Here is a 288358-nt window from a genome sequence, read left to right on the forward strand (position 1 = left end):
AGATGTATTATTTAGGGTTCTCTAGAGAAACGGAATTAACAGGGAACACTCGCAAATATAAAATTTATGAAAGTGTCTCAGGTGACCGCGGGAACACAGAGTCCAAAATCTGCAGGGCAAGCTGTGAAGCCGACGATTCTGATGGAGGGTCTGGACGAACTCCACAGGAGAGGTTCGCCTGCTGAAGCAGGAAGACAGCCTGTCTCTTCTGAATCCTCCTTAAAAAGCTTCCAGTGATTAGATTAAGTACCACTCACTGCAGAAGACACTCCCCTTGGCTGGTTAAAAATGTAATCAGCTGTGGATGCAGCTGATGTGATCATGATTTAATTCTGTGAAATGTCCTCATTGCAGCAGACAGGCCAGCACTTGCCCAACCAGACAAACAGGTACCATTACTTGGCCAAGTTGACACATGAACCTAACCATGACAGATGAGATAGGGGGATCTCTTTCATTGTTTTGGATATAGAAATCCAGTTCTGGCACCATTTATTGAAGAAACTTCTTTTCCAATTGAATGGACTTGGGAGCGTTGTCAAAAATCACTTGATTTTAGAGCGATGTTGGCATTATAGAGTGAGTTAGATAGTGTTCTCTCTTCAATCTTTTGGAAGAGTTTGAGCAGGAATGGAATGAGTTATTGGAATTATTAGAATTAGTCTGTGAAACCATCTGGTCCTGAGCTTTTCTTTATTGGGAGGTTTTGTGACTGATTCGTTCTCTTTACTTGTGATTGATTTGTTGAGGTCTTCTATTTCTTCTTGAGTGAGTGTAGGTTGTTCATGTGTTTCTAGGAAATTGTCCATTTCATTTAAGTTGTCTAGTTTGCTGGCTTACAATTGTTTATAGTATCCTCTTATGATTTTTTTTATTCCTTTGAGGTCTGTGGGAATGATTCCCCCTCTCATATCTGATTTTATTCATTTGCATCTCCTCTCTCTTTCTCTTTGGTAGTCTAGATAATGATTTGTCAGTTCTCAAAGAATCAACTTTTGGTTTTATTGATTCTATTATTTTTTTGTTCTCCATTTCATTTATTTCTGTTCTAATCATTGTCATTTCTTTCTTTCTGCTTGGTTTAGGATTTGATTGCTGTTTTTTTCTCTTGTTGCTCCAGCTGCTCAGTTAGGTCTTTGATTTTTAGCTCTTTCCTCCTTTTTATTTTAGGTGTTTAGGCCTATAGTTTTGCTTTTTAGCACTGCCTTTGCTGCATCCCATTAGTTTTGATACATTGTGTTCTCATTTTCATTTGTCTCAAGATATTTACTGTTTTCTCCCATATTGTGAGATAAAGTTTACCCCTACCTTGCTCATGAAAAATTTGTTCACATTCCTTCACAAAACTGCAGACCACCTCCTTCTTCTTGGAAAAGAGGCATCATTCATTAGCGAATGCTCTCCCTGCTGCAATTGTCTGAATAAAACACACACAGTTGTTATGGCTCAGAAGTGAATCCTTTCTCAATCTGCACTGGGGTTTTGAGAAGAGATAGTTTATTGCTACGCACAAAGCCAGGAGATCAGAAGGTTTAGGCCATAAATCTGGCTCTTTGAACTGGAAAAACTTTCAGTGCTTTATAGCATTCCATTAAAGGCCAACAGGCTCAGGGTAATAAGCAAGGTGGTCAGTTCTGGGCTGATCTGTGTTACTTCATTAATAATCATTGACAAGGCTACATATAGGAGCAGCAGACTTCAGGGGGCTATGTGCAAGACACCCGATTTCAGGGCTGCAAAACAAGGGGATACAAGCAGGACCAGTCATGGGTTTCTTGCAACTGTCCAGTTTTAGGGTAAAGATTATACTGCTTCAAAACAACATCACTGTTAAAGAAACAGGGCATCTGGGTTACAGTTCAGTGAGTTACAACAGTTACAGATATTTGCTTCTCGCTACATCACAATATATCAGAAAGTTTGAAAACATTTAGGTAATGATTCCTATTTGTTAGCACTAGGTTACACAATGTTAACAGTTTACTTATGCAATAGAACATTTTCAAGTAATGTTATGGTGCCAGTTAGATTGCAGTGTCATTTTAACACCGATCAGAGTTTAAAGAAAAAGGAATGGGGCAATTTAAATAATCTAACTTAATAATTTAAATGTCAAAGTATGTCACAGCTTGTAAACCCAGGTATGAAAAATATTCTAGAGCATCTTGCTGGGTAGATTATCAGGTGGCATAGGCTTCAGAAGTGCAAACAGTAGCAGAGATACCATTAAAGCCTTATACATTTACCATTGCCAGATGAAGAGACAGTGGTGAACCGAATTCTGGAATGGTGGAACGAGGAGCACCTTGGACTCTCTCCCCATTAAAACAACCTTTAATTGGAGAAATATATTTTTAAAAGAAACAGCAATTATTTAAAGTCTCTGGAAATTGTTCTGAGGTTATATAGCAAGTAGAGAAGCACTCGTTCAAAGAAATCTAAATCTCAGATCAGAGAGTCAGTTAAGCCATAACCTACTTCCTCCATCACCAGCTCTGGCTTACAGAAACCTGGCCCCAGGTGCCTACTCTGGTGTGCACAGGCAGAAAGAGAGGTTTCCCTCTTTCCCCAGCTGTTGTGCACACCTTGAGGGGACGCCCCAGGCTTTCCCAGCTTCCCTCAGCCCTGCATTACAAAAACTCTGTTTCTGGCAGGTGCTACCTCTGAGGGTGGAAGCTCTACTCCAGGCAGCAGGCCAGGAATACTGGGCTACTATCTGCCTCTCCTGGCTTGCTTGTGTCCTGGAGGGTCTATGCCAGGAGGGAAAAGCCAAGAAGTTCACAAGCTCCCAGCACCTGGTGCCCACTTGTAAAGGAATGTGTCACTCTGGGATAAATGGATCTGTCCCTACTCTAAGTGGGTCTGTCTCTTCTTCTGCAGTGGTGAAGAGATCCTGCCCACAGCAGGAGGCCTCAAAGAAGAACTCCAAACTAAACCTGCTCTTTGAGAACAAAGGAAGGAAGTTTTATTATGTCCAGAACTTAAGTTTTCTGTAGCACATAATCCCACTCAACCTGTCTGGATATATCATTTAAACAGCCCAAACACAGGGAGCCCAGAATAAGAATGAGAGATTTTAATACTGTATAGCTTAGTGTAATGCATGGATACATCCCAGAGTATGTTAAGCAGATAATCAAAAGTATTGGCAAAGTTCCTTGAGGGATGGGAGAAGAATCATAAAACTATTAAGCTTTACCACCAGGGAAACCCCGAATACTGTGCCAAACATTAGGGACACCCAAATCGATAGGACAAGCCCTTGATCTTGAGGCTTGCTCTTGTGAAGTTTATGTAAGTAGCAGAGAAGCTTACCCTACCTATATGGGTGTCCAGAGGACCTCTTTTGTTGCTCAGACATGGCCTTTCTCTCTCTAAGCCCAACTCTGCAAGTGAAACCATTACCCTCCCCCATACGTGGGATGTGATATCCAGGGATGAAGGTCTCCCTGGCAGTGTGGGAGATGACCCCCAGGGATGAGCCTGGCCCTGGCACCATGGAATCAACAATGCATCCTGACCAAAAGGGGGAAAAGAAGTGTAACAAATAAGATATCAGTGGCTGAGAGAGATCAAATTGAGTCGAGAAGCTACACTGGAAGTCACTCTCATGCCTGCTTCAGTTAGACATTGCTGCCTATCATAACTTGCCAACCCCCCAGCCAAAACCATTCCTGCCAATTCTAAAAAATACCCAGGGCATTATATAAGATTCTAGAAAGGCTCCATGCAGTAGGGTAACTTTCTAAACCTACAACCTCCAGATGGGTCCCTGGACAAGATAAATCCTGAAATACAGAGGGGCCAACACTTCACAATATCAACTAATTCCACCACCACCCCCATCCCATATTATCAATAGCTCCTTCCAACATGAAAAAGTTAGAATGAATATAGCCCAATACCCCTGAACAGTGGGATAGAAAGATCTAAAAGTGAGGGTGGAGTTAAACAGAGAAGGTTGGATTTAGCAAATGACTATGAGTGCTGAATCATTATACTGATACTTCTTTTAGCCTCCAGTACCTTAGAGCAGCTAGAAATAAAATCTAAAATTCTGGAATTGAAACCCATACCAAACTCTGAAATCTGTTCTACAACTAATTGTTGTGATGTACTTTGAACTTTATTGCTTTTATGTACATATGTTATTTAAAGAGAAGGTGGAATACAACAGAGAAGTTAGGATTTAATGAATGAGTATGACTGCTGTATGATATTGATATTTCTGTTGGTCTCCAGTGTCTTGGAGCAGCTAGAAGAAAAAAAATAGAAAGAAAGAAAAATCATGCAGCTGTAACCCATATCAAACTCTGAAATCTTTTCTATAACTACTTGTTAAAATAAACTTGGAAATTTATTGCTTTTTTTGTATGTATGTTATATTTCACAATTAAAAAAAAGAACTCCAAGCTCTGCCCGAGTTTATTTGGCACAAAGGGTAGAGAATTCCATACCCTAGGGTGTTCAAAAACAATACATGGTACCTAATGAATGAAGGTGGCTGAAGGATGCACTGACTGGGAAGTGGATTGGCAAATGATGGTGAATACATATGATCAGATACTGTGCTTCTACAAAAATGCATGCAACATTGTGAATGAACCTGTGGTGAGACAAAATAAGCTAGAAACAAAGGAGAATTATTGTCTGGCCTCATTTAGAAAATACTTACAAGAAAACAGGGGCCTAGAATGTAAGCTCTTATAGCAGATGCATTTAGTCCAAAGTAGTAATTATTATTTCTGGATTTTGAGAGGCTGTACTATAAATGTATAACCTGGTATTTTCCTGGAAATGTTGTAGAAATAATCATGGTGATGAATACACAGCTATGTGATGATATTGTGAGCCATTGATTGTATACCATGTATGGACTGTATATGTGTGAAAGTTTCACAATAAAAATATTTTTTTAAAAAACAAGAAAAAATTATGAAATTCAGTTTATTAACTTCTGCTTTTGTGTATATGGATTTCAGTGTAAAGTCTAAGAACTCTGCCTAGACCTATTTCCCAAAGATGTCCTTCTATGATTTCTTCTAGAAGCACTATAATTTTTTTTACATTTAAACCCATGATCCATTTTGAATAATTTTTTTGTAATAAGAAAAAAGTGCTCACTGTCACCAGTGTTATTCAACATTGCACTGGAAGTTCTAGCTAGAACAATTAGGCAAGAGAAAGAAATAAAAGTCTTCCAAATTGGGAAGAAAGAAATGAAACTCCCTATTTGCAGATAACATGATCATACATACAGAAAATGCTAAACAATCCACAACAAAGCTACTAGAACTAAAAAAAATTCAGTAAAGTGGTGGGGTACAAGATCAATAACCCCAAATCAGTGGTGTTTCTAGACATGGATAACAAATAGTCTGAAGATGAACACAAGAAAAAATTCCACTTACATTTGCAATTAAAAGGGTGAAATGTCTTGGAATGGATCTAACTAAGGAAATAAAGAACTTGCACATATAAAATATTGTTAAAGGAAATTGAAGAAGACCTAAACAAATATAAGGGCACTCTGTACTGATGGATAGGAAGACTAAATATTTTTACAATGGCAATTCTCCCCAAAGCAATTTACAGATTTCATGAAATCCCAATCAAAATTCCAACAGCCTTCTTTGCAGAAATGGAAAAGCCAATCATCAAATCTATGTGGAAGGGTAAAGAGCCCCAAATAGCTAAAGCCATCTTGAAAAGAAAGAACAACATTGGAGAACTCACACTTCCTAATCTTATAACAATTCCACAATAATCAAAACAGCATGGTAATGGCACAAAGACACACATATAGACTAGTGGAATGGAATTGAGAGTTCAGAAGTCAACTATCACATTTATAGCCAAGGACAAGTGTGCAAGGTCCACTCAATTGGGAAGTCTCTTCAATAAACGGTGCTGGGAAAACTGAATGTCGATATGCAAAAGAATGAGGTTGGACCCCTACCTTATACCATATACAAAAATCAACTCAAAGTAGGTCGAAGCCCTAAATATAAAGATCAGAACTATAAAAATCCTAGAAGAAAATATAGGGAAGCTTCTTCAGGACCTTGTGTTAGGCAATGGTTCCTTAGACTTTACTCCCAAAGCACAAGCAACAAAAGAAAAAATAGATAAATGGCACCTCAACAAAATGAAAAAAAAAATTGTGCATTAAAAGACTTTCTCATGGAAGTGAAAGGACAACCTACTTAATAGGAGAAAATGTTTGGAAACCATATATCTAATAAAGGTTTACTATCCAGAGTATATAAAGAAATCCTACAACTCAATAATAAAAAGACAAACAACCTAATTTAAAAATGGGCAAAAACACGAGTAGACATTTTTCCAAAGAGGAAATACAAATGGTTAAGAAGCATACGAAAAAATCCTCAACATCATTAGGCACTAGGGAAATGCAAATCAAAACCACAATGAGATACCATTTCACACCTACTAGAATGGCTGCTATTTTAAAAATGGAAAATTACAAACTTTGGAGAGGATGCAGAGAATAGGAACACTCATTCATTGTTGGTGGGAATGTGAAATGGTGCAACCACTGTGGAAGAAAGTATGGCAGTTCCTCAGAAAGTTAAGTATAGAGGTACCACATGACCTGGTGTACCGGTTCAAAAGGATTATGCACCTAAGAAAGCCACGTTTTAATCCTGATCCAATCTTGTGGGAGCAAGATTTCTTTTAATCCCTATCCAGCACTATAGGTTGGAACTTGATTAGATTATCTCCATGGAGATGTGACTCGCCCAATTGTGGGTATTAACTTTGGATCAGAGGGAGGTGCGAATACACCCCTTCCAGATTGGTCTTGATTAGTTTGCTGGAATCCTTTAAGAGAGGAAGCATTTTGGAAAAGGCTTGAGATACCAAGAGAGCCATGCGAACTGCAGAGCCCACACAGCCAGAGTCCTCTGGAGATGAAGAAGGAAAATGCCCCTGGGGGACCTTCATGAAACAAAAAGCCTGGAGAGAAAGCTAGCAGTTGTTACTGTGTTTGCCATGTGCCTTTCCAGTTGAGAGAAAAATCCTGAATTTCATCAGCCTTTCTTGAGTGAAAGTAACCTCTTGTTGGTGCCTTAATTTGGACATTTTTATAGGCTTGCTTTAATTGGGACATTTACACAGGCTTAGAACTGTAAATTAGCAACTTATACAAGCAACCTATTAAATTCCCCTTATCAGAAACAATTCCATTTCCTGTATATTGCATTTCAACAGCTAGCAAAGAAACACCTGGCAATCCCTCTACTAGGTATATATCCAAAAGAATTGAAAGCAGGGGACTAGAACAGATATTCATAGTGGCATTCACAATAGCCAGAGGTGGAAGCTCACAAGGGTCCATCAATCAATGAATGGATAAATAAAATGTGGTACCTCATGTAATGGAATATCATTCAACCATAAAAAAGGATGAAGTTCTGGTTCATGAGACAACATGGATGAACCAAGAAGACATCATGTTGGGTGAAATAAGCCCAACTCATTAGGACAAATATTGTATGATCTTATTGATATGAAATAATTAGAATAAGCAAACTCTGACTATAGTCAGAATTTAGAATATGGGTTATCAGGGGCTAGGTTGGGAGTAAGGAATAGTGAGTTAAAGCTTAAAATGTAAAGTTTCTATTCGAGTTGATGGAAAGTTTTAAAAATGGATGGTGGTGATAGTAGCATAATGTGACTATAATTAACAACACTGAAATATATATTTAAATATGTTCAAAGAGGAAATTTTAGGTTATTTATATTATCTGAATAAAAAAATTTAAAGTATAACCATAAAACTTTTTGTCATTAACAGTGAACCCTAGAGTAAATCATGGATTATAGTTAACAATACAATTATAAAAATGTTATTTCTCCACTGCAGCAAATGTACCACACTAATGCAAGGTGTTAATAGGGGAGTATATAGGAACTCTGTATTTGTGCATTATTTTTCTGTAAATGTATAGCTTCTCTAATAAAAAATAAAGATAAAAGCTAAGCAAAAAAATATCAGTTGGGCTGGGAGGTGATGTCAGCCAAAATGGTTGAGTAGGGAACTCTGATGGTCCATTCTACCCCAGAAACACAGGCCCAAAACTGTCAAAGTCAACTTTGCCAGAACTCTGGGAGACAGGAAAATGTTTATAGCAACCAAAGGAATGTGTTATCAGGAGGAAGTCCACTGAAAAATGGTAAGAGATGTGTGATAGGGTCTTGGTGAAGGCAGCCTATGACCCTGGTGTAGATACTGGCTCCAGAGGGAGCAGAGCAGAGAAGATCTTATTCCCAAGGAACTGTGTTTGTGTGTTTAGGCACAATGGTGGTTCAACATATGAAAATCAATCAATATACTATTCCACATTAATTACTTGCAGGAAAAACACCACGTGATATCTCAAGTGATGCACAAAAACTTTTGGCAAAATTTGACACCCTTTCAAACTTCCAGGAAGATGGCTGAACAGAGTAGCTCGAGATTAGCCCTGCTCTTTGGAAAAGTTAGCGAAGGGACAGGAGGGCAACAGAGGTGGCAGTTTGGGAGTGCAGCTGACCTGGGAGAGCATTCTACACCACATGGGGCAACCTTGGCTGCAGAAGCCGAGGAACTGAGAGGTAAAGTTGGAGCCTGGCATGGAGACATGGAGCCCATGGGAGTGCATGGATGGGAGCCTGGGACTAGGAAGTAAGCCAGGCCATGTTCTTTGGGTGTGCTACTCTCACCGGTTCAGCCCTGTGACCAGCGACTCACCCCACACCCCACACACCCAAAACCTGTCACCTGCTCCCATTCTCCACACTCCAGGTGCCCCCAACCCACCAGCCTCCAGTGCATATACCTGCCCCCTACCCCCACCCCAAGTACAGCCCAACCCACCTCTCCTGCATCCCTCCTGAGCATTACCTCCCCCTCCCTGTTCCCTGCAGGCTGTTGCCAGCACATAAAGGCTGTGGGCACTAGCCTGCATACCTAGGCTACCCTGCCCCCCACCCATAGTGTCACACAGCCTCACTCTGCCCCACCTGAACTCTGTGTATCCATTTATAGCACTCCTAGGCCCATACATGCACACGGGCCCCCAAACACATTATTCAGCACTGGGAACTGCACTTTACAGGTGTTCTAGAACTGTGCATGCACATAGACCTCAGCCACACTTCCCAGCTCTGAGAAAGTGCTGACCTGCACAGCCAGGTCACATCTGCCCCCCAATCCATGATAGCATAATGCTGACCTGCTGCCACAGCTCTACATATGTGTACAAAGGGCCCCATGCCTTAGACCAGTGCACACCAGAGTTATGCCTCCAAGACCAGTGCACCTGCACAGCTACATCCTCCCTGGCTGCTGGTTGCCCACATACACAAGCATCAGTGTAACATCCCCAACCTGCACCTATATCTGCTCTGAAACAAAGCACTACACTGAGTGCCCCACCCTGTGCCCTGCTCCCTGCTGAACAGCCACCCTGACAACACAAGGCCTTAGACGACTGAAAGAAATCAACTCCCTAAGTAAATCAATCAAGATACTCACCTGCCATGAAGACAGCAGAAGATCAGTAAGCATATCGCAGTGCAGACAGATATGACCCTGCCTAATGACCAAATTAGAACACCAGAGGAGACATAGATGTTGGAACAATGAATCAAAGGTGTTCATACAACTTTACTTAATAAAATAAGTGGGATAGCAAATGACATAAAGGAGCTCAAGAAGGCAGTAGAAGAGCATAAAGAGGAATTTGAAAGAATAAACAGAAAAATAGCCGATATCACAGAGATTAAAGACTCTGCTGACCAAATAAAAAACATTATAGATGCACACAACACCAGATTTGAAGAGACAGAAGAAAGAATAAATCATAAAGAGGACAGGATAATTGACTTCGAAGACTCAAAACAGCAAATGCCAAGAAAGATGGAAAAAGTTGAATGGGAACTCAGGGAAATGACTGACAAAACAAAGCACACAAATATAAGAATCATTGGTGCCCCACAGGAGAAGAGAGGAGTAAAGAGCTTGGAAGAGTAGTTAAGGATATAATGGGGGAAAAATTCCCAAATGTCATAAAAGACATAAATATACAAGTCAAAGAAGCCCAACAAACTCCAAACAACAAATCCAAATAGATCTTCCCCAAGGTACGTACTGACCAGTCTCTCAAATGTTGAAGAGAAACAGAAAATCCTGAAAGTGGCAAGAGAAAAACAATCTACTACATACAAGGGAAATCAAATAAGACTGACTTCAGACTACTCAACTAGCACCCTGGAGGTGAAAAGGCAGTGGTATGATATATTCAAGATCCTGAAAGAGAAAGATTTCAAGCCAAGAATCCTGCACCCAGCCAAATTGTCTTTCAAAATTGAGGGAGAGATTAAAGTTTTCACAGACAAAGAAATCCTGAAAGAAGTTGTTAATAAGAGACTGGTCCTACAAGAAATACTAAAAGGGGTTCTGCTGGCTGAAAAAAAAAAAGTCAGGAGAGGGAGGTCTGGAGAAAGGCATAGAATTGAAGAATACCACAAAGGGTAATTTAAAGAATACAAACAGGAAGAGGGAAAATAATACATAGATCTGACAAATAAAATAAAAAAGATAATATGGTAGAATCAAGGAAAGCATTTTCAGTAATAACTTTGAATGTTAATGGACTAAACTTGCCAATTAAAAGATACGGATTGGAAGAATGAATTAAGAAACATAATCCAGCTATGTGCTGCTTACAAGAGACTCATCTTAGACAGAAGGATACAAATAGATCGAAAGTAAAAGGATGGAAAAAAGATTTTCTGTGCAACTTGTAACCAAAAGAAAGCAGGAGTAGCTATACTAATATTGGGCAAAATAGACTTTAAATGTAAAGACATCATAGGAGACAAAGAAGGACACTATATACTAATTAAAGGGTCAATTCACCAAGAAGATATAACAATCATAAATGTTTATGCTCCCAATCAAGGAGTGCCAAAGTACATGAGACAGACATTGGCAAAACTGAAGGGAGCGATAGATGTTTCAACAATAATAGCAGAAAACTTCAGTACGCCACTCTCCTCTATAAATAGAACAACCAGACAGGAATTCAACAAGGAAATAGAGAAGTTAAATAACTGATAAATGAATTAGACCTAAGAGACATATATAGGTCACTGCACTCCAAAGCACAAGATTATTCTTTTTTCTCTAGTGCTCATGAGACGTTCTCCAAGATAGATCATATGCTGGGGCACAAAACAGGTCTTCATAAATTTAAAAATTTGAAATTATTCAGAGCACTTTCTCTGATCACAATGAGATGAAGTTGAATCTCAATAAAAGAGTGAGAACATTCACAGATATATGGAGATTAAATAACACACTCTTAAGCAACCACTGGGTCAAAGAAGAAATTGCTAGAGAAATCAGTAGCTGTCTGGAGATGAATGAAAATGAGAATACAACTTATCAGAACTTATGAGATGCATCAAAGGCTGTGCTGAGAGGGAAATTTATTGCCTTAAATGCCTATATTAAAAAACAAGAAAGAGCAAAAATCACGGACTTAACAGCACACCTGGAGGAACTTGAGAAAGAAAAGCAAACTAACCCCAAAGTAAATAGGATAAGAGAAATAACAAAGATTAAAGCTGAGACAAATGAATGGGAGAACAAAAAAGAAAGCAGCAATAAAACCAAAAGTTGGTTCTTTGAGAAAATCAATAAAATTTGATGAGCCACTAGCAAACTGACAAAGAAAAAAAAACAGAGAGGATACAAATAAACAAAATCAGAAATGAGAAGGGATGTTTTACTACAGACTCTGAAGAAATAAAAGAAATCATAAGAGGATACTATGAACAACTATACACCCACAAACTAGACAACTTTGATGAAATGGACAAATTCCTGGAGATACACAAAGAAGCTACACTGACTCAGGAAGAAATAGAAGATCTCAACAAACTGATCACAAGTAAAAAGATTCAATCAGTCATCAAAAATCTTCCTACAAAGAAAAGCCCAGGGCCAGATGGCTTCACAAGGGAATTTTGTCAAACAGTCCATAAAGAACTAACACCAATCCTACTCAAACTTTTCAAAAGAGTTGAGGAAAAAGGAACTCTACCTAACTCATCTTATTAAGCTAATATCATTTTAATACCAAAACTGGGTAAAGATGCTGTAAGAAAGGAAAACTATAGGCCAATTTCCCTAATGAACATAGATACAAAAATTCCCAATAAAATATTAGCAAATATTAGCACATTAAAAGAATTATACACCATGACCAAGTGGGGTTTATACCAGGAATGCAAGGTGGTTCAATGCAAGAAAGTCAATTAATGTAATACAGCACTTTAACAAATTGAAAGGGAAAAATCAAATAATCATCTCAATTGATGCTGAAAAAGCACTTGACAAAATTCATTATCCTTTCCTCATAAAAACATTCCAAAAGATAGGAATCAAAGGTAACTATCTCAGGAGACTTCCGGGTCAAGATGGCAGCTTAACAACATGCGCGTTTTAGTTCGTCCTCCAGAACAACTACTAAACAACCAGAAGCAGTACAGAACAGCTCCTGGGGCCACGTCAGTGACCAGACACACAGCGTACCCCAGTCTGGACCAGTTGGACCAGCTGCAAGCACCTGCCCCCTGAACTGTGAGTTCCCAAAGCTGCGACGGCCAGCGCCCCTGCCCCACAGGCCGCTTCCCAGAGGGGAAAGGAAAGGACTTCACCAGCAGCAGGGATTGGGCACAATGAAATGCCAATTGTGGAACTAATTAACAAATTCTGACTACTAAAAATAGGCCCCCAGCTTAGGTGAACCTGATCAAAGCAGAGGTTGCTCATTTTTGCCCCTGTGCCAAGGGGGCAGGACTGACAGAAAAAGGGGGGGGAAAAAAAAAGAAGGAAACAGAGGTTTTTGTGGCTGTGTATCTACAAAGGCTTGACTGCCTCTGGATACAGTGGCAGGACTTTTCAGGCTGCAACTGCCCCAGGCATAGGCAGAAGTGAGCTCTTTTGGGGGCTTGTCTGGAGCCTGTATCTTCCCCAGGGGAGGGGTGAAGCCCAACTCAGGTGGAATCCCTCCATCAAGAAATTCAGACACCAGGGCTTGGTAATTTGAAGCCATTAAAACCAGCCTACAACCTCTCCTCTGTCTCCACCACACCCCCAGCAGGGAGAGTCGGCCAAAGTTAAAGGTACCACATCATCTTATGCTAGTGGGACCTGCAGGCAGACAAGCGCCACACACAGGACAGGATAAGAAAAACAGAGTCCAGAGACTTCACAGGAAAGTCTTTCAACCTGCTGGGTCTCAACCTCAGGGAAAACCGACACAGGTGACTCTTTCCTCCTGATAGGAGGCCAGTTTGGTCTGGGAAAATCTGGCTGGGGTCTATAATATCTAAGTAGACCCTCCTAAGTGTGTGTGGGGGGGAGGCACCACACAAGCAGGGCAAGAAACAAGAACTGAAAAATTCTCCTCTGTTAAACAAAACTTAAGCTAAAGGTCCAGATAAGCTGAATGGAATGTCAAAGAACAGATAGACAACAAATTCATCCAGCAAGAAAACCTTAGATAAAAGAAGTGAAAGCAATCTCCAGAATAAACTAATTAAGGTAATTAAATGCCTAGACGCCAGCAAAAAATAGCAAATCACACTAGGAAAATTGAAGATATGGCCCAGTCAAAGGAACAAACCAACAATTCAAATGACATACAAGAGCTGAAACAACTAATTCAGAATGTACAAACAGACATGGAAAACCTCATCAAAAACCAAATCAATGAATTGAGGGAGGATATAAAGAAGGCAAGGAAAGAACAAAAAGAAGAAACTGAAAGTCTGAAAAAACAAATCACAGAACTTATGGGAATGAAAGACACAGTAAAAGAGATGAAAAAAAAATGGAAACCTACAATGGTAGATTTCGAGAGACAGAACATAGGATTTCAAAACTGGAGGATGGAACATCTGAAATCTGACAAGAAACAGAAACTATAGGGAAAAAATGGAAAAATATGAGCAGGGACTTAGGGAATTGAAAGACAATATGAAGTGCATGAATATACATGTTGTGGGTGTCCCAGAAGGAGAAGATAAGGGAAAAGGAGGAGAAAAACTAATGGAGGAAATTATCCCTGACAATTTCCCAACTCTTATGAAAGACTTAAAATTACAGATCCAAGAAGTGCAGTGTACCCCAAAGAGAATAGATCCAAATAGACATACTCCAAGACATTTAATAATCAGAATGTCAGAGGTCAAAGAGAAAGAGAGGATCTTGAAAGCAGCAAGAGAAAAGCAATCCATCACATACAAGGGAAGCCCAATAAGACTATGCGCAGAATTCTCAGCAGAAACCATGGAGACGAGAAGACAGTGGGATAATATGTTTAAATTATTAAAAGAGAAAAACTGCCAACCAAGAATTCTATATCCAGCAAAACTGTCCTTCAAAAAATGAGGGAGAAATTAAAACATTTTCAGACAAAAAATCACTGAGAGAATTTGTGACCAAGAGACCAGCTCTGCAAGAAATACTAAAGGGAACACTAGAGACAGATATGAAGACAGAAGAGAGAGGTGTGGAGAAGAATGTAGAAAGGAAGACTATGAGTAAAGGTAAAAAGAAGGAAAATTAGATATGACATTATAATCCAGAAGGCAAAATAGTAGAAGAAAGTACTACCCATGCAGTAATAACACTGAATGTTAATGGATTAAACTCTCCAATCAAAAGACATAGTCTGGCAGAATGGATTAGAAAACAGGACCCATCTATATGCTGTCTCTACTCAAAGGACACTAGGCCAAGGACACAAATGGACATTGACACACCAATGTTTATAGCAGCATTATTAACAATTACCAAGAGATGGAAACAGCCAAAATATCCATCAACAGACAGTTGACTAAATGAACTGTGACATTTACATAAGATGGAATATTATGCAGCTGTAAGACAGAATAAAGTTATGAAGTATGTAACAACATGGATGGACCTTAAGGACATTATGCTGAGTGTGATTAGCCAGAAACAAAAGGACAAATACTGTATGGTCTCACTGATATGAACTGACATTAGTGAATAAATTGGAATATTTCCTTGGTAACAGAGACCACCAGGAAATAGAAATAGGGTGAGATACTGGGTAATTGGAGCTCAAGGGATACAGATCATGCAACAGGACTGAATGTAAAAACTCAGAAATGGACAGCACAATACTACCTAACTGTAATGTAATCACGTTAAAACACTGAATGAAGCTGCTTGTGAGAATGATAGAGGGAGGAGGGCTGGGGACATAAATGAAATCAGAAAGAAAGATAGATGGTAAAGATCGAGATGGTATAATCTAGGAATGCCTAGAGTGTATAATAATAGTGAAATGTACAATGTACAAATTTTAAAAATGTTTTTGCATGAGGAAGAACAAAGTAATATCATTATTGCAGGGTGCTGAAAATAGATGATAATTAATACTTTAAAATGTCAACTTACGTGTGAGACTAAAGCAAAAAATGTTTATTTGTTACAAAATTTATATTTTGACTAGGGCATTTCCTAATATAACTCATGTAGATAGTTTGATTGACTGTCATAAGTACTTGGAATCTCAGGTAGGACATGAGATTTTGTTGGTTTGTCCAGAGTGATGCCCCGATGAATCCCAGAATGATCTGATCAGTGACTGGAAAAGTATTTGCAAACCCCTTCAGGGAATGGTGAGAGCAGGGAGAAATTCAACTTCCCCAAGTTGAATTCTTGATATTCTCACAAGCAGTGTGGACAACCAAAGCTATAGGCTGAGCCCCCAGTCTTGGGGTTTGTTCATATGAAACTTAACCCCACAAAGGATAGGTCAAGTCTACTTAAAATTTAGCCCTAACAGTCACCCCCAAGAGAGCCTCTTTTGTTGCTCAGATGTGGCCTCTCTCTCCAGCCAACATGACGAGCAATCTCACCACCCTCCCCCTCTCTGCGTGGGATATGACTCCCAGGGATGTGGACCTTCCTGGCAACATGGGACAAAGATCCTGGAATGAGCTGAGACTCAGCATCAAGGGACTGAGAAAAACCCTAGAATGAGCTGAGAATTAACATCAAGAAATTGAGAGAACCTTCTCGACCAAAGGGGGAAGAGTGAAATGAGGCAAAGTGGCAATGGCTGAGAGATTCCAAACAGAGTTGAGATGTTATCCTGGAGGTTATTCTTATGCATTAAGTAGATATCACCTTGTTGTTCAAGATGTAGCGGAGAGGCTGGAGGGAACTGCTTGAAAATGTGGAGCTGTGTTCCAGTAGCCATGTTTCTTGATGATGATTGAACAATGATATAGCTTTCATAATGAGAGTCTGTGAATGTGAAAACCTTGTGTCTGATGCTCCTTTTAGCTACTATATCAACAGAAGAGTAGAAGATATGGAATAAAAATAAATAATATGGGGAACAAATGTTAAAATAAATTTAGTTTGAAATGCTAGTGGTAAATGAAAGTGAGGGGTAAGGGGTATGGTATGTATAATCTTTTTTTTTCTCTGTAATTGTTTTATTTCTTTTTCTGTTGTCTTTTTATTTCTTTTTCTAAATTGATGCAAATCTTCTAAGAAATGATGAATATGCAACTATGTGATGATATCAAGAATTACTGATTGTATATGTAGAATGGAATGATATCTTAATGTTTTGTTTGTTAATTTTTTTAATTAATAACATAAGTTAAAAAAAAGGTAACTACCTCAAAATGATAAAGGGAATATATTGAAAACCAATAGCCAGCATTGTACTCAATGGAGGGAGACTGAAAGCCTTCCCCCTAATATCAGGAACAAGACAAGGATGCCCACTGTCACCACTATTATTCAACATTGTGCTAGAAGTTCTAGCTAGAGCAATCAGGCAGGACAAAGAAATAAAAGGCATCCAAATTGGAAAGGAAGAAGTAAAACTCTCATTATTTGCAGATGATATAATAATATACTTGGAAGATCCTGAGAAATATACAGCGAAGTTATTTGAGGTAATAAACAAATTCAGCAAGGTGGCGGGATATAAACTTAACGTACAAAAATCAGTAACATTTCTATATACAAGCAATGAACTAGCAGAGGAGTCAGTTATGGAAAAAAATTCCATTCAAAATAGCAACTAAAAGAATCAAGCAATTAGGAATGAACTTAACTAGGGAGGTAAAGGACTTGTACACAGAAAACTACATAACATTGTAAAAGAAATCAAAGGATCTAAATAGGTGGAAAGACATTCCCTGCTCATGGATAGGAAGGCTAAATATAATTAAGATGTCAATTCTCCCCAAATTTATCTACAGATTCAACACAGTACCAATCAAAATTCCAACAATCTACTTTGAAGATTTGGAAAAGCTAACTAACAAATTCATCTGGCAGGGAAAGAGACCCCAAATAGCTAAAAGCATCCTAAAAAACAAGAACGAAGTGGGAGGATTAACACTTCCTGACTTTAAAACCTATTATAAGGCCACAGTGGTCGAAACAGCATGGTATTACACAAAGATAGAAACAGTGACCAATGGAATCGAATCAAGAGTGCAGCAATAGACCACCAAATCTATGGTCAACTGATTTTTGACAAGGTCCCCAAATCCTCTGAACTGGGAAAAAACAATCTTTTCAATAATTGGGCATGGAAGAACTGGCTATCAATAGCCAAGGAAATGAAAGAGAACCCTTATCTTACACCCTACACAAAAATGAACTAAAAGTGGATCAAACACTTAAATATAAGAACTAGCAACATAAAGCTTCTAGAAGAAAAAATATGGAAACATCTTCAAGACCTAGTAATAGGAGGTAGCTTCTTAAACTTTAAACCCAAAGCACAAGCAACAAAAGAAAAAATAGATAAATGGGAACTCCTCAAAATCAAATGCTTCTGCACCTCAAAAGACTTTATCAAAAAAGGTGAAGAGACAGCCAACTCAGTGGGAGAAAATATTTGGAAATCACTTACTGGACAAAAACTTGATTTCCTGTATATACCAAGAAATCATACAACTCAACAACAAAAGAACAAAAAACCCAATTATAAAATAGGCTAAGGATATGAATAGGCATTTTTATGAAGAGCAAATACAGATTATTGTAAAGCCTAGAACATCCTAAAATATATTAAGCAGATAATCAAATGAAAAGATGCTCATTTTAATTTGCTAAAAGGGAAATGCAGATCAAGACTACAATGAGAAAACACCTTACACCTATAGGAATGGCTGCTGATAAACAAACAGGAAATTATAAATGTTGGAAAGGATGTGGAGAAACTGGGAGACTTATGCATTGCTGGTGGGAATGTATAATGATGCAGCCACTATGGAAGATTGTTTGGCGGTTCCTTAGGAAACTAAATATCGAGTTGCTCTATGACCCAGCTCGGTATATATTCAGAAAAGCTGAAAGCAACGACACAAACAGACGTTTGCACACCAATGTTCATAGCAGCAATATTCACAATCGCCAAAAGATGTAAACAAATAAAATGCCCATCAACAGACAAGTGTATCAACAAAATATGATATATATATATGATAGAATATTATGCAGCAATAAGACAAAATGATGGCTGAAGCAAATGACAAGATGGGTGAGCCTTGAGGACATAATGCTAAGTGAAATTAGCCAGACACGAAAGAATACTCTATGATTCCACTTTTATGACATAAAAGCATAAAAGTATAATCAGAGGCTTATAATACAGAATACAGGGGACTTGGAGATATGTAGAAGCTAGAGATGGGTGAACCATTAGCTAATGAGGTTGAACTCCAATGTAAGGGAATAGATAGGACTGAAGGTGATTCTCTAGTGGGTATATAAGTGATATTACCATATTGAAGATGAACAAGATTGAAAGGGGTTGTATAGACCTATGTGTCCTAGAAATACGAATTAGTTCTTACAGGAATAACTTCAAAGATATGATTCTTGTATAGTGTTTAAGTTCAGGGTACAAGGGGAAAACTGGTATTGCGTGCTATGAGCTATGTTCAAAAGGAAACCATCAGCACTACTACAGCAACAGTAGAGGTAAATAATGGGGGGGAGGGACAAGAGTTAAGAAGAGGTTTAGATTTCCTCTTTGGCAGTGGTGTGTTTATTGGTTTTCTTTTTCTTGGGAACAATGAAATTATCTAAAATTGAGAATGTTGATGGACTGTGGACTTTGGTTCTTCTACATGATGCCCAATGAAAGCAGGTGGCTGAAGGATGCACTGATGGAGAAGTAGGTTGGCGAACAATGGTGTATACTTATGAGCTAAGGTTGTGCTGCTACAAAAAGGAACAAAATTGTGAGGCATACAACGGTGTGAATGAACATGTGGGACATTTCATGAGACAAAATAAGCCAGAAACAAAAGGACAACAAAGGTATGGTCACCTTTAGAAGATGCTTATAAGAAAACAGGGACCTAGATTGTAAGCTTTTAGAGCAGACACATTAAGTCCGGAGTGGTGATTATTATTTCCGATTGTTATTTTGAGACGCTGTTTTATAGATGTAACCGATATTTAGAGATAAGAATGAAGATGAACAGGTTGGGGTTAAAGTAATTCAGAACACAGGGGTAAGGAAGACAGTGTCTATATTTTAGAACCACACAGACTCTTTGAGACCAATGGAAGAAAAGTTTATTTGATCTGAAGTTGAAATTTTCTGTAGTGCATAATCGAATAAACCTATCTGTATAGCTCATTTAAACAATAGAAATACAGGGAGCTCAGAGTAAGAAAGAGGTCCTTTAATTCTGTACAGATTATTGTAAAGCCTGGAAACATCCTAGAGTATATTAAGCAGAAAATCAAAAAGTTTTGGCAAAATCTCCTGAGAGAGGGGAGAAAGAACATGGAGCTTTTAAACCTCACCATCAGGAATCCTCTGACACTGTGTCAGACTTTAGGGACACTCAAATCAATAGGCCATGCCCTTGATCATGAGGTTTACTCTTGTGAAGCTTATGTAGGTAGTGGAGAAGCTTAGACTACCTATAGGTATGCCTAGAAGTTACTTCTGAAGGGCATTTTTGTTGCTCAGATGTGTCTTCAGTCTCTCTAGGCCCAACTCTGCAAGTGAAATCATTGCCCTCCCCACAACGTGGGACATGACATCCAGGGGTGAAAGCCTCCTTGGCGACATGGGAGATGACACCCAGGGTTGAATCCAGATCTGGCACCATGGGAACAATAATTACATCCTGAACAAAAGGGGGAAAAGAAGTGTAATTAATAAAGTATCAGTGGCAGAGAGAATTCAAATAGAGTTGAGAGGCTACTCTGGGTGTTGTCATGCAAGCTTCAGGTAGACCTTGCTACCTATCGCAACCTGCCAACCCCCAACCAGGACCATTCCAGCCAATCCTAAAGAATATGAAATATTTAAGACTCCACAAGGGTTCCAGGCACTACAGTAGCTTTCCAGAAGCCTACAAACTCCAGATGGGTCCCTGGTTCAGATAAGGCCTGAAACCTAAACCAGCTTCTCCAGATCATCAGATAGTTCCATCTTACTACCCCATATTAGTGACAGACCCTTCCAATATCAAAAATTTAGAATTGCCATAGCTCTAACACTATGGCAATTTGTTTGGTATGGAAAGATCAAAGGTGATGGTAGAGTTATACATAGAAAATAGGATTTAACAAATGAATATGAATGCTGAATCATTAAATTGATATCTTTTTTTTTAAGTCTCTAGTATTTTAGAGCAGCCAGAAGCAAAAACCTAAAATTGTGAAATTGTAACCCATGTCAAACTCTGAAATATGTTCTCCAACCAATTGTGGTGCTGTGCTTTGAAATTTATAGGTTTTTGTCTATGTGTTATTTTTCACAAAAGAAGAAGGAAAAAAAGTCAATTGTGATGAGAAAAAAAAATATTTAAGCCCTCTAGCCACCTATATGAGAGGATCGTATGGTAGCCCATGACAAACTCTGGGATCTGTCCTGTAACTGCTTGTTGAAGAGTGCTTGAAAACTATTGCTTTTTCATTTCTTTGCTTTGTATATGTTTTACTACACAATAAAAAAAAGCTAAGAAAAAAATTGACACTCTTTCATGATAAAAAGTCATGAGGCACCAAGAATAGAAGGGAAGTTCATCAACATGTAAGGGCATATATGAAAATCTCACAATTAATAACATGCCCACAGGCAAAAGACTAAAAATTCTGCCCTTCCCTTAGATTAGGAAAATATAGGGATACCTGCTCTCATCACTTCTATTCATTGTACTCAAATTTGTAGCCAGAGAAATTTGACAAGAAAAAGAAAGAAAACATCCAAATAGTAAAAAATGACACTATCTTGATTTACACATGAGGCAATCTTATATTTAGAAAATTCTAAAGAATCCACAATAATGTGTTAGAGCTAATATGTAAATCAACAGTTGCTGGATACAAGTTCAACAGTCAAAAATAAGTTTTGTTTCTATACCCTAGAAATGAACAATCAGAAAAAGACACTAAGAAAACAGTTCCATTTACAATATCATTAAAACGTATGAGATATTTAGGAATAAATTTAGCCAAACAGGTACAAGCTTAATACACTGAACACTATAAAACACTGCTGAAAGAAAGTAAAGAAGACCTAAATAAGTGGGAAGTCATTCATGTTCATGGAGTGGAAGACACTGATAAGATTGCAATATTCTCTTAATTGATCTACAGATTCAACACAATCTTTATAAAAAATCTCAGAGGCCTTTTTTTTTCCTTGCAGAAATTAAAAAACTTCATAAAATTCATATAGAATTGGAAAGGACTCCAAATAGCCAAAACAATCTTGAAAAAGAACAAAATTGGAACATTCACAATTTCCAAAATTACTACAGAACTACAGTAATCAAAGCAGTGTGGTACTGGCATGGGATAGATACACAAATCAATGTAATAGGATTGGGAGTCCATAAATAAGCCCTGACAACGGTGGTCAGTTAATTAATTAATTAGTTTTGTGGCCAATTTATTTTTGACAAGGGTGCCAAGAACAATCAATAGGAAAAGAGCAGTCTCTTTTAGAAACGGTGCTAGAAAGACTGGATATACATAAGCCAAAAAAAGGAGTTGGACCATTACTTCATACCATATACAAAATAAATCAAAGACCTAACTACAAGAGCCAAAACTATAAAATTCTCCCAAGAAAACATAGGGATAAATAATCAAGACCTTGGGCGGGCCACGGTGGCTCAGCAGGTAAGAGTGCTTGCTTGCCACGCCCAAGGACCCGGGTTCGATTCCTGGTGCCTGCCCATGTTAAAAAAATAAATAAATAAATAAAATAATCAAGACCTTTGATTTGACAATGGTTTCTTGGATATGATGCTAAAAGCACAAGAAACAAAAGAAAAGTAGAGCACTGGACTTCATGAAAATTTTCAAAAGAAGTGTGCATCACTGTTTTAGTTTGCCAAACCTGCTATCACAAATACCACATAAAGGATCAGCTTAAGCAACAGAATTTATTCTAGTTTGGAGGCTAGAAGACTTGCTTCCTCCAGGATCAGTAGAGTCCTGGTGTCAGTTTGCTGCCACCCGTGGGGCTCCTTGGCCTCCATGCCTGCCTCCCATCACATGGCAATGCCCTCTCCTTTCTGCTCTTCCAGTGGCTGCTGTCTTCCTTTTTCTGGCTCCTCCCTGTAGCCTTCTCTTTATAAGGACTCCAGTAATTCAGTCAAGGCCCACCCTGGTTCAGCTTGGTCACAACTTAACTAAAAATACATCTTTAAAATATCCTGTTTACAATGGACACCCACAGGAACATGGATTAAGATTAAGAACGTGTGTTTCTTCTCCTGGAGTACATATTTCAATTTACCACAGACATCATCAAGCAAGTGAAAAGAACACTTTTAACTCAACGACAAAAAGACAAAGGCCCAATTTAAAATGGGACATGGATAGATATTTCTCCAAAGAACATATACTAATAGCCAACAAGCACTTGAGAAGATACTCAATGACATTAGTCATTATGAAACTGCAAATCAAAACCATCTTTACGCTTATGAGGTGGACCAGGAAATAAAAATAAAACAAAGCAAAAAGATGGAAAATAAATGCTGTTGGAAAGGTTATTAAAGAAATTATAATGCATATACAGTGCTATTGGGAATATAAAGTGGGGCAGCAAATGTGTAAAACTTTTGCAGTTCCTCAAAAAGTTAAGCATAGAATTACCATACAACCCAGCAATTCCATAATTGAGCCTACCATACCATGTATTTAGTTTGAAAGCTGCTGGAATGTGGTATACCAGAAACAGAATGGATTTTTCTTTTGAAGCTAACATCACTCCAATATCAAAGCCATGTAAAGAAACTACAAGAAAGGAAAACCACAGACAAATCTCCCCAATAAACGAAGGTGACAAAATTCTCAACAAAATACTAGCAAATTGAATTCAACAGCACATTCAAAGAACTATACACTAAAACAAACAAACAAACAAACAAACAAACAAAACACCAAAGGAAAAAAAATGAACTATACACCACAGTCAAGTGAGGCCTACACCAGTATTGCAAGGATGGTTCAACATCAAGAAAACGAAAGGGAAAAATCATCTTGACATGATCATCTTGACTGATGCTGAAAAAAGCATTCAATGAAAACCAACATCCTCCCCTGACAAAAAACACCCCAAAATGTAGAAATCAAAGGTGTTCTAGTATTCAAGCTACCAGAATCCAATATACCATAAACAGAATGGCTTTTAAAAATGGGAACTTATTAAATTGCGAGTTGACAGTTCTAAGCCTGTGAAAATACCCAAATTAAAGCAAGGCTATAGAAATGTCCAATCTAAGGCATCCAGGGAGTGATACCTTGGTTCAAGAAGGTTGATGATGTTCAGGGTTTCTCTCTAAGCTGGAAAGGTACATGGTGAACATGGCAATGTCTGCTAGCTTTCTCTCCAGGCTTCTTATTTCATGATGCTCCCCTGGGAGCGTTTGCCTCCATCTCCAAAGGTCTCTGGCTACATGGGCTCTGCCACCTCTCATGGTTCTCTTGGCTCTCAGGGCTCTAAAGCTTTTTCCAAAAGGTTTCCTCTTTTAAAGGACTCTGGTAAACTAAACAAAGCTCACCTAGAATGGGTGGAGTCACATCTCCCTCTAATCTAAGGTTAATACCCACATTTGGGTGAGTCACAACTCCGTGGAGATAATCTAATCAAGTTTCCAACCTACAGTTCTGAATAGGGATTAAAAGAAATGTCTGCCTCCACAAGAAGGGTCCGGATTAAAACATGGCTTTTCTAGGGTACATAATCCTTTCAAACCAGCACACCATGTGTATTAGTTAGGGTTCTCTAGAGAAACAGAATCAACAGGGAACACTTGCAAATGTAAAATTTATAAAAATGTCTCATGCGACTGCAGGAACACAGAGTCCAAAGCCCACAGGGAAGGCTGTGAAGCCGATGACTCTGATGGAGGGTCTGAATGAACTCCACAGGAGAGGCTCACCAGCTGAAGCAGGAATAGAACCTGTCTCCTCTGAATCCTCCTTAAATAAGGCTTCCCGTGATTAGATTAAGCATCACTCATTGTAGAAGGCACTCCCCTCTGGCTGATTACAAATGGAATCAGCTGTGGATGCAGCTGACGTGGTCATGATCTAATTCTATGAAATGTCCTCATTGCAACAGACAGGCCAGCACTTGCCCAATCAGATAAACAGATACCACAACTTGGCCAAGTTGACACATGTCCCTAACCATAACACCAGGCAATGGAATACTATCTAACTATAAAAAGGAATGGCGCACAGATGCATACTATAATGTGAATGATCTAAAAAACAAGCTAAGTGAAAATATGAATGTACATACAAAGTTACGTGTTTATGATTCCATTTATATGCAATACCCAGAATAGACAAATCCATAGAGAATGAAGGCAGTGTGGTAGTTGTCAGTGGCAGTGGAGGGGTACAATGAGGAGTGACTGTTTAATGGGTACATGGTTTCCTTTTGGCATGCTAGAAAGGTCTTGGAACTAGAGAAGACAGCTGGCCAACATTCTGAATGTGCTAAATGGTTAATGGCTGATTTTATGTTATATGAATTTTACTTTAATGAAAAAAATCAGTCAGGTAATTCTAGTCCCTTTGTATGTCCTATATCTTGCATGTCTATATTCACAAAAAAAAATCTTGCTGGGATTTTAACTAAAGTTGCATAATCTGTAAGTTTATATTGATCAATTTGGGGAGAACTGATTTTATGTTATGTTAGTATACTATACATTATATTAATTGACTTTACTGTATCAAGTCTTCCGATCCTTGAACATAATCTGTATGTGTCTTGTCAGATTTATATTTAGGTATTTCTTTTGGGGGCAGCCATTGTAAATGGTCCTGTTTCTCATTTCTGTTGTCACAACACTGCTGGTATATAGTAATCACTGATTTTTGTGTGTAGATTTTGTATCCTGTAACTATTCTAAACTCCCTTAATTTCTATATAATTTTTTGTTGATTTCTTGAGAATTTCTATGTAGCCATCTGTATTAGTTTGTTAAACCGCTGGAATGCTATATACCTGAAACAGAAACAGCTTATAAAAAGAGAATTTAGTAAGTTATAAGTTTACAGTTCTAAAACCAGAAGACATCCAAATTCAGGCACCAACAAGAGGTTATCTATCCTCAAGAAAGTCTGATGCCGTCTGGAGCACCTCTGTCAGATGGGAAGGCATGTGGTTGGCATCTGTTTTTCCCTTGTTCCCGGGCTCTCTTGCTTTCAGCCTCTGTGTCCTTTGAGTGTTCCTCAGTTGGTGTCTGTAGGCCTTCACTTAGCTCCTCCAGGACACAACTCTGAGTTTCATCTCTCAGTTTAGCATCTGCCAGGGCCAGAGATTTCTTCTCTTCAGGTTCTGGCTATCTCTTTGAGTCCTTGCCTAGCACTTGGGCTATTTCTGTCCCCATCTCCAAACATCTACATCTGCTCTGGGCTTTCTCAAAAATGTTTCCTCTTTGAAGGACTCCAGCAAACTAATCAAGACCCACCTGGAATGGGTGAAGTCACATCTCAGCCTAATCAAAAGGTCATACCCACACTTGGGCGTGTCACATCTCTGTGGAGATAATCTAATAAAAAGTTTCCTCTCTACAGAATTGAATCAGGATCAAAAGAAACAACTGATCCCACAAGATTGGATCAGGATTAAAACATGGCTTTTCTGGGGTGTATAGTGGATTCAAACTGGCACAGCATCCATATAATCTACAGAGACAATTTTATTTCTTTCTTACCAATCTCTATGCCTTTTATTTCCTTATTGCGCTAAGACTTCCAATACTATGTTAAATCTGAATGGTGAAAGCAGACTTCCTTGCGTTGTTCCAAATCATAAGTGAGAAAATATTCCATCTTTCACCATTAATTATGATTTTTTTAATAAATGCTCCTTAACAAATGGAAGAAGTTTTCTTCTATTCCTAATTTTCTCAGTCTATTTATCATGAATCAGTGTTAAATTTTTTCCAATGCTTTTTTTGCATGGGCTAATATGATTATATGATTTTTCTTCTTTAGCTTAGTAATATGATGGATTACATTTATTGATTATTTTCCTTATTAGAGAAGCTTTGGGTTTACAGAGCAATTATACATAAAATACAGGATTCGCATTACCATCCTATTATTAACATCTTGCACTGGTGTGGAACATTTGTCACAATTGATGATAGCACATTTTTTATAATTGTACTATTGACTATAGTCCATGGTTTAACTTAGAGTTCACTGCTTGTGTAATGTAGGTCCATGAACTTTTTAAAACTTTTTAAATTGCATGATATAACATATATACAAAGCAAAGAGAGAAAAAAGCAATAGTTTTTAAAATTTATTTATTCATTAAAAAATTGAGAACAAACATTAATATATCATTCTGTTCTACATATATAATCAGCAATTCTCAATATCATCACATAGTTGCATATTCATCATTTCTTAGAACATTTTCATCAATTCAGAAAAAGAAATAAAAAGACAACAGAAAAAGAAGTAAAACAATAATAGAAAAAAAAAGATTATACATACCATACCCCTTACCCCTCGCTTTTATTTATCACTAGCATTTCAAACTAAATTTATTTTAACATTTGTTCCCCCTATTATTTATTTTTATTCCATATGTTCTACTCATCTGTTGACATGGTAGATAAAAGGAGCATCAGACACAGGTTTTCACAATCACACAGTCACATTGTGAGGCTATATCATTATTCAGTCATCATCAAGAAACATGGCTACTGGAACACAGCTCTACATTTTCAGGCAGTTCCCTCCAGCCTCTCCCTTACATCTTGGTTAACAAGGTGATATCTACTTAATGCATAAGAATAACCTCCAGGATAACCTCTCTGTTTGGAATCTCTCAGCCATTGACACTTTGTCTCATTCCACTCTTCCCCCTTTTGGTCGAGAAGGTTTTCTCAATCCCTTGATGCTGAGTCTCAGCTCATTCTAGGGTTTCTCTCAATCCCTTGATGCTGAGTCTCAGCTCATTCTAGGGTTTTTCTCAATCCCTTGATGCTGAGTCTCAGCTCATTCCAGGATTTTTGTCCCACGTAGTCAGGAAGGTCCACACCCCTGGGAATCATGTCCCACATAGACAGGGAGGGTGGTGAGTCTGCTTATTGTGTTGGCTGGAGAGAGAAGCCACATCTGAGCAACAAAAGAGGTTCTCTTGGGGGTGACTCTTAGGCCTAAATTTTAAGTAGACTTGATCTACCCTTTGTGGGGTTAAGTTTCATATGAACAAACCCCAAGACTGGGGGCTCAGCCTATAGCTTTGGTTGTCCACATTGCTTGTGAGAATATCAAGAATTCAACTTGGGGAAGTTGATTTTCTCCCCGTTCTGACCATTCTACGAAGGGGGCTTTGCAGATACTTTTCCACTCACTGATTGAATCACTCTGGGATTCATCAGGGCATCACTCTGGACGAACCAACAAAATCTCATGTCCTACCTGAGATTCCAAGTACTTATGGTGTTCAATCAAACTATCTACATAAGTTATATTAGGAAATGCTCTAGTCAAAATATAAATTTTGTAACAAATAAACATTTTTTGCTTTAGTCTCACACATAGGGTGACATTTTAAAATATTTATTACCATCTATTTTCAGCACCCTGCAATAATGACATTCCTTTGTTCTTCCTCATGCAAAAACATTTTTAAAATTTGTACATTTAGTCACTATTGTTATACACTCTAGGCATTCCTAGATCATATCGTCTCAATCTTTAACATCTATCTTTCTTTCTGATTTCATTTATGCCCCCAACCCTCCTCCCTCTATCATTCGCACATGCAGCTTCATTCAGGGTTTTAACATAATTGTATTACACTTAGGTAGTATTGTGCCGTCCATTTCTGAGTTTTTGTGTTCAGTCCTGTTGCACAGTCTGTATCCCTTCAGCTCCAATTACCCAATATCTTACCCTATTTCTATCTCCTGATGGTCTCTGTTACCAACAAAATATTCCAAGTTTATTCACTAATGTCAGTTCATATCAGTGAGACCATACAATATTTGTCCTTTTGTTTTTGGCTAGTCTCACTCAGCATAATGTTCTCAAGGTCCATCCATGTTGTTACATACATCATAACTTTATTCTGTCTTACAGCTGCATAATATTCCATCATATGTATATACCACAGTTTGTTTAGCCATTTGTCTGCTGATGGACATTTTGACTGTTTCCATCTCCTTGCAATTGTACATAATGCTGCTATAAACATTGGTGTGCAAATGTCCGTTTGTGTCTTTGCCCTTAAGTCCTTTGAGTAGATACCTAGCAATGGTATTGCTGGGTCATATGGCAATTCTATATTCAGCTTTTTGAGGAACTGCCAAACCGCCTTCCACAGTGGTTGCAACATTTGACATTCCCACCAACAGTGAATAAGTGTGCCTCTTTCTCCACATCCTCTCCAGCACTCGTCATTTTCTGTTTTGTTGATATGGCCATTCTGGTGGGTGTGAGATGATATCTCATTGTGGTTTTGATTTGCATTTCTCTAGTGGCCAGGGACATTGAGCATCTCTTCATGTGCCTTTTGGCCATTTGTATTTCCTCTTCTGAGAGGTGTCTGTTCAAGTCTTTTTCCCATTTTGTAATTGGATTGGCTGTCTTTTTGTTGTTGAGTTGAACAATCTCTTTATAAATTCTGGATACTAGACCTTTATCTGATGTCGTTTCCAAATATTGTCTCCCATTGTGTAGGCTGTCTTTCTACTTTCTTGATGAAGTTCTTTGATGCACAAAAGTGTTTAATTTTGAGGAGTTCCCATTTCTTTCTTTCTTTCTTCAGTGCTCTTGCTTTAGGTGTAAGATCTATAAAACCACCTCCAATTATAAGATTTATAAGATATTTCCCTACATTTTCCTCTAACTGTTTTATGGTCTTAGACCTAATGTTTAGATCTTTGATCCATTTTGAGTTAACTTTTGTATAGGGTGTGAGATATGGGTCCTCTTTCATTCTTTTGCATATGAATATCCAGTTCTCTAGGCACCATTTATTGAAGAGACTGCTCTGTCCCAGGTGAGTTGGCTTGAATGCCTTATCAAAGATCAAATGTCCATAGATGTAAGGGTCTATATCTGAGCACTCTATTCGATTCCATTGGTTGATATATCTATCTTTATGCCAGTACCATGCTGTTTTGACCACTGTGGCTTCATAATATGGCTTAAAGTCAGGCAGCGTGAGACCTCCAGCTTCGTTTTTTTTCCTCAAGATACTTTTAGCAATTTGGGGCACCCTGTCCGTCCAGATAAATTTGCTTATTGGTTTTTCTATTTCTGAAAAGTAAGTTGTTGGGATTTTGATTGGTATTGCATTGAATCTGTAGATCAATTTAGGTAGGATTGACATCTTAACTATATTTAGTCTTCCAATCCATGAACATGGTATGCCCTTCCATCTATTTAGGTCTTCTGTGATTTTTTTTAACAGTTTCTTGTAGTTTTCTTTATATAGGTCTTTTGTCTCTTTGGTTAAATTTATTCCTAAGTATTTTATTCTTTTAGTTGCAATTGTAAATAGAATTCGTTTCTTGATTTCCCCCTCAGATTGTTCACTACTAGTGTATAGAAACACTACAGATTTTTGAATGTTGATCTTGTAACCTCCCACTTAGCTGTACTTGTTCATTAGCTCTAGTAGTTTTGCTGTGGATTTTTCAGGGATTTTGACATATAGTATCATATCATCTGCAAACAGTGATCGTTTTACTTCTTCCTCTCCAATTTGGATGCATTGTATTTCTTTTTCTTGTCTAATTGCTCTGGCTAGAACTTCCAACACAATGTTGAATAACAGTGGTGATAGTGGACATCCTTGTCTTGTTCCTGATCTTAGGGGGAAAGTTTTCAATTTTTCCCCATCGAGGATGATATTAGCTGTGGGTTTTTCATATATTCCTTTTATCATTTTAAGGAAGTACCCTTGTATTCCTATCCTTTGAAGTGTTTTCAACAGGAAAGGATGTTGAATTTTGTCAAATGCCTTCTCTGCATCAATCGAGATGATCATGTGATTTTTCTGCTTTGATTTGTTGATATGGTGTATTACATTAATTGATTTTCTTATGTTGAACCATCCTTGCATACCTGGGATGAATCCTACTTGGTCATGATGTACAATTCTTTTAATGTGTTGCTGGATTCGATTTGCTAGAATTTTGTTGAGGATTTTTGTATCTATATTTATTAGAGAGATTGGTCTGTAGTTTTGTTTTTTTTGTAATATCTTTGTCTGGCTTTGGTATGAGGGTGATATTGGCTTCATAGGATGAATTAGGTAGCTTTCCCTCTTCTTCAATTTTTTTGAAGAGTTTGAGCATTATTGGTACTAATTCTTTCTGTAATGTTTGGTAGAATTCACATGTGAAACCATCTGGTCCTGGACTTTTCTTTTTGGGAAGATTGTAATGACTGATTCGATTTCTTTACTTGTGATTGCTTTGTTGAGGTCGTCTATTTCTTCTTGAGTCAAAGTTGGTTGTTCTTCCCTTTCTAGGAAGTTATCAATTTCATCTACATTGTTGTATTTATTAGCATAACATTGTTCATAGTATCCTGTTATTATCTCCTTTATTTCTGTGGGATCAGTGGTTATGTCTTCTCTTCCATTTCTGATCTTATTTATTTGCATCCTCTCTTTTCTTCTTTTTGTCAATCTTGCTAAGGGCCCATCAATCTTATTGGTTTTCTCATAGAACCAGCTTTTGGTTTTATCGATTTTCTCAATTGTTTTCATGTTCTCAATTTCATTTATTTCTGCTCTAATCTTTGTTATTTCTTTCCTTTTGCTTGCTTTGGGATTAGTTTGCTGTTCTTTCTCCAGTTTTTCCAAGTGGACTGTTAATTCCTGAATTTTTGCCCTTTCTTCTTTTTTAATATAGTTATTTATGGAATAAATTTCCCTTTTAGCACTTCCTTTGCTGCATCCCATAAGTTTTGATATGTTTTGTTTTCATTTTCATTTGCCTCGAGATATTTACTGATTTCTCTTGTAATTGCTTCCTTGACCCACTGGTTCTTTAAGAGTATGTTGTTGAACCTCCACATATTTTTGAATTTTCTGGCACTCTGCCTATTATTGATTTCCAACTTCATTCCTTTTTGATCTGAGAAAGTGTTTTGTATAAGTTCAATCTCTTTAAATTTATTGAGACTTGCTTTGTGACCCAGCATATGGTCTATCTTTGAGAATGATCCATGAGCACTTGAGAAAAAGATGTATCCTGCTGTTGTGGGGTGTAATGTCCTATAAATCTCTGTTAAGTCTAACTCATTTATTGTAATATTCAAATTCTCCGTTCCTTTATTCATCCTCTGTCTTGATGTTCTGTCCATTGATGAGAGTGGGGAATTGAAGTCTCCAACTATTATGGTGGATGCTCTTTTCTGGCTGTATTTGCATGAAATATATTTTCCCAACCTTTCACTTTCAACCTATGTTTATCTTTGGGTCTAAGATGTGTTTTACTGTAGACAGCATATAGAAGGATCCTGTTTTTTAATCCTTTCTGCCAGTCTATGTCTTTTGATTGGGGAGTTCAATACATTAAGATTTAGTGCTATTACTGTACAGGTAGTACTTTCTTCTACCATTTTGCCTTTTGGAATTTATATGGCATATCTAATTTTCCTTCTTTCTACACTCTTTTTCACACCTCTCTCTTTTGTGTTTTTGTATCTGTCTCCAGTGCTCCCTTTAATATTTCTTGCAGAGCTGGTCTCTTGGTCACAAATTCTTTCAGTGATTTTTTGTCTGAAAATGTTTTAATTTCTCCCTCATTTTTGAAGGACAATTTTGCTGGGTATAGAATTCTTGGTTGGCAGTTTTTCTTTTTTAGTAATTTAAATATATCATCCCACTGTCTTCTTGCCTCCATGGTTTCTGCTGAGAAATCTACGCATAGTCTTATTGGGTTTCCCTTGTGTGTGATGGATTGCTTTTCTCTTGCTGCTTTCAAGGTTCTCTCTTTCTCTTTGACCTCTGACATTCTGATTAGTAAGTGTCTTGGAGTACATCTATTCTCTTTGGGGTATGCTGCATTTCTTGGATCTGTAATTTTGAGTCTTTCATAAGAGTTGGGAAATTTTCAGTGATTATTTCCTCCATTAGTTTTTCTCCTCCTTTTTGCTTCTCTTCTCCTTCTGGGACACCCACAACACATATATTCATGTGCTTCATATTATCACTCAATTCCCTGAGTCCCTGCTCATATTTTTCCATTTTTTCCCTATAGTTTCTGTTTCTTGTCGGATTTCAGATGTTCTGTCCTCCAGTTCACTAATCCTGTCCTCTGTCTCTTGAAATCTACCATTGTAGGTTTCCATTGTTTTCTTCATCTCTTCTACTGTGCCTTTCATTCCCATAAGTTCTATGATTTGTTTTTTTAGACTTTCCATTTCTTCTTTTTGTTCATTCCTTTCCTTCTTCATATCTTCCCTCAATTCCTTGATTTGGTTTTTGATGAGGTTTTCCATGTCTGTTCGTATATTCTGAATTAATTGTTTCAGCTCTTGTATCTCATTTGAACTGTTGGTTTGTTCCTTTGACTAGGCCATATCTTCAATTTTCCTGGTGTGATTTGTTATTTTTTGCTGGTGTCTAGACATTTAATTACCTTAATTAGTTTATTCTGAAGACTGCTTTCCCTTCTCTTGCCTAGGGTTTTCTTGCTGGATGAATTTGTTGTCTATCTGTTCTTTGACATTCAGTTTAGCTTTTTTCTGGACCTCTAGCTTAGGTTTTGTTTAACAGAGGAGAATTTTTCAGTTCTTGTTTTCTTGTTTCTTGTCGTGCTTGTATGGTGCCTTTCCCCCCCCACCCTTAGGAGGATCTACATAGGTATTATAGACCCCAGCTGGGTTTTGCTGGGCGAAACTTACCTCCTATCAGGAGGAAGGAGTCACCTGCATCAGTTTTCCCTGAGGGTGAGACCCAGCAGGTTAAAAGACTTTCTTGTGAAGTCTCTGGGCTCTGTTTTACTTATCCTGCCCAGTATGTGGTGCTTGTCTGCCTGTGAGTCCCACCAGCATAAGATGATGCAGCACCTTTAACTTTGGAAAACTCTCCCTGCTTTGGGCATGGTGGAGACAGAGGAGAGGTTGTAGGCTGGTTTTATTGGCTTCAAATTACTAAGCCCTGGGGTCTGAATTCCTTGAGGGAGGGATTCCACCTGAGTTCGGCTTCACCCCTCCCCTGGGGAAGGCACAGTCTTGAGACAAGCCCTGACTGACAGCAGCTTGCTTCTGCCTATGCCTGGAGTAGTTGCAGCCTGAAAAGTCCTGCCTCTGACTCCAGAGGCAGTCAAGCCTTTGTAGAAATGCAGCCACAAAAACCTCTGTTTCTTTCCTTTTTCTTCTTTTTCCATTAGCCCAATGAGCAACCTCTGCTTTGACCAGGTTCACCTGAGCTGGGGGCCTATTTTTAGTAGTCAGAATTTGTTAATTAATGTCACAATTGGTGTTTGGTTGGACTCAGCCCCTGCTGCTGTTAAAGTCTCTTTACTTTCCCTCTGGGAAGCAGCCTGTGGGGGAGGGGTGCCGGCCACCGTGGTTTGGGGAACTCATGGTTCTTGGGAGGCTTGCAGCCTGTCCAGCTGGTCCAGACTGGGGTATGTTGTGTGTCTGGTCACTGACAGGGGTCCAGGAGCTGTTCTGTACTGTTTATGGTTATTTAGTAGTTGTTCTGGAGGATGAACTAAAACGCGCACATTGCTAAGCCACCATCTTCTCCAGCAATAGTTTTTAAAGCATTCTTTTTTATTTTTATTTTTAAACTTTTTTTATTGTATAGTATAACATATATACAAAGCAAATAAATAGAAAAGCAATAGCTTTCAAAGCACTCCTCAAAAAGTGGTTTCAGGATAGATCCTAGAGTTTGTCATGGGCTGTCATATGATCCTCTCATATTTTTCCTTCTAGCTGCTCCAGGATATAGGAGGCTAGAGGGATCAAATACTTTTTTATCATCACAATCAGCTTTTTTCCCTTCTTTTTTGTGAACAACATAGATTAAAAAACCCCCATAAATTTCAAAGCACAGCACCACAATTGTAGAACATATTTCAGACTTAGACATAGGTTACAGTTTCACAATTTTAGGTTTTTACTTCCGGCTGGTCTAAATATTGGAGACTAAAAGAGATATCAGTTTAATGATTCAGTATTCATATCCATTTGTTAAGTCTTATCTGCTATGTATAATTCCACCATCACCTTTGATCTTTCCATATCTCTCTTTGGGGTTGTTTGGGCTATGGCAATTCTAAATTTTGATATTGGAAGGGTCTGTCACTAATATGGGGTAAGGAGATGGAACTATCTGATGTTCTGGGGAGGCTGGACTAGGTTTCAGGACTTATCTGGACCAGGGACCTATCTGGAGGTTGTAGGCTTCTGGCAAGTTACCGTAGTGCCTGGAACCCTTGTGGAATCTTATAAATTGCCCTAGGTGTTCTTTAGGATTGGCTGGAATGGTCCTGGTTGGGGGTTGGCAGGTTATGATAGGTAGCAAGGCCTAACTGAAGCTTGCATAAAAGCAACCTCCTGAGTAGCCTCTAGACTCTATTTGAACTCTTTCTGTCACTGATACTTTATTAATTTCACTTCTTTCCCCCATTTGGTCAGGTTGGAACTGTTGATCTCATGGCACTAGGTCTGGATTCATCCCTGGGAGTCCTCTCCCACATCGCCAGGGAGACTTTTACCCCTGGATAGTTATGTCCCACATAGGGGAGAGGGCAATGATTTCAATTGCAGAGTTGGGCTTAAAGAGACTGAGGCCAGCTTTGAGCGACAAAAAAGGTCCTCGAGAAGTGACTCTTAGGCATGCCTATAGGTAGTCTAAGTTTCTTTAAAGCACTCTTTAACAAATAGTTTCAGGGAAGATCCCATCACCTCAGATTTTTCCTTCTAGCTGCTCCAGAACATTGCAAGCTAGAAAGAATATATATATTCTCTCTCTCTCTCTCTCTCTCTCTCTATATATATATATATATATAGAGAGAGAGAGAGAGTCATCCCTTTTGTTTTCTTTTTTGTGAATAACAAAAAAGAAATTTTTTTTTGTTATTCACAAAACTAATTATTGACAACAATAATTAGTTGTCGAACAGACTTCAAAGTTTGGTATGGGAATTGTGGTACAATTCTACAATTTTAGTTTTCTTAAAAAAAACTTCTAAATAGTATAATATAATACATATACAAAGCAAAGAAAGAAAACAGCAATAGTTTTCAAAGCACTCTTCAACAAGTAGTTACAGGATGGATCCCAGAGTTTGTCATGGGCTACCATATGATGCTCTCAGATTTTTCCTTCTGCTGCTCCAGAATATAGGATGAAAGAAGGAACAAATTTTTTTTTTATCATCAGAATCGACTTTTTTTCCTTTTTTGTGAAAAATAACATATATGCAAAACAATAAATTTCAGGGCACAGCACCACAACTAGTTGTAGAACAGATTTCAAAGTTTGGTCAGCGTTAACAAAGCAAATTCCAAGGTCCCATCCCACATAGCTACAACATGGGATTATGAAAGCTCAGTGAGGGCAACCCTGGGGCCCTCCTTCTTCTAGATCATTCTCCAGAAAACAAGGCCTTGGAGTTTTCATTTTACAAGCTCCCAATGTGATCATGTTCACTGAGGTTTGAGATGACTTTTAAGGGCTTTCCAATTCTGAGATTTTTTTGATTATGTAAAGTGATGAAACCATTTGAAAAGGTTCTATGATCTGAAAAGTGCTGCACAAGTGAGAGGAACTCAGATGGAAGTGTACCCTCCAGCCACTTTCCCCTTCATTCATGAAACAGGGAGTGGAGCAGCATAACTTGGCCAACTAATAGCCTAACAAACTTCTGGGAAAATGGCAGAATAGGGAACTGCAACCTCACTCCTCTCCCAAAAGCAGTGATTGGACAGGCAGAAACTGTCCAAATAAACTCTTCTGGGACTTCAGAGATCAAGGAAGTTCTGCAAGGCATTGAGAGAAGTGCAAGACAAAAAAGACTGAGGAACTATGGTGAGAAACTGTGAGTAATTCTGGCCCTAGCTCCTGATACCCATCCTGCACCCTCAAGGAAGGCAGCTTTGGTTGGTCTTATCCCTTCCTGGTGGGCTGCTGAAGACTGAGGTGGCCATGGGAGTCCTCCACCCCAAGTACATTGGGGGACACAGGCCAGTAGTGACCTAGCTCTTGGCCAGTGATCCCGCTGTTCTAGCTTATCTTAGCTAGACCACTCAGTGCCATTGTTTCTGCTGCATCAGAGGTAGAATGGGCAATGAGTTAAAACAGCCTGCCTTCATAGGGCTGAGGGGAATAGGTTGCCAAAGGGCACCATCTGCTGGTCAGAACAGGAAAGTGCATCTTTGGGAAGCTAAAAAAAAGAAAGAAAGAAAGAAAGGAAAGAAAAAAAAAGAAAAGAAAAGTCTTTTTGGAGTCTTTCCTGACTCTCCCAAGGGCCCTTTGGATCTTGTCTGTGGCCCCTTTGCAAGTACTTGGCCCTATTTGGGCTGGGAAATACTAAAGAACCACTTGTCAAAGAAGAGTCTTAACACAAACCCAATCAACAACAAAATCCTAGGCGAAGAAATTGAAGAAATTGACCTTCAGAATAAACCCATAGAGATAATCAGGTGCCCAGATATCAGCAAAATAATTACAAGCATACTAAGAAACAGGAATATATGGTTCAGTCAAAGGAACAAATTAAAAAGTCAGAGGAGATGAAAAAGTCAGAAGAATTTGAAAGCATGCAAAGGAAAATAAAATAACTTACCATAATGAAAGGAACAACAGATGAGATTAAAAATATACCAGTTGGGGTACATGGTAGTTCAGTGGTAGAATTCTTGTCTGTCATGTTGGAGACTCCTGTTCAATTCATGCACCCTCCAGAAAAAATCACACCAGAGACACACAACAGCAGATTTGAAGAGGCAGAAGATAGGATTAGTGAACTAGAAGGTAGGAAATCTGACATGAACAGAGAAAAAAATGGAAAAATGGAACAGGGTCTCAGGGGATTGAATAACAGCACAAAGCACACAAACTTATGCTGCATGGGTATCCCAGAAGGAGAAGAGAAGTGAAAAGGGCCAGAAGCAATATTTGAAGAAATAATGGCCAAAAATTTCCCAACACTAAAAAAATACATAAATGTGCAAATCCAAGAATCACAGTGTACTCCAAATAGAATAAATCCTGATAGACCTACCCCAAGACACACACTAATCACTAATGCTAAAGCACTGTCTAATGCTAAAGATAAAAAGTTTTGTAAATAGCAAGAGAAAAGTGATTCGCCACCTACAAGGACACCAATAAGACTAAGTATTGATTTCCCATCAGAAACAATGGAAGTGAGAAGGCAGTGGTATGATATATTTAAGATACTGAAGGAGAAAAATTCCCAGTCAAAAATTCTTTATCCAGCAAAACTGTCCTTCAAAAATGAGAGAGAGTTTCAAATATTCACAGATAAACAGAAGCTGAGAGAATTCATTAGCAAGAGACCTGCCCTATAAGAAATACTAAAGGGAGTTCTTCAGGCTGAAAAGAAAAGACAGGAGGGAGAGGCTTGGGGGAGAGTGTAGAAATGAAGATTATCAGTAAGGGTAACTAAAAGGATAAAAGCCAAAGGGTTTATGTAAGTCCTGCCTTTAAAGTAACAACATTGAATGCTAATGGATTAAACTCTCCAATCAAAAGACACAGATTGGCAGAATGGATAAAAAAATATCCATCTATATGCTGTTTATAGACTATAGAGAGACTCATTTTAGACCCACAGATACAAATAGGTTGAAAGTGAAAGGCTGGAAAAGATATTCCACATAGTAACCAAAAAAGAGCTGAGAAAGCCATACTAATATCAGACAAAATGAACTTGAAGTGCAAAAATGTTAAAAGATACAAAGAAGGATATTAAATATTAATAAAAGGGCAACTCACCAAGAAAAAGTAACAACCATGAATATCTATGCAACTAACCAAAGTGCCCCAAAGTACATGAGACAAATGCTGGTAAAACTGAAGGGAGTAATAGATATCTCTATAATAATGGTTGAAGACTTCACTACATCATTCTCATCGATAGAACATCTAAACAGAGGATCAGTAAGGAAACAGAGAACCTAAATAAGTGATAAAAGAATAGACCTAACAGACATATTTAGAACATTGCTCCCCCTAACAGCAGGATGTACGTTCTTCTCAAGTGCTCATAGATCATTCACCAGGACAGACTATATGTTGGATCACAAAATAAATCTCAATAAATTTCAAAATATTTAAATTATACAAAGCACCTTTTCTAATTATAATGGAATGAAGCTGGAAATTAATAACTGGAAAATCCACAAATATATGGAGGTTAAGCAACACAATCAGTAAGCCAAAGAAGAAATTGCAAGAGAAATCAGTAAATATCTCATGATGAATGAAAATGAGAACACAACATATAAACATTTATGGGCTGCAGAGAAGGCAGTGCTGAGAAGGAAAATTATAACTCTTACCTACATTAAAAAGGAAGAAGGAGCTAAAATCAAACACCTCAGTGAACACCTGGAGAAACTAGAGAAAGAACATAAAACTAATGCCAAAACAAGCAGAAGAAAAGAAATAACAAAGATTAGAACAGAAAGAAATGAATTGGGGGGGGGGGGGGATCAATAGAGAGAATCAGTAAAAACAAAAGTTGGTAAAATCGACAACCCCCTAGCTAGATGGGAAAGACAAAAAGAGAGAAGACACAGATAAATATAAAATCAGAAATGAGAAGGGTGTCTTTACCACTGACCCCATAGAGATATAAAAGATCATAAGAAAATACTATGACCATCTATTTGCCAACGAATAAGACAGCTTAAATGAAATGGACAATTTCTTAGAAACACGCGAACAACCTCCACTGACTCTAGAAGAAATGGAGGACTTCCCCAGACCAATCACAAACAGACTGAATCAGTCATCCACAGCCTCCCTGTAAGGAAAAACTCAGGACCAGATGTTTCACAGGTGAATCCTACTGATCTTTCCAAGAAGAATTAATACCAATCCTGCTCAAACTCTTCCAAACTATCGAAGAAGAGAGAACCCTAACTATCTCATTCTATGAAGCCAATATTACACTAATACCAAAGTCAGATAAAGATACTATAAGAAAGGCATTACAGACCAATTTCTCTAATGAATATAGATGCAAAAATCCTCATCAAAACACTTGTAAGTCGAATCCAACTGCACATTACAATAATTAAACAGTATGATCAAGTGGGTATTATCCCAGATATGGAAGGTATGAAGGTATGCAGCACAAGAAAATCAATTAATATACCACATTAACAAATCAAGAGGGAAAAACCACATGATCAATGACACAGTAAAGGAATTTGACAAAATCCAGCATCCTTTCTTGATAAAAAACTTCAAAAGATAGGAATAGAAGGAAACTTCCAATTTGGTTATTGATTCTTGAAATTCTTTAAAATGGGGGATTCTAATTCTAATAGCGTTCCTGAATGTAGCCCTTGGACTGTATTTTTGAATTTTTTGTTGATAAATATTATATATTCACATACCATATAATCATCCAAAGTGTATAATCAATGGCTCACAATAGCATCATATAGATGTGCATTTATCATCACAATCGACTTTTTTCTTTTTTTTATGAAAAATAACTTACATACAAAAAAGCAAAACATTTCAAAGCATGTCACAACAATTAGTTGTAGAACAGATTTCAGAGTTTTGTATGGGCTACAGTTTCACAATCAGAGGTTTTTACTTCTTGCTGTTTTAAATACTGGAGACTAAAAGAAATATCAATATAATGATTCAACAATTGCATTTGTTTGTGAAACCCTACCTTCTCTGTATATCTCCACCATCACCTTTGATCTTTCTCCTACTCTTTAGGGGTGTTTGGGCTGTGCCCATCTGACTTTTTCATGTTGGAAGGGGCTGTTGATAACATGGGGTAGGAGGATGGGACTAGCTGATGTCCTTGGAGGGGCAGGTTCCTCTGTATTTCAGGACTTATCTGGTCTTGGACTGTATTTTGAAAAATTGGAAAGATTTTAGTTACATGCAAAAAAATGGTTTATTTCTGTAACATGGTCTGGCCTCACTATGGTTTAGAATCAGGCAAGAAATGGTCTGAGAATGGCTTTATAGAAAGGACACTTTTTAAAAATTAGAGTTGTTCTGCAAGAGAGAGAGAGCAGAAATGGGATGAGATGTTCAACACTTTGTCTCTCTCAGCAATCCATAATGATGAGAAAATGTAAAATTTTACCTGTAAGGATTAGCAGGGAGAAGAAAAATGTCCTCTGCGATTCAAATCTGGAGGCTCCAATAGAACTTTCATTAACCCCTTCATCTGCTCCACATCTACACTGTAACTGAGGGGCCAACAGATCAGGAAAGAAGACGGCCCCCCTACCTCCTCCTCCATCTCTTCCTCGGAATTCTCCTTTACCGGAGGTCAAAGAGCCTGAGGTAGAAATGGCCTCCCCTTTCCATACCTGCCAGGGTAATCAATTCAACTAGGGTTGCTCTCTAAAACCAGCACATAGCCACCAGCAAAATACTACCCCTCTGGCAAGTGCCTACAGGAATAAACAAACAGAGAAGCACAAGAGGATTTGCATATGTGCATGCCCCATTCTCCACACTGGATCTATGTAACTGGGAAAACAATTCCCTACTCTGTACAGAAGACCTAAAGAAAATAGAAAGCTTAGTTTTGTCGATATTAGCAACCTATCACTCAAGTTGCTAATACAAGAGCTTGTTAAATGCTTTAATAACAGGACAAGAATAGGAAATAGCAATATAAAAGGCAAAGCAGAAAGCAGATAAGAGATAGGAGAAAATCCTGGCAATCCAGCATATGCTGGAGCAAATTTAGCAATGCCAGTAAGGGATCTTGAATGGAATTCAAATAACAATGGTGACCAGGCTAAATTAGGGAATCATAAAGAGTGTAAAATTGTTTCGTCTGCAAAAAGATGTTGTTACAGCTATAAGCTTATAAAAAATAATAATAAAAGAAAAAGAAATGAAGCTATACAAGAACCAAGGAAAGTTCCTCACCTATCCTTGAAATAATTTATACCACTAACTAGCAATACACTATTATATATATCTAAAAAAATATCCAGAGAATGCCAACATCTAAAAAATAATCTTTGTGATTCATAGTTTTTCTGATATAAGGAGAGAGTTACAGAAAATAGATGGAGGAGTAAGGTTACCTGTCTCTAAGTTAGTTAAAATCACCTTTAAAGTTTATATAACAGGGACGAACTTAAGGAAGACCGGAACTTTAAAAGGCAAACAATGCTTCTCGAGGCTTTAATGAATCAAGGACAACAGCAGGAACTAAGGACCCTTGGGCTCCCTCGAGGGTCTGGAGAAATTCTCAAGAAATTAAAAATCAGGGTGGGCCACGGTGCCTCATCAGGCAGAGTTCTTGCCTGCCATGCCAAGACCCGGGTTTGATTCCCAGTCCCTGCCCATGCAAAAACAAAAAACAAAAAGCAAAAAAATAACAACCAATGTTCGTTCTTCAAGAAAGAAGGGCCTGTGATGGTAGAGTTAGACAGAGAAGGTAGGGTTTAACAAACAAGTATGATTGCTAAATCATTATATTGATTGTTATAGTTTGCTAGCAGCCAGAATGCAATATACCTGAAATGGAATGGCTTTTTAAAAAGGGGATTTAATAAGTTGCTAGTTTACAGTTCTAAGGCCGAGAAAACGTCCCAATTAAAACAGTCTATAGAAATATCCAATCTAAGGCATCCAGGGAAAGATACCATGGTTCAAGAAGGCTGATGAAGTTCAGGGTTTCTCTCTCATCTGGAAAGGCACATGGTGAACATGGTCAGGGTTCATCTTTCATCTGAAAGTACACATGGCAAACACGGTGTCATCTGCTAGCTTCTTCTCTCCTGGCTTCCGGTTTCATGAAGCTCCCTGGGAGGCGTTTTCCTTCTTCATCTCCAAAGGTTGCTGACTCGTGCACTCTCTGCTTTGTGGTGCTGCAGCATTCTCTGCTCCCTCTGAATCTCTTTCATTCTCCAAAATGTTTCCTCTTTCATAGGACCCCAGAAACTTATCTGCCCAAATGGTTGGAGACATGTTGTCACCTAATCCAGTTTCACAACCATTCTTGATTAAATCACATCTCCAGGGAGATGATCTGATTACAATTTCAAACATACAGTATTGAATAGGGATTATTCTGCCTTTATGAAATGGGATTAGATTAAAACATGGCTTTTCTAGGGGCCATACATTCTTTCAAACCAGCACAAGTATCTTAGAGCAGCTAGAAGTAAAAACCTAAAATTGTGGAATTGTAACCCATACCAAACTCTGAAATCTGTTCTACAGCTAATTTTTGTGATGTGCTTTGAAATAGTCTGCTTTTTTTTGTATATACGTTATTTTTCACAAAAAAGAAAAAAAAAGTCGAGTTTGATGATAAAAAAATATTTATTCCTTCTAACCTCCTATATTCTGGAGCAACTAGAAGGAAAAATCCGAGATGATGGTATGGTAGCCCATGACAAACTCTTGGGATCTGTCCTGTAACTACTTGTTGAAGGGTGGTTTGAAAAGTATAGCTTCATTTCTTTCTGTGCTTTGAAAATATGTTATATTATATAATAAAAAAGAAGAAAAAGGGCACTGGGAGGGGTTGCCCTAGCTGCCCCCGCTGGAGTGGGGTTGTTGGGGGGTGGGGAACCCTTGGGAAACTGGTTGACCCAAATTGCAGCTGCCCTAAGGAAACAGTGCAACCTGACAGTGACCTGAAATGAAGGGTCCTAGGGACTCTACCAGAAGAAAGATACAGGTGGGAAAATAATTAATTGACTATCTTATCAATATAGGAAATTAAATAAAAACCTAATGTGATTTCCAACCAATCAGCTACTATTAGCAGGAGGGCAACACGCCTCCAGTAAAAATGCAAGGAAACAGCTACTAAATTATCTAATTAAAGCTAATTATCTAATTAAAGTATAGCTTCCTGTATGTGCCTAAAATGTACAGTTCCCTTGCTAGCAAAAAAACCCGTTAACCAAGTTAGAAGCCCAAACAACTTTTTCTCCAGATTGTTCAATTGATAGGAGTGCCTCCAGGGTAAAGTTGTGCATTGCAAGAGGCACTGATGTTCCTAAGGAGGACAAGGAAATTTCCCGTCTCCCAGAAGAAATCTTAAAAGCTGTAAAACTGGAGGCGTAAGCTGATGGGAAAATCAGATGTGCAAAATATTAGAACCCATTCAAGTGAAACTCTATCAATATTATAGAGTTCATTATAGAATATCAATCTTCACTTAAACTAAAATCCACAGAAGGAATTGTGCCATCAGTACAGTATGTGAATGATATCTTAATTGCAAGTCATACCAGAAAATAAAAATTATAGTTCAAATTAGTTTTATATTTCGGTGTTTCTGGTTTTTTTGTCTCTAACTTTCTATTTGTGCCTGTTTATTCAATGTGTATTTTTCTACCTCTGGATGGTAATAACAAATCAACAAACAAAAATTCTTAAAAGAGGGCATTGCGATGGTGGCTCAGCAGGCAGAACTCTCGCCTGTCAGGCTGGAGACCAGGGTTTGCTTTCCAGTGCCTGCCCATGCAAACAAACAAACAAACAAACAAACAAAACCTCTTAAAAGAGCTTTATTCGAATAACTTAAAGATAAATAAGTGTTTAAATGCATAAACAGTATTCCTAGCAACCCATAAATGGAGAAAACCATGCTTCTAATGTTCTCTAAACTCTTCCTGCCTTTTGCCTCTGTATCCTGGCTTAACCTATCTCCCAAATTCTTCTGAAAACTCAGTGGGTTTAGGAAAAGTACAATCTTGTCTTTCAGACCTATAAGCCTGAATATCTTTTCACCCTAAGCCAGGAAGATTTGGGAGGCAGTATTGTGAAAAAGTTTTTAAGAGCCTGGGCTTCGAAAGCTCAGCTCTGTAAGGACTGCTGGTGAAGGTCATGTAGAAATCTAAATAGACAAAACTATTTGAAAAAAAAAAGAAAGAGAAAGATATCCTCCACAGTCTCTCACTCTCACCTATCTCTACCTGAGGGTCTTCTCCTGAACCTTAACCAAATTCAAGCAGAAATAGTGAAAAAGTAAACCAGTAGACACAACTATGAGAGAAGGGTGGGTGCAGAAAAGATGGGGGACTCTAGGAATTAGATTTGGCTTAAAAATTATTCCTACTGAGCCTGGAGATTAGAAGTGAAAGGGACAGAAAGAATGTTAGGGAATAGGCCATGTTTTAAATAATTTGTCCTGTAGTTTCCCAATTTAGGATGATTTTTTTTTCAAAATAATGTCTTTGCAACAGTAGACAGAGAAAGCAAATCATTATTAAAACCTATTTATAGCCTTAGGATAAAGGAAATTGAATAAAATCCAATTACCAAATTTAAAAGCTTCAGTAGGTAAAGAAAAATATCAAGAGCTATGAAAAGGTTTTCCTGGGTTGTGCTTGAAACAAATTAAATAACTGTATTTTGCAAAGTCTGACAATCATTATGCATTTGAAGTTATCCATAATTTTAAGATGTCATAAAAACAAAGAGGTGTTTAACCTCCAATGTAGGGAAAATGCATTGCTGGATATGTTAAGAGAGCTGTTTCAGAAATTATACATAATATATCTTACTAAAATACTGACAAAATGGTAAACAAAGGAAAGCAATATTTCTGGACATCATCCCCTACAAACCATCATCGTTCAGTGCAATACTATTTAGATAGGGTCTCCCTAAATTTATATAAGTTTATTGATAAAACAAATTAACAATATATCTATTAGATCTTTAAAATGATGAAAATTTTAGTTGATGTTTAATGAAATCAAACTGTTATTTTGACAAAATTTATTGTGTTTTATAAGATGTATAAAAGCAGTTCGAAGATCTTTTTTTCAAAGTGTGTGGGTATAGAAAATATGCAGAATGTGCTGTGTTAAAGAGAAAGTATAATTTTATTCTAAAGTATTAGTTTTCACAGAATAAGAAGCAGAAATATATGACAAGAACTGAATAAATATAAAGTTGTAAAAGACTTTTAAAAAATAATTTTGCTTTTCATAGTCAATGCTGACTAAATTTAATAGGCTTATTTACTGTCCCAAAGGGAAATAACTGGGTTTTTTTTGCAGAATATAAAACAGACATGTGTAGGACAAAATCTAAACGAACATATAATGTTATAAAAAGGTTTATAGAAATGAGTTTTATTTATCATGATCAATGTTGACTAAGATTTAATAAAAAACTTTTATATCAAACATTATATTAATGCAAGAATCAAATTTAGTTTACTCTGTTAAAATAATGAAATTTTCTTGGTTTTAATCTTTCCTTAGTGAAAAGTTATGAAAGGTTTTTCTTAATCATCTAAGTATTCTATTAGAAAGCAAATATTCTATGTCAACACTTTGAATCAAACCCTGAAGGATATCTTTTTTTGTCAAACTATTACAAGGGATTTGTTTTTTTCACCTTGTAAACAGTGAGGTGCTTTATTTATTAAACTATTTATTGAAATAGTTATTTATTAAACCATTTGTTAAAATAGTTCCATTTAATGTATTATAGGTTGCATAAAGCATTTAAGAAATGTTACAAAAATTAAAAGTGATTTTCTAGGCTTCTGTTGATTAAATTAGTACGAATGAAATGTTATCCGTATATTTAGCGATTATATACAATTCTTAAAGACTTGACTATTTCTCACTGTCCATGTATGTCCTGATACTGATGTGCAAATTAGACAACAGTCTATTAGTCATGGTTTTAGTTATTTTTAAAATGTTATATGTTTTTATAACATTTTATAACAAGGAAAACAACCAGATTTCCTTGTCAGCTACATTGTTTGACTCTGATGCTTTTCTAGAAATGCATGCAATCAGTTACAAGTCAGAACTTCATCTTCAACAAAAAGACTCTTAAAGAGAAGCAAGGCAAATCTATAAAATATGTTCTGTCTGTTAATTAACTCTAGTAAAAATGTAAGGATAAAACAGAACAAAACTTCAGCTGTAGTCTCTATTGACCTCAAAATAAGTTAATTTTCAATTGCTTTTTTTTTTAATTTCTAGAAATTAGGGCCTAAATTGTAAGCTCTTGCAGTAGTCACATTTGTTCCTAAATTTTAATTATTATTTCTAAACTCTGAGATGCTTTGCTGTGTGTGTGTAACCTGTTAGCTACCTGGAACTTTGGGTGTCTGTGTGACACCTGAGACTCAAAGTCAAGGATCTCCAGTTCTAAAGGCATTAAAGTAGCAGCATTAATTCTAAAAAGATGATTCCAAACAACATCTGTTAAAGAACCTAAAAAGAATCAGACTTCAATTGAAGAGGTGAAGGGGCCTAATATAAATAAGGACTGAGTCGAATCAGAATACAAGGTAAAAAATAATATCTGTATTTTAAAACTTTAATATCTATGAGGAACCAAGAAGGGACAATTTATTGTGTTAAAAAGTTTTTAATTTTCATCAGCACTATCTAATTTAGTGATGAACTCTCTAGTCATTTCATTTAGACAATCCAACTCAGTTGTATTTAACATACAACCTAGGATAGAGAATAAAATCTTAGTATCTGTACAGGTTAATATAATACCCTGATAGATTTCAGAATATTTTAGGCATAAAATAAAAAGTATTTGCAAGGTCTCTTGAGGGACCGGAGAAGGAAAGCATAAAACTATTAAACCTCCTCATTTAGGGACATTCCTACTATTCTCTCAAGCAATGAGGCTCCCAATTTTCCAAAACTATAATCAAGGGACATTGCAAGGTCTAAATCTAAGACCCATTCATTTCTGGAAAACATAAATTGCCCCCATTTAAACCTGTAATAGGGAGACCTATGAAAATAAAACTCTAGAATCTATGAGCCCTGCTTCATGAAAAGGAAATGTGCTAATGAGCCAAGCCCTCGATTCTGAGGCTTGCACTTATGAAACTTATTTCTGTAATGACAGAACTAAGCCTAATTATAATTAATGCCTAAGCATCACCCCCTGCAAATCATCACGCTACACACATGTGGTCTCTCTCTCAGCCAAACTGCAAATAAACTTACTACCTTCCCCTGTGTGGGACATGACTCCCAGGGGTGAATCTCCCTCACACCATAAGATTAGCAATGCTTTCTTGATCAGAAGAGGAAAAACATAAAACAAAATAAAGTTTCCATGGCCAAGAGATTTCACATAGATTTGGGAGGTAGTTCTGGAGGTTAACCTTATGTCAGTCTCAGCCAGATTCTGCCAACACTGTCCTGAAGACCCTAAGGGATATCCCAGGTTCTATATAAACATCTATAAAAAGCTATTTCCCCAAGGTAACCTAGTTATGTCACCTAAACCTAATCTTTCTACTCCTTTTACTTAAACTTATAATTTTCAATTTACTTACCAAGTGTGTTTTCAGAGATTTAAAGTCTCTGGATTTTTCCTATGCCAAGTAAGCCCTGAAACCCAGAAGTAACAGCCCCTCCAGGAATAACAACCAGTTTCACTTCTCTACCCCATAAGGGTGGTACCCTTTTCAGCACGCACAAGTCAGAGCAGTCGTTGCATAAATATCCCTCAAATTGAGGAACGGGCAAAACAAAAAGGAGGAATTGTAACTGAGAAATTGAGTTAAATAATTAGGTGACTGAGTCATTTATATAGATGCTTTTTTCTTACTTTCTAGTATATTGTGGAAAAGCCAAAAAAAGAAATACTTGAAATTCTTGAAACTCACTGAACTGCAACCCAGTCGCCTTGTTCTTTGATAACGACTGTAGAACTGTATAACCTTTATCTTGTGATTGTGAAAACCTTGTGACTGGCCCCACCTGTACCACCTTATCCCGTTTTGCAAATTTGAAGTCTTGTGATCACTAGACACCTCCTTAATGTTTATTAATGAAGGAACTTGAGTCAGCCCTGAGCTAACCCACCTCAATTCCTAAACTATCTTACTAGACAAAGCTGCGTCTAACAAAATGAGCCCGCAGGACGTGCACAGTAGCTTAAACGTTTACCTATAAGTCACCTATACCTCATTATAACACTGAAAATCACACCCATCATATATTAAGGCCACCATTTTCTTACATACAATCTGTGTCCAAGCATGTACTGAAACTGTGCATGCTCAGTAATTAGATCATCTCTGACCTTGTCATTTCGAGCCATTATAGTCATTATCCTAAAACTTGTCCATCTTTTATTTTATTTTATTATATGCTATATACCCAGGGTCACATTTCCTTCCTTTTCCATGTCGGTATCCTGTTACTGCAGCACCATTCAACTATTTGTTGATTTTTTTTTTGTTTTTTCTTTCTTTTTTTATTTGTTTTTAGGAAGTGCATGGGCCGGAAATCTAGGCCGGGCCTCCCGCATGGCAGGAGAGAATTCTACCACTGAGCTACCCTTGCACCGCCCCCTGCCCATCTTTTGATACAATAAAACTATCAGAGCGACTGTAGTTCAGAGAGGCAGATTTAGGTCCATAGACCATTTGTTCTCCTCGGTTCGCGTATCAATAAAGCCTTTCTCCCTTTGAAACCTCGGTATCATACATCGGCTGTTATGAGCATCGGGCAGAGAACCCCGCATTTGGTCCGTAACATTACTTTTTTGAATACTTTTTCAGTCCTGTTATCCCCCTGCTTTTTTAAATACCACAGGGTGGGATGGAAGTGTAGGTTTTCCGCTCTGCCTCTGCTCTCGGTACCCCGGCTGGGATTGGGAGGCGCCATCGCTGCCAGAAGAGGGTGGAAGTCTCAGCTTCCCACTTGGCCTCTCGGACACCACCCAGATGGGGAGCGGAGGAGTGTCCCCTTACTGCCGGGTGAGGTCGGAGTCCAGGCTCTCCACGTTGTTTCTGCCGACAGGAGGCAGAGTGCCACGTGACAGCTCCCCACTCAGCCCTTGCTGAACGTGGTGGAGATGGAACCAGAGATTTTCTTCATGGTTAGTGTAGAGCGTTTATCATCTAAAAGTCCGTATTCTTTCCAGGCCACCTGTTTCTCTAATCTTTTGGCTAGAGAGCTACCTTTTCTTGCAGGTTTTTTTTCCCCATGGTGTTTCATGGTTGCTGGCTTCTCCTTCACCCAGTTCAGGACATATAAAGCAAAAAAGAAAACCCAGGGAACTCATTACTGTACTTTTCCTCTGGTCTCGTGCTCCCTAGCTAGTCTGCCTTTTTATTTCCATCTTTTGGAGTCTTCTTAAGCTTGTTTTATATATAATACTCTGGGCTTTTAGCTGTGTTTACGTGGAAGAATAGGGAGAAGCATATTTAGTCCATCTTCTCACAAAACTGGAAGCCCCTCTATTTAACTTCTGACCATATGAAATGTACTTATAATAAGTTTAATGTCTTTATCTGCTAATTCTCTCTTCTGTGTCACTTCTAGAGTGATTCTGATTAATTGATTTTCTCCTTATTAAGTGTCATACTTTCCTTCTTTGCACACGTGGCCATTTTTTATTAGATATATCAGACATTGTAAAGTTTGCCTTGTTGGATGCTGAAATTTTTGTATTCCTATAAATCTTCTTGAGAGGTCCTGGGACACAGTTAAATGATTTGGAAACAGTTTGTTCCTTTCAGCTCTTACTCTTAAGATTTGTCAGGTGGAATTGAAGCAGTATTCAACTAGGGCTCATTACTCCTTCTATGGAGGCAGGACACTTCTTAGTACTTACCCAGTGCACCATGCTGGGATTGCCCAGCCTTAATGGAAATATGCAACATTTCTGTCCCTGTGTGAGCACAGGGCACTGTTCTCACTAAATCTTTTGGGTGGCTCTTTCCTGGTTTATGAGGGTTTCCTTATGTACATGTGCTTATCGGTACTCAGCTGAATATGTGCAGGGGAACCCCTACGCTACTTCAGAGTTCTCTCTCTGTGAAGCTTTCTCTTTTCTGATAGCCTGTCTGGTGAACTCGGTCTTTTTCTCCCTAGACTCTTAGTTCTATCTCTCTGACTCCAGGGTCTGCTCAGCTCTGCCTGGATTCCCCTCACTGTGCAAAGGCCTCGAAATGCTCTCAAAGCAGTAAGCTGAGCAATCACAGGGCTCACCTTGTTTTTCTCCTGTCGCTCGTGGACCACTGTTCTTTATTGCCTGATGTTCAATATTCTGAAAATCACTGTTTCCTGTATTTTGTTGGGTTTCTGCTGCTCCATCTTGGCTGGGTGCAGAAGTCTCAATAATTCTTATTTTTTGTTTGTTTCATCAGTTCTATTGGTCATCTCTCCCAAGTTCATTGTACAAAGCTTCCAAAATAACTAGGTATTACAAGAATAGTTTACAATTCAGCTCTGATTGTGCAATTACTTGACAAGTAAATCATTTTTACAAATATACGTTTTCTTATAGGAATAATTTAATATAGAAAATACCTCCATACATCTTACAGCAAATTTTATGTGATTTCTTTATCCCACTCATCAACCACTGTGGTAATTAGGTTCAGGTGATAACTTGGCCAGGTGTTGATGCTGCGTTGTTCTGTTTCTGTTGCCTTAAATTATTAGTATGTGAAATTCATCTATGACTGATTATACAAGCAGTTGGCTAAGGGGAGTGCCTTCCAAATGAGTGAGGCTTAGTTTAATTGGCTGGAGGCTTAAAAGAGAGCGGTCAGAAGAGAGCTCAACAGCTCAGCGTAAGCATCTCAGCACTCACAGCTCAGCCCAGATGTTTGGAGATGCAGAAAGGAATTGCCTGGGGGCAAAAACCAGAAACCAGGAGAGAAGGCCAGCAGACTTTACCGTGTGCCTTCCAGTGTAAGAGAGAACTCACATGAAAGTTAGCTGCCTTTCCTCTGAAGAACTATACATCTTTAACTAAATAAATCTCCTTATTAAAAGCCAATCCGTCTCTGGTATGTTGCATTCTGGCAGCTTTGGCAGACTAAAGCAACCATCATTTCAGGTTTTCTATTATTATGTGCCTATCACATCTAATAAATCAAGTTACAATCTGCTGCTTCTAATTTTCAACTACTATTGAGATTTCCAGTTAAGAGTTTTTAAGTTTCCTTTTCTAATTTTACTGGTCTGAAAGAATTCATGTATCCAGGCTAGGAGAGGTCATTTAAATACCATTCCTTCTGAAATATAACTTGTATCAGGTTAGTAATCATGTTTGGTAAATGATATTTTACTTCTCACCTGAACTAGACCAGCTAGTAGTTGTACCTCCACCGTATCAACCAAAAAGAGTAAAGTCTTTACATTCTTAATAGTTTATAAACTGCAAAAACAAATCTTAGAAACAAGAGTTAAATAGAAATATTAAGTAAGTTAGAACATATGGTATTGATTAGATTTGGGAACACTTTTATATTCAAGGTCTCTCCCAGGTTGAAGAGATAAAAAGATATAAAAGTATTAAAGTATAAGGATTTGGTAGTTTTATAAAATACTAAAAAACTGAAAAAGATTAATTACTTAGGTCAGTGGTGTATCATTTTCAAAATGCCAGAAAATCCAGAATCTTGGACTCTGGCCAACGGCCAACTTTAACCCTTGGCATTCTTATGCTGTGGCTTTGAAACAGGCTTATAAATATCCACTTGTCCAGAGCAGGAAATCCTTTAGGCCAGGGACTTACAGAATACAGGCCACATGCATCTGAAGAGAGGTACAGGAGGGGCATTTAGCATTCATTCCATTCCTTCTGTTCGTGAAAAGTGTGTCCCACTAGGCAAAGCTTGTCTTAATTTTCAGGCAGCATGAATTAAAACCAAGAGACTAGCAGTATTTACAGTCACATTTAAGTTTCTGAATACTCAGCTCCGAATATTCAATATTCCTAAAAGGATTCATTATCAGATCCTTGACTAACAAGAGGTTTAACAGTTCTTAGGAATTACATTGAATCCCATTCCTCTTTTTCATTTCTCTTGAATTCTTTCTCTCAGGCCAGTGTAACAAGTTGCTACAGGTTTTTACCAAAATACTGCGACAATAAATTATTCTGCATTACCAGAAGTGTTCATGTTATAATGAGCCACATTTGCACATAGCTACAAGCAAACAAATAGCATCTACTGCAGTGATTTTGCAAATTCAGCATAGTCGATGTATCCATCGTTGCGCTTGTCATCGTCTCCCAAAACACCGTCTATTAAGTTAATCAGTTCATCTTCATTCATTAGTGGTGCCTGTCCACTCCCTTCCTCCTCAGGGACCTGAATAACGTCTGTGGAGAGCTCTAAGCTGCCAAGCAAACTATTGCTATCATAATCGTGCAATCTGAAATCACGGAGCTGCCGTTCTCATGGGGACATCCCTCCTCTGGGGTGCTGATGATGCTTTCCAGTTGCTTCACAATATGCTCTTGGTAATGACCTGTGGTCTTATCCAGGCCTGCGCCGTGGGGATGTGAGAACCTGGCCCTGGGCTCCTCGGCCCTGACCCAAGGGGCACAGAAGGCCCCCCAGCAGGCTGCAGAGGAAGGGGACTCTGATCAGCTGCACAGTCTCACGGCCATCGTCACCATTGCCAGCCTTACTGCCAAATCACTTTTCCAGATGAGAAGCCTCCGGGATCTCAGTAATTTTTTTAATAGAAAATATAGTTCATTTTCATCATGTTAATATATAATAGTGTTTCCTATGCATTTTTTTTTTTTTATATGCTGTGCTGGTTTGAAAGGAAGCATGTCCCGTAAGAAAAGCCATGTTTTAATATGTCCCATTTCATAAAGGTAGAATCATCCCTATTCAATACTGTATATTTGAAGCTGTAATGAGATCATCTCCCTGGTTGATGTGGTTTAGTCAAGAATGGTTGTTAAACTGGATTAAGGGACAACATGTCTCCACCCATTTGGGTGGGTATTGATTGGTTTACTGGAGTCCTATAAAAGAGGAAACATTTTGGAGAAATAGATTCAGAGAGACTCAGAGAGAGCAGAGAATGCTGCAACACTACAAAGCCGAGAGTCCACCAGCCAGCAACCTTTGGAGATGAAGAAGGAAAACACCTCCCGGGGAGCTTCATGAAGCCAGAAGCCAGGAGAGAAAGCTAGCAGATGACGCCGTATTCACCACGTGCCCTTCCAGCCGAGAGAGAAGCCCTGTTTGCCATGTGCCGTCTCACTTGAGAGAAACCCTGAACTTCATCGGTCTTCTTGAACCAAGGTATCTTTCCATGGATGCCTTTGATTGGACATTTCTATAGACTTGTTTTAATTGGGGCATTTTCTCAGCTTTAGAACTGTAAACTAGCAACTCATTAAATTCCCCTTGTTAAAAGCCATTCCGTTTCTGGTATATTGCATTCCGGCAGCTAGCAAACTAGAACATATGCTGTTTGGCAGGGGTCACAATTCATTATTTTTCCATGTGAATATGCCATTACTGCAACACCATTTGTTGAATTGTTTGTTTTGCTCGTTTGTTTTTTAGGAAGTACATGGACCGGGAGTTGAACCTGGGTCACCTGTATGGAAGGTGGGAATTCTACCACTGACCTGCCCTCATACCCTTTTTCCTATGGATTTTTATTATTAGAGAAGTTGTAGGTTTACAGAAAAATCATATAGAAAATACAGACTTCCCACAAACACTCCCCCCCCCATTATTAACACTGTGCATTAGCGTGGTTTCTTTGCTATAACTAATGAAAGAATAGCAATTATTATTTTAATTGTACCACTAACTATAGTCCATAGTTTATATTAGGATTCGTTGTGTTATACAGTCCCATGTTTTCTTTTTCTAATTTATTCTAGTAAAATATGTACAACCGAAAATTTCTCCTTTTAACCACATTCCAATATACAATTCAGTATATTGTAAGTGTCAATCACACTTACAAAGTTATGCTAACATCTATTACCAAAGCGTTTCCATCACCCAAAACATAAATTCTTCACTAATTGAACATTAGTTCCTCATTCCTAACCCTCATCCATCCCCTGGTATCCTATATTCTAGTTTCTGACTCTATGAATTTGTTTATTCTCATTATTTCATATCAGTGAGATCATACAATATTTGTCCTTTTGTGTATGGCTTATTTCACTCAACATTATGTTTTCAAGGTTTATTCATATTGTCACATGTATCAGGTCTTCAATCCTTTTTATGGCTCAATAATATTCCACTATATGTGTATGCCACATTTTGTTTATCCGTTCAGCTGTTGATGGGCACTTGAGGTGCTTCCACCTTTTGGCAATTGTAAACAATACTGCTGTGAACATTGGTGTGCAAATATATGTTTGAGTTCCTGCTTTCATTCTTTTTTTTCACAATCACACAGTCACATTGTGAAAGCTATATCATTATACAATCATCTTCAAGAAACATGGCTACTGGACCAGCTAGTAAGTTTCATATGAACAAACCCACAGCTATACATTTTCGGGCAGTACCCTCCTGCCTCTCCATTACATCTTTTTTTTATTTTTTATTTTATTTTTATTTTTTTACATGGGCAGGCACCGGGAAACGAACCCGGGTCCTCTGGCATGAGCATTCTTGCCTGCTGAGCCACCGTGGCCCTCCCTCTCCATTACATCTTGACTAACAAGGTGATATCTATTTAATGTGTAAGAATAACCTCCAGGATAACCTCTCAGCTCTATTTGGAATTTATCAGCCATTGACACTTTATTTGGTTTCATTTCGCTCTTCCTCCTTTTGGGCAAGAAGGTTTTCTCAATCCCTTGATGCTGAGTCCCAGTTCATTCAAGGATTTCTGTCCCACATTGCCAGGAAGCTCCACACCCCTGGGAGTGTCCCACATGGAGAGGGGGAGGACAGTGAGTTTACTTGTCATGTTGGCTGAGAGAGAGAGAGAGGCCATATCTGAGCAACAAAAGAGGTTGTCTGGGGGTGACCCTTAGGCCTAAATTTAAGTGGGCTTAGTCTATCCTTTGTGGAGTTAAGTTTCATATGAACAAACCCCAAGACTGAGGGCTCAGCCTATTGCTTTGGTTGTCCCCACTGCTTCTGAGAATATTAGGAATTCTCCACTTGGGGAAGTTGAATTTTCCCCCTTTCTCGCCATTCCCCCAAGGGAACTTTGCAAATACTTTTTTATTCACTGTTCAAATCACTTTGGGATTTATCAGGGCATCACTCTGGACAAACCTACAAAATCTCATGCCCTATTCAAGATTCCATGTACTTATGGTATTCAGTTAAGCTGTCCACATAAGTTATATAAGGAAATGCACTAGTAAAAATATAAATTTTGTACCAAATAAACATTTTTTGCTTTAGTTTCACACATAAGTTAAAGTTTTAAAATATGAATTAGCATCTATTTTTAATACCCTGCAGTATTGACATTCCTTTGTTCTTCCTCAAGCAAAAACATTTTTTACTTTATACATTTAGTCACTATCATTGTACACTATAGGCATTGCTACCTATCATAACTTGTCATACCCCAACCAAAATCATTCCAGCCAATCCTAAAGTACACTTAGGGAAATATATAAGATTCTCTAAAGGTTCCATGCACTAGGGTAAGCTTCCAGAAACCTACACCCTCCAGATGGGTCCCTTGACCAGATGAGTCATGAAAGAGGGTCCAGCCTCTCCAGTACATCAGATAGTTCCATCTCCCTACCCCATATTAATGACAGCCCCTTCCAATATGAAAAAGTTAGAATGGCCATAGCCCAAATACCCCTAAAGAATAGTTAGAAAGATGAAAGTTGATGGTGGAGTTATATAGGGAAGATAGGGCTTAACAAACGAATATGATTACTGAATCATTAAACTGATATTTCTTTTAGTCTCCAATATCTTAGAACAGCTAGAAGTAAAAATCTAAAATTGTGTAATTGTAACCCATACTAAACTCTGAAATCTGTTCTACAACTAATTGTTGTGCTATGCTTTGAAATTTATTGCTTTTTTGTATATATGGTACTTTTCACAAAAAAGAAAAAAAAGTTGATTGTGATGATAAAAGAGTATTTATCCCTTTTAGCCTCCTATATTCTGGAGCAGCTAGAAGGAAAAATCTGAGATGATGGTATGGTAGCCCATGACAAACCCTGGGATCTCTCCTGTGTGGAGAGCCGCCTCCCGGGTCGGGCCTAGTGGACACGCCGCAGCCTGCTCTAGAGTTCCCCCCGCCCATCGAGTGAGCCAAGATGGCGCCCGCATCCTGCTTCCGTGTATGACGCACGCGCCCACCAACCCTATCTTCCAATCACCTCTGTAAACGTGGCACTAACCTATTGGGTTTGGGCACAGTATATAAGAGGTTACCCGGACAGGGTGGGTGGAGACGACCCACAGGGAGCCGTACCTGACGGCCGCATAGAGGTTGTTCCCCCGCGGGGTATCTTGTCCCGCGTGGAACCTGTAACAGAGAATGCAAGCTTAACTCCAGTAAAGGTCTGTGCTCACAACTGCAGCGTGTCTCGAACCCATGTCTGTCACTTGAGTCGGTTTGTCTGCGTCTGTCTCTCTCTCCCTCCTGTTCCCTCCGCCGGCCGGGGACCTGACACCGAGCGAGACGGCGCCGGACAAGTGGTGGCCCGTACGGGGACCCTCCTCTCTCGACACCTCTTCTGCAAGGAGAGCCGTACTGTCTCTTCTTGAACTGAGAAGGACGTGCATCCTGAGCTCGCAGCGGACTTCCCGCGCCTGATCACCGCGAGAAGGTGAGTACTTCTTATTACGTGAGAGTTAAGGCCCGCGGGCTTTCAGGTAGCCCCGGGGACTCGGAAGAGCTCTCCGAGTGATTAAAGTACAGTGCCGACTGCAAGCATGGGGCAGTCAGGAAGTTCACCTTTGTTAGCTCCCTTAAAGACCCTTTTGAAGCAGCGGGGCATCTCGGTTAGGAAGAGTTCCCTCCTGCGGTTCCTTGAAGATGTTGCTACTTTTGCACCTTGGTTCGCCCACTCCGGGAGCCTCAGCCTGCCTTCTTGGCTGAAACTTGGTAATGACATAGAACGGGCGCGCCGGACGGGCCTTTGTATGGACCCGATCCTGGTCCCTATCTGGGAAACCGTCCGTGCTTGCCTTGAGGCAGAGTCTACTTCAGGCCTCAGTCCGTCTCCCGCCCTGCTACAGGCACGGCGCGCGCTCCAAGAAACTCAGTCAGTTTCGTCTGCGGACGGCTCCTGTAAGGGCAAGCCACAGGAGTCAAGTACTAGTTCAGACAGCTCTGACTCAGAGTCAGATGGCGATGAGACCAATGGGGCAGACGCGCCTCCGTTGATCGATTGGGAGGGGCCTCCTATCTCACCCACGCGACCTTCCGCCCCGCCAGCGTCTGCTGCTGCGCCCCCGGGGATGCAACAGTTTCCGGTGGACGGTTTAGGTGATTCCCCCAAAGGCCCTCCCCGAGGGCTCCCCCTGGTGGCCATACCGAGTAGGTGCACTGATCCTTTGCTAGACCCGAAACCCCCAGCGGGCTGGTCAGGGGAGGGGCAGTTACGGCCGTGCCCCCCGCCCGAGTGGAGCAGGCGCTCAGTAGCGCTACTCTGAAAAGAATAAACCCCAGTGAGCCTTTTGAAGCCTGCGTGCTGCCGACAGAGTTACAGCCCACGGCAGTGCTATGGCAGCAAGAACCATTACTCTGGGTTCACCCTGGAGTTTCCCCAAAAAAGGTCCTAGAGCACTATCCTACAGCTGTTGCAGATCTGGCCTTAGAATCAATTAAAAGGGCCATACAACATTTCGGCCAGCAACCTGAAAACCTCAGAGTACCTTACTCTTCCCAGCAACTTGAGATACTCACTGGGTGCATAGATCAATGGGCCATCCTCCGGTGTACATTTCTAGGAAGCATTAACAATCAATTCCCAAAAGCCCCCCTTTTGCAGTTTGTTACTCGACACCCAGTAATTTTTCCTAAAGTAACTTCGCCTAAGCCACTAGTGGGCGCCCCCACCGTGTACACGGACGGCTCCAGCTCCGGTTCAGGAGCATACTATATGGAAGGGGATACTCCCAAAACAGTATTATTCCAATCGAAAAGACCTCAGTGGGTAGAATTACAAGTCATTATTACAGTCCTGAGAGAATTTGCCGGCCCCCTGAATATTGTTTCTGATTCCTTGTACGTCGTAAATTCTGTAAAAGTTTTAGAGACAGTAGGCATTATAAAGTACTCCTCCTCAGGCTCAACTGTCTGTAGCCTTATTTACATATAATTTTTTAAATGAAAATTCACTAGGAATGACACCTGCTCTTCAGCACACTACTCCGAGTCCTCCACATAGAGGTCTAGTCCGTTGGAAGGATGTCCTGTCAGGACAATGGCAAGGCCCTGACCCAGTGCTCAGCTGGGCCAGAGGCTCTGTTTGTGTCTTTCCCCAGGAACCAGGACGCCAGCCAGTGTGGGTTCCAGAAAGACTGGTGAGAACCGTGACACCGCCCGGGGGCGCCGAGGAACTGCTGCCCAACAAATCAGCAAGCCTTCAACCTGAACCATCAGATCAGGCCTCCAACTCTGCTGATGACGGCGGCGACTGACGAGATGGCAACGAAAACGCCGGTCACCCTTCGATTGTTTAGAAGGGGGACCAGTTTTAATAACCCCCGTTGCCTTCGACCTTTCCAAACTGGGCGAGACTGTACAAAGTCTGTGGAACCGAGTCACCTCATGGTTCTCTTGGCCCAATTTGACTACTTGGATCCTCGTGGCAGTGGGACTATTAGTGGGCTTAGTCACTGTTAAATGTTTGTTAGAACGCTTGTTCCAGACACAGCAGCAATTACGTGTCACTACCATGTTGGCTATGTCACTCGCCCCTGATGCTCCTGGCAACGACCGTCCCGCTACCCAGTCCTTCCCCTCACCGTATGACCCGTCCCGGCCACTCAGGGCGGGGCGCTCGAAAACAGGATCTGCTGCAAAGCCCATGGCCGTGTCCCGGGTGTAAAAGGCGGCACCAGAAGTCATAATTTTTGTCTAAAGGATGATCTCTACGGCGGAGTCACGGTCCTGGCCAGACTAGACTCCGGCCATTGCACAGAGACACCTAATGACGCTCTCGGCTCTGGTTGCCGCTCTCCTGCCCCCCTACATAACCCAGTTGCGAGGCGAAGCACTGCAGGGAAAGTCACGTGGTTTCCAGTTCACGGGCTCTCCGGTCTCTATATGAGGAGGCATTCTGGTTGGTGCCTAGCAAGCCTAGTCCAGACTCCCCAAAGCACCAAAACATGTAGTGGGCCTGAGTGGCCCACGGGAGCTCACTCATCAATGGAGACACTGGGTCAAAATAAAAAAGGGGGAGATGTGGAGAGCCGCCTCCCAGGTCAGGCCTAGTGGTCGCGCTGCAGCCTGCTCTAGAGTTCCCCCCGCCCATCGAGTGAGCCAAGATGGCGCCCGCATCCTGCTTCCGCGTATGACGCACGCGCCCACCAACCCTATCTTCCAATCACCTCTGTATACGTGGCACTAACCTATTGGGTTTGGGCACAGTATATAAGAGGTTACCCGGACAGGGTGGGTGGAGACGACCCACAGGGAGCCGTACCTGACGGCCGCATAGAGGTTGTTCCCCCGCGGGGTATCTTGTCCCGCGTGGAACCTGTAACAGAGAATGCAAGCTTAACTCCAGTAAAGGTCTGTGCTTACGACCGCCGTGTGTCTCGAACCCGTTTTTACCGCCCGAGTCGTTTTGTCTGTGCCCGTCTCTCTCCCCCTGTCTCCCTCGCCGGCCGGGGACCTGACACCGAGCGAGACGGCGCCGGACACTCCTGTAACTACTTGTTGAAGAATGTTTTGAAAACTATTGCTTTTTTTTTCCATATATATGTCATGTTATACAATTAAAAAAAGTTTACAAAATTATGAGAGCTGAAACAGGATAAGAATAAAATTCTTGCCAGTACTTTAGGTCCTGGGTCTTTATTTTCTTCTCTCAAAGAAAGAAGAATATGAGTATGGCTTTGCGTTTCCCTGTATTTATACAGATGCTCTCTGACTTTAGAAAGCCCTCTGAATACCTGAGTGTCCACCGCCTCTCCTGTCCCCCTTAGTTAAATGCCTTATTTTAATTTCTAACATGATAAATATTGATAGACGTAGCTCACATAAATAAAGACTCTTTGGTGTCCTCAATTATTTTTTATGTGTCTCCCTACATATACGGATTTCTGTATCTATACATATACAGACACAGAGGCAGATATGTGATATGTATATCACAGAGAATAGTGTCTACAACTTTTTTTTTCAATAATTTTTAAAAGTTTAAAGCAGGGATCCTGAGACCAAAAAGTATGAGAAGCCTTACATATATGAACTTACTCAACCTTCACAGCATCCTTATGAGGTAGGTACAATTGCAGTTACCAAGGAGGAAATTGAGACCCAGGGATATTAACCAACTGTCCCAGATATGCAGTTAGTGAGTACAATTCAGGATCCGAACCCAAGTCACTTGACTTCATAGTCTGTGCTCTGCAATCCTCCCTGCCACGCTGGCTGCAATAGCATGGGTGTTTTGACTTGTTAGGACATTTGTAAGCTTCACAGAGCAACCATTAGACATAGGACCAGCTCCTGCTCGTCAGCTGCCTGCACCCAGCAGCATCCAACATACCATCACACGGCTCACTTAGGGCCCTGCTCTGCCCTCTAGCTTGCCCCTCATGCCAATGGACTGAATTCCAAGTGGAGGGTGCAGGTGAGACTGAAGCTTCAGGGTGGCATCTGTTGCAGGCCCTGGGTCTCCTGGGGTCAACTGTCTACACATGCATTTTCATTTCTTATTGTTGTTGTTGTTAATATAGAACAATAAACACCTTTATTACATGATCTAGGATGAGAAGAGGAATTATTTCCCTTTCCAGGCCTTGATTTTCCTCAGATAAAACTCCAGCTCCCTGCCTTGTAGCATATAGCCATCCGCTCGGCCACACTGGCCTGGCCTCCAAGCAAAGCAGGCGAGGAGCTTGCCCTGCTGGACCACTCCGCAAGAAGCCCACTGATCTTGGCGTTCTTTTCCCTTTCATCATATTTCTTCTGAATTTTCTTTGATTGCTTATTGTTTAAAATTTCTTCCCCCTCAGGAGTCAGCTTGGTCCCCTTCTTGAGCATCGCGGGATTTGTAACGCTGTCGGTACCTATGCGGGCAGTGAGCACACTACAGTTCTTTACCAGGGTTTTGGTGCAGACCAGCTCGTTATTAGATGCATTGTAGACAACACTGATAATCCTTGTTTAGTGAGCACAACACTCAGACCTGCAGGAGACGTTCCCCACGTCCAGCCTCAGGGCACGTTACTTCTTGTTGCCTCCTGGCACCCGAACTGTGTATGTGACAAGGCACCGATCTTTGTGTCGGTAACAGGAAGTCCCGGCTCATACTTCCGCTTCTTGCGGTTGGACGTTCTCTCGTCCTAGGCCTCACGGAGCTTGTGCCAGTTGTCTCAGGAGATGCCCATTGCCCTGCACTGGCTGGAAAGAAGATGCACAGAAACTTTCAACGCAACAACTTTAGTGCCGGTCAAAGCCACCGTGTCTGCAGACCTGCCTTGCTGGGGGCAAAGCTCAGACCACCATCCAACTATAAAAGTCTGGAAAATTGAGTTTGAGAATGAATTGGCTTTCCAAGCAGAGCCTATTTTTAAAATAATGCTTTCCATCAAGGCTTCTTCAAATAATGGCTTCCTTAAGTTTAAATAAACTGTTTTTAATTGTAAAAATTCAGTTCAGGAATCATTATCTTGAGTAAAGTGATATTTGAGGTTCTTTGAGCACCAGGAGTCTACATTTAGTCTACATGACACTCTACACTTAGGTGGTACATTGTCTGAGTATATGTTCATGTAACAAATATTTACTGGACAGCTACTCCAAGGAGAGTGTGTCCTGGGTCCTGGGGATTGAGGCAGGCATCTGTCCTCAGAGAGTTTAATTTGGCATATACCATACTTGTATCACAAAGCCAAGCTTATTTTAGACAACATGGCAATACAGCATAACACCACGGTTCCAACAAATATTTAAGTGCCTACTGTGTACCTCCCTTGCTTTCTGCTGGGGGCTGTCTCATAAACGTAAACTACCCCCATCCTCAAGGGGTGTAAAATTCAGCTGGGAAAACAACAACAACCCCAAACAGCCATGCTTATAAGATCCCTATAGATTGGGAGAAGGATTAAAAGAGAAGGAGGAGTATAGTAGAGAAAATGGGATTTAACAAACAAGTATGGCTGCTGAATCACCGTGCTGATACTTCTTCTAGCCTCCAGTGCTCTGTAGCGGCTAGATGGAAGGGTCCGAGATGATGGAATGGTAGCCCATGACAAACTTTAAGATCTATTCTGTAACTACTTGTTGAAGCATGCTTTGAAAATAATTGCTTTTATCTTTCTTTGCTTTGTATATATATTTTACAATTCAAAAATGCTAAAAAAAAAAATTATGTACACTATGAGTTCCAGTCCCTCTCTCCCCCCACCACCAAGTAGCATGAGTCCAGGGCCGTTCCGGGCACTGTTGCCATACAGCACAATGTGAAGGCACCGCCTGGAACTGTGTGAGTGGAACAGGCCAGGTCAAAACAGAGGCAGAGGTAGACTTCTACCATTCCTATGGGAAGGAACAGAACTTGATGTTGCAAAGACAAAATGATCATAATCATGTAAGAAATCAATAAGCATAGATAAGCTGGGAACCAAGCGTCATCAGCATCTGTCTTTGGTGGTCTCCTTTCTGTCTGGGGGCATTTCCCAACCCCATGAAATTCTTAGAGGAGAATGTATTCATTTCCCAGGGCTGCGGTAACAAAGGACCACAAATCGGGTGGCGTAAAACATAGAGAGTCATTGTCTCCTAGTTCTGCAGGCTGGAAATCTGAAGTCAAGGTGTGGGCAGGGCCAGGCTCCCTCTGAAACCCATCGGGGAGGGGCCTCTCCTGGCTTCTGGTGGCTGTGAGCCCTTCTTAGGGCTCTTGGGCTTGCAGCTGCGCCACTCCATCTCCGTCTCTGTTGTCAGGTGGCCGTCTCCGGTGTGTCTGCGTGTCCCCCCCTTCAACCAGAGGCGTCGGCCCTCCATCAGGACCTCTTTTTTTTTATATGTATTTTTATTGATACATCTTCACACACATACAGTCCATACATGGTTACAATCAATGGCTCACAATATCATCACATAGTTGTGTATTCATCAACATGATAATTTTCTAGAACATTTGCAGCACTCCAGAAAAAAAAATTAAGAAAAAAACCTCATACCTCCCATACCCCTTACCCCTCCCTCTCATTGACCATCTGCCCACCTACCTGTTTATTTAACCCTCTCTCTCCACTTATTTATTTTTTATCTGTATTTTTTTTACTCATCGGTTCATACCCTAGATAAAAGGAGCATCAGACACAAGTTACTCATGATCACACAGTCACACTGTAAACGTGTCTTTATACAATCTTCTTCAAGAATCAGGGCTACTGGAACACAGCCCAACAGTTTCAGGTACTTCCCTCTAGCCACTCCAATGCCCCATAAACTAAAAAGGGATATCTCTATAATGCGTAAGAATAACCTGCAAGATAACATCCCAACCCTGTCTGAAATCTCTCAGCCACTGACACTTTATTTTGCAGGACCTCGTCTTAACTAACTCCATCTGCAACCACCCTATTTCCAAATAAGGTCACATTCAGAGATTCTGGAGGTTAGGACTTCAACATATCTATTTTGGGAGGGCATGATTCAACCCATAGCACAGAAGATTATAAAATAATTAATTCAAAATGATCGAAATAACCCTGAGATTTTTTCCTCCTTTGGAGGAAAACACTAATTTGGAAGTCATGTTAGTAGCCGTCCTTGGATTGTTTAAGTAGTTGCGAGTTTTCTGGGCTCTGTGTCCCCGTGCGGCTAAACTTTTGGTAAAGGCACATGCTGCAAGCATTGGGCTTTGGGGAGTAGGCTCATGAACTTAGAACCCAGTTAAGGCTCAGCTCAACAGCCGCCCCTATGCAGAGAGTACAGCTGTCACTCCTTTTGTCATGCGGTGCCTGGAGGGAAGGGGTCCGCCCAGCAGGTGCATCCCTAGAGAGGCTGGCCTTTCCTTCCTCAGCTTCCTCTGTCCTGGCCTGAAGGTGGCCTTGCCCCACAGAGCCAGACCTCCTGCAGAAGGAAGCTGTGATAGCCGAGGTGCCTGGGTGTCCCCACGGCGGCCGGACAAGCCCAACTACTGCTTGGTCCTCATCCACATGGCTGGGCCTGGGCAGCTGCTCCTTCCCTCCTAGACGCTGCCAGCGTACTACTGAGGTAGTGTCACCGCATGTCCCGGCCTCTGCTTGGGGCGGGGAGGTCTCTTCAGCCTGCCCCGGCCCAGACTTCCCCAGCTTGTCTCTTTCTGCTAACGTTGGTGTAGAAGAATGGCCTCAGGGTGGCCTGTCCTCCTGGGTCAGCTTTGGACAGGTGGCCTCAGGGCGATGGAAGCCAGCACACCTGGCCGAGTATCGTGCTGTCTGCTGGGCAGGCTGAGACTGGGCCAGTTGGGGTTGTTGGGGTTGGTGAAGGCGTGTGTGGGGGCAGGGTTGTTGGTTCATTGTTCTATTGTGAAAGAAGTTGCTAAAAGACCCTGTGCACATGAAAGAAATATTCTTAGAAGCTGGGAGAGGTTGCTGGACGTGCAGGTAGGGGCCATGAGGTTATATTGCAAGGTTTTTTTGGGGGGGGATGACCAAGTTGAGATGGTTAAGGTAGACAATGTATCTCTTGAGGGACTCTCCTCGGCCCCTCTCACCTCAAACCTGCGAGTGGAATCAAGCCTGTCTCAGAGGAGAGGTTAGCAGGGAATGGTGCTTTCCTCTCCAAAGCCTTTGGGAAGAGTCCAGAGCCAGGATCTGTGGGGCTCTGTGGCCCCTCCACCCCTGAGCAAGTGAGACTCTGAGAGAGGTTTCTGGTATTTCCTGGGACTGAAAATTAAGGTCTCTTGTGGCTTGTTCTACAAGTGTTAAAAGAATGCACGGATGATCCTTCCACAAGCTTCCTTCTGGTCATTTTGTGCTGGCCGAGGGGGTGTATGTAACAGCAGATCGCTGTTTGGATATTTTAAATAGACGAATGTATTTCTCACACCAGCAGATGCTCCACTATATGGGCCATGTAGGGCTGGGCTGGGGGAGCCACTTCTCCTGCAGGTGGCTCAGGTGCTTCCCTGCTCCTCCCTGGAGATTCTACACAGCCCTTCTTGGAATCAACTCCAAGGAGCTGGTGGATTCAGTGTTGTTCCAATGTTGGCGACATTGTCAGGGCCCCCAGTGTGATAAGAGGGAAATGCCAAAACTGTTCTAGAAGGAATGGAGGTGCATGGTCTCCCCAGGTGCAGACCTGGCTCCCCACTGGGGCACCCCTGGCCCATGTCAGCCCAGAGGGCCCAGGGCTCCTGTGGGGAGGGGCAGGGTCTTGTGGGAGCCAAGGGAAGGGGCTGAGCTTTTTCTTAACCGTTATGACCCAACCAGTGACAGGAGAAATCTGGCCCATCTTCGAAAACCTGGTCCACCAACTCGGGGGTCTACCCCCCAGTTTATGACCCCATCAGCGCCCATCTGTCTCATGGGGAACCCCTGGGAATCACCACATTCTGTGGGTGGTGAAAACCTCACTCTCCAAATATCCTTCAGCATCTCCCACCCTAAAAAATCCTTGTACCCCTTGGCTTCCCTCCCCAACTCCCACCCCTTCAGAACTAAACTTCTCAAAGTGATACCAATCAGAGGCAGGGTTCTCTGCCCGATCTATGACACTGGGGTTTCAAAAGGGAGGAAGACTTTATCGCTACATGAAACAAAGAAAACAGACGGCCTGTGGGCCTAAAGTCTGTCTCTCTAAACAGCAGTAACTCTGATAGTTTTATAATATCAAAAGATGGGCAGGTTTTAGGATAATGAGTATAGTGACTCAAGATGATGAATGTTCTAGTTTGCTAGCTGCTGGAATGCAATGGATTGGCTTTTAATAAGAGGGGATTTATTTCATTAGTTCTTCAGAGGAAAGGGAGCTAACTTTCAACTGAGGTTCTTTCTTACGCAGAAGGCACAGGGTGATCTCTACTGGCCTTGTCTCCAGGCCTCTGGGTTCCAACAACTTTCCCCGGGGTGATTTCTTTCTGCACCTCCAAAGACCTGGGCTGAGCTGCGAGTGCTGAGATGAGGTATGCTGAGCTGCTTGGGCTGTACTACATTGGGCTCTCTCATTTAAGCACCAGCCAATTAAGTTAAACATCATTCACTGCAGTAGGCACACCTCCTAGCCGACTGCAGATGTAACCAGCAGCAGGTGAGGTTCACATACCATTGGCTTATGTCCACAGCAACAGAACTAGGCACGTTCATCTGTCCAAGTTGACATCTGAACCTAACTACCACAATGAACTTAGAAGTGATCTAATTATTGAGCATGGACAGATGGATCACATGCTTAGTCACAGAACATATGTAAGAAAATGGTGACCTGAACATGATGGTTGTGATTTTTAGTATCATAATGAGGTACAGATGACTTCCAGGTTAAAATTTAAGCTACTGTGCATGTCAGGCAAGACCATTCTGGTTAAATCTAGCTTTGCTTAGTAAGATAGCTCAGGAATTGGGGTGAATTCATTCTGGACTGAACCAAGTCCCTTCATTAATAAACGTCAGGGGCTGTCTAATGATCACAAGACTTCAAGGTTGTAAAACAGGGTAAGAGGACACAAGCGGGGCCAGGCAAAAGGTTTTTACAATCACAAACTAAAGGTTACATAGTTAAGCAATCATTTTCAGAGATCAAGGCAGCTGGGCCACAGGTTAGTGGGTAAGAAAAGGGCATCTGTATAATAATTCAGCGATCTTAATGATTTGTTCATTGTTAATTTCTCCGTTACAAAAGGAGTTAACGTCTTCCTTGCCCCTATTCTCTGTGGCCTTCATTCTCCCTGTGGGCCGTGGGCTGTCCACCTCGGGGAGCACCATCTGCACAGAGTGCAGTGGGAGGGGCTCCTCCTGCTTCCCAGAGGCCCCTCCAGGCTGGACCACATTCCTCTCCAAACCCAGCAGCCCCTCTCTCTTCGTCACCCTCAGCAGTGCTTATGGAGGAGCAGCAGCTCTGCTCCTCCCCAGAGCTCCTTCTGCCCCGGACTTCTGTGGCACCTTGCTTCCGTGGCACCTGCGCTGCTCAGCCCCCTCTTGCTGCTCCCCCACCCTCTGCCTGGCCCCACTGATAATCCCTCTTCTCTCCTCTGGCTGCTCAGACGCCCTCAGGGACCACCTTTCTCCCAAGTTCCAGACTCACAGTCCCTTCCTCCTCATCCCCAGATGTGCAAAAGGCCTCTCAAAGGTAGCACAACCTGAGAACTCTTGGGCACCCCCTCACCCTATTTCCCACCTTTCCCACCCCTGGTCATTCTCACTTCAGGCAAACATCCAGGAAAAGAAGAAAACCTGGAATCACCTGGCTTCACTGGGCCAGGTGATTCAGACATACTCCCATCCAGTCTGCCAAGGACCACCCCGAGCCTGACCCTTTCCCACCATCCCTGCTGTCCGCCCTGTGCCCCCACCACTGGTGCTCCCAGGGACCCTGGTCAGGATGCCTCTATGCCCACCCCGTCCCTTTACTGCCTCCAGAGCAACCCCCTCCACCATTTCATTATGAAAAATCTCAGACCTTCAGCAACCTTGAAAGAATTTTACTCTGAACCCTTGAGTCTCAGATTCCACCATGAATATCTTCTTAGACTCACTCTGCCACCTATCTATTCCCATCTTGTTGTGGTTTTTTGTTGTCGTTTTAATTACATAGGCAGGCACTGGGAATTGAACCTGGGTCTCCAATACGGCAGGCAAAAACTCTGCTACTAAGCCACCGTGGCCTACCCTATTTTTTGTTTTAATACATTTCAAAGTAGGTTGCAGATGTCTGTACTTTTCCATGTAAATACTTCAGGACGCGCTTCATTGTACACGACTTAGCTTCCAGTCTTTTTTATTTTGAGGTAATATTTACATACAGCGTTACCTGTACAAAGCCACTATTTTCGATTTTTCCATCCCAGAAGAGTTTTCACCATAGACTAGAACTTCATGGAGATAGACTCGCAGCGGGGATGCTCTTCTGCCTCCGGCTTCCTTCATGTAGAGTCGCGGTTGGTTCCTCTGAGTTACTGCCGAGTGTCGGGTCTTTCCCAGCTGACACCTTAGACCTTTAAGAGCGTGGAATGCACACGCTCCGCCCCCCCCCCCCCCCCACACCTGGGTTCCCTCTCGTATTTCTACAAGCCCTCTCTCTGCGTGCTCTATTCTTCTTTCTGATCCCTGAACACTCCAAGCCTCTTTCTACCTCAGGGCTGCCACACTTGCTGTTCCTTCTGCCTGGAATACGATTCCCACAGATGGTTGTGTGCCTGGCTCTTTTCCTCGGTCAGCTTTTAGATCCAATACCACCTCCACAGAAACCTCCCCTACCCTTCAAGCTAAAGCAGCCTGCCCCACTATCCCCGTCTAAGCTCATATTTATATGCCTGTTTACTTGTTCGTTGTCTGCCGCCCCCGCCACCGGCCCCCCCACCCCCACCCCAAGAAAACCCCATGAGAGCACACTCCATGTTCTCTTGTTCACTGCACAGGCATGTAGCAGGCACCTCGTGAACCCTCTGGAATGAATGGGTGAGCTCACGAACAACCCAACTCTGACCTCTGGCTGCGCTGCACGAGGCCCCAGGGGCCGCCCCCAGCTCCATGTTGGCTCTCGGCCCACGGTAGAGGCTGCTGGGTGGGTGGGGAAGCTGCGCCCCGGGCAGCTCCAAACCTGCTGTGCTGCAGCCCAGGCTTGAAGAGACAGCAGGTGTCTTTGGGGTTCTGCCTTCTACCTTTCGTCCCCGTTGGTCCCTGCAAGACCCTGCTATTCTACTAAGCACCTGGCAGTCAATTTCTGGGGGCGTGGCCTCCAGTGCACCCAATCCTCCGCATGGGGGACTTTGGAAAGGCATTTCTCCCTAAGCAGGCATTTGAGCCAAGCAGTCATCCAGACTTTGTTTAACCAGCCATCAAGTTACAGTTCAATGGAATCAGCTAAGATGCAAGTGGGAAAAACAATAAACAAAACCAAACTACCCAGTACAATAGTACGAAAGTCCCAGTGACTCGGAAACGGGTGCCTTTCCAAGCTTACTTGTACAGATGTGATATTTCGTTACCATTTTTCTGAATTCCACCGTTGGTTTATCTTATTTGTGGGTTGCTACTCTGTACAGTCGTTTCTAGATGGTCCTTATCCGTTGCCAAGACTAGAGATCATATAATTTTCCAAATGTAATCAGACTAGCCCATCAGGGTGCTATATGGATTGCTGCCAATTATGAACTGGGTGCTATCACCAGCTAGAAGCATCCGCCTTTAAAGAGGGGGAGACTTGTCTTTTGCTTTTCACGGGAACGCTTTCTCAGAATAGGTTCCCTAGATGGTATTATGTCACAAGGTCATCTTAAGGGCTCATAACTTGTCAACAGGCTTAATGACATAAAGGAGGATTTGCAGCCACAGCAGCCTTTGGTTTTGTCATTGTACCCGGGCCACACTGTCGGACGAAATGTGTATTTCCCTGAGGCCCCTGGCCTGGCCTGGTAGGGTGCATCTGCAGGCTGGAGCCCGCCGCCTGGAGACGCCCCCACCCCCGGACCTTGGTCTCACTAGGGCGGACTCCAGCGATTGCAGGGGAAGGGGGTTCGCCGCCCAGGAACTTTTGTGTGAGGACTGAAGGCGCTCAGACCACTTCTCTCTCCTGCCCGGGGTTGCTGTGGGGACTTCGTGCCCCCACCGCGCGTTGGCGGGTCTGGACCGCGGAGGACTGCGGAGTGGGCAGCACGGCCGGGCAGAAATGTGTGTGTTGGGGGGGGGGGGTTGCTGTTGGCGTTTATTATAATTTCCCTCCCTTTAAAAGGAAAAGTATGCCGGGAATCCGGGAGGTAGCGAGGGGAGCCCAGGCGGGAAGGACTTCACCCGCTCCCGCGCTCTGGTATCCCCGCAGCTGGGGTAGCGCGGGCGAGGCGGGACCCGCGGGGAAGGGGGGCACTCCCTCCCCCCGCCTCTCCCCCGCCTCTCTCCCGCCCCACCCCAGTCCTGCGGGCGGAGCGGCTCGTGGCCTTTTTTGGGCGTCTCCCGGCCCCGCGTCCCGGACTGCCGGGCGGGAGCAGTGCTGGCGGCGGCGGCGGCAGCGGCGGCAACCCGGGAGGCGACCCCGGCTTCGGCGCGCGGCCACCATGACGGGCAGGTAATAATACCTCGCGAGCTCCCCGGGCGGAGGGCTCCTGTCCCGGCGGGGGTCCCGGCGGGGGCGGCTCGCTGGGCCGCAACGTTTCTCGGGTGGATGGGACGCAGCTCCCCCAGCGTATACCTTCTCCTCGCGGCCGGGGAAATGATCCCCGCCCCGCCTCCGCCAAGGGAACACTAGGGATCAGAGAGGCCGGGGGCTTGTGCAAGGTCACACAGTAACCAAAGGACAAAGGTGAAACCCCGGATGGTCGACTTCCACCCAGCTGTGCAGGCCCCTCTGACCAGCCCCTCTCGAGCCTCAATTTCCTCCTCTGTAAATGCCATTGGCAAGGGTCTGCCAGAACTGCGCCCATCCCCAAGCTATACAGGGCGGGTGGGGCCAGGCCCAACTTCTTCTCAGAGGATCGGTTACCATTTTACCGCTGAGGAAACCAAGGCGAAAGGCTGAATGATGCCTGCCAGGCAGGTCCAGTATCCCCACTGTCTGGCCAGTGTGGCCTCTGCAGTCCTTTCTGAAACATGGCTGGAGACAAGCAAATGACTCAAGGCTGGGTGGGGATGACTGTGGCCTCCGAGGTCCAGGGCGGCCCCCTTGGTGCAAAGCCCTGGCTGAAGGCTGCCCTTGTTCACTGCCCAACCCCCCCCCCCCCCAGGTGGAGGCTTGAGGGGCCCAGCAGAAGAGCCCCTTGCCCTGCAGGGTCACCTTGGGGGCTTTGCTGGGAATGGGGCTTGGACAGGAGTGGGAGTAGTCACAGGGGGCAGGGTGGGGGCCCCAAATCCGACAGATGTGCAGAGCAGCCCCCTCCCTGCGGGCAGAGCCACACTGCTTTTCATCAGCAGGAAGCTGGAATCTGGGGTCTTAAGGCAGCCCAAGGAACCCAAAAGAGGATGTATCCTATCCCAGACATGTCATCTGCTGTCCAGGCAGATCCCTTCCTGTTCCCCAGTCCTCCCTTCCCAGCCTCAGCACTTCGGCTGTGTGCAAAACCTGCTCCCTGCCTGGAAACTCTGTTCAGTGAGCTGGCGGGCCTGCGCCCAGAGGAGTGGTGGCCTGTCCAGGTTGGGCTGTGGGGGTCACCTCTCCTGTTCCCCACAGACCTCCCCTGCCAGCTGCCCCCCACCCCAGGAGCCTGTGGATGGAGCCCTGAAAGAGGCACCCTTCCCTTCCATCCAGATATCAGCTGGCCCATAGCCCAGGGAAGAGGACCTGGTGGGTGGGGGAGCCAGGGCCAGCTGCCGATCGTGAAATTCCACACTGGGAGAAGGGGGAGCCTTTAGAAAATGCTGGGTAGAGTTTTTCCTTGCAGAAGTCATACAGCTTATTTTAGAGAATTAGAAATTTTAAAAAGCAGAAACATAAAAGAACAGGAAAAAGCCACCCATTTCGGTGGTTCCTTTAGTTCTTTTGCCCTTGCATATTTTTCTGCTCGCAGCTGTGAGTGTAAGTTTACACCCCCTGTGCAGCTGACCCTATCACACCCACCCTACCCCAGGGGCCTGGCTCCCCTCCCCTCTACCCACAGGACTCCAGCAGCTGGTAGCTATGGAGTGGGCCCCTCTCCTCCCCTTTGAGGTGCGCAAAATTTGTCCTGTCCCAGAGCAATGGTGCTTCATTCTTCACTGGGTTTCATGCCACCCTACTCTCCCCTGTCCACTGCTCCAGGGATGCAGGGGGTCCCCAGACTAGCATCAGAGTTGTTCATGGATTCCTGGGTCTCCCTACATCAGCCTGTGCTGCCTAGAAGCAGGCTGGTCTTCTGAAGTGACCCCCTCATTGCCACTTCTCTGCTCACAAACCGTCAGGGGCTCTCCCTGACCACCACACGCAGTCCTGACACCCCCCAGGGCTGCAGACTAGATCGTGTTAGAGTACTTGTCCTGGGGACAGTGGGAGCCACCGAAGAGCCGTGAGCAGCAGAGTGACCTGAAGGGAGATGGTCAGTCTCACGCTTTGGAATGACACCTGGTGGCGGTGGTGGGGGTGGAGAAGAGGAGATGGACTCAGGGGCCCTGGCAGCGGCAAATGACAGGGCTTGAGTGGTTGTCTGCAGGGCGGACAGAAGAACGCCCAGTGTACGGCAGTGAGAAGGGGACTCAGCACGGGAGAGGCGGGGTTCACTCTGGGCTGGGAGGCATTTGAAGGGGTATGTCAAGTCTTAGGGGGACCTAGGGGGCATAGGATGTGAGGGTCTGAAGCCCAGCAGGCCGAGCTGGAGCGCAGGAGTAGGTGAGAACTTGAGTGTGGCTAGTGAGACAGAGGTGTACTGTCAGAAGAGAAGGGGCCCAGCCCCAGCCTGCAACCCAAAGACCTTTGTTCTGAAGGGAGGATCATAAGGCCCAGGCAGGGTACCCACCTGCCGGGCCCAGTCGGACAGTGTTCCCCCTCTAAGTGGAGCCTGGGATGTAGTCCTCACAGCTGTGTGAGCACAGTGACTTGGCCTGCTAATGGATGGAATCCTGTCGCTGCACAGCTGTCTTCCTGGAGGCTGCCATATGCCAGATTCTGTGTTGTGCCCCAGGCTTGATGTGGTGCACACTGGGGTTGCCTGGTTGCTAGGTCCCTGTCCTCACATCACTGACCCCACCCATCTCTGCTGGTGCCTTCCCCGATCCTGACAACCCTCTCAGATGTTCTCTTCCTTTCTTAGGTGGGTGCCCAGTAGCTCCCTTGGCAGGAGGAGCCTTCCAAGGGGTAGCTGGGGTGGCAGCCAGAACCCTTGGGACAGAAAAAAGATCGAGGGGGAGTCAGGGGCTTAAGCACAGTGTGAAGTGGTGAGAAGCCTCTGGCTTGTGAGGTGTGGCACAGCTGACTCCAAGTCCCAGATAGGACCAAGATGAACACCGCCTATGGACCCTCAACTCTTGGTCTTCACCTCCACCTCTAGTGCTGTCCCAGCACCCCTCTGACTGCCCAGTGCTGTGCAGTGGGGACGCGGGTCTGGTTTGCAGCTGCAATCACGGTATCTACTGGCTTGCAAAATTCCTGAAAGTCTAGCAAGACAGTCCCAGCACAGCCGCATAGACAGGGGCTAAGCGTCCCATCCTTGGTGCCTGAGCTGCCTCTCCAGAGGTGCTGCTTCTCTCTGCTTCATCTGTTAAGTACTGATTCCACACGTAAACCTCCCATAGGACTTCATTCCTAAGCTTGGGGGTGGGGGTGGGGAACAAAGTGGCAGCCTCCTTGTACTGGTTTGAAACTGCTGTGTGCCCCAGAAAAAAACATGTTTCTAAAATCCTGATTCGTTATTGTTGGGTGGGATCTATTTGATTAAGTTGTTTCCATGGAGATGTGACCCACCCAGTTGTGGATGAGACTTTTGATTAGGCGGTTTCCATGGAGATGCATCCCCACACATTCAAGGTAGTTTGCTTACTCAAGTACTTTAAGAGGGAACCATTTTGGAAAAAGCTTCAGAGCTGACACAGACAGAGGTGTTTTGAGTTGCCAAAAGAAAAACACCCCCGGGGAAGCTGTTTGAAACCAGAAACCATAAGACCAGCAGACATCAGCCATGTGCCTTCCCAGATTGGCCTTTCTTGAGTCAAGTTATCTTTCTTTGGATTCCTCAGTTTGGACATTTTTATGGCCTTAGAACTGTAGACTTGTAACTTAATAAATTCCCTTTATAAAAGCCAACTCATTTCTGGTAATTTGCACTCCGATAGCATTAACAAACTAAAACATACCTTAAGTGTTTCACACCTTTGTTTTTAGCATTTACATATCTCTCTCAATTCCTCATAATGAATTTGGACCTGGATCCTCAATGAGATGACTGAATATCTACATGTAAAACCAAGTATGTGTCTCTACCAATGCTTGAGGTTTAAACAAAGACAATAAAATCATTTGAAATCTAACTTCTTGCAGGGCAGAGGGTTGGAATATATCACTCATCTGAGGAAGACAAAAGAGAGCATGCCAGTGATCTCCAGCCTTCCAGTGAGGTCCAGTCAATTGAGGACAGCTGGGTCTGGGGGTGCCTCTGTGTATGTGTGTGTGGCTCCCCTGGGAGGGCACACTCACCACCAGTTCATGAGGAGGCAGCCCTACCTCAGAGCTTGCCTGTGGCTGCTCTGGCCTGCCCTGCCCAGACCTCTGATGAAATATCATTGCCTTTTTCACTGTGTGTGTGTGTGTTTTTAAAAATTAGGATATGGTTCACATACCGTAAAATTCACCACTTTGCAGAATACAATTCAGTGATTTCTAGCATATTCATATGAATGTGCAACCATTGGCACTTATTTATTTCCAAGACATGATCATGGGTTTAGTTTGCTCTTCTATTTCCAGTGCTTTAAGGCATAAGGTTAGGTTATAAAGTTGAGAGCTTTCTTATTTTTTAATGGAGGCATTTACACCCATAAATATCCTGTGAGCACTGCTCTTGCTGCATCCCGTAAGTTTTTGTATGTTGTGTATTAATTTTCACTCTTCTCAATATATTTTCTAATTTCCCTTGTGACTTGCTTTTTGACTCATTGGTTACTTAAAAGTGTGTTGTTTCATTTCCACATGTATATGAATTTCCCACATTCCGTATCGTGTTGCTGATTTCAATTGATTGATTTGTAATTTCATTAGATTTCAGTCAGAGAACATACTTTGTATGATTTCAATCCTTTTAAATTATTTGAGCCTTGTTTCATGGTTTAATGTATGTTGTACTTGAGGAGAGTGTACTGCTGTTGCTGCTGGGAGTGTTCTATGCACATATGTTGAGGTTTATACTGTTTTTTAAGACTTCTATTTCCATCCTGGCTTCTGGTTAGTTGTCCCACACTTTCTCTAAAGTGGAGCATTGAAATCACCAAGTTTTAGGGTTGAATTGTTTATTTCTACTTTCAATTCTATCGTATTTGCTTCATATGTTTTTGGACTCTGATGTTGGGTGCATATATGCTTAAAATTGTTATATATTTTGATAGATTGACCTTTTTATCATTATAAAATGCCCTTCTTTGTCTCTGGTAACAGTTTTTGTTCTAAAGTCTATTTGTCTGAGATTAGTACAGCCACATCAGCTCTTTTTTAGTAACTGTTTGCTTAGTATATTTTTCTACCTTTTTACTTTCAACCTAGTGTACCTTTAAACATAAAGTAAGTCACTCAAAGACAGCATGTAGTTGAATCATGTTTTTTAAACCCATCTGCCATCACTGCCTTTTCTTTTCAGAGAGTGTAATCCATTTGCATTTAATGTAATTACTGCAAGATATTATTCACATCTATCATTTGCTGTTTGTTTTTTTATATGTTGTTTTGGTTTGCTAAAGCTGCTGGAATGTACTATACCAGAAATGGATTGGTTGTTTTCAAAGGAGATTTATTGAGTTACATATTTACAGTTGTTTGCAGTTGGCAAGTTAGGAAAATAAACGTCCATGCTTGTCATCACTTTCTATTTCCTTGGTTTGTCTAGAGACTCACATACAGCCCAAAACTTGGGTCTGTCGTTGAGGAACTCTTTTTTTTAATTATTTATTTTTTACTGATATATATTATGTATTCACATACCATGTAATCATCCAAAGAGTACAATCAGTGGTTCATAATGTCATCATAAAGCTGTGCATTTATCATCACAGTTGACATTTTCATTCTTTTTTTGTGAAAAATAACTTACATGCAAAAAAGCAATAAATTTCAAAGCACATTGCAACAATTAGTTGTAGAACAGATTTCAGAGTTTGGTATGGGTTACAATTCCACAATTTTAGTTTTTTACTTCTAGCTGCTCTTAAGATATTAGAAACTAAAAGAAATATCAATATGATGATTCAGCAATCATACTCATTTGTTAAACTCTACTTTCTCTGTATAACTCTACCATCACCTTTGATCTTTCTCCCACTCTTTAGGGATATTGCACTATGCTTATTCTAACTTTTTTATTTTGGAAGGGGCTGTCGATAATATGGGATAGGGGGATGAAACTAGTTGATATTCTGGAGAGGCTGGACCCTCTGCATTTCAGGACTTACCTGGGTCAGGGACCCATCTGGAGTTTGTAGGTTTCTGGAAAGTTGCCCTAGTGCACGAAGAAATTAGGACACTTATGTACTGCTGGTGGAAATGTATAATGATATAACCACCCTGGAAGACAGTTTGGCAATTCTTCAACTAAATATTGAGTTGCCCTATGACATGCCAATACCACTATCCTTCATTTTTGACAGATATTTTCCCAGGAGTAGAATTCTTGGTTGACAGCTTTTTCCTTCTTCTTCTTCCTTTCCTACTCTTCATCTTTCCCCTCCCCCTCCCTTCCCCCACCCTCCCCACCCCTCCCTCCCTCTCCCCCTCCCTTCCCCCTCCCCCTCCCTCCCTCTCCCCCTCCCCTTCCCCTCCCTCTCCCCGTCCCCCTTCTCCTTCTTTTTTTTGCCTTCAACATTTTGAATATTCATCTCACTGCCCTCCGTTTGCCATGGTTTCTTATGAGAAATAGAAACCATCTTTTAATCTTATTGAAGATCTCTGTATGTAATTCATCACTTTGCTATTGGTACTTTAAAGATTCTCTTTGTCTTTGGATTTCTGCAGTTTAATGATGATGTGTTGATGTGTGACTCTTTTTTAATTTATCCTATTTGGAAGTTATTGAGCTTCTTGCATGTCTTTTAGGTCTTTATCAAAGTTAGGAAGTTTCAGCCAGTATTTCCACAAATATACTTTCTTCTCTTTTCTCTCTCCTTTCCTTTTAGTATTGCTATTATATATATCTTGGTATACTTGATGGTCTCTAAGCCTCTGTCCAATTTTATTCACTCTTTTTTTCTTTCTGTTCCTCAGACTAATCTCAATTACCCACATATTTACTTCCTCTCATTCTTTCTTCTGCCTACTCAAATCTTCTATTGACTCCCTCTAATGAATCTTTAAAAGTGCAGGTTTGCTGTGATATTTTCAATTATGGATAGTAGTGAATTTTTCATTTCAGTTATCATAAATTTGCAACTTTAGAATTTCTATTTTGTTCCTTTTAATAATTTATATATCTTTATTGATAATCTCTATTTGGTGAGACTTATTTCTTATACTTTCTTCTAGTTATTTAGATATAGTTTCCTTTAACTTTTTGAAAATATTTAAAATAACTAATTTAAGGGATTTTTCTTGTAAGTTTAATGCCTCAACTTCCTCAGGGCCAATTTCTATTGACCGCTTTTTCCCCTGGGTATGGGCTATACTTTCTCATTTCTTTACGTGTGTTTCAGTTTGCTAACGTTGCCGGAATGCAATATACCAGAAATGGAATGGTTTTTAAAAAGAGGCATTTATTAAGTTGCAGTGTCCACACTAAGGCATCCAGGGAAGGATACCTTGATTCAAGAAAGGTCAATGGGTCCAGAACACCTCTGTCAGCTGGAAAGGCACATGGCAACTTCTGCTAGCTTTCTGGTTGTGTGACTCTCTCTCAGCTCTAAAGCTTTTTCCAAAATAGTTCCCTCTCAGAGGACTCCACTAAGGAACCCCACCTTGAGGGCAGAGGCACATCTCTGTGGAAACCATCCAATCAAAAGTTACCAACCACAATTGGATGGGTCGCATCTCCAGGGAAATAATAAAAAAAAGATTCCACCCAAGAATATTGAATGAGGATTAAAGAACTTGGTATTTCTGGGGTATATAATAGCTTCACACTGGCACAGCATGTCTTTTACTTTTTTGTTGACAATTGGGCAATTTCAAATAATATAATGTAGCAACTCTAGGAATAAGATCCCCCCACCCCCCCCACCCCCAGAAATTGTTGTGGTTGTTGCTAGTTGTGGTAGCAGTTGTTTAGTGACTTTTCTGAATTAATTCTGTAAAGTCTGTATCTTTTTTGTTTGTGGCCACTATGTCTCTGCTTAGTTCGCTAAGTGGTCAGCTAATGAGTGGACAGAGATTTCCTTAAATGCCTCTAATAAGTCTCCTGCTTTTGCTGAGGGTCTCTCTGCATTTCTTCAACACTCATCCAGGCAGTCTACAACTCTACCTTAACCTTCCCTTCCTGTTTATCCAGAGCCTCAAAATTAGTCAGAGGTGACAGTTTAGGACCACCTCCACTCTTTCCTGAGTATGTGCTCAGTCCTACACATACACTGAGCTCCTAGATTCCCAGGAATATGTTAGATCTTTTCAAAGCCCATAAGGACATTTCATTACTAACTTTTTTCCTTTTGACCTTTTTAGCTTTTCATTTTGAAATACTTTCAATCTTCTGGGACAGATACAAAAATAATACAAACCCTATATGAGAACTCCAACATACTGCTGCCCCCACAGATTCATAGATTCATGAATTTTAACGTTTTGCCATATTTGCTGTATCATAGTATCTAACTATCTACCTACCTTTCAATCCATTTTTCTGAACATTTGAGTGTAGATTGTATACATCATACTCCTTGAACATTTAATACTGCCATGCACATTTCCTAAGAATAATGATTTTCTCTTATGTAACCACCTATTTTAGTTTCCTGGCTGCCAAAACAAATACTATACAAAAGCTTGGCTTAATAACAGGAATTTATTGGCTCATGGTTTCAGAAGCTAGAAGACTTGCTTCCTCCCAGAGCCACTGTGCTCTGGCTGACTGGCGATCTTTGGCGTTCCTTGGCTTTTCCTTCACATGAAAAGGAATGGCAATGCACATGGCAGTGTCTTCTCCTTTCTCTTCCAGGTTGTATTGATTTCCAGCTTCTGGCTGCTCCCCATGGCTCCCTTCTCTTTAAGGTCTCCAGCCATAGGATTAAGACCCATCCTGACTTAGTTGAGCCTCTCCTTAACTGAAGTAACCTCATCAAAGATCCTATTTACAATAGGTTCAGACCCACAGGAATTGATTAAGAACATGTTTTTCTGGGGTACGTAACTCCAAGCCACCATAACACCTCAAGTTAGGTTTCCAAGTTTAAGAAATTTAACATTGATATAAAGCTGCCAGTCTATATGCCAATTTTTTGTATGTTCCAAGAATGCCCTTTTGAGCCTTTTCTCCTCACTTGCTAGAGCCCATCAGGATCACATATTGCATTTAATTGTTATTTTCTCTTCAGTTATTTTCTTTCTTTTATTGTGGGTGCATATATACAAAACAAACTTTCCCATCTCAGACACTCCCAAGCACACCATTCAGTGGGGTTAATAACATTCACAATATCGCTGTACCCTCTCCACCTCCCATTAATAAAAATTTCCCATCACCCCAAAAAGAAAACTTAATCAATTATGGATTAACTCCCCATCCCCCCACTCCTGTCCCTGGCACCCTGTACTCTAATTTCAGTTTCTGTGAGCTGGCCTATTCGCCAATATTTTCTTTGTAGTTACCAAGGGGCTTAAATTTAATATCCTAAATATATAACACTCTTGTTTGTTTTGATATCAACTTAATTTCAATAATATATACAAGCTATGTACCTATAACGCTACACCCCCCACCTTTTTTACTTCTTGTAACAAATTATGAGTCCAAAACCACTGATTTGCCATAACATTTTATTCATTTACCTTTTAGATCCTGTAGGAAGTAATAAGTGAAGTTACAAGCCAAAAATACAATAATACTGATGTTTATATTTAGCCGTGTCATAACCCTTACTGGAGATCTTTATTTCTTCATGCAGAACTCTCTTTAGCGTATCTGTAAGGCCAGTCTAGTGCTGACAAACTCCCTTCAGAGACTTCAATAGTATAAACAGCTCTATTCCTCCTTCCTTTATGCTGTTATTGTCACAAATTACATTTTTTATGCAATATATGCCTATGAGTTTTGATTTTTAATTATTGCTTTATGGCTTTGCCTTTTAAATTAGACAGCTTTTGTTTATCTTGGAATGTCTTTCTCTCTTTCATTTTTCAAAGACAGTTCACTGGATATAGAGTTCTTTGTTGGCAATTTTTTGCATTCAGCACTTTAAATGTGTCTTCCCACTGCCTTGCCTCTATGGTTTCCAGTGAGAAATCAGTACTTAATCTTCTTGAGATTTCCTTGTATATGGCATGTTGTTCCTCTCTTGTTGCTTTCAGAATTCTTTCTTTACCTTTGGCATTTGACAATTTGCTTTTAGTATATAGCAGTGTGGGTCTATCTTGTCTGGAGTTTGTTGAACACCTTGAATGTATTAATATTCAAGTTTTTCATAGGGGAAGTTTCTGTTATTATTTCTTTGACTATTCTCTCTGCCCCTTTCTCTCTTCCTTTTCCTTCTAGGATTCCCACAATGCATACACTGGTACACTTTGTGATGCCCACAGGTTCCTCGGGCTCTGTTCACTTTTCTTCATTTTTTCTTCTCTCTCCTTTTTAGGCTGGGTGATTTCAATAGTCTTATCTTTGAGTTCTCTGAGTCTTTCCTCTGCCAGCTTCAATCTGCTGTAGAACTCCTCTAGGGAATTTTTATGTCTGTTACTATATTTTTCAGTTCTATTTGATTCCTTTTCATAACTTCCATCTCCATATTGATATTCTTTTTTTGTGTTCTATTTTTTCCCTGATTTTTTCTAGTTCTTTCTCCATGTTTTCCTTTAACTCTTTAAGTAAATGTAGGACCTTTTTTTTAATTTTAATTTATTTATTTTTGTTGACAAAACATAATATAAAAACATGAACATTCTTAACATACGAACATTCCATTCTTGGTATATAATCAGTGGCTCACAATATCATCACATAGTTGTATATTCATCACCATGATCATTTCTTAGAACATTTGCATCACTCCAGAAAAAGAAATAAAAAGAAAAAAGAAAAAACTCATACATACCATACCCTTTACCCCTACCTCTCATTGACCACTAGTATTTCCATCTACTCAATGTATTTTAACTTTTGCTCCCCCTATTTTTTTCTATAACCCTTACCACTCCCTTTCATGATCACTAGTATTTCAATCTATTCAATTTATTTTAACATTTGTTCCCCTATCATTTATTTATTTTTAATCCATGTGTTTTACATACCATAGATAAAAGGAGCATCAGACACAAGGTTTTCATACTCACACAGTCACATTGTGAAAGCTGTATCATTATACAATCATCTTCAAGAAGCATGGCTACTGGAACACAGCTCTACAGTGTCAGGCACATCCCTCTAGCCACTCTAATACACCTTAAACTAAAAAGGGAATGTCTATATAATACATAAGAATAACTTCCAGTATAACCTCTTGACTCTGTTTGAAATCTCTCAGCCACTGACACTTTATTTTGTCTCATTTCTCTGTTCCCCCTTTCGGTCAAGAAGGTTTTCTCGATCCCTTGATTCTGAGTTCCAGCTCATTCTAGGATTTCTGTCCCACATTGCCAGGGAGGTTTTACCCCTAGGAGTCATGTCCCACGTAAAGAAGGGGAGGGCAGTGAGTTTGCTTGCCCTTCTAGCTGAGAGAGAGAGACAGACCACATCTGAGCACCGAAAGAGGGTCTTTGGGGGTGACTCTTATGCCTAACTTTAAGTAGGCTTAGTCTATCCTTTGCAGGAATAAGTTTCAAATTAACAAACCCCAAGATTGAAGGTTCGGCCTATTGATTTGGTTGTCCCTTTAGAACCATTTTTTTTTTTAATTTTTAAATTAATTTTAAATTTTTAAAAAAATATGACAAGAAAGAAACACATTCTTAACAAATGATCATTCTGTTCTCTATATATAATCAGTAATTCACAATATCATTACATAGTTGCGTATTCATCATCATGATGAGGACCATTTTTAAAGTCTTTGTCAGTTATGTCCCAGGTCTGGTCCTCCTGATGGATGGTTTCTAATGTTTTAATCTTCTCTTTGCTTGGGCCATTGCTTCCTGTTGTTGTTGTTTTTGTTTGTTTGCTTTTTGGGGGATGTTTTGTACTCTTTGGTTGATATTTGGACATTTTGATATTTTCATATGTTATCATGTGAATTTATACTCTGAGGCATCTGTTCCTTAGGCTTATATCCAGTTAGTGTTATGACAGAGCTTTCTTTGACAGGAGCTAAGAAATTGAGAGAGAGAGAGAGACAGAGAGAAAGAAAATAAAGACCTTTCCCAGTCTGCAGATTTTGCAGCGCACTCTCCTTCAGGGCTTAGCCATACAAGAATTGATGAATTTCCATCAACATTCTGTAGGGGAGCTTTGTGAATTTCCTCTACAAACAGGGTAAGTTCTGGGACTATGAGTCCCTTAGGTACCACGAGACAAATTGGGCCAGGCACACAAGCTCTCAGTATGTGCATGAAGGTTACTGTGCCCCCTTTGGAACTGGGACCAGGGTTCCACACTGGAATCGGAGCTTGGCTTCTGACCAAGCCAGTGAGGGGTGGGGTAGGGGCAGTCTGAGTATCTAATGCTTTTACATAGCCTTTTTCTTGATTTGATACTAGCTCTGTTGCTGAACTCTTTTTTTTCTGTTGCTGTAATCGTTTAACTGTTTTCTGGGGCTTTGAAAAGTATATTTCTCCTGGTTCTTGAGAGTTGCTCAAAGCTTCTGTGGAGGGACGGAGCCCTAAAGCATCTCACTCTGCCATCTTTATCAGGCAGGCTCTCCACCCCCACCCCCCACCCCCCTTCCTCGTAAGCTTTTTCGTTATTCTATTCAGTATGCCCTAAGTATTATCCATTCTTCAGCCAGCAGGGATGTTAAAACATTTGACAAAAACTCCCAAAGGAGAGGTTTTAGCACTGTGGCCAGTTCAGTGAGGTCAGATAAAGATGGCTTTGGAGTGGGGGCTTCCAAGGAACCTACCAGGTAGGTCAAATAATGAATTTTAGGAGGAATGAGGCTTTGAAATAGCGCCAGCCCCATTCTGCTTCTTCCAGTGCCAGTACTGAAAATGCAGGCAGTTATTTTTTAAGGCTGCCACAGAGCTGTGGAGAGGGGTAAGTGAAAATGCCATAAAGCTCTCTCCTCTTGAGAATCACCCATATTCCTGGACAAAATGCTTCTTAAGTTATGACCAGCCTTTGATTAATTTTCAGAGATCTGAAAAAGTTTGTTCTGACAATTTTTTTTTGCCAGTTTTTTTTCATTGTTTTTTGGGAGGCATGGACTTTGGCAGTCCTTACTCTGCTTTCTTCACTGATCTCTCTCTTAACCATGTGCTTTTGCACTTGTGTTCTCTGACCCAGCGTGGCCTCCTCCCCCCATCCACAGGACAGGCTGTAGAAACGGGACCAAGGCTGTGAAGGTATTTGGACTCATTCAGGCTTTAAGTCTTTCTCTGTCTCTAGCCCCCTTTTACAGCAAATACTTGTTGAATTGATTAGGGCTTGGTAACATTGGAATGACGCTGCATTTACAAATGATGCTGTCTAAAAAACTTGTGGTTTCAGGCTTCTTCTCAGGTCTATGCGTAGCCCCAGGAGCCCCAAATGTGCCCTCCTTTACTTGAAGCTGTGGCTCAGGGTGAGATTTCTAAGTTCTCAAGTTCAGGATTTCCCATGGGAGGGGCTGGGTGGGGGTGGTAAGAGGGACCCAGCACCTGCAGCATTGGCTTGGAGCTCCTGCCACAAAATGTTCTTCAGCAGTTTTAAGAGTGGGAGGGGTCCTGGGTACTCCTTTCATTTTGGCTACTCCCAGCGCATCCTCTCTGTGCCCTCTAGCCCCCCAGGTGGCCTAAAACAATGTTTTGGGGTTGATCAGCTCTTGATGCCCTTGAGTTGCATTTACAAACTGTACTGCACCCAAGGCTCCCATTATGTTGCTGTTTTGAGGCTGGCGGCCAGGGTGGTTAATGAATACCTCCTTGTGTTTGCTTTTGCTGGGTGATGTGTATTCTAGGGATATGGGTCCAGCATCTGAGTGTCCTATGTATTCCCACCCCCACCCTCCCAAGGTTTCCTCCCAACCCTGCTGCCTGGAATCGAGTCTTTCAAATAGCTGTTGCCTATTTTGGGAGGGAGAGGAATACATTGCTCCTGCCTTCTGACCTCACTCAATAGCAGTTGCAGGGCCATGGAATCTGTGAGTGCTCTGGACTTTTATTGCTGACCACAGTGACTGGTTGACAGGCAATGGCTGGGTTCAGACAGTGCCCTGGTTCACAAATAACCCCGCCAATCTTTCTATGTAAAGAACCCTGTAAAATGATGACTGCCCAGTGGTCTTCTATTGGATCCTGCTGCTTCTGCTCTCCCTGGCAAGTAGAGTTGGCAGTGTGGTCCTCTTTTGGGGTGCTTTCCTAGATGTTGGTTGGATCCTAGGGGCCTGGGGCTGCCTGGGCCTCCTAAGGTGACTTCTGTCCCCACAGGCTCTCAGGAAGCAGAATAGGCTGGAGCTCTCTCCTTACCTTCTAAACTTTCCAATCTTCTTAAGCTGGTTCAGTCTCCTCCTGACATCAAGGGGCTCCGGTCCGCCTAGCATGCATGGCACTCTGAGAAGTCCTGCCATCACTAGAACCCTTGCTTGGGTGTTTGTGTGGGACCTGCTGAGCCGGAGTCCCCTCCCCAGCCCGAACCCAACCCTGCCAGCCTCAGCTTTCCCGGTGCTGCCCCCGCGGCGCCGAGAACAATATCCTTTCTATTTGGAGTTGACTCGGCTGCCCTTTGGAGACCTGAGTGTGCAACGTGAGCTCCTGTCCAGAGCAGGGGTGGCGCCCGCGGCCTGTCCGGTGTCTGGGCTACGGTGGCCACGCGAGGCTGGTAAGCGCGCCGGGCTTACCCGCGCAGAGGCGCGAAGTTAGTCCGACGGTCTGGTGGGACCGCAGCCCAGGGACCAGAACCAGGACGAGAACAAGGAGGGCCCGCGAGCGTTCCGGGTTCCCGCGCCATGGCTGCCCGGCTCCGCGCGCTCACCGCATCGGGGCTGTACCGGCGGCGCCAGGACCGGCAGAGCGCACTGCCGCTCTCCACCGCCCCCGGGTAGGTGGCAGAGGAGCCGCGCAGGGGACAATGACCGGAAAGCAGCCGCTCCGGGTCTTTCCTCGGCAACCCCAGCCCTTCCGACGGCGCGGCGCCTGCGAGGGCCTGGCAGCCCCGGGGCGCGGACAGGACGCACCCAGTGGCGACCGAGGCGGCAGGGTGCGGCTGCATCTCGGCTTCATTTAGTCCGGGCGGGGCGGGGATGGGGTGGGTTTGGGGGCGATACCAGCCGCTCCATCCTGCTCCAGCAGTGCATGGAGGATCGTGTATTAGAGATGAATTATCCCGGGGAACCCCTGTGACAGCCTCTCGGACTGGAAAGATTGTCAATGCCGCTTTATCCCCCCCGCATGGGAGGCGCGGGGATGAGCAACGAATCTGCTCGACTTCGCCCCCACCAAAATGTGGCTACGCTGGGATTTGACCCAGGTCAGACAGACTCCAAAGCTCCACTGCTTGCTCTGGTGGGGACCTGCGGTGTAGACAAGGATGAAGTCCTCCTTCAGGGTTGGGAGGGGCCAGGGGGTTGGCCTCAGAGGTGAATGGACCTGGGGTGGGACTGGGGGGAGGTTTCACCAAGCCTGGGCACCTAGGTGAGGGAGAAGCCCGGTGAGGTGGCGCCAGGGGCTGGGGAAGTGGCTCCTGGACAAGCTGAGTTTGTAGTGCCCAAGGGGCGGTGGGGATGGAAATGTCCAGCATAAAGTGGGGGAGGGGATGAGATGAAGGCTGGTGCCATGGAAGGGACAGAGGGAGGGGGACAGGGGACTGTGGGGCCAGGATTCTGAGGTTGGGAGGCGGGAGGTGCAAGACAGGCAAGAAGACTGAGCCCGGGTGGGGGAAGGCCTGGTAGGGAGGGGGAGGGCTCAGGAGAGGAGGCAGTGGTGGGGGTGGGGTGGGGTGGGGTGGGTGTGGTCTACATAGTGAAAGTACACTCCCAAACATGCCCCGAGGGTCTGCTCCCAGTCACTGTGGGTCTGTGGTCAGAAAAAGTTTCCCAAGGGGCAGTTGGAGGACAGCCAGCAGAGATGCCTGGGGCTGAGAATGGAGGTGAAGGGAGGGTACCCAGATGGGCAGTGGGCGAGTCCATCATCCAGGTACGGGGACTCAGAAACACCCGAGTGTGCAGAGCTGGAAGGTGAGCCTCCCAGGTCTGCCATCCGCTACCGCTGCCGTCCTGTGGGTGAGTGATCAGGAGCCCAGGTGCCATGTGTGTGGACGGGCCGCCACCCGGGTCCCGAGGGGCTAAGCTGGAGGGGGTTCAAACAGAAATGAAGCAACCCAAGAGTATGGCAAACATTCACATGAGTCCAAGAATGAAAACCAGGTTTCTGGAACGTTCTGGGCACTTATTCAGGAATGTTTCATATGTTTATAAGCCACTCAAATGTCTTTTTCTGTCTGTTCCTCAGTTTTCTGTTATCAGTGTGCCAGGTTTAAAGTGCACCTGCTTAGCAGTCGATGGCTTCAGAAGAGGTTGTCGTTTCAGGCTGTTTCAGATGATTTGGAATATGTTTCTGGTGGCGTAAATGTGTCGTGCTGAGTGCAGCCTCCCTTAGCCTTCCTGACAACCCCTCGGGTTACGGAGAAGGAAACTGAGGCTCAGAGAGGTTCTTGGCCACAACCCTCACAGCCAGTGAGTGCTGGGCCTGCAGAGCTTGCGCTGCAGGACGTGTGAGCTTGGGCAACTGTGGGCTTTCACGCTGGCTCATCCTCATGTGCAGATGGACCCCTGTGGCTGGTCCCTGCCCATCTCCAGGCCCAGATGGGTGGGAGGGCTGGGTCAGAGGAAGGTCTGGGGCATGGCCTTGCCATGTCGTGTGGTGCCGCCAGCAGTGGATGGGACAGGACAGAGCACACAGCAGTAACCCTCGGCAGGTTACTGACCCTCTCTGTGCTTTGGTTTCCTCATCTGGAACCAGTCAACCCCCTCCTCAGAGGGCTCTCCTGGTGCAGAGAGCCCCTTGCCCCCCCAGTTCCCTGTCATTGTCAATCTCGGTGACATCTCATAAAAATTGGCTTGAGTTATCTGTCGAGACTGGATTCATTTTGGGGTGCTGGGATAGGTTGGGGAAGGGAACAGGGTGGTGCCTACTCTCAAACTGAAGTTTGGCTTGCAGGCAGCCCTGGGTCGTGTGCTGTGCCCGTTGTAGCTGAGGTGGGGGTGAGGATGGGTTTTCACCCTTGGGGGATAAGCTGGCTGGAATGCATGAAGGAGGGCTTGGAATGTCTCTATCCGCCACCCGGTGGTGGTGGTGTTGTGGGGCTCTGGAAAGCCCCAGATTTGTCGGGAAACAATGGTTCTAGTGATAGGCCCGCACCCGGCCTGGAGGCGAGCGCTGGGTTTGACACGCCCACATCTGATCCTTCACTTCACCCTTGGGGGGTGCAGACTTCTTCCAAGTCCGCAACTAGTGGCTGGAGTCTAGGGGTTGGAACCCATGTCTGCAGGAGCCCAGGGTCTGGCTTGTCCCTGCCTCCCCTCCTCCCCATGGGGGACGACTGGCATTTTCTCTGATGGTGTGGTAGCTCTGGTTGTCTGGGACTCATGTGACCTCTGAGCATACCTCTGTCTCTTTGGCCAGTGGGTTAAAGTCAGTTCTGGGCACTTCTTCGAGGTTTCGCAGGGGAACACGGAGCCTCCCGCAGCTGCTATGTACAGTCCAGTGGAGGAGGCAGGGGTGGCTGGAGGCGGGTGAGGCAGGTAAGCGAGAGCAGGGGCTGTCACCACCTGTAGCTTGGCGCACCCCAGAGAGGGCAGTGGCTGCAGTGTGGGCTCCCCAGGGGCTGTAGTGCCACAGAAAGATGGAGGGTGCCCCACTGGAAAGTGAGGGGCGATGGGCCCACTGGTACAGTCACACGCGAGTTCAGACATGCTGTGTGCTTGCTTGGCTGCTGGCCCAGAAAGTTCAGCTTAAAGAGAGGGGCTGGACGAAGATCCTGTTTGGGGAGTCATTTTCTGGGTCCCTTGAGAAGGGCGGCCCAGAGCCAGAGTCACAGGATTTCCTGTTGATTTCTGGCCTCGCCAAGAGCCTCTGGGTCACGTCCATGGTCAGGGGCGGGAGGACCTCCTCCTGGTCACCTTGGCTGTGCTGCCAGGGGAGCTCCACCCTGCAACCCAGTGGCCTGGGGCCAGCTTTGAAAAGGAGCAACGTCTTCGGTATTAGCAAAGCTTCAGGGTTTTAAAAAAATATATTTCTATTGAGAAGTCTTATCACACACGCATTCCATACATGGTGTACAATCAGTGGCTCACAACATCATCACACAACTGTGTATTCATCACTGGGAGTGTTTTTTAGAACATTTGCAACCCTCCGGAAAAAGAAATGAAAAGTAAAAAGAAAAAACTCGTGCATACCATACTCCTTACCTCTCCCCCTCACTGGCCACTAGTACTTCCATCTACCCAATTTATTTTACCCTTTGTCCCCACTATTATTTGTTTATTTTTATCCATATTTTTGTACCCATCTGTCCATACCCTGGATAAAAGGAGCATCAGACACAAGGTTTTCACAATCACACAGTCACATGGTCAAAGCTATATAATTATACAATCATCTTCAAGAATCAAGGCTACTGGAACACAGCTCTACAGTTTCAGGTACTTCCCTCCAGCCTCTCCAATACACCAGAAACTAAAAAGGGGATATCTATATAATGCATAAGAATAACCTCCAGGATAACCTCTCAACTCTATTTGAAATCTCTCAGCCACTGAGACTTTATTTAGTCTCAATTCTCCCCCCTTTTGGTCAAGAAGGCTTTCTCAATCCCTTGGTGTCAGGTCCCGGCTTATCCTGAGATTTCTATCCCACGTAAAGCTGCAGGTTTCTTGAAAGAAACACTGCTCGAGCAGGGAGATCCCAAATCCAGGAGGTCAAAGTGAGAATTTCAAGAGCGCAGCTTATAAAAGCAGTTAGGGAAGTTTCAAGTGGGGTTTTCACAGTGACTGGTTCACATGTAGGTTTGTCATTATGTGGGAGGATCTTATAAAGCGGGGAACAGATGTACACTGGTAGCATAGTGTCCTGGGCCACTTCTAAGAGGCTATCCCTGCAGGGTGGAGACCAGCTTGTCACTAAATGTTGCCAAGCTGTAATTTTACTGAGAAATGTTCCGCTTTCTCGGAAAGCCCCATCCTTGCTCAGTTTGTATCTTCTGGAAAGGCCCTGCCGTATCTGGGAAAGGGGTCTCTCCCGGCTACTCCCGTTGCAGGTGACCGTCTTATTTTCTGTGACTCCGTCTCGTGGGGACCCTCCGGGGCTGGGCTGGGACTGCCAGGCACGGAGCTTCCCTCTCGTCTTGGATGCTCCCCAAGTCCTGCCGCCACCCACGGGGCCCCCACCTCCTTGCCCTTTGCGGCCCTTACAGCTGTGGGTGTGGATGCAGGAGGTGCTTTGGTTCCTGAGCACATCCAAGGCTGGGGCTAAGCACGCAGAAGCCCCCTGAGCCTGGCCAGGCTGGCCGAGCCGGCTGCCCCTGCCGTGAAGGTTCCACCTGCCTGCAGCCCCCACCAGCGCCCTCTCCCCCCAGCCTACTGGATTTCTCTTCTTCTCTGTCATTGAGAACCTCTCCATCCAAGAGTTGTCCTTGCTCGGGAACCAGATTCCCTGCCTCTCTATTCCTCTCTTGATTGTGCAGCTGCGAGGGAGAGAACATGCTGGAAGGGTAGTCTCAGGCCGTCACTCACAGCTGACGTGACCAGCCCGTGGCATCAGTCCCCGCTCAACCTGGAATACCTCTCTCCCAGCCATCCAGGGCTGAATGGATCTTAGGTCTTGGAAAACCTTAGTGACAGTCAGGGTGTCCAGTGTGCCTCCTGGGCAAAGTTCTGAGTCCAACACGGCTGCTCCTGACCATCTCAGACGGGGCCGGATCAGGGTGGACATTTTCCCTTTGGTAGGATTTAGACGCCCTTCCTCTCAGAAGGAAGCCTGCCACTTATCCTGGGGACAGGGCAGTGCCCAGAATGGGTGAAAAATCCGTTCTCTACCCCCATATCCACCCCAAAGAGTCATACTTTCATCTTCTCCATGGAGGGAGCGTTGCAGGTTTTGGGGGAACAGAGGATTTGAAGAATGATTGAAGTCTGCCTGATCTGAGTTCAAAGCTGGATGAGCTTAGAGAAGTGACTCACCTTCTCTGAACCTTGGGGCCGCATCTGGAAAGTAGTGGTAACGATGGTAACTTCAGGAGTGCCTTGTGGGTTAAATAAGGGTGCCAAATCAGAGCTGCTCACCCTGTACCTGGCCCAGGGGGATGCTGAACCCCAAGAGACCCTCTGGTTCCCCTGAGGAAGGGGCAATAGAGGTATGCTTGCTGATTCCAAGACCCAGATGACCAGCTGGGGACTGAGTTATTTGGGGGGCACTGTGGCCATGCACCCAGCTGGAGGCTTTATGTGAGTACTGCCACCTTCCCCCTCACATCCCACGTGACAGCTGCAATGAGGGTCCCCCTTTCCTGAGCCCGGAGGAGTGGGCACCACTGGACACAAGCTTCCTGATTGAGCCTGGTGGCTCTGACCGGAGGATGTGCACTTGGCCTTGCCTCTGCCCGGGTTTGACCTCCAAGAGGGTGCCCAGAGTTGCAGGCCATGCTGGGGCAGACTGGGGACATTGGGTTCTAGGGCCTAGGTTTCTAATTTGGGCTGCGTCCCCTCCACAAGTGAGATCAGGGAAAGTCCCTGAGTATGTCTATCTGGATGGCTCATTGTCGGGGAGCACCAAGCCTGTGGCATACCACAGCAGTGAGGCGAGGAGTGGGGGTGGAGGTGTGACTTGGCCCCCAGCGGAGGTTCAAGGACCCCCACCAGAGCGACGTAGGTGCTGTTTTTCCCACACCATAAAGCATGCCCCAACCGTCGAGGCCAGGTGAGGCCCCAGCCGCTCTAGCCTTTGCCCACCCTCGGTCCTAACCTTCTATTCCTTCTTTGCCCTCCACCCCAGCAACATGTCCAACGCCTTGGCCAACGCCGTGTGCCAGCGGTGCCAGGCCCGCTTCGCCCCCTCTGAGAGGATCGTCAACAGCAATGGGGAGCTGTACCACGAGCACTGCTTTGTGTGCGCCCAGTGCTTCCGGCAGTTCCCCGAGGGCCTCTTCTATGAGGTGAGGATGCTTGGGCCCCAGAGCACAGCCACCTGGGCCAGGAGCCCAGCTCCACCTCCTGCTGGTGTGGTTCCTGCCCTTCAGGACCACAAAGCAGCGTGAGAAGTTCATGGTCCGCCACAGAGGGCATCACAGGGCAGGGAGGGTGGCTGACCACGGAAGGCCTCACAAAGGAGGTGATGTGAACAGACAGACAGACGATGAGGGGGTGAGTGACTCACATTTCTGGAGGAAGAGCATTCAGCAGAGGCATGGCCAGTGCAAAGGCCCTGGGGTGGCAATGGGCTGGGGGTGTTTGAGTAGAGGCCAGGAGGCCAGTGTTATTGAAGCAGAGGAAACACAGGGGAGACATTACTGAAACATACAGGGTGTTAACAGAGAAAGCAATCAGGAACGTATTGTGTCTTGCCACTACCCTGAATATATCATTTACACATTATCTTTCGTAACTCAGCCTTTGGCACCCCAAAATAAAAGGTGACATATGCAGCACATTTGTGAAAGACCAAAAAGAACCAGATTCTGAACATGAAAAAAGATGCAGTCACTGAAGTGAACAATGACACACTAGTCTTGTGTGACAGTGGTGGGAACAGATGGGAGCTGGCACACCCTGTGAGATGGGACAGGAGGGCAGAGGCCAGAGGCAGGCGGTTGGGTCCTGTTGTCCCTTCTGTGGTCTCCACCACATACACTGTAGACTTGGGGGGCTCCGAGGTCCTCCTTACTGTGGGATTCCTATATAGGGGTACTCGTGGGAACGTGGGAAGAGGTCCCCCATTGGTGGTTGTGGGTAAGGGGGAGAGGGCGACCGGCCGGACCACAAGCTGTACCCGTCTGCTCCTATCCACCCCCTTCACCTGGCTTGGCAAAATGAAGGGGTCGGCTCTCCCTCTGTGCTTTACTCTTTCGTTTAAATATTTTTATCAAGAAATCTTCTCACACATACATTCCATACATGGTGTAAATTAGTGGCTCGCAGTATCGTCACGTAGTTGTGTACTCATCACCATGATCATTTTTTGGAATATTTGCATCACTCCCGAAAAAGAAATATAAAGAAAAAACTCATACATACCATACCTCTTGCTCATCCCTCTCACTGACCACTAGTATTTCCATCTACCCAATTTATTTTGCCTTTTGTCTCCCCTATTATTTATTTATTTTTTATCCATATTTTTGACTCATCTGTCCATGCCCTGGATAAAAGGAGCATTAGACACAAGGTTTTCACAATCACACAATCATATTGTAAAAGCTACACTTTATACCATCGTTTTCAAGAATCAAGGCAGCTCAACAATTTCAGGTATTTCTCTCCAGCCACTCCAATACACCACAAACTAGAAAGGGATATCTATATAATGTGTAAGAATAACTTCCAAGATAACTGCTCAACTCCGTTTGAAATCTCTCAGCCACTGGAATTTTATTTTGTCTCATTTCTCTCTTCCCTGTTTTGGTCAAGGTTTTCTCAATCCTTTGATGCCGAGTCCTGGCTTATCCCTGGAGTCCATGCCTTTCACTCTTGGGAGACATAGCTGGGCTCACGTGGGCAGTGAACATTTTTAGCAGTCTGGCGAGCTGCTTGTTGGACAGTCATTAAAAACTAAATAATGCACACTTACTACCAAATATGTTATATTAAGAAACAAAGCAAATTCTCAAACTTACCCCCTCTCAATTATTTTATCACAGTTACTATTATTTCAGCTTCCAAGGTCATTTACGTGGGGAAGGGAGTGGCACGATATAACGGTGGCTATTGTGAATCTCTTGTCAGCTCCACGTTCAGGCATGTCCGTAGCTGAACGGTGGGGGTATTGACGCCATAGAAATTGGCAAGTGCTATAAATAGGTCCCTGCCCTGAGGCAGTTGTGTTACCAGCAACTGCTGGGGGTTGCCCTGGACAGGGTGGCAGGTGCTCGGTGTGCTGGGATTGGCTGATGGGTGATGTGGGTGTGATCAGCTTGGCGGAGCATTGGCAGTGTTTCCCATGGAGCCACCTCACCCCCTGAGGAGGGCTGGCCCATCCAGAGGCAGGGAGGGTAGCCGAGTCCCTAGAACAAAGCCTGGGACACAGTGGGTCCTCAGGCGAGACTGTTCACGCCTGGTGCCACTTCAGGTTGCTGGGTCGGCCTGTCTCCAGTTGTAGCCCACAGGACATTCATTTTAGAAAACAGGGGCAAACCACATTTTTTAAAAGAAAAATAAAATTGTCCAGGGAGAGGAAGGCAGAGGCAGATTTGGGCTGTGCTTGGGGCCGCATTTAGGACCCTCTCTGCCTGGCTGGCATCCTCACTAGCTCTGGCTGGCCGCAGGACTTGGGTCTCCTCCCTTGGGTGCCTCCTGCCCTTCCTGTGTTCCCTCCCTTCTCCCTCCTGCCTGGGGTCTTTGTGGCCTCTGGGGAGAGCTGGGTTTCTCAGAAAAGGTACCCGGGGAACAGCTCCAAGTGATATGTACAGTTCAAAGTTGGTCTCATCTGGCCCCCTCCCAGCTTAACTCCCTCTTCACATGCTATCAGGAGCCTGGTGGAGGTCCCTGGCATACAGCCCCAGCCATGGGCACCTCCCAGCTCTTAACCTTCTAATGGGGCCTCTCTTTGCATTCCTGCCACATCCTCCCAGCTAACCCACTCCTACTTCTGGGCCTTGGATCCTCTCAATATCCCCCAATCTCTGCTTTCAACTCCATGCCACCTCCTCCAGGAAGCCTTCCCAGGTGTGCTGCCCCACCTGCTTCCCACCGTGGTGACAGTTGCATAAAGGGGGTATTTGCTCAGCCCTCTTGAGGGCAGGCCCTGACCTCGGCAAGGACTCGGCCTGTGTGGCCCCTGGGACTAACAGGTGGCTTGCTTCTCCTTTCCCCCAAACCCGGCTCCGTTTGCAGTTTGAAGGCCGGAAGTACTGTGAACACGACTTCCAGATGCTGTTTGCTCCGTGCTGTGGCGCCTGTGGTAAGGGCTGGGGCCAACCCCTGTCCTGTCCTGCAGGGACAAGGAAGGAGGGTGGGCAGGGTCCTGGGGAGCATTGAGAATGGGCCAGGGCTGGCAACTCTGTGCCAGTCCCTCTCTGAGCACTACTCCCTAGGTCCTGTAGACCTGCAAACACAATGGTTTTGTGCTCTGGGGCAGGGAGCCCTTGGAAGTGGGCAGACGGGGCCTGGGAGGGTACCTGAGGCCAGGGGCTGGGGGACACAAGGCTGCCCTGTCAGGAGGGCCCTCTCCTCTCCTCTCCAGGTGAGTTCATTATTGGCCGCGTCATCAAAGCCATGAGCAACAACTGGCACCCTGGCTGCTTCCGCTGCGAGCTTTGCGACGTGGAGCTGGCTGACCTGGGCTTCGTGAAGAACGCGGGCAGGTGAGGTGGGCTCCAGGACCGGTCGGCTTGTAGGTGCCGGGCCGTGGTGGGTGGGAGAAGGAGCCTTGAGTTCACACTTGCCTGGTCCTCCTGCCTACACCCACACAGCTGACCGTTGCTGGAAAAGGATCACTGGACGAGGCTGCCTGAACTTTCTGTCAATTCACAGGCTGCACGGGCACTCGGTGCTAGGGCTCCTTAGCTAGGCTCATTTCCCACCTTCCAAGAAGGCTGGGTTTTCCCCTCAGCCCTATGCTGCCACTGTCCTTGCCCGCAAGCTCTGGGGGTGCCCTGCTTCAGCAGCTCTCCACTCCCCCCCCCCCACTATGGAGGTGGCTCCCCAAGCCCAGCTCTCCCCCTCATGCCTCCTAGAGGGCTGGTGGCTTCTCTCTCTCTTTCTCCCCCAAAAAACCGGGGCCTGGGAGATGCCCCAAGACTTCCTCCCTCTGCAGGACAACTACTCTGGCATCTCGGCTGCCCCTCCCAAGCCTGCTCGCTTCCCCTCACCCCCATCTGATGGGGGTCCTAGTGACCTTGGTGTTGGCAGCCCGCAGCTCAGGCCTCTCCCCTTGCTTTCCTTGCTGCCCCTCCCCCCGCTCTTGGCCTCCAGGACCCTGAGCAGCTCCTCCTTGTGCTCCCGACTCCCTCCAGCAGGTCCTGCTCCGTCTTGGGCCCTCACCCTTGCCCTTGGGGACAGAGTTGTGGGGTTTGAAATGGCACATGTGCACTGTATAATCTCAGATTTCCATCTTTACCCCAGAGTAAAGCCTGTGCGCCTCGGCTGCCCACCTGTCTCCTCCACCTGGTGGTCCATGGGCATCTCATGGGCCCCCGCCTGAGCTCTGCATTTCCTCTCCGCTTACCCTGGCTGTCTCACCAGTGGTCTCACCATGCCCACCTTACTGCAAATCAGAAACCTCAAATCAGCCTCACTCCCTGCCTCCCTGCCTTCCTCCCAACAGCAGCCCTGCCAGCCTGCCATCCACTCTGTCCCCACCCACTCTGTCCTGTCTGGGCAGCCCCACCTCTGCTACCTCTGTTCTCTACCACACCACCTCCATTATGGCTTCCCAGCGCTGCCACAAGAGAGGCACAGTGCTGGCCTTGTAACTGTGGTACCCCTGGCGTCTGGTGCCTGGCTCCAGCAGGACCCCAGGTATTAGCTGTCTAGGGTTTTTGCAGGTGTGGGGAGCAGAGGGATGCCGTGGCCAGGCTGGGGGACAGCCCTGGGGGCCTGGGTACCAAGTGCCTGGATTACTCACCTGTAGGTCCTGCCCCCTTGCTGAACCTCAGCTTATACAAGGCCATGGCCACCTGCCCCCAGGACTGGTTGGGAAAATCCTCCAGGGGCGGGAAGTGCTTGGGCAGTAAGATGAGATAGAAAACGGTGATGGAAAGGGGGGAGGGGCCGGCTGGAGAGGGCCATCTCTGAGAGGGCCAGGTGGGCCTTTGCACCTGGCTGTGCAGAATTTCAGAGTCTGCGTGGGACAGAGAAGGTGCTGCATGGGGGCTGGGGTATCGAGATGTGGAGGGGGGAGAGAGAGAGAGAGATCCTCCTCCATACTGGCACCTTTCCACCACTTTACCATTCTTAGGTTGAAGGGAAGAGACATTCTTGGGAGGTTGTGACACTAACCAAACAGAACAGAAGTTCGCAGGCTTAAAACTACAGCTATGTTTACGATCAGTATAAATAACCACAAAAAAGGACCTGTGATGGAGAGACCTGCCAGCTGATAGAGGGCACAGCTTAAAGCGCAGCTATCCAGGCTGCCAGTAGGGGGTGGGTTAGGACGTGCCCTGCCGGGTTGGAGTCAGGGAGGACAGGCTTGTTTGCTAGGGCCCAGCTCGCCACCTGGTCCGCACAGTGACTCAGGTTAAGCTCCCCGAGGCACCTCTTCAGATGCATGTGTGGGTCTGGGGCAGGAGGAGTCGTGGACCGGCGCTGAGCCGACATGCCCTGCTGCCCTGGTTTGCTGGCCGTCTCCTGGGGACCAGCTGGAAATGTGCTTTATCATCCATCGACCAGCTTTATGGTGCGTGGCCACTCGGCCACATCGAAGAAAGTGTTTGAGCCCCTCTTCCCGCTTCCCCGATCGTCCCTACTTGCAGGTCGTTTCCAGGCCCTGCCTGGGCCTTCAGCAGAGCTTTGTGACCCTGCTTTCTGCAGCGGGAAGGAAGTGGGGAGAGAAGAAAGACTCTCTTTGTTCAGGGTTTGTCCTGGCCACCTCGCCCCTCCTCTGACCGCAGCCATCCCACACTCCCTGCAGAGGGACCCAGCCCCTGGGGCACCCGTCTGTTCTCCCTGAGGGATCTGGGTCTTGGCCAGGATGGGATGCGGCGGGGCGAGTGACCTGCCGGGATGTCCAGCGGCAGGGGAGAAGGCGGCCTCCTCCCTCGTGCGTCCGGGTGTCCACCCCGCTGTCCCATCCGGCGGCCGGGCCCTCACAGCTCCGACTTGGCGCTGAGCGAGCTCTCGTTGGTTTTCCCTTCGGCGCTGGGGGGCGGCCCCGTGAGCCTCCTGGAGCCGCAGAGCAGGTTGCACAGGCCCTCGCGGAACTTCTCGGCCACGAAGAAGTACATGATGGGGTCCAGGGCGCCGTTGAGGCTGGCGAGGCAGGAGGTGACGCGGTTGCCCAGGGCCAGCAGACGGCGGGCGGCGCAGGAGGCCCGGCCGCCGTGCAGACGCAGCACGTAGACGGAGCGGTGGACGTGGTAGGGCACGAAGCAGACCAGGAAGATGGCCAGCACCATGGCGATCATGCGCACCGCCCTGCTCTTGAGGCGCCGCTCCACGCGCGGCCCCCGCCGCAGGCTGCGGATGATCAGCAGGTAGCAGGTGACCGTGGTGACGAACGGGAAGGTGAAGGCCACGGCCAGTGAGACCAGGGCGTGCCGCGAGGCCCGCTCCCGGTAGAGCTGCAGGCAGACGACCGTGCGGTTGGTTTGCACGGTCTGCGGGCTCGCCAGCAGCGGGGCCATGGCCACGGCCACCACCACCCAGAGGAAGGCGCAGGCCAGGTGGGCGTAGAGGGGCCTGCGCAGCCGCAGCGACCTCACGGGGTGCACGATGGCCAGGAAGCGGTCCGCGCTGATGCAGGTGAGGAAGTAGATGCTGGCGTACATGTTCAGGTAGAAGAGGAAGCCGGTGAGCCGGCACGGGATCTCCCCGAAAGGCCAGTGGTTCCCGGAGAAGTGGTAGACGAGGCGGGTGGGCAGGACGAGCACGCAGGACAGGTCGGCCACGGCCAGGTGCATCAGGAACACATTGGCGGGGGTGCCTGCCTTGTGGTCCCAGATGAAAAGCCACAGGGCCAGGGCGTTACCCACGAAGGCCAGGATGAAGTCCAGGAGGTAGAAGGAGGCGAAAAGGACGTTCTCCAGCGGCGTCTCCTGGCCGCAGTGCTCTGCGCTGCGGGGCGAGGAGTTGGCGAGCAGGCCCGTGGGGGCTGCCTCCAGCCCATTCATTCTGTGGCCGGAGCCTGGGTACAGCCTGGAGGGAGCAAGCAGGCAGGTCACAGGCAGCCGGGACCAGCCCAGCATCCCGCTTGGGCAGCCTGTCCTGTCCACGGCAGCTCCCACCCCAGCCCCTGCCGGCCCCTCCGGCTCTGGGAAGACCCCTGAAGCCTTCAGGATCTGCCCACCCGTCACCGAGGCGTGAGGCTGCTCCCAGCCCTTGGCAGCTATGGATGGCACACACTGTGTCTCTTTTCAGTTGATGAGGGTTGCAGGCATTCTGAACTTCAGCAAAAAGCTAAAAAAGAAGACCGGGGCTTGGAGCTTTGCCCTGGGGTGCTGCTCAGCTCCGGCACTCTGAGATCGATGGTTCTAGAAAAATCCCCACGTTGTGTCAGGTCCACACCCTCAGAGGCCTGGGAAGACCTCTCACCACCACCTGTGAGAGCCGGATTGGAGCCCGGCATGTCTGAGGCTTGGGGTGGGGGGCGGGAGGGAGGGCTCCAGTTGCCTGCTCTGCCTACAGGATTGCTTTCACGATGGCCGTCGGGTGACACCTGTGTCCCTAACCCCCGTTTCCCCCGTGGGTGGGTGGCTCCCCCTTTCTGCAGGGTCTGGTGACTTTGAACCTGACCAGGTGAGCCCTGCTCCAGAGCCCTCCCTGACTCATTTCCGGAGCCAATGTTAGTCCCCTGACACCTGCTCTCTGTTTTCTACTTCATGCTGTGACCCCTGGCCCCTGACCCATGGAGTCCCCACCAGGAAGACAGAGACCCTAGCAGGAATGTGGCCATCGGGGTCCAGGACTCTTGCGCTTTCTGACTGGGGGGGGGGGGGGGGACATTTGGGCAGTTACAGCAATCTAATGGCAGGGGGCAGAGTCCCCTGCAGGAGAGAAGAGCCGCCTTTCCCAGAGGTGAGCAGGGTTTCCCACCCAGATCCGCAGTCCCAGAGGAACCCCGGCCTGGAGAGACTGCCTGTGCTGCTCAGTTGAGGAGCTAAGCCCCCAGCCCACCAGCCCCGGTCAGAGGCCACTGACCCCTGGGGAACCCCAGTTCTGGGTGGGGTGCTCCCTGAAGGAGTTACTGCCTCCTAATCTGTTTTTAGTCAACTAAGGACTTCCGCGAAGGAGAGGGAGCGTTCCAACAGCCTGCCTGCATTGTGGGCCTGGAATGGCTGGGGGTGGGCAGGGAAGGCAGGGCAGGGGGCTTGAGCAGCCTCCACCCTGACCTCAGCAGCCCCACCTTCTGGTTTCCTGGTGGCTAACGGACTTCTGACCTCTTCTTCATGGCCAGGCTGTAGAGGGGCAAGGAGGGGCTGGCAGGAAGTAGAGCCGCAAGTCCTGCCTTTCTCTGGCAGCTGGGAGAGGGAGGCTGGGCCCCAGGGGTGGGGAGGAGCCGCGTGCCCCCAACCTTGTGTCCCCTCCTGGAGGGCAGCTCATGAGCCCTGACTGCTTGCCTCACAGTCCCAAAAGGGAAGCAGCAGTACCCCCGTTTTACAGAAGAGGAAACTGATGCTGGGGGCAGGGGAAACTGAGGCCAGGGGCAGGGGTGCCGGAATTGAAGTCAGATCTGGGAGACCCAGTGTCTCCCATGATACCCCCTTGCCTCCAAGGGCCAATGTGGGGAGGTGGTATGGCTGCTGCCCCAAGCCCATGCCCCCATGACAGCCCAGTGAGCTCTGTGCACTCTTGGGGATGGCCACTCCTGTTGTTGAAAGGCATTCCGGCTCGTTTCTCTCATTTCTTCTCTCCCACTTGGAAAGTTTGATGTTGACCTTTGAGATGTGGGTCTGAAATAAGTTCCCATTCTCTTGTGCCTTCCCACTAGAAAGTATGGGCCTCAGCATAAAATTGATCTAGTGCCTGGGGTTTCCTCTGCAGCTGGGGAGCTGATGCCTGGGGAGGCCTGGCCTGGGGCTGGGGGGCCCCGGGGTGGGGGTCTGAGGCCAGGTCTTGGGACTCTGGGGACGGGCCAAGTGGGTGGGTCATGGCCCCAGTGGCCAGAGGGGGCTGCCCTGTGGGCCGTCTGGTGTTTCCCTCTGCCTCAAGCCCAAACCCTTTCCCCCGCCTGCCCCTGCCTCCCGCCCCTGGCCCGACCTCGTCTCCCCAGCAGACCCCAAGGTGACTGGTGACAGGATGGCCTCCTCTTGGGACCGTCCACCCCCGACTCCTGCTGCCATCACACAGGAGGCGGCTTCGGGGCTGGGGCCAAGAGAGGACCCCCTTGCCTGGGGCTGCCCACCCTGCTGTCACCCTTACCTTTCACTGTCTCTGGGTCCGGGTGCAAAGGCAGGTGAACTGGAGCCCGGGGTGGGGGCGGCCAGCAGGGGGATCCAAGCAGCCAGGGCGGGTGAGAGGCCGGCTATTTAAGCAGAAGAGGGAGGCGGCGGCACCACCGGCTCTGAAAGGCCGCCTCATTCCTGAGGGGTCCCTTGTGTGGCGTGGGGGCCCCCCGACGACTGCCTCTGCTGCCTGGAGCTGTGAGTGTCCCAGTGCCTCTCTTACCCCCACCCCTACTCCCGCAGCTTCACAGAGGCCCAGTGTGACTGTCCTCGGAGCCATGGGGTGGGCGAGGGCTGGGCGGGGGGGGACGCTGCCGGCGTAGACAGACACAGGGACGATTTCCCAGGGAGGGGCTGGCGGTCATGGCAACGGCGAGGCCTGCCCCGGGACAGCGGTGGGGTCTTGTGAAGGAGGCGGGTGGGGGTGGGAGGAGAGAGAATTCTTTCAGGACCCTGGCTGTGGGGTCCTTGTGTCCTGCCCCGAATAATGAGGCCCCGCTCTGGCGGGTGGAATAAATCGTGGCCTTTATCTTGCGCGGGGCCCAGCTGCAGGCCGCCTCATAATGGGGTGCTGTCTGCACCCGTGAGGGTGCCGCTGGGCCGGGGGGCCCCAGCCCGCACCCATGTTGCTCCCTCCGGCTGGGCAGGGGCTGGTGGGGGGGGGGGGTGGCTATGGGGGCTGCTGCTGCCCACTGCACTCGGGAGACCACCTGGACTCGGGGGTGGCCCAGGCCTGGAGTCTTTGGGTTTTGGCAGGGTTTGCTCCTGAGACTCTAAGTGCAAAAGTTCCCCCAAAAGATCCCTCCAGGCCTGTGGGGGCGAGCCTTGTCTCCAGCTCTAGTTTCAAAAGACTTTGAAGTATAAGATTTTTCTGTTAGCACATTAAAAAAATGTCCATTCTCCATTTGGAGGGTGCCTACCGCATTAATTTTCTTTCCCCACACAATCCTGTGCAGTTGGGATTGCTGCCCTGTTTCACAGACGAGGAAAATAAGGCTCAGAGAGGTAAAGTAACTTGTCCAATGACCAACAGCTTGGAAGCGGCTGAGCTGGAGTTTGAGCCCAGGGGCATGTCACTCCCAGACTTGTGTTTTGGTCGTTTGGTTGGTTGGATGGGTGTTTTTTTCTTTGTTTATTTTTTTTCTTTCACCTTGGGGTTAGAATTCTTAGGTTTCATTTTAATTCCTCTTGGAAAAAATTTCACAAGATTGCCTTTAGATCTGGCGACAGAATCGGGGTTTTCGAGAAAGTGGTTCCCACCTGGGGTTCCCTCAAGAGGGATGATTCCTCTGTTCTGTCTCCCCTGGGAGCCAGTGGGTGCCTGGGGGTGTGATGTAGGTACAGGTATGGGGGTGCCACGGGGGTGCAGGTGGAGTGAATTTCTATAGCATGGAAACATGTGGCATTCCACGTGGGCTGACTGTTGTTTCAACGCTAAGGAGCTCTTGTATTCGAGTATGGGGTCCGGGGGGATAAATGTGTCTGTGACTAATGATGAGATGTGGAGGGGGCCAGCGGCAGTGAGCGGGCAGGCAGAGTGGCCGAGAGCCCGCAATAGGCAGAAGGTACAACGGGGCCAAGCCTTCGCGGTGGCTGCGAGCTGCCACATGCGCTGCCTGCAGCGGAGACAGTGCCGGGGATCCTTGGCCCCACCACATAGTCCAAGGAGGTGACACCACCCCCGTGCCTTCCTCGCTCACCCAGTCGCTCCCTCGCACAGGCCCCGTGCACCCACCCCAACCGCCCTGCGCGGGCACTGGGGTCCTGCGGAGGCCCAGCAGCAAGCTGGAGCAGCTCTGGGGAGGAAAAGACAGGCGTAGATGTAGAGCAGTGTCCCTTAGGCTGCAGCCCTGAGCCCACGGGGAGGAGGCAGGTTGCGGGGGGGGGGGCGGCCGTTCCCTGGTTGGTGGGTGTTGATCCCTACGGGTGGTCTCTTAGGTGACCGCCCTGTAAAGAGGCCCTAGAGATTGGGGAGTACAAAGGTTGGGGTGGGGTGTGATGCGTCTGGAAGGGGAGCCCCGAGGTCCTGGGTTGGGGTGTCCGTCGGGCCCAGGGAGCACAGGCCGCGCGCCGGGGTCCCCGTCTGTCTTCTCCTGGGGGCCCGAGTTGCATCCCTGCCCCCATGGGGGCCCGAGGAGACAGGACTGTGCTCATCCCAATCCCGCGGAGGCCACAGCTGCTGCCGCGCAGGGGGCCGCCTCGGCCTGCGCTCTGAGGTCGCCACAAGAAAGACTCTGTGGTGACGTTTCCTGTGGGGGGCTCAGGGCTGACACAGCCGGGCCTGTCTTTGGAGACAGAAAGGGTCTGTGGCTGTCGGACCTCTCTGCCTCTGTCCGCGGCACTGCAGGAAGGAAAGGAGCCAGCGGGCCCCCACCCCAGCCCGCCTCCGCTCTCCCCGGCCGCCCTGTAGTGGAGGCCGACGTGTTCCTTACACAGTTTCTGGTGGTGGGTAAGAGACAGGGAAAAGGGAAACAATTTTCACAAAATGTCTGGTCCACACGATGGGCTCAGAAAGACGGGAAGAAGGAAAATACCAGCAGTCCCTAAAGATGGCAGACGCAGGTGCAGAGTATTTCACGCTAAGTGATACGCCAGGCCCCGCGGGCGTGCCGTGGGGCAGCGTGCACCCCGCTCCAGCCCGCTAAGCCCCTCCGAGTATCCCGGAAAGCTGTGGGCAGGGGGTGAGGGACTCACTCCCAGGATGTCACCCCCAACACCGCTTCCGTGCCCACCTGCTCCCACAGGCACCTGTGCCGGCCCTGCCACAACCGTGAGAAGGCCAAGGGTCTGGGCAAGTACATCTGTCAGCGCTGCCACCTGGTCATCGATGAGCAGCCCCTCATGTTCCGCAGCGACGCCTACCACCCGGACCACTTCAGCTGCACCCACTGCGGGTGTGTGCACCCCCTGGCGCCAGGGCCCGGGGCAGCGGGGGGCTGGGGGCCGAGAGCCAGGCCTCACGACTGTGAGGTGCTGGACAGGGTGAGGTGGGGGGCTTACGGTGGGAAGGTGAGCAAGGGGGCAGAAAGGGACATCTAGACAGCTGCTTGCAAGATGAGCTGCAATGCAGAGGGGAGAAGGGGGTCCTTAAGCCCCTGCCGTGGGAAACTACTTGGGCTGAGGGGGAATGATGGCCAGGGGGAAGCCGAGGGAGAAACCAAGACATTGACAGCCAGGGTAAGCAGGAGAGCAGGTCTCTGAGGGCGGCTGCAGTTGGCAATGGAGAGGGCAGGAGAGCAAAGAGGGGCCTCTCTTCACTGCCTCAGATCCCCGTCTGGACTGGGCAGATTCAGGGACCAGCTGGGGTCCAGGAAGTCTCCAAAGTGCCTAGAGATTAAAGGGGGTCGCTGGCCACCCTGTCAGGGACAGGGGGGCCTCTCAGGATGGCAACGGGGCTCCCGCCTTGCCTTCCAGGAAGGAGCTGACCGCCGAGGCCCGGGAGCTGAAGGGTGAGCTGTACTGCCTGCCCTGCCACGACAAGATGGGGGTTCCCATCTGCGGTGCCTGCCGCCGGCCCATTGAGGGCCGTGTGGTCAACGCGCTGGGCAAGCAGTGGCACGTGGAGGTACGTATGACTGGCCGCGGGCCCCAGCTTCAGCTGGCATGAGAGGCTGCCCCTTGCCTGCTGCCCATCCCTGCCCCCAGCCCCCAGGGTGGTGGGCTTTGCACAGGACCTTCCCCGTGGGAGCGGCCCGTCCACTGGAGCAGGAGACCTGAGCACGCAGACCTCAGTTGGGTGGCCATGTCATTTTGCTTGTCTCCTCCCGGCCTTCCAGAAGATTCCAAGGCAATGAGAAAGTTGTGGGACGGGTCCACCTGAACTGGGAGTTGGGTGCCTCGTGTGCAGGCTGACACCTGCCGTTGCTCTTGGGGGACCCCCTGGGAAAGGAGGTTTGCTGCCAGCTCTGTTTCCCAGGAAGCGCTGCTTTCAGTGGGCTGCCCGAGAGGGCCCTGCCAGAGGCCATGGGGGCGCCCTGCCCCTGAGGTGTCTGTGCAGCCCCTGACCCTCCCCCGCCGCCTGCTCTCTCCCGCGACCCCACAGCACTTTGTCTGTGCCAAGTGTGAGAAGCCGTTCCTGGGGCATCGGCACTACGAGAAGAAGGGTCTGGCATATTGCGAGACTCACTACAACCAGGTGAGGCCCCGTGGTGGGGTGAGGGTCTGGAGAGGTGCCCACCTTCTGCCCAGGGCTGGGGGTCTGGGGGGCCGGGGGGACTGTCCCTGCTGAGCCAGCAGCTGGAGCGCTGCAGGAATCTGGCCCCGGTTCAGGCACCCTTCTCAGTCTCGGTGTCCTCCTGTGAGGATGATGCAACAGGATGTGAGGCCCCGGGCCTGGGGTAGAGATATAGCCGCCCGCCTCCTCCTGACCCCCAGGTTGGGCCAAGCTGCCCGGCTGCTGTGGAACAGAAGACGGGGGCGGGTGAGATGGGGGTGCCGCCTGGCCCTCACCCTCCCGGGCACCCGCAGAGCAAAGGGGCCTTTGGGGAGCAGTGCTTGGGCCTCTTGTGCTCTCAGGGGGCGATTCTAAGGGGTGCCCTGAGACCCTGTGGGCGACCCTGAACGGCTGGGCCCTGGCTGTGTGTGGAAGCCTGTGCCCGCGGTGGTGATGCTTTCTCTGCATGTGCTGCAGCTCTTTGGGGACGTCTGCTACAACTGCAGCCACGTGATCGAGGGAGACGGTGAGGGGCCCTCTGTGTTGTGCGTCCCACCCCCCACCCCCCTTCGGGTCCTGCAGCTGCAGGCCCAGCTGGCCCTTGCTTTGCACAGCTGGGCCTGTGGGGGCCTGGGAAGGCCCCATTGAGCCCCCCTCATCTGCCCTTGTAGTGGTGTCGGCTCTGAACAAGGCCTGGTGTGTGAACTGCTTCTCCTGCTCCACCTGCAACAGCAAACTGACCCTGAAGTAAGAGGGCTGGGCCAGGGCATGGGGGGGGGGGGGGCGGCGGAGAGGCTCAGCACAGCTGTCTTTAGCCCTTCCTTGGTCCCCCCTCTCCCTGCTGAGGCCGGGCTTTGGGGATGCAGTGGGACAAGTGAAGAGCTCCCCACCCCCAAAGACCAGGAAGATGGCTTGTGTGGGCTCCCACATGCGAGCTCCCTGGGGGTGGGGGGTACACCCGAGTCCTAGGCTTGGGGGGAGGGAAGGGCTTTTCAGCAGAGGGAACAGCCCATGCAAAGGCAAAGGAGCCAGTGAGCTGGCTCATCCAGGAAGTGCACGGGTATAGGATGTGTGGGGCTATGAGGGCAGCAGGGAGCCACAGAGGGCCCCAGAGTGTCGGAATCCAGGAGAAGCTCCTTGGAGAGCAGGGAAGCTTCCAGGCCCCTCTGCAACACTGCAGCCTCTGGCTGAGCTCACCCTGGGGCCTGGCCTGCTGGGGTGAAGGGGCTGAAGCCCGGGAGGCTGGGAGAAGTATAATTTTCCACTGCTGCATTCACTTACCTGGGGTGCCCCCTGAGCCACCTCGTGACTGCTAGAACTATATCCCCCAAGGAACAAGTTTGTGGAATTCGACATGAAACCAGTGTGCAAGAAGTGCTATGAGAAGTTCCCCTTGGAGCTGAAGAAGCGGCTGAAGAAGCTCTCTGAGCTGGCCTCCCGCAAGACCCACCCCAAATCTGGGAACCCCAGCTCTGCCTGAAGTGCCTTCCTGCCCGGCATCCCCCTCCTTCCCTCTGCACTTCCGTTCTCCCCTCCTCCTCCACCTCTGCCCTTTCCTTCTCTCTTCCTGTTTGCCTCCTGTTCTGGCCTCTGTTCCCTCATTGTCTGCTCCTCCATGTCTGCACTCCCCTTTAGCTTGTCTCCCCTCCTGCTCCATTTCCTCCTCTTCCTCTCTCCCCTTGTCACTGCCTTCTCCTGAGTTCTCTCTCTCTTTCCCTCTACCTCACGTGGGCAGCAGTGTGTGGCCCTGGAAGTGGGGAACCTGGGCCCAAACCCACCTTTTGCTGCCACCGCAGCCACTTTCCACCCATGCTTGGCAACTTTCCACCCAGGGACCGTCCCTGCCATCCTGTCCTGCCTGTCCCCTCCCTGCAGGGGACCCACCGTCATGAAGTCTGCTATGGGAGCTTGGCCAGCCTCTGCACCCCGAGGGCCCACCAGTGCCCCCTGCACCTCTGGCCTCAAGCCCTTGCCCACACCTCGAGCCCCCGGCCCAGCATATGGTGGAGCCCCGGGAAATTGCTCTTCAATTCCTCTGCCACTCACCCCCTCCACTGAGCAGGGTCCCAACCAAGACCAGAAAGTCCTGCCATGTTTTAGTAAGATGGCAAGCTCCCCTGCCCTCCTCCATCGCTCAGGAGGCTGCTTCACCCCAGGCCTGGGGCCTCCATGGCTCCCCCTGAGCTCCTTCTAGACCCGGTTGCCCCTCGGGCTGAGCCCCTGGGAGAGGAGGGAGGCCAGGTGGGTGGCGGGCTCCTAGCCTCCGGGGTGAACACAGCAGCACCAGCTCTTGGGGCTCATGTCTTGCACAATGAAGTTCATTTACACACACATAGCAGCCCCGCGTGGTTTGTGGGTGGCGGGGGCTGGAGGAGGTGGGCAGGGTCCCATGGACGGACCCTGTGGAAACTGGGAACACTCTCAGAAGCCCAGGCCTGCGACCCAGCAGGCAGAAGTGTTTCCCAGGGCCAGGCTGCCTGGGGCTGGGACCAGGTCAGCCAGAAGACTTCCTGTCCTGGAGGGCCGTGTCCACAAAGGGCCAGGTGGAGTGGGGGGTTCCGACAGGGCTTGTCTACCCTTTGGGGTTTCAGGAACCCAGGCCTCCAAGGCCCCATGTCCAGCTGGTTCACTGGGTAGAAGGCATTCTTTAGAAGAAAGCTGGCTGAGTGGTGGGCACTTCCACCCACCCCCTGGGAGCCAACTGGTGTCACCCTCTTTCAGATAGCATAGGAGCCTGGAGAGAGTGGGGAGGGAAGGAGAAGAAAAGCGAGGGAGGGGAGTAAAGAGGAGGGAGGGGAGACGGTGAATGAAGTCATTCCCCAAGAATGGAGCTGGCCCTGTGCTCCCTGGAGAGGTCACATTGCTTTTTCTGGAAGACAGCCTTGGCTGGTCTGTGTCCCAAGCTGCCCCCCCCCCCCCCCACAGGCCTCCAGCCCATCGGACCCACCCTGTTCTCTCATTGATGCACGTATTTCTCTGAGGTCCCAGAATTTTATTCAGCATCCTAGGAGGGGAATGTCTCAGCCCTGGAGGCCTGCACCCCCCCAGCCTCGCCCTGGCTTCCCTTTGGGCTCTGGGTCAGCTCCCAGGAACGAGAGGGCCCATGTAGGGTTGCCTGTGGGAGCCATGGGTGTGTGTTTGTGCAGGAGGAGGGTGGGGGTGCATGCTGTGTGCAGCTGGCAGGTCCTAGGGCAGGCGAGCAAGCCCCGGGCATAGGGGACCAGCATCTGCTGTTAGGACTCAGCTGGCACCCGGGTGCCCCGTTGCTTGTGCATGGTGCTCAGAAGCTGCTGCACATATGAGGTCAGCAGGTCGTCCATCTTGTAGCCCTGCATAGGGGAGGGCTGAGTTAGAGGGTGAGGGGATGCTGGAGGGCTGGGGGTCTTGGACTCAGGGGTCCAGCCAAGTGCCAGGCTCTGTCGACACCTCAGTGATATGTCGGGGCAGGGAGGGTGAAGAGGTAAGGGGGTCCCGCTGCTGCCTGAACTGCAGGGCCCTGAGCTTTCCCCCCACTTCAGAGGGCCCCTGGACCATGGAGGACCCTGCTGCGTGATGTGCCCAGCCCAGACCTCCACTCTGGCGAGCCTGGGGTCTGCCCGCCTCTGGACACAGGGGCCAAGCCCTCGGGTCAGCCGCTCTCCTGATTGTAGGGGCTAGGTGGGCAGGGCTGGCCATGTCCATTCCTGAGGTGCAGGCCCTAGCACCCCTCGGCTCGCTTCTGGGCTCACCAGAGAGGTCTCACAGAGCAGGCGGCTGCCCCGGCCCAGGCTCCCCAGGGCCATGTGAAAGTAGGTGCTCCCGCTGCTCCAGCTGGAGATCTTGGTGAAGGGGTAGGTGGTGAGCAGCTCCTGTGGGAGAGCAGGCAGTGGGCTGGGTGGGTCTGGCCTGGGGAGGGGGGCTGCCGCTGTCCTCCTGCCTGGGGGCCCCGGGTACCGGGTGGGTCCCCCACTGTGGCTACCTTGGTCTTGCGGTGGATGAGGAGGACACCATGGCAGTTGATGGCGACAAGGACGATCTCTGGGTAGGAGGGCTCTGAGGTTTGCTGGGGAAGGGGCACAAGCAGTCACAGCCCAACTCCTGGTGGCTGCCAGCGCTCATCTTCCCTGAGACACATGCACACATCCACACATTCATACACACGTGCACACACAGATGTGCACACATGCACATAGCTGCACATGCACACACTCATACACACACATGTGTACACACTCATGAGTGCGTACACCCACAGGCACATGCATGCGGGTGAGCATATATGCACACATTCAAATACATGCACATATGCATGTGCATACACATGAATGCACATACAAACACACATGCACACCCACCCCACATGTATACATGTACACACATATCTGCATGCACACACACGTGCATGTACACACATATGCATAGACATTTACCTTGCACACACCAGCACATACACACTTTTACACACATTTGCACACACTAATGAATGCACGCATAGGCACATAACACAAACACACATGTGGGTTCACATATGTGCATATGCACACCCACCCCCAAACTTGTACACATATGTCTGCATGCAGACAGTGCATGTACACACCACACACTTGTACACACACGTGTGCACATGTATGACTGCCCACATATGCACACACCACAGGAGCACATGTGTGTGTTTGAGTACATGTGTGCAACCCCACCCCCACATGCACATACAGGCATGCATGCTCTTGCCGGCACAGCACTGGATCCCCACCCTGAGACGTGCTGGCCAGAGTGGAGGGCTGCCTGGGAGAGGGAGTAGGAGCTGGGTGAGGCCTACCTTCACCTCGAAAAAGGCAGACCCGAAGGTGGGCCAGCGGCAGATCCACTTCAGGAAGGCCACCTTGGCCTCGTCCACCGTCTTGCTGGTGTGCTTGTCGTAGGCCACGAGGATGCTCTGGGGTAGGCAAGGGCTGGTAAGGGTGGGCAGGGCCTCTCGGAACTACATCGGGACCCCCCCACCCCACCCCAGGACCTAGGCTCCCCAGGGCTTCCTAAGGCCCTGGTTCAATACAGCAGCTACCTGAAGGTCCACCTTGGATGTGGATATGGGGGTGGAGCTTAAAGCCAAGGTGTTTCTGCCCCCAGGGTGGGGGGGGAACACATCCCTGACGTGCAGTGGACGGCCATGGGGAAGGGTGTGACAGATGAGGCTGAGTGCATCCTGTGTCCAGGACTGTGCCTGCTGTCCCCAGGCTGGCTGGGTATGCAAGTGGGGGAGGAGGTGGGCCCCTGGGGTGTGTAGTCAGCAGCCCTGAGGCCCCACCACCACCCTTGCAGACCTTTCTCCACTCCTCTGCGGACATCAGGCGGGTGAGGTCAGCGGGCACCAGCTCCCGCAGGATCTTGGGCACATTGGCCAGCTGGGAGCGGTCACTGTCAAACCGGGCCCTGTAGATGAGGCTCGCCAGGTGCACGGCATCCTCACGCGAGCACTTATGGAAGCCACGCAGGTACTTGGGCAGCTCCTGGGGTGACCAGAGTGTGGCCGGGCCTCAGGCCACTGCCCGGAGCTGCCCTGGCTGCCACCCGCCGCCCCCACACACCTCGGGGCAGTTACATGGGTGTTGTCCCCACCCAGGAGAGGCAGAGCAGGCTACAGCCCATGAGGTAGGGTTCCCTTAGAGGGAGCAGCCTGGGAACTGGGTAGGGTATCCTGACATCACGTGTTGGGGCAGTGGTTCTCCCCACTCTCCCTGAGGCAGCCCCAGACCCTCCACCCTTGCCTCCACTTGGTCGTGGGGCCAGGTGCTGGGACAGGCAGTCCCCCGATGCGCTGCTCTGCTCCTGGCTGTCGGAGCCCCCACACTCAACCTGCCCATCATGGGGGGGTCTTGGGGCAGGGGCCGGCCAGGGGCTGGTGCCAGTGTCCCAAGGCCAGGCAGTCCAGCTCCACCATGAGCCTGCTGCGCCCTCCACCTCACCAGGCAGGTGAGCAGGTGGGTGAAGGGAGTGAGTGTGGCCCACCAGTGCCCACTGGGGTGGGTCTGGGTACCTGGTGGTAGTGGAGAATGGCGTCTGCATTCACATCCCTTCCCGGGACCACGTGCAACCACAGCTTCCGCATGAAGTACACCTGGTAGGGCAGTGCCACGGGGGCCCCTGGGGAGAGGGGGCACCAAGCCTGGCCTGCAGCTCTGCTCCAGCCCCATGTCCCCACCTGGTCTGGCACATGCTCCCTGCAGTCCCCTCCCAGACAGGGGCTGTGCCTGTGCTCCTAACCCCCGACCCCCTTCCCAGCTGCCCTCTCCCTCTCCCCCACATTCTGTGCTGTCTCCCTTCTCTCCCCAAACCCCCATCCCAGGTTGCTCCCTCTCCCCCCACCCACAGCTGCCCAGGGACTTCCCTCACCTTCCTTCTGGGGCTTATTCTTTTTCACCCAGTCAGACACCTGCCTCAAGGAGTCAAAAAAGAAGTCTCCCTCTTTCTGGCTGATCACCTGGGGTGGGTGGGTGAGGGGCCGGCAGGGAGGTCATGTAGGCAGATTACCCCCAGGGAGGCCTTCCTGGGTGGGTGTGAGGCTTAAGCACATGCTGGGGCAGGGCCAAGCTCGAGGGGCAGTGGCCCCTGACCCTACTGACCACCCACCATGCAGCAAAGGCCGGCCCAGCAAGGGGGCCGGGGCAGGCTGACGTCTGCAACCACACCATGTCCACCCGGTTGTTGGGAGATGTACCCCCTCCCTTCCCATCCTTCGGCTGTCCCTCTGGCTCCCTCTGGCCCCTGACCCTAACCACACCCCTGTCCAACCACACCTTGTCCGCAATCTTGACGAAGAGGTTGCAGCCCTCCCAGGAGGCCAGCTGCAGCTTGGTGGCAATGCCCTGGCACACATCCCGCACCCGGGTGCTGGCACCCACCTCCAGCATCTGGGCAGACGGGGGCCATGAGGCTGCTGCCGGGGTCCCCGGGCCTGAGTGCCCAGGGCCGGGCCGACCCCTTGCAGCTGGTGGTGGCTCCACCTCGGACGTGGGCCGGGGGCCCCTCAAGTTTTGCTGCCCAACTCTCTCTCTGCCTGCGGTGTCCTGGGCCCTTGCCCCGGAATGCCCAAGTCACTCCTGCCCCGAGAACCCACTCCGCACCTGTTCCCCTCAGGTACTTGCCACACCCCAGGGGCTGGGGAGACAGGTCAGCAGGAGTGGTTTTCCCAAAGTGCTCGGTTTACGTTCTGAGGGGTCCCAAGGAAAGCATGAGCAGAGAGATTCTCAGGGGAGACGGTGGTGCGTGGGGGGCAGTGGGCAGGAGACTGGCTGGGTGAGACCCCTCTGCTTGCAGGGAGCCCATGTCCCAGCTCTGCATGGGTAACCCAGGGGCACGGGGGTGGGGGTGAGGCCAGAAGCCCCCTCTCCCACCTGCTGCCTCTTGGAGGCCTGAGGGTGCAGACCCAGGGAGGCGGCTGCCTTACCTCGCTGGTGTCATTGGGGAAGTAGATCTTGTGGCAGATGCGGGACACATTCTGTTCCACGGCCTCCACCTCCACCTGGTGTGGGGGCTGCGTGCGGGGACCCACCCTGCCACAGGACAGGCTGCTGACACCCCCTGTCCACCCCCCTGGCCAGAGCCCCCACCTGAGAGGCACCAAAATGAAACCAAAGGTAAACCTAGACCACTGCCAAGGGGCTGACCCTGGCCCCTTGCCCCTCCTGGGGGGCTTCCCAGCCTGGCGTGCCCAGCCCACGGCCCCCAGAGGAGGGGATGGAGGTGGGCCTGTCTCCCCGCCCAGGTAGGACTGTGGCTCTGAGGAGAGGCGGGGACACCCGAGGACACACAAGGGGCAGGGACATGGGCTGGCCGGGCTGAGGGGCCCCTGGGGTGCGGGCACCAATGGAAGCAGTGTGTTTGCATCCTGGTTTTCACGCTACAGGTATCATGGGGGATGGGGTTTCTGGCAGGACCTTCTGGAGGATCACCCCCTCCCCCAACCAGGGCCTGCAATCAGGTCATGACCCCTCACCTGGTCAATCCCCTCTGTGCCCCAGACGAGCAGCGATGGGGGCAGGGGACACCGTGCCGGAAGCCTCCAGAAACCCACCTCTCCCTGCCTGGCCTTGCCTCCCTGGGCTGGCAGTGGTTTCCAGAGCAGACAGGATGCAATGTAGGCCTTGCTGGCAAGCTGCAGCTCCCCCACTGGGCAGCGGGCTCCCTGGGGGCAGCATGGGGCCGGCCTGCTCACCTCAGGGCCCTCTGGATGCGGCGGCTGCAGTCAGGGGCCAGCAGCTTCTTCCTCCGCGTGTCCAGGAACTTCTGGGTGTGGGGCAGCAGCTCCCGGCCAGGTGGGAAGAGGCCTGTGCACAGCCACAGCAGCTGCCAGCCGCGCTCCTCGCTGTACCTGGGCAGGTGACGGGAGGGACGCCGGTCACCCATGACGTTTGTGTGCCAGCCGCTGCCCAGGTGGGCACATGCTGCCCAGGTGAGGCCGCGTGCTGCCTGCTCCTCCACTGATTGATATGGTGAGGAGGTGGAGAGGAGGATACTGTGGTTCAGAGTGGCCAAGGCCTATCGGGCCACACAGAGAGGGGGGGTGGGTGGGCCTTGGGACCTTTCTCCCCACAGCTGAAATCACCCCTGGAAGCCAGCCTTTGGGACCTGTTTCCTTCCTCTTAGAGGATGAGGGCCAATGGCTGTGGGTCTCAGGGTGCAGCCCTTCTGGGGCTTTTAAGGCATGAGGCCCTTTTCCCAAGGCACCCCCACCTCGGGGCCTCTCTCCCTACCCAGCCCAGCTTGCCCCCTCCTTCAGGTCTTGGCACAAAGGTCTCACCCCCAGGGAACCAGGGCCAGGGCCTTGGGACTGAATGGGACCGAATGGGACCGAGTGGGGCTGGCAATGCCTGGTTGAGGGGGTGAGCATGGGTGTGCTGGGACCCCCGCCCTAGTGGACCTGTGGGTGTTGTCCGTCAGCTGCTTCAGGATCTGGCAGTAGACCTCGTCCTGCAGGGTGGCATCCTGCAGGGCCCCCGAGAAGATCTGGTCCGTGAGCTCCAGGGAGGACCAGGCCTGCCGTGAGGGGTAGTCACCCATGTACCTGAGGATGGGTGTGGCCGTCAAGGAGAAGAATTCGGGAAGGGGCGGACATGGGGTTGGGGTCAGCGGACCCCTGACCCTCGTTCCAAGCTAATACCCTGACCCAGAGCTAGACCATGATTCTTGACCCTACACTGACCCCCAACCTCAGTCCCGCCTTAAACCTGGACCTGGCTGTTCTGATTCCCCGCCACACCCATCTCTCTGTCAGCCCACCCAGCCCTTGACACCACCCAACATTAACCCTTGACCCCACCCCACACTAACTCCTGTCTCACATTAACCTTAACCTAAGCCCCACCATGACCCTTGACCCTGTTCTACACTAACCTGAATCTAAGTTCCATGCTGACCTTTGACATTAGCTCCACAATTACCCTTATCTGTAGTCCCTCAGTAACCCTTGACCTGAGCCTATACTAACACTTGATCCACATCCCATCCTAACCCTTGATCTTGTCCCCCCACTATTGCTTGACCCCATCCCTACACTAACCCTTGACCTTGTGCCCACACTAATCCTTGACCCTGGCCCTAGGCCCTAGGCTAGCCCTGATTCCAGATGTACTGTGATCCTCACCCAGGTCCCACAATGAATGCTAATCTAGTCACTCACTAACCCTGGACTACACTGACCCCTGACCCCAGGCCCACATTAACCCTTGACCCACCCCACCCTAACCTTGGACTGCAGTCCCACAGTAACCAGTGACCTTGGCTCCCCACTCACCCTGGACTCTGCCCTACACTATGTCTTTACCTACCCCCATGCTAACCTCTGACGAGGCCCCAGCTTGACCCCCAACCCTGGGCTCTGTCTTGTGTCTCACAGGGATGGGAAGGGCAGCAGGGGCCTGCGCCTGTAGGGGTGCTGAGAGCTGGCTAGGAAAGGATATCGATGGAGACCTGGTAGGTGCAGTCCCACAGGCTGGTGTTGGCATGGACCTTCTTGAGCAGAGGCTGCCGCAGCGGTTCGGGGGAGTGGGCCCACAGGCGGCTCCGTGCCCGGGTCAGGGAGAGCACGGCTCTGCTGATGGTCTCCTTCTCCGGGGCGCTGATGGGACGCAGGCCTGACGTGAGAGCCGCTCCTCTGCGCCCCTCCCCCACCCATGTGTAACCCCGAGGCTCTGCTCCCCGCAGGCACCCACGGGGGCATATCCTCTGCTCTCACTGGGCCTCTGTGTAAGGGGCACTGCCCCGACCTCCGGGGGATGTGCAGGGGGACTCAGAGGGCCCCAAGGGCCCTTCCTGCCGGGCAGCCCCTGGCTTGCCTGACCATGTCCTGTGTCCGTAGGGAGCAGAGCTGGGGAGCTTGGCGGGGCCAGGGTGGGGGGCCAGCCCAGGCACCTGAAGAACTGGTAGGAGAACTCCTCCAGGGTGTGGGGCTTTTCCTTGGGCTGTTCTGCAGGTGGCGGCTGGGTGGGGCGCCCCTCCTGGGCAGCCAGCTTCCGTTTCTCTGGCGACATGGCCAGCAGGCTCTGCAGGGGTGCAGGCTGTGGGCCCCGGGGCTTCTGCCCAGGAGACCCTCCCACATGTCCTCCCGTCCCGTTGGCCTTCGTGACCTGGGAGGAGCTTGGACCCCAGGACTGGCCAGACCAGATCTGCTCCCTGCAGCATTGCCAGTTGCATGACCCAGGGCCCCACTCGGCCTTTGGCACCTATTTCCTTCCTCTTAGAGGATGAGGGCCAATGGCTGTGGGTCTCAGGGTGCAGCCCTTCTGGGGCTGTTAAGGCACGAGGCCCCTTTCCCAAGGCCCCCCCACCTCGGGGGCCTCTCTCCCCACCCAGCCTAGCTTGCCCCCTCCTTCAGGTCTTGGCACAAAAGTCTCACCCCCAGGGAGCCATTCCTTCCCAGAGATGCAAGCCCCCTGCCTTGTTATTTGGTCCCACAATGACCCGGGCTGCTTTGTGGTAGCACTCTGCAAACTGGCAATGGACTGGTCACAATTTGCCCAGGTGCCTGCCTACCCCCGTCTTCCCTCCTGGAATGGGGCTCCCAGCGCACTTCTACCCACTCCTGTCTCTTCATGTGACTGGCCATGGAAGCTGGTCTTGGGGTTATGTTGAAGTGGGGTACACTCGGCCCCCCTGCCATGGACCAGGTTTAAATGAGGCCAAGGTTGGGGGAAGCTCCCAGGACGCCCACTCCTTGAGCATTTCCTAAGTGTCTATGCCAGCCGGGCACTGCAGGGACACAGTCCCCCGGGGCAGGAGGCTACATCCTGGGAGAGCACAGGCCCCTGAGCTTGGGCCTCAGGAAGAGGAGAGTTACCAGCAGCTGCGCTGAGGGCTTGACGATGGTGGGGATGATGTGGAGGCAGGCAGTGGGCACCAGTCCGGTCTTGCCTGTGCGGTCACTCTGGGCCATTGTCCAGTTCTCAGAGGCCAGCAGCCCCTGCTTCTGGGGTAGGATCAGCAGGTCCCCCTTCTTGAAGGGCAGGAGGGTGGTGTCATCTGGGAGTCCAGGTCACGTGCAGGGGGATAGAGAAGCCACTGTTTACCATGGGCCCGGCAGGAGCCAGGGCCGGGTGGGCACCGAGAGGGCCGCTTCTTCTGACGGGTGGGGAAACTGAGGCATAGCCCCTGACTGCTCCCACGGCCAGTGGAGGAGAGGCTCGAACCTCGGGCCTCGGGGACTCTCACCCACCAGCTGTGGTGGACAGACGCACAGCCCAAGGCAAGGCAGGAGCTGGGGAGACCCCCTCAGGGGAGGAGGCAGTGGGCCAGGGGAAGGTGGGAAGGGAGAAGGCACAGGCCACAGCCACTGCATCCCCCTGATGTCCCTGCATTAATTACACTGCCTGCTTTCCCATAGATGCCCAGCCTCGGCTGGTCTCCCCCATCAGCCTGGCAGCACTGGGTCTGACTAGATGGGGTACTGGACCCCGAACTAGACAGCTTGGGCTCAGAGCCCCACAGACCTCCCCCAGCTGTGTGGCCCTAGGCAAGTTGCTCCCTTTTTCAGAGCTTTGAGTTCTGTGCCTGTACAAGGGGATAACACGATGGGTGGGGGTATCCAGAGCACAGAGGAGCTCAGGACGCTTGATTTGCTGGGTTGGGGGCAGGGGCGTTGGACCCTTCCCTAAGCTTCCGGCAGAAAGATATTCCAGGGCCGAAGGTTTGAGCTCTTGCCTTAGACCCCTTTAGCTTGAGGAGGAGCAGAGAGTGGATGAGAGAGGGGAGGGTCCTTCCCAAATCTGTCCCCCGAGCTGCTGGCTGGTCCACAGCCCCGAGTTGTCACCCCTCCCCAGTTGGCACCTGTGGCCTTTCGGTCCTGCAGGGCCATGGCGAAAACGGACCGTTCCTTCAGACCCTCCAGAAACAGGGCCACGAGCTCGGCGATGGCCACGCCGCTGGGGGAAGCAAACTCATATTCCTCTTGGTGCAGCGTGGAGAGAGCCAGCCTCTGCCCGCCCTGGGCCACCCTGGGGGACACGGGCATCACGTGACCAGGGGGTTCCATCCCTCCCTGCTCTCGCCAGCTGCCAAAAGGGCACTTTCCCGCATGCAGTCAAGGACATAGCCACTTGCCCAAGGCTGGAGTCTGAGCCCAGCTCTCCCGGGTCCTGGGAACCCCATGGGTGGATGTGGGTGTGGCAGAGCTCAGGGGTCTGAGGGTGGGGGGTGGTCAACATGGAGAGGTAATGAGGCAGCTGACGCACACGGTCACCGTGTGGCAGTGCAGAGAGTGTCAGAGCTGAAAGGGAACTGCTATGCACTCACCTCCCTGTGCCTCAGTTTATACATCTGCAGGTGGGTCCAGGCTCCACCCCCTCGTCCCCTCTCCCAGACTATCTAGATCCTCAGCAGGACCAGGTCTTGCCCATGAAAAGGCAGGGAGTCTATGAAATGAGTCACCCAAAAAGGCTACAAGCTACAAGCTACCCAGAGGGCTCTGGATTTTTAAAGAAGAGTCTGAAGAGGGCAATGCACAGAAGCAGAGTTATGGGGGCCATGTCCACCCTGTGACGGGAAGTGGGGTGGATCCTGAGTCAATTGACCTTTCGATGGTCCATGCTCACCCTTACTGCCCACCTCCAGCCCAGACGCCCAGGGACGGCCCACCTCCTCTTTCTCCTGGCCTCTCCCCAAGCCTCTGCATACATCAACCCGAAGGACTCCAGTCATGAGCAGAGAGAGGTTTAGGGTCATCTTCCCTTGGGGTGCCCACCTGTTGGCGATCAGACCCGTCACCTCTGGGAAGCAGAGTTCCAGGAGCATCTTCTCCGTCTGGCCCAGGAAGGCCAGCCCCCTCCAGTTAATGGCCAAGATCAGCTGAGCCTTGGGCAGGCGGGGACCTGGCAGGGGGTACGGAGGTGTGAAGCCTGGGCTGGCTGCGGGGTCCCAGGTGCCTCCCACGGCCAGACACCCTTACCGGAGAGTGTGGTGACTTGGAAGAGACGGGAGAAAAGCAGGGGCCACCGCAGGCGGGCTGCGTCCACCACCTGCTCCTGCACGGCCAGCGGGGGGCTGTGCTGCAAGGTGTACGGTGCCTGCGCAGGGAGTCAGGCCTGTGCGGGGTCGCCTCCCTCTGTCCCCTGTCTCCCACAGGCCCCAGCATTCTCTGGCAGCTCGACCTCGCCCCACCCGGCCCCACTAAGTGTTTGTGTGTGCTTGTCTGTGTGTGTGTCTGCGTATGTGTCTGTGTGTACTTGTCTGTACATCTTGCGTGTCTGTGAGTGCTCCTGTGTGTGCATGTCTGTACGTGTGCACATCTGCATGTGCCTCTGTGCGTGCATATCTCCGTGCGTGTACATTTGAGTGTGCCACAGGCCAGGGCCCAACCAGATGCCACAGTAGAAATGAGCCAGAACCAGCTGCCCAGCCTCCTCTGCCCAGCCCCAAACCCAACTTAAGGGAGGAGGGAAGGTGGACGGTCCTATAGCAAGGAACTGAGCTGGTAGTTGATGGGTCCCCATTGTCCAGGATGGGGTGTCTTGTGGGGGTCAGTTACAGCACAGAGGGCTCCGCTGGCTCTGCACCCTGAGCTTGTGGAGGTGGGCCCCACCGCCCCCCAGGGGAGATGCAGGGGCTGCATGAAGGCTGACCTGGGTGAGGGTGGCGGTGATCAGGCTGACCCAGCGCTCCAGGGGCTTGGTCCTGTACAGCTTGGTGGGGATGCAGCTGGGCAGCAGCTCCCTGATGGCCTCGCTGCCCGCCGAGGCACCGAACTGCACGTAGCAGTGCTGGGCCAGCAGCTCCACCAGCTCTTCCTCCTGCACCACCCGCGGGACAGACGGGGGTGGGAGCATGAGGGGAGATGCATGAGAGCCCACCTTGTCCACACAGCTGTCCCCCACCCCAGCCCTCACCCCAATGCTATAGATCTGTCCAGCGGCTCCAGCATGAACTGCCTTAGCTTGCTTCCCCTCTCAATGGGATGGTCCCCAACTAAACCCCTGCTCCCTGGCACTCCACTCCCACCCCTTGTGGAGCCAGGTAGTGTGGGGAGGGAGCTCAGAGGCCTGGTGGAGCCCCAAATTTGCTTTGGGTGGGGTGTCTGAGTGCACACTCCCTGAGCCTCGGTCCTCACAAGGGAGACCATCGCCACCCAAATGCAGGTTTCAGAAGGACTCTGTTGGGGGGGATCCTGAGTATCTGCCACAGCCCAGCCTGGGGCAGTGTTCTGGCCCCAGGGCCCCTACGGCCCTTTTCTCTGGCTTCCTGGCCCCCTGCATGTCCTATCCTCCTGGACACTTCCTCTCCCCAGCTGCCTCACTCCCCGAGCTGCATGCTCCCAACCCCCTTGCAGGGAGGCGTGGGGCTGCTGCTCTCTCTCCACTGTGAGCTTGCCTCCATCTCCCACCACCTTGCAGAAGAGGTGCTGCTGCTCTCCTCCAGTTCCAGATGAGCCCAGAGGCTCCAAAAAGGGATGGAACATCCCAAGGTCCTGTGGCAGGGGCAGAGGTAGGGCTGGACTTGACGCTGCGGCTCATGCACCGAACTACCGTGGGGCGGACAGGCTGGGCCTGCACCTGACTGTGAGAAATCCCTGCCCGCTGCCAGAACCCTGGACTCCAATGCCTGGAAGGGACTGTGGCACCCCCAAGGAGGGGCAAGGACCCCCCACGACCATCCCTCTCCCTCCTGTGCCAGGGGCTTCTATAGGTAAAGCTTTGCACGTATCCTCCCGCCCCTACCTGTCACTCTTCTCTGAGATCTGCAGGGCCCCTTCCTCCATGGAGCGACCCTTGATTGCAGCAGCCAGCCCAGCCCACCCTGGCTCGGGCTCCCCCAGCACCACGGCCAGAACACAACAGGCTCCAGGGGAAGCATGGCCTGCAGACGCCCTGATTTGGCCTTCCAGCCTCCAGGACTGTGAGGCAGTCAATTCCCCTGGTCTCCGTCCCAGCGACCCCAGCTGGCCCCCAGGGTCCTCACCTTCTTGAAGCCGTACTCGCCGGACCGGACTCCCTGGAGGATTTGGTGGTAAATGAGCTCAGTGCTGACTGCGTCCTCCCGGGAGTCGTGCCAGGGGGTGAAGAACTCCTTCCGGAAGTAGATGCGCCAGGACACCTGGCGCTCGCCCTCGCCTCTCTCCCGGGCCAGCTGTTCGCACTGCGCGATGGCGTCCATCATGTGGTCATGCCCGCTGCCCAGGGACCAGAACTGAGGCCAGAACCGGGGCAGTGGGTCAGCAGCTGCTTGAGTGCTCATGCCCCACGGGACAGGTCCCCCCCAGCACAGCAACCCATGAGCTACTGCAGGCCGGGCCTCAGGCCTCGGGGCCCAGCGTGGAGGAGTGCCGGGCACCATCCTTGCTGCCTCGTGAAGGGCCAGCTTTGGAGCCTGTCCACACCACAGCCCCGGGTGCCCTCCTCCCTGCCTGCCTCCTCTGGAAGACGGTGTAGACTGACACGGCCAGGCGCCCCTTGGCCAACAGGCGTGAGTGTGTCTGAGGGTGAAGTGTCTGGAGCGGGAGCAGGGGCCTCTGTGGCGGGGAGGTCAACCGTGTTGGGTTTTGGGGTCTGTATGGATGTGACCTTTCCTCTCTGGCCACATGGGCCTGCACGTGGAGGCCTGAGTGGGTGCCTTGGAGCAGAGTGTGAGTGTATCAGGGGCTGGTGTGAGTGTTTGTTGCAGGACAGGGGAGCTACAAATGGGGGTACCAGACTGTCTGTGGTCTAGGTAGAGCTGCTCGGCTGGAATCTGGGAGTGTAGGGCTGTGGGCAGGAGGGCAGGATGCCAGGTCGTGTGGATGTGCTGTGTGTGCATGTGTGTGTAGGTGTGTGTGCGTGTGTGCATACACACGTGTGTCTGGAGGCTGATGCGAGGGCTTGAGCTTTGGGGAGCTCTGGCTGGGGGCCGTACCTTGTCATACACGGCCACCTGGAGGGAGAAGCCCAGGTGGTCCGAGAGCCCCTGCTTGCGGGCAATGTGCAGGCAGACTTCCTGCGCCGTGGAGGCCGAGTCCACCATGACGGTCAGGTTCTGCCCGGTCCCCAAGATTACATGGATGGGGATGTGTTTCTTGGACTTGACAGCCTGGGGGGCAGATGAAGACATTGGCCTTCCGCCCTGGGATGTCTGGCTTGGACACTGCCTGCAATGGCTGTCCCCCCCCCATGTCCCCCCAGGCTCCCGAGGGCCAGGATAGTCTGAAGCCCCAGCATCAGCCAGAGTGCAGAACCACAGACATGTGCTGCCTGGACCAACGGATGCCAGGGGAACAAGGACCACGCCTCATACGTGCGCCTCTGTCTGTGTCCCTTTTAGAGGGGGCTACAGAGCCTGGGCCAGGGAAGTGCTTTAGCACCACTGCAGGTCTGAAGAACTCTCGGAAATCTCTGAGGTCCAGAACCGGGAGCGTTTCTGGAGCCGCGGAAGCTATGGCTCCTCTCGGTGCAAAAGGGTGTGTGGTTCCTGCAGCCACTGCAGGCTCACCCAGGACTCCCGGGGCTCCTGGACCAAGCAGGTAAGGCAAGGGGGAGGAGGGCGGGAACCCCTCGGGATTGGGTGGAAGGGTGAGAAGCAAGAGGACTGCCTGTGGGGACAGCCTTGTGGGTGGGGAGAGGATTATTTCCTCAACCCTGACTGTGTCTCAACACTCCTTCCTGAGGACATGGGAGGTGGTGACAGTGACGCAGCTGCCAAAGCAGGTAAAGGAGGTGGTGACTGCTTCGAAGACTGCACCAAGTACAACCCCTCTGGAGAGAGGCTGCCTTCTTTTAAAAATGCAAATATCCTTGCGTTAAGCAATTAGCAGTCATTTACACTTTAGTGCTAATTAATTTGTCAGATTTAGTTTAGAAGTGGGGAAGCCCAACCCAGAAGCAGGCCTGGGTGCTGAGTCCCCAGCCCTCTTCACCCCTCCATGCGCCCAAGGGAACAGAGGACACGACTCCTCAGGGCAGGACAAAGGACCCGGCCTAGGGGAAGGTGCCCCATGAAGGTCCTGGGGGAGCCCTGGGCGCTGACCCACACTCACACCCTACCCCCCCCCCCCCACCGCCTGACTCCTGCCCCTCCCCACCTACCTGCAGCTCCAGCCAGGTGGGGGGCTCTGCGCGGACCCCGTTGGCGTAGGTGCGTCTCAGGCGCTCAGCACAGAAGGGCCCATAGCCCACAGGGCCATGACCAATGAAGTTCAGCAAATACTGGTGGGTGAGGAAGGGAGAGGAGGCGACTCAGCATGGAGGCCAAACAAAGTTTTGTTTTTTTTTTAAATCTATAATCCTCCGCGTTGGCAAAAGTGCTTTGAGACTGATGCTGTCACATACTTTGGACAGACCAAAATCAGTACCCTGTTTCTGGGGAGCAATTTGGCCACAGCAAGTATAGCCAAAGCCTTAAAATGTTCCTGCTCTCTGACCCAATCAGTTAAATTTATCCTAAAGGCACGTACACATATTTTTCAGCACATATATTAATGACAGAGACAATTGGAAACCTCCTAAATATCCATGAATAAGTTAAATCTGTCCTGGGACAGCTGCAGGAGACAGAGGGCGTTCAAACTGGTGCTTATGAGAAGTTTATAATGTGAGAAAACATTTCTGGAGATAAGTGAAAATGCAAGAGAGAATGTTTAAAATATTTGGTTGTGCCTCATCTTGCCTAGGCAGAGAGGTTCCAGGGAGATTTTGTCCCTCTGCCCTTGGGGTTGTCAGCTGGTGTCTGGACTAGCCCCCAGTGCCCGGCGCTTCCCTGCTGTCCCTGAAGAGCTACAAGGGGATGTGCGACTGCATTTTCTGTGTGATCCCAAGAATGACACTGTCGTGCCACGAAGGCCCAAGAAAATAGGCGGGCGAATGATTTTTATTTTCTTATTAGACTTTCTGCATTTTCTACATATTATTTAATCAGAGCAAAGGTGTATGCCAGTAGTGAGCCTGGGGCCTGTAGCACTTGCTAGCATCTCCCCCCAGCTCCCCACCTCCTGGTTCTAAGGACCAGAAAGAGGCACTGTCTCCAACCCATGCAGGAGTCCACTTCCGGGACGGCTCCGTCTTCTCTACACACATTTCATCTGCCATCTCATCTTGGCCTGAGAAGAGTCACCCTGGAGTCTGAGTTCCCTTGAATTGCCCCACAGACATGAAACAGGGATTGGAAGGAGCCAGGTTTGGAGTCCTATTTTCTAGGGGTGGGGAACTGAGGCCCATGGACGGGGATTTCTGGAGCCTTCTCCAGAGCCTAGGGCCAAGCCGTGTTCTGGTCATACCAGAACACCACCAGCTCTACCTCCACCTTCATGAACCTCTGTCCCACCTTTGCGAACCTCCCACCACCTTTGCGAACCTCACCCTCAACCTTCACAAACCTCCCCCAGCCTTCATAAACCCCACCCCACCTTCATGAATCTTCCCTGCCATCATGAACCTCTCCCCCTACCTTCAAGAACCTTTCCCCACACCTTATTGAACTTTCCCCACGTTTCATTAACCTCCCCTCACACTTCATGAACCACGCCCCACACATTTCATAAACCTGTCTCCCAACTTCATAAACTTCTCCCCCACCTTCACGAACCTCCTCTTACCTTCATGAACCTCCCTCAATCTTCATGCACCTTTCCTCCCACCTTCACGTATGGCTCCCACCTTCATGAAGCTCCTTCCTTCACCTTCATGAATTCGTGAACCTTACCCTACATTCGTGAACCTTCCCCACCTTCAGGAACCTCTTCCCCCGCCTTCATGAACCTTCTCCACCATGAACTTCCCTCTACACTCGTGAATCTCCCCACCTTCATGAACCTCTTCCCCCACCTGCATGAACCTTCTCCACCATGAACGTCCCTCTACACTCGTGAATCTCCCCCCTTTCATGAGCCTCTCCCTCCACCTTTGTGAAGCTTCTCCACCATGAACTTCCCTCTACACTCGTGAATCTCCCCCCTTTCATGAGCCTCTTCCCCCACCTTCATGAACCTTCTCCACCATGAACTTCCCTCTACACTCGTGAATCTCCCCCCTTTCATGAGCCTCTTCCCCCACCTGCATGAACCTTCTCCACCATGAACTTCCCTCCACCTTTGTGAAGCTTCCCCCCTTTCATGAGCCTCTTCCCCCACCTGCATGAACCTTCTCCACCATGAACTTCCCTCTACACTCGTGAATCTCCCCCCTTTCATGAACTTCTTCCCCCACCTTCATGAACCTTCTCCACCATGAACTTCCCTCTACACTCGTGAATCTCCCCCCTTTCATGAGCCTCCCCCTCCACCTTTGTGAAGCTTCCCCACCTTCATGAATCTCTCGGAGGGTGGGAAGCAGCCCAGGCAGAGGCTGAGCAGGATCCAGCCCCGGGCCATGCTGCCTATTTTGGAGTTCCCTGATAGCTGCTTGCAGATCTGGCAGTAAATTTCATCCCTGAAAGACACAGACCACAGCGAGGGTAGGCTCAGGGCTGGGGGTTGGGACACAGGCGGTGGAAGGAGCTGACGGGGAAGGGGCCAGATGTTGGGGACTATGAACTGGGGGGTAGGGGAGGAGCAACCAGACAAGGAGACCTAGGCACCTGGATGCAGAGCTCCTTCTGCATTCCTGGATGGGGAAGACCCTCCACAGCTTCCTCACCTCTAACTGCCTCTGCGGGCCTCCCTGCAGGTTCCCCTGACTATCATCTCCCATGACTGTGCTGCCATCTTTCAAGGGCCCCATGATCGCACTCCCTTCGGCCACTTTCCTATCTCATCAAACCTCCAGCCCCTTATCTGCCTTTTCTTTTATTATCTCATCCCTCGAGCCTTTCCTCCCTACCTGGCCTGCTCTCTCATCCACCCCACACAGCCTCCTGCCCTGTGCCCTCTGTCTTCTCTGCCCAGCCCTCTAGCTGTGGGCTGCAGGAAGCACCCCCAGGGATCTCTAGGGCTACCCTGCCCTCTCAGCAGCCCAACCTGCTCCTTTCCCCACTGTCACAGACATTTCAAACATTCTCCCTTCTCCTTCCCTGAACAAGCCAGCCACCCATCTTTCACTGCAGAGAGAAAAGGAAAGGACATCGTGGGGAAACCCCTTAATTCTTCACCTCCTAATGGGTTCCAGTCTCCTTAGCTCATGAGTCCTCCTCTCTTTCTCCTCCTGGGGCAGGGATTTCCCTGGACCCCTCCCCACTGACTTGGGCCTCTCCCATCTTACAAAGTACACCTTTGGATGTCCCGCAAGTCACTCACACCCCACATACACAAGGCTGGCATCTTTCCCCTGATGCCCAGTGGTGAACTGGGATATGTGTAACCACCAGCTCTTCAGGGAAGGCTGCATTTGCTGATGCCTGTGGTGTAATTCTCCCCACCAATGCCAATTTCACCAGTGCAATGTCACTGAACAGAGAGTTGGGAATATTTGGGGCAGTCAGCTTTCATGAGCTGGGATGTGTCAGTGACCTCTTTCTGCAGTCCCTAGAGGCACCCCTACCAACCATTTGCCCAAATCAGAACTATCTGGGAGTCATCCCAGCTGTGCTGGTTTGAAAGTATTATGTACCCCAGAAAAGTCATGTTTTAATCCTGATTCAATACTGAAGGGTGGAAAACTTTTGATTAGATTACCTCTATGGAGGCGTGGCGTGCCCAATTGTGGGTGTGACTTTTTGATTAGATGGAGATGTGGCCCTACCCATTCCAGGTGAGTCTTGATTAGTTTACTGGAGTCCTTTAAAAGAGGAAACTTTTTGGAGAGAGTCAGAAATGAGAGACACCTCAGAGCTGACAGAGAGCAGATGTAGTTGCTTGGAGAACAATGGCTCCAGAGAACAAAGACACAGATGTTTAGAGATATTTGGAGCCCAGCAGACATTACCATGAGATGTTAAGCAAGCCAGAACCTGGAGAGAGCCAAGGGAAGCCAAGAGATGAAAACCATCCTCAGAGAAGCAAAGTGAGGAGCGCCCACAGGAACAGAGGCTGTAAGCAACGGAGCCCAGGAGCAAGGGACCAGCAGATGCCAGCCACGTGACTTCCCAGCTGACAGAGCTGTTTCAGACCCATGCACCTTCCTTGAATTAAGGTATCTTTCTCTGGATTCCTTAGTTTGGACATTTTATAGGCTTAGAACTGTAAACTTGTAATGTATTAAATTCCCCTTTTGAAAAGCTGATCTGTTTCTGGTATATCGCGTTCTGGCAGCTGCAAGCTAAGACACCAGTCTCCTCCCATCCTTCTTCCCCTCAATCCAAGCAGCCACCAGTCTGACCATCTGTCTCTGGGATGGCTCTTCTGCCCCCACCTCCACTCCCACTTCCAGACCATCTCTATCGGCTCTCTTTGGTCCTCTATACCCGCCCCCTCCTGGTCACCCACTGGAGGCTTCGTTTCTCCATGTTGGTACCGCAGAGATCTTTCCAGAAGTCAAATATGATCAGGGTCTTCTCCAGCTTAAAACCTTTCTCCACTGCCCATGGAACTGAATCCAAACTCCATGCCCTGCCTATGACAAACCATGGGAATTCCAGCCCAGTAAGCTGCTTCAAGGCTCTGAGGCTGTTCCCTGTCCCCCTTCTGCCTGGTGGAGCCCGCTCCTCCCTCCTGCTTCACCTGGACCACCAGAGAATGGGAGGCTGGAACAGGGACTGACCTGAGGCCAGGCCGCAGGATGGCATGGCCCACGATGAAGTGCACCTTCTCCAGGTTGGACGAAGGCCTGTCTGAGATGGGAATGTCGGGCTCAAAGGTGTCCTCCCCGATGTTCAGCTGGCCAGCCACCTGGAAACCCAGGGACAGCCATCAGGGAGGCTGGGGCTCTCCCCATGCACCAGGGAGGGATCAAAGCCTCGAGAGGGAGGTGAGAGCCTAGACTCCTGCCATAGGCAGGTGGTGGGGCTGGTCCCAGCTCACTTGGCCTGTGACCCAGGAGGACCACCTTGGCTTCATAGAGGAGAAGTCCTTCATCCCTGTGTCCTTGTGGCTGGGTGTCTGGGGAAGGAGACAGTCCCTGAGGGTAAGTGAGCTTGCGTGCTGGCTGGCCGAGGGAAGGGGGAGGCAGGCATGTGACAAGCCCCCTGCCCTGGAGACTTGCGTGCCAGGACAGACTGTCCCGTCGGCTCTGGGAGGATTCTCAGGGCTTCAAGCTCTCATGAGACAGCTACAGACAAGCCACTGCTCCCACTCCACTCCCTCTGTACTCACCTGCCATCAAAAACCTCCACAGCTCCTTTCCCCCTGAACTCCTGCTTCCTCCTGCACCCACGGTGGGTGGTCTGGCCAGAGCCCTCCTGGTCTGGCTTCCCTTCACCTTTCTGCAAACCACCCTGCCAGAAGGCTCCTCCTCAGGAGGCACCTCTTCCAGTAAGCCCTCCCTGATGGCCTGCTCACCACCGCTATCCTCTGGGACATCTCAGTGCCCTGATGTTGAGTTCAGCTACATGTCAGTCAAACCTGAACAGGCAAGGAACTGAAGCTTCTGCTGGCAACCATGTGCTGAGCTGTCATGGAAGTGAATTCTCCAGACCCAATCAAGCCTTGAGAGAGTCCCGGTCAATAGCCTGACTGTGATTTCACAAGGGACCCTGAACCAGACCACCCCGCTAAGCCATTCCCGATTCCTGGCTCTCAGAAACTGCATGAGAGAATGAATGTCGGCTGTTGTAACTGGCTGTTATGGTTTGGGTTCATATGTCAACTTGGCCAAGTGATGGTACCCAGTGGTCTGGTCAAACAAGCACTGGCCTGTTATTTCAAGGACATTTCATGGCTGGTTAATAGACCAGAAAACTGATTTATTAAATCATCAGCATGCTGACTACATCCATGGCTGATTATATCTGCAGTTGGCCAAGGGGAGTGTCTTCCATAATTAGTGTGGTTTAATCTAATCAATTGAAGGAATTAAAAGAAGTCAGAAGAGAGACTTTCTCTCCATTTCAGCCAACTAGCTTCTCCTGGGGGATTCATTAAGACCTTTATAAGAGTTGTCAGCTTGCAACCTGCCCTATGGAATTTGGACTTATGCATCCACAGAGTTGCATGAGACACCTTTACAAAATCTCATATTTACAGATATCTCCTGTTGGTCTTGTTTCCCTATAGAATCCTGGCTAATACACCTCTAAGTGTGTGGTTAACTTGTTACACGGCCATTGCTAACCAACACGCTCTGGTAGAGCCCGTGCTTCTGGTGATCAGGGAGCTAGGACTGGGGACTGGACAACTTCCTGGTAAGGCCTGGCCCAGTTATGGCCATCTGACCCCTGGCTGTAGCTTCCTTGAGGTCTCTGTGCAGCTTGTCTGCCCACAGTCCCCACAGACCCCTGAGCTGAGTCCTGGGCAGTCAGCTCACGTATGGCACAGTCCTGGATCTTTTGCTGAGGGAGGGCCTCTAAGTATGGTCACTGCTGCAGGAGTCCTTTTGTCTGCTCTCAGTCCCACCAAGATTACATCAAGAAACGGAAGCCCCAGGAAAGACTTGGGACTCAGTTGAGAATGGGTGTGAGTTAACACTGCAGTCAGGGGCAGCATTGAGCAGGGGTCAATAACTTGGTCTTGGAATTGGGTGGAATAGACTAAAATCCCAGCCCCATCACACATATTTGCTATGACTGGGGGCAAGCCCCTCACCTTCATGATCTTCCCTTGATTCAGCAATAACATAAGCATAATACCCCCACCCTGTTGGGCTGGCCCACCTGGGGGCCAAGTGAAGAGAGAAGCCACCATTGCATAGCAGGTGGGCAGCCAGTAACATCCGTGGAGGTTATTACTTTATGCATTGGATCCTGTTCCAGTCACATCCAATACCTGGGAGCACCCAGGGGGACTCTCTCAACTAAAGACTGCATCATTCAAAATGACCTGAGTGCAATCTCCAACTCCAGAGTTCCTGAGTATGATTCAAGACTGAAAACCCCAGGGTGCTTTGGCTTGGGGCCGGGCTCAAGGGATGCTGCCAATGGGAAGCCTCCATGTCTTCTCTCCCCCTTCACGTCTTGCTTCTGGGGATTTGGACCTGGCTGGGTGCCCTCCTCTACCATTGCCCTTCCCCACACCTGTGCAGGTCCACTGAGCAAAGGGGCTCGGGTGGTGCTATGGCTCTGCTGCATCGCTTGTCTGCCACGCAGGCTGTTCTTGGTGAAGAGCGTGGGCTCCGGAAGGTCCCCCATGAACCTCAGGATGATGGTCCACACAGCCAGGGCGGCCTGGGAAGATGGGTCAGAGGACCAGGCTGGAACCTAGTTCCCAGCACCAGTGCCCACATATCCCCAGCACCTTCCTTGCTCCTCTGAGCCACAGCTCAGACTCCAGGCTTGGGGACAAGGTAGGGGGGCACTGCTGGAAACCAGAGAGCCCCTGGGTACCGAACAGTCAGTGTCATCTTCGTGGAAGAGCAGTGGGTGCCGCAGAGGCTGCCGGATGTGCTCGTAGCTGGCCGACTTCTGGAAATAAGTGGCAGCAAATTTGGGGAAGGTATAGTCAGCCAGGCCATCTGCATCTTCCTCCGGTGCCTCCACCATGGGGACTGTGTCCAGGTCGACCTCAGGCAGCTTCGAGGCCCTTGACTCCAGGTCCTGAGGCCAGTGGGAGATAGGGGCCGGGTCGTGAGTATTTCAGCCGGCCACCAGGAGGAGTGTGCATCCCGGGGGGTGAGGAGGTGGGGTACCCCTACAAGCATCTGCTTGTCTGCAAGATGCAGAGACCCTGGGTGGGCCCTGGGTGGGCTGCAGGGCCCTGTAGACCCTGATGCTCTGACTTTCCTCCTGTCTATGTCCTGAGACTTCCCCCACCTTTCTGAAGAGCCCCAGGTCCACCGAGGCAGGAGTCAAGTCCTCCTCCTGAGCGGCTGTTCCAGCTGCCCATCCACACCCAGGGAAGGGCTGAGGGCGCCCCCAGGTCATAATCCCCGTGTGGGGGGATGGCAGTTCCATGGGGAGGGTCTGTTTGAGGATGGCCCTGGCTCCTTCCTGCCTCCCCCTCCCTGCAACCCCTAACGTCACACTCGCCTCCCATCTCTGAGTATCACCAGTTCTCTGCCTTGGGACCCCCAAACCAAGTCCTGCAGAATGCTGGACCCCTAAAGTGTGTGGAAGAAGGGTGTGCTGCGCGGTGGCACCCCTGGAGGCCTCACAGGAGACACACACTTCTCTCCTGGGTGTGTGAGTCCCAGCTCCTCAGAGAGGCTGGACGGGGATGGCGCTCGGGGTGACCCTCCCACCCCCGTGTGACAAGGGCGGGTCTCACCTCGAAGCGTGGGGACGCCTGGCCCTCCTGCCCTCCGATCATGGCAGGGAGGAAGCCGAACACCTGCTCCACCATCTCCGAGTCGGAGACAGCGTCGTAGATGGACTGGCGCTTCTGGGCGGGGTCAGTGTGCGGCAGTCTGGCCAGGGGTACCAGCAGTCCCTGCATATACACACACACACACACACACACCCGGAGGCAAAGGTTACTGAGGGGCCCTGCTATGCTTGGGGAGATGAGGCTAAGACCCCTCATAGAGGCCACGCAAACCTTGTCCCACTGTCATTTGTCCCAGGCAATGGACATTGAGCTAAAATCTCAGATTATAACAGCTAGAGGTGACGAGAGACTAGCCAGCCTGGCCTTTCCATTCCCCCATGGAGTGTCAGAGGAGGGGGTCTAGCTTGTTCTCTCCCAAACATTGCATAGAGGTCCTCAGGAATTGCATAGAGGATTCCTGGAGACCCCTCCCCCAGAGCCCAGTTGCAAACCCACTGCTCAGGACCACCCCAGGGAGGGCCTGGAGCTGCACTCAGGACCCAAGTCTGCTGCAGGTCAGTCGGCTCTCCCCTGGGCCCTGTTCGGTGAACCAGGCATTTGCCAGCACCCTCTTTCCATCAAGGGGCCAGAGGGAAACTCTCCTGATCCCCGGGCCTTATCACAACTCCCTAACAAACAGCAGAGGGTGAGGGGGTCCAGGGCGCCGGTGGGAGGATGTTCCAGGGGGGAGATTCCAAAATGTGGGTCCGGGCCTCTTGCTCCTGCCCCTTATTTAGCTTTTGCTGTTCTCCCATGCCACTGATGGCCACCCTGTGTGCTTCTATGCCTGCTGAGCCTGCAGGGAGCAGCCCCATGGTCAGGGGCATTCTCTCTGCTCCGTGGAGCTGTGTCCTCTCTCAGCCTGATGTGGGCTACAGGGAGGGGACCAAGAGCTCGCCTGCCAGGCATAAGAGGGCCCCACGTTTGTGTTCTGAAAACTCCCAGCCGATGTGATCCCTCTCCCAGGCCACACCCGGAAGGTTCCTGGGTGGTGACAGAGGTCCCCCATATGGCGTGATAGCCTGTGGGGTGGGAAAGGGGGGGGCAGACAGGGAAGCAGAGGGTGCTGCAGTAATTAGAGCTCAGAGGAAGTTTTTTAGGGGGTGATTAACATCCTGTTAGGCATCAGAGTTGAGAGATCTGAGGGCAAGGACTTTTCCAAAGGGGCTCCATCCCTCACTCCTGCTCCTGCTCTGACCTCAGCCAGCCCCACCTGCCAGGCGCCCAGGGACCACCCACCTCAGCTCTCTGCCTCCTGAAGCTCCGCCGGGCGGCCATGCCCCGGGCGTAGGCCTGGATGACCAGCACGGCTCTCCTCTTGTCCTGGACGGCTCGGCGTACCAGGTATCCCCGGCAGATGGCCTGCAGCCGGGCCACCCTCTGCCGCATCTCCTGGTACTGCCTTGCCAGCGAGAGGCCCCGAGCTATGGCCTGCAGGCGTCCGAAGCCCAGGAGGATCTGCAGAGGCCAGGGAGAGTCCATCATGAAAGGTCTTTCGTGGAGGGCCAGGGGGCCCAGAGTGAGAAAGGACAGAGGGCACAGAAAGCAGGAAGCACGATGGCCCCCCGGGAGACCTTGCCAATTAGTGTCAGAGCTACCCTCTTTTCGGCAAGGCACCCGTGCTAAAATGTCGCACACACTGGGTCGGGTCATCTTAAATGCTGTATTACTTGTAGAGCACTTAGAGCGGGGCCTGGCACATGCAACTGCTAAACAAGCGTTTGTGAAATAGCACAGACTCAGAGAGGCCCCTGGTGGCCACTCCTAAGGGACTGGCTGAGATTTCATCTATGCTAATGGCTTGCAGCCCAGCCCAGCCCAGCTGTTGGGAGTCAGTACCCTGGTGTGGGGAAGTCATGACTGGACGAACATCTACTTCCAGGCGGCCACAGCCATCCTGAGCCACTGGGATGAGAGCCAGTCACCTGCTCAAGGAGTGCCAGGTGGCCGTCCACTTCTAGGTGTCCAGTGAAAATAAGGGCTCGTGCTGATGTGGAAAGGTTTGGAAGTCACCCAAACTTGCATCCAAAGGCTAGTTCTGCTGCTTACTCGCTACCTCCTCTCAGCAAATTATTTACCCGTTCTATGCCTCAGTTTCCCTGGCCGTTAATATGCAGTAATAATTCCTGCCTTGTAGGGTTGGCCAAACATTAAATAAAATAAGGCAGAAGAAGCAACAGCCTGTCCTGGCATGCCAACGACTATAAGACCCCTGGTGAAGACGGAACGCCAACTGGCTGCCTCTCCTAACACAGGCCGGGGTCAGTCCTGCTGACGTGGCTATTGTATGTCAGAGACACAGTCCAGCCCAGGAGAAAGGTGAGCAGTCAGATGTGGCCCAAAGGGGCACGTTCAAGGTCGCTCTGCTTCATTTGCCCAGCAGGCACCCAATGGCAAGTGCCCTTGGTTCAAGGGAAAAAAACTTTGTAAGAAATGCTTGAAACAAAGGAGGATCTCCCTATTATTAAACTTACTTTGTCCCTACAAATTGGGGAAAGGCAGACATTATCTAATTTTAGGGGCAGTGCCCCTCGCTCCAGCTCTAGAGATATCTGAAATTCTACAGGACAGCTGGAAGCACAAACACATGACCTGAGACTGCTAAGAGTGAGTACGGGGGATGTTGAGGCTGAACCATTTAAAATCTGCACCTGATAAAGGAGTGCTATCCAGAAGATATAAAGAAATCCTGCAACTCAACAAGAAAAAGATGAACAACTCATTAAAAAAAAATGAGCAACATACTTGAATAGACATCTCTCTAAAGAAGATAAACAAGTGACCAAAGCACATGAAAAGATGCTCAACATCATTAGCCATCAGGGAAATGTAAATCAAGATCACAATGAAATACCATTTCACACCCACTAGAATGGCCATTAATTAAAAAATGGAAAATTACACGTGTTGGAGAGGATGTGGAGAAATAGGAACAGTCATTCATGGCTGGTGGGAATGTAAAATGCTGCAGCCACTGTGGGAGATAGTTTGGTGATTCCCCAGGAAGCTAAGTATAGAACTGCCATATGGTTCAGTAATCCTACTACTAGACATATACCCAGAAGAATTGAAAGCAGGAATTCGAACAGATATTTGCAGACCAATGTTCATAGTAGCATTATTCACAATTGTCAAAAGATAGAAGCAACCCAAGTGTCCAGCACCCGATGAATGGATAAACAAAATATGGTATATACATATGATAGAATATTATTCAGCTGTAAGAAGAAAAGAAGCTCTGCTTCATGCAACAACATAGATGAACCTTGAAGACATTATGTTGAGTGAAAAAAGTCAGACACAAAAGGACAAATTTTGTATGACCTCACTGATATGAAATAATCAAAATAAGCAAACTCATAGAGCAAGAATCTGAAATGCAGATTACCAGGGGCTGGGCTGGGGATAGGAAATAGGGAGTCAAGGCTTAAAATATACAGAATTTCTATTTGGGTTTATTGTAAAGTTTTGGTAATGATGATGTTGAAAGGATCACAATATTGTAAATGTAATTAACAACACTGAATTGTATATTTGCATGTGGTTAAAAGGGGGAAATTTTAAGTTATTCCTAGAACAAAAATTTTACAAAACCACAGGACTGTACAACCCAATGTACCCTAACATAAAGCATGGGCTATAATTAGTACCCTTATGCACTCTTATCAATTGTAACAAATGTTCCACACTAATGTCAGGTGTTAATAACAGGGTGATATATAAGAACTCTGTATTCTATGCAAATTTTTTTCTGTAAACCTACAACTTCACTAATTAAGAAAAAAACTTCATGCCAAGTCTGCTAGTGATTGGATCCTTCCTACCTGAGATCTTACAGTTAAAGAAATAACTTCTTAAGCTCATGGTTTATGGACACTGTGGCCTCCTGCCCCCACGGCCTTGCCTCCCGAGAGGACCTGCTCACCAGCTGGAAGCTCCTCCTGGTGCAGTAGCCTCTCCACTGAGCCTGGAGGGTCACAGCCGCCCACCTCTGCCGCAGGAACTCCTTCCTGGAAGGGGAGATGCAAGCCAGAGAGGTGTAATCGCCCCAGGTGTTTTCTTTTCTTTCTTTTTTTACCTTTTATTTGGAAGATATTTCAAACTTATAGGACAGTTGCAAAATAATACAAAACCCATACAGAGAGCTCCAACCCATTACACATTACGAAGCCTTTGGGAAAATAACTGAATTTGAAAGGAAAGCGGGATAAGGAAATGTTGGAGGAAATGGATATATAACATTCCATCTCCAGAAGCCTTAACAGACCAAAGGACCCACAGGCAGGTTAGGAACCTATGGTCTACTAGCAATGGCTCAATTTGTTCATAATGCTATTTTTGTGAATGAATGAAGTCCAGCTTTCAAAATTTTCTTACTCATTTTCCCCAGAGTTCATGAAAGTATAAAATTAAAAAAAAAAAAATTTGCCAAGTTCTATTCCTTGACAGGTCCCCTCCTTGCACCAGTAGTTCAGGTCTTCTCCAGTAACCATGGCATCGTTCCAGGTCAGAGATCCTCAGGACCAGGGTGCCCCTGGGGGGTGGGGGTCGTGGGGGGCAGATCAAAGAGGGTCTTGCTCCATCAAACTCTGCTCCCCTCAGCAGGGAGGACCGGGGGCTAACTGTCAAGAGGACAACCTGGAGGCCAGGTTCCAGGAGGCAGAAATACCTCAAGGTGAGCTTGGAGCATATATTGTGACTTTTACCTCACACTTAACTGAGTTTTTTTTATCACTTTTAATTATTTGGTGGGGGAGGGTTCTTAGGTTTAGAGCTAGTAGGAGCACAACCATAATAATATCACCTGGAGAACTTTAATATTTATTGGTACCATGTGTGTCATCTCTGCCCAATTAAGTCAGAATCTTTGCTGTTGGGTCTGAAGACTATATATAGTGCACACAGATACACACACTTTTTTAAAAATATCAAATGTGATTGTTACAGGTTTAGTATGTTAAATCTAGGCCCCATGGTAGCTACAAAGAAAATATATATATAAAATATTTACAGAAAGAAATGAGAAGGGACTCACAAATGGTACAAAACAAAAAATTGAATGTGAAAGTTAATGGAAGAATTGAGGGACAAAAAATGTAGAAGAATAAATAGCTAGTGGCAGAAGAAAGTCCTGCATCATCAGTAGTTACTTCAAATGTAAGTGGATTAAATCCTCCAGTCAAAAGGCAGAGATGGATTAAAAGCATATGACCCATAGATTATGGTGGTGAAGGTATGGCTATTTACTTTGGTTGTATTGTATGATGTATGAATAAAACTGTTTAAAAATGAACAGAGAGAAAAAAGTGCTAGAGAAAATGTGGAGAAATAGATGTATTTATTCACTGTTGGTAGGGAAGCTGAGAGGTGCAGCCCCTCTGGAGGACAGTGTGGTGGTTCCACAGGAGGCTAGGGATGGGATTACCATATAATCCTGCAATCCCATTGCTAGGTATATACCTGGAGGAACTGAGAGTGGGGATACAAATGGGCATTGGTACACTGGTGTATATGGCGGCAGTGTTCACGATTCGCAACGGTCTAAGGGTACAACAACTGAGGAATGGAAGGGAAAACTGTTGTGTATACATACAACAGACTACTGAGTGGCTACAAGAAGGAATGAAGTGAGGCATGCAACTAGGTGAATGAACCTTGAGGGGAATTTCTAATATTCTTACAAGCAGCGGGGAAAACCAATTCAATAGGCTCTGCCCTTGATCTTGGGGTTTGGTCTGCTTAAACTTATTCCTGCAAAGAAGCAGCTAAGCCTACTTATAATTACGCCTAAAAGTCTGTTGCTCAGATGAGGCCTCTCTCGCTAAACCAACGCAGCAGGTGAACTCAATGCCCTCCCCCTTACATGGGACATGAATCCAAGGCAAAGTGGAACAGGACTCCCAGAATAAGCTGGGACCTGGCATCATGGGATTGAGAATGTCTTCTTGCCCAAAAGGGGGAAGAGAGAAATGAGACAAAATAAAGTTTTAGTGGCTGAGAGATTTCAAACTGATTTAGAGATTATCCTGGAAGTTATTCTTAAGCATTATACAGATATCCCTTTTTAGTTTATGGTATATTGGAGTGGCTGGAGGGAAGCACCTAACACCATTAACTCTGTCCTAATAGTCTGGATTCTTGAAGACCATCGTATAACTCTATAGCTCTCACAACATGACCATGTGATTGTGAAAACCTTGTGTCTGATGCTCCTTTTATCCAGGGTATGAACAGTTGAGCAAAAAAATAAGGATAAAATTAAATAAGTAATAGGGAGTAGACAGAATAAGGGGTAAAATAAATTGGGTAAATTGAAATACTAGCAGTCAATGGGAAGGAGGGGTAAGGGGTATAGGATGTATGAGGTTTTTTTTTAAATTTCTTTTTATTTCTTTTTCGGGAGTGATGCAAATGTTCTAAAAATGATTATGGTGATTAATGCAAAACTATGTTATGATATTGTGTACCACTGACTGTATACTGTGGAGGAACTGTATGTGTGTGAAGATTTCTCAATAAAAATATTTTTTAAAAAGCACATGACCCAACTATATGCTGTTTATAAGAGACACTTAAATTCAAAGACCCAAGTGGAAGGATGGAAAAAAAAATGCATCATGCAAATAATAACCAAGAGAGAGCTGGGGTAGCCACACACTTTTTTTTTTAACTCCCCACGTGATTCTAATCTGCAGCCACAATTGCAAACCACTGGTTTATAAAGGAAACAATTGAATCATCTGAAAACAAAGATAGTTGGCCTCCTTTCCGCTATTTATACTAGTGGTTCAACACCTGGGGGTGATTCCCCCCCCAGGGGATTTTTGGTAATGAATTACTCTGAGTGAAAAAAGTCAATCCCGATTGTTTATACACTGTGTAATTCCATCTATAAAACATTCTTGTAATAGCAAAATTACAGAAAAGAAGAACAAACTAATGGTTGCCAGAGATTAGGGAAAGTGCTTGGGAAGGGGACGGGAGTGGATGTGTTTTTCTGATTGTTCATAATACTTTTAATGTAAACTTAACAAACATACAACATTCTCCACACACATTCTATACATGTGCACAAATCAGTGGCTCACAATATATCACATAGTTGTATATTCATCACCATGATCATTTTTTTGAACATTTGCATCTCTCCAGCAAAGGAGAAAAAAAGACAAAAGAAAAAACTCATACATGCCAAGCCCCTTACCCCTCCCTCTCATTAACCACTAGTATTTCAATCTACTCAGTTTATTTTAACCTTTGTTCACCCTATTATTTGTTTATTTTTATCTATATTTCTTACTCATCTGTCCATATCCTAGATAAAATGCATGGATGTGGTTTTAAAAGGGCAGCAGGAAGTGGTCAAAGAGAGGGAGGGGCAAAGGGTATGGGGTGTATGAGTTTTTTCTTTTTATTTGTTTTTCTGGAGTGATGCAAATGTTCTAAAAAATGATCATGGTGATGAATATACAACTATGTGATGTATTGTGAGCCATTGATTGTGCACCGTGTATGGAATGTATGTGTGCGAACTTTTCTTCTATAAAAATACTAAAAAAATAAAGAAAGAAACGAAAAAAGGGCAGTAGGAGAACCCAGGTGCAGGTGATGAACCTGTTCTGTAGCCTGATAAATAAACCTTCTCCTGGGATTCAATTTCATGGACCTAATGCATGTGCCTATGTACAATGGGGAAAATGTCTATAAATTTGATGGATAATGTACCAATGTCAGCATGCCGGTTGTGATTTCGTCCTATAGTTTTGCAAGTTATTTTTACCCTTGGGAGAAAATGGATAAAGGGCCCGTGGGTTCTCTCTGTATCATTTCTTACAGCTGCATGTGCATCTACAATGACATCAAAATAAAACGTTCAGTTGAAAAATATATCTGTGCTGACCATGCCGGGATGACTCCCGCACTGGTCTGCGGGCTGCAAGGCTGGTTGCGGTTCTTTCCTTCTGGCAGGAAAGTCACGTGCCCCCCCAGGGAAGGGCTGACCCTACACTGCACCCCCCTTAATTCTGACACCGCTCACTGGTGCCACGTTCTCAGCTCTGGGTCTCCATTCTCCCTATCCTAGCGATAAGCAGATGGACAGCCCAGGGCTGTGATCCCGAAGAGGATGAATGCTGCAGTGTTAATGCTGATCTGCTCAATGTGGAGCAAAACCGCCTTCTTACCCACCAGGGAACGGACTCAAAGTCAGGCTTCTTTCCCCTCCCAAACCAAACCACCTTGTACACCCAAACCCACGTGTTCCTGGAGACATTCGGAGCAGCACATCCGGGGAAGGCTCAGCCCACAGTGGACCCCTCCCTGAGCTCACCTCTCGTGCTTACAGAGCGGTCTAGTTGTTTTTTTCAATCAAAAAAGGAATTAGGTTTCTCTGGTTGGCACAGGCGGCAGTGTCCTTGGCCAGGAGGTGCTGGCAGGGCTTGTGCCTTGCTGATGGGCAGGAAAGACCGGCAGGAAAGGGGCGCCGGGCTTGCAGGGCTTGCCTGGGGAGGCGAGGCGGGCGGGAAGGGCAGGGCCACACCTGTGTTTGTAGCCCCGCAGGAATTTCTGGATGCTAACGGCGGCTTTCTCCAGGGCCAGGCTTCTCTGTGTCTCCAGCTGAGAGTCCTGGTGCTCCTGGGAGGGGGAGAGACCCCATCATGGGCTGCCCGGCCCAACCCCCCATCCCTGCCTAGGGCCTGCTCTGTCACCGGAAGTCAGTGTCACCCAAACCTCACCTGCCCATGCCCCCAGGAAAACAAGCAACAGTGAGGGGCCCCCAAATGCACTCGGATGTGGCTCAGAGATGGCAGGGGCCAGCTCCGCCTCTACCCCAAATCCAAGGACTTCCTGTTTTAACTTTCTCTTCTTGCCAATATGGTCTGGTGACTTTCATTTCTGCTCTGGGAAGTCAGGAGTGGGGTGGGGTGTAGTGGGGGTGGGGGGGGGCAATAAGCAGCCTCAAGGACACCACATTTCCCTGAAACTGCTTCTCATTTTCCCAACTTTGTGAGAAGTTTACATTTCACTGTTTAACTGACTCATGCTTGTTTCCGTATGAAAATTCCCTCCTCCTTTTTTTCAGACCTGGCTGTGATTTTCCCCAGCACCCGTGGTGGCCCCTGGGTCCCTGGGTCCCCGGGGGGCAGGACAGCAGGTGAGCTGCCTTTGTTTAGCAGTGAGGCACAGATGTGGCTCAGGACCGGGCCTGGGGAGGGGACACAGAGAGGGGCCGGACCCCACTATGGCCTCCAGGAGGAGCTGGGCTGGGACAGGAAGGCAGACAGTGGGTCACACCCAGGCCAGGGGATGCGACCGGCAGCTTGGCGCCTTTCAAGGCTGGAGCAAGCCCCTGCTCTCTCGTCCCCTTCCCCTGACCACCTCCCCCATGAAACCCTTATGCAGTGGGGCCCTAGAGCCTGTGCTGCCTGCACTGCTCTCCTGCATAGGGCCAGGAGCCCCAGCTGTACCCTCTCCCTCAACCAGCCTCCCCGCCCCATTGAATCTGAAGCCCCCGGCTCTTTCCTTCCCATCTGAGCCCCAGAGCCTCAACCCAGGCCTGACCACTGGGCTGGCAGACTGACAGATGGGCTGACTGGAGCATTGACCCCAGAAGGTCACCTGGGCCAGGGGCTTGGCCAAGCCTGCCGAGCGGACTGCTGACCCTCTGGCCCTGAGCTTCTCTTCATTCTTTCTTTGTTTGCCCCACTCAAGGCTTAGGCGGCCTGGGGGGATACGGGGCTTCTCCCCCAGGTGGCTCTGCACCCCAGCCTGGCAATCCTGGGGAGCCTGAAGGCCCATTTCAGGAGCCTGAGGCTGCCTTTGCTGTGGCCTCACCCTGTAAGTTGGGGTGGGGGTGGGAGGCGGGCGATGCACACACAAGACAGCCCAAGGACCCGCTAACATGGGTGGGCTTCAGAGGGTGGGAGGGAGCTGGGGGAGGCAGGGACAGCCTTTGCAGTCCCTTCTACAGGCTCCAACTTGGGCTCCACTGAGGTGCTGACTCTCCCAGCTCTTCAAGGCTGGGCATTCCTGGTGGGGCTGAGAGCCTCCCTGTGTAGGACTGTGCTCCCAGGAGGCTGGGAGGCCTGCTCTTGGGGGGATGAGGAGACCCCCGAACTCCGAACTCTGCTTGCTCTTGGCCCCCTATCCTTGGGTTTTTCTAGCTGTCTGAGAAGCCCCTGGGTCCCCTGGGTCCCCCGGCTGGGATGGTCCTCCCATGTGCTCCCTGAGGAATGCAGGCCCCAGTCAACCCCACCACTGTCTGCAGGCATTTTCGGGGTGAGGGGTGTCTCACCTTTAGGAAAATTTTGGTCTTTCCCACTTTCCAGTCTTGGTCTGTCCCCAACCACAGGTCGGCGATGCGCAGGGTCATCTGGCGAAACTTGTCTTGCAGCTGCCAGAGAGAGGCAGGAGGGGCCAGGGTCACCCTAAGCGGGCCCCGGGCCTCTATCCACCCCAGGCAGGGCCACCCACGCCCACGTCTCCTTCCTCCCTCCGACTTCCCAATGGGGGGGGCTCCTCCGCCGCTGTGCCGGCAGGCTGGGGACCAGCACCCAGGCCCATGACTCTAGGACAGCCAGGTATCTGCTCCCACATGCTCCCCAGCTGCCCCCCTTGTCCCAGACATTGTACCACAGGGAACGGGCCGTGTTGGCCTTAGTGGGGCGATCCTCTCTGACAGCAAACATACCACCGGCTGCAACCCAGGCCTCCGGGGTGAGCCCCCCACCCCCAACCCCTTAACTGGTCCCCAGGGACCAAGAGATGAAGATGGATGAGATGAGGAGGGGAGAGACCAACAGGGGCCATTCCAAGGTTGGCGTGCAAGCGTGGGTGGATGAAATGGGGCCCTGGGCCTGGGGTGGGAGGTGCCCAGAGAGGTGGGGCTCTGAGGACGAGCACGGCCTCTTTGCAGAGTCATCCAGGAGCCCACCTGCCTCCGCACGGCGCTGGGCAGCAGGGCGTGAAACCTCTGGGCGAACTCCTCAAACGTGTACCGGACGGGGAAGCCAGACTTGCGGATCTGCACGGTCTCCAGCATGCCCGAGTACCGCAGCTGTCGGAGGCACAGCTCTCGATCGAAGAGCTGCGGGCAGGGAGAGGCGGCCACTGGGGATGCAGGAACCCACCGCCCCCTCACCCTAGCACCCCCACTATCGGCACCCTGGGAACTTGACTGGCTGAGGATCTGATGGCTGCCCCCCCCAAACCCAGGCAGAAGCAAACAAATGCTTGATTTAATTAAAATTATATGGGACAGAGATGTCGGGTCAGAGTAGCTGAAATGCCCTTCAAGCATTTTCAAGGAGATAAAAGTTGGTAGAAAACTGTGACTCACAAAAGCCCTTGAGAAGTCTATCATTCTCAAGATGTGCTAAGTACGATGAATATAAAAGTTATTTGCAGATGCCTTAAGATGTCTTAAGCACCCCCAAAACTGTGAAGAGGGTCACTCCCTCCATTAAGCTTTGCCTCAGGCTAGGCTGGTGCTGCCCCTGCATCTAAGTACCTCCTAGGTTTTATCGGAATGAAGAGATGCACTTTTTACATAGAGTGAGAAAAGATTCTAGCCAAAGTAGACAGGTCCAGGGGTGGGTGTGGGCCAAGAGGTAGAGAGGCAGCTGGAGGGAGGTGGCCAGCAGGGAGGGACTGGGAGGGTGATGCTTTCTCCCAGGGTACTGGGCCTCAGTTGTGGCCCGCCCCAAAACCCTGCCGTGGTGTAGTCTCTGGAGAGGTTCCCTTCCCTGTGGAAGGTTGGATTACGTACCTCTACAGAGATAAACTTAATCCACATTCCAGTGGGTGTGAATATACTGTAAATAGGACCTCTTGAAGAGGCTACTTTTAGTTATGATGTGGCCCGGTGGAATGTGGTTGGGCCATAACCCAAATTGTTGAAAGCCTTATAAAAAGAAAAACCGAGCCAGGTAAGTCCTGAAATGCAGAGGGCCCAGCCTCTCCGGGACATCAACCAGTTCTACCCCCCAACCCATATTATCGACAGACTTTTGCAACATGAAAAAATTAGAATGGGCATAGCCCAATACCCCTAAAGAGTGGGAGAAAGATCAAAGGAGAAAGAGGAGTTATACAGAGAAAATAGGATTTAACAAATAAGTATGATTTCTGAATCACCATATCAATATTTCTTTGTCTCCAGTGTCTTGGACCAGCTAGAAGGAAAGATCTAAAATTCTGGAACTGTAACCCAAACGAAATTCTGAAATCTGTTCTATAATTACTTGTTACAATGTACTTTGAAATGTACTGCTTTTTTTGTATATATGTTATTTTTCACACACGCACACACACACAAATTAAAAAAAAAAGAAGAAGAAGAAGAAGAATCTAAAAGCTGCAAGTCGGAGAAGCCACAGGGATGTCAGTGGCAACCAGAAGAGCAGACCCCAGGAAGGAGAGAAAGGGCCACGAGGATGCAAGCCAAGGAGTCCAAGGATTGTGGCAGGATGCTACAGAACCAGAAAACCTCGTTGTTGGACTTCTAGCCTCTGAAACCACAATGCAATACATTTCGTTGCTTAAGTCAACCAGCGCATGGTATTTGTCATAGCCACCCTTGCAAACTGAGGCGGCCTCAGCCTGTGAGGCAGTAGTTGCTGGGAGCTTCGGTGAAATGCCCTTTACCCTACACAGCCCACCCACAGACGCTGTTATCCCCTCTGCGAAACTGAGGACCACAGAGGGGAATGAGCACACACAGTTAACCTTGGATAACTAGTTAGCTCTCAGTCACTGGGTATCTCCTAGGCACTTCTCCTCTAGTCTTTCCACTAGCCCTCTGATGGGTGCAACTGGCTCCAGCTTGAAGAGGCTTCAGGTCCACTCCATCAGCCTGAGCTCCTGGAGCACTGCCTCTGGGAGGCGGCCCGTGAAGGGACCCCGCCATCCCGAGCACTGGCTCCACCCTACTGTTCCGTGGCTTAGCAACTGGGGGGCACAGGCCTGTGGTCCACCCCCCACAGCAACCTCAGGAAGCACATGACCTGCCTTAGAACTTGCTAGAGCTCTTCATGCAGGGTTCTTCCTCCTGGGAGTTTGGCAACCCAAAAAGGTAAAAGGAAGAGACCTTCCGGATTTGGTGGGGCATCCTCATTTTCATAGAAGTCGATTCATTTAATAAAGCATTTCATTTAATGAAATAATATGTTTACTCCCTGAAAGATTTCGGTGGCATTCTGTATCCTTTTGGATGAGGAGTCCGTCGCCTCTGGGTGGAATTCCCAGGCCCAGGGATTGGGCATCCTGGGCAGATGCTGAGCTCTATCCATACCCTGCACAGCCCTGGCTGAAGCTGCTCTCCCAGGGCTGCTCCTTCCAGGAGTTGTAGCCCAGAGTGTGCCTGGCTTCTACAATAATAACACACACTGCCAGCTGCTGCTTACGGAGAGCCGTGACGCGTGGCGGGTGAGCTGCACACATCGCTTCCAGCTCTCACACTCCCTCAGAGTACCTCTTACCATGGAGATGAGAAAATGGGCTCAGAGCAGAGTACCTAGTCCAGAACACAGGCAGGTGGACAGCAGGGACATATGCCCAACTCTGCAGGTCACTGACTTGGGAATGCCCTAGAACGGCCATCACCCCAGGACCCTCATCTGGAAAGGGGGGCAGATCACAGCTCTTCTGCTGGCCAGGCCTGGGAGGGGGCCACCTCCTCCTGAGGCCAGTACATTTGCCCCATAGAGGCCCATACGCTATTCCCCGGCCACCACGCCTTACCAGGGGCTTCTTGTACTCGTTGGGTTTGATGCAGCGGATGAAGTAGGGCTGGCAGTTGGACAGGATTTTCATCAGCTGCTCCAGGGACTGCTTGAATTGGCCTGCCAGGGTTGGGGGTCGCTTGGTAGAGTCTGTAGTCTGTGGGCGAAGCACAGGACAGAGTGGAGGGGTTGGGGGTGCCACGCTTAGGGTGCAGCTGACCCATACCACAGTGTGTGTCCTGCATGTTGGGGATGGGGGTGGCCCGTATTCACTTGCTCATTCATTCATTCATCATTCACTTGTTAATTCATTCATCTGTGTATTTGCTCATTCATATATTTTTTCACTTGTTCATTTATTCATCCATTCATTCATTTATTCATGTATTCATTCACTTGATCATTCATTAGTTCATTCGTTCATCCATTCACTCATTCATTCAGGTTTCTCAAGTGTCTACTGTGTGCAGGACCCAGTTAGGCCCAGAGGATCCAGAGACAGGTCTAGAGGTGGAATCTCCCAAATACGATGTGTAGAATGAATGAATTTGGTTGAGAAAAGAAGGTTAGAATTGTCAATACTTATTTTTACCTCAACTTTCTATATTTACAGCTTTAGACAGGTTTATATTTTTGAGTATTTTATACCGTACATATAAGCATAGTATTAAATGTATCCAGATTTTAAACAAATGCACCAAAAGTATGGATGCAGGATCAAAAGGAAGAAAGAAAAGCCCAAGCCCCTGATGGAGAGTAATAGGTTTTTTATGGAATGCTGAACCTATCCAAGGCTCCTTTATTGAAACTTCCCAACATCAAATGCACCTGAGTAAAGGTATGGACTGCCAAAATGCATGAATCCTGATACATGTGTGTTCATATCTCAAACCTGCTGAGGACAGTCTGCAATGCGTTGCATTTTATAGTGACAATGGGCTGTGTTTTCCTGTTGTGGTGATTGAGGGTTGATTTTATGTGCCAACTTGGCCAGGTAATGGTGTCCAGTGGTTCACAGTCAGGCAAGCACTGGCCTGATTGTTACATGAGGGTATTTCATAAATGACTTTAAATCATTAGCCAGTGATTGCATCTACAGCTGATTGCATCTACAATAGACAAAGGACATGGCCCCAGAAATGTGGGGAATTTCCTCCTCCAATCAGTTAGAGGCCATAAAGCCAGAACTGAGAATTTCAGAAGGCAGAAAGATGAATTTCTGCCTCTTCTTCAGCCAACCAGCTTCTCCTGGGGAGTTCAACATCACCTTCACTGAATTTCCAACCTGTGGTTGCCATGGAACTCAGTCTTGCCAATTCCCATAATAAATCTCTTAATATTCACATATACATTCTGTAGGTTCGGCTTCTCTGGAGAACCCTAAGATTTCCTGAAAGACCATTTCCTGGAGACCTCTGGCAAACACTGCAGCGTCGAGTCCAGAGATGTCTTGCCTTCACAGATGCTATCCATTAGAAAATTCTTTCGGCCCACAACTTATGCTCCAGAGTCCCACACATGCACAAGGCTACCAGTGCCATCCCGCTCCATGTCTGGGTACTTCCTATATAACTGCTCAGCTACATGGTGACTCTGGGCCCCCTGCTCTGTGTGAGGCTGACCCAGTGGGCACACTATTGGGGGCAGGCTCACAGGTGGTAGGGGCAGGAGATGGTGGCGGGTCAAGGGCAGATTCTGTGGCAGTACTGAATGCCTTGTGCGAAGAAGGGCCCTCTGCCTGGCTCCTGAGCCCCTCAGCCTGGCCACTCCCTGAACTTTGTGGGAATAGTCACTGCTAAGAGGGTGTGCTGGTTTGAAAGGATCATGTCCCCTAGAAAAGCTATGCTTTAATCTAAATCCCATTTCATAAAGGCAGAATAATTCCTATGCAATACTGTACATTTGAAACTGTAATCAGATCATCTCCCTGGAGATGAGAGTTAATCAAGAGTGGTTGTTAAGCTGGATTAGGTGACGACATGTCTCCACCCATTGGGTGGGTCTTGATAAGTGTCTGGGGTCCTATAAAAGAGGGAACATTTTGGTGAATGAAAAAGAGATTCAGAGAGAGCAGAGCAGAACGACATAACCATGAGAAGCAGAGTCCACCAGCCAGCAAGTTTGGAGATGAAGAAGAAACATACCTCCCAGGGAGCTTCATGAAACAAGAAGCCAGGAGAAGAAGCTAGCAGATGACATTGTGTTTGCCATGTGCCCTTCTAGATGAGAGGGGAACCCTGACCGTGTTCACCATGTGCCTTTCCAGATGAGAGAGAAACTCTGAACGTCATCAGCCTTCTTGAATCAAGGTATCTTTTCCTGGATGCCTTAGATTGGACATTTCTATAGACTTGTTTTAACTGGGACATTTTCTCGGCCTTAGAACTGTAAACTAGGAATGTATTAAATTCCCCTTTTAAAAAGCCATTCTGTTTCTGGTATATTGCATTCCGGCAGCTAGCCGGAACTAGAACAGAGAGGGAGAGGCACATGGGGCCCAGGGGGGGAACCCCAAGTTGCCTGAAGAGCACCATGGGTTCTCTTCTTCTCACCTCCTCAGCTGCAGCCCTCCAGTACCACAGACATGCACACACACACACGCTCACATGTGCAAACACTTGCATGCACACACGTAATCAAATGCACACACGTGTGCACATACAAATACAAACGTATGTTCATGTGCAACAAACACCCTGCACACCAGTGTGCACAAACATTCAGATACACACATGCATACGCTCACATGCATACATACAGACACACACACTCACAAACACCTTACACACATATTCATGTGCACACTTGCACACACTCACACTTGCACATTCACATATGCATTCACAACACCAACATAGAAACACAATAACATGGATAAAACCAGAAGTGCCCTCAGAAGCCGGCTGTCCCTGTGCCCTGAACCCTTGCAGCTGCGTGCATGCCCAAGCACTCCTTCATCTCTGTTTCCTCCACTTGCACGTTCTGAGAGATGGGTGTTCTCAGGACCCTGGTGGGGCAGGAGGCCTTGCGGCAGCTGGGAGGGCACCCCCAGGAGCCCACCTTGAAGAACTGGCTGCCCGCCTTAGACCGGCGGATTGTCCCATGGCCCAGCTTGATCTCCGGAGACTCCACTTTGAATATCTCCCTCAAGAACTTGTTTGTGGAGGCGTGAACCAGGGTGAGGATATCTGTGCTCAGCACATCTCGGTTCTTCTCCAGGAAGCCTGAGGGGAGAGTAGGGGTGGACTCCAGGCAGCCCCGCACTGGGGGTCCCTGTCTGAGAATGTCCTGTCCCCGCCCCCCACTCACGAGCCCACCCCTCCATGTGGCACTAGACCTGAGTGCCCCTGGAGTCCGCCCCAACTCCCAGGCCACCCAACCTTCTCGTTCCACCTGAGCTGCTTCAATAGCCCCCTACCCATCCTCCCCCCTTCTTGGTCTCTGTCCCCCCATCCTCCAATCACAGCCAGGGAACCTTCTGAAAACCCACATACTTCGTGCTCAAAACCCTTTCTCAGACATAAAATAGCCCTGTTTTAATACTACTCTAGTTAGGGCAGACTTGTGCTTTTATCTTGAGCACACAATATTTAAAAGGCACCCACATGGCAATATCTATGTTTCGTTTTCCACACGGCTGGTGAGAAACCTAGTCTTGTTTGGGTTGGCACAGATGGTTCCAATGTCTTTTTCTCCTCTGTTGCCCCTTTCCTCTATCACAAAGGTTAAAGCAGTGTTCTTGCTCAAAAGGGCTTACAAATCAAGTAAACAGTTTTAGAGTAAAAATTAGTTCTACTTTCTGAAATTCACGTGACACTATGGAAAGAGAGAATCATCGGGTCTAAATAGTCCTGAAAGTGTTTCTTGCAATTTTTTTTCCCCAAGTGGGGATGGTTTTTCTTTCTTTCTGCTTTTTCATTTTTGCATTTATTTTTACGGGGCTAGCATGTCTTCAGAAGGAAAAGGACAACTCGTAGACTCAATAACATTATCAAAACTATGCATGTGAGACTTAAAGGAGAACAATTCTGATTTGGCCATCATCAGAGAAAGCCAAAAGCATTTCTCCTTCATGTGGCATTATGATGCTCTAGTTCCAGAAGAGATACTTTATAATCCACCTTTAATTTAAAAAAGCAAGCAAAACCCTTTCTCAGCTCCTCACTGCCACCTGTGCACACTTTCAGCCTCGCCTCCTCTGCTCTCACCTCCCAGGCCACTGCCGGCCCCTGCCCACACCCCATCATGCCTGGAAGGTCTCAGCCCCACTACCCCCGCTGCCTTTCCCGTGGGCCCTGGAGCTCTGCTCAGTGATGGCCTTCGGCCTGGCCCATCCCTCCCCAGGCATGGCAAGCGGGTCCTTGGGCAGTGTGTGCATGTGTGTGGGCACAAGTGAGAGCAAAAGGGGACACTATGAGCAACTGTGCGATCACATGTGTGAGCGTGTGTGTAAGCACATGGATGCATGTGATATGAGCATGTTACGAGCACATGTGCACACATGCAAGTGTATCTATGTGTTGGCACACATATGTGCAAGCATGTGTGTGTGCTCTGACAGAACAGGTAGAGCAGTCCAGGAGCCGAGCAGCCCATGACCTACCAAGGCACCCCTAAGGAGACCCTGAGCAACTGGGAAGCCCAAGGCTGCTCTGCTCATGGGACTCTGGGGCCCTTGGGAGTGTCTGGCTAGGGCCCCCCTATCCCAAAAAGCAAGTCTCCAGAAGATGCCCCCCAACCGGCCACTGGTAAGAAGGTGCTTGCTCTAGTGGAGGTGGGACAGTGTTGAGGAAGAGCTGCTCCTCATGGCCAGTGGACGAGGGACAAGGGAGTTAGAGCTGGGGTGTCAGCACCCCACAAAGAGCTGTGTTCTTAGGATTCTGGGGCCTGCCCCTATGAAGACAAGGTCCTGTTTTCTCTTTCACTGTGCCCTCCTTGAAGCCACCCCACCTTAGAGAAGTGTGCTCTGTGCACGCCTGCACAGCCAGACGTCAAGTCTTGGGGAAACCGAGCTGGGGTAGACAGGCACCAGGTCAGGCACACACTGCAGGGGCAGCACACAACCCTGAGATTTGCTGGGGACCTGCCCTGAAGATGGGTGTGGGCAAACATGGGCCAGGGGCTCCTCCAGGCTTTCCAGGGAGAGGACAGGGCACTCGGCTTCTCTGCAAAGCAGGGCACCAAAAACAAAGACCCAAAAAGCTCAGCTCTAGTGAACATTTCCAGAATTCTGCAATGAGAAAATCTAGAAAGAAATGCTCCTAACTTTAGCATTCATTCATGCTTGTGTCCCTTCAGAATGTAAAACTTCTCCTTGACTTGCTCCTGGCAGTTGAGGGATGGGCTGAGGGTCTTCTCCAGGCTTGGGGACCCATGGAGCCCCCATGGGGTCTGGCTTTTTTCAAAGAACCCAAAGCTGCCACCCAGCAGGAGCTGTGAACTAGCCACCCATCTTCTCGTTTCTCCAACATAAACGGTCCCTGGCCACCCAACACCTCACCGCTTCTATGGAAAAACACCAGCTCGTCCTGCTGCTTCACCTCTCTGAAGGGTACATGGATGGTCCCCTGAATTCATGTTTCCAGTTAAACAGACCAGAACTTGCCCTCATTTCTCCCCATGAGCCACAGGGAGGGACGCTCTGACATCTGTGTTTTCCTGGCCACCCCACTTGCCAATCACTCCATTACATTGACCAACCTAGTTCTTAATTTATGACCTTATCCCACAACAAATACAAAAAGTTACCTCAAAATGGATCAAAGACCTCAATATAACAGCTAAAACTAAAAAAACTGTTAGTAAGAAACAGAGGTAAATCTTCACGATCTTGGATTTTATATCAGTTTCTTAGTTATGACCCCGAAAGCACACTTAACAAGAGACAAAATGAACAATTGGACTTCATCAAAATTTACAACTTTTTGTGCTTCAAATATACCATCAGGAAAATGAAAAGAATCCAGAGAATGGGAAGAAATATTTGAAAATAATTTATCTGATAGGGCCTGGTATTCAGAAATTATAAAGAACTCTTACATTTTGATAATACCAAGACAAATAACCCCATTAAAATATGTGCCAAATTCCCTAATATAACTTTTATGGAAAGGTTAATTGAACACCATAAGTACATGGAACCCTGAATAATACGGCATGAGATTTTGTAGGTTTGTCCAGTGTGATGCCCCGATAAATCCCAGAGTGATTTGAACAGTGAATAAAGAAGTAGTTGCAAAGTCCCCTTGGGGGAATGGCGAAAAAGGTGGAAAATTCTACTTCCCCATTTGGGGAATTCCTGATGCTCTCTCAAGAAGTGGGGACAACCAAATCAATATGCCAAGCTTGGGGTTTGCCCATATGAAACTTATCCCCAAAAAGGGTAAGCTAAGTCTTCTTAAAATTAGAACTAAGAGTCACCCCCAGAGAACCTCTTCTGTTGCTCAGATGTGGCCTACCTCTCTTTCAGCCAACATGGCAAGTGAACTCACTTCCCTCCCCCTCTCTACGTGGGACATGACTCCCAGGGGTGTTAACTTCCCTGGCAACATGGGACAGAAATCCTAGAATGAGCTTGGACTCAGCATCAAGGGATTGAAGAAATCTTCTCAACCAAAAGGGGGAAGAGAGAAATGAGACAAAATAAAGTGTCAGTGGCTGAGAGATTTCAAACAGAGTTAAGAGGTTATCCTGGAAGTTATTCTTAAGTATTATATAAGATATCCCTTTTTAGTTTAAGGTGTATTAGAGAGGCTAGAGGGAAGTGCCTGAAACCGCAGAGCTGTGTTCCAGTAGCCACGTTTCTTGAAGATGATTGTATAATGTTATAGCTTTCATAATGTGACTGTGTGATTGTGAAAGCCTTGTATCTGATGCTACTTTTATCTACGATATGGACAGATGAGTAAAACATATGGATTAAAAATAAGTAATAGGGGGAACAAATGGTAAAATAAATTGAGTAGATTGAAATACTAGTGATCAATGAAAAGGAGTGGTAAGGGGTATAGAAAAAAATAGGAGGAGCAAAGGTTAAAATATATTGGGTAGATGGAAATCCTAATGGTCAATAAGAGGGAGGGGTAAGGGGTATGGTATGTATGAGTGTTTTCTTTTTTCTTTTTATTTCTTTTTCTGGAGTGATGCAAATGTTCTAAGAAATGATCCCAGTGATGAATATACAACTATGTGATGATATTCTGAGCCACTGATTATACGCCAAGAATGGAATGTTCGTATGTTAAGAATGTTCATGTTTGTATGTTGTTATGTTCTGTCAATAAAATAAAAATAAAAATAAAATAAAATAAATATGTGCAAAGTATGTGAATAGATTTTTTCCAAAGAAGATATACAAATGGCCAGCAAGCACATGAAATAAGTACTTCACACTTGCTGAAATTGCTATAATAAAAAAGATAGACAATAGCAAGTGTTGATGAGCGTGTGGAGACATTGCAACTCTCCTACATCACTGGTGGGGATGCAAAATGGTACAGCTACTGTGGAAGACAGTTTGGTGGTTCCTCAAAAGTTAAACGTAGAGGGCAGGCCACGGTGTCTCCGCAGGCAGAGTTCTCTCCTGCCATGCTGGAGACCCGGGTTCAATTCCCGGTGCCTGCCATGCGAGAAAAAAAAAAGGTTAAACGTAGAGTTATTATATGACTCAGCAATTCTACTCTAAGGAAAATGAAAAAATATGCCTACACAAAAACTTGAATGTTATTCACAATTGCCAAAAGGTGGAAAGATTATCCAAGGGTCTGTCAACTAATGAATGGATAATCAAAAACATGTTCTAAAATGGTAAAATAAATTGGGTAGATGGAAATACTAGTGGTCAATGAGAAGGTGGGATAAGGGGTGTGGTACGTACGAGTTTTTTCTTTTTATTTCTTTTTCTGGAGTGATGCAAATGTCCTAAAAAATGATCATGGTGATGAATACACAGTTACGTGATGATATTGTAAGTCATTGATTGTACACCACGTATGGAATGTATGTGTGTAAAAATTTCTCAATAAGAATATATTTTTTTAAGTTATAAAAAAAAAGATTCAATAGAAACAAAACAAAACCATGGTCTATCCACACAGTGAAATCGTCCAGCAATAAAAAAGGGTGAAGTTCTGAGCCATGCTACAAAGATGAAACTTTAAATCTTATGCTAAGTGAAAGAAGCCACAAAGGATCACATATTATAGGATTCCACTTATTTGAAATGTCCAGAATAGGCAAACCCAAGAGACAGAAAGTGGATTTGCAGTTGCCTCGACCTCAGCTGGAAGTTAGTGGAGGTGTGAGTTTGTGCATGTGATAGCTCAAATGGTACAGGGTTTCTTTTCAGGGAGATGAAAATGCTCTAAAATAGATCATGGTGATGGTTTGGTAAATCCATAAATACACTGAAAACCATTAAACGGTACACTTTGAATGGGTGAGTCATGAGATGTGCATTATGTGTCAATAAAACTGTTACCAGAAAAATAAATTCATTAAAATACCTGGGCTACTCCACTTCTCTTCTTTCTACCGCTTCTCTGTCCCGTTGCCTCCTTTCCCAGGTCTCTGGGGAAAGGGTCCGGGTGTGGGAGGGACCCTGTCCTCACCTTCAGCATGGTAATACACCTCGCCGGCGAAGTGGGCAATGCCGAATCTCACGTCGTGCATGTTCTTGGGTTGCAGGAAAGCCTTGTTGTTGACATGCACGTTGTTCAGTTTCTGCAGCAAGGTGACATCTGTGCCCTGGAAGAGCCCACACATCCCAGGTCCCTGAGGTCAGCTGGGGAGGTACACCCACAGGGCTCGGGGGACCCTGTCTGGGCAAAGCCACTGGACCTGGAATTGCCGAGGGCCTTTCTACAGACAGAAACTGACACCCAGGGGTGAGGGACCCCCAGCGAATGGGGGCCAGGTTTGCCAACCTCCCCTTCTCGCTTCCTCTGTTTCACCTCTCCTGCCGTCATCAGGCCCCCCAGGCTCCTCCGCTGGACTCAGAGTGCTCACTGCTTGCATGTGACAGTCTCATCTCCCCAAGGACAGGCAGAGTCCCCAGAGGGCAAAAACAAAAGCATTTCCTTCTCTTACACTCTCCTAAGGCCCGAGTGGAGCCTGTGGGAGCTCCGCACACCCTGCCTTAGGGGTCTGCTCTAGAATCTGAACAATCAAGCCCAAGACTGAGAGGTTTACCATCACGAGACTTCAGAGGAGAGAATGAGCATAGGTCAGGGAAGGCTTCCTGTAGGAGGCGGGTCTGAGACAGGCTTCGAAGGACAGGAAGGTCTGGATAGGCTGGTTTCAGCAACCTCAGGCACCATGGTGGGGATCCCCAGCCTGGGGGTGGGGGGGGGACTGGTGAGCAGGGGGCTGCCCGGAGGGGTGCCTGGCCCAGGGGCGCACCTGTGGGAAGTGGCTCTCCTCGTCCAGGAGGGAGATGACGCTCATGGGCTTGAGGGCCAGCAGGTCGAGGGTGGGCCGGTTGTCCGTGTAGTGGATGTAGTCCCAGGCAATGTCTTCCGAGCGGTACTCCTCCTGCTCCATCGTGAAGACGTGACGCACGAAGAACTGCTGCAGGTGCTCGTTGGCAAAGTTGATGCAGAGCTGCTCAAAGCTGGAGGGGAGCAGGGTTAGCTCTCAGGGGCCACTAGGAGTATCACAGCCATCTCCAGGGGGCCCCTGAGTGTGCACGGCACGGACACACACACTCCCCCACAAGCCTACCCCTTCTCAGCCTCCGTTACCCTCAACTTTTCGTCCCCACAGTAAACAGACTAAGAGGAACGAGGGGCTCAGTGTGTCGTCAAGTCCCTGCCCTTGGCTTTGTAGACCCCCTCCAGGCCCCTCTGCCAGGCCCCTTTGTCTTGACACTGACAGGGGCCCTGAGCACACGGGGGAGGGATGTCTCAATACTGACTCCAGCTTCTGGAGACAGCACTGACAGCCAGTCCCACGATAGGCCGACTGCAGCCCTCTCGCATCGACCAGACTTACCCTCTCCACCTGCTCCAATCCCCCAGACTGCTGTCCTTCCTGGGTCCCCATCTCGGGAAACGGTACCTCCACCCACCATCCCATGCCTCAGGTCAGAAACCAGGCAGTTTCCCTCTCTCTACAACCATCCCCATCAGTTGCCAAAGTCTGGTCCATTCTCCAACGCTGTGCCCTGATCTTTTACTTCTGTCCATTCCCACTGCCGCTGCCTTGGTGCAGGCGCAGGTGCCCTCACCACTCACCTGAGCTCAGCAATGGCCTCCTTTGAATTGGCCCAGCGTCCAGCTCCCAGTTGTGACCCCTCCAGCCCCCAGCCCCTAACCTCCAGCCTCTAGGCCCCAGCCTCACCCCTTCAATCCATTCCCCACTTGGCCACTAAGGGGAGCTTTTCAGCCATGCAAATCCCATCATGCAGAAACCCTCTACTTAAAATTCTTTGTGGGGCTTCCCATTTATTTTTAGGGTCACAATTCACAATGTTCACCCTAAAAAGCCCTGGGACTTGGGCTCAGCCTGCTTTTCCAGCCTCCCCTGGGCCACCCTCTGGCTACCCGGGACTTCTCCCAGCTCCTAGAATGTGCTGGGTTCTTCTGCGACTTGACACATTCGGTGCCTTCCTTTCCCATGGCCTCGCTAGTTCATGCTGAGGGTCTTGTTTAGACCTCTCTTCCCCAGGACGGGCCTCCCATTTAGGCAAAACCACAGCCCTTATCATACCTGAAATTTAACCCATGAGGTCGGGGAAGGTGGCCACCTGCATGTTCAACTATGACGTAGGTGCTCAATCAACACTTGGAGAAGGTATGACTAAGTGAGGGTCTGGGGTCTCTGCAGCACCCCTTTGCCAGACCCCCAGTCCAATCCCAACCCTGGCTGGTGGCTACTGATGGTCTTCCTTGATGGAGGGGTCTCTGTCTCCATGGACAGACGCCCCCACAGAGCCAACCACTCATTCTCCACCAAGGCACCGCAGGTGTGCTTGTACTTCCTGGTACCAGAAACCAGGGATTTGGTGTCTGGAGTGTGCACTGCATGCCCTGCCTATCCAACCACCAGTGAGCAGGACCCCTGCCCTGCCCTCCCCCTGGCCCCAGGAAGCTGAGAGCCCAGTACGATTACATTTGGAATGTCTTTCCTCTTGACCATCCTGACCTTCCAAGGGGATTCCCAGATCCCTCCCAGGTCAGGCTTCCCTTGGAGACAGGGCTTGAGCAGGGACCAGCCATGGGACAGTGCCCAGAGGCCTCTACTTCCTGGAACCAGTATTGCAGGTTCTGTCCTGTCAAGCTCAGGCTGGGAAACCAGCTCGCACCTGGGAAGCCTCCCATGTGCTTGTCCTACAATTTCTCGTGGTCCTCATGTGAACGCTTACAAAGCCCCTTGGCATCCCTGACCTTGCTTGGGTCCCCTGCCTGGCTCTGTTCTTCCCGCCCTGTCCATCCCACCCTTCAAGCCACAGTCACACTGGTTTACCAATTTCCTGACCCACTGCCCAGTTACAGCTCTTCAGCCTTCAGTGTGGGGAGCCAGGGCTCTGGGAAATGGCTCGGAGGGTCTTCCCTCAACTTACCCCCTCCAAACTCAAAGGTTAGGGATGGTCTACAAATGCCCTTTTCTTCCCCTATTGCCCACATGTTCTCTCCCCCAAAGACACAGCTGAGTGGTATCATTATTGCCATTTCCACCCTAAACTCCTGAGACAATTCATTCTGGCTCAAGGAGGTGACTGAGGCTGGTGACTGAGGCTTAGCTCCATGGCCTTCTCCAGACGGGTGGGGGGATGCATGCAGGCCAAGTCCCTGCAGCCAGACCCTGGGTCTGCTCCACAAAGGCCCACCCTGACACCCATGGAGAAAGGAGAGGCTCATCCAGAAGTAGCTAGGATCAGCCCTCCCTTTTCCGAACGCAGGTGAACTGAGTCGTCTGTACCTGTTTTTCTGGAAATTTTCAAAACCAAATATGTCCAGGAGGCCAATGGCCCTGTGCACATTTTTTGGGTCCCAGGCTGGCTGAGTGAAGATGGCAGCATTGATCTTCCTGACGATCCACAGGAAGAGGTGCCCGTAGATTCCCTGGGGAGACACGGGGGCAGCCCCATGGGCACTGAGGCTCTGGAGGGGCTGCTGCCCTCGGCTCCACGCTCACCTGGACAGGCCCCAGTCCCAAATCCATGCCCATCTGGCTGTCCACCAAGCAGACCACTGTGGGACCCTGACACACACAGGCCCAGGGCGGGAGAAGGGCTGGGACCGCTGTACCTTGACAAAGGCGTCCCTTCGGTCCGCAGCCTGGGCAATGTTCAGGGGCCTGCTGACGAGTTCCCCGCGGATGATGATGGAGTGCTTGACCAGGCAGTCCCGCAGGGCCTGTGGCTGCACCTGGGGGTGGGGCAGGGGCTGCATCACCCCTGCCGGCGCAGCCCTGGGCCGCAACTTCTCCCTGCCTGGCATGGCTCATTCCCATTCACGACCAAGCCCCTGGGATGTGAGGGTGGCAGTGGGTCCTGGCCAGGGCTGGGCTCAGATGGGCCAGTGCCAGGGTCCTGGGGAGGTGGGGGTGGCATTTGGGGGGATACACAAGCTGAGAGAGAGCCCCAGGCCTACCTGCTGTTTGGGCGACCTGTGCTGGTCTCTAGGGGGCTAGGGGAGGAGTGGCAACCCCACCACTCCCTGGCATGCCTTTGCAGGGAAACGAGGGGCAGGGTCATCTGGATACGTCCCAATGGGAGTCACTTGGGCCTGGGGTTTGAAGGCTGAAGGGGGCAGGGGACGTCTGGATGGGTCTGGTCCCTTCCCATCCGAGTGGGTGAATATCCAGAATTTCTAAGAACGCTTAAGCCAAATAAAAATTAGCATTAAAAGGCACCTGATAGGATTTCTCGCATGTGTTTTATCGGCTTGTCTTACTAATTTTCCTCTGGAACTGTCAGTGAGGCATGATGTGATGGCCTCTACACGGTCCCCATAAAGCCCCAAGTTCCCTGCCGTGCGCCTGCCACCCATCCAGCCAGCCAAGGCTTCCTTTGGTCTCTAAATAAAGAGGAGGCTAGGAGGCCACCCCCAGGCTGTTCAGGGCAGTAGGACGGGGAGGTTTTAAAGTCAAGGAGGGAAGGTCTATAGTGTGGGTTCTGGCCTGGGGGCCAGGGTGGGGACACGGGGAGGGGGGCAGCCAGGGCGAGGTGAGTGTGAACAGGCGGGCTGTCAGCCCCGAGGATGCGGGACCCACAGGGCGTGGCGCTGCTCCCTGCGGACCCCCACCCTGGCAGCGGCCAAGCACAAAAAGGCGGACAGGCGAACTTTCGGTGGTGGTAGAGGGGTGGGTTGGGGGCAGGAGGCAGGCCTGGGAGCCGGAACAGGGAGGGAGGGTGAGGCAAAGGGGTGGCCAGGATCTCCCCACCCTGCGAGCGAGAGCAGCTACCTCCAGTAACTTCAGTATGGTGGGAAAGGCGGGCGTCTCCCTCACGTCGGAGGAATCCAGGTTCTCATAGATGGCAGCTACAGAGGGAAGCAACAGCAGAGGCCAGGTGAGGGGCAGCCTGTGGCAGCCCCCCGCCCGCACTGTGGGAGGCAGCCGTCCTTGGTGCTGGGTGGGTGGGGGGAGAGGCAATCTCAGGGCCACTCTTCGAGGGAGCTGTGCACGAAGGTGGTGGGCGAGGGCTGGGCCCCAGGTGAAAAAGAAGGCTGGGAAAACGAGGGCTTCCTTGGAAGGGAGAGTCTGAATTGGGACACCTACCTGGCACTGAGAGCAGGTGGGAGCAGGGAGGGAACCTCTGAATGGAGATGCTGTGCCAGCACCCCCCTGCCTGCCACCTCGCCGGCCAGCCAGAACCTGGGCACTCATCTATTCATTCAGTGAAGTGACCCCAACATTAAAGGAGCAAGTCTGGTGAGCTGCGTCCAGCCCGAGACCCTGGGAGTGAAACCCCCTGTCCCCAGCCCCTCTCAGGTTGGCGCCTGACTCACAGCCATCAGCTGACTTGAGGCCAACCTTCACCTCTGACTCTGACTCTGACAGGCGGCTCCTCCGGTAAGCTCTCTGTTAAGACCTTCTAGTAGGAACTAGAAGGGTCTCCCCTTTGACTCAATCCCATCCCCTAGGGCTGCCACACTGTGTGTGGGGGGGTGGGGGGGTTGGTTTCGCTTTTTGTTTTCATTTTTCTCTTTTTACACTTTAAAACATTGTGCAATAAAGCATACATATAGAAAAGTGCATGGAATGCATTTTATTCTAATAATAAACGATAAAGTGATCCCCCATGAAACCCCTAGTAAAGCCAAAACACAGACTGTCAACGACACCAGAAGGTCCTTCTTGCTAAGATCCACACTCCACTCTCCTGACTTTCTTGGAAACCACTTCTGGTTTGTTTTTTTTTGGTTCTTTTTAAAATCAATGTGACATAAAAGTTTAAAGGTAAATAGAGGAGTTAACACAATTTTTAAAAGGCATAATTTTTTTTTTAAGTGAGGAGGCATTGTCTAAAACAGTAAGGAAGGAGATGGTCAACATACCATCAATAAGTATATCGGTCTCATAAGACCTAGAATCTTTGTCATCTAGGCAGATGACTCAGATGGTTAAAAGCCTTTTATAGCTTCTCACTAAGAGCAAACAAATAATCCCAGAAAACATTGGCATTTTAACAGAGTGAAAACCAAATTCTTGTTTTGCATGAAGATACATCAGATAGGAAAACTATTAAAAATTCTTTAAAAACTGTAAAATCTTAGCTAACTTTCAACCACAACCAATAACAAAATAAAATTCACTTCCAACAAGACTTTTACAACTTTCTCTATCCATCCATTTTTCCTACACCTTCCTGCTTCTCATTCTGCCTGAGTTTTTTTCTTTATCTTTTTCTTAACTACTCACAGGTCCCCAAACAACCTTGTTTTAATTTCACTTACTTTAAATGTGCTATAAGTGGGACACACCTGACTCTATGCTTTTCTGGCTTCATTGCCTCTTCTTTGTGTCTCTAATTCTCATTTCAGCTCCTGATGTACCTTCTCATTAGCTCTACCCTTTTTCACTGGCAGAGGTGCTTCAGCAGGGGTGACAGATTGCAGGGCCACCCTGTCTACAGCTCTCCCCTGGAGTGGATTTTCCCATATGGAATGAGACCACAGTCTAAGTTCAGTTTCTACATAGGGACAGCCAGTTGCCCCCAGAGAATTTATGGAAAACTGTCTCATTCCCAGGGCTCTGTGAATTGGTGTTTTCCATTATTAGTTCTAGAAGCAGCCATTATCTCTCCAAATATCGTCTCTGCCCCATTCTCATCCTTCATTTCTTCAGGACTCCAATGAAATGCATGCTACATCTTCTCATGGCGTCCTCGGGGTCTCTTATCCTCTCTTCTGTAGTTTCTAACTTTTTGATCTCTGTGCTGTATTCACATAGCTTCTTCTGACTTTACTTCCAGTTCACACAGTCTTTCTTCACATGTATAAAACCAACAGTAAAACCCTTTCATTCTTTTGTGTTGATTCATTTTAGAATCCCTATGTGGCTCCTCTAAAATCTGCAGTGTCACTTGTTATAGCTTCAAGTTCTCTGTATACATTTTCAAGCTTGACTTTTTCTTTTCTTGAACATAGTAAGCAGAGCTGTTTTATAATCTATGTCCAATGATTCCAGGATGTAAAATCTGTGAGTTTATTTCTAGAGTCTATTATTTCTGCTGGTTCTTGCTCATGGTATTTTGTTTCCTTGTTTTTATTTATTTATTTATTTTTGCATGGGCAGGCACTGTTTTTATTTATTTTTGACTGCATGCTGGGCATTGCATTTGAAAAATTATTTGAAGGGATAATTTGCAATCTAGGATGATGATATTTTCTTCCAGAGAGACTTGTCAGTAACTTCTGTTGGGTATTTGGGTGCACTAATAGGTCAAGATCCCTTGATTCCTAGACCACCCCAATAGCACATACTGGTTCACATGTTCATGCACGGATTCACTCTTACCCTGAGGGGTAGCCCTTTGGGTTTCCAGCTTAAAGGGGGGGTTGACTAATCAGGGTCTCCACCTTTGGAGAGTCCTAAGTGTTGACATTTTCCCCCTAGTCCCATGAAGGCTCCAAAACCATAGCTAAATTTTACACATGTACTTTTTTCAGATTGAACTCAGGGAAGAGTAGTTTTGAGTCCTGGGTTCACTTCTCTGGGTTCTTACATCTAGATTCTGACTCAATAGTTTTTAACTATTTTGTTATCCCTTCTGATGTTTTTCAGATATTTTAGTTCCTTGCTTTTTAAGTTGTCCTTGGCAGGAGAGCCGACTTGAATTACCTGGTGTGTTATTCCCAAGTGGCAGTGTGGGAGTGAGCTTTCTCAGAGCCAAGGCTGACTAAGCCCTTGGCCCTCTTCGATGTCGTGGGCTCCCAAAATGGGATTTCATGAGCAGTAAAATATCAAAGAAATTTGGAGGATCAACACAATGTTGCCAACTCTTTATTTTGCCAAGAAGGATCATTTTTAAGAAAATCGCTGCCATTTGTTATTATGAGTTCATAAAAATAAAGAACTTTCTAATACTAAAAATTAAAAAGGGCATACTTTAAAAAAATTGAGTCATTTTAGTTCTATGAAAAATCCACTGTATTGCCCTTATTTTTCCCATTTCTGTGGTCAGTAAACCTCCTTCTTGATCACAGGGGTCCATGGTTTGGCATTTGTAAATCACCGGTCTTCAGGATAAAGGTCAGGCTCCCAGGGAAACAGGACACAAGACCTTATGGACCCGGCCCCAGTCTACTCCTACGCTTCATTTTTTGATAGTCTCCCTGAAAACCTACACTCACACAAAACTGCTTGGATTTCTCTGGCTGCCATCTTTTTTTTTTTTTTCCCTTAACTGCTTCTTTTTAATGTGATTCTTCCAAATCAGGGGTTGGCAAACTATGGTCCATGGGCCAAATGTGGTCTTGATCCTTTTTTTTTTTTTTTTTAACTTTTTCTTATTGTATAATATAACATATTTATAAAGCAAAGAAAGAAAAAAGCAATAGTTTTCAAAGCACTCTTCGACAAATAGTTACAGGACAGATCCCAGGGTTATGATCCTCTCAGATTTTTCCTTCTAGCTGCTGCACAATATAGGAGGCTAGAAGGAATAATTTTTTTTTATCATCACAATCGACTTTTTTTTCTTTTTTGTAACAAATACCGTATATACAAAAAAGCAATAAATTTCAAAGAACAGCACAACAATTAGTTGTAAAACAGATTTCAGAGTTTGGTATGGGCTACAATTCCACAATGTTAGGTTTTTACTTCTAGCTGCTCTAAATTACTGGCGACTAAAAGAAATAGCAACATAATGATTCGGCAATCATATTCATTTATTAAACCCTACCTTCTCTGTATAACTCCATCATCACCTTTGATCTTTCTATCCCTCTCTTTAGGGCTGTTTGGGCTATGCTCATTCTAACATTTTCATGTTGGAAGGAGCTGTCAACAATATGGGGTAGAGAGATGGAACCAGCTGATGTTCTGGAGAGGCTGGGCCCTCCAGGCTTCAGGGCTTATCTGGTCCAGGGACCCATCTTGACTACCATCCATTTTTGCCTCTGGGTTTTTGTCCATGCAGATCTCTGTGTCAGGAGAATCCTGCCCTCCTGAGGGCAGCAGCCCCTGTCTCACCCACTACCTTCTATCCATTTTAGCACCCTGAGTGCTGACACACCCTCAAGGCCAGGCCTCCCCCTCCCAGGCATGTCTCTGGTCACTGTACTCATCACTTTGTATGTCCCTGTCTCTCTCTAATTATATCTCCTCCGGAAGATCTTGAGCCCTCTGAGGGCAGAGACCATGCCTCACTCATCAATATATCCTGGTACCAAGCCCAGGGCAGGTGAGTGTTTGCTAAGGGAGTATCAGGTTAAAGAGGGTACACCAGAGCTTAGGAACGCGCCGTGCAAGATTTGCCCTCCTCCCTTCCGCACCCTTTCAGGCATTACTAATCAAAACTCTGAGTCTGGTGCTCCCTGCCCTCCCACTTGGAGTGTTCCTCACCGTTCTGTCATGGTTTTCACAGTGCTCACCTTGCTGCTGGGTGCACCCTCCCCCAGCCCCTGTCTCGCCTCCTCTGCCTGCCTCACCTCTGGGTGGAGGTGTGACTGAGAGGTGGGCCAGGCCCACTGAGAAGTCCTACTTGCAGGTGCTCAGCCTGCGGATGAGGCTCCAAACTGCTGGTCCTTTCACAGCGGTTAGACCGTGGGCAGTCCCCACCCCTCCCTTGGGCCTGGGTTTCCTCGTCTCCACAAAGGCAGGGTTGATCACGTGTGAACTGCCACGGATTTCCTCTGCCACAACATCACCTGTGAACTCCACGTTCCCCAGGTGGAGCACAGCTGCCAGGAGCTTGCTGAGGTCCCAGTGCTCGGCGTCGGAGAACATGAGGATCTTCATGGCTGAGCGGACGTGGGCGTAGTCCTGGGCATCGTCGAGCCCCTCACACGAGATGCAGCTGCCCTGTGGGACGGGGCATGACAGTTTGCCAGGGCCACCCCGGGCACCCCGGGGCACAGCGGCAGAGCAGCAGCTCAGCCCGGCCCAGCCCTGCCTTGCCCATCCTAAGACCAGCAAGGTGCATATGACGCGGGAACCCAGCTGGGGACCCGAACAGGTCCCACCTCCTGGACACAGGCCAGACTGTGGGGGGCCCACGTGGTGGCCCAAGTTCGGACAGTACCGACGCTTTCCTGGAGTCAGGGTCAGGAGGCCATGGGCGCAGGCTGCCTGGGCTTTGCAGCCAGTGCTGGCCTGTGGTCAGGGAAGGCTTGGTCATGGCACCCAGCTTTCCTGAGCCTCGGTTTCCTCATATAAAAACTGGAGAGAGCAGTGCATAGGGGACTCTGAAGATCAAAGTTCATATTGAGAAAGAGCCCTGCACCAAACTTGGCACTGAGCAAGGACACAGTAGATTGTCACTAGTGTTCATTCACATCATAGGCATCCTACCGGACCCACCACACTATAGGAAGAGTGTTAACAAGGTGTACTGCTCTAGAACCCTCGTCTCTAGTAACCTAGTCTCTAGCACTCCAATACCTAGTACTCCAATACCCTAGCACTCCAATGCCCTAGTACTCTAATACTCTTGCATTACAATACCCTGGTACTATAATACTCTAGCACTCTAATACCCTAGCACGCCAATGTCCTAGCATTCTAATTCCCTAGTACTCTAATATCCTAGCACTCTGATACCTGGTACTCCAATGCCGAACACTCCAAAACCTTAGTATTTTAATACCCTAGTAGTCAAATACACTAGTAGTATAAAATCCTAGTACTCTGATTCCCTGGTTCTGGTACCCCAGTATATTCCAATACCCTAAGTAATATGATGCCCTAGTCTCTGGTGCCCTAGTAGTCTAATATACCAGTACTCCAATTTCCTACTGCTCTATATCCTAGTACTCCAATAGCCCAGCTCTCATACCCTCGTCTCAGGTACTCTAGCACTCTCTGGTAATCTTGTAATCTAATACCATAGTCTTTGGTACCCTAGTATTCCAATATCCTGGTACTGTACCTTACTACTCCAATAATCTAGTACTCTAATACTCCAATGCCTGGTACTTCAGTATTCCAACACCTTATAACTCTAGTACTTTAGTACTCTAATACCCTAGGATCTGGCACCCTAGTGCCCAGATCCCATGATCTAAAATTGGGTTCAGGCTAGAACCTGTGTGACTTCACTCAGCTGAAATATGCTCGGACTTGTGTTAGGAAGCTAGAGAGAGAAAAGGTTTGGGTAAGGGGAAGGTCAGAGATCCAATGACTCAGTGTGGAGAAAGTCCTAAAGCACATACCCTCCATCCCACAGCCCCCTCCCTCCAGGTTCTAAAGCCTAAAGTACACACCCTCCATCTGCTAGGGATGTCAAGGACACACTCAGAGGCCACTTCCAAGCCAATCCCCCTCCTTTCCCTGCTTGCTCATTTGTGTGCAGGTGTTTGTTATGTTTCCATTTGTGCTTGCTTGCATGCAGATGTTTGGTATGTTTTTATTTCACAAGAGACGGCAGACAGCTGGGGGAGCCATTCAATCTTAACCTGTCCCAACTGCTCGCTGGGAGAGCCCCCCTTCCTGGAGTGTATAAAAGCCCAGTACTTGAGCATGCAGTGGTCCCTCATCTCTGATGAGAAGTGAGGTGTGTCAAGCTGTCACCCACTTACCCTGACCTGAGCATTTGGCCCCCCTGGGAGACTGGCCAAGGTGGACTCTCTTCCCCTGCTCTATGGAACTTTGTGCTGTGTACACGTTACTAAGTGGTCACTTGCTGAAAGCCTCTCCTATGCCTGAGCCTGTGTTTCCAAGAAACACTGAATTGTACCCACACACACAGGTTCTAAAGCCTAAGGTGCATGCCCTCCACCACTGCACCCTTGTGTTAGGGGGGGAGCAGAAGAAAGAGAAGGGAGAAGAGAAGAAAGGATAGGAAAAAAGAGGGAAAGGGAGAGGAGAGGAAGAGAAGGGAAGATAGGGAAGTAAAGTAGGGGGAGCAGACAGGAGAGGAGAAAGGAAAGGAGATAAAAGGAGAAGAGAGAAGAGGAGGGAAAGGGAGATGAGGGAAAAGGAAGGGAGGAGGGGGAGAAAAAAGGAGGCAAGGGGAGAGAAGGCGAAGGGAGAGAACAGGAGGGGTCTCACCATGTTGAGGTAGTGGTACTCTGAGGGCATCCCCAGGCCCAGCAGCTTCTTCTCCTCAGGTCTCATCCCCATGAGCATGCAGTAGAAGATGTGGTAGTTGCGCTCTTCCGGGGCCTGCAGGATGGGTGTCCAGAAAGATGGCTGTAAGCAACCCCCGCAGGCCTGCCTCCCCTGCCCTGGTCCAGGCTTCAGCTCCAAGGTCTCTTCTGCCAGGGGCCTCAAAGGCCAGCTCATCCCCACAGTTGGGAGCTGCAGGCCATTATCACAATGACCTTGTTACGCTTGGAACTCACCTGCATCCCGGCCGTTCACAGCCCAAGGCCTGTGCCCTGGATCCCAGCAGGCGAGTGATGCCAGGACTCCCACCCAGGGCTCAGGGACCCGAAGCCCACCTGCTAACCCACTGGCAGCTGATGCCAACAGGGGTCACTTTAGCCTTCAATATTTTTCAATGCAATTTATAAAAGCATTCCCACTGCAGAAATTTCAACAGTTCCAGAGTATACAGCCATAAAGTTTAAAGTTTCCCTTCACCCGGCCTCCCTTCTTCAAAGTCACCTCCTCCCGACCCAGAAACGATAATTCTCTGCTTCTTTCCAGAAACTTTTAATGGATTTATGTGTAGTGTATCTATAAATAATTGTTTCTCTTTTTTTCTCTAATACAAAAAGGAAAGGAGAGAAGAGAAGGGGTAGGGAAGGGAGGAGAGGGGGCAAGAGAGGAGGGAAGAAGAACAGAGAAGAGAGGAGAACATGCTGGGTTTTTAATAAATTTTTCTCACCTAAATATGTGTCTTGGCCACCCTTCCACATAGACTCCTCATCACCCTTAATGCTGCCCAGAATCCCACAGCACAGATGGACCACCATTTTTTAACCTTTCTTTTGTCATGGACAGGGCTTGTTTCTAGTCTGTTGACTAAGCTCCATTCCAGTTCTGTGAACTCACCAACCACTGTGTGAAGAGGCTCACACTTCTGGAGAGGGCAAGCTTCATTGCCAGGAAGCCCCCATCACTCACTGTCTCTGGAGGCCTGGGCAAGTCACTGAACTAATCTGGACTCCGTTTCTTCATCTGTGCAATGGGGATCATGAGGCCTCTCTTTCCTGATTGTTGTGAAGATTGAATGAGATAATACAGGGGGAGCTGCCTGACACCAGTTGGGGTCACTGCACATGGGCTTCCTTCTCCAGCTTTCCATGGTGCCAGGTGGTGTGCCCATCCTCACACAGCCCCAAGCCCTCTGTTTGGGGCTTTCCCTACTCTGGACCTTACCATGTGCGCATGCGTGTATGTATGGGCACGCACACGTGTCAGGGGCTAAGCCACCATAATTGAGCACCCTCCCCCGATAAGTCTGTGCCAATTCTGATGTTGTTGGTGCCACTCATCAGGGTCTATTCAGGACCAGCTATGGTGAAAAATGAAACTGTGGGGCCCCTATTTAAATAGCACTAAGAATTTCAAGATGGCATCAGCGGAGTATTAAACCAAGCATGGGTGATGTCACAGTCCCACGTCCATTAAGCCAGCTCTGCTCCCTGCCACTCATTTCCTGGCCACATGGTCCTCTGGGAACCATCATCTAGTTCCCTCCATGGCCCCAGTAAATCCCAGAATATGCCCTGCCCTGGAATTAGTTCTAGGAGAGGTGAGGAGTCACAGGCACCAAAGAATAAAGAAAATTATACAGATGAAAAATTCAAAATTTTTCATTAGAATTTTTCAATAGAAAATCCTATTTTTTTTTTTCCTGAAGCACTGGAGAAAGGCCATCATTATCTGATTCTAGGGTTCCCTGGCTGGCCCATCTCATGGTAAGACTGGGGTTCAACGGGAGTACATTGAAGCCCATGGGGCTAGGGGGGTTGGAGAGGTCTCTAGCAAGGAAGGAAGGAGGGGGAAAGTTGCCTCGTCCAAGTCTCCCCAAATTCAGCTCCCCAGGGGAGGTTTCCCGAGACTAGGGTGGTCCCACAGCAGAAGTCTCACCTGCCGACAGACCCGGGACTTCTCCAAGAGGAACTGCTCAATGCGTGCACTCTCGATCACCCCACTGGGGTTGAAGTAAATGTCAATGTACTTCCCGAAGCGGCTTGAGTTGTCATTGCGGATCGTCTTGGCATTTCCAAAGGCTGAGGGGACCAGATAATGCCACGAGGGAACACAGAAGAGAAATTTACTTTGGGCAAGGTCATCTGGGAAGACTTCTCAGAGGTGGCAGCAGAATTGGAGGATGGGTAGGACTTTTCTGAGCCGCTGTGGCAGCCAAGGACATGCTAAGTAGGCAAAGCATAGGTACATGTCTGGAGATCAGAAAGTATGGGCTGTATGCAGGTGGGGGAATTTGGCCGGAACATAGGATAGAGAAGGAAAGCTATAGAAGTAGAAAAATAATGAGATTAAGCAGTAGATCATACGCCAGGCCATAAAAATCCTCAATAAATTTAAAAGGATAGAAATAATACAAAGTAAGCTCCGGAACATAGTAGAAAGACATTAGAAACCAGTAACAGAAAAAAATTGGAGAAACTACAAATATGTGGAAATTAAACAACATACTCCTAAATGGTCACTGAGGAAATAAAGTAGGACATCAGAAAATACTTTGAAATAAGTATTTCCAAGTACTTATCAAGTACTTATAAGTACTTATTAAGTATAAGATGTAACATACCAAATGTATACGGGATGCAGCTAAAACGGTACTTAGAGGGACATATATAGCTGTAAACATCTATATTAAGAAAAGAAGATCTCAAACCAAAAACTTAAGAAACAGGAAAAAGAAGAACAAACTAAACCTAAAACAAGCGAGAGGAAGAAAAAGTAAAGATTAGAGTGGAACCTAGTGAAATAAAGACTAGAAAAGCAACAGAGAAAATCAGAGAGACCAAAACCTGGTCCTTTGAAAAGATGAAAAAAGACTAACAAAACTTTAGCTACACTGATTAAGAGAAAAAGAGAAAAAACTTAGATTACTAGCATCAGAAATGAAAGACAGGGCATTACTATTATTACAGAAATAGAAAGGATTACAAAGGAATACTATGAACAGGTGTTTGCCAATAACTTAGATTAAATGGGCAAATTCCACAAACTACTAAAACTACTCGAGAAGAAACAGACAACAAGAACAGACCAACAACAAGTGAAGAGATTGCAGTAGTAATCAAAAGTTATCCATGAAAAAAATCTCAGGCCCTGATGATTTCACTTGTGAATTCTACCAAACATATAAAGAATTAATACCAATTCTTCACAAACACTCTTAAAAAAAAAAAATAGAAGAGGAGGGAACATTTCCCAATTCATTTTATGAGACCAGTATGATCCTAATACCAAAACCAAAGACATCACAAGAAAAGAAAACCACAGGCCAATATCTGTTATGAATATAGATGCAAAATCCTTGATAAAATACCAAATCCAGCAATATATGCAAGAAATTATATAGCACAACTAAGTGGCATTTATCCAAGGACACAAGGATGATGCAGGTTCCAGGAACTGAACCTGGGTCTCTGACATGGCAGGTGAGAATTCTACCACTGAGCCACCATTGTACGGCCCAACTTTTTCTTATACAAAAATTAACTCAAAATCCACAAATGTAAAAGCCTAAACTATAAAACTCTTAGAAAAACAAAACATGGGGAGAGAAAAAAAAAAGAATAACAAAAAATGTACCTATAAAAAAAAATAGGGGTACATTTCATGATTTCAGATTTCACAAAGGATTCTTAGATATGGCACCAAAAGCATAAGCAACAAAAGAAAAGAATAGATAAATCAGACTTCATTAAAATTAAAAACCTTTATGTTTCAAAGGACACCACCAAGAAAGTGAAAGGACAAACCACAGAATGGAAGAAAATATTTGCAAATCATACATCTGATAAGGGAGTTGTATTCAGAATATATAAAGAAGCCTTAAAACTCAATTTAAAAAAATAAGACAAATGACCTAATTTAAAAATAGGCAAAGAATCTGAGCAAACATTTCTCTGGCAAAGACATAGAAATGACCAATAAACACATGAACAGATACACAATGTATTAGTCATCAGAGAAATACAAATCAAAACCATATGTGATACAATTTCACATGGACTAGGATGGTTAGAATCAAAAAGTCAGACAACAACAAGTGCTGATGAAGATATGGAGAAATCAGAATCCTGAAATACTACTGGCGGGAAGGTAAAATGGTGCAGCAATTTTGGAAAAGCCTGGCAGTCCCGGAAACAAATAAATGTAAAGTTATCATATGACCCAGCAATTCCACTCCTGGTATACACCCAAGAGAAATGTGTACATAAATGTTTATAGTAGCATTACTCTTCACAGCCAAAAGATAAGAACAACCCAAGTATCCATCAACAGTCTACACAGAGTCAACAGAATTTTATTCAACCATAAAAAAATGAAATACTGATACATGCTACATGGATGAACCTTGAAAATTTCATGCTGGGTGTTAAGAAGCCAGACACAAAAGACCTCATATTATATGATTCCATTCATATGAACTGTCCAGAACAGGGAAATCTATAGAGATAGAAAGTTTATTAGTGGTTGCCAAGGGTGGGGATGGAAGATTGGGGGAAAGGGTATGGAGCTTCTTTTGGAGGTGAATAGAAATACTCTAAAACTGTGGGGATGATTGCACGTATTGGTGAATATACTGAAAAAAGCATTGAATTGTACAGTTTGGTGAATTGTATGGTGTGTGAACAATATCTTAATCAAGTTGCTAAAAGTTTAAGAAAAGAGGAAAGGGAAAGGGAAGGAAAGGGAAAGATGAAGGAACAGAAGGAATGGAATGGAATGGAATGGAATGGAATGGAGAGAAAAGATAGAACCTGCTACTCAGCTGTCCGGGTGCAGTTGGCTGACAGCCTGGGGTTGAAGTTGCGCTCTTCTAGCTGCCCCCACCCCACCCCCAGGGCAGGGGATAAGGGGAAAGAGAGCCTGTTCCTGTTGCAGGACTCCTCCAAGGGGCAGTATTTGCTTCTGAGTGCCCCACCGGGCTGGCCAAGACTTTGTCAGCTCAGCATGGCAGCTGGAGTCTGCGTTCTCACTTCCTGTCCTTCCGAACTATCCCACTGCATCCCAGTCCGAAGGCTGTTCCTGCCCAGTCCTGCTCCCTCCCTCTGTATCTTCCCTAGGGGTGGAACCTCTTGCAGTCCTAGCTCACATTTAGCATCTGTTTCCCAGAGACCTGAACTGAAATACCCAACATTTCCCAAATGCATTTGCTCTCGGAGCCCTTTTGCAAAGGGCGATGTGTTCCCATCCTGTGGAGAGCACACTTAGTGAAGGCTTGTCACTTCTCTCTCCCTTTCCTGGGAGCACCCACACATGCTGTCCACCCAGCGCTTGTCTTCCCAGGAATCCGTGAAGGTTTGCGGTCTGTCCTGGCCCACACCTCATCTCCCTTCTCTTACAATCCCCTCCCAGCAAGAAGAGCACAAGCCCAGCAGGACCTGGGGAGGACGGCCGGTCCCCAGGGTGGCCCTTACCTTCCAGGATGGGGTTGGCCTCCAAGATTTGCTGCTCGATCCATGAATGCTGGCCACTGACGGTGGCCAGGAACTGCAGAATGAGCTTGGTGGTCTCCGTCTTTCCAGAACCAGATTCACCGCTGCAAAGAGGGCGTGCAGGGGTGTGAGTCAACAGAAAGCCCTTCTGCAAATGCACCACAGCCCCACTGTCCTGGTCTGACGGAACAGGGGAGCCCTCAACCCAGCCAACATCCCACTGCGTCATGGGTCCCAGCCTGTCTACGTTATATGAGTTGTTGGCATGTTTCCCTTTTCCTTCCCTGCTTGGCTGTAAGTGCCTTGCCCACAAGTTGTTTCCAGATCATTCCATAGTGGGTGGCGCAGGGCTGACCCTGGGTTCGGTAAACACTGGTGACTGAAGGGGACAGCACAGTGCTTTCCCGCTAACATTTCCTCCATGAACAGCACGTTGCAGGTTTGTAAGAAGGGGCATGGAACAGTCCCTTTGGAAAACAATTTGGCATGGGGGTCACAAACCTTTCCTTATAGTTTTAGGAAATCATCCTTAATTCAGAAGAAGTTTTCTACAATGCTCTCTCTGCTCATAGTGTTTTTTATTTATCATTATAATTATGGAAAACTGGAAATGACCAGAATGGGGGAAATTGATTATGGTACATCCAATCAGAGAACCTCGCTCAGCCTTTCAAATTAAGTCTACAAAGAGTCTGCAGTAACATGGGAAATGCTGCTGACTAGCTACTTGTTATGTGAAACATGTTGGTAGAATTTGGGATCAATTTAACCAAGTGGGTGAGGGGAAACATTTTCTTAAAAAATAAAAGTTCCAGCAATTTTTTTTCTGAAAATCTCTTACATTTTCATAATGCATACGTACTAACTCCATAATGATGAGATATGGAAAATAGTTTGCAATGTGACTGTATGATTGTGTAAACCTTGTGTCTGATGCTCCTTTCATCTATGGTATGGACAGATGAATAAAACATGTGGATAAGAAATAAACAAATAACAGGGGGATCAAAGGTTAAAATTAATTGAGTAGACTGAAATACTAGTAGTCATTGAGAGGGAGGGGTAAGGGGTATGGCATGTATGAGTTTTTTTATTTATTTCTTTTTCATTTCTTTTTCTGAAGAGATGCAAATGTTCAAAAAAATGATCATGGTGATTAATGCACAATTATGTGATGATATTGTGAGCCACTGATTCTAACCATGTCAAGAATGTTTGTATGTCAAAAATGTTTGTATGTTTGTTGTTTATAATAATTTTTTTAATTACTTAGGGGGTTTTAATTAAACTTGTATATAGCACACACTCAGGTGGGCAGCTATGAATATTGCTATAATTATTAGAGCTTAAAATATTACTTTTTATAAATTATTTTTACTAAGGGAAATTTCAAACATTACAAATGTAGGCAAAATGGTATGATCTCTTAATAATGAACTGTAACAGACCCGTAGCAGCATCTTGTTAGAAATACTTGTTAAAGATGCAGAATCCATGACTCCACCCTCATCTGATAAACCAGAGTTCTGCATTTTAGCACACTCACCAGGAGAATCATGAACACTTCAACATTTGCATAATAAATTTCCACATTCCTATGGCCCAGCTTCAACTCCTGGCTGATTTAGTCCCACCCCATTTCTCTACTCCTGTACTATTTTGAAATAAATCCTACATAGATGTTATTTTATCTAAAAGTATCATCTTTTTTAAAAGTTGTGATCAAAATGTCTACCATCTGTATGTAAGCAGTGTAAAGTTAGATCAACAAATCTCCACCGATGGTCACGGACTCTATGTGAATGACTGTCTCCTCCAGGTGTTTTTTCTTTTCTATTTCAAAATAGTTTCAAATTCACAGGACTCTTGCAAAAATAATACACAACCCAAACAGAGAACTCCAACATACCCCCCACCCAGATACCCAGATCCACCAACTTTAACATTTTACCTCATTTGTCATTGTTAGGTCCAGGGAACGGGGAAGGACACTGCAGCTGGAGCTGCAGAGGCTGTGTCGCCCCTCCCAACATGACTTCCAGAACTAATGAACTGCCCCTTCTGTACATCACCTGACCTCCATTCTTAAAAGCTGCCCGCGCCAAAGCCCCCACGCTGAGTCACCTCTCTCCATCTTGGGTTCGGTGAGCTGTACCCGGGAGCACAGAAATAAACTTGCCCACTTTAAATTTCCTACTCTACCTTTCTTCTTTCTTACCCTTTCGCCTCCTAAACCTTTCAGTCATATCATTCTATCTCTGTCTGTCCATCCATCTATTTGCTAAACATTTTTGAGTAGGTTGTACACATCATCCACCTTGACCACTTTATACTGCCATATATATTTCCTAAGAACAAGGATATTCTCTTACATAGCCACCTTAAATACCGTCCAACAAGTTAACATTCATATAAAAGCTTTCAGTCTAGACTCCAATTTTTCCATAGGTCCTAAGAATGTCCTTTTGGTGCCCAGGCATTCCTGTAAGCACAAGCTCATCAAGCAACACAGAGGCAGGAAATCGCGGGCCAGGACTTGCTCACAGCCCCATGGGGGAGTGAGGGCAGGAGGAGAATCCAGTTTGTCTGTCTGCAGTGTGATGTTTGTTCTTTACATTCCCCTCACTCCCAGAGAAGTAGAAATCACCCCCAAAGCACTGCTCTGTCTTTTCTCCCCTTCCTCAGTGTCCAGGGTTTGAACTCCCCTCTTAATAACTGGGTGTCACGCTCAACGTCCATGAGTATAGTCTCCTTAACAGTCAAAAGGGAATAATAACATCTACTTCTGAGGGTTGCTGAGCACGTTAATGTGATACTGTGCATTCTAGGACTTCATTTTGGCCTCTTTTCAACTGTCCCCGCCTCGGAGAAGTTAAGGCTGCAGCCCTCACTGTCGTTTCCTTTTTTCCCCACCTCCATTTGTCTTCGAAACACTTACTACTTAACTAAAGGTTTGCTTATTTATCTGTCTTCCCTTCTAGAATGTACATCCCATGAGGGAGGGAATTTAGAATTTTTGTTTGCAGCTGTCTCCCCAGTGCTAGGACTGTGAGGTCACAGAGAAGGGGCTCAATAACGTCTTGGAGGAACAAATGAATGAGCGACTCTATTAAAGCACTTTCTGGCCTCACAGCCTTTCCGCCTGGTGCTCACAGGACGGAGGCAAGAGCGGACCCCACAGCTCAGCCTCTGCGGGAGGAAGGCACCCAACCCTTCTCCTGGAGTCACCCCCACCCTTGTCCTCACTTGAGTCCTGCCCTGAGGTTTTCGGAGGTGAGACCTCACCTGTCGCACCCCGTACCTCCAAGCACCTGTCCCGGGCCACGTTTCTCAAAGAGACCCCTCCCACCACCGTCCTTCCTCCCTCGTCATGCTACCCATTTATCGAAGGCTGCAGCATTCTGTACCCTGGGGATACAGGAAAGACCAGATTCCCAAGGCAGGAAGCCTGGCGAGGGCTTCCTTGGGGTGCAGGGGCAGCTGACACGGCGCTGGGCAGCTGTGTTTCTCACCTGGGGTGCTTACAGTTGAATAGGGAGAGCACCTAAAGCACACAGCCTACAAGGCTGGTCAGGAGAGGGAGGGAAAGGGAGGATTTCCAGTCTCCTGCATCGCTTCCCCTTTACCAGGTGCATGGACGCTGTGCCTGGGCCCGTCCACCCTCCCCCAGGAAGGTGGGGAGCTCCCTTCCCCCACCTGATGATGCAACACTGGTCCCTCTTGTTCCTCTTCATGTTGAAGTAGCAGCTGTTCGCGATGGCGAAGATGTGGGGGGGCAGATCGCCCACAGGGCGGTCGTAGTACAGCTGTACCTGCTCCCGGGTGTAGAGGGGCAGAGGCTGGAAGGGGTTCACGGCCACCAAGATAGAGCCCGTGTAGGTCTGCAGAGGGAGCCGGTGGTGAGTGCAGCTGCAGGGACCCAGCTCGGAGGAGCCACGCAGCCACTCAGATTCTTCCACGGAAACACGGAGGACGAGTAATTGACGGAGACAGTCACTGACAAATGCTTAGCAGCACGCCTGGAGCTTAGAAAGGGTGCCCCCAAAATGGGCCAGCTGTCAGAAGTGACGCCTCCTCCCCTGCCTCCTCTGGGCGTGTGCTGGGTGCCGGGCCCAACTCCCCCAGGAAGGACTAATCATGTGAAGGGCTGGGAAACAGGGTTCCTGCTTTTGGGGGGCTTTCACTCTAGCTGGTGGGGGGAACAGTAAAATGGCCAGGAGGACAGAGATGAGGTAGGCAGGTTGAGAAGCGATGGAAAGTGGCTGGGGCTGTGCTCTAAGAAAGTCCCTGGGGCTTGAGGGATTTGGGGAGCACTATGAGATGATCCAAATTGTGTGACTTCAAGGAGCCGAGTCCAGGGAGAGGGGACGGGCGTGGGCAGAGGTGGGAGAAGGCTGAGAAGCAACAGATTCAATGTCCGTTGGGAGGTGCAGTGAGAAGGATTTGGTGAGGGTATGAGAAGGGCAGGGAGGGATGAAAACATGTGGGCACAAGCTGCGGGAACAGATGCCAGCTGACCCTGCAGCCCAGGGTTAAGTTTTCTAGCTGCTGCATTGAGGTGAGGTCTGGAGGTTTCTTGAGGAAAGGACCGTGCCAGCCTGGGTGGGGCAAGGGTACCCATACGCTGGGGCCAGGGGTTGGTTACCAGTTACATTCATGGTTCTGCCCGTGTCTGACAAGTACTGCCCTGCTGGCTCCAAGGATGGGGGAGGGAGGAGCAAGTAGTTGGTGGATGGATATTCCATCAGCCCCAGATTCCAGATGGCTCCCGTACACACAAGGACAGCCATGGGCTTCCAGGGATTGGAACCTGTGCTGTCCTCTGGGGACCCAGGTCTGTCCAAGCTTTGCTTTGGGCCCAAACCTGCTCCCGGGAAGCAGGAGCCTGGTCCTCTTGGGCTGCTCTCTGTGAAGTCCTGGAGCTGCTCATCCACCCCTGCCCTGGGCCCCACACCCTGCTCTGGCCCTGTCTCTACCATCTCTAACCCTCCTGGCTTCCTCTCCCACTCTCAGCACAACCTCGTCCTTGATTCCAAACCACATGCATTGTCTGCCTTGATCTCTCCCGGACAAGCACCCCCTCCCCGACCCCAGATCAGGGTCAATCTGCTCATCTGGGTCTCTCAAGAGGCCTGGCTGCCTCCTTGGGGGTAGGACAGGTTCAGTCACCCCCAACAAGTCATGAGACTATCCATGTCTTGGTTTTTCAATTAAAAATTGAAGAGGGCTGTTCCCATGGGTTCAGGGGCTATTTTGGCCAGATGAAGTGATGCCTGCGTTGGCACTCTGAGAAGTATAACGTGCAGTTCAGGTTAGCTTATTGGTGCTCTGGTTCCAGGAGCTGGGAGCCACCTTCACCCAGAACTGGCTGTTCTCCTGGGTCTCCCTCCTTCTGCCCTCCTACCCCTTCCCTGCACAGGGTGCCCATTCTCTGCCTCCTCTGAGCAGCCTTGAGAAACAGCCTCGAAGAGCCCACCCTCCTTCCAAAGGAGGCCCAGACGGGGACATCACTTAGAGGTGGAAACCATGGTGCGAGACACTGCAGGAAATCCTGCATCGTGCAGGGATGAAAACCTTGAGGTTGGGGCAAACGTTCCAGCTACCACTCGGCTTTGGGAGAAATGGCCCACTGTAGCATAAGGAAGCACGTGGCTGCACTTTGTTCCCAGTTCTCAGGAAACTCACCTCTGGATCTTTGCAGTTTCCCATGACGGAAGTGTCTTTTGGTACTTTCAGGACCACACCTGAGAGATCATGCTAAGGAGATGACTCAAGGTGGGGCGGGCCCACAGAAAGGTCAACCACGGGGCTAGCGGGTGCAGGTTTTGAGCCCCGTCCTGCCAGCTCACCTCCTCACTTCCGACGTGAATTCAGACACATGGACATGGGTCCCGTCAACCCTGCCTATGTTTTGAATCCCCATATAAAGTCGGGTCACTCCAGGCCCTGAGGAGCTTCCACCACTGATAAGCCACAAGGTGGGAGGGTGCCGCGTTCAGACTCCACACGGAGAGGACACAGGAGCTTGTGTTTTAGATCCTTCCAGAACTCGCCCTGCCTCTTTTCCTTTGGCTCACCTTACTTGATCCTTTTACTATAATCAAACTATAATTCTAAGTATAGTGCTTTCAATGAGTTGTTCTGACACATTATTGAGTCCAAGGGAGTGGTGGGGACCCCCAAACTTGTAGCCAGTTGTTCAGAAGTGTGGGTGGCCCTCGAGGGCCCCTGAGTTTGGAGACTGAGGGGCCATCCTGTAGCATCTGGCCTAACTCTGGGCAGTTCAGAGTCAGAATTGAATTGAATCGGGTTATTCAATATTTGCAATTGATGTCAGAAGCTGTTGGAAGCTGATAGAAGTTTGGGATAACTTTATAATCACCCTCCCACCTGCTGGGTCATGACCTCAGGGCCGGGTGGGCCTTGCTATCCAGCTTATCACAATGGGGAGCAGAGGGGCTCAGTGACCTGCCTGCACCCCTAGCCAGGGGTTGGGGGCCTGGGAAAACCAGGCAGGTATGGCTCCATCCCTCTGCCGGTTGTGCACTCCCTGGCCAACGGGTTCTGCGCGCTTGGACTGAGACCCACCTGGGGTGAAGGGTGGCCATTCCCTTGGGGACTCTGGGGCCAAGCACCGCACTCACGTAGATCTTGTGCTGCTGGTAACGGATCAGGAGGTTGTGCACCATGCTGGCCTCGTTCAAGTCCCCCAGGCGGATCATGTCGTCCACACCCTGGACCAGGTTGGGGTGCATTGGACTCAGAGTGCCGCCCTCCACGTAGATCCAGTGTTCCTGGAACAAAGGGTGCCAGGGCACAGACTCCCCTGGGGACAGGTCTCCCACATCTCACCCTTCCAAGCCCCACCAGGGTCCTGGGGTCACAGACCTGCTGACTTGGGGTCCTGGCCAGCCCCCTGCCAGGTCAGTGTGTATCAGGGTACACGCGCCTGGGACTTGGACCATCTGCGGCCAGGGTTGAGCATGTGCCTAAGGTTAGAGGTCAGGGTGTAGCCGGGGAGGGGTGAATTTAGGACCAGGATCGGGGTACTTACAGGGGAGTTAGTGCCTGAGACCAAGGGTCAGTTTGCAGCTGGGGGGGTGAGGACTCACAGGTTGTTGCAATAAAAGTGTGCAAGTAAAGGGCTTTTAAAACTGCACAGCATGACAGAAACAGGAGATACTGTTATTATTTTAAGCTGGAAAATGGCTTCCATACTATGGAGCTCACAGACCAGAGTTCAGAACTTTCTCTGTGGAGGCTGAGCCTCTGCGCACTGGCAGCACCAAGCTTGGCAAAGAAGGCTGCCCAAGGAGGCGTCCTAAGGCCAGCTGGCGCTCACGGGCTGGACCCTTGTCCTCGAGGCAGGAGCCTCGGAGGGTGAGCTGGACACCTGGCATCCCACCCCCACCCCAGACCCCTACCCCGACCTGTGCTGTCTTCTCCCTCCCTCTCAGCCCCTAACCCATGGACCTTCCCATGCAGGTTACCTTCCTACTTTTCTTGACTTTCCAGCTCCTCTGCCTTTACTTTGCAAACCAGCTTCTGCCCTCACTTCCTTTCACACTTGACTGCTTCCTACACCCCTAATTGTCCTAGTTTTCTTGATAGCCAGCTCACCCCCAGCACTTTCATTTCACACCAGGAAACACTTCCCCAGACAGACAAGCCCTGTTCATCATGACAGGTCTCCACTGTGAGTCTGTCCCATTTCAGGTGGGAGCCCCGAGAAGGGTGGGGTAGGGGTGGGCTGAGAGAGCCCTGGACCACTGACCTTCCCCTCGTCGTCCTCCACTAAGATCTTGCCCGGCTTCGTGTCTTTGATGACGGCCCCAATGGCCACATCAGTCTTGTTGGCAGGAGAGGGGCTCAGCCAAACGTGGTCACCCTGGGGGCACAGAGGGAAGACAGTGGTTTGGCCTTCGTCCGCCTTTCCCTTCCTGCCCGAGATGCAGCCGGGTCACCTGCACTGCTGGCTGCACAGCTCTCTCTTCCTGTCTCTTTCTCATCTCGAGGGATAAGCTGATCAAGGACAGGGGTCGTATGTGACACCACAGAACCTCCCACAAACAAAAACAAGACGGCACTCTTTATTAGGGAAACACAATGCTTCTCACACTCTGTGACCTGAATCGTGGGGATTTTGTTAGAATGCAGACATTACAATTGCAGTCCTAGGTATATGCTCCAAAGAACTAAAATGGGCAACTCTAATGTGTGTTCAGGGCAGAATTGCTCATAACAGGCAAAAAGTGGAAACAACCTAAATGTCCTCAACTGATGAATGGATAAAGAACATGCAGTCTCTCCATACAATAGAATCTTATTCAGCTATAAAATGAATGAAGTTGGGAGAAGGATGAAAACAGGTAGAGTAATAACAGAAGATAGAATTTAATGAATGAGTCTGACTGCTGAATCACTATATTGATATTTCTTTCGGTCTCCAGTGTCTTGAAGTAGGTAGAAGGAAAAACCTAAAATTATGGGACTGTAACCCATCTCAAACTCTGAAATCTGTTCTGTACCTGATTGGTGCACTGTGCTTTGAAATTTATTGCTTTTTATTGTATAGTTATATTTCACAATAAAAAAATTTTTTAATTTAAAAAAAATAACGCTATAAAAAATGAAATACTGATATAGGTTACAGAGTGGATGAACCTTGACGACGTCATGCTCGGTGAATGAATCTAGACCAAAAAAAGCCACATGTCATATGATTCTATTCGTAGAAGATCTGGAATAAGTAAATCCATAGAGACAGAAAGCAGATAGATAGTTGCCAGGGCTGAGTGAGGGGATTGGCTGCTTAATGGTGTCAAAAGAAATCAAACAAAAGCAGAGTTACTACGGGGGGCGAGGGGGGCGGAGGAAGGGACGGAGTCAAAGAGCCAGGGGAAGAGTCCGCCTGTTCCGGCGTGCGTAAGCGGCCACGCCGCGCCATTGGCGTAGGCGGCTTTGGAGAATCGGGCAGGCTGCGCTGCGCAGGGGCTGGTCGCGGAGCTGGAGGGCATGTCGGTCAGCGCGAGATCCGCCCCCGCTGAGCACAGGCGCCCCCGCTGAGCACAGGCGCGTCCGCAGCACCGCCCTGGTAGCTCACCGGAAGAACCTTGAAGGCTCTGTGGGATTTGCAGATCTCTCAAATCAAGAATACAGAAAATCCGTGAAGAGAGGATTTGAATTCACACTTTCGGTAGTAGGTGAATCTGGATGGGGAAAGTCACCGTTAACCAACTCTGTATTCCTCCCAGATTTGTATTCTCCAGAGGATCCAGGTACTTCCCATAGAATCAAAAAGACTGTACAGGTGGAACAATCCAAAGTTTTAATCAAAGAAGGTGATGTTCATTTGTTGCGAACAATAGCTGAGACCCGGGTTTTGGAGATGCGGTGGGTAGTGGTAATTGCGGGCAGCCTGTCATCGGTTACCAGGATGGTAAATCTGAAGAACACCTGATGCAGAATCTCCAGGGAACAGTCGACGGGTGTCTGAGGACAGGGTGCAGTGCTGTTTATATTTCACTGCTCCTTCAGAACATGGACTTAAACCGTTGGATATTGAGTTTATGAAACATTACATGAAAAAGTGAGTATCATCCAACTCCTTGCCAGAGCAGACACTCTCACACCAGAGGAGTGCCAACAGTTTAAAAAAACAGATAATGAAAGAAAGCCAAGAACATAAAATTAAAATATATGGATTTCCAGAAATAGATGATGAAGAAGAAAATAAGCTTAAGAAGATAAAGGACAGCTTACCCCCTGCTGTGGTGGGCAGGAATACCATCCTTGAAGTTAATGGCAAAAACGGTCAGAGGAAGTAGTATTCTTGTGGTGCTGCTGAAGTTGAACATGGTGAACGTTGTGATTTTACAATTCTAAGAAATATGTTGAAAAGAACACACATGCAGGACTTGAAAGATGTCACTAATGTGCACTATGAGATCCACAGAAGCAGAAAACTGGCAGCTGTGAGTTATAATGGAGTTGATAACAGCAAGAATAAAGGGCAGCCTTCAGAGCTCTCACCTGCCATGCTGGAGACCTGGGTTTGACTACCTGAGCCTGCCCATACCAAAAAAAAAAAAAAAAGAAGACGAAGAAGAAGAAAGGGCAGCCCTCTGGCACAGATGGAGGAAGAAGGAAGCATGCAACCAAGATGAAGAAGATGGAGATGGAGCTGGTGTTTGAGATGACCGTCAAAGAAAAAGTTCAGGAACTTCAACGGTGCCATAAGCAAATGAAATAGAACTTGGAGGCACAGCACAAAGAATTAGAGGAAAAACATCGTCAGTTTGAGGATGAGAAAGCAAACTGGGAAGCTCAACAGTGTATATTAGAACAACAACTCTTCGAGAACCTTAGAAAACAAGAAAGGGAAGATCTTTCAAACCCTCTATTGACCACCAGTTACATATTAGTTGCCAATATGCCAGCTTAGACATCAGTGTTTGTTGGATCCGTTTGACTAGTTCGCACCAATAAATAATGATGGATTTAACAGCATGACAAAACTTATTATTTTGTTGTTTTCTTAATGGAGATTAAGATGCTTTGAATTGTCTAGGGTTGTTGTATACTTAGAAAGTAACAGCTCTAAGTATCTTTCCTACCTTTTTTTTATTGAAACAGATATCTTCAATTTAATGCAAGAGAACATTTTACTGTTGTATAATCATGTTCTGGTGGTTTGATTGTTTACAGGATATTCCGAAATAAAAGGATTTTGGAAGGTTTTTATTGAGGGTAAATTGCCATATTATGATGCAAACTATGCTTCTCTGTGATAATGATAATACAGAAGTTCCAGTCAATGCCGCATATACAATAATGTAATTTAGCCTAACACAGTTGACCCTATTTTTTGACACTGCCTTTGTTTAAAAATACACATGGAAAAAAAAACCTATGTGCTTATACTGCACCTAGAGCTTTTTTTTAAAAAAAGTTTCTTTATTGTGAAATATATACAAAAAAGCAATGAATTTCAATGTACATTTTAACAAGTAGTTATGGAACAGATTTCACAGTTTGGTATGGGTTACAGTTCCACAAGTTAACGTTTTTCCTTCTAATGTCTCCAAGACACTGGAGACTGACAGAAATGTCAATATATTGATTCAGCAGTCATACTCATTTGTTAAATCCTATCTTCTCTGTTATACTCCTTCTCTTTAAATAACATATATACCTAAAAGCAATACATTTCAAAGTACGTCGCAACAAAGAGTTGTAGAACAGATTTCACAGTTTGGTATGAGTTACAATTCCTCAATATTAGGTTTTTATTTCTAGCTGCCCAAAGGTACTGGAGGCTAAAAGAAATATCAGTAAAATGATTCAGCACTCATTTGTTAAACCCAACTTTCTCTGTATAAATCCACCATCACTTCTGATCTTTCTCAACCTCTGTAGGGGTATTTGGGCTATGCCCATTCTAACTTAAAAAAAAATTTTTTTTTTATTGTATAGTATAAGAGATATAAAAAACAATAGTTTTCAAGGTAGTCTTCAAAAAGTGGTTACAGGCGGGCCGCGGTGGCTCAGCGGGCAAGAGTGCTTGCCTGCCGTGCCGGAGGACCCCGGTTCGATTCCCGGCCCCAGCCCATGTAAAAAACAAACAAACAAACAAAATATAATAAAACAAGAAAATGTTTAAAAATGTTTCCCTTTCTTCCTCCCTTCCTTCCTTCCATCCTTCCTTCCTTTCCTCCCTCTCTCTTTAAAAAAAAAAAAAAAAGTGGTTACAGGACAGATCCCAGAGTTTGTCATAGGCTACCATACAATCCTTTCATATTTTTCCTTCTAGCTGCTCCAGAATATAGGAGGCTAAAGGGCTTAAATACTTTTTTTTTTATCATCACAATCAATTTTTTTTCTTCTTTTTTTGTGAACAATAACATATGTACAAAAAAGCTATGAATTTCAAAGAATAGCACCACACTTGGTTGTAGAACATATTTCAGACTTTGAAATGGGTTACAATTTCACAATTTTATGTTTTTACTTCTAGCTGCTCTAAAATACCAGAAACTGAAAGAGATACCAATTTAATGATTCAGCATTCACATTCATTTGTTAAGTCCTATCTTCTATGTATAATTCCACCATCACCTTTGATCTTTCCATACCTCTCTTTGGGATTGATTGGGCTATGGCAATTCTAAATTTTTTATTTTGGAAGGGTCTGTCACTAATATGGGGTAGGGAGATGGAACTTTCTGATGTTCTGGAGAGGCTAGGCTAGGTTTCAGGACTTATCTGGACCAAGGATCCATCTGGAGGTTGTAGGTTTCTGGAAAGTCACGCTAGTGCCTGGAACCCTTGTGGAAACTTATAACTTGCCCTACGTGTTCTTTAGGATTGGGTGAAATGATCCTGGTTGGGGGTTGGCAGGTTATGATAGGTAGCAAAGTCTACCTGAAGTTTGCATAAGAGCAACCTCCCCAGTAGCTTCTCAACTCTATTTGAACTTCCTCTGCCATTGATACTTTATTAGTTACACTTCTTTTTCCCCTTTTGGTTTGGATGTAGTTGTTGGTCCCATGGTGCCAGGTCTGGAATTCATTCCTGGGAGTCATCTCCCACGTCACCAGGGAGACTTTCACCTCTGGATGTCATATCCCGCGTAGTGGGGAGGGCAATGATCTCACTTGCAGAGTTGGACTTAGAGAAACGGAGGCCACATCTGAGCAACAAAAGAAGTCCTCCAGAAGTAACTCTTAGGCATGCCTATAGGTAGTTTAAGCTTTTCCACTACTTACATAAGCTTCAGAAGAGTAAGCCTCATGATTGAGGGCATGACCTATTGATATGGGTGTCCCTAAAGTTTGACACAGTATCAGAGGATTCCCTGATGGCAAAGTTTAATAGTTCCATAGTCTTTCTTTCCGCCCTCTGAGGACTTTGCCAATACTTTTTGATTATCTGCTTAATATACTCTCGCATGCCTCCAGGCATTACAATAATCTATACAGGATTAAAGGACCTCTTTCCTACTCTGTGCATACTGTGTGTTCTAGTTTGCTAGCTGCCAGAATGTAATATACCAAAAATTGAATGGCTTTTAAAAAGGGGAATTTAGTAAGTTGCTGGGTTACAGTTCTAAGGCCATGAAAATGTCCCAATTAAAACAAGTCTATAGAAATGTCCAATCTAAGGCATCTGGGGAAAGATACCTTGATTCAAGAAGGCTGATGAAGTTCAGGGTTTCTCTCTCAAGTGAGAAGGCACATGGCAAACAGGGTCAGGGTTTCTCTCTCATCTGGAAAGGCATGTGGTGAATGTAGCATCATCTGCTAGCTTTCTCTCCTGGCTTCCTTTCATGAAGCTCCCCAGGAGGCATTTTCCTTCTTCATTTCCAAAGGTTGCTGGCAGGTGGATTCTTCGCTTCTCATGGCTATGTTGTTCTGCTCTCTCAGAATCTCTCGCATTCTCCAAAATGTTTCCTCTTTTGTAGGATTCCAGTAAACTAATCAAGACCCACCCAAATGGGTGGAGACACGTCTCCACCCGTTCCAGTTTAACAAACACACTTGATTGAGTTACATTTCCAGGGATATGATCTAATTACAGATTCAAGCACACAGTACTGAATAGGGATTATTCTGCCTTTACGAAATAGGATTTTGATTAAAACATGGCTTTTCTAGGGTACATACATCCTTTCAAACCAGCACACTGTTTTTTAGTTATTCAAATGAGCTATACAGAGAGGTTGAATTAGATTATGCACATCATAAAATTTCAGTTCCAGATCAAATAAACCTTTCTTTCATTGGTCTCAAAGAGTATGTGTGGTTCTAAAATATAGACACTGTCTTTCTTAACCCTACGTTCTGAATTATTTTAACCTAAACCTGTTCGGCTTCATTCTTATCTCTAAATATCAGGTTATATATATAAAACAGCCTCTCAAAATCCAGAAATAATAATCACCACTCTGGTCTTAATGTGTCTGCTCTAAAAGCTTACAATCTAGCTTCCTGTTTTCTTATAAGCATTTTCTCTTTTTTTTCAATCTACTAAGTTTATTTTAACATTTGTTCCCCCATTATTTATTTATTTTTATTCCATATGTTCTACTCATCTGTTGACAAGGTAGATAAAAGGAGCATCAGACACAAGGTTTTCACAATCACACAGTCACATTGTGAAAGCTATATCATTATTCAATCATCCTCAAGAAACATGGCTACTGGAACACAGCTCTACATTTTCAGGCACTTCCCTCCAGCCTTTCCAATATATTTTAACTAAAAAGGTGATATCTACATAATGTGTAAGAATACCCTCCAGGATAACCTCTCAACTCTTTCTGAAATGTCTCAGCCATTGACACTTTATCTTGCCTAGTTTCTCTCTTCCCCCTTTTGGTCAAGAAGGTTTTCTTCATCCCCTGATGCTGAGTCCCAACTCATTCCAGGATCTCTGTCCCACATTGCCAGAGAGGTTTACACCCCTGGGAGTCATGCCCCATATAGAGAGGGGGAGGGCAGTGAGTTTGCTTGTTGTGTTGCCTGAGAGAAAGAGGCCACATCTGAGCAGCAAAAGAGGTTCTCTGGGGATGACTATTGGGCCTAATTTTAAGTAGGTTTAGCCTATCCTTTGTGGGGATAAGTTTCATGTGAACAAACCCTAAGATTGAGGGCCTGGCCTATCGCTTTGGTTGTCCCCACTGCTTCTGAGAACATCAAAATTCTCCACTTGGGGAAGTTGAATTTTCCCCCTTTCTCGCCATTTCCCCCAAGGGGACTTGGCAAATATTTTTATATTCACTGTTTAAATCACTTTGGGATTTATCAGGGCATCACTCTGGACAAACCTATAAAATCTCATGCCCTACTCAAGGTTCCATGTACTTATGGTGTTCAACTAAACTGTCTACATAAACTGTCCACATAGTGCATATTAGGAAATGCATTAGTTAGAATATAAATTTTGCACTGAATAAACATTTTTTGCTTTAGCCTCACATGTAAGTTAAAGTTTTAAAATATTAATTACCATCTATTTTCAACACCCGGCAATACTGACATTCCTTTGTTCTTCCTCATGCAAAAACATTTTTAAATTTGTGCATTTAGTCACTATCAATATATACTCTATGCATTACTAGATTACACCATCTCAGACTTTATCTTCTATCCTTCCTTCTGATTTTTCATTTGTGCCTCCAGCCCTCCTCCCTCTATCATTCTTACATTCAGCTTCATTCAGTGTACTTACATTATTGTATTACAGTTAGGTAGTATTGTGCTATCCATTTCTGAATTTACAATCAGTCCTTTTGCACAATCTATATCCCTTCAGCTCCAATTACCCAATATCTTATCCTATTTCTATCTCTTGATTGGTCTCTGTTCTTAGCTGAAATTCTCCAAGTTCATTCACTAATGTTAGTTCATATCAGTGAGACCATACAGTATTTGTCCTTTTGTTTCTGGCTAATCTCACTAAGCATAATGTCCTTGAGGTCCATCTATGTTGTTACATACTTCATAACTTTATTCTGTCTTAGAGCTGCATAATATTCCATCGTATGCATATACCACAGCTTGTTTAACCACTCGTCTGTTGGTGAACTTTTGGGCTGTTTCCATCTCTTGGCAATTGTAAATAATGCAAGTCATTTAGATATTTTCCATATATTGGCCCTGCTAAAATAGAGTATGGCATCTTTCTTATGGTAGGAACCAACAAGGAAACTTTCCCTTAACTCCCTTTTCACACTTTATGGTAAGTAGCGGGGGTGGGGGTGAGAATGCATTTATAAATCATTTCTAGGTAACATTGTGAAGCTAATGACCAACCTGTTTCTACCTTTATTTTACTACAAATGGGAATCATGGCCTCTTGAAAAGCAAAAAACACCACCATCTGCATTTAGCTGTATTCATATATTGCATTTCTGTATTTTTTTCTTGTTTGTATTATAAAAATTTACATTATAAACAAAAGTTGTGATGTAAAAAACCAAACAAAACTAAACAGAGCTTCTATGGCTAAGAGTCAGGGGTCATTCTGGAGGTTATTCTTATGCAAATTTCAGTCCCATATCCCAAAGTGCCTCAAACAACAGTATTCCTCAAAACCCCAAGGACATCCAAACTACTGCTGCAAACCACCAGGAACTCAGTAGACTAACCTGAAGGCAGTTGAAGCAACCCAAATATCCACCAACCACAAACAATTCATGTTATCTTCTTTCTCCTTAAAAACCCTTGCCTCGAAGTGCCAAGATGGGACATGATTTTGGTTGCTACCTGGATCTGTGCTCCTCGAATTGCGACTCTAAGACCCCACATAAATGTGTTGGTTGCCTTGCTGCTCAGTTTGGTATTACTCAGTTGACAATGGACATGGGTTTCCTTTTGGGGTGATGAAAATGCCTTGAACCAGACCAAGGTGATGGTTGCATAACACTGAATGCACTGAACGCCATGGAACTGTCTACTTTAATAGGATGACATTTATGTCATATGTATTTTACTATAATTTTAAAATATAGATTCTGATTCACCAGTTCTGGGGGAGTTCTTGCATTTCCAACAAACTCCCAGGTGATGCTAATGCTGCTGGCCCATGGGTCACACTATGATTTGCAAAGGTTTTAGAACACATCTGGTAATACAATTTTACATGTTCACAGCCTGACACTGAACTTGCCAATGCCGTGTGTATTCACGGGTATTTCCAGACTTTCAGGACCATCAGACAGCCTTAGTTCAAATTCCACCTCTTGTCCTTCCTGGCTCTGTGAGCTTAGGGGTCCCTAAATGCAGGTATCCTCGCGGGAATAGGAGTCTATTGTCTTTCTTCACACAAAGTTTAAAGGGAATGATCCGTGAAAATTCTTAGCATTGCTACATAGCAATGTTCATTATTACTTATTTAATACTTTCCACAACCCTATAAGGTGGGCCTTAATATATTCCTCATTTTACAGACGCTAGAATTCTTTTGAGAAGTTGGGTAACTTACCCGGGGCGGGGGGAGGGGGGTGGCGCACAGTAAATGTCAAACCCAGTTTTGACCTACTGCAAAGGATGGTCTCATTATCACTAATATTGTATTTTCTTTCAATGGCTCATTGCAGTTAAATGTTCTCTATTATTATCCATTGTTTTCATACCCTACCTGATTGCATAAGTGATTGAAAGTTGATTTCAGTAAAGTGCATTGAAAGATTTCTGGTTTGAGGATAGCAGCAAGAGGTTAGGTTACCATTGTCTCTTCTTGGAAGTCACTCACAAGCAGCTAGGAGGATGACAAGTGGATGAAAGAACCATCTCCAGTGAAACTAGGAGATGGCTGAGCCTGTAAACTCTGAAACAGGCAGAAGGGCTACCAGGAAATTCAGGAGGAAGCTGAAAAGATGGCCCTGGCTGCAGATTTCAGAAAGATCCTGCAAAGTTCCCTCCCCCAGAGAAAGGAGGAAATATTCAACTTCCCCATTGGGAGAATTCCTGATATTCTTTCAAGCATAGAGGACAACCAAATCAATAGACCAAGTCCTCGATCTTGGGGTTCGCCCCTATGAAACTTATCCCTGCAAAGGATAGGCTAAATCTACTTAAAATTTGGCCTAAGACTCACCCCAGAGGACCTCTTTTGTTGCTCAGCTGTGGCCTCTCTCTCTAAGCCAACTTGGTAGGTGAACTCACTACCCTCCCCACTAAGTAGGACATGACTCCCAAGGGTGTAAATCTCCCTGATAATTTGGGAAAGAAATCCTGGGATGAGCTGGGACCCAGCATCAAGAGATTGAGAAAGCCTTCTTGACCAAAAGGGGGAAGAGAGAAATGAGATAAAATAAAGTGTCAGTGGCTGAGAGATTTCAAACAGAGTTAAGAGTCTATCCTGGAGGTTATTCTTATGTGTTATATAGATATCCCCTTTTTAGTTTATGGTGTATTGGTGGCTAGAGGGAAGTATTTGAAACTGTAGAGGTGTGTTCCAATAGCCTTGATTCCTGAAGATGATTGTATAATGATCTAGCTTTTACAGTGTGACTGTGATCATGAAAACCTTGTGTCTGATGCTCCTTATATCCAGGGCATGGATAGATGAACAAAAAATATGGATAATAAAAAGCAAATAATTGGGGAAACAAAGGTTAAAATAAATTGAGTAGATTGAAATGCTAGTGGTCAATGAGAGGGAGGGGTATGGTAGGTACGAGTTTTTCTTTTTTCTTTTTTCTTTCTTTTGCTGGAGTGATGTAAGTATTTAAAAAAAGATCATGGTGATGAGTATACAACTATGTGAAGATATTGTGAGTCAGTGATTGTATACCATGTATAGAATGCTCATATGTCAAGAATGTTTGTATGTTGGTTTGTTAAGGTTTTAGAATAAAAATAATTTTTAAAAAAGTTCACTCTCCCAAGGTGGGGGCATATCCTGATGTGCAAAGCAGCATCTCTGGCTGCTATGGCAGGGACAAAGGGCTCTGGGCAGCAATAGTTGCTTCACTGGTCTCGTCTGGCTCTAAAAAACAGACAAGCTATATTTGCAGAAAAGGTGATGCCTCATAAATAGCCCCATTGTATCCAAATCCATTGCTGGGGAGAAGTAAAGATGACCAGCTCATACATCAAGTCTCTGCTACCTAATAGCACTGATCCCATATGAATCCCCTGGGGACGCAAGAAAGCTCGCCCCATCCAAAAAGGATTAATCCAGAAGGAACCAGCAAAGGTCTACATACCAAGATTATAACATCCAAAGGGCAGAAAGAGGCAGGAGAATAACACTCACCGGAGAAAAGCAGACACAGTGCAGAGGAACTCTGTGGCCGAATACTTCAGCATGATTTAAAAAAATGTACTAAAGTGTAAAGGTCAACTATTGTATGATCTCACCGATATGAAATAATTACATTAAGCAAACACATTGTTACAGGAGGATGAATGATTGTAGAATGCAGCTGAAACAACTGCAAAACACTCCAAAGTGAGAAGATTAAAAGTTCAAGGTGGATGATGGACATGTAACAGCAAAATCGACATTAAGCCGAGGTGGAAAAAGAGAGAAAGACCATTTCCCACCCAGACCCAGTGATGAGGTGTCAACCTGGCATGAACTGGAAGAATAAATAAATAAGAGAGCTGGCACGTGACTTTTGTTCACTCCTTTTGGTCAATGATCCCTAGGAAATGAATGAAAAGCCCAGAGGCCAAAAGTTCTTCATGAACTTGACCAGCAAAAAAATATGACTCCGCCAAAACAGGTGAATCGTGAAAAGAATGAATGCGAAAAGAAAATGCAGAAGTTGTCAGCTGCAAAGAAGGTAAGTAAAAGTCCATACTGAGATTCAAGACAGAGGATGAATCACATTGCTCTTTGTGATAAATACTCGGGACTCACAGCCACTCATGCTGCAGAAAGATCTCTTACCGGAGAGAAGTTGGAGCTGCCAAGCTGAGAAAGAAATTGCTACAAGGAAACCCAAAGACCCGAAGCCCGGAACAACCCGCTCCCAGAGGCTTGGTCCTCAGCTGGCTTCCCACTAACATGTCCTGGGACAGGAGGACTCTACTATGCTGACCATGTGCCACCTGCCAAGTCTTTCTCTTCCACTGATAGAAGAGATGGGCCTAGACCCATGGATGGGTCATCGGGGAATCTCCAGCAGAGGTGCCTCTGCTTCAAACCCCAGTGTAGGCCATCAATAGACCCACAGAAGCAGGGACAGATAGTATGGTTACCTCCAGGACTGAGGGCCAATGCCTGGTCATTGGACCACCTCCCCATCTAAGGGGACCTTAGGGTCTCCAGCTCTTCACCTTCCTTGGGTTCGTCCTGGACCTTCTCCTCCAAGCTTGGGAGCATATTGCCTGACTTCCTCCTAGAAAGCCTTCAGCTTCATGATTATAACCCCCAACCCTAGACACATATCTGTTCACTTCCATCTTTCCTTCTCTGCAAGAACCTGACTCCCTTCAGGCTTTAGACGTTGACACTTACACACACGTCCACCCTCCTTCTCTGTCACCTCCAGGGCCAACCTTGAGACTATCTCCCTGGGTTAGATGGTGACTAGCTTGTTAGGACCCTTCATATGCTTCAAACCCCAATTACAATGATACATTATCATCAGATTTACCATTATTGTTAGAGTATCTTTTTTGTTGTTTTGTTTTGCCTTGGGCTGACCTAGAATTGTGCACATCTCAGCTGAACAGTTCAACGGAAGTTTTTGGTTTTAAAAGAAATTTGCATTTAACACAAATAAAGATCACCTCTAAGCTGTAGCTTCCTTCTTGCTTTTGTTACCACTCCATGCATAATTAGAAAATTATTTTAAATGTTATGAAAATATATTTAAATGTATACTTTTTTAAAAGGAAAAGAAAACAGTGCACACATAATTGAATCATAATCCCTTAAGAAATAAAGGTGTTCATATTGAGGATAAAGAATGATTGATTTGCCATCAAACTCAACAAATGTTTATGTCTTAATCAAGGCGGAGACTATGCTCCTCTAACAGAGAAGTTTGAACTTACAAAATATTTCCACCCAGTCTTGCCTATTGAAAGGTCTCCAGTCCCTCTGCACACAGGAGTGGAAAGAAGATACTCATTAATGTGGCTAAAATAGTCTATATTTTACCCAGAACACGTGTCAGCATTGGGTCCTGGGATTCTTTGCTCACCAATGGGGAGCTCATGATGAAAGAAAGATTTAGACAAGCTGGCCTGTGTGTGATTGCATGATGGGATCCCCAGAGCCAAAATCATAGAAAGAATCTAATGGGTGAAGCATCATGGAAGACATTTGCTCTTAGGGAATGCAGCATCTATCCACTTTCTCTAAAGTCTTCAATTTGTGTTTGGGGACTCACCGGTCCCCAATTCTTAGTCCCTATGGTTCTTGGGAAGCACGATTCCACCCCTGGGTGGGGTGAGGAGCCCAGGCCCAGCCCACTCATTCCTTGCTCGCAATCACCACAAAAAGACTACAAATAAATCACTTGCACATCCTTGGTGTAGCTTGAAACCATGCTGCCTAGCAGAAATGCAATGCCAGCCCCATGAGTGATCCAAATTATTATCGCTGCCACATTTAAATGGTAAAGAGACACAGGTGAACTTCACATTACGAATATTTGCAGTTAACCCAAAATATCCAAAATATTATCATTTCAATAAGTAATTAATATAAAAATATTAACAAGATATTTTCTATCCTTCTTTTTTCAATTGGTGCCAAGTTTTAATAGTTGGGGTTTAACTACCCTAAGCCCTTTGCAACCTGAAGGTTTACACCATGAGTGCCCTCTCTCCAGACTAAAGCAGCCTTATCTCCACCTTTTCTGCAATCAGACAAAATATCTATAGCTGCTCCAGATACTGGAGGGGTCGGTGCTGATGTGGCCCCCAATATTGGCCCATGTGGGCAGTATAGTCTCAGCTGCCAGAAGATGACAGATGCTTTGAGGCTTTGCACCCAGAAGGAGAATATGCGGGGCATCTTGCTACAAAGAGGACTTGGTAGCCCTGTCTGGCTTCCCTGGGTTTTGTGGAGCCTAGGTGGGTGGGATTCTAGAAAGGAAGGATGTCCTAGCTGTTTGGGGCTCCCCTCTGGGACCCCCAGCTCCTGCATGTCTGTCTCATTGCACACTCACCATCTGGGCTGTCTGGAGGTCTGTCTGTCTGCCCACCACCGCTGTCCTCCTCCCCACCTCCCAGAGCGGGCAGTGTCTCAGTCTTCTCATTTGCCTTGGCTCAGGGCCAGGTACAAAAGAAACAGAGAAGGGCTGAACTCCTCCTGTGCTTTTCCCTAAGGACCAGGCCAGCTCCCTGTCCCCGGGATGCAATGAGCACTTTGCAGCTATTTGCTAAATGAAGGGAAGACCAGCAGAGGCCAGAAATAGAGATTTGGTCCAAAGTCTTCTCTCCCACCCTCTCTGGCAGTTCCCTTTGCCATCAGTTTTCTCTAGGCAAACTCCTTGCCACTGCCTCAGAAGATACCTAACGAGAAGTCTCTTCATCAAAGCCTTCGGGGCCCTGGGTGTAAGTGAGGGTGTCTACAAAGGGACGGCCGTAGCCCAGGGGTTGGCCAAAGGTGTCTCTAGATTCAACCCCCTGTCTCTAACATTTCCCTTCTACGGTCTCTTTGCCTCTCCCCTTCTTCCCCTGGGTGTGATTTAACTCAGGCTTGGGAAACTTCCACACATAGCCCTTGCATCAAATAAGACACGATTCTTACCAGCTTGAAAGTTGACATCCTGAGCCAGCAGCTGCACACAGCCTGTAGGCAGAGAGAAAGCAGAACGTCAGAGCCCCCATTTTCCTCTAGCATGTCTCCAAGGGCCTGCTGTGGGGCCCAGCTCCAGAAAGGACATTTGAACCAATGGATGAATGAGTCACAGTTTCTCCCAAAGGTAAGAAAATCCTGTCTCAAGTTCTCTGGTTCTAGCTCATCTTTATTGAACATTTATTTTTCACTCGGCACTGGGCTGGGCTCAGGGAGTAGGGGTGGTTCCAAAAGGTTTTGACACAGTCCCATCATCTAGACACCCACATTTTATCCAGACAGACATCCCTGGACACCCACAGGTGAGGTGCACCCTTTGTCTAAAGCTCATCGCAGCCCTGAAATGGGGTGCTTTCCCCGTTTCATAGCTGAGGCCCAGCAAAGGAAAGCTTCTCCAGTTGACTAGGAGCATCTTTGGGAATCAAACCAGAATCTTCCTTGTCCCCAGCAAAGTGCTATTGAGCACAAGGATGACTCGCCATCAGCAGGTGGAGGAAGGCGATCAGGACCCACAGGCCACCCCATCTGCAGGACAGCGTGGTCTAAACCGCCTGTTATGCTAACCCAGAGTATGGTCGTCTTTTCCTTCCTCTGTTGGTCTAAAGATAGCAAGCGTAAACCCAACCAAAACCATTCCAGCCAATCCTAAAGAACACCTAGGGTGTTACATAAGATTCTACAAAAGTTCCATGCACTAGGGTAACTTTCCAGAAACCTACAACCTCCAGATGGGTCCCTGGACCAGGTAAGTCCTGAAACCTAGAGGGCCCAGCCTCTCCAGAACATCAGTTAATTCTGTTTCCCTACCCCATATTATTGACAGCCCCTTCCAAGGTGAAAAAGTTAGAATGGCCATAGCCCAAACACCTCTAAGTCAAAGGTGATGGTGGAGTTATACAGAGAAGGTAGGGTTTTAAATCAAATATGATTGCTGAATCATTATAATGATATTTTTTTTAGTCTCCAGTATCTTAGAGCAGCTAGAAATAAACACCTAAAATTGTGGAACTGTAACCTCTACCAAACTTTAAAATCTGTTCTACAACTAATTGTTGCGCTGTGCTTTGAAATTTATTGCTTTTTTGTACATATGTTATTTTTCACAAAAAAGGGGGAATAAAGTTAATTGTGATGATAAAAAAAAAATTTCTTCTAGCCTTCCAATATTCTGGAGCAGCTTGAAGGAAAAAATCTAAGATGATGGTATGGTAGCCCATGACAAACTCTTGAATCTGTGCTGTAACTACTTGTCGAAGAGTGCATTGAAAAGTATTGCTTTTTTCTTTCTTTGCTTTGTATATATGTTATATTATATAATAAAAAAAAGTTAAAAGAAAAACCATTAAAAATAACAATAATAAAAATAAAAGTGGTGAGTGTATTAAAAAGTTATCTGTCTGCTTTGCTCAGTGCTGTCTTCCCGGCATCCAGCTTGGCCACCAGAAGGTACTCAACAAATACTAGTTCATGGAAGAAGGAAAGGAGCCCTTGGAGGAGGTACTGATTCTGCACTGAAAGACAGATAGGAATTCACAATGACGGCGTAAAGGACATTCTCAGGGGGTGGCACATGACGTTAGGGGCCAGCATATTTGGAGTGACCAGACTGCAAGTGGGGTGGGGAAGGGAACAATGGGACCTGGGCCGAGGCCGAGCTGGAAACAGGAGTCTTTCTGCCGCTCTGTTCAGCTGCACAAAGGAGAGGCATACAGAGAACGTTCTCACTCCAATGTTCATTTGGTACGTGGGCATGTATATTTTTAATAACAATACTGACCTCACCCATTCGTTAAGCACCTACAATGCAACAGGTTATAATCAGATTGTACATTCCATTACTGGAATATACAGTCCGCGGTTACACTTTTCTCCCTAACCCCAAAGATGAATGAGGAGCTCCTCTCCCGGTCCTGTCTGCACCTGGGGACAGGTGGGAAGGAGAACCAAGTCACAGAATCTGGGATAGGTGTTCTTGGGGGGCCCTGAGTCCCCTGATGCTCCAGTCCCCTTGACATGCCCCCCACCCCCACCCCATGAGTGTCCACAGGGGCCATGGGGGAGGCAGAGTGGGACAGTGGGAAAGTGCCCTCTGCCATTCACAAGCTGTGTGGGCTGGAGAAGTCCAGGCCGCACCTCTGGGGTTCCTGAGGGTTTGTCACACGCCCATCTTCCAAGGCACTGTCACAGAGCTCCAGTTGCAGTTCCCACCCTGTTCCGCTGGGGGTGCAGACCAGGTGGCCACCCAGACAACTGAGCCAGCACAGAGCTCAGTCGGGCAAGGCTCTGCAAGGTGTTTGCTCTCACCAACCAGAGGGAAGCCTCCACACACCAAAAATTAATAGCCACCCTGAGAAGGACTTCCATAGTGGCAGACACAGTTCTGAGAAGAAACACTGCTATCTGCATTTTTCCCCATCTTAAAATTATACTGAAATAGAAATAACTTAAAATTTACCACTTGTGGTGGGTTGAATTATGTACCCCAATTTAGACATGTTCTTAATCTCAATCGGCATTCCTGTGGGTGTGAATCCATTATAAATAGGACCTTTTGAAGAGGTTATTTTTAGTTAATATCTGGCCCAACTCAACGGGAGAGGGGGTCTTACTCCCGATTACATGCACACCTTGTTTCATTGAACTTTGCTTTATTGCACTTCAGATGTTGTGGTTTTTTTTTTTACAAATTGGAGATTTGTAACAACCCTACATCAAGCAAGTCTATCAGGGCCACTTTTCCAAGAGCATGTGCTCATTTCATGCCTCTGTGTCACATTTTAATTAAGGTATATACATTGTTTTATTAAACATAACTGCTATTCACCAGACTCCAATATAGTGTGAACGTAACTTTTTTTTTGGTATGTTGTATGGCAGGGTCACATTTCATTCCTTTTCCATATGAGTATCCTGTTATTGCAACACCATTTGTTGAATTTTTCTTTGTTTTTTCTTTCTTTCTTTGCTTGTTTACTTGTTTTTCAGGAAGTACATGGGCTGGGAATTGAACCTGGGTCTCCCGCATGGCAGGTTAGAATTATACCACTGAACTGCCCTTGACAGTGACTTTTATATGCACTGGGAAACCATGACATTCATGTGACTCACTTTATTGCTGTATTCACTTTATTGCAGTGGTCTGGAACTGAATTCGCAATCTCTCCAACGTATGGCTATACTGGAGTCTTACAAAGAGAACCCAGAAGTCACAGAAGAGAGAAAGGAGAGGACATGGCATGTGATGGAAGGCAAAATTAAAAGTCAAGGAATCCCCAGATTAAGCAAGCCAGCACCGGAATGCTAGTCTTGGGGAGAAAGCATGGTCTTGTCGATGTCTTGATTTTGGACTTCTCCAGCCAACAAGCACTTATTAAAGCCAACCCTTTGTATGGTATTTGTTATAGCAGCTCTGGCAAACCAAGACACCATTTTAACTATTTTAAAGTGCACAATTCTGTGGTCACAATGGAATGTGACCATCTCCACTATCCAGAACTTTTTCATGACCCCAAACAGAAACTCTCTACCCGCTAAGGAATTACTCCTCACCCCCTCCCCTGCCTAAGCCCCTAGTGACCTTTATTCTACTGCTCTCCTCATTCTGCAGGTGAGAAAAAAAAAAAACGAGGCTTAGAAATGCTGAGTCTTTTCCAAAGTTACTCAACTGGTAAGGAAAGAAAGGGAGTCTTCTGCCCATCTCCGAAATTCACTCTTTGCCCTACATTACCTGCTTTGGGAAAGTTCAAGAGTCTGTAAAAAAGTGCTGAGAGGAACTGACCAGATACTGTCTCCCCAGGCAGCTCTTTTACAGGGGAGCTGGTCCCGCTCCGCACCATCTCATGACCCTGGGTGATCACTGAGGTGAGTCTGGCTCCCCATCGTTGAATCTGGCTCCCAGCTCCCCAACCCCAGGTAAAAATGCAAGGTCCACCTGTAGTACCCACCTCCTCGTCCACGGCTTCTGACCCCCATGTACATCTTGTCGTCCCTCTCCAGATGCCGGGATCTGTTCCACAGATGTCCCCCGCCCCATGCCTGTCCTGCCACCCTGGGGGACCTGTCACACATCCCTTTGCAAGTTCCCCTCATTTCATTATCCTCCTTCAGCTTGCCCCAGTCTATCAGCCACATCCCAGCCTCATTTCTACCCCACACTAGTCTGGAAACTGCCTCAAATCTTTTTTTTGGGACAAAGTGGTAGTATAAATATCTTAAAATGAGGGTCAAAGGTAGAATATGATAAGCAACACTGTCTGGCCCGCCCTGGCCCATCACTCCTGGAAAACACTCACTTCACTGTAACTGACTCCAGCTCAAACCTTGCAAAGTTCCAACTCTGGAACTGAGCCTGATTGGGGATGGTCATACTTTGCAGTTTCATGGCCTGTGCCTGCCCTGGGCCTTCAGAAATGCCTTTTGAGCGCAACCCCTATTCAAAGCTTCCTCCCATCACCTTTACCCTCACTCTAAAGATCACTGTGACCCCTGCTTCACCCAAAAGTGAGAGGAGTCACCCTCAGCTTCTAACTCTGGCTATGCCCTACCCTCACCTATACTGCTCAACTGAAGTGACTATCCAGGGAAGGGGGAACAGACATCCTGCAGTGGGGCTGAGTGTGTTCTCTCTGGCCTCCTCAATCAGTTTTATCCACTACTGGCAGCTTAAAATATGTTCACAAATTCTTTGCCACTCCTCCCTTCAAAAGATGGAGACTAATTGATACTCCTCTGCTTGAGTGTGGGCTTAGTGATTCACTGAGACAAGTTCCTAAAAAGGCCTTGTCACCTCCTCCTTGCTCTCTCTCTAGGACTGCATACTCTCGGGGTGTAGTAATCAGGAATCTCTAGGGAAACAGAACCAACAAGAGGTATCTGTAAATATGAGATTGTATAAAAGTGTCTCAGGGAAACTTTGGGGATGCATGAGTCCAAATTCTGAAGGGCAGGCCATGAACTGGCAAAAACGATGAAGATCTTCTCTCAGAAGAGATTCTCTCATCTGACATCTCCCTTAAAGGCTTCAACTGATTAGATTAAACATCACTAACTGCAGAAGGCACTTCCTTTAGCTGAGTGCAGCCATGGATGCAATCAATGTGCTGATGATTTAAATCCATGAAATGTCCTCACAGCAATAGATAGGCCAGTGCTTGCTTGACCAGACAACTGGGCACTATCACCTGCCAAGCTGATACATGAACCTAACCATCACAAGGAAAAACAAGCCACCATTTTGGGAGGACACTCCAGCAGCCCTAAGGAGAGGTCCGTGGGGCGAGGACTCGAAGATGTCTTTATGCCAACCTCACGAGGGTCTCTGTCTGACCAGAACCATTCAGCCAAGCTGCTCCTGGGTTTCTGACCCTCCAGAAACTGTGAGAAATCATAAATATTTGTTGTTTTAGGCTGTTAAATTTGGGGGTAATTTGTCATGTAGAATAGATAACTAACACAAACACATTTGTATCTTCATTCCTCTCACTCTCCTGGCTCTTTCCTCTCTGCATGGAGACAAATTCAGATCTGGTCCATCTTAAAATGAATTTTCTTGGACCTAGGACTCCCTCCAGGTACTACCCTCATTCTACCTCTGCTTCACAGCTAAGCAGCTTGGAGAAATTCTCCCATCCTGCTACCTCTACTTTCTCACTTTTCATGTCTTCTCAACCCTGATGTCACACACCTACCCACACACCCAACTGACCCCTCCAAATCCTATAGCTTCATTTTTTTTATTGTATAATGTAACATATATACAAAGCAAAGAAAGAAAAAAGCAATAATTTTCAAAGCACTCTTCAATAAGTAGTTACGGGACAGATCCCAGTACTTGTCATGGGCTACCATACCACCATCTCAGATTTTTCCTTTTAGCTGCTCCAGAATATAGGATAGCCTCACCTTTTCTTGCTCTGTCAGGACCTGGACTCTTTCAGCCATACTCCCTTTTCTGATCCCACTGCTTTGCTTCGGCAGGATTTCACTTTCCTGACTTTCTCTTGCCTCTGGGGATGCCTCTCAATATCCTCCCATGGCTCCTTTCCCTCACTTACCTTCATGGTGTCTGGGGGAGAGGTGAATTGTTTTCATCTACCCACAGGTCTTCTTACTTTTTCCTTTTGGAAAACTTCTTCCCTTACCCAAACTGTTCCTGATGGGGCCCCAAGCTGGGGCCAATCATTTGCTTTCCCTGGGATGTTCTGAATTGAAGCTGGGATTGGTTTGTTTTCCTCTCTAGTCTCAAAGTTAAGGAGATATGATTCCACCATTGTAGGAGCGTATGGTCCCAGCCTCCTGTCAGCCTGCACATTCCCCTTGCATTCCCACCCTCTCTTAGCACTGCCACCAGGGCCTAGCATGACTGAGACCCATATCTGTGTCTCCAGCCCTTATCCCTATCCTAAGCTCCAAAACCCATTAAAAAATGCTTTGACTTTCTCATTCATCCATCTGCCTATTTGTCCACCATCCATTTTTCATCCATTCATCCATCCACCCACCCATCTTTTCATCCATCTACAAATCCATCACTTAGCAAACATGCCCTGAGCCCCTACTGGAAAGAGTAAAGGCATGGTCCTCACACTCAAATTTCTCACAAACGTGGGAGGAACACGTGTAATGACACTTATAAAAATGGAGATAAATGCTGAGGTAGAAAATAATAGGTATGTTTGTGCCTGTGTACCTGTGTACATGTGCACTGGGTGTTTAAATGTGCATGTGCATGTGCATGTGTTCCAAACTGATATTGGATCAGGTACAGACACTAAAGTGAGAGAGAACATAGAGTATTTCAAGAACTTCACAGACTTCAGTGTCCTTGGAGCAAATGTTCCAGGTGGGGAGAAGAGTTGAGATACAAGGCAGACTGGAGGGATAGGTAGGTTATGATCCTAAAAACTTTTAATGCTATAAAGAGGATTTTTTAACTATATACTCTTTGCTGTGGGGAGGCATGATATAGTTAGTTCTTGCATCTTTAAAGATCACTTTATTAGTGGAATAGAGGATGTTTTGGAGAGACCAGAAACAGCAAGTCCACTGGGAGCTTTCATACACACAAGCAAAGGATGATGGGGGACTGAGGAATGTTCAAGAGGGTAGAGAATCCCAAGGTTTTGAGAGATAAAATCTTCAGGTCAGTGGTCATATGGATGTGAGAGATAGGAAGACTGAAGTCTTTTTTTTTCCCAGTAATTGTTAGTGCCACTCTTTGGGACAAGAATGCAGGGAAAAGGTATGGGTTTGGGGAGTCAAGTTGATGCATTGCCATGGTCACATTGAGTTTGAAGGACCAATAGCATCTTTGATAGAGATGGCCAGAGAAATGGGGCTTTCATGGATGAATGGATGAATGGGTGGGTGGATAGATGGAAGGGTGGATGGATGGATGGGTGGATAAAAAGAGGGTGAATGGATTAATGGGTGGATGGATAACTTCCTAAGAGGATGAAAGCAGCCCTTTCTCCTATCCCAGGAAAGCAGATAAGTTGTTCCCCCTCAGGTATTTGTAAGTTCTTGTACCTTGTGGATGAGTTTCTTTCTCAGCCCAAGCCCCATTGCTCAGCCCTGAAGCTAACAGCTGTGGGTGAGCCCACCGGATCAGCACCTTGCAGTGGTTGCAAGGTTTGTCCCACTTCAGGAGCGAGAATGGAGGTGGCCATCACCTGAGGGGAAAAGGTCAAGCACCTGCTCAGAGCTTCAGGGGGGCCTGAAGCCATAACAATAACATGCATTTCTTGAGGACCATTGAAATGGAGCATTGGGGAATGAATAAGAGAATGCTGGAGGACGAGTAGGGAGGTAGAGTTGGGGAGAAGCTACTGGAACCCAGGAGGAGGTAGAAGTAGGCAGGGTGCTGCTGCCAATACGTGTGTGGGACACTGCCAAGATTCTCTCATTTTGGCTGCACAAGAGCCTGTGTTGGACATGGTAACACCCCACCTCACAGGTGGGAAGCCTGGGGTCCAATGGTGAGCCCCAGGCCTGTGGACCAGCCAAAGTAGGTCCCAAGGAAGGGGTATGAGCATCCTTAGGAAGAAAGGGCATCTGGGTGAGGGATGGAAAGGCTGTCTGTGGCCTGCTCCCTCAAACTCCAGATCCGTAACATGGAAGCCATCCCGCCAAAGAGGACATAGTCTGCCCAGGCTCTTAGGGAAGTCTGGGTGGACATTGACAGGCTCACCATGAACCATACCACCCTGAGTTCAGGGCGGAGCCCAGCGGGGCTGCAGAAAGGGTCACTGTATATGACCAGCCCTGGAGAGAGGGCCCCAGCAGGGTCAAAGTCAGAAATCAGACACCAACTTAATCATCTCATCACAGCAACCAGCATTCATCCGGCATTTACTGGGCTAAGAGCTCTGTGAGCATTGTTTCCTTTAAATCACATGATAACTCTACAAGATACATATTATTTTTGTCTGCACCCTTTCATATTTGGGGGACTGAGGCTGACAAAGTTAAGGGACTGGTCATATCTTAGTGATTATTTGACCAGCAGTTCATACGGCCAAAGTTCCCAATAGTGAGGGAGGGCAGCTATTACCACTAATCTCCACCGCATGGTCATCTCATGTAATTTTCCTAGGGTATTTCCCTCTTAAAATGGGTGACAGAGAGAACCTTTAGGTGAAGCTATATAGAAAGTTTCCTTTTTTATTGGTTAAGACAGTAGAATATTGGCAATTTCAGATGGTCCAACCTAGGATACGTGTATGTAATAAAAACAAGTCATGTTTTGCAGCATAATGCCATTTTTGTTTAAAAACATAGGAGGTGCACATGCACACACATATATAAAAATATAGATACATATTTGGAGGGTAATTATATTAAACTGTTACCAGTGGTTTCTCCTGGAAAGAGGGAGGAGACGTTTATGCAAAAAGTTGCATTTTGCTACTTTCTATTGTTTTGACTTTTCTATAGCAGTAGATTGCCTTTATTATTAGTTTCACATCCACAGGGATTATCTGGGGTCAATGGAATCTCACCCATACCCCCCATACCCATACCCCCTAAAGATGAGCCAGCCAAGAAGTGGGAAACCAGGTGAGCTAAGGGCCACATTTAAGGGAATGTAGAGTGTAAGGAGCTGATGCAGCGACTGCTTGGGTGAAGTGGGGCTGTCAGAGGGCCGGGCATGGCAGTGCTTGTGGAGAAAAGGACCCCACTTTTCTGGCCTTCCCTGTGCCCTGATTCATTCCTAGGCAGCTCAGTCCCTCTCCATGACCCAGGGCTCCAGAGAGCTGGAAAGGGTCAGCTCCACACAGGACCATCCAGCACATGGGGTAGTGATCGTGACAGGTCCTAGTCCCAGAGAATACCACGCGACCAGCAGTTCAGGGCTGTGTCCCTGGGAGATGCACCCTGGCCCAGAGGGGCAGAAAACCTGGGTCAGCAGCAAGCCCACATCCCTCTGTCCCCCAGGGACATGGAGCCTGGCCACCCCTGCTGCCGAAACCTCACAAAGCTGACTCAGCCCCTCCCAGGTGAGTCAGTGATGGTTGGGAGGCCCCTGGGAAGTTCTCTCCTCCCACCAGGGTGAAGTTTCCTCGCCAGAGGGACAATATAGGACCACACCTGACCTCTGCAACATCACAAGGCCAGCACATGGATGAATTTTATGCACACAGTGCTATACACACACGTGGTACACACACACACACACCTGGGTTCAGGTTTATAGCTCCCCTTTAGCTTGAAGGGAAGTACCTGCCTCTTGACTCTCAGCTCTCATGCATCTTTGCAGACCTGGTTCAAGTGTCTCCAGGGTCCCTAGCAGAGGAAGCACCTTCCCTTCTCTGTCCTGAAGGCACCCTGACCACCCTCTGGAAGGGCATTGAAATGCTCGGCCTACACCCATCTGGAGAAGAGCTTGGTCCACACGTGCCCATCCATCAGACTGCCCCAAGACACCTTGGAAGGTGTAACTGTAGAGAAAGACTCCTTCAGGTGTAGATACAGCTCTTGAGAAGCCTTCTGAATTTACTGCTATAGCCAACCTCATTTCCACCCTTGGTCTCCCGTTCATGATAATCCAGGTGCAAAAGGTGGGCTTCTCCTGAGAACCTGGCTCCTTCTCACCTCAAGAAGTTATTACATTGATTATATTTTGCCACTACTTATATTTTGCCTATGCAGTGGCTGACAAACTTGTGTACTATGCTTAGCAAATGTACCAGAACTTTCTGATGGGAATTTTGTTTACTAACTTCTCCCAGCTGTATCATAATTTCCTATTTAAATTTCCCTTCAGCCCACTTTCTCATTTATTTTATTTTTGATTCTGTTGTATGATATGTGTCTTTGTAAGTCACCTCCAAAACTCTCTTGTTTGCTTTTAGAATGAATCAGGTAATAGATGGATAAATAAATTGTTAGATAGACATGTGTACATTGGTCTCTTCCATCAGGCTTGGTTTCTTTTTGTACTTAGAGCACTAGAACCATCCCCGGTACAGAGCAGGGGCTCCAATTCACCAGCTCATCCCAGAAACAGAGCAGGGACTCAGACAGCACCAACTTAGTCACTAGATCATGATGGGGCTCAGACAACACTAGCCCAGTCCCTAGATCAGGGATGGGGCTCAGGCAGACATTGAGCTGAGAGTTCTCCCACAGTAGCCTTTTCACTTAATCTGTCCAACAACCCTGGAAGGTGAGCAATGCAGGTCCATTTGGCAAATGGGAAGCTGAGCCTTAAGGTCTGGTAAGAGATAAGTGGAGGGGTTGGGATTTGACCTCATGCTTGTTTGGCTGTTCCTTGATCATTACACTTTTCCTTCTCTCTATGTCATGTGACATGCAAGCTCCTGTGGTGCTGCACTATGCAATCTGGTAGTCCTCAGCTCCATGTGTCTATTTAAATTGATTTTAAGTAAATAAAATTAAAAACTCAATTCCACTGCCTCATTGGCCATAATTCCAGTGCTCAGCAGCCACATGTGGCTGGTAGCTATTGTACTGGGCAGTGCAGAAGAGAACATTTCCATCATAGAACAGATAGTTCTAGTGTATCTCCTACTCCTCCACTACACCCACACCTTGTTTCCAGCCAGGCAAGTCAGGGAACTAGAATCACATTGCTTGAGGACGCTGAGAGTAGAGTACAAGTGACATTGCATTAGGAAATTTGACTTCCTTCATAGCTTTACTTTTAAGCCCTCCATTTGTCCTTTCAAATCTGATGGATCAGTGAAAACAAGTTATCTGCTTCCAGTATACAATGGAGGGACAAGCATAGGATAGTTATTCCCATTCCAAAAGGGAGAAGTTGGAAAGAAAACAGATATTATGGGTCCCAAACAAGTCCAAAGCCCAATGGGGCAAACTCCATTGAATTTCAAAGTCTCAGAGTCAATTCTGGGCCAGTGCTTTGTTCCTAGGGCCCCTTTTAGGTGCTTGTGCAGCAGCCATGGTCTCCTCAAAAAGTAGGATTCCCTCTCTGAACATCAGAATGGCAGCTAGGCTCTCCACAAATGCCAAGGCACAACTGCCCCCCCCACTCCCATCTCTGAGCATTGGGGTGGCAGCACAACGGGGCAGAAGGTCAACCCCTTCCAGGCAAGGGGGCAGACAGGCTCTCTCCATACACATGGGTGGGCCTGCTCTCTTGGCTCAAGGAGATCTTTTCAGTTCAGACCTCAGTTTCCATGGTTCTACCCTTGAAGCAATTCTTCCTTCAATCTATGCCTTTTCTGCTCCTTTCAACCCAGACTGGCAGTGGTTCTGTTCATAAAAACCTTGCAAAAAACACCTGTTGGCTTTGCATACAGCTCCAGAAGATCCAAACCATCAGACAATAGAATTTTCCACAAAACCTTCCTGGCTAACTGCACTTCCAGTCCTAACTTCCTCTGAAAAGGCTGAGTAGATTTGTGTGCAACCACACCCTCTTTAACAAAGGGTTGTTCAGTTAAACCCTCACATGGAGCCCTGTCCTCTAGGGGCTCACTTCCTGAAAGCTCAGAGAAGTTCCTGATAGAGCCACTTTGGGCTCTAGACTCTGAGCACACTATGCGGATAGGCTTGGAATTTTCCAAACCACCAATTTGGGGTTTTCTTGTGCTTAAGAGTTCAGGCTCGGTTTACCTCTGTCCTCTCTCATTAAACTATAAGCTGCAAGGAGAAACCAGGCTCCACTTTCTAAACTTAGCCTGGAAATCTCCTCAGCTAAATATCCACATTCATCACTTTTTTTTTTTTTCAGGTGCAGCTTCATTCAGTGTTCCAACATAGTTACATTACACTTAGGTATTATTGTGCTGTCCATTTTTGAGTTTTTGTATCTAGTCCTGTTGCACAGTCTGTATCCCTTCAGCTCCAATTACCCATTATCTTACCCTGTTTCTAACTCCTGCTGGTCTCTGTTACCAATGATATATTCCAAGCTGATTCTCGAATGTCGGTTCACATCAGTGGGACCATACAGTATTTGTCCTTTAGTTTTTGGCTAGACTCACTCAGCATAATGTTCTCTAGGTCCATCCATGTTATTACATGCTTCATAAGTTTAGTCTGTCTTGAAGCTGCATAATATTCCATCATAGGTATACGCCACAGTTTGTTTAGCCACTCGTCTGTTGATGGACATTTTGGCTGTTTCCATCTCTTTGCAATTGTAGATAATGCTGCTATAAACACTGGTGTGCAAATGTCCGTTTGTGTCTTTGCCCTTAAGTCCTTTGAGTAGATACCTAGCAGTGGTATTGCTGGGTCATAATCCATTCTGCCATTCTATGTCTTTTGATTGGGAAATTCAGTCCATTAACTTTTAGTGTTATTACTGTTTGGATAATATTTTCCTCTACCATTTTGGCTTTTGTATTATATATATCATATCTGATTTTCCTTCTTTCTACACTTTACTCCATAACTCTCTCTTCTGTCTTTTCATATCTGACTCTAGTGCTCCCTTTAGTATTTCTTGCGGAACTGGTCTCTTGGTCACAAATTCTCTCAGTGACTTTTTGTCTATAAATGTTTTAATTTCTCCTTCATTTTTGAAGGACAATTTTGCTGGATATAGAAGTCTTGGTTGGCAGTTTTTCTCTTTTAGTAATTTAAATATATCATCCCACTGTCTTCTAGCTTCCATGGTTTCTGCTGAGAAATCTACACATAGTCTTATTGGGTTTCCCTTGTATGTGACAGATTGTTTTTCTCTTGCTGCTTTCAAGATCCTCTCTTTCTCTTTGACCTCTGACATTCTAACTAGTAAGTGTCTTGGAGAACGCCTATTTGGGTCTATTCTCTTTGGGGTGCGCTGCACTTCTTGGATCTGTAAATTTAGGTCTTTCATAAGAGTTGGGAAATTTTCAGTGATAATTTCTTCCATTAGTTTTTCTCCTCCTTTTCCCTTCTCTTCTCCTTCTGGGACACCCACAACACGTATATTTGTGCGCTTCATATTGTCATTGAGTTCCCTGATCCCCTGCTCAAGTTTTTCCATTCTTTTCCCTATAGTTTCTGTTTCTTTTTGGAATTCAGATGTTCCATCCTCCAGTTCACTAATTGTAGCTTCTGTCTCTTTAGATCTACCATTGTAGGTATCCATTGTTTTTTCCAGCTTTTCTACTTTGTCCTTCACTTCCATAAGTTCTGTGATTTGTTTTTTCAGATTTTCTATTTCTTCTTTTTGTTCAGCCCATGTCTTCTTCATGTCCTCCCTCAATTTATTGATTTGGTTTTTGAAGAGTTTTTCCATTTCTGTTCGTATATTCAGCATTAGTTGTCTCAGCTCCTGTATCTCATTTGAACTATAGGTTTGTTCCTTTGACTGGGCCATATCTTCAATTTTCCGAGCATCATCCATTATTTTCTGCTGGTGTCTGGGCATTTGATCAGATTTCCCTGGGTGTGGGACCCGGCTGGTTGAAAGGTTTTCCTGTGAAATCTCTGGGCTCTGTTTTTCTTTTCCTGCCCAGTAGGTGGCACTCGTGGCGCTCGTCTGTCTGCGGGGCCCACCAGTAAAAGATGCTGTGGCTCCTTTAACTTGCCAATCCGAATCTCACAGTCGGCCCGGGAAACCGTGCATGGAGGGGGGATTGCCAGCCGCCGCGGCCTGGGGGAGTGCCGGTCCAAATTGCCCAGCTGGCCCGAGACACCAAGCGTGGCGGGAGGGCCCTGCTATCCAACGTTCCCAGTCAGACCGGGGAGCCACGTGCGTGGAGGGGACCCCAGTCACCAGCCGCCCCGGCCGGGAAAACACGCGCCCCTCGGGTATCTCACCGCAGCGGATTCTCCCTGCCCATTCAGCCGTTTCAGAATGGGGTACGCTGTCTTTTTGGTCTCTGTCGTGGCTCTGGGAGCTGTTTCATATTGTTTCTGTTTCTTTAGTTGCTTTTCTGGAGGAGGAACTAAGACCCGCGCGTCTTACTAAGCCGCCATCTTCTCCGGAAGTCCCCACATTCATCACTTTTAAGTTCTGCCTTCCATCCAACACCAGAACTCAATTTCGCCAAGTTCTCTGACCCTTCATAACAAGGATCATCTTTCCTCCAGTTCCCAATAACACATGTATCATTTCCATCAAAGTCCTCATTGGAAGTTACTTCAATATCCATTTTTCTAACAACAGTGTCTTCAAAACAGTCTAGGCCTTTTCTATCAAGTGCCTCACAATTCTTCCAGCCTCTACCCATTATCCAATTCCAAAGACATTTCCACATTGTTAGTTATTTGTTATAGCAGAACTTCAGTTTAACCAGCTCCAAGGACTATTTTAGTTTCCTAGCTGCCAAAGCAAATAGTGTATAATGGGTTGGCTTAACAACAGGATGATATTGGCTCATGGTTACAGAGCTTTGCTTTCTTCCTGGTCAGTATGTTCTGGGTGGCTGGCAATATCTAGGGTTCCTTGGCTTTTCTGTCACATGACAATGCATATGGAGGCGTCTTCTCCTTTCTCTTCTGTGTTCTTTTGACTTTCAGCTCCTGGCTACTCCCTGTGACTTCTCTTTTTCATGTCCAATTACCAATGGTTATAAGAACTTCAGCCTTATAGGATTAAGGTCCACCCTTATTCATTTGGGACACAGCTTAACCATTTACAAATGGGTTCACCCCCATGGGACCAGGACTTGTGACCTGAACATGCCTTTTGAGGGGACATGATTCAATCCCAACACCATTAATTTGCTGAGTGCCCATTCCCTCCCAAACTCTGGACAGGTAGGTGCAGGGGACAGAGAAATATCTGAACAGTCCAGCCCAACTCTTCAAGGAGCTTCTAGTCCAGTGGCCACTGTGTACCCATGGGCAAGTCATTCTATCCTCCTTCATGTCAATGTCCTCTTTTGTAAAATGTACAAGAGCTCCTGCTTTTCCTCCTCAAGTGACTTGTTATGCGGATTGAGAGAATGTGGAAGCAAGAGCCATCTTAAGACATGGAAAACCTGAAGTTATGCAAATTCAGTGGTGTACCTGGGAAATGTTTGCACCTGCTGTGTCTCCTCTCTGGCAAGGCTGCTACCCCCTGCGGGAGCCCATGAGGCTGCAGCAGTGCCCAAGACAGTTAGAGTCTCTGCCCACACAGACACACGGAGGTCACCACCAGCACAGACACTGGGGGTCTCCATCACAAATACACAGGGGAGGGGAGGTCCCTGCCAGCACAGACATTAGTTGTAGGGAGCTCCCCCTGCACACACACAAGTCCTGACCACACAGTCACACAGGGGTGAGGGTCCCCTCCAGCATAGATATTGGGGGTCTCCACCCCAAACACACATGGAGATGGGGAGCTCCTCCTACACACACACACACACACACGGGGGACCCTGCCCTCACAGTCACATGGTGGTGGGAGTGTCTGCCAGCACAGACATTGGGGGTCTCTGCCCCCAAACAGACATGTAGGGGTGGGGTCTCTGCCTGCACATACCCGCGAGGCTGCCTTCCTGCTCAGACACAGACAGCAAGTCCTGAGACGTGGCCTCTGAGAATTTTACAGCAGGGAACCCCTGGATCTGAATGATGGAGGGGGCTTCCTGAGGGAGAACAGAGTGGTTCATCCCAAAGAGCCCTGGGGAGGTGTCATCCGAGCAGAGAGAGCCATATGCTCGGCTATGGTCATGCCGAAGAAAGATTTTGGGTTTTCTTGAACCTGAAATCCTAAACTGGGTTCAAGTGGTTTTATAGGTTAGGACAAAATTCAAGCCCAGAGATAGAAGTGGAGCCTGAGAAGAGGAGTGATCCTGGAGATACACCTACTGATTTAGGATCCGGCTCCAGTCTTGCCAGCTTTGACTTCAGGGGAACAACCCTGCCCTTGTGACTCCAATTTCCTCCTCTGCCAAATAGGAATAGGGACGCCCTTCTGCTGACATCTCAGAGATGACAGGCATGTCAGGTGAGCTTTGAAGTTGAACCCTGGCCCTGTTTCTGGTCCACCATCCCCCACTTCCTCGAGCACAAAATAGGAATCAAGACCCCACAGCCTGGGACCGCTCAGGCAGCTGGCATGGGCACAGTGCCCAGTTTCTTGGTAGCCAGCCTATACTAGGCACCCTGGGATCCAGCGGTAAGAACTCCGTCTATGAGCAGAGGCTGCCAGGCCAGGCGCCCACATCCCTCTGCCTGGGAGTCTGCCCCCCACAGTGTCCAGCCAGGCCAGCTTCTCCTCCCTTCTCCTCAGCCCTCAGGGGCCTTGCCATCCCGGGGAAATGAGCCCTGGGCTCCTGACTTTCTCCCATCTTGTTTCAGGGTGAGTCCCTTAGCTCTTCCTCAGGCCTATGATTCCAGAGCAGGGACTCCTAACCATTTCCCGGAGCTGGCAGAATGTGGGTGCCTAGTGGCCCACAGGCATGGTGCTCTCTTACCTTGTCAGGACAGAGGTCTCGCTGACTCCCTGCTCCTCCACCGTTAGCACTCTAAGAGGGCAGGGGAGAGTGGCCTGGTGGCAGCCTCAGGCTTCAGGTGTGTCAGGGAGTGAGGGAGGGGGATGGGCCCGAAGAGGAAATGGCCAAGCCCTCTGGGTACACGTAATTTATTACAGGACTTTGTCCTCGGTCTCCAGGCACATCCCCTCCCTCCCACCTGCTTCCTGCAGCCCCAGCCCTCAGAGCCCCATGTGTCTGATCTTTAACCCAGGGCCCTACAGCAGGGAGGGGCTGTTCCCTTCCCTGGAGGCCTGGGGATCGCCCTCTGTGCCTCTGCTTCTGGCCACCAGCCAGATCCCATGGTGACAATCAGCTAATCCTGTTGGGGAGGCCTCAGCATCTTCCCAGGTGTCTGGGAGGCCCCAAGAAGCCGACATTCTAATTGGGGGTACATGGACAGGAAGTGCCTGGGGCAGGCAGCAGGCCTTATATAAGAGAGAGTTAAAAGCCATCAGCAGGGGTCCCTGGGAGCAGAGATGGGTGGGCTTGGGCTAGAACTTGAAAGGAGGGGGATTTGAGCTCTGAGGCAAATACAGACCGCTCTTAAAAGGCAAGGCATCATGGTGGTATGGCCCCATGTGACCTGAGACAGTCCCTACAAGTACATGGGAAGGGTGACTGGCAACCCAGCTTTGAAGACAGACGGAAAATGAGTGCATCAGAGATACCTGCTCAGCCCGCAGCCTTTTCCTTGAGTGAAGAGGGTCTTTGGTGGTCCATCCAGTTGGCCCAACTTGAGCCAGTCAGATTCTGCCTGTGTCTCAGGTCTTGGAAAGAACATAGGCGCTGCAGGGAGATGGCACAGGACAAGCCATCATCCTTTAGGTCTAGTTCAGGCCAAGGCAGGGCCAGCCACCTGGAATTTGGGCATGTAGGGGGGAACTGGTGGGAGAGAGAAAGAGAAGCTGGCGGCAGAGGGTTTGGCCAGGAGGACCCAGAGGAGGCAGGACTATGGTTGCCCCACAGCTGCCTGTACTTCTTGTGGTTGGACTGCGTGGAGACCCCAGGCACCTGATACCAAATGTTCCTTTGTTGAACCGGCTCGAAGGAGTTTCTGTTTACCCTTTTTCAGCCCATGACAAAGTTACGGAAGCAACTTGGGAGACGCTTAACGAAGGACCATTTGGAGGAAACTGTGTGTGCTGAGCCTTTCAGCCACCTAAAATCTCATCCAGTTTCTGGGCCAACCCTTGCTTTTGCGAGTTTCATACTATACGTGGCTTCTTTTTTAAAAACTTCAGGGTTGGCACTGTCTGCTGTGGCAATCCCCCACTCTGGGACTCCTTCTGTCACCAGACCATGTACTCTGTGACCAGCTTCCACTCCTGATATACGGAGAGTATATCAGTTGAGAAAGAAAATGACTTGGATGTCCTCATACAGGCTTATGCCCGCCTTCAGCAAAATTTGATAGAAATACAGTGTAGATGCCTACAAATGTGTCAACTGCTTTTTTTTTTTTTTATCATAAGCACTTTCTTAGACAATATCAAATTTTTACCACCAGTCCTTAAAGACAGCATGGTGGGCCATCCTATAAGAGTTCCTTCATTCTTCTTTACTGTATCCATTAGGACGCGTCCGACCTTCCGTGGTCAGACACAGCACTAGAGCAAACAAATCTGTGCTTGCAGCTTTGCCTGCTTTGTATCATTACAAGAAGATCCCAGAAGGGAACTTATTGAAGCCTCCGTACAAATTGAGAATCTTTCTGTGGCAGGTCAGGTCCTCTCATCCAGCAAAAGGTATAACAGCAAGGACCTGTTCCAACAGCTGTGTGAGTTGGCAGGTACAAAAGGGGATGCCCTGAGCAGCAGTTCTCCTGCAGCCTCAGGTTTTCCGTAGCTGAGCCACCCCAAGCCCTGGAAATCAAGAAGAGGGATAGTAGGCAGGGCGGACTCTTACATCACATGAATGCCCAAATGTGGCAAGCCTGGTGCTCTTTCCACAATTGTCCTCAAGATGCTAATATTCTGCTAACCTTTAAAAATATGTTTGTACTGAGCCAAAGTGCATCCAGTGACAACCAGTGGTTTGATGACATTCCCACTAAAACGAGCCCATTGTGGCACCATCAGAGTAACTGAAGCAGTTTCTTTTCCCTCTGCCCACACACTGTTGAGCAATCTGAACTTACTTGCTTCCCTTGCGGCCCCAATCTTTCCATCCAGCTTACAGCAGCCAAGTTATCTATTAGCCCCATAAATCAGCATAGCTGGCGGCATAGATCCTGGTGAAGTCATCTTTAGAGGATTTTAGACTCCTCAGTATCAAAAAGAGCCAGCATTTAATGAGACGCATGTGCCATCTCATTCAACTGTTGTAAAAATGCTCCACACATTAGGGGTGCTGACCCCCATTTTAAAGGGAGAAAGTTAAAGCCAAAGAGACTAAGAAACTTGCTCAGCTACAAATAACAGAGGTAAGATTTGAATAGAGGCCCATGAGTCCACAGCGAGTGCTTAGCCCAGTACATTCCACCACACCTGCTGGCAAACACACCTGAACCACCCCATGCCCCCAGCCTCCAAGGTGGATGAAGCATCTCAGTTTGGGAGATTTTCACAGAAGGTGCTTCCCCGACTTGCTCGCCTTAACCCAGTGTCCGAAGGCCCTTTCCTCTTTCATTTCCCTGCTTCAAGGAGGTGCTAGGGCAGAGGAATATGTGGGAAGAGGCAGGGCTTAAATGTTTCCCTGGAAACACAATAGTACATAGTCTGAGTGTATACCACGAGGCACATTCCGTCAGTGTAGTTCAGGGTTTCTCAATCTCAGTACTCTGGACCTTTTGGGCTGCATACCTTCTGCTGTGTGTGTGGGGCGGGGGGGGGGGGGGGCCTGTCCCATTCATTTCAGGACGTTCACCCACATTCCTGACTGTATCTACCCGCTTGATGCCAGTGGTGATGATCAAAAATTTATTCAAATATTGACAAATGTTTTCTGGGGGACAAATTTGCCCCCAGTTGAGAACTATTTATGTAGCTCATGGGCCCAGGAGCAATTGGGAATGGGAGAAAGAGGAGGCCAGCAAGAGTTGGAGGGCATGTTCTCCTAGAAGAGGTGACCCTGGCACTTGGACTCCTAGAAAGGCAGAAAGATATTGGCTCAGAGGAAGGTGCAGGAAGGAGTTATTGAACTGGTGCTTCCTGGGGGATCTTGGTTCCAATATGCCAAGGAAAAGCCTGAGTAGAGTACTTCCTCCTCCTCAGATCAGCATCTGTGAGATGGGCATTCCTAGAGTGGGCAAAGCTCAAATGCCAGAGAGACCTCCACAGCCTCAGTCCAGGAGAAAAGACTCATTTCTAATGATGTGTTATCACCACAAAGCCCTCTGAGGAACACACCCTGAGGTTTGCCCAAGGCAGGAGGAGTGAAGTAGGGACACAAAATGAAAGGGCTGCCCTCTCCCATCTGGAGAGTGGTGGACAATCCAATGACTCAATTGGATTGAGCCATTGGATCATGGGGCTTAAGACTTGGGTCATGGGGCTTAAGGCCAGACCACTGGTTATAAAACAGGGGCCTGAGCCCCATGATGAGGATTGACAATCTGATTTCTGTAGTGGGAGGAGAAAGCACAAGTTAATAATGAGGTATTCAAAAAACCTGATAAATTATAAGAATGATGATGCTAATCATAATGATGGTACTTTGTCAAGCTCTTGCAAGAGATTGTCGGGGAGAGGATCATGGTCATAGCTAAGAGCTTCATTTTGGGGAATGGAGGCAATAGGATGGATTTGTTACCTGCCTGGAATGCAACCTGTGGCAGAGACTGCTCTGTGTTTGTCAAACATCGGTTCCCATTTCCTCTGGGTCCTACAGCTATAATACTCTTCTCAGACTACCTCACAGTGAGGCGTGGCCATGGAAAGAGAGTGTTTTAGTTCCCAGCTGCCAAAACAAAAATAAAGCAATGGGTTGGCTTAAACAATGAGAATTTATTGACTTACTGTTTTGAGGCTAAGGAGAAGTCTAAATTCAAGCCAACATCAAGGCGATGTTTTCTCACAGAAGACTGTGGCGCTCCTGGTGATCCTTGTTTCTGGACTCTTCTGTCATATGACAATGCACATGGCAGCCTCTTCTGGCGTCTCCCTGCTTTTCTGTGTTCTGTTGACTTTCAGCTTCCGGTTGCTTCCTCTGGGTCTTTTTTCTCTCTTTTTGATCTTCCCTATAAAGTATTAAGATACATCCCAACTCAGCTGTGCTGCACCTTAACTGAAGTAGTCTCATCAAAAGGTCCTACTTACAATAGGTTCACACCCACAGGAATGGATTAAGTTTAAGAACATGCTTTTCAAGGGTACATAGCTCCAAGCTACCACAGAGGGTAAGTGATGTGCTCTAGTCCAGGCTGGGCCCACTAAAACCTCCTCTCTCTCTCCCTACTTCTGCTGGTGACATGCAAAACATCCCACAGTGGATTCTGAGGCCCTAGGCAATGTGAGGCAACAATATGGAAAGACCCTGGGTCTCCGCCCCCAGCACTGACCCCACTGCTGATTGGACTCAATAAGAGAAAGAAATAAGCATTTGTTATGTTAAATGCTGATTTTCTTGTTGTTATACTGTTTAACCTATCATGAATAACATATGACCCTTCTCCCATCCAAGTTTGCCTTTGTCCTTCCAATATCAGCTCAAACATCTATTGCCCTCACAATTCACTCTTCCCTCTCCCTCTTTTGAATACCCATGGAATCTTGTTACCCAATTTCCATAATCCACCTCTTGGCATACACTTTTTTTCCAGAGTAGGGGTTCTTGATGGATTGGAAGCTTCTCAAGGCAGGAATCGTGTCAAGTTTTTTGTGTCTTCACGGTGCCTAAAAATAATGACAATGAATAATGTATCCATTATGTCCCAGGAACTACTATTTATATGCATTAGCTCATTTAATCTTCAGAGCAACTCTATGAGATAAATATTATTTATTACCCCCAATTTTCCATGAAAACGCACTGCTTCCTTAAATTGGTTTTGAAAAAAAAATCTGTTTTTTTAAATTATTTGCATTACAACCCCATAGTCAATTCTCCTAAATCTGCTCTTAATCTAGTTATCTTTCAGTATTGAAGCTCTATTTCAGCTAGCCCCAAGAATCCACACTATCTCAAAACAGACCGCTAGAACCAAAATGATGCCCAGGGGCTTGAGGGGGTTCCCTTGTGAACTTCCTCACTGGCCTAGGCACTCAGTTATTCCTTGGTGAGCATTTATTGAGCCCCTACTATGCAGCAAACCATTCTGGGGATCAGGGGGCCATGGGGTTCACATACAGTCCCCACTTGTTCCCATACTTCATTCTCCCCAAAGACATGGGAGGTGCCATTCAATCCTCACACAGACCCAGGGAATGTAGAAAGAATTTGCCAGAGATCCTCTGTTGTTTGTTCATTTTTAATCAAAATTCCACACTTCTCTGCCTGTAAGCTGGACTTAGTGACTCACTTCCAAAGAATTGAGTATGGAAAGGGAAAAATGAGTCACTTTATAGAAGAGAAACACCTCAACCAGGTGATGATGTTTAACAGTGCCATGTTGATTTGATGTGATGGGAAGGGCACACTGCTTTTGTGCTCTTCTTCCTTCAAACTCATAACCACAGTCTAATCATGAGAGAAACATCAGCGAAACCCAAATTGAAAGGTATTCTGTAAAATACAAGACCAGTACTATTCAAAACTGTCAAGGTCGTGAAAACAAGATAAATCTGGGGAATTATCACAACCCAGGGGAGATTAAGGGGACATGACTGCTAAATGCAATGTGGGATCCTAGGACAGATTAGGAAACATCAGTAGAAAAGGACAGTTGTAGAAAAATTGTTGAAATCCAAATAACGTCTAGAGTTTTGTTAATAGCACATACCAGCGTTGTTTTCTTAGGTTTGACAAATGCAATGAAATGACAAATGATAATGGAAGATGTTAACATCAGGGAAGAATGGGTAAGGGATATGTGAGAACTTGCTGTACTTCTCTGCAAATTTTCTATAAATCTAGAATTGTTCCAAAACAAAAAGTATATTAAAAAGAGTCCTTATGTCATTTGCATAATTACATAGCCATGCACACAGAAGAATGCATTGAAGTGAGGGTTTCTCGGTCAGGGTGTGCATCTACACTTGACACATGAGGACCAGAGCCAAAGGAAATATCTCTGCTCGGGTTACCTGGTCCTGGGCACTTGGCTTGATCAAGGCAAATTAATCTGGCACCTTCCATTAAGCCTGGGCAACCAAAGGCTGGGACATGCCAGGGTTTTCAAACTACAGGCCCTGTTTTAGTTCACCCAGACTATTGTAATAAAACATCACAGACCAGGTGGCTTAAGCAATGGGAATCTGTTGTCTCACAGTTTGAGAGGCTGGAAATCCAAAATTAAAGTGTCTTCAGGAACATGCTCTATCTAAAGTCTGAAAGGTCCTGGTGGTGGCTGGCTAGCAAGCCATGCCTTGATCTCTACCTCTGTCACCTGGCTGTCTGTTTCAGTTTGCTAATATTGTCAGAATGCAATACACCAGAAATGGACTGGCCTTTATACAGGGTATTTATTTAGTTACAAATTTACAGTTCTTCAGAAGAAAGACAGCTGGTTTTCCTCTAGCTTTCTCTGTCACATGGGAAGGCACACAGCAACATCTGCTGGCCTTCCCTCCTGGCTTCTGGGTTCAAAAGTTTTCACCCAGGGAGATTTTCTTTCCACATCTCCAAATATCTGGGTCTGAGCCTGCTCTCAGCTCTGAGCTGCATTGTGCAGGGCTGTGCTGAGCTCCTTGCGGCTGTGCTGAGCTCTTTCTCTCTCTTCTGACTTCTTTTAAGCCTCACTCATCGAGGAAGATGCTCCCCTTAACTGACCAGAGCTGTAATTAGCTATAGATGAATTGTGCATACTGATAATTTAAATCCACAGCAACCCAGAAAAATAGGGCGCCATCACCTGGCCAAGCTGACACCTAACCTAACTACTATACCATCTCTGTCTCCTGCCATCACTGTATCCAAATTCCCTCTGCTTAGAAGGACTTCATTAAGACCCACCCTGATTCATTTTGACCTTATCTTACTAGGATATTTGAACAGCCCATTTACGAATGGGTTCACCAGCCATGGGATCAGGGGTTAGGACTGGAACATGTCTTTGTGGAGGACATGATTCAATCCAGGCCAGACTGTAACCTATTAGAGAGCTGTGATGTTAATTTGGTGTGACACAACCAAAGGTATTAAAACAGAATAGAAGTGAAGGTTGTGTTGGGTGGTATGAGCCCAAGCTGGAACAGGAGTTCAGATCGAGCCAGTGTGGAGAAGGGGAGTACCCACGGCAGAATTATGATTCAACTAAAGTTATGTCAGATGAGTATTGCCCCGCCTGTAAAGAGAAAGGAAAGTTAAAAGCCTTAAAGACTTACCGAATCAGTTTTCAAGAATCTTTTTGTGTGAGGTTCTGCAATGCATCAATCCTTTGGGCTTTAAGTCACTTAATAACTTAATTTTTCCTGATTTGGAAGATTCTCACACTCCAAATAAGCCTCAAAAAAGAAAGATCTTGGAAACCAGCTATAAAGATTCACCTATTTTAGTAAATTCCAAAAAAACTAGAAATCACATTGTTGGTGAACAAACTTTGATAAGCTAATGAAGAAGCATATGGTGAACTCATCAGAGTTACCTGATTTACTACAAAATGATCAGCACAATCCAGTTAGGATAGCAGATTCCCTGGAGCAGAAAGAGATTCTGAAAACTAATACGTTTGACTTGGCTGCTGAAGAAGAAGATTCTTCTCCAGTTGACATCTCTGGAACCAGGGGGTCGTCTCCTCAAAACGAAGGAGGTACATCTGAACTGGAAATGCCATTGGAGAGCAAATGACTGTCATATGACCAGATGTTATATGTACAGTGGAAAAACGCTTATGCTCTCTGTTGGTTGGACTGCATCCTCTCGGCAGTGGTACACTTGGAAGGGTTAAAAGGCACTGTGGCTGAGCTATGTTCTAAAGAGGAATCTGTAATCTGGCAGTTGCTTACAAAATATAATCAAGCAAATGGGCTTCTGTGCACCAATCGATTAGATGGGGTTAAAGATGGAGATTGTAAAAAACTTAGTTCAAAATATTTGCAAGGATAGAGACCTGTCTGAATGAAGTCAGAGACGAAATCTTCATTAGGCTTCAACCCCAATTTAGATGCACATTAGGCGATATGGAAAGTTCAGTGTTTGCATTTACCCTGCTCTCAAAAATAGAACTTCATGGGCAGGCAACGGTGGCTCAGTGGTAGAATTCTAATCTGCCATGCTGGAGACCCGGGTTCGTTTCCCGGTGTCTGCCCATGCAAAAAAAAAAATAGAACCTCACATTGAAAAGTTCTTCATGTATTCTTTCTCTTGGAACTTTGAATGCTCACTTTGTGGACCCAAGTGTCAAAACAGGGTGTGTGAAGAATCTTATCACTTTCACAAATGTGATCCCTGAGTGGCATCCCCTTAATGCTGGCTATGTAACAACTGCAACAATAAGTCACAGATATGAAAAATGGCGGTGGAAAAAGTAGGTTCCGTATTCATGCTGCACTTTGTAGACGGTTTACCACACAATGACTTACAGCAGTGTTCGTTTCATTTCGAAGACTCTCCTTATCACATAACTTCCGTAATTTGGTGCCGACCAAATAATCATTTTATCACATGGAGTTTAGGCAATGATGGACGTTGTCTGGAATGCGATGACTTGAAGGGCCCATGTTCTGAGAGACATGAGAAATTTGAAGTTCCTTCTTTGGAGATTCATATTGTTATTTGGGAAAGAAAAACACCCCAAATGAAAGATTAAACAACTGCCTGCTTTCCACTTAAAAAGGCTAACGACCAGCATGCTTTTGAGGATGAGACACCAGCACCTCCAGCATCATGTTTTGTGGGTGACCCTGCCTCTGCTGGAGCCTCCTCAGTTACTCACCCCCAACATACGTCACTTGCTTCAAATACTCTTCCACAAAATGAAGCTGTGGCTCATGGAGATCATTTACTTTCAGGTCCAGAAGATTTGGCTGACAATAATTTTATAATATGGACACTTGAAGAAATACAGGTTAATCCTGAAGGTTTCCTAATAGAAGATAAACCTATGGGAGAAAATATAGGACTTGCCAAAACAAAAACTTGGCAATCACAGGAATCACTAATGGCTTCTCTGGTGCCTGCTCCATGTAAGGAAAAGCTTATCCAAGACCAAATTGCAGATTTCAGCTTTCCATCTCAAGTTGTAAGTACAAACATGCAGTCAGGACAGATGAATACAGAAGGTGCTGCAATGGCCACACCTGCAAACAATGCTCACGCTACTGAACTTATATGAGGGACAATGTCAGTAGAAATGGAAGGTGCAGTTACCCCAGAGAAGAACACTAGGTTAAGACAGTTCCCTTCACCCAGAACTGAGACATTAACCTGGGAATAGCATGCTACCTCTCAGGTATCTGCTTTGAAGAGAGAAACTGCAGCAGATTCACAAGTCATAACAGCTAAGTCATTACAGAGTTGGTCTCTGAAAGAAAACCAGAAGAAACCATTTGTGGGAAGTTGGGTTAAAGGCCTAGTAAGCAGAGGTGCTTCTTTTATGCCACCTGTGTCTGAGCTCAGAAGAGAAGCGCTATAACTGATTTGCAGTCTTCAGTTAGAGGGGCAAGTAATTTTGGTGGCTTTAAAACTAAAGGTGTAAACCCAAAAGCTAACGGGTATCGAGGAAATCACACAGATGTGCAAGTAAGCCTCCCCCAGTTAGTAATCCTCCAAGTAATCCATCATCAGATAGCACAGCCGTCTGCGCACCACTGAGTGCTGAATCGGAAGTTTTGAAGTCGTGTGAAAGCACCTCATACAGAGCTCACCTCAGTCACAGTTCTTGCGGAAATGACAATAGTGTTTCTTCAGCAAACCATGGAGACTCGGTTGATGGCCAGATTCATAAACTTCATCTAAAACTTCTTTAAAAATTGGAGGCAAAAAAGAAGAAACTAGCTGCTCTTATGTCTTCCCCCAGAATGGAACAATTACAAGTGAAAATTTAGAGGATGTGTCCTGTTGTGGTTCTCCAAACGATTGAGTCAATAGAAAACTTGTTAAATGAACTACAGTATCAAACTGATATTGCAGATAATAAATCTGGAAGCACCACAATTCCCGGTGTTAACCTCATACAGTAATCAGACTCATGAAGAGATTTTAGCAGAATTATTGTCTCCTACAACTCCTGTTTCAACAGAGCACCCAGAAAAAATGGAGACGCTATCTTTAGGTACTTGGAAATGGGAGATAATCCTGTCCCAGCAGCAGAACACAAAACAGTGGGCCCCAAAACACACATCTGAGATAGGACCATAATTACTGCAGCCCCACCAAGACAAATCAGTGTGACGTTCAAGCAGGCTCACTAACAAATAATTCCTGCATTAGCGCATTAAACTTGAAGAGTTTCAGGAAGGCTGATATTTTTGACGAGTTTTTTTCCACCTCAGTGTTAAATTGTTTAGCAAATGGCACATTACACTGACCTCATTTCAATGATTATCTGTTCGAGACTTGTTGAATGTGTGTTAATTCTTTTTTGTTTAATACTTATTACTGCTCTTGAAAAATTATGTTATGTTTTTAGATAATGTTTATACACTGGCTTTGTCTGAATAACTATGAACAAAATATAAGCTACTGAAGGGTAGCTTTGGTTTTACCCGTTATATTTTACCTATTTATGTTTTACCTTTGGTTTTACCCATTATGTCTGTCATCAGTTTTATAGATTAAAGTTATCAGAAATTTGTCTTCCTTTTTTGCTTCATTTTGTACTTGTAGAATAATAAGGATTTTAAAACATTAAAAATGAAAAGTAGTACCTAGTTTCTGGCAATTTGTACGGCTAGATGTATTAAATTTACAGATTTTTAATTTTGGTTACACTGGTTCAGGAAAAATGCCCCTACAGATTTAAGTAATGCTTTGCACACTGTGTGTGAATGTGTGATTGTTTTGTTCATGGTTCTCTGGCCTTAGATAAATTTCTAAGCCTCTTTCTTAGACCAGTAGAGTGCTGTGAAGTATAGACTTCTCCCATACAACTTGTCTCCTTTTTCTCTTCTCACAAAGGATGGCAGGAAACCTTATGAAGAAAACTTTGAATGATATTAAATGATGTTCAATAAATATTCTGTAACTGGAAAACAAAAACAATAGAGTAGAAAACATCACATAGGGCAAATGAACTTTCAGGTGTTTCAAAAAACAAAACAAAACATTAAAGGCTCCTTCCCATTCTCTGCCTTCCAGTTCTCACTGCCCCTACTTCGAACAGACGACCAATGCTTTTTTTCTTATACAATTTTCAAATTTTCTTAAAGCAGTTACAAATGGCAACTAACACATATTATCTTTTCACAAAAGATGGCACACGATCACACTGTTCTGCATTTTTCCTTATCTCACAATACATCTTAGCAGTCTTTCCACCTTAGTAAAAAGAGTGCTTCTTCACTTTTTATTATAGCTACGTAATATTCTATGGTGTGGATGTACCATAATTTTGTGATCAGCCCTGTTTGGACATTCTTTCCATTCTTTTGCTATTACAAATAATGCTGTAATAAATAATTTTGAAGACATGTCATTTTGCACATGGTCAAGTATGTCTAGAGGGTTCATCATCTGAGGTGGAATTACTGGGTCAAAGGGTATATGCATTTGTAATTTTTATAAATATTTTCAAGTTATTCTGTGTTGAGGGCAGTACCGATACACACCTATGCACTCCTTAAGAGCAGGCATCTTGCTCCACGACCTTGCCAATGGAATATTATCAGATTTCTGCAGTTTGAGAAGTTAAAAATAGTATCTCAATGTGTTTTACATTTGCTTTTCTCTTATTTTTACAGTATCTTTTCACATATTTTAGAGACATTAACGTTTTCTCTTCTATGAATTGTCATATCCTTTGCCCATTTTTCTAATAAGTTCTTCATCTTGTTTTTTTTCTTGATTTCTAGGGGTTATATATCCATAAGGGAGATTAGCTCTTGGTTTATGATGAGTTGCAAATATTTGTCCTAGTTCTCCTTGTCATTTATCTTTCACTTTTGCTAATGATGTAATTTTTTGCTATGCATATTTTTAAACATTATTTTAAATGCAAATTTATTGAGATATATTCACACAGCACACAATCCATGCAAAGTATACAATCAATGGGTCACAATATCATCATATAGTTGTGCATTTATCACAAAAATCAATTATGCACATGTTTTTATTTTTAGACAGTAGAATTTTTCAATCTTTTCTTTATGGTTTCAGGCTTTTGGTTCATTGTTGAAAAGCCCTTTTCCCTCCATATTTATTAAAGAATACTTAGATTGTGGTTTTTGTTTCTTTGCTGTTTTGATTATTAACATAAATGAAGTCATGCCCTTTATAGTATTTCTTGACTCTGCTGTTTCCACTGAACAATCTGTTCTAGATAGCTGACCATGTGAACAGCTGCAGATCTGCTTCAGTCACATTAATGGCTGCATATACATGGCACTGATACTCAAAAAGACATCTGTGCCGCTTTGAAGATATTATGTACCCCAGAAAAGCTTTAATCCTGATTCAATCTTGTGGAGGCAGTCATTTCTTATAATTCTAATTCAATGCTGTAGGGCAGAAACTTTGGATTAGATTATCTCCATGAAGATGTGGCATACCCACGTATGGGTATGACCTTTTGATTAGATGGAGATGTGACTCCAACCATTCAAGGTGGGTTTTGATTAGCTTACTGGAATTCTTTAAAATAGGAAACATTTTGGAGAGAGCGAGAAACAACAGGACCAACAAAAACTTCAGAGCAGAGCTGACACAGATGCCGACACTTGGAGAACAGAGACACAGATGTTTGGAGATGCTTGGAGCCCAGCTGATGTCGTTATGAGATGTAAAGCAAGCCAGAACCTGGAGACAGCCAAGGGAAGCCCAGAAATGAAAACCATCCCTGGAAAAGCAAAGGGAGGAACCTCTACAGGAAAAGAGTCTGAGGCAACAGAGCCCAGGAGCAAGGGACCAGCAGATGCCAGCGACGTAACCACCAGCTGACAGAGGTGTTCCTGACTCATTGGTCTTCCTTGAGTGAAGGTAACCTATTGTTGGTGTCTTAGTTTGGACAATTTTATAGGCTTAGAACTATAAACTGGTAATTTATCACATTCCCTTTTTAAAAAGCCATTCCAATTCTAGTATATTGCATCCTGGCAGCTTGCAAACTAATACAATAATTCCCAGAGGGTTCCTAGATCAGATAAATGCTGAAACTCAGGATTATCAATTAATTACCTCCCTCTGTCCTTTCATGTTGACACCCCTTCTCAACATGAAAAAGTCCGAAGGGACAGTGCCCAAAGATCCCTATAGATTGAGAGAAGGATCAAAGGAGAAGGAAGGGGTATAACAGAGAAAATAGGATTGGACAAACGAGTATGATTGCTGGATCACTACATTAATATTCCTTCTACCTTCCAGTGTTTTGGAGCAACTAGAAAGAAAAATATGAAATGGTGGAATGGTAGCCCATGAAAAACTCTGGGATCTGTTCTGTAACTATTTGCTGAAGTGTGCTTCGAAAAGTATTTTTTTTTCTTTGCTTTTTAAGATGCTATATTTTACCATTAAAAAAGTTAAAAAAAAAAAAAAAAAGACACCTGCCATTCACGGGCTTTCAAGTTGATCCAGTTTTCAGTATTACAATCTTGGCAGGATACATCTTTCAGGTGTCCTAGTGAATTGTGAAGTTGGGATGTGGGAGAACTTGCACACAGCCAGGGGAGAGAGCTCGTTTCATTTGTTTCTTTGATGGCAGGGCCCCCTGGTGGCTCTTGTGCAAGAAAGGGGATCAGACTTGGAAAGCTGGCTTCCCTGGCATAGAATAATGCAGCTAAGGAGTCTTGATAGCTTCCAGTTCAACACCCTCACATGACACATGGGAAAACGGAGGTTGACTTGCCCTAGCTCATCTATCCCAACAAGCCCAGAGCCAAGTCCAGAACCTAGTGCTCTGAGCCCTGAGTCTTCAGCCTGGCCAGTGCTGGGCTGTTTCTTGAATTGCAGGATTTCTTGTTTCCAGAGATGTTGAGCAAGTCACGGAGTCTCAAGAGGATGGCTGAATATATATCACATTCACATGGGAACCCAGTGCCCCTGGGTCAACAGTCAAGGGAGAAAGTGTTCTGAGCTGCTGCAAGTTGTCCTCTCCCTCTCTGTTTTTAGAGAAAAGGTCTTCCTTCTGGGTGCCCACTAACTTCACCATGGACCAACTGAGCTGGGGAGAGTGGGAGGAGGTAGAAGACAGCAGTGCCCAAAATGGGAGGCAGCAAAGACTCAGAAAAGCACATCTGTGTGCTCCAAAATTTTGATGGCCCTGCTGGGAAGCCAGCTGATAGAAAGGTTCTCATGGGAACTGTCCTAAAGCTGTACTTACACTGATAAGCACACTGCTTTACTAAGATTCTTTGCTTATTTGAAAAGGCAGTCATGTCTCTTTAACTAAGTTGTTGGCTCTCCAAGTAAAGCATCTAGATCGTGCCTCTTTGCAGTCTTTCAGGGTGCTACACATTCTCCTATGCTCATCCTGCTTCTCTCTCCATTTTCCAAACCTCCAGGACAGTTAGAGTCATTATTTAAAATTCAATAATTATCCACTTGTAATTGCATTTTTTAGCCCAATAATTTTCACGGTTTTGGGTCTTGTATCTCTGGTGAAACCATGAGGTCTTTATAGGCAGGATTTGCAAGGGATTTCCCTTCACTGAACTTCTTCCAAGACCTCTTTCCTATTCACCCTCCCCTATTTACACAGGTAAGGTCTCACCCACTCGCATTAGAAGAGAGTTTAGATCATTTGGTCTCATCTATCAAATGGAATCAAAGGGAATATTTTAATTTCATCCCTTCAGTACCAGGTACTATGAATTCTTGGCTATTCTGATTCTTTTGACAGCCTGAGAAGGCACCAGTCCTGAACTTGAAAGGCACAGAACTTGGATGTCCAAAAGCTGCTACCACTGCACTGGAGAAGGAATACTCTTGAACTCTCTCAAAGGAAAATACAAATTTCCAGAGGAAGGTCACCCTCTTCCCCCACTTCTTTCCCATCCCCCATCCTTTTCAGGAGCTTAGAACCAGATTCTGCCAGCATAACCTGCTGACTAACAAAAGGTTCATGCATCCGCTAATTATCAAAACTGGCATGTGACTTGACTGAGGGCATTCTGAGAAGATACGGCAAAGCTGGCATCAGAGAACCCACATTTCTTGACTCCAACACAGCAGGTGGACTTCCAGTACACCCTATGAGTCCTTATAGCAGGCTAGGCATACCCAAAAATCCACACCAAGATGCATACTTTGCCAAACGACCAAAGGCTTATTCTGCAAGTTTACGCCTCCTGGGGGAGCTTTGCTCATACCTCTACTGACCCTCCTCCAATCAAGGTAAAAGTAAGTTCTCTTTCTTGTCAAAGACAGAAACGAACAAGGAAATTGATTTTATTCAGGCTTTTGTAATAGGGAGAGAACCCCAGATATGAAGATCAGACTGTCTTGGCAGGGTGGTTTTGCTCAGACTTCTAGAGAGAGGAAGACTGGATAATTTACAGTGGGCATTGTTTTTCAATCAGGAGACCTTTCAGTCGGTCAGCTGAGCAAGATAAGTTTATTTCTGTGTCTAGTTAGTTTCAGGGATAGCAAATAGTTCTAATCTCAGCTAAATGGGCCTGTGTCTGGCCTTATCAGCAGGTTCAGGCCAAAGAGAAAAGGTATGCCTTTGGCCTTATCATAGGTATACAAGGGAATGATCCCCGAACCTTACGGGAGTCACATGAAAGGGTGAGCAACCAGTTTTAAGTCATTTGGAGAAAGGTGGTTCTTTACAGTAAGCCCTTCGCAGGAATGCAAAAGGTGGGGATGTTTCCTAGCCATGGGACTCAGGTGGACTGTCACCCTCCTCAGGGTGTACTATATTTCCTAACATTGATGGAATGGCACATTGAGGTGGAAAGTAAGTCGCTATTTTAAAAAAAGAAAGCAAGAAAAATGCCTTAAATGGAGGAACTATTGACCACGCCAGTGGCAACGCGTCCTAGCACCCTCAACTTGGAACTACAAGTCCCAGAGAGCAGTACGTCACTGAGGGCGGGAATCGGCGGCCTCGCTGCACGACGGGAGAGGTAGTTAATGGCCAATAGGATGGAAAATGTCATTTTCGAGGGTCTTCATTTGTCAGAAGAAGAGTGACTCAAAAGTTCCTTAATCAAGGCGCGGAGAGACAACCAAGAATGAAACATTATCATCTCCATGGAGGATAGACGACGGTTCTTCCGAGAAAGGCACTTAACCGAAGCCAGAACGTCCGCCCGGTTTTCCCAGTGTTCTCCTGTCGGCTCAGGCCTTGCGTCACTGCCGGTGCACCTTTTCATTGGCCGGTTGACGGGTGGCGGCGCCTGCGCGCTGCATTCCTCTGAGGGTCGTGAGCAGGCGCCATTTTGGTCCCAGAGGTGCTTCTGGGTAGTAGTGTGTCGTCCCGCTCCCCTGCCCACCACCGAGGTACGTCCTCCCTTGCTGCGACCTCCAGTTCTGGCCTCCGCTTCTGCCGCTGCCATCGACTTATTCTCTGCTCTCCCCGGACCGTGCGGTAGGACGGGAGGCTCAGAGCACCGGGCCGCGCCATCGGGGGACACATCGTCGGAAAGGACGGGGGTGGCGCGGGGTGCGGACACTCCCCGCCTGGAGCCCGCCCGCCATGGACTCGGAATATTACAGCGGCGACCAGTCAGGTGGGGCAGGACCGGGGACCGGGCGGGGACCCCGGCGGCCACTCGCCGGGCCGGGCCCCGCATAGCCGCGGGGGAGGAGGGGAGGGAGGCCGCAGAGACGTTTCGTTTCCCGACCCGGCCGGAGGCATCCGTGAGGCTGAGCGGAAAGGATCCGCCGCGGGCACTGAAGTTGGAACCCCGGGGAGGGCGTTCCAGAGGGAAAACGGAGCTATGAATCGGCGAAGGTTTTTGCTGAAACTGGGAGGGTACTTCCAGGTATTCATCCCCCACTGTGTGCGGAGTGCTAGAGAAGGAGAGGTCTCTTCGGATCGGGTATGTTTCAGCAGTTCAGAGTGTTTTCGAGACTGCAAGGGAGGTTTTCGGTGAGGGCGGGGAATCTCCTCCAGACTTCTCTCTCCAGTTAGCGCTAGTTTTGATCTGCCTTCAGAACTGGCTTCCTAGTCAAGAAAGCGTAGGACTTTGAGAAGTCTCTTTTAGAGAAAGGAGAGTACCCCTACCGCTTGTGACTTTTGTGCTTTTTCTTCACCTTGAGAGCGTTCCTTTTCCTCCCCGGCGAGGTTTGATCTCCCTTCTTCTTTCCTGGTTTATTCAATAAACACTTACTGGGCCCCGCTTTGTACTGGTACTAATGGGGGAGGAAACCGTTAACTTTGCTTGCCCTCTGTGTCCTGGGGCTTACAAGGGACATCCAGATGAGATACTTTTTTCTGTTGGATATTCTAAATCAATCAACATGCTTAAATAATTGAATGCAAAACTTTTCTTTAAGTTCACTTCGATTCCTTATACCTGACAGTAAATAGTAATGACTGCAAATGCCTTTCCAAGCATACATTGTTGTTTTGCTTCAAACATTTTCCTGATGTTTTCAAACGTTTTCCATTTGTTTTTTTTAATTCAACGTAATATACAAACACATTCTTACCATATGCTCATTCCATTCTTGATATATAATCAGCTCACAATATCATCACATAGTTGTATATTCATCATCATGATCATTTCTCAGAACATTTGCATCATTTCAGAAAAAGAAATAAAAAGAAAACAAAAAACGTTCAAACGTTTTTCATTTTTTAAAATTACATGTAAAACATGTACATAGATTGATTGCTAAAAATCATAAAAGAATAGTTCCCTGATTTACCCTTCCATCGACTTTCTGTTCTTTTAGTCTCATTTCGGGGGGGGGGGGGGGAGGTTTTGCCTCCTTATGCCTAATTTGTGCTATCTCTTGCATCATTTTGAGACATTCTGTAATGATTTCCTATTATGCTCTGATGGTAAACCTTATATGCTGTCTTCTCTACTGTTGTAGCACAAATTTTTGTTTAATTTCAAAATTACTTGTTTTTATTAGGATTATATATTCATTACTCCTTAGGCAGTAGTCATTAGTATGATGATTCTGTTCTTAGGCAGTACCTCCCTTATCTCCCCCCCCCCCCCCCCCCCCCCCAGTAATCGACTGCTTAGTTTTTTAGAAGTTGATTTTTATCGACCCTCTGGCCAAGTCTCCCATATCTTTCGACTTAAATTCTTCTCAGTACAGTTTTTTTCAATACAATTTTGCTTTGTATTTTTAAAGTATTTGTTAATGTAGCAGTTCATATTTACAAACATTATATTCCAGGATAAGCTTTACTTTAATGATTTATAGTATTTCTGGACTGGAGTTCCTTGTGCTCTTCATTCATAAACACTTATTGAATATTAATCATGTAGCAGACAGAAAGTGTGCTGGGCTTCAGGGATTCAGCAGTGAACTCAAATCTCAGCTCTTGTGGCACTTTCACTGAAGTGGGGAAAGACCCAAATTAAACAAAATAACTTGGTAAATTGCATAGTAAATTAGAAATGGTATGTGCTGTGGAAAGAACTAAAGACTCAGTTTTTAACATAATGTCGAAATAGCTTAATCTTGTTAGGTAAATGGCATACTATTATTTAGGGGTTGTTGACGTGGTTTTCAGTGATGTTTCTTAAGCTTTGCATTCCTTTTATCATATCTTTTTGCTGCCACATATATCACCATATGGCTTATGATTATTGATATTTGTATGAGTATTGTACTGTTGTCTTGTTTAAAATATTAACATAATATGGTTACACTTTGCCAGTGATAACTTTTTTCCTTAAATTATTCTTGATTCATTGTGCTCATTTTGATTATAGATGTCATCCATCTTACTCCTCAAGTGGGTTTTTGTTTTATTTTTAAGCAGATGATGGCGGTGCTACCCCGGTACAAGATGAACGGGATTCAGGGTCAGACGTTGAGGATGGTGTAAATGAGCCACACTCTGGATCAGACACTGGAAGTGTAGAGCATCATTCAGAGGTATCGGCTAAACAACATCTTTGGGAAGATTTTCCCCTTGCATTTGACGAGAATGGTTGTATTTAGGAGTTGTAGAGACCCCTCTCATAGGTCTTATGCTTCAAACCCTGGAACCAAAGGAGTATAAAATGCTAGGGAACTACATTAAAAATAAATAAATGGGACTGACCTGGCCACCAGGGAAAAAGTTCTGGTTGGGTCTCATTTCAAATGTTAGGGAGTATTCCACCATGTCTGTTGATTCAGAAAATGGGCCAGACCTTTGCTATGTGACTAGGCTTCCCCTGTTCCCAAAGTGATATCTTAATGAGGCTTTTGCAGTTTGAAGAAATACGAATTGAAATTAAAATTTTGCTATCACCTTTCATAATTTACATCAGGATTTGGGCTTCTCAGTTTGAACCGTTACAATGTATATAATAGTGTATGTAATAAAAAGCAAATGTATTTTAAAAAGCTATTTTTAATACTGCAAAGTGGCATTGAATCTTGTGTACATTTCAACGTATGTGGCCTAGTACATAAATATTTAAAAACTAATTTGTCTCCCAGATTATATAGTCTCTACTGCATAATGCCAACAAAATAAAATTGGAAAGTCTTGCATTGTCAGCCATAAGTTTTTTGGTGAACACAAACTAAAACACATAGGAATGATAAAAATGGTAGTTTTAACAATTTTATGTCATATATTATGCTTGACAGCACATGTACCGAAAATTTAAGTTGTGGATGTGATTCCTGCAGATTGTGTCATTGACTCAATCCTTTGACATGTTGGTATTTTCACACATCTAACAAATATTCATTGAACATCTATCTATGTGTCAGGTTTTTTTAAGCACTTTGGATATATCAGTGTCTGAAAAAGGACCCATTACCACCACCAAAATCCTTTTCTTCTTGGTCTTAACATTCCACCGGGGTAGAGGGGTAAGATAAGGATAGGAGTAAGGGAGGGGCAAGGCGTTAAATAATATACTCTTTATTTTAAAAATTATATTGTTTGTTAAAATATAATTTTTAACAATTGGTATGGGGAAAAGAAAATTAGAACCAAGTGAAAAGTGCCAGGACAGATTGCAGTGTTAAGTAGTGAAGTGATCCATAGGCCTTATTGAGAAAGTGACATTTGAGCCAAAGTGTGAAGGGAGGTAAGAGAATAACCATGTGATATGTAGGGGAAGAACATTCTAGGTAGAAAACCTGAGTTGAGAATGTGCTTGATATCTTATTTATTTATTTTTAATCCGTATGCTTTACTCATCTGTCCATACCGTAGATAAAAGGAAAGGAGCATCAGACACAAGGTTTTCACAATCACACAGTCACATTGCGAAAGCTATAGCATTATACAACCATCTTCAAGAAACATGGCTACTGGAGCACAGCTCTACATTTTCAGGCTACATTTTCAGCGTCTGCATTACACCTTAACTAAAAAGGTGATATGTATTTAATGCGTAAGAATAACCTCCAGGATAACCTCTTGACTGTGTTTGGAATCTCTCAGCCATTGATACTTTATTTTATCTCATTTCACTCTTCCCACTTTTGGTTGAGAAGGTTTTCTCAGTCCCTTGATGCTGAGTTCCAGCTCATTTTAGGATTTCTGTCCCACATTGCCAGAAAGGTCCACACCCCTAGGAATCATGTCCCATGTAGAGGTGGGGAGGGCAGTGAGTTTGCTTGTCGTGTTGGCTGAGAGAGGCCACATCTGAGCAACAGAAGTGGTTCTCTTGGGGGTGACTCGATTCTTAGGCCTAATTTTAAGTAGGCCTAGCCTATCCTTTGTAGGGTTAAGTTTCATATGAACAAACCCCAAGATTGGGGGCTCAGCCTATTGCTTTGGTTGTCCCCACTGCTTGTGAGAATATCAAGAATTCTACACTTGGGGAAGTTGAATTTTCCACCTTTCTTACCATTCCCCCAAGGGGACTTTGCAAATACTTTTTTACTCCCTGTTCACATCACTCTGGGATTTATTTTTTAAAAAATACATATTTTTAAAAAATGATCTCTGAACTTAAGGTCAGTATATTATGAAGATAGATGTATAAACAAATACCTCAGTGAGGTGGCGGCACAAGGTGCTCGTGGGGTTGTAAAGGAGGAAATGGCTAACCAGCTCAACCATTATGGAGGATATATTTGAACTGAGTCTTGTAACTAATAATGAACAGGATATCTAACTAAGTGCTCAAAGGCACTGTGCTAACCACTTTAACTCCCTTTAATCCTCATGGGCTACCATACGATCCTCTCAGATTTTTCCTTCTAGCTGCTCCAGAATATAGGAGGCTAGAAGGCTTAAATATTTTTTCATCACCACAGTTGACAGTTTTTTCTTTTTTGTGAAAAATAACATACAAAAAAGCAATTTCAAAGCACAGCACCACAATTTCATGGTTTCAGAGTTTGACCTTGGTTACGATTCCATAATCGTAGGTTTTTACTTCTAGCTGCTCTAAGGTACTGGAGGCTAAAAGAGATATCAATTTAATGATTCAGCAGTCATATTCATGTTTTAAATCCTATCTTTTCTGTATAACTCCATCATTACCTTTGATCTTTTTATCCCTCTCTTTAGGGGTGTTTGGGCTATGGTCATTCCAACTTTTTCTTTTGTAAGGGTCTGTCGCTAGTATGGGGTAGGGAGCTGAAACTAGCTGATGTTCTGGAGAGGCTGGGCCCTCTTGGTCCAGGGACCTATCTGGAGGTTGTAAGTTTCTGGAAAGTTTTTACCAAGTTTTAATGTATGAAAAGAACAAAGTGAGGGAAAGGTATTGTGGGAAAAGAGAGCAGTGTCTGTGAAGGGCTGGGGTATGCCAGAGTGATACGAGGTGTTCTGTGTCTGGGGCCTACTTCCTAAAGAATGATCCCTATACTGCCTGTGTCAGCATCACTTGGATTATACATTAAGATAGAGGTACTTTGACTCATCCCCACTCCTTTCTAGGCTTGCTGAATTAATATCTGGAGGTGAGAAACACAAAACCTGCCTGTGTTTCAGAAGCTTCATAGGTGATTCTTTTACAATTTATCTTTAATTGTGGTAAAATACAACACAAAATTTCCCATTTTAAAATCCCCTTCCCCCTGCCCCAGCTGATTCTTCTATACACTAAAGTTTGGGAACTACTGGTGTAGAACATAGCGTTGATGTTGGTCAGAAATGAATCTGGATAGATAGGAAAGATATTGCTTTGTTACCATGAAGTCTTAGGTTTTGTGTAGAATTTTCTTTTTCCATTTACCAGTCTGAAGTGTTTGGATTTTGACTGTCTAATTCTAACATCAACAAGCTTTTGATAGGCAAGGGACACTGTGTACACGTTTGGTTATGTATGTTGTAAAATCAGAGCATTGGAAAATTTCTGGAGCTACACTAGATTAATAGCATTTTTATTGTTTTATTGGAAATTTTTCCGATTCTGCCACATACTGATTAAGTCAACATATATTTGTAGGGTCCACGGTGGGAATTTCAAATATATCTCGTGGGACAAGGGCCCAGTAAAACATGTTTTTTAAAATCCTTAGGTATTTCCTGATGAAATTTCCTGTGTGACTTAGAGATGGATGTTTCTATAATTAATAGATCTATTAATTATGCTAAATGACTAGTCATAGTAGGTTAGTATACTAATTCAGTGTTTTGTGTCTGACACTTTTAATGAATGAAGAAGAAACAAGCGATTGCGTTATTTCGTTCTTTACAAGGTTTTCTATTTCTGTACTATTTTGAGATATACAAATTAGTATCTGTCTTAAGGTAATTTTGTCATTTACTTTGCAGTTTAAAATGTCATGTAGCTCCATACATGGTCCTGGTCCATGAGAAGTGCAATTCCTATTTGTATGCGTGTAGGCGTAGTTATAGTTGTTACTTATGGCTACAAGTGAACTTTTAGCTACATGTGAATCCTATAAGTACTCTGGGGGAGGTGTGGACTATTGGGGATGATTTCTAAAGGCTCTAAGGAGAGCTGAGTTTCTCTGAATGTTGTTTTAAGTTCAACCTTGTAATTTCTAAGCTGCTCTCTTGGATTCTGCAGTGTTTTACCTAAGTGTCTCCTCTGACTTGAGACTATCTACTAGCTACTTTCTTACTGCAGTGATTTCTCAACTCTTTTTTTCTCCTACCATGCCACACATAATGGATAGACATCCAGATTTTATGAAACTTCCAAAATTGCTAGAAATTCATAATTATCATAACCATTACCATATGTAATAACCTTGTAAACGTTGCTTACTTTGGACTGCACACACCATGTATCTGCAAGCCAAGGGTAGAATGTAGCAGATAAGTTTTGGGTGGCTCACTGTTCTTTGGAAGTGGCTCACAGTTCTGTAACTTTGTTCTGGCTGTAGCTGACTAACGCAGGACATCTTATACTGTCGTAGTCAACTAGGTCATCTGTCCTGGGGATTTAAACTTTAGATCCTAGATGCTGAAATTTCGCATGGTTAGAATTGAGTCATATTGTTGACAATCCTTGAATCTCTTTTGCTGAGCTCCCTGGGCTGAATCTTTAGTCATTCACCTGTGAAGATAGTTCTTTTTTCCCTGAGCTAGTTCTGTTGCTTCCACCTAAAAGAAATCAAGTCACAACAAACATGATGTTAGAGTTATGTGATGGCTATGTCATGGAAAGAATTCAAAAACCAAATACGATTTTCCCTTTTGCCTCCTGCTGTAGTTGCCTCTAGCTGGGACCTGCATGTCACTCCCCCAGTGCACCCCTTCACTAATCTAGCTAACTGCTTTACCTAGTGTTTACAAACTAGGTACAGCCACCAGGGCTCTCCAGATACCTTATGCAAATGGTCATAACAGCACACATCCCCCTATATTGTTACGCTGTATTTGGATTTGCTGGCTCCTCATTAGAGAACAGCTCCTTGAGGTCAGCCACTGAGTTGCCTTGATCTTAGCATCTTGCACATAGTAGATGTTGAACAGATGCTTGTTGAATTCATTGTTCCTCTCTGTTATTCATGCTTACCTCCTTTACTATTCATCAACAAATACTTGCTGTATTTATGTGCCAGGCACTGTTTTGTGCTCCAGGAATAAAAAAAAAATGCCTACCTTCTTATAGCTCGATTCTAGATAATTTTTCATGTAAATTAAAATATAAAAGCATTAAATTAGAAAGTGTAGCTAAAAGTAAATTTTTAGAAATACGTGGAGTATTGGACTATAATAGCAAGATTTTTTATTATCCCTCTAGTCTTAATCTCACATTTAATAAATAAATGCCAGTTCAGTGGGATAATGGCTATGTGTCAAACAAGGAATCTCTTACTGTGTGAGGGCCCTGTTATAACTCAGGAAAAATACCTTTGGGAAATTTGAACTTTATGATTTTGAAGTTTCCTGAACACATATATTTGTATGAACATGTGTAGCTATTACTGTTTCTTTGGAATGCTGTGCTGGTCAGGATGGTGATAAAATATGGAGGTGAGGGAGAGAGAATCCTCAAACTTTGTGTTTATTTATTGTTTGAAGTAGAAACAGTATACTTGGGTTTTCTTTAAATGAGCTTAAGATAAATTAAAAGTCTGGATTTTGTGAAAACTTTTTTATACCACATATCTTCTAATATATAATCTTGTCACTGAATTATTTCATAGCATGAGAGCATTACTAAAAACTGTATACTCCTTCGGAACTGATCTGTGCTAAGTTGTGTGGCTTCAAGATGCATATTTTAAAGGGAAGTACTTGGTTCGGTAAATTTTTAAGGGGGAAAAACACTTATATCATCATATTATCATCTTGTTAGTGAAGGTTCAGATACTAGATGGGGACAAAAATATTCCAGAACCTGAAACACTTATCAGTATTTTGTTATGTTTCATTTTGTTTATTTTACTCTGTATTTAAAGAAAAAAAAAATAACTATAATATGAAAATGTCCATTTTGTACACTAGAGTATGTTTTCAGATTATTTCAAATAAAGTGACATGTTAGTATAGTTAGATTAGTCATGTTCTCCCTACAACTTAAATGTTTATGACCAAGCTCCTAGTTTGTACTAGACTGTATTAAGCCTTGGTGGTGGTGGTTTTTTGAGAATGCTGTTGTGAGGAGTAAATAAACCAACTGGATAGGGTCTGACATGGTATTGGGCTCTTAATAGGTGCTTAATAAATGTTAACTCCTCTCTTCAGTTTCACTTGGGGAAATGTGCCCTATATATTATTTTATCCTTTATTAATAGTTTAATAGCTCTTTTCTTTCAAATGATTTTTATCTTAGAAACACCAAGTTTGTTCCTTAAAGAGCTTGGGTGCATGACTGCTTGTGTTTCTTGAAAAAATATAATTAGATTTTTGGGAGCTAGAATTCAATGAGAAAGCTAGGCACTTTTTATTTTTAAATCTAGCCCTTCAACATTAATCTCCTCTATGGTAATCTAGGGATTATGCTTTACAGGTTTGTTTTGGTGGAAGCTGGTTTATCTTTCCTCTTTTTGGGTTCTGAAAAAGGTTAACCATTTCATATAGCTGGCTTTTTTAAAGTGGGATGTTTCTATATGGGTATAGGACAAGAATTAAACTTTTAAGTATGCCTATGCCTACATTTTAAAACTTTTGAAAACAAGTTTTTCAGCCTTTCACTGTCAAACATTTTTTTGCACTTTTCTAATTTTTTCTCACCTCATTTTTCAGAATGAACCTAGCGATCAAGAAGATGGCCTTACCAAAAGACATCCTGTGACAGACTCTGAGAATGATGACCTCCCCAATCTTAATGCGAGTGACTCTGAAAGTGAGGAGCCTCACAGGCAAAAGGACAGTGACTCGGAATCTGAGGGGCACCCAGAGCCTCCTGCAAGTGATTCTGAGAATGAGGAGGTCAATCACCATGGGAGCGACTCTGAAAGTGAGGAGACAAGGAAATTACCTGCTAGTGACTCAGAAAATGAAGAGCTTCTTAATGGGCATGCAAGTGACTCAGAAAACGAGGATGTTGGAAAGCATCCTGCCAGTGATTCAGAAATCGAAGAGCTTCAGAAGAGTCCGGCAAGTGACTCTGAAACAGAGGATGCTCCAAAACCTCAGATCAGTGACTCTGAGAGTGAGGAACCCCCAAGGCCCCAAGCCAGTGACTCTGAGAGTGAGGAGCTTCCCAAACCTCAAATCAGTGATTCTGAGAGTGAAGAGCTTCCTAAACCTCAAGTCAGTGACTCAGAAAGTGAGGAGCCTCAGAGGAATCAGGCCAGTGACTCTGAAAATGAGGAGATTCCCAAACCCCATGTCAGTGACTCAGAGAGTGAGGACCCTCCAAGGAACCAAGCCAGTGACTCAGAAAACGAAGAGCTTCCCAAACCCCGTGTCAGTGACTCTGAGAGTGAGGACCCTCCAAGGAACCAGGCCAGTGACTCGGATAATGAGGAGCTGCCGAAATCCCGAGTAAGTGATTCTGAGAGTGAGGACCCCCCAAGGACCCAGGCCACTGACTCAGAAAATGAGGAGCGTCCCAAACCCCAAGTCAGTGACTCAGAAAGTGAAGAGCTTCCCAAACCCCAAGTCAGTGACTCTGAGAGTGAGGAGCCTCAGAAAACACTTGTCAGTGATTCAGAAACTGAAAATGCCTCCAGAAACAAACAGAAGGCAGAGTTAGAAGATGACAGTGATAGAGAAAACAGGGGAGAGGATGCTGAAATGCAAAGTGACTCCTTCCATTCAGATAGCCTTACAGAGAGGAAACCATTTCACAGTTCTGACAGCGAGGAAGAAGAACCCAAAAGGCAGAAAATTGACAGTGATGATGAAGAAAAAGACGGGGAGGAGGAGAAAGCAGCAAAGCGGAAAGCCGCTGTCCTTTCTGATAGTGAAGATGAAGAGAAAGCAGGTGAAGAATTATTTTGGGCTTTTACCCATTGCTTTACTTCTTGACTCAGTTTTTAACTATGAAGCATTGTTTTTCTGCTATGATAAAGCTATATTTTGTCATTCAACCTTATGTTCTAAAATGTCACCAGGAAGGACACTGGTTTCCCCTGTTGTCAGTTAGCTAATCAAAGTTTTAAATTTCATTTGAGTTCTAACAAACTTTGTTAATCTTTAATGACCTCAAAGTGATAAGCTAAACCACATGCCAATGAAAATATAAAGGACTTAAATTTTACACCAAAAAGGGTAATGCTTCAAAGTAAGATATTTACATGAAAACCCCAGACTGTATCCAGATTTAGCTGTGTGTCTCTTTGACAGCTAATTTATAGGAACTGAGCTCCCTCTCTTCATTTGTTAAAGAGTGCTGAATACCCAAATGTAAGGATGTATTAGAGAATCTATGTCTCTGCAGAGTAGTCCAGTCTTTGCTACCTGGGAGTTCATTTTCACAGATAATTTTTCCTTGCTTAGTTTTTTTATAAGACTTACTTTTCTTTGAAAAAGGGATACTCCCTTATAACTTTGCTGTTCTCACAGAAGAAGTAAATGAATGAGTACCCTCAAATGCAGCCAGTTTGTTTAAGGAAGATAAAGCCATCCCGTCCTTCTTGATTCTACTCATAATAGGCAGCCTAAAAATAAAAATAAGTAATAAACAGCCTAGAAGGGATGCCAGTTCTTCCCATCAGTCCATTTTTATTTTCTCTATCTTCCAGTGGTGAATCCATCCACAGACAGGTGGCCATTGATGCCCACTATAGTATTGTTTTTTTTTTTCATCATTTGAACCCTTTTTTTTTCTAAGCAAAATAACATGACTCTGAATGATCCTCAAGGTTTTTGCTTTTATGTGTGTGTGTGTGTGTGTGTTTTCAGTCTAAATCATATTTCAGGAGCCGCTTTTATTTTTGCCACATAGTGCCATTTTAAAGACCCTTTTTTACTTAGTAATCACAGTGACCATGACAAAGTAGGTTAATGATGCTCTTCTATTTTGAAAACAGCAAAGAAGAGTCGTGTTGTTTCTGATGCTGATGACTCTGACAGTGATGTTACATCAGAAAAATCAGGCAAAAGAGAGAAGACTATAGCATCGGACAGTGAAGAAGAAGCAAGGAAAGGAGAATTGTCAGATAAGAAAAACGAAGAGAAGGATCTGTTTGGTAGTGATAGTGAGTCGGGGAATGAAGAAGAGTAAGTGACAATATGCTACGAGCTTTCTTATAAAAGATGATAAAGGGGTTTACTTTCATATTTTTGCAGACTTGTATTAAAGTTCCTACTGAGGTGTTATGTGATGTATCTTGTCCAATTGCATGACTTTGTGGACTTAGGATTTTAGTTCTGAATGAACTGCTAGAAATCACACATGAATGACTCTCTCAGATACTATGTTAAGTGAAAAAAGCAAAGAGGATATGTAGTATGATTCCATTTCCATAAAATTCAAGAACAGGCTAGACTAATCTATTGAGAGGGAAATTAGAGTTTTAGTAGCTTTGAGTGTGTTGATGCAGGAGTATGAAAGAGGCATGATGGAAGTTTCTAGGAAAATAGAATTGTTCTGTATCTTGATAAGGATGCTGGTCACATGAGTGTGTGCATTTGTCAAAACTCATTGAACTGCATGCTAAAGATCTGTACATTTGTAGTGTGTAAATTGTTCCTTGTTAAGAAAAGATTTTATGATTCTTACGTATACAAGAAGACAACAAACATTTTCTGCATTTTTTATCTCTTCTAGAAACCTTATTGCAGACATATTTGGGGAATCTGGTGATGAAGAGGAAGAAGAATTTACAGTAAGTATAAGATGAAAATATTTCCTTATTGACAAATCTTTTTGTTGTTTCTATCAGTGTTCTTTATTAGCTGATTTCTGTAAGTTAGAATAAACAACTATGATGCAATCAGGAGAAAAATGTAGAAAAATGAAATTCAGGAATTGGAATAAAATTATGATTCAGCAGTCATACTCATTTGTTAAACTGTGCCTTCTCTGAATAACTCCACTATCACCTTTGATCTTTCTCCCATTCTTTAGGATTATTGGGGCTTTGCCCATTCTAACTTTTTCGTGTTGGAAGGGTCTGTCACTAATATGGAGTAGGGAGGTGAAACGAGCTGATGTTCTGGAGAGGCTAGGCCCTCTAGGTTCTGGGACTTATCTCGTCCAGGGACCCATCTGGAGGGTGTAGGTTTCTGGAATGTTATCCTAGTAGAATCTACCTTTGTAGAATCTTAAATACTACCCTAGGTGTTCTTTAGGATTGGCTAGAATGGATTTGGTTGGGGGTTGGCAAGGTTCATAGGTAGCAATGTCTAACTGAAATTTGTGTAAGAGCAAACTCCAGAGTAGCCACTCAACTCTAGTTGAACTTTCTCAGCCACTGATACCTTATTTATTATACTTCTTTTCCCTCTTTTGGTTAGGATGGCATTGTTGATCCCACAGTGCAGGGCCAGACTCATCCCTGGAAGTCATCTCCCACACCTCCAGGGAGACTTTCACCCCTGGACGTCATGTCCCACATAGCAGGCACTTGCCCATTTCTTAATTGGATTGTTTGTCTTTTTGTTGCTGACTTGAAGAATCTGTTTATATATTCTGGGTCCTAAATCCTTATCTGATATTTCTTTTCCAAATATTGTCTCCCATTGCATAGGCTACCAGTTTACTTTCTTGACAGAGTTCTTTGATGCACAAAAGTGTTTAATTTTTAGGAGTTCCCATTTATCTATACATTTTTTCCGTGCTTGTGCTTTGGGTGTAAGGTTTAGGAAGCCACCTCCTATTACAAGATTTATAAGGTATTCCCTATATTTTCTTATAAAAGTTTTATGGTCTTGGATCTAATATTTAGGTCTTTGATCCATTTTGAGTTAATTTTTGTATGTTGTGTGATATATGGATCCTCTTTCATTCTTTTGCATATGGATATCCAGTTCTCCAAGTACCATTTATTGAAGAGGTTGACTTGACTTACTGAACAAAGATCAATTGTCCATAGATGAGAAGGTCTATTTCTGAATATTCAGTTCAATTCCATTGGTCAATATATCTATCTTTATGCCAGTGCCATGCTGTTTTGAACATCGTAGCTTTGTAATGTGCTTTAAAATCAGGTAATATGAGACCTCCCTCTTCGTTTTTCTTTCTCAAGAGATTTTTAGCTATTCAGGGCCCCCTGGACTTCCAAATATATATGGTTATTGGTTTTTCTATTTCTGCAAAATAAGTTTTGGAGATTTTAATTGGTATTGCATTGAATCTATAAATCAATTTGGATAGAATTGACATCTTAACTATATTTAGTCTTTCAGCCCATGAACATGCTATGTCCTTCCATTTTTTTAGGTCTTCCATGATTTCTTCTAGCAATTTTTTATAGTTTTCTGTGTATGTCTCTTTTGTATCCTTAGTTAAATTTATTCCTAAATATTTGATTCTTTGGTTGCTATTGTAAATGGAATTTTTTTCTTGATTTCCTCCTCAGATTGCCCGTTACTATTGTCTAAAAACAACTACTGATTTTTGGGTTGATCTTGTACCCTGCCACTTTGGTGTACTTATTTATTAGCTCTAGTAGCTTGCTGTAGATTTTTCGAAACTTGAAATATACAGTATCATATCTGCAAACTGTGAGAGTTTTACCTCTTCCTTTCCCATATGGATGCGTTTTATTTCTTTTTCTTGTTTAACTGCTCTGGCTAGAACTTCCAGCACAATGTTGAATAACAGTGGTGACAGTGGGCATCCTTGTCTTGTTCCTGTTTTTAGAAGGAAAGCTATCAGTCTTTAGCCATTGAGTAGAATGTTAGCTGTGGGTTTTTCATACATGTCCTTTTATCATGTTGAGGAAGTTCCTTCTATTCCTATCTTCTGAAGTGTTTTTATCAAGAAACGATGCTGGATTTTATTAAATGCCCTTTCTGCATCAATCGAGATGATCATATGATTTTTTCCTCTTTGATTTGTTGATATAGTATATTACATTAATTGATTTTCTTATACTGAACCAGCCCTGCATACCTGGAATAAATCCCATTTGGTTATGGTGTATAATTCTTTTAATGTGCTGCTGGATTTGATTTGCAGGTGTTTGGTGATGATTTTTGCATCTATAATCATTTAAGAGATTGGTCTGTAATTTCCTTTTGTAGTATCTTTGTCTTGCTTTGGTATTAGGGTAATAATTGTCTTCATAGAATGAGTTAGGTAGCCTTCCCTCCTCTTCAGTTTTTTTGAAGAGTTTTAGCAGGGTTGGTACTAATTCTTTCTCGAATGTTTGGTGAAATTCACATGTGAAGCCAATGGTCCTGGACTTTCCTTTTTGGGGAGCTTCTTTATGGATTCAGTCTCTTTACTTGTTATTGGTTTGTTCAGGTTATCTATTTCTTCTCTAGTCAGTATTGGTTGTTTATGCCTTTGTAAGAAGTTGTCCCTTTCATCTACGTAGTCTAGTTTATTAGCATAAAGTTGCTCATAGTATCCTCTCAATACCTCCTTTATTTCTGTGAGGTCAGTGATTATGTCTCCTCTTACATTTCTGATTTTATTTATTTGCATCCTCTCGCTCTCTCTTTTTTTTTGTCAACCTAGTTAAGGATCCATTGGTTTTTGTAGATTTTCTCAAAGAACCAACTTCTGGTTTTGTTGATTTTCTCGATTGTTTCCATGTTCTCAATTTCATTTATTTCTGCTCTAAGTTTCATTTTTTCTTTCCTTTTATTTGCTTTGGGGTTAGTTTACTGTTCTTTATCTAGTTCTTCCAAGTGAATAGTTAATTCCTTGATTATTGCTCTTCTTTTTTAATACAGGCAATAGATTTCCCTCTTAGCACTTCCTTTGCTGCATCCCATAAAATTTTTTAACTTTTTTTATTGTGAAGTGTACCACAAAAGCAATTAAAAGTCAGAAATATCCAAGTACATTTTATAACAAGTAGTTATAGAACAGATTTTAAAGTTTGGTATGGGTTGCATCCCATAAATTTTGATAGATTATGCTTTCTTTTTCATTTGCCTTGAGATATTTACTGATTTCTCTTGTAATTTCTTCCTTGACCCACTGGTTGTTTAAGAGTGTGTTGTTTAGCTTCCATGTATTTGTGAATTTTCTCCCTCTCTTCCTGTTACTGATTTCCAACTTCATTCCATTAGGATCTGAGAAAGTGTTTGTATGATCTCAGTCAGTTTAAATTCCTTGAGACTTGCTTTGTGACCCAGCATATCATCCCCTCTTTTTATACTAATTGTGATTTTGTTTCTAGGTGCTTAATTCACAGAATTTTCAGTGTGTAAGCTAAACAGAACTGTCATTATAAACTAAAGTTCTCAGATAAAAAACTGATCAAAACAGGGAATAGACTGATCATGAGAAATAAAATGAAATTCCATGAAATTATTTGCTAGCTTACCTTTTTTAGGAAATATGAGATGGTCTTTTCTATTTACAAGGATCCAGATGGATTTTTAAGCCTTTTGGATTTGAAGTGGTATTAAACTGTTAGGAGTCCAGGAAATTTTCAGATATAATTGATATTGTATAAAAATGGTTATTATTAGCTTAATTGGGCAAAAAAAAGTGCTTTATCATATCTATTTTTGTATTTTTCCAAAACGTTAAAACTTTATAAAAATTAAAATATAAGCAAATTGAATTCATTGATGTAAATTTATTTTTATTTTGGGATTTGGTCATTGGAATTTTACATATTAAAAAGCCAAGAAATTCATTACTAGAAAATAAAGCTTCTAATATAATCAAGGCAGAGAATATAAAGGATCTTAATCCTGATCCATGGTGGGTGGGCGTAGTTTCCACTCCAACAGAAGACAGAATCTTCACAGACCTATATGCAGCAAAGAGGTAACTAAATACCTAATACTATTTTTGGTTTGTTTGCTGATTTTAAAAGATGGATATTGCTTTTCACAGCCAAATTTTGTTCTAAACATTTCTGAGCCTCTGGTGACTACTTAATTTATTAGACTTTATTTGAAACTATAAGATTGTTTTTGTTGGGGAAAAAAAACTGAATTACTTGGCCTCAAGTATATTCACATACTTTTATTTTGGGAAGACACAGAATTGGTGGGGCCTTTTTTGTAAGACAAGGAGAATGTATTCATTTTTTAAAGTGGAAATAAAACTAATTGGTTAAAAAAAGTGAGGATACTTCATGCTGATACGGGTTGGTCCCTTGATCCTCTTGTTTTAGAAAATGTAGAATGGTATACTGTACATAGAATGCATAGTATGCTGCCATTTTTATAATTAAAAGTGGGGCTAAATATATATATGTAAAATTGCTTGTCTAAATGTAAGCTGTCTCTGGAAGGAAATAAGAAATCTAGAAGTATGAGTGACTAGGATGGGAGGAAACTTTATACCTACTTAATCTTTGTTCCATGAGAATATTTCTTTTTAAAAATGTAAAAAAGAATTTAACAGCAGAAGAAAATCTGTATTGAGATTGTGATGACTTTAGCTAATATACTTTACCTCTTAGGGTTTTAACCAAGAAGATTTGGAAGAAGAAAAGGGGGAAACACAGATAAAAGAAGCAGAAGATTCAGATTCTGATGATAACATAAAGAGAGGAAAACAGTAAGTTTCTGCTTTTAAAGAGAATTTGTTAAGAGAACTGAAAAACAGGGATAGAGTCTTTTAAACTTTATTTTTTCTTATCTTGGGTCTGGGTTAAGTTGAGGTGCAAATTTGTTCTGCTTTTTTTCCCTTTCTGCTTCTCTATATACACTTCTGTTGCTTAATTATTTGCTGTCATTATTTCTGTTTTGCCCTGTGCCTTGATAGCTTAATTTATTTTTATTTTTTTTCAGCTTTATTGAGATATATTTACACATCATACAAACCACCCAAAGTGTACAATCATACAGACCACACATAATACACCGTCACTGCCTCACAGTATCATCACATAATTGTGTGTACAACCCCATCATCAATTTTAAAATATTTTCATTACTTTAGGGGAGAAATTTAAAAAAAAAGAGACTCAGATCCTCCCATGTCGCTTATACCCCCACACACACGCACACATTATTGATCCGTAGTATTGGTGTACTACATTTGTTACTGTTAGTGAAAGAGTATTAAAATATTACTGTTTAACTATAGTTCTCAGTTTATAGTAGTTACATTTATTCCCATAAAACCCCCTATTATTAACTGCTTCTAATAGTGTAGTACATTTATTCTAGTTCATGAAAGAACTTTCTTATATTTGTACAGTTAATTGCAGGCCTTGTCCACCACAAGATTCACTGTGTTATACATTCCCATGTTTTAGCCTCCAACTTTCCTTCTGGTGCCATTTGTGATTCTGAACATCCCTTTTCACCATATTCGCATACTGTTCAGCACTGTTAATTATTCTCACAATAACTCTCTACCATCGCTTCTGTCCATTTCCAAATGTTTCAGTTCAACCAAAACATTCTGCACATATTAAGCCACCACTCCCCACAGATGGCTTAATTTCTGGAATTATATTTATATAGTCACCAGACTAATTAATTTAGGGTTCATCAGGTAAATGCTTCTGAAAATAAATGTATTTTGAGAGTAAAAACTTATTTAGTGGACGGGGGGAGAAAAATAAGTGTAAAGATTTAATTATAAAATATTGATTGTATTTCACTTTACTTTTCTTAAGATAGTTGAAATCTATCTTCAGGAAAATCTCCTATTGGAAAGAACTCATATAAACATAGATTGAGTTTTAGTTAGTTGATGTTTATAGTTATACAGATAACACTTTTAAAATGGTATCCTTTTTAACTCCTAGTGGCATGTAAGAATTAAGCTGGCTGTGTTTGGCAGTGTCTTTGGAATTGAATTTTAACATGATGGTAAAAAATACACTGACTCTATTAGGAGTTAAATGTGATCAAGTCTGATGATTCTGATTGACACTAAAAATTTGAGGCTTTTAGCAAGCCTGTGGATTTCCATTTTCTACAAATCACAGTTTATTTTTCTTTTTTTCTACTCATGCTATATAAGACAAAAAAAAAACGTTCAAATTAATTGAACACCTTCCTGTTCCAAAAAAGGCAGTACAACTAAAACTGAATTGGAAGCATTGTTCCCTGAATGAGAGTTTAAAATGTTCCTTCTCAAGCTGATACATACAAATATGAATATGGTATATAATGAGTTTAGGCCAATTTCTCTTAATATTTAACAGTTGGGATAGTACCAAAGTTGAAAATAAAATTTTTTTTTTTTTTTTAAAGGAAAGACAGAGAGAAGGAAGGAAGGAAGGAAGAAAGGGAAACAACTTTAAACATTTTCTTGTTTTATTGTATTTTGTTTTTCCGTTTTTTGTTACATGGGCTGGGGCCGGGAATCGAACCGAGGTCCTCCGGCATAGCAGGCAAGCACTTTGCCCGCTGAGCCACCGCGGCCCGCCCTGAAAATAAAATTTTTAAAGCAAGCGATAAGTACTTGGACTTTGCAAAGAAGGTAGCACTTCATTGAGTTAGAATTGAGAAATTTGGTAGTTCTTAACTGTAGTAAAAGGAAATAATGTATTAAAAGGGGAACTTGTATTTAGGTCTTCTCAACTTGATTCTGTGTCCCTGCTTAGTATGGACTTTCTGTCGGATTTTGAGATGATGCTGCAGCGGAAAAAGAGCCTGAGTGGCAAGCGCAGGCGCAACCGTGATGGTGGCACCTTCATTAGTGATGCAGACGATGTTGTGAGCGCCATGATTGTCAAGATGAACGAAGCTGCTGAGGTGAGACGAGGCCACTTCCAGGTTCATCTCATCTTCCCTCACTAAATTGGTTGAGTGTTTGTTTTGTTTTACTTTAGCTTAAACTACATTTATTATGCTTTGTTTTTTATGATAAAGCATTTGCTCTTCTAAGTTTTAATGTGGAAATAATTTTAATATTTTGGTTACATGTTTGTTCAGGAAAAAGTAAAAGGACTATGTACTTAGTTCATTGAGACTTTTCAGGTGAAGGAAAGGCTGTGCTAGTTTTATGGGGGAATAATTTTATTTTCTTAGTTTACCACAAAGTTTGATGTTTCTTTATATGTAAGAAGTGTTATAAATTCATGGATTAGTCTCTGGCTTCTGTTCAAGGTACTACATTTAACTCTTTGCATTTTTCAAAATATGCCTAAATTATAAAACATCTTTTAGAAACACTTCTTGAAGGTTTTATGGATTCCATGAAGTGTGTCTAAGATTTGTTCCAAAATAATTCAAGAGGAGAGAAAAGTAGCTGGAGAGAGAGCTAAAATAAGACTGACTGGCCATTTGTGGTTAATTGCTGAAACTGAGTGATAGATGCATGACAGGGAACATTATTTTATATTCTGTTTTTGGATATATTTGAAATTATCCATAATTTTGAAAGTTAGACAAAAATTGCCCAAGTGTAGATAAACCAAACATTTTTTGATGTTATTTTCCACTCTCACCCAAGCCTCACAACTGGAAAAATATTGCTTATATTCGTAAAAATTTCCCACCTATGATTTGTACCTTGAATGAACCCTTTGGAAACTTGACAGTTATGCCAGTATTTTGCATTAAAATTATTCCTCTCAACAATTGTAAAAAGGCAGTCATTTTAATAGTCTCGTGAGTTTGAGCAACACAGATGCGGAATTTGGGGCTCTGCAAAAAAGTTCTTTTGTCATACATTCTTTTTAGGAAAAGTATGTTTTCTCTGAGAAACTGCTGCTTTATTTTATTTTAAGGTTTGAGTTATGTTATAATTCACTAACAAATAGTACTGCTTTTTAAAAAAAAACTTCTTTTTTTGTCTTTCTCTGGGTAGGAAGACAGGCAGTTGAACAACCAAAAAAAACCAGCGCTGAAAAAATTAACTTTATTACCTACTGTGGTCATGCATCTTAAGAAGTAAGTATTTTGTATTATTTTAAAAATGTTTTTCCCTTTTAATGGAATGATATTCAGACTACGCACTGGTGTTCTAGAGATAAAAATAACAAGAACCTTCTGTGAATTCACAGAAAAATAATAATGGGTAGAATTTCTTAAATGATGTTTGTTCCTTGGAAATACTTCTTAGAGCTTGATTTCTGATGCAAACAGAACAAGTAGCAAACAGATATTAATGGGAAAGAAAAGACTTGGAAACCGCTGATCTTGTTCTTTTTAGACTAGTTTTGGATCTGGTAAATTGCCTAATTCCCCAGTGTGAGAATAGATTAAATCCAAGCGACTACTTGAAGCATGTGTCATACAAGATTTAATATGTGGGTCCCGTTACTGCACAAGTTTTGCCATTGGTCCTTCTGAAATCATGATGCACTCAGTAACGCTTTGTTATGAAGCTCTCTCATTGGTTCCCTCATACTCATGAGCTTCAGTAGGCCAATATTGCTTTCTCCTTGAGCCAAGCCACTACTTAATTTTTATGGCTGGAGTAATGCTTTGGTATACCAGTGAGCCAATAAGTCTGATCTGGGAAGTCTGATGAGAAAGTTGCCACCTATGTCCCAACAAACAAAACTATAGTAGATTCCCTATATATATATAATATTGTCATGTTTTCTATTAACTTAATTGGTTCTAGTACATAAAATAGAATTTAAAATACCAGTGCTTCATGGGTTTGTTTTTTTGCCAGTGAATTGTCTTGCAAAGCACAACCCAGGTTCTCTACCACCTGAGAAATTTTGAGAATCACTATTCAGATATATTAATGTTATTTTTTTATTTGTAATAATTGGAGCTACTTATTATTACTGACTGTACCATTTGTTTCAGCATTAAGCTGTCTTATATAATTTGTTGGGTTTTGATCATCACCTGACAAGACTGTTTGTTTCTAGAAAATAGGAACTAATTGCTTACTGCCTTTGAAATTGGAATTGAGTAGTCAAGAAATACTCAATTTATATGAGTACCTCTTTAAAAGCAATTTGGAAATGTACTAAATATGAAAGAAAAACCAGTGAAAGATAGAGTAGAATCAAGATTCAAAGATCTGACTTTTTTCTTTTTTAATTATTATCATTGCAGGCAAGACCTTAAAGAAACGTTTATTGACAGTGGTGTGATGTCTGCCATCAAAGAATGGCTCTCTCCTCTCCCAGATAGGAGTTTGCCTGCACTAAAGATTCGTGAGGAGCTGTTGAAGATTCTGCAAGAGGTTAGAGGCAGATAGTATGACTGTTGGCTCTTCATTAATTATCTAATGGGTTTTGTATAAATTATCTAATCCTTGTGTTTTACCACACACTTGCACATCCTCTCTGTTGCAGCCTATCAGAAGAGGGGTTCTGACAAAGAAACATACCTGATGAAATGAGTATAAGGGGAAAGGCCTTTTAAAGCTTCATTTAACTATAATATTGAAAGAAATGATCTTGGAGTAACTATGGTGTACCTGGTTGAGAAGGATAGTACAGTAACAGTCATTTTCTGTTGGAGGCATGTGAGGCAGAAAGGCCACCAACTTCATGATCTGGTAAACTTGTGTTTGAATCTTGAGCTGGGCCTCCTTAATGTGGCTGTGACACCTTGGGCAAGCACTTAACTTCTAATGGATTTCCCGAGGAATCTCCTGTGTGGCAACCAAGCAGTCTGCTCAGTGCTTTACATATGCATTTGTTCGTTTACTCCTCTCAGCAAACTGGCAAGGTAGGTGTATTGTCTCCATGTTACAGATGAGGAAATTGAGGCTTAGAGAAGTTAAATGACTTGTCCAAGGTCACATAGCTAGCAGGTGGCTGTGCTTGGCTTCAGACTTAAGTCTGTTTTATTCTAAGGCCTGGTGACTCTTATGTTAGACTAACTTCTGAGTGTGCTATACCTTCTTACACTGAATATATACTTAAACGTCAACTCAGAAGTAATACTGAACTCTCAGCTCTTGATGTGAACACAAAGTAAGTGTCTTTGTGTTCAGTGACTGCATATCCTGAAAATGGGATTCTTGTTTCTTGTTTTATTGTGAAGGGATCGGGTCTTGGAGGTCATCTAGGATAGCTGAGCAGGACTCCCAGCTTCTGAGTGATTAATATGTGTGTATGTGTTTGTGTTCCCCAGCTACCTAGTGTGAGCCAGGAGACCCTGAAACATAGTGGGATTGGACGAGCAGTGATGTATCTCTATAAACACCCCAAGGAATCAAGGTCCAACAAGGACATGGCAGGGAAATTAATCAGTATGTAAATTTTGCTTTTTGTTTGTTGTGTTCATGTATATACAGAGAGAAACACATATAGATAAAAGCTAATTATGTTTTTTACCAATATTCATTTTAAATGAGTTAGTAAAGTGAGATAGAAAACTTTTAATAACTTATCGGTACCATTTTTTTTCCCTTAGACTTAGTATGTTCCTCAATATATTTAAGTAGCTAGCACTTATTAAATATGGCAAACAGAAGCACGTGTTTTCTAATCATGGGTGGGGAGCGCAGGGAGGGGTTATAATGCAGGTCCTGGAGTCAGTCATGCCTGGGTTCAAATTCCACATCTGCCACCTACACTTTTATGTGTCCTTCGGCTAGTGATTTCAGCCTTGGTTTCCTCCTCTGTAAAATTGAGATAATTATGTGCTTACTTTGGGTTATTGTGAAGATAAAATGAGAGGAGATGTGTATAAAGTACAATGCCAGGATATCAGGAAGTCTAACTGCAATCCATCTGATAGAGTGCCATATAATTGATGAAATACTTCATTTTCAAGAATGAAAACCTTATGTGTTTTCACTTCTTCCTTAATTTCCTGGACTCCATGTTGGAAAGGAAGTTTTAAAACGTCAATGTTAGATAAAACAAGTAACTGTTACTGCTTTTGAATATAGGAATTGTTTTTCCATTGAAATTTTTAAATTGACAAAAACTATCAGAGAAATGTATATTTCTTTTATGAAACAAAGAAGTATTATGCCTTTACCTTACTGTTTACTCCCCATTAAGTGATAATAAAAAATTTTTGATGCTTTCGTGTAGTGGTTCTCAACCTAGTTTTACCCAAGACTGAGAGAAGCAGAATATTCCAACTGGTATGAAAGTGATGCTGAGTCTAGGGCTGGGGTCAGTGGAGTGGGGGGGAGTTCAAAAGATATGTGGATCCCCACCCCCACCCCCAAGAATCCCTGCTTCATTCTCCTTGTGGCATCACCTCTGTCTGTCTGTACTGGGTCTCTTGTTTTTTTTAGTGTGTTAAGTGTAGCGGTAAGCTACTTTATGTTTCAGGACAGAAATTTCATTTGGCACCTCCAGATTTATCCTGAGTAGACAGTGGGCATATAGTCCATTTTTTCATGGTCATCTTAGCAGCCATCTTAAACTCAGTGATGGCATAGACTACACCTATGCTATTGAAATGTGATTTTCAAAGATTGAGGCCAATCAATATCCAACAAATTAGACTTCAAATGTAAAACAGTTAAAAAGACACAAAGAAGAATACTATGTATTAATAAAAGGAACAATTCAGCAAGAAGATATAACAGTCATAAATATTTATGCACCAAACCAGAATGCTCCAAAATACATGTGGCAAACACTGAAAACAGAAATAGACCCATTTACCGTAACAGTTGGAGATTTCAATTCCCCACTGTCATCAATGGACAGAACATCTGGACACAGAGGATCGATAAAGAAACAGAGAAGTTGAATAATACAATAAATGAGCTAGACTTAACAGACATTTATAGAACATTACACCCCACAACAGCAGGATACACCTTTTTCTCAAGTACTCATGGATCATTCTCGAGGATAGACCATATGCTGGGTCACAAAGCAAGTCTCAATAAATTTAAAAAGATTGAAATCATACAAAACACTTTCTCAGATCATAAAGGAATGAAGCTGGAAATCGATAATAGGCAGAGTGCCAGAAAATTCACAAATATGTGGAGGCTCAACAACACACTCTTAAACAACCAGTGGATCAAGGAAGAAATTACAAGAGAAATCAGTAAATATCTCGAGGCAAATGAAAATGAAAACACAACATATCGAAACTTATGGGATGCAGCAAGGGCAGTGCTAAGAAGAAAATTTATTGCCCTAAATGCCTATATCAAAAAAGAAGAAAGGGCAAAAATTGGAGGAGTTAACTGTCTGCTTGGAAGAACTAGAGAAAGAACAGCAAACTAACCCCAAAGGAAGCAAAAGGAAAGAAATAACAAAGATTGAGGCTATTAAAAAAGCTATTTTTGGCTAGGATAAGAAAGTAGAAGAATTTAAAGACTATTTCCAGTAAACTTAGAAATCTAGACTGTCTTTGTGAAATGTCAACCAGCTAGTTGATGAATATCAAAGTGAATCAAAAGTTTTTTTCTTTAGATCTCTGTGGCTGTTACTGGTTTAGCTGATTTTTTTTATGTATAATTTTCTGAATCAGCTGTAGTTAGTCATGTTATTGGTATTTTATTATATTTGTCCTATAAGTAGTCCTGAAATAGCAGGGTCTTTTAAAGAAAGTATTCTAAAGGATTCGAGTTTTGTCTTACAGTAGAGTCTGATTATTTGAAAGGAGAGGAATGCTATTTTATGAACTGTGTAAGTGATTGCTTCCTTGTTACAGATGAATGGTCTCGGCCTATATTTGGTCTTACCTCAAACTACAAAGGAATGACAAGAGAAGAGAGGGAGCAGAGAGATCTAGAACAAATGCCTCAGCGGCGAAGAATGAACAGGTATGCGGGAACAGGTATGAGTAATGGAGTAATATTACTGTTGCACTAACTCAACTTTTTTATAAATGAGACTGTTAGGAAACCTGCCAGATGATAGGGTTTTGTCTCTCCCCTCAACTGATAAACATATCTTGTTTATAATATCCATTTATTTTAAGTGGGATAGTAAATAATGTCCCTCTGTTCCGGGGTTCCTTGTTATGTTCCAGCCACTTTGCATAAAAACTTTTCTTTCTCCGTTCCATTTCAAAGTCCTAGGAGAAAAAAAAATATTTATTATTGGCCCAACTTGTATCAGTATACTTACATCCAGAAGGGCAGGGTCATTAGTTACAAATATGGTAGTTATGGTTAACTCAAAATGAAGCCAGTCATGCATATGAATACTTTTAAAAGATTAGGGTTTATTTTCTCTGATCCAGTGTAAAGGAATTGCTATTGATCTGTTTGATATTCTAGTTTGCTTTTTTTTCTTAGTAATAGGGTTGTAAAATTCCTAGTATCACAATGATTACTGTTTTTCTTCAGTACTGGTGGTCAGACACCCCGAAGAGACCTGGAAAAGGTGCTGACAGGAGAGGAAAAGTAAGTTTTTGTTTTAGTTATTTTTCTAGACTATGTGAGAGAATATTCTACTTGCTGCATCATTTTAAGAAAAATAGCAAATGAAACAATGATAAATTATATTAACATTCAGGGGGATTGCTTTTCAATTAGTCACGTATTGAGTATCTACAACTAACAAAGCATTATCTTGGGTGCTGTGGAGAATATAAGGAAAATTGAGAAATAGTTCATTCAATAAAGAGTCATTTGCTGCTCGTTGTGTGCCAGACTTTGTGTTAAGCTCTGGAAATATCAAATCAAGCATTGTTCATTTTCTGAAAAAGCTGTAAATCTCTAGATTATAGGCAAAGGAGAATACGTAACAGAGATTTGGGTTCAGTGTGCAAGGCCTATTTTAGAAATAGCAAATAGACTGAATGGGTTGGGCAGTAGTGTGGTGCCTGAGATGGTGAAAGATAAAGTTGGGAATGTAGGCCTAGACCAGATTCTGAAGGGCTTTTAATCTAGATGAGGAATTTCCCCCTTTTTGTGGTTCCATAGAAAGATTTTGAACATGGCCATGAACTCATCAGGTTTGATATGGAATGCTGATGCCAATGGCATGTAGGGTGGATTGGAGGGCAGAAGAACTGAAGGTAGTGATCCAGTTAAACCAAGACATAGTGGGGAAGTAGAAGGTTGAGAAGACATTGCAGAGGCAAAATTGCTGGTAATTGGTGACTTAGTCGAGGAGAAGTAATTAGAGCTAAAAACCCCAACCAAAACTTCAGCCTAAGTAACTGAGACAACAGAAATATCATCCACTAAAGTGGAGGGATGAGTAGATTGGAGGGTATAGGTAAGTTCTGCTTTGAGTTTGTTAATTGTGAGATGCCTGATAAGAGAGTCCTATAAATATCAGAAGTTTAGAGCTTGGAATTTGAAGAGATATTTGGCTTAGCAAAAAATTTTGATAGCTTCAGAGAAAAGATCATTGGACCAAGAAATACAGTATAGAGTAAAAAATGAACTGAACAACTGAACTTTGAAAGGAGTTGGACCAGGTGCAGGAGCCAGTGAAGGAGAATGAGCAGACTTGGAAAGACGGATTTGAGGAGGATGTTGGGGAATATGAGGCCACACTGGAGGAGAGGGCAGTGACGAAGGGCAGGTGCTACAGAGAGGTTTGTGCAGGTGAGTGTTGGCAGTCAGGACAGCACCCATGTCTCAGGGAGAGGAAGAGAGGTGAGCTGGAGGAAGCAGGTATAATCTGTTGATGGATAAGTTTTATGAGAAAGACAGTGAGTTCAGGGGGGAACAAGGGTTATGGAAAGTTTTCTTTGGACTAGCCAATTAATCCTTTCATATATATGAAGGTTATAGAGGTTTAATGTTAAGAATGGCATAAATCATACAAGACAGTAGAAGCAGTTTTAGAATTTTCTAACCGATCTTATGCCACCCCATCCCCATTACCAATAGAAAAGATAATTACCCACAGGTTGAATGTTGTGAAGCTGAGACATCGACTTACAGACTTCCCTTTTGATCCTTCCTTTAGTCTAGCATGGTAATTCTCAAATTTGGGCATAAAAATTAACTGTGTGTGATGACTTCAGATGCTGGTGATGATACAAAGAAATTAGATCACCCATAGTGTTACTGGTGGGAGTGTAAAATTGGACAGCCAATCAGGAAAAGTCTGGCAGTCTCTTAAAAAATTAAGCATGCAACTACCATTCAGCCCAGCAGCTGTCCTCCTGGGTACTATCCCAGAGAAATGAAAACTTATGTTTGTGAAAAAACCTGTGCATGCATGTTCATAGCAGCTTTATTTATAAAAGTCCAAAACTGGGAACAACCAAGATGTCCTTCAACAGGTAAGTGGTTATAAATAAATTGATATATCCATACCATGGAATAGCACTTAGCAATGGAAGGGAGCAAATTGTTGAAAAAAGCAACGTCTTGGATGGACTTAAAGAGAATTACGCTGAGTAAAAAACAAAAAAAAAACACCTATCTCATAAAGTTACATATCACATGATTCCGTTTGTACAACATTCTTCAAATGAACGAATTGTAGAAATGGGGAACAAATAAGTGGTTGCCAGGGGTTAGGATGTACAGGACAGGGGAAGGGGAAGGAGCAGTGGAAGTGGCTATAATAGGGCAACAGAAAGGGTCTGTGTCATGATGGAACTGTTCTATATCTTGACTGGTGGTTGAAATTGCATAGAGCTAAATACACAAGTGAGTACAAAGAAAACTGAGAAATTGTAAATAAATAACATTGATGATTATGATAATATAGTCTAGTTTTGCAGGATGTTACTTTTGCGGGAAACTGGGTAAAGTTTCCAGAGACTCTCTGTATTAGAGTTCTTACAACTACTTGTGAATCTACAATTTCCTAGAAATAAAAAAATTGTTTTAGAAAAGGAAACAGACAAAAAAAATTACCATATGAGTTCATATGCAGAACCACGTAAAGTATTTTATGAGTATGCACTGTTTTCCAGGTTCATTTTGACTCAGCCTGATTATGTGTGAATAGCAGAAGTGAACCTGAGTGGCTTCCCTTGACAGGGGAAATTGGAAGTCAGTACCCTGATGGCTTAAGCACTGAGGGAGAACCGTGGAATCGCATCTGAAGTTGGGAGGCTGGGGCTAGGTAGAAAGGTTCATGAAAGTACACAGGAAGTTGGCTTGGGAGAAGAGTTGAGGGTATGAGTAGGTGGCAGAACCAACTAAAACAGCTGGCATGAGAGTGAATTGGGCAGCCTGGGGAGAGCAGAGAAGGGTAGCCTAGGGAGAGCAGAGAAGGTCTTAGTCAATAGGCAGGTGTGCTGCTGGATTTGAAAAGCACGAAAAGAGGAGTGCTCAGTGACATGCAGGCCCAGTTGTGCTTAGCCAGCTAAGCAGCGTGGTTTTCCTTGTCCCTTCCTCAGGGCTCTCAGACCTGGAGATCCTGGATTCTGTGCCCGAGCAAGGGTCCCCATGCCCTCCAACAAGGACTACGTTGTCAGGCCCAAGTGGAATGTGGAAATGGAGTCATCCAGGGTAAGCAAGCAGAGGGAAAAGGTTGATCTCAAGATAGAAAATGCTATTTTGTTTTGTTTTTTCATATTTAATAACCCATTGCAGCACGTGAGGTTTCTCTAATTTTTTTTTTAAAGATAGACCTGTTTTCTGATCTTTTATTTGGCCAAACTGAGTAATCAGAGGGAAGAAAAAGATTAAAGTTCACTGCTGATGAGCTTTCTTTCAGACTTAAAACAACATGGAAGTTTGTCTAATCTTGATTTCAAGTTAATCTTGAAGCCTAGAGTGTTCTGATAGTTGTTTTTGTTTTTTAATAAGCCATGAGAAATAGAACTTACCTGCTTCCACAAGTTTACTACTCTCTCTTCAGCTGTTAAAGTAATTCTTTTGTGAGCTGTTAGGGAAGACATTTTCTCTGTTACCATCAGTTATCTTTCTAGTCTTGGTCTTCTTAAAAAGGGCATAAGCCGATTAGAAAAGCATAAGAGGTATGCAGAATAGAAACGACTTGGCAAAATGCACTGTGTTGTCAGGTTCAGCATTGAAGGCAACAGGATGCCCTGTAGCCTCGCCCTATCCGTGTGTCAGAGAGAGATACCAAGGGGCATACTTTTCGTCAGCTGAAGCCAGGGTTGTGAGGGTGTTCAGGATCCAAAATAATAACCTTGAATCTCACATTCAAATCCTCTTGAATGTTTAGAAATTGACAAGAAAATCCCTTCCTTTATGAATAGATCATTAGTTTCCTGAGAAGCATTCTGCTTGGTACTCATTTTATGAAAGCTCGGAATCACTCACTCATTGGTGATATACATTAGCATATAAACTGGCTTGTGACTTCAGTGAAAGGAAGGTAGCTTCTTCAGTAGTATTGTGGGTACATCATCCTTTGATGACTGCATACAGCCTTGTACTGAATATTTAGGAGTTGAATTTGTTAAACACATATTCAGTACATGCTCAGAAATGTGAAAGATTTTAAAACATTTGTAAAGTCATTATAATTGACCTAACCTGCCCTGAAATAAATGACATCTCTCAGTAAGTTCATGTATGTTGCCTTCCTCCTGTGGCATCTCCATCACCCCCCTGCTTTGGCAGATTTTTCTACTGACTCCACTCACTTTCTAGCCAGTTCACATCACTGTTCAGTGCCCAGCAACGCAAAGCACTCTTCATTTATTGAGAGGAAGTAAAGAATAAAGGAATATCAAGAATTTCCTTCTTTTAGTTCTTCCTTTTACTCACTTCCCCTATATCTATGCCTCTTAGCCACCTCTTCTTGGTATTTCTTCTGTCCATTTCTTTTTTACTTTCCTGTCTATTCGTTCCTTTTACTCCTTTTTTTTTTCATAGTATTTTTTCTTCCCCACCACTTTTTTGGTTTGAGAATTGAGAGCTACAGTATGCCATAGAAAATGTAATTTAAAAAAACGTACTGGCCAGTCTGCTTTGGAACCGTACCTCATGTCCTGAAGGGTCGGGTCCCCGTGTGCTGGTGTTGTTAGATCCAATCCTACCGTCCTTATGGATGGTGGAGAGGTGGAAGAGGTGGCCTGACCTCGTTCTAGCACACAAAGGCGTTCCGCAGGAGGAAAGAGGAAGTTTCCTTCACCCCCAGTACCCCTCAAAATCATGTGTTGGTGTTTATTTAGGCCCATGTCTACTCTCTCATACCCTAGCCAAAAAAGTAAAACATAGTTTTTGGGTAAGTGGTCCCAGGTTACATCCTCCTTATTATCCTTTAAAAACCTGACACTGTTTCCCTATTTTGGAACATTTCTTGCATATTCATTCAGGGCTTCCACACTGCGTAGAAACTAACACATATTGTTAAAAAATAATAACTGATAAGAAAATTGGAATGAATAAACAGCTTTCATGTGAAATTCTTGTTACAAATATTTTTGGTTTTGAAATTAGAGAAGTTAATTTAAAACTGCACAGACCTCCCCTTCTAAGTCCTCTTGTCCTTTTTTCCTATCCATATCATAAATACAGTTGAAATTATATTACATTTAACTGATCATTTTCCCTTATTAATCCTCTGTAGATATATCGCTTTTAAGGCTGCATCAGTGAACCTGTTCCTCTATGGATTCTCATTTTTCACTCCTAAATAATACAGTAACCTGATACATGTGTGGATTTTTATACGTTAACTCTATGCAGTGCCTTAAAAATAACATTTAAAATGACAGCATCGCATGTTTTTGTATAAGCTTTTAAAAATACAGAAAGTACAAATTAATCTTAAGTAACCTGCCATCCCAGCACATCTTACTGTTTACATTTTGGGTTAAAGAATCCATTTCAGTAGATCTTCAGTGACTTGATACTGTGTCTCATCATACAAGAGTAATATACTTTTTTTTTTAAAGAAGTTTATTGTGCTCATCTTGTAAGCTCCTTTCAATTCTTGGCTGTTGTAGTGCTGCATCTTCCCCCCACCCCCCCACCCCTCAGGCATGGGCAGGCACCAGTAATCAAACCCAGGTCTCCAACATGGCAGGCAGAAACTGTCTCTGAGCAACTGCCCTGCATCTACTTTTTTTTTTTTTTTTTTAAACATGGGCAGGCACCAGGAATCGAACCCGGGTCCTCTGGCATCGCAGGCAAGCATTCCTCCCTGCTGAGCCACCGTGGCCCGCCCTCTGCATCTACTTTTAATGCCCTAAAGAAGGTGGTACAGAGTTGATGAATCAGAACAAGTGTTGTTGAATTTGTATTATTGTATCTATGTGTTCTTCAGTTTGCGGTAACCAGGCATTTGCCATCGATGAGGACTAAGCATCAATACTAGTAGTAGATTGGAACTAGTTTCCATGTGGCCCAATCATCAACATTAGACCCTATGACCAGGGCTCAGACTGTTAGGGAAGATCCTGGGAGTAGGCAAGGAGAAATCCAAGCTGATGTATATAGCTGCTGGGAGTTGGGCACTTGACAGAGAAGCATCATCACCTGTGGACTGATCGCAGGAACCAAAAATCAGGGTGTGGCATTTCGGACTTGTCCTGGAAATCCATGAGATAGTATGATGGTAGCATTAGCTGTTTCTTATCCGACCCTGAGTTTTTATGCTAACTCTGAGTACTGAGGTAAAGGGTTGAAATTGACAAAGAATATTATTTGGAATTGGGATGTTCCTAAAAAATTTAGGATGGTGATCAGCATGGTTCTGTTCAATGATGACTTTTAATTTCTTGTCTAATGCTTGGTTAACCTCATATCTGAGGTGGAGGCTGAGTTCAGAGGTGAAAATAACACTTGGGAAGACTCAGAACAACTACTTCACCACAGTTGTCTACACTGTGGGTGTCTCCACCTTTATTTTTCTGTTTATTTGTTTTTTTAGCTTTTTTAATTGTATAATATATATACAAAGCAAAGAAAGAAAAAAGCAGAAGTTTTCAAAGCGCTCTTCAAAAAGTAGTTACAGGACAGATCCCAAAGTTTGTGATAGACTATCATACCATCATCTTAGATATTTCCTTCTTGCTGCTCCAGAATATAGAACGCTAGAAGGAATAAATATTTTTTTATCATTACAATCAACTTTTTTCTTTCTTATAAAAAATAACACATATACAAAAAAAGCAGTAAATTTCAAAGCACAACCCACCAATTTTTAGAACAGATTGCAGAGTTTGGTATGAGCTACAATTCCACTGTTTTAGTTTTTTACTTTTTGGCTGCTCTAAGGTACTGGAGACTAAAAGAAATATCAATTCAATAATTCAGCAATCATGTTCATTTGTTAAACCCTGTCTTCTCTATAATTCCACCATCACTTTAATCTTGCTGTCCCACTCTTTAGGGGTATTTGGGCTGTTGCCATTCTAACTTTTTCATGTTGTTAGGGTCTGTCACTTATATGGGGTAGATGAAACTAGCTGATGTTCTGGAGAGGCTGGGCCTTCTAGGTTTCAAGACTTATCTGGTGCAGGGACACATCTGGGGCTTGTAGGTTTCTGGAAGGTTACCCTAGTACATGGAAACTTTGTAGAATCTTATATATTGCCCTAGGTGTTCTTTAGGATTGGCTGGAATGGTTTTGTTTGAGGTTTGACAAGTTAAGACAGGTAGCAATGTGTAACTCAAGCTTGCATAAGAGTGACCTCCAGAGTAGCCTCTCAACTCTTTGAACTCTCTTAGCCATTGATACTTTATTAAACTTATTTTCCCGTTTTTGGTTAGGAAGGAATTGCTGATCCCATGGTGCCAGGGAGACTTTCAACCCTGGATGCTATGTCCCATGTAGAGGGGAGGACAAGGATTTCACTTACAAAGTTGGGTTTGAGAGAGTGAGACCGCATCTGAGCAACCGAAGAGGTCCTCCAGAAGTAACTCTTAGGCATACCTACACAAGCTTCACAAGAGTAAGCCTCAAGATCAAGGGCTTGGGCTATTGATTTGGATGTCCCTATAGTTTGACATAGTATCATGGGATTCCTGATAGTAAAGTTTAATAGTTCCATATTTTTTCTCCCATCCCACAAGGGACTTTGCTGATACTTTTTTGCTTATCTGCTTAATATATCCCAGGATGTACCCAAGCATTACATTAAGCTCTACAGAATTAAAGGCCCTCATTCTTATTCTGTGCTTCCTGTGTTTCAGTTGTTCAAATGAGCTATCCAGACAGGTTGCATTAGAATATATGTTACAGAAAATTTAGGTTCCGGACAAAATAAACCTTTCTTTCTTTGGTCTCAAAGAGGATGCAGTTCTAAAATATAGACAGTGTCTTCCATACTCCTGTGTTCTGAATTACCTTAATCCCTCCCTCCTAAAGTAAGGCTTTGTTCTTACTTTAAATACCAGGTTATAGATATATAAAACATCCTCTCAAAATCCAGAAATAATTACCACTTCAGGCTCAGTATGTCTGCTATAAGAGTTTACAATCTAGACCGTTGTTTTCTTATAAGCATTTTCTAAAGGACACCATACAATAATTGTTCTATCGTTTCTGGCTTATTTTGCCTCACCACATGTCCCACTGGTTGATTCACATCATTGCATGCCTCACAGCTTTGTTCTTTTTTGTAGCAGCACAATATTTGCTCATATATGTACACCATCACTCGCCAATCTACTTCTCAGTCAGTGCATCCTGCAGCCACCTTTTCCATGGTCATAAAAGTGGAGTCATACAGTGTCTATCCTTGTGTGTCTGGCTTATTTCACTCAGAATTATGTCCTCATGGCTCATCTATCTTGTCATGTGCTTCAGGATGTCTTTTTGCTTTACTGTTGCATAATATTCTATCGTATGTATATAAATTTTGTTAATCCATTTGTCTGTTGATGGGCATTTGGATTATTTCCATCTTTTGGCAATTGTGAATAATGCTGCTATGAACATTAGTGTGCAAATGTCTTTTTGTGTCACTGCCTTAAGCTTTTCTGCATATATACCAAAAAGCGCTATTGCTGGGTCATAGGGCAATTCAATATTTAGTTTCCTCTGGAACTGCTAAATTGTCTTCCTTAGCAGCTCTACCATTATACATTCCCACCAGCAATGCATAAGTGTCCCAGTTTCTCCACACCCTCTCCAACATTTATAGTTTCCTCTTTGTTTAATAGCAGCCGTTCTTAGAGGTCTGAAGTGGTACCTCATTGTACTTTTGATCTACATTTTCCTTATACCTAATAAAAATGAGCATCTCTTCAGGTGCTTTTGAGTCATGTGTATTTGCTCTTCAGAAAAATGCTTATTCATATCTTTAACCCATTTTTTTTTATTAATTAAAAAAAGAATTAACAAAACAATTAGAAATCATTCCATTCTACATGTACAATCAGTAATTCTTAATATCACATAGTTGCATATTCATCATTTCTTAGTACATTTGCATCGATTTAGAAAAAGAAATAAAAAGACAACAGAATAAGAATTAAAACATTAATAGAAAGAAAAAAAAAAACAAAAAACCTATACCTCACATGCAGCTTCATTCAGTGTTTTAACATAATTGCATTACAATTGGGTAGTATTGTGCTGTCCATTTCTGAGTTTTTATATCCAGTCCCGTTGTACAGTCTGTATCCCTTCAGCTCCAATTACCCCTTCTCTTTTTTTTCTTTAGCCCATTTTATAATTGGGTTGTTTGTATTTTTGTGGTTGAGTTGTATGATTTCTTTATGTATACAGGATATCAAACCTTTGTCTGACGTGATTTCCAAATATTTTCTTGCATTGAGTTGGCTGCCTCTTCACGTTTTTGACAGAGTCTTTTGAGATGCAGAAGCATTTGATTTTGAGGAGTTCCCATTTATCTACTTTTTCTTTTGTTGTTTGTGCTTTGGGTAAAAAGTTTAGGAACCTACCTCCTATTACTAGGTCTTGAAGATGTTTCTCTACATTTTCTTCTAGAAGCTTTATTGTACTAGTTCTTATATTTAGGTGTTTGATCCACTTTGAGTTAATTTTTTGTATAAGGTATAAGATAAGGGTCCTCTTTCATTCTTTTGGCTATTGATATACAGTTCTCCCATGCCCATTTATTGAAAAGATTGTTTTGTCCCAGTCCAGCAGATCTGGGGGCCTTGTTAAAAATCAGTTGCACGTAGATTTGGTGGTCTCTTTCTACACTCTCAATTCAATTCCATTGGTCAGTATTTCTGTCTTTTTTTCAGTACCATGCTGTTTTGATCACTGTGGCTTTATAATAAGTTTTAAAATCAGGAAGTATTGATCCTGATTTTTTAAGGATGTTTTTAGCTATTCAGGGTCTCTTTCCCTTCCAAATGAATTTGGTAACTTGCTGTGCTGGTTTGAAAGGATATATGCCTCCTAAGAAAAGCCATGTTTTGATATAAATCCCGTTTCTTAAAGGTAGAATAATCTCTATTCAATACTGTATGTTTGAAACTATAATGGGATCATCTCCCTGGTTGATGAGATTTAGTTAAGAATGGTTGTTAAACTGGATTAGGGGATGACATGTCTCCACCCATCTGAGTGGGTCTTGATTAGTTTCTGAAGTCCTATAAAAGAGGAAACATTTTGGAGAATGAGAGATTCAGAGAGAGCAGAGAATGCTGCAACACTACAAAGCAGAGAGTCCACCAGCCAGCGACCTTTGGAAATGAAGAAGGAAGATGCCTCCCGGGGAGCCTCATGAAATAGGAAGCCAGGAGAGAAAGCTAGCAGATGACGCCGTGTTCGCCATGTGCCCTTCCAGCTGAGAGAGAAGCCCTGACTGTGTTCGCCATGTGCCTCCTCACTTGAAAGAGAAACCCTGAACTTCACCAGCCTTCTTGAACCAAGGTATCTTTCCCTAGATGCCTTTGATTGGACATTTCTTTAGACATGTTTTAATTGGGACATTTTCTTGGCCTTAGAACTGTAAACTTGCAACTCATTAAATTCTCCCTTTTGAAAGCCATTCCGTTTCTGGTGTATTGCATTCCAGCAGCTAGCAAACTAGAACACTTGCTTTTCCAAATCTTCAAAGTTGGTTGTTGAAATTTTGATTGATACTGTGTTGAATCTGTAGATCGGTTTGGGTGGAATTGACATCTTAACTATATTTAACCTTCCTATCCATGAGGAGCAAATGTCTTTCCACCTATTTAGAACTTCTTTGATTATTTTTAGCAATGTTATGTAGTTTTCTGTGTGCAAGTCCTTTATGTCCCTAGTTAAGTTCATTCCTAAGTGCTTGATTATTTTAGTTGCTGTTTTGAATGTAATTTTTCCTTAACTGACTCCCAATTAGGTCATTGCTTGTGTATAGAAATATTGCTGATTTTGCACATTAATTTTATGTCCCACCACCTTGCTGAATTTGTTTATTAGCTCAAGTAACTTTGTTGTAGATTTCTCGGTATTTTCCAAGTATAGTATCATGTCATCTGTAAATGAAAGTTTTCTTCTTCCTTTCTAATTTGGATGTCTTTTGTTTCTTTGTCCTGCCTGATTGCTCTAGCTAGAACTTCTAGCACAGTGTTGAATAGTGGTGGTGTTCCTAATATTAGGGGGAAAGCTTTCAATCTCTCCATTAAGTATGATGCTGCCTGTCAGTTTTTTGTGTATGCCCTTTTTCATATTGAGGAAGCTACCTTTGATTCCTATCTTTTGAAGTGCTTTTATCAGAAAAGGATGTTGAATTTTGTCACATACTGTTTCAGCATCAATCTAAGTGATCATTTGATTTTTCCCTTTCGATTTGTTGATGTGCTGTATTACATTCATTGATTTCTTGTGCTGAACCATCCTTGCATTCTGGTATAAACCCCACTTGATTGTGGTGTATAATTCTTTTAATGTGTTGTTGGATTCGATTTGCTATTATTTTGTTGAGAATTTTTGTATCTTTGTTCGTTAGGGAGATTGGCCTCTAGTTTTTCCTTTCTTATAGCATCTTTACCTGGTTTTGGTACTAAAATTATATTAGCTTCATAAAATGAATTAGATAGTTGTTTTAGCTAGAGTTCTCTAGAGATACAGAATCAGCGAGAAATATCTGTGGATATAAAGTTTATAAAAGTGTCTCATGTAACCATAGGAATGTAGTAAAAGATTGGTAGGGCAGGCTGCAAGCTGGTAACACTGATGAAGGTCCTCAGTGAGCTCTCAGGAGAGGCTGGTTGGGCAACAGGGGGTATGTAAACATCCAGGGTCTCTAGGGCAGGCCACAAGCTGGTAACTCCAATGAAGTTCCTCAGCAAACTCTCAGGAGAGGCTGTGGGCTGGACAACCGTGGGAATGGAAGAGTCCAAAATCCGTATGGTAGGCTGTGAAGCTGGTGACTCCAGTGAAGGGTCTGGATGAACTCCATAGAAGAGGCTCACTGGCTAAAGCAGAAGAGTGACTTTTTTTTTGAATCCTCCTTAAAAGCCTTCCAGTGATTAAATTAAGCATCACTCATTGCAGAAGACACTCCTCTTAGCTGATTACAAATGCAGTCAGCTGTGTATACAGCTATCATAATCATGATTTTAAGTCCATGAAATGTCCTCATAGCAACAGACAGGCCAGTGCTTTCCTGACCAGACTACCGGGCGCCACCACCTGGCCAAGTGGGCACATAAACCATGACAATAGTGTTCCTTTTACCTCAATTTTTAGAAAAGTTTGAGCAGGATTGGTGTTAGTTCTTAGGAAAGTTTGATAAAATTCCCTGTGAAGCCCTGGGCTTTTCTTTGTTGTATGATTTTTGATGACTGATTGAATCTCTTTAGTTGTGATTGATTGGTTGAGATCTATTTCTTCCTGAGTCTGTGTAGCTTGTTTATGTGTTTCCAGGAATTTGTCCATTTCATCTAAGTTGTCTAGTTTGTTGGCATATAGTTGTTCACAGTATCCTCTTATGGTTTCTTTTATTGCTTCAGGTTCTGTAGGTCCTTGTCATTTCTAATTTTGTTTGTTTCTATCCTGTCTTTTTTTCCTTGTCAGTCTTGCTAGTGGCCCATCGATTTTAGGGATTTCTCAAAGAACCAGCTTTTGTTTTTATTGGTTCTGTTGTTCTCCTATTCATTTAACTGTGCTTAAAATCTTTGTTGTTTCTCTTCTATTTGCCTTGGGATTACTTTGTTGTTCTTTCTAAAGTTCCTCCAGGTAAACAGTTAAGTCCATGATTTTTGCTCTTTCTTGGTTTTCTTGTTTGTTTGTTTGTTTTTAACTTTTTTTATTGTATAGTATAACATATATACAAAGCAAAGAAATAAAAAAGCAATACATTTCAAAGCACTGTTCAACAAGTGGTTACAAGACAGATCCCAGAGTTTGTCATGGGCTACCATATGATCCTCTCATATTTTTCCTTCTAGCTGCTTCAGAATATAGGAGGCTAGAGGGCTTAAATACTTTTTAATAATCACAATCAACTTTTTTTTCCTTCTATTTTTTTTTGTTAATAATAACATATATACAAAAAAGCTATAAATTTCAAAGCATCACAGTTAGTTGTAGAACATATTTCAGACTTTGACATAGGTTACAATTTCACAATTTTAAGTTTTGAAAACCCTAGCTGATCTAAAATACTGGAGACTAAAAGAGATATCAATTCAATGATTCAGCATTCATAGTCATTTAAGTCCTATCTTCCGTGTATAATTCCACCGTCACCTTTGATCTTTCCATCTCTCTTTAGGGTTTTTTGGGCTGGGGCAATTCTAATTTTTTTTTATATTGGAAGGGTCTGTCACTGATATGGGGTAGGGAGGTGGAACTATCTGATGTTCTGGAGAGGCTGGGCTAGGTTTCAGGACTTATCTGAACCAGGGACCCATCTGGAGGTTGTAGGTTTCTGGAAAGTTACTCTAGTGTCTGGAACCCTTGTGAAATCTTATGTATTCCCCTAGGTGTTCTTTCTGATTGGCTGAAATGGTCCTGGTTGGGGGTTGGCAGGTTATGATAGGTAGCAAGTCTACCTGAAGCTTGCATAAGAGCAGTCTCCAGAGTCTCCTTTCAGCTTTATTTGAAGTTTCTCTGCTACAGTTACTTTATTAATTACACTTCTTTTCCCCCTTTTGGTCAGGATGGATTTGTTGATCTCATGGTGCCAGGTCTGGATTCATCCCTGGGAGTCATCTCCCACATCGCCAGGGAGACTTTCACTCCTGGATATCTTGTCCCATATAGCGGGGAGAGCAATGATTTCACTTGCAGAGTTGGGCTTTGAGAGACTGAGGCCACATATGAGCAACAACAGAGATCCTCCAGAAGTAACTCTTAGGCATGCCTATAGGTAGTCTAAGCTTCTCTGGTGCCTGCATCAGCTTCACAAGAATAAGCCGCATAATCAAGGGTATGACCTATTGATTTGGGTATCCCTAAAGTTTGACACAGCATCAGAGGATTCCCTCATGGTAAGGTTTAATAGTTCCATAGTCTTTCTCCCCTCCCTCAGGGGACTTTGCCAATACTTTCTGATTATCTGCTTAATATACTCTCTGATATTTCTAGGAGTTACAATAATCTATACAGGATTAAAGGACCTCTTTTTTATTCTGTGCTTTCAGTGTCTCAGTTGTTCAAATGAGCTATACAGATAGGTTGAATTTGATTATGCACTACAGAAAATTTCAGTTCCAGATCAAATAAACTAACCTTTCTTCCATTGGTCTCAAAGAGTGTGTGTGGTTCTAAAATATAGACACTGTCTTCTTTACCCCATGTTCTGAATTACTTTAACTTAAACCTATTCAGTTTCATTCTTGTCTCTAAATATATATAAAACAGCTTCTCAAAACCCAGAAGTAATAATCACTCTGAACTTAATGTGTCTGCTCTAAAAGCTTATAATCTAGGCCCCTGTTTTCTTATAAATATTTTCTAAAGGTGACCAGACCATTGTTGTTTTTTTGTTTCTGGCTTAATTTGTCTCACCAAATGTCTCACATGTTCATTCACATCATTGCATGCCGTCGAACACTTCATTAGTTCGCCAATCTACTTCTCCATCAGTGCATCCTTCAGCCACCTACATTCATCCAGCATCATGTAGAGGGCCCAAAGTCCACAAACCATCAAAGGTCTCAATTTTAGGTTATTTCATTGTTCCCGAGAGAAAGAAAACCATAAAAACACACCTTCACCAAATAGGACCTTCACCAAATAACTCTTGTCCCTCATCCCATTATTTACCTCTGCTATTGCTGTGGTAGTGCTAATGATTTCCTTTTGAACATAACTCATAGCATGCGATAGCAGTTTTCCCCCGTACCCTGGACTTAAACACTCTTTATACAAGAATCATATCTTTGAAGTAATTCTTGCAAGAACTCATTTGTATTTCTAGTGTGAGTCAGTGGGACATGTAGGTCTATACGACCCCTTTCAATCTTGTTCATCTTCAATATGGTAATATTACTTCCAGACCCACTAGAGAATCACCTTCACTCCTATCTATGCCCTTATATTGGAGTTCAACCTCATTAGCTAACGATTCACCCCCCTCTAGCTTATATGTATCTTTAAGTCTCCTATATTCTGTATTATAAACCTCTGATTGTACCTTTATGCTGGTCATAAAAGTGGGATCATACAGTATCTATCCTTTTGTGTCTGACTAATTTCATTCAGCATTATGTCCTCAAGGCTTATCCATCTTGTCATGTGCTTCAGGATGCCATTTTGTCTTTGCATAATATTTGCATTTTGTCTTTGCATAATATTCCATCATATGTATATATCACATTTTGTTGATCCACTTGTCTGTTGATGGGCATTTGGTTTGTTTCCATCTTTTGGCGATTGTGAATAATGCTGCTCTAAACATCGGTGTGCCTACGTCTGTTTGTGTCATTGCTTTCAGCTCTTCTGTGTATATACCAAGTAGTGCTATTGCTAGGTTATAGAGCAACATAATTTTGGCACTATAACTTTGTAGTCAGTTTTGAAATTGGGCAGTGTGAGTCTTTCCTCCAACTTTGCTTTTCTTGTGCCAAGCTGTTGAGGTTTGTTATTGTTGTTGTTTTGCATGGGCAGGCACCGCCAAGCTGTGTTTTGACTTGAGTTTCAGAATCATTTTAATGGAAGAATTAGAAAAAAACCACCTCTTTTTAACCTCACCATTCTTAAAGCAACTGAATTTTTTGCAACACAATTAGCAAGTGGAGTTCATCCTGACCATTAACATAAGTGGAGTTCCTTCAGTTTTTCTAAAAGGTGCTGATTTCTTGGACCTTTGCAAATTATAAAAGTAATAGCCCAACAACCAAGCCTTTAAATATAAAGAGCAAGTAGGTAAGAGAGACTAGAATATAAGTGAAGTGTGGATTTCCAGAAATTCTACATTGTTTTTTTTTCTTTAACTTTTTATTTTGAAATAATTTCTAGAGGTAGGACCTCTTCTGACTGCTAACCTTCAGATGTAAGAAGATGAAAGACAAAATTAGATGTAATATGTTTTCTTGACTGTTCTTTAATTGTCCCCCCATTCTTAGTTTCAGGGGACCTCCAAGAAAGGTATCAGTCGACTGGATAAACAGATGAGAAAGTTCACAGATATCAGGAAAAAAAGCAGATCTGCACATGCAGTGAAAATTAGCATCGAGGGCAATAAAATGCCATTGTGACCTTGCCTGGGATGTGCCCCCAGCTCTACTAAGAAATGCACATCGGACTCTTTGGAGAAAGAAGACATTTTAAAAATTTTTTAGTGTATCTGTAAATGGTTGGTTCAGCTTCTATCAAATGTTGTCATAGGACTTACATTTTCTCAATTGTATTTAAAACCGTTTGTTGTGTACTTTGTACAGAGGAATACTAGTCATACGCTATAAACTTTACACAATAAAATTCCATTCTGGTTTTGGGGGGCTGTCTTATCATTGTCTTGAAGGGTGTATTTTTACTGGGGACAAAAATTGGTTCTTGAGAGTAAAAAAAAAAGTTGAGCTGTTACACTGTTTTGTGTCTCCTCAGAGCCCTATCCAGCAAAGTCTTATTTCTTAATATTTCTCTTATTGGGGAAAATGTTAATTGATCAGTTGTCATTAATAAGTTTAATTTAAATTCAAGTTTTATTGAGACAATGAAAAAATTTTTTTAAAAATCTTGTCTTAGAGGACGTGTAGGTGTAATTGAAAATAACTTTAACAGTTGTTTTGGGCAGTTGAAGTGGAGATAAAAGTTATAGCTAATAAGTATATTTTCCATTGCTCTTTTTATGATCTTTTTTAATTAAGACTTTACAGTCTTAATTTTGAGAAAAATCTGCTAGGTCGAGATAGCTAAATTCAAGAAACTTAACTGTATCACTAAATCACTTTAATTCTAGAAATCATACTCTGTTACAGATTGGAATAGAACATCTAGAAACCTCGATTTCCAAGAACATACAAGAATCTTATTGACCATAAAGGCCTTTAACAGGCAAAATAGTGTAAAGTTCATGCACTGAAATGTGTTGCTCCTAAGAGAACCCCTCAGGATCGATTTACATTTACTTTCAACAAACTTAGAAGTGCAAATAGGGTAGTGAGGTGCAAGGGGCAGATACACTATAAGCATTAGAAGGTAACATTTGAATGTATATAGGAAAGTAAACCTTTTCTGCGTTGTGTTTTTTAAGCTAAGTAGGGTAACAAAATCAGCGTAGTAGTTTTAAACATTTGAAAATAAAAACACTTGAAATTAAAAAAAAAAATTACAGCTCTAGTGAAAGGCCTTAGGGATGTTGATAATCCTCATCATTAAAAAAGATTGTAAATGGGGCAAAGTAATTTTTAGGAAAGCTTTTTTTTTTGGCATGGGCAGGCACCAGGAATCAAACCTGGGTGTCCGGCGTGGCAGACGAGAATTCTGCCACTGAGCCACCATCACACTGGTTTTAAATAGATTAATAAAACGTGTTGGCGTCGAATGGGATAAACACTGATTATCTGGAAATTTAACTTATAGAAGGCAGAACTAATAGTGCCAGATAATAAGGTGATACCATACCTAAGGAGTTCAAAAATGGTTAAGAGTCTCTTGTACTAAATTATGATTACTTTAAAAAAATTTGAGAATATTTCAAATTTGCAGTGAAGTTGCAACACTAGCAAAATAAACACCTATATATACTAATCTAACATTTTGCCACATTTACTTTATTTATGCATAATGTTGTTAAGTTAGTCCCAATAACTTTGACCACTTGATTACAGTGGTGCAGATTGACTTTTCTTTTTAATGCAATGAAAAACAGCAATTTGTTATTTTTCTTTTCACTATTCAAGTTATTGAGTTCTTAACAAATTCCATTACACTTACCACAGTTTGCAGTCACAATTGTCAGAAGTCCCTGTGGTTTGCTGTGGAACCAGTAGTGCAGGCAGAGTTCAAGAAGACAATATTAATAAATTTAGCACTCTATTTAGGGTTACAAAGCATCCTTAGAGTAATTCTAACACAGTCACTTTTTTGAGGGGTGGGGGGGGATGGATGGTGCATGGTCCGGAAATTGAACCTGAGTCTCCTGCAGGAAAGGTGCGCATTCTACCACTGAACCACCTGTGCACCCTTAGCACAATCACTTTTATAAAGATTTCTAGGCTTCATTCCAGAATTAAAATAGAGTGAATTTCCTTTAAATTTAGGTGCCTCTGATGATCTGCGTTGTTGGAAACTCATTCTGAATGAGGTCTTTTCAGACAAGTTGTCTACCCTTTATTGAGATTGCGCCTGAAAGATAGAGGGAGATTTCTCGGCCATAGAGTTAACCTTAGGTTTCAAACTCACCTCCCCACCCATTTGCATTACTCTTCCTCCAAAACAGGCAGAAATTGTCAAGCTAAACTCCATACTGCCTCTGTACCTGTGTTTTTTCCCATTGGAGTAGCAGAAGTCCTGCAACTCAGATTCGCCCATTGAGACAGGTAGACTAATTTTGAGTGCTACGATTGTAAGTTACCTGTATGTAAAGCAATTGCAGGAATGCTAGCTAAATCCTAAGAAGGTAGGATCACCTAATGTAGTCATGGCCTAAAAATGTTGCTAAGATTCTTTTAAAACATTCTTACTGGTTTAAAGTAGGATCTTGGTATCCAAGCTTGAAGGAGTACAAATAGTAAAAGTATCACAAAAGGGTTTGGGAAACCCTGGTATCCTGTTCTGAAACGGTCTTTCTATGAGCCAACTGCAATTAGGAATTCAGCAAGTGAGGTTCAAGAGTATGGGGATCTAGATAGCTAGATAAACCTTGGGTCTATTTTATTAGAGAGCAGTGAGAGGCTTAAAGTAAGCCCTTTGTCAGATGTTTTGTGATGATATTTAAAAAGAACTGAATTGGTGTGATGCCCCGATAGATCCCAGAGTAATCTGGGCAGAGAATAAAGTATTTGTAAAGTCCCCTAGTGGGGCTGGGGAGAAAGGAGGAAATATTCACCTTCCCCTATCTGTGGAATTCCTGATATTCTCACAGGTCAGTGGAGACAACTAATTGAATAGGCTGAGCTCTCAATCTTGGGGCTTGGCCTAGTTTATTCCTGCAATCTTGGGGCTTGAAGTTTATTCCTGCAAAGGATAGGCTAAGCCTACTGATAACTATGCCTAAGAGTCACTCCCACCCAATTATGCCTAAGAGTCACCCCCACCCCCACCTCCATAACCTCTTTTGTTGCTCATGTGTGGCCTCTCCAAGCCAACTTGGCAGGTGACTCACTGCCCTACCTCCTACATGGAACATGGCTTCCAGGGGTATAAATCTCCCTGGCAATGTGGGACCCAACTCTTAGGGATGAGCCAGAACCTGGCATCATGGAAATGAGAAAGCCTTCTTGATCAGAAGGGGGGAGAGAGAAATGAAGTCTCAGTGGCTGAGAGGTTTCAGTCATGAGGTTATCCTGGAGGTTATTATGCATTATGCAGATATCCTTTTATAGTTAATGATGGGGTGGCTAGAGGGATGTACCTGAAACTGTTGAACTGTATTCCAGGAGCCTTGATTGTTGAAGATTGTATAACTATATAGCTTTTGCAGTGTGACTGTGATTGTGGAAACCTTGTGTCTGATGCTCCTTTTATCCAGGGTTTGGTGAAGAATACACAATTACATGATAATATTGTGAGCCATTGATTGTATAATATGGTTGAACTGTAGGTGTGTGGATATTTCTCAATAAAAATGTTAAAAAAAAAAATTCCCTGGAGAGACCAGTCATCCTGTACCTGACCATGTGACAGGAGCCGAAGATAGCTGGTAGCTAGTCTTCCGGGAGAAAGCATCACCTGTTGATGCCTTGGCTTGTCATTTTCACAGCCTCAGAACTGTAAACTTTTACTATATTCTCATTGTACAAGCCAAAAAAAAAAAACTAGCAAACTAACCAAAGTACTGGATTGGAAGATCTGCCATTTGGTGTTCAATATGTGAGGCCATCTTGTGGGTGAAGGAAATCCGTGTTCATAAAATCATGAAAAAAGAGGAACACTTCCTTGTTCTTTGAAATCTAGGGAAGACTGATTTCTTTGTAATTCTTTCCTTTGTTGTGCGCTTTTGAGGAAGAAGTGAAGAAATTCTTTGGCTGAGGTAACATGGTGAATTCCTAGACCAGTTCTTTCAGAGACCAGAAGAGGTTAGGTGGTCAGTAAGCATGGTCTTTTGAGAGGATTAATGTGGAAGTTGACCAGTATAATCATCTGCATCGATGCCAAACTAGCCTATTCTGAAATCCATGTCAGGAGGAAGTAATGAGTGGCCATATAAAATAAGTTGTAATCTCCTGGAAAGCAGGGACCAGGTCTATATGGTTGGTTCTAATTCAGTGTGTGAATTGAATTAACATTAATATGGTACTTTACATTATAATTCTATGCGATGGTATTATCCCTGTTTTCAACATGAAAAGAGAGACCAAGGTACTACCCTACTGGTAAGTGGCAGGGCCAAAATTCACACTCAAGTCTCCTGATCTCTCCTGTGTGTGTTTCAGGCTACCTTATCAGCTGGCTCTTCTCTATATGAAGTATCTGATCATTTTTACTGTTCAAACTGTTTCTTGGCTTTTATGTCCCTATCCTTTTCTGTTGTTGCTAGTTCTGTTTTTATTGAGGAAGTCAAAGACAGAACTATGAAGCAGATAAAGCCTGTAGGTTATCTTGAGACTTTAATGGTGTTCAATATGGAATGAAGAAGAGGAATCAAACATAGTAGTTTCAACTTAATCATATCAACCTTGGAGCAGAATTCACCTTGAAGTTGATCTCATATCGAATGATTTTAGTTTTTAATATCTTAAAGCAAAAAAGCATAGCTTTATAAGGCAGCCCCAGGGCATAGATAGCATTATACGCAGTATGTTGTGTATTTTTCTACTGAAAGGGAAAGGAAGTAAAAGTGACGTTGTAGGAAATGTGCTAGGACCTTTACGTGCATTAGCTTATTTAATTGTCACAAGGTAGTTGTCATTAGCCTTTTACAAGTACAAAAAATTGGTTCAAAGTGAAATGGCTGCCCAGAGTCACACAGTAAATAGCAAACAGTGCATAGACTTCAAGTGATTCATTCTACCTCCAAAAGTTTCAATTATGCGGTGGTGTTTTCTGGATGAAATACAAGGATTTAAAGAATATATGCTAGAGTCTTCATGTTGAGCCTCAGGTTTCTCCAGGGCCTTGTTGGACTCCTGACATAGTCATCATCTGAAACGAATATCTATGCCCATTCTTTTCCACATCTTCCTGTTACAGCTCAATGTAATCACAAATTGAATGATAAATGGAAGACCTCAGGATGTTTATAAAGCTAATATCCCCAGGAAGAGTCTGTGTCCATACTGGGTAGGAGATGGCACTCAGCAATACTGGTAAGTAATTAGGTGATATTCTCTTCAAATGTTGCGTTCATTGATTTTTGTTGGGAACTGGGATGTTGGAGTAAAGCCTTGAACCTTGTCCACTATTTGGGTTTGATTGTTGATTTGTCTTATGGACTGCGGTGGCCCTGGCAGAGGCCTTCTTGCAGAGACTAAGAAAATTCACTTGAGAGAACAGCCAGTTTGGCAAAGTAAGCCTGACTTCTCAAGAGGATGTAAGGTTGGAGGCAAGTAGTCCAGGTATGTCCTGACCCAGCCAACTTGGAGTTACCTCTACATTTGCCCCTGAGAAGAAAAGGATTGTGGATGTAAACTGGGAGCTGTATCAGTGATGCTATAATTTGGAGTTCAAAAAGTTCCACTGTTCTCCTCTCACAAGAGTAGGCCTCCAGTTCAGGCCCAGTGAAAGGCTGCTGATCCCAGGAGTCCAGGCAGGATGGAGTCCCCCCCTGGGCAGATCTGTGGAACTACGAAGCTGGAAGCTGTAGTTTCTTCACGTGAGCAACTGTCTAGGTTCATGTGCACACCCTTAGGATTCGTAGAGACACGGAGGGAGAAAGGATTTTCCTCAGGTGGGACTTCATACTTTCGACTAGGTGAGAACTCAAAGCCACTGAGATTTAAATAAAAGAATAATCTACTTCATTTGTTTTCCTTTTTGAAAAATTAAAAAAAAACTATAAAAAATTTACAAAAAATAGGTAAAATATACATAACAAAATTTACCGCTTTAACCATTTTTGAGTGTCTAGTTCAGTGGCATTAAAAACATTCACAATGGTTTGCAGCCCTTCTCCACTGTTTCCTGAATTTTTTTCATTACCCAAAACAAAAATTCAATGTATGTTACATTGTATGGAGATAAACATTTTGTTTATCCATTCATCTGTTGATGAACGCTTGGGCTGACTTTGTCTCTTGGCTATTAAGATAATGCTGCTATAAACATTGACAAAAAAGTATCTATTTAAGTCCCTCTTTTCAATTCTTTGGATATATCACTAGAAGTGAAATTGCTGAGTCATATGGTAACTGTATATTTAACTTAATGAGGAACCACCACTCTCTTCCACGTGGGCTGCACCATTTTACCTTCCTACCAACAGTGCATGAGAGTTCCATTTTCTCCATCTCCTCTCCAATTTCATTTTCTGTTTTTTAAATAATAGCCATTTGTGGTGGTTTGGAACTGAAAGTACCCCAGAAAGCTAATCCATTCCTGTAAGTGTAAACCTATTGTAAGTAAGACCTTTAGATGAGGTTACTTCAGTTAAAGTGTGGCCCAGGGTAGTCTTAATCCACTTACTGGAGTCCTTTATAAATGGGATGAATATGCAGAAGGAGGGAGCCAACCACAGAAGTAAGAAACTGAAAACAAAACCCATAAGAGAAGGGAGAGACCCACATACACCACCATGTGCCTTGCTGTGTGGCAGAGAAGCCCAGAATCACCAGCAGCCAGTTTTCAGAAAGCATCATCTTGCTGATGCCTTGATTTGGACATTTTCACATCCTTAAAATGGTAAGCCTGTAAACTAATACATTCCCATAAAAGCCAACCCATTTAAGCAGTCTAAGAAACCTAAACCACCATCCTAGAGGATGTGAAGTAGTATCTCATTGTTTTCATTTGCATTTCCTTAATGACTAAAAATGTTGAGTGTCTTTTCATGTGCCTATTGGCCATTTGAATATCTTCTTTGGAGAATGTCTGTTCAAGTCCTTTTTTTTTTTTGAGTGCTTGTTTGTCTTTTTGTTAATTAGTTATAGGAGATCTTTATTCAAGATGTTAAACACTTATCACATCTATGATTTGCAATTATTTTCTCCCATTTTGTGGGTTGTCTTTCTACTCTTTTAGTAGTGTCCATTGATACATGATTGTTTTTAAATTTTTTTACAGCTAAATACCTTAAATTTTTTTCAGATTTTTTGCATATTTTTAAAATGTTGAAATAAATATAAAACTTACAAGAGAGTTGCAAAAATACACAAACCCTATACAGAGAACTCCAACATAATCCCCACCACCCAGATACACAGACCCACCAATTTTAATATTTTGCCACCTTTGCTGTATCATTCTCTCTATCATCTATCAGTTGATCAATATATCCTCTGAATATTTGAGAGCAGGTTGCTATATATCAAACAACTTGAACACATACTTCCATGTACAATACCTATGAACTTACATAATCACCGTAAGTACAGTTATCAAGTTCAACAAATTTAACATTCATATACAGCTTGCATTCTATATTCCAATTTTTTCTTATATCTCAATAATGTCATTTTGAGCCTTTTCTCCTCAATTCTTACACCCCAGAAAAACATATTCGTAAACTTAGTTGATTCCTGTGGGTGTGAACCCTTTGTAAACAGGACCTTTTTTTTTAATACCTTTATTGTAAATCTTAATATACAAACATTCTATATGTGGTGAACAATCAATGGCTCACAATATCATCACATAGTTTTGTATTCATCACCATGATCATTTTTTTTGAACATTTGCATTTCTCCAGCAAAAGAAATAAAAGAGAAAGAAGAAAAATCTGATACATACTATACATACACCTTACCTGCCCTCTCATTGACCACTAGTATTTCAGTCTACTCAATTTATTTTAACCTTTGTTTCCCCTATGGTTTCTTTTTTACCCGTATTTTTTACTCATCTGTCCATACCATAAAAGGATCATCAGACACAAGGTTTTCACAATCACACAGTCACATTGTAAAAGCTGTATCATTATACAATCATCTTCAAGAAACATGGCCACTGCAACACAGTTCTACAGTTTCAGGTACTTCCCTCTATCCACTCTAAAACACCATAAACTAAAAAGGGAATATCTATATAATGCATAAGAATAACCTCCAGGAAAACCTCTTGACTCTGTTTGAAATCTCTCAGCCACTGACACTTTGTCTCATTTCTCTCTTCCCCTTTTGGTCGAGGAAGTTTTTGCAATCCCTTGATGTCAAATCACAGCTCATACCAGGCTTTCTGTCCCATGTTGCCAAGGAGATTTACACCCCTGGGAATCATGTCCCATGTGGAGTGGGGAGGGCAGTGAGTTCACTTGCCATGTTGGCTGAGAAAGAGAGAGGCCACATCTGAGTAACAAAAGACGTTATCTGGGGGTGACTCTTCGTCCTAATTTTAAGTAGGCTTAGCCTATCCTTTGCAGGGATAAGTTTCATAGGGGCTTGGCCTATTGATTTTGTTGTCCCCACTGCTTGCCAGAATATCAGGAATTCTCCAAATGGGGAAAATAAATTTCTCCCCCTCTCCCCATTCCCCCAAGAGGACTTTGGAAATACTTCTTTATTCATGGTCCAAACCACTCTGGGATTTATTGGGACATCACACTAACCTGGACAAACCAAAGAAAATCTCATGCCCTATTCAAGATTCCATGTGCTTATGGTGTTCAATTAAACTGACTTTACAAGTTAAATTAAGAAATGCATTAGTCAAAATATAAATTTTGCACCAAATAAACATTTCTTCCTTTAGTCTCACACAGAAGTTGAAGTTTTAGTATATGAACAACCATCTATTTTCAATACCCTGCAATACTGACATTCCTTTGTTCTTCCTCACGTGGAAACATTTTTTAATTTGTACTGTAATGTAAATAGGAATTTTTTTTATTAAACAGGATCTTTTGATGAGACTACTTCAGCAGCTTGGCAGTTTCTTATAGAGCTAAATATAGTTTTTGCATACAAGCCAGCAATCGAGATCCTAGATATTTACCGAACTGATTAAAAAAAAAACAAAACTTTTGCTTATAAGTAGAAGTGGAAGCAACCAAAATGTTCTTCAACAGGTGAACAGATAAACAAATTATGGTACAGCCAAATAACAGAATATTATTCAGTAATAAAAAGAAATGAGATATCAAACCACAAAAACATATGGATGAATCTTAAATGCCTATTGCTCAGTGAAAGAAACCAGTCTCAGAAACCACATATACCATAATTCCAAATATGACATTCTTAAAATTGCAAAATTATAGAAACAGTAAAAGTGTTTGCCAGAGGCTACAATAGAGAAGAGAGCTGAATAAGTGAAGCAGGGAACTTTTTTTAGGGCAATGAAATTATTCTGCATGATACTGTAATGGCAGATGCATGACACTATGCATTTATCAACCTATAGAAATTTACAGGACAAAGGATTAACTTTAATGTATGCCACTTTAAAAAAAAAAAGGCATCTAGGAAATTGGAGATCCCAGGATGGAATGGAGATTGTGACAAAATAATTTAACTGTATTGCAAATGTAGAAAACAGCCTTACTGAAGAGGATCATGGGAAAGGTACTGACCTATAACTTTGGAAATGAGTAGGGTTGCTAAAATTAAAGGTGAAATGAACTGCACATTGCACTGTACTCTAGTCGGTAAAGTTGTTTCCCATTAAAGTATGGGTTAACAATCTGATTCTCCTATCCATGTATACTGCAATTGCACAATTAAGTAAATTGATGGTGAATGGTGGAAGAAGGTTTCTCACAGTTGGAGTGGGAGTTCACAGATGAGGAGAAAGCTGGAATGACCCGTGTGGTAATGGATTAGAGTTGGAGACGTCAGCATGAGTTCATGTTTTATTTATCTATGTTAAATAGATAGTGCAACATAGGTACCAGTAGATACATACAGAAATATTTAGAGATATGTGTATTTACATGGGTTAGTTTACACAGATATTTCCTTGCTCTGTCAGCTGAAAGAAACTACATGCAATGACACAAGTGTAGCAATGAGCACATCTAAAACCCAGCTCTTGGTTTCTGATACCATTCTCCAGGAACCAGAATTTTAGGAGACATTGCTGATTCTTGTGCAGGAAATATACAAAGTGATCCTGGAGCATCTTGTAGTGACCCAAAGTAAGAAATTGCTTTAAAAAAAAAGACATAATGATGGAAGTACGTCAGAGGGACACAGGAGGCAACTGAAAGAGCTCCCAATGGCCAAAACAGGAACGATTTGAGCAATAAAATAAATAAAGGAGCATTGGGTTATAACCCAAAGTATAAAATATCTTTGAGTCCATACTATATAAATAAATGATTGAATACATAAGTGGGGAAAAATAGACAAATCTTACACATAGAACAATTTCAAATAATTTATGTATATGTTACACCTTCAAGAAACTGGGGCAATTTGACCAAAAGGGGGAAGAGAGAAATGAGACAAAATAAAGTGTCAATGGCTGAGAGATTTCAAACAGAGTTGAGAGGTTATTGTGGAGGTTATTTTTATGCATTATATAAATATCCCCTTTTTAGTTAAGGTATATTGGAAAGGCTGGAGGGAAGTGCCTGAAAATGTAGAGCTGTATTCCAGTAGCCATGTTTCTTGAAGATGATTGTATAATGATATAGCTTTCACAATGTGACTGTGTGATTGTGAAAACCTTGTGCCTGATGCTCCTTTTATCTACAGTATGGACAGATGAGTAAAACATAAGGATTAAAAATAAATGAATAATAGGGAGAACAAATGTTAAAATAAATATAGTAGATTCAAATGCTAGTGATCAATGAAAGAGAGTGGTAAGGAGTATAGAAAGAAAATAGGGGAAACAAAGGCTAAAATATGTTGGGTAGATGGAAATACTAGCAGTTGATGAGAGGGAGGGGCAAGGGGTATGGTATGTATGAGTTTTTTCTTATTTCTTTTCATTTCTTTTTCTGAATTGATGCAAATGTTCTAAGAAATGGCCAAGGTGATGAATATACAACTATGTGATGACATTTTGAGTTATTGACTATATACCAAGAATGGAATAATCATATGGTAAGAATGTTCCAGTTTGTATGTTATGTTTAAAAAAATTATTTTTGAATTAAAAAAAATCACAAGGGGAGGTGCCAAGAAGGCGGCTTAGCAAGGTGTGCGATTTACTTCATCCTCCAGAACAACTGCTAAATAACCAAGAACAGAACAGCTCCAGGGGCCACGTAGTGACCGGACACGCAGCGTACCCCAGTCTGGACCAACTGGACTGGCTGTGAGCCCCCCCAGAACTGTGAGTTCCCCAAGCCGCAGCACCCTGCGCCCCTCCCCCACAGGCTGTTTCCCAAAGGAGAAAGGAAACGGACTTTACCAGCAGCAGGGGCTGAGCACAACCAAACACCAATTGTGGATTAATTAACAAATTCTGACAACTAAAAAAATAGGCCCCCAGCTCAGGTGAACCTGGTCAAAAAGGGAGGTCACTCATTTTTGCCCCAGCACCAAGAGGGTAGGGCTGATGGAAAAGAAAAAAAAAAAAAAAAAAAAAAAAAGACAGCTTTTTGTGGCTCTGTTTCTACAAAGTCTTGACCACCTTTGGATATAGCAGCAGGACTTCTCAGACTGCAACTGCCCCAGACATAGGCAGAAACAAGCTTGTTTAAGGGCTTGTCTGGAGCCTGTGCCTTCCCCAGGGGAGGGGTAAAGCCCAACTCAGATGGAATCCCTCCCTTAAGGAATTCAGACACCAGAGCTTGGTAATTTGAAGCCATTAAAATAAGCCTACAACCTCTCCTCTGTCTCCACCACACCCTCAGCAGTGAGTCTGCCAAAGTTAAAGGTACTGCATCATCTTATGCTGGTGGGACTTGCAGGCAGACAAGTGCCTCATACTGGGCAGGATAAGAAAAACAGAGTCCAGAGACTTCACAGGAAAGTCTTTCGACCTGCTGGATCTCGCCCTCAGGGAAAACTGACGCAGGTGACTCTTTCCTCCAGATAGGAGGCCAGTTGGGTCCAGGAAACTCCGGCTGGGGTCTGTAATACCTAAGACACACCTAAGGGGGGTGGGGGGAAGGCACCATACAGGCAGGGCAAGAAACAAGAAAACAAGAACTGAAAAATTCTCCTCTATTAAACAAAACCTAAACTAGAGGTCCAGAAAAAACCGAACTGAATATGAAAGAACAAACAGACAACAAATTCATCCAGCAAGAAAACCCTAGGTAAAAGAAGTGAAAACAATCTATAGAATAAACTAATTAAGGTGATTAAATGCCTAGATGCCAGCAAAAAATAAAAAATCACACTAGGAAAATTGAAGATATGGCCGAGTCAAAGGAACAAACCAACAATTTAAATGAGATACAGGAGTTGAAACAATTCAGAATGTTCAAATAAACATGGAAAACCTCATCAAAAACCAAATCAAGGAATTGAGAGAGGATATAAAGAAGGCAAGGAATGAACAAAAAGAAGAAATTGAAAGCCTGAAAAAACAAATCACCGAACTTATGGGAATGAAAGGCACAGTAGAAGAGATGAAAAAAACAATGGAAACCTACAATGGTAGATTTCGAGAGGTAGAAGTTAGGATCAGTGAACTGGAGGATGTAACATCTGAAATCTGACCAGCAAAAGAATATATAGGGACAAAAATGGAAAAATATGAGCAGGGACTCTGGGAAATTGAATGACATATGAAGCGCATGAATATACGTGTTGTAGGTGTCCCAGAAGGAGAAGAGAAGGGAAAAGGAGGAGAAAAACTAATGGAGGAAATTATCACTGAAAATTTCCCAACTCTTATGAGAGACTTAAAATTACAGATCCAAGAAGTGCAGCATACCCCAAAGAGAATAGATCCAAATAAGCATACTGCAAGACACTTACTAATCAGAATGTTAGAGGTCAAAGAGAAAGAGGGAATCTTGAAAACAGTAAGAGAAAAACAATCCATCACATACAAGGGAAGTCCAATAAGATTATGCATAGATTTCTCAACAGAAATCATGGAGGTGAGAAGAGAGTGGGATGATATATTTAAATTACTAAAAGAGAAAAACTGCCAACCAAGAATTCTATATCCAGCAAAATTGTCCTTCAAAAATGAGGGAGAAACTAAAACATTTTCAGACAAAAAATCAGTGAGAATTTGTGACCAAGAGACCAACTCTGCAAGAAATACTAAAAGGAGCACTAGAGACAGATATGAAAAGACAGAAGAGAGAGGTGTGGAAAACAGTGTAGAAATGAAGACTATGAGTAAAAGTAAAAAGAAGAAAATTAGATGTGAAGTGTAAAATCCAAAAGGCAAAATGGTAGAAGAAAGTACTATTGGTACAGTAATAACACTAAATGTTAATGGATTAAACTCTCCAATCAGAAGACCTAGACTGGCAGAATGGATTAAAAACAGGACCCATCTATATGCTGTCTACAGGAAACACATCTTAGACCCAAGGATAAACACAGGTTGAAAGGGAAAGGTTTGGAAAAGATATTTCATGCAAATAACAATCAGAAAAGAGCAGGAGTAGCTATACTAATAACCAACAAATCAGACTTCAAATGTAAAACAGTTAAAAGACACAAAGAAGGATACTATGTATTAATAAAAGGAACAATTCAGCAAGAAGACATAACAATCATAAATATTTATGCACCGAGACAGAATGCTCCAAAATACATGAGGCAAACACAGGAAACACTGAAAAGAGAAATAGACCCATCTACCATAATAGTTGGAGACTTCAATTCCCCACTGTCATCAATGGACAGAACATCTAGACAGAGGATCAATAAAGAAACAGAATTTGAATAATACAATAAATGAGCTAGACTTAACAGACATTTATAGGACATTACACCCCACAACAGCAGGATACACCTTTTTCTCAAGTGCTCATGGATCATTCTCAAAGATAGACTATATGCTGAGTCACAAAGCAAGTCTCAATAAATTTAAAAAGATTGAAATCATACAAAACACTTTCTCAGATCATAAAGAAATGAAGCTGGAAATCAATAATAATCAGGGTGCCAGAAAATTCACAAATCTGTGGAGGCTCAACAACACACTCTTAAACAACCAGTGGATCAAGGAAGAAATTACAAGAGAAATCAGTAAATATCTTAAGGCAAATGAAAATGTAAACAGAACATATCAAAACTGATGGGATGCAGCAAAGGCAGTGCTAAGAGGGAAATTTATTGCCCTAAATGCCTATATCAAAAAAGAAGAAAGGGCAAAAATTGAGGAATTAACTGTCCACTTGGAAGAACCAGAGAAAGAACAGCAAACTAACCCAAAAGTAAGCAAAAGGAAAGAAATAATGCAGATTAGAGCAGAAATAAATGAAATTGAGAACATGAAAACAATTGAGAAAATCAACAAAACCAGAGCTGGTTTTATGAGAAAATCAATAAGATTGATGGATCCTTAGCAAGACTGACAAAAAGAAGAGAGAGGATGCAAATAAATAAGATCAGAAATGGAAGAGGAGACATAACCACTGATCCCACACAAATAAAGGAAGTAATGACAGGATACTATAAACAACTTTATGCTAATAAATGCAACAATGTAGATGAAATGGACAATTTTCTAGAAAGGCATGAACAACCAATTTTGACTCAAGAAGAAATAGACGACCTCAATAAACCAATCACAAGTAAAGAAATTGAATCAGTCATTAAGAAGCTTCCCAAAAAGAAAAGTCCAGGACCAGATGGCTTCACATTTGAATTCTACCAAACATTCAAGAAAGAATTAGTACCAATCCTGCTCAAACTCTTCAAAAAAATTGAAGGGGAGGGAAAGCTACCTAACTCATTCTATGAAGCCAGCATCACTCTCATACCAAAACCAGACAAAGATGTTACAAAAAAAGAAAACTACAGGCCAATCTCTCTAATGAATATAGATGCAAAAATCCTCAACAAAATTCTGGCAAATCAAATTGAGCAACACATTAAAAGAATTGTACATCATGACCAAGTAGGATTCATCCCAGGTATGCAAGGATGGTTCAACATAAGAAAATCAATTAATGTAATACACATTTCAACAAATCAAAGCAGAAAAACCACGTGATCATCTCGATTGATGCAGAGAAGGCATTTGACAAAATTCAACATCCTTTCCTGTTGAAAACATTTCAAAGGATAGAAATAGAAGGGAACTTCCTCAAAATGATAAAAGGAATATATGAAAAACCCACAGCTAACAACATCATCAATGGGAAAAAACTGAAAACTTTCCCTCAGAGATCAGGAGAAAGACAAAGATGTCCACTAGCTCTGCAAGTAATTCTAATACCACTGTTATTCAGCATTGTGTTGGAAGTTCTAGCCAGAGTAATTAGACAAGAAAAAGAAATACAAGGCATCAAAATTGGAAAGGAAGAAGTAAAACTATCACTGTTTGCAGATGATATGTTGAAAACCCTGAAAAATACACAGCAAAACTACTAGAGCTAATAAGTGAGTACAACAAAGTGGCAGGTTACAAGATCAACCCTCAAAAATCTGTAGTGCTTCTATTCACTAGTAATGAACAATCTGAGGGGAAAATCAAGAAAAAAATTCCATTTACAATTGCAGCCCAAAAGAATAAAATATTCAGGAATAAATTTAACTAAAGAGACAAAAGATGTATACAAAGAAAACTATAAGAAATTGTTAAAAGAAATCACAGAAGACCTAAATAGATGGAAGGGCATACCGTGTTCATGGATTGGAAGACTAAATATAGTTAAGATGTCAATTCTACCTAAATTGATTTACAGATTCAATGCAATACCAATTAAAATCCCAAAAACTTACTTTGCAGAAATAGAAAAACCAATAACTAAATTTATCTGGAAGGGCAGGGTGCCCCAAATAGCTAAAAGTATCCTGAGGAAAAAAAAATGAAGTTGGAGGTCTCATGCTACCTGATTTTAAGGCGTATTATGAAGCTACAGTGATCAAAACAGCATGGCACTGGCATAAAGACAAATATATTGACCAATGGAATAGAATAGAGTGTTCAGATATTGACCCTCTCATCTATGGACAATTGATCTTTGATAAGGCAGCCAAGCCAACTCACCTGGGACAGAACAGTTTCTTCAATAAATGGTGCCTAGAGAACTGGATATCCACATGCAAAAGAATGAAAGAGGACCCTTATCTCACACCCTATACAAAAGTTAACTCAAAATGGATCAAAGACCTAAACATTAGATCTAAGACCATAAAACTGTTAGAAGAAAATGTAGGGAAATATCTTATAAATCCTACACTTGGAGCCGGTTTTATAGACCTTACACCCAAAGCAAGAGTATTGAAGAAATAAATAAATAAATGGGAACTCCTCAAAATTAAACACTTTTGTGCATCAAAGAACTTCATCAAGAAGGTAATAACACAGCCTACACAGTGGGAGACAATATTTGGAAATGACATATCAGAAAAAGGTCTAGTATCCAGAATTTATAAAGAGATTGTTCAACTCAACAACAAAAAGACAGACAACCCAATTACAAAATGGGCAAAAGACTTGAACAGACACTTCTCAGAAGAGGAAATACAAATGGCCAAAAGGCACATGAAGAGATGCTCAACTTCCCTGGCTATCACAGAAATGCAAATGAAAACCACAATGAGATATCATCTCACACCCACCAGAATGGCCATTATCAATAAAACAAAAAATGTCAAGGGTTGGAGAGGATGTGGAGAAAGAGGCACACTTATCCACTGTTGGTGGGAATGTCAAATGGTAAAACAGCTGTGGAAGGCAGTTTGGCGGTTCCTCAAAAAGCTAAATATAGAATTGCTATATCATCCGGCAATACCATTGCTAGGTATCTACTCAGAGGACATGAGGGCAAGGACACAAAGGGACATTTGCACACCAATGTTTATAACAGCATTATTTACAATTGCGAAGAGATGGAAATTGCCAAAATGTCCATCAACAGATGGTTGGCTAAACAAACTGTGGTATATACATACGATGGAATATTATGCAGCTGAAAGTCAGAATAAAGTTATGAAGCATGTAACAACATGGATGGACCTTAAGGACATTATGCTGAGTGAGATTAGCCAGAAACAAAAGGACAAATACTGTGTGGTCTCACTGATATGAACTGACATTAGTGAATAAACTTGGAGAATTTCATTTGTAGCAGAGCCTATCGGCAGAGAGAAATGGGGTAAGATATTGGGTAATTGGAGCTGAAAGGATACAGATTGTGCAACAGGACTGAATGTAAAAACCCAGAAATGGACAGCACAATACTACCTAACTGCAATACAATTTATGTTAAAACACTGAATGAAGCTGAATGTGAGAATGATAGAGGGAGGAGGCCTGGGGGTACAAATGAAATCAGAAAGAAAGATAGACGATAAAGACTGAGATGGTATAATCTAAGAATGCCTACAGTGTATAATGATAGTGACTAAATGTACAAATTTTAAAAATGTTTTTGCATGAGGAAGAACAAAGGAATGTCATTACTGCAGGGTGCTGAAAATAGATGGTAATTAATATTTTAAAATTTCAACTTATATGTGAGACTAAAGTGAAAAATGTTTATTTGGGACAAAAGTTATATTTTGACTAGTGCATCTCCTAATATAACTTATGTAGACAGCTGAATTGAACACCATAAGTACATGGAACCTTGAGTAGGACATGAGATTTTGTTGGTTTGTCCAGAGTGATGCCCTGATAAATCCCAGAGTGATTTGATCAGTGAATAAAAAAGTATTAGCAAAGTGAGAACAGGGGAAAATTCAACTTTCCCAAGTTGAATTCTTGATATTCTCACAAGCAGTGTGGCCAACCAAAGCTACAGGCTGATCCCCCAGTCTTGGGGTTCGTTCATATGAAACTTAACCCCACAAAGGGTAGGTCAAGCCTACTTAAAATTAGGCCTAATAGTCACCCCCAAGAGACTTCTTTTGTTGCTCAGATGTGGCCTCTCTCTCCAGCCAACACAACAAGCAAACTCACCACCCTCCCCCTGTCTACATGGGACATGACTCCCAGGGGTGCAGACCTTCCTGGCAACGTGGGACAGAAATCCTAGAATGAGCTGAGACTCAGCATCAAGGGATTGAGAAAACCTTCTCGACCAAAAGGGGGAAGAGTGAAGTGAGACAAGGTGTCAATGATTGAGAGATTCCAAACAGAGTCGAGACGTTATCCTGGAGGTTATTCTTACATATTAAATAGATATCACCTTGTTAGTCAAGATGTAATGGAGAGGCTAGAGGGAACTGCCTGAAAATGTGCAGCTGTGTTCCAGTAGCCATGTTTCTTGAAGATGATTGTGTAATGACAGAGCTTTCACCATGTGACTGTGTGATTGTGAAAACCTCGTGTCTCATGCTCCTTTTATGTACCTTGTCAACAGAAGAGTAGAACATATGGAATAAAAATAAATAATAGGGGGAACAAATGTTAAAATAAATTTAGTTTCAAATGCTAGTGATCAATGAAAGGGAATGGTAAGGTATATGGTATGTATAATTTTTTTTTCCTGTTTTCGTTTTATTTCTTTTTGAATAGATGCAGGTGTTCCAAGAAATGATCATGATGATGAATATGCAACTATGTGATGATATTGTGAATTACTGATTATATATGTAGAACAGAATGATCAAAATGGGAATGTTTGCATTTATTTGGTGTGGGTTTTTTTGGTATTTAAAAAAATAAAATAATTATAAAAAAATTTTTAAAATATGAAAAAAATCACAAGCATTAAAGTATATAACGATTAAAAAAAAAAAGAAAGTGGGGCATTATTACTCACTCTGTAAGCATGATTTACTCATAGTGACTTCCTTCCAAAGAATACAAGTATGGAAAAGGGGAAAAGAATAAATTTATGTTGGAGAAAGCTGACAAACACTACCTGGACAGGTGATCAAGATGATAACATGTATCCTCGAAATGATATGATAAAACTGCCACTTCACCCCTGTGATCTTCCTCCTCCAAACCTTTAACTCCAGCCTAACCATGAGTATAACCCCTGAAGAATACCAACAGAAGGGTGGGTATTCTACAAAATACCTCATTCATAGTCCTCAAAACTGTCAAGGGCATCGAAAACAAGGACAGCCTAAGGAACTTTTATTACTGCTAAATGTAATATGGAATCCTGTATGGGATCCTGGAATACAAAAAAGCACATTGGATAAAAACTAAGGAAATCTGAAAAAAAAAAAAAACATAGGCTTTAGTTGGTTAATGTATCGATATTGGATTATTCATTGTAACAAATGTGCCAGACTAATGTAAAATATTCGTAATAGTAAAAATAGGGTATGGGGTATATGGGGACTCTGTACTATCTTAGTTTTTTCGTAAATCTAAAACTTTAAACAAAAAAATCTTTTTTTTTAATGAAAGCCCAAGAAAGAGATCTAGAAGTTAAAAATTATCATGGATGAAGAATTGAAAATATAAACTTGAAGAAATCTCCATTTACATAAAAAGAAAAAACATACAAACATAGATGGCCAGCATCTAACTAATAGGCATACCAGAAAAAAACAGGAGAAAAAAAATGAAAGAATGGGAATCATTGAAGAAACAGTAGAAGAAAAGATCCCAGAACTGAGGAGACAGATTTTCAAATTCAAAAAGTCCATCAAGTGTCAGCAAATAAATAGTAAAAAGACACACCTAGAAACGTCCTATTTAACTTTCAGAAAACCAAAGGCAAATAAATAGATAATCTGGAAAACCTCTCGAGAGACTGAAAAATTTAAAAAGGTCATCTTGAAAGGAATAAGCAGATTTCTTTTCAGCAACAGTGGATGCTAGAAGACATATAGAGTAAGATCTTCAAAAGTCAGGAAAAATTATTTCTAAAACCTTCCCAACAATGAATCAAATGTGAAGGCAAGCTAAAGTTATTTTCAGAATTGCAGATCTCGAGATATTCTTCCTATGCATTTTTCCAAAAGAAGTTAATATCCCTGGCAAAACAAAGGCAAAAACCCTAGAACAAGTATAGGATACGTGAAACACTGAAACTTTCCAAAACGAAAAGAGACTAGGGCATTA

At 44.8% G+C, this 288358-nt stretch overlaps 4 protein-coding genes and 4 pseudogenes across 13 annotated transcripts; 4 read left to right on the plus strand and 4 right to left on the minus strand.

Annotated features, from left to right (window-relative positions):
- Positions 1–52731: 52731 nt before the first annotated feature.
- LOC143675699 (multiple coagulation factor deficiency protein 2 homolog pseudogene) lies at positions 52732–54543 on the minus strand (annotated as a pseudogene).
- A 6908-nt stretch (positions 54544–61451) lies between these two features.
- LOC143676204 (small ribosomal subunit protein eS8 pseudogene) lies at positions 61452–62061 on the minus strand (annotated as a pseudogene).
- Positions 62062–70762: 8701 nt separating this feature from the next.
- On the plus strand, positions 70763–107415 carry LIMS2 (LIM zinc finger domain containing 2). Of its 4 annotated transcripts, none has more exons than XM_077153471.1 (10): positions 70763–70882; positions 91670–91829; positions 94723–94789; positions 95072–95192; positions 103676–103825; positions 104346–104496; positions 104974–105066; positions 105562–105610; positions 105756–105831; positions 106417–107415. In XM_077153471.1, exons 1-10 carry the CDS (start codon positions 70872–70874, stop codon positions 106562–106564), a joined length of 1026 nt encoding a protein of 341 aa, XP_077009586.1. In that variant the 5' UTR covers positions 70763–70871; the 3' UTR covers positions 106565–107415. The 4 variants fall into 4 exon arrangements, with proteins under 4 accessions (XP_077009586.1, XP_077009588.1, XP_077009587.1 ...); XM_077153473.1 differs by lacking the exon at positions 70763–70882 and adding an exon at positions 83489–84046; XM_077153472.1 differs by lacking the exon at positions 70763–70882 and adding an exon at positions 84343–84822.
- On the minus strand, positions 97638–98660 carry GPR17 (G protein-coupled receptor 17). Its single transcript, XM_077151906.1, has one exon. It carries the CDS (start codon positions 98658–98660, stop codon positions 97638–97640), a length of 1023 nt encoding a protein of 340 aa, XP_077008021.1.
- Positions 107416–108064: 649 nt separating the features above from the next.
- Positions 108065–209918, minus strand: MYO7B (myosin VIIB). Its single transcript, XM_077153475.1, has 48 exons — positions 209798–209918; positions 192921–192962; positions 178474–178587; positions 177344–177493; positions 174396–174580; positions 170682–170803; positions 167149–167291; positions 165160–165273; positions 162819–162972; positions 157906–157982; positions 156747–156866; positions 156418–156560; positions 153898–154108; positions 153108–153243; positions 147559–147722; positions 144518–144655; positions 141711–141863; positions 141072–141170; positions 139317–139411; positions 134703–134787; positions 132017–132235; positions 130739–130900; positions 129859–130068; positions 129550–129699; positions 127403–127480; positions 127143–127270; positions 124811–124937; positions 122601–122720; positions 121435–121608; positions 120505–120732; positions 119172–119339; positions 118499–118616; positions 118295–118421; positions 117382–117548; positions 116396–116577; positions 115471–115601; positions 115020–115177; positions 113981–114134; positions 113276–113431; positions 112508–112613; positions 111858–111971; positions 111454–111541; positions 111098–111204; positions 110385–110570; positions 109883–109999; positions 109043–109126; positions 108813–108932; positions 108065–108413 (listed from the first exon to the last, which is right to left on the minus strand). Exons 2-48 carry the CDS (start codon positions 192936–192938, stop codon positions 108318–108320), a joined length of 6396 nt encoding a protein of 2131 aa, XP_077009590.1. The 5' UTR covers positions 192939–192962; positions 209798–209918; the 3' UTR covers positions 108065–108317.
- Positions 179715–181105, plus strand: LOC143676751 (septin-7-like; annotated as a pseudogene).
- A 7057-nt stretch (positions 209919–216975) lies between the features above and the next one.
- On the plus strand, positions 216976–220457 carry LOC143675700 (SUMO-specific isopeptidase USPL1 pseudogene; annotated as a pseudogene).
- A 5668-nt stretch (positions 220458–226125) lies between these two features.
- Positions 226126–268530, plus strand: IWS1 (interacts with SUPT6H, CTD assembly factor 1). 7 transcript variants are annotated; one of them, XM_077153476.1, is made up of 14 exons: positions 226134–226722; positions 228945–229063; positions 235752–236937; positions 237986–238175; positions 238726–238783; positions 243497–243594; positions 245567–245750; positions 246808–246890; positions 248019–248148; positions 249048–249165; positions 251550–251661; positions 252190–252246; positions 255159–255270; positions 268162–268530. In XM_077153476.1, the coding sequence occupies exons 1-14, from the start codon at positions 226689–226691 to the stop codon at positions 268291–268293; spliced, it is 2613 nt and encodes an 870-aa protein (XP_077009591.1). In that variant the 5' UTR covers positions 226134–226688; the 3' UTR covers positions 268294–268530. The 7 variants fall into 7 exon arrangements, 5 of the variants coding, with proteins under 5 accessions (XP_077009595.1, XP_077009591.1, XP_077009592.1 ...); XM_077153477.1 differs by having other exon boundaries at positions 226135–226722; positions 228948–229063; XM_077153478.1 differs by having other exon boundaries at positions 226138–226722; positions 245600–245750.
- The last annotated feature ends 19828 nt before the right edge of the window (positions 268531–288358 follow it).

The sequence above is a fragment of the Tamandua tetradactyla genome, chromosome 3, assembly GCF_023851605.1.
Source record: "Tamandua tetradactyla isolate mTamTet1 chromosome 3, mTamTet1.pri, whole genome shotgun sequence".
NCBI classification, from domain to species: domain Eukaryota; kingdom Metazoa; phylum Chordata; class Mammalia; order Pilosa; family Myrmecophagidae; genus Tamandua; species Tamandua tetradactyla.

Bases quoted from the DNA above. Each gene is read 5' to 3' on its own strand.
- IWS1 (XM_077153476.1), top strand. From the start codon at position 226,689: ATGGACTCGGAATATTACAGCGGCGACCAGTCAG. The intron at 236,938-237,985 runs GTGAAGAATTAT...TTTTGAAAACAG, and splicing joins TGAAGATGAAGAGAAAGCAG to CAAAGAAGAGTCGTGTTGTT. The intron at 243,595-245,566 runs GTAAGTTTCTGC...ACTTGTATTTAG, and splicing joins AACATAAAGAGAGGAAAACA to GTCTTCTCAACTTGATTCTG.
- GPR17 (XM_077151906.1), bottom strand. From the start codon at position 98,660: ATGAATGGGCTGGAGGCAGCCCCCACGGGCCTGCTCGCCAACTCCTCG.
- LIMS2 (XM_077153471.1), top strand. The intron at 104,497-104,973 runs GTACGTATGACT...GCGACCCCACAG, and splicing joins GCAAGCAGTGGCACGTGGAG to CACTTTGTCTGTGCCAAGTG. The intron at 105,832-106,416 runs GTAAGAGGGCTG...ATATCCCCCAAG, and splicing joins AACAGCAAACTGACCCTGAA to GAACAAGTTTGTGGAATTCG.
- MYO7B (XM_077153475.1), bottom strand. The intron at 177,494-178,473 runs GTCAGTGGTCCA...CCTTTGTTCCAG, and splicing joins TGGAGGACGACGAGGGGAAG to GAACACTGGATCTACGTGGA. The intron at 115,602-116,395 runs GTAACTCTCCTC...GCACCCCTGCAG, and splicing joins AGCCCTCAGCGCAGCTGCTG to AGCCTGCTGGCCATGTCGCC.